The 284,517-nt window shown below is 40.3% G+C and overlaps 2 protein-coding genes across 3 annotated transcripts; one reads left to right on the forward strand and one right to left on the reverse strand.

Annotated features, from left to right (window-relative positions):
• The first annotated feature begins 87,168 nt into the window (after positions 1–87,168).
• rflna (refilin A) lies at positions 87,169–101,276 on the forward strand. The gene is made up of 4 exons (XM_047382265.1): positions 87,169–87,411; positions 87,506–87,855; positions 97,871–97,980; positions 98,054–101,276. The coding sequence occupies exons 2-4, from the start codon at positions 87,637–87,639 to the stop codon at positions 98,385–98,387; spliced, it is 663 nt and encodes a 220-aa protein (XP_047238221.1). The 5' UTR covers positions 87,169–87,411; positions 87,506–87,636; the 3' UTR covers positions 98,388–101,276.
• Positions 101,277–103,005: 1,729 nt separating this feature from the next.
• ncor2 (nuclear receptor corepressor 2) lies at positions 103,006–232,628 on the reverse strand. 2 transcript variants are annotated; one of them, XM_047380685.1, is made up of 46 exons: positions 232,416–232,628; positions 198,661–198,856; positions 197,576–197,691; positions 187,420–187,597; positions 183,357–183,539; positions 177,962–178,075; positions 172,929–172,985; positions 172,578–172,630; positions 165,066–165,132; positions 164,198–164,370; positions 163,979–164,072; positions 156,500–156,678; positions 155,919–155,973; positions 155,722–155,817; positions 151,681–151,889; positions 148,523–148,683; positions 147,386–147,448; positions 139,689–139,831; positions 139,455–139,593; positions 137,388–137,814; positions 134,290–134,407; positions 132,039–132,300; positions 129,605–129,769; positions 129,339–129,475; positions 129,059–129,155; positions 128,854–128,961; positions 127,500–127,591; positions 122,688–122,838; positions 122,434–122,577; positions 120,770–120,862; positions 120,465–120,682; positions 118,423–118,768; positions 118,051–118,251; positions 116,833–117,078; positions 114,090–114,242; positions 113,706–113,948; positions 112,710–112,881; positions 112,179–112,561; positions 111,073–111,191; positions 110,776–110,951; positions 110,525–110,659; positions 107,972–108,114; positions 107,830–107,883; positions 107,385–107,576; positions 106,781–106,960; positions 103,006–105,417 (listed from the first exon to the last, which is right to left on the reverse strand). In XM_047380685.1, exons 2-46 carry the CDS (start codon positions 198,763–198,765, stop codon positions 105,233–105,235), a joined length of 7,125 nt encoding a protein of 2,374 aa, XP_047236641.1. In that variant the 5' UTR covers positions 198,766–198,856; positions 232,416–232,628; the 3' UTR covers positions 103,006–105,232. The 2 variants fall into 2 exon arrangements, with proteins under 2 accessions (XP_047236641.1, XP_047236640.1); XM_047380684.1 differs by having other exon boundaries at positions 116,833–117,081.
• Between the last annotated feature and the right edge of the window lie 51,889 nt (positions 232,629–284,517).

Genomic DNA, 284,517 nt, shown 5'->3' on the forward strand with positions numbered 1-284,517 from the left:
CTTTGATGTGGGCATAACCCAAGGTGCCTCCTTCTGCCAAGAAACTTTACCAGTGGGATCAAATTAAATCACAAGGCTTGAAAGCACAAATTTCAAAACATAGCAAACTGGACACAGAAGATACAGAATACAGGCTTGTGGATTCTTCTGTTATGTTTGAATATCATCTTCAGTTAAATCAGTCGGTTAATGCACTACACAACATGCATGTGAAGTGAAGCATTTTTGAGAAGGTGGAGAAACTTGTTTTACATATTTCTTTATGCTCCGAGTTGCAGGAAGTTGAAGCCTTTACTTTTTTTTTTTTTTAACCGGGGTACAGAATATACATTACAGACATTAGAAACTAAGCTGGCCTAAGGTTAAAGAGCCCTGGGCAAAATTTGATTTGGGGACCAACTTCCAGGAAAACTCGATGTCCAACAGGGCCCGTATTCACAAAGATTCTCAGAGTCCTCTCAGAGAGCTCCTATCTTAGCCTTAAAATACCTGGCAAGGACTCCGAGCTTAAGAATGATTCTGTTGGCTGCTGAGAGCGACTCTGAGCCTCTGAGCGAGAGGACAGAACTTCGTATCTTAGTGAGCAGGTGTGGTTGACCCTCGTGTGACATTGTCTTCTAAGAGCTGTGACTGGTTGGTAAGAGAAACAATAAAAAAAAACAAAAAACAAATGCGATCCTAGTAATCAATGGAGAGAAATTAACAGATGATAGAATTTAGACTGGATTCAGAAATGTGCAAATCATGATGAAAAACTTAGCAAGATTAAATTAATTGTTACAAAGCATCAACATGTTTGAACGTAGCTTTTTTACATGCTCATCATTATTTTGATTTAGTTGCCATGCTGGGCGTTTTTAAACTACACCTATTTAATATTAATCTAATACTAATATTAAAATTCTGCATTTTACTGTGATCTCCTTGTATAGAGGTTTAGTTAGGTAAAATTAGCAAAACAAAACAGAAAAAAATGCGGAGAAATCCGAACTGTACAGAGGAGCAGAGCCTGTTGGTGGAGGAGAATGGAGTGTTAAAAGGTAGATTTGGCCTCTGACTGTCGTTTCGGCCTACGGGCCGAGCAGTAGTGTGGAGTACCCAGCCTTCTTGGCGTCCCTGTCAGGGCTGCTGGATAGTGCCCCTCCCGGGGACTCCATTATTCTGCTGGGGGACTTCAACGCCCACGTGGGAAACGATAGTGACACCTGGAGAGGCGTGATCGGGAGGAATGGCCTCCCCGATCTGAATCCGAGTGGTGTTTTGTTACTGGACTTCTGTGCTAGTCACGGATTGTCCATAATGGACACCATGTTCAAACATAAGAGTGTCCATCAGTGCACTTGGCACCAGGACACCCTAGGCAGGAGGTCAATGATCGACATTGTTGTCGTATCATCAGACCTTCGGCCGCATGTTTTGGACACTCAGGTGAAGAGAGGGGCTGAGCTGTCCACTGATCACCACCTAGTGGTGAGTTGGATCCGCTGGAGGAGGAGAAAGCCGGACAGACTTGGCAGGCCCAAGCGCATAGTGGATGTAGTGGATAGGGATGTATTCAACTCCCACCTCCGGGAGACTTGATTCCGGGGGATGTTGGAGATATAGAGTCCGAGTGGACCATGTTCTCCGCATCTATTGTCGATGCTGCTGCCTGTAGTTGCGGTGCTGCGGTGCCTGTCGCGGTGGTGGACACCGGCAGTAAGGGACGCTGTCAAGCTGAAGAAGGAGTCCTATCAGCTGTGGTTGGCTTGTGGGACTCCTGAAGCGGCTGAGGAGCCGCTGCTCCTCCACATCGAGAGGAGCCATTTGAGGTGGCTCGGGCATCTATACCGGATGCCTCCTGGACGCCTTCCTCGGGAGGTGTTCCAGGCACGTCCCACTGGGAGGAGGCCCAGGGGACGGCCCAGGACACGCTGGAGGGACTATGTCTCTCGGCTGGCCTGGGAACACCTTGGGCTCCCCCCGGAGGAGCTGGAGGAGGTGTCTGGGGAGAGGGACATCTGGGTGTCTCTGCTGAGTCTGCTGCCCCCGCAACCCGGATAAGCAGAAGACGACGACGAGTACGAGTACGAGCATACACACATTTACTTCTGCACTGACTAAAAACAAGCAGACAACAGCTAGAAGCATAACAATCTCTGAGGTTGTTTGTCGTAATTTGTAAGACATCATATATGTACAATGATACATATAAAACTTTGATATATTATAATATTTTATGGTTGGTAATTTCACCATATAGTGTAGTCACAGAGCAATTCATAAATTCAACATGATGCTTAATAACAGCATCGCCATAGTTTCACAACAATGACATCTGACAAGAACCAAATAACTATAAAATACAACTCTGTATTTGATGTGGGGCAGGGGGCACTTAGCCTTTTATGTTTTTAGAGCCGCTAGAGGACTGATCTTCAGATGCTTTTCATCCAGTCTGAGTGAACTTGAGCTATGTTGTAAAGGAGAATGATCAAGGATTTCAGACCCAAGATGTGCAAACCTGATAGAGACAAAGCTCAAAAACGTTCGGTTGTAATTGCTACAAAGCTACTTTTAAAATGACTCAGGGGGTTGAATACGAATGCACACCACACTATTCAGGATTTTATTCTCAAAAACATGTTGAAAACCATGTATTGTTTTCCTTTAACCTCACAAATATGGACTATTATATGTTCGTCTGTCACATAGATCCAAATAAGATACACTGGAGTTTGTTGTGGTAATGTGACATAATATTGAAAAGCAGTATAAATGCTTTTGCAAGGCACTCTAGTAACAACCATGAGTTTAGGAAAGCTGCTAGACATAAGAAATAACAATACTATTAGCAGGTTTAAAGCTAATAATCACAGCCTATTGAGTTCATGAAATCTAGAGAATGTGAAATGCGAAAACAACAGATTTTGTTTATTTAAAAAAGATAAACATTAGCTTTTTCCCCAATTTTGCCATTGTAGTAATGAAGTTATGTCTTTAGGAATGTAGATAAATATATGAAATTAATACTGGGTCTTATAAACTAAAACATTTTGAACAATATTTAAAAATACATATAAAAGAATCTGATTGACTGATTGGAAAAGTGCGCTGGTATTTTCTGGAGCTGGGGTTAAGACTTTATTTAGCTGACAAGAATGAGTTCGTGTTAATAAGTAATTGAATTAGTAAAAAAAACAAAAAACGTGGAGTTCTTCAAGATTCCAGTCACAGGCCGCATTTATCCTCATCTGCCTAGCTCAGACTATGGAGTACCTCCACATCTCATACAATATCTATGGCTTTGATTTACAACATATTTCTGTGTTACCACTTGACCATAGTCCACAACATTCATTGAGTCAATGGGTGCAAAATGTACATGAGTGGTTGGTTCAGAGTGTCCCTAAACTCACTAATTTGGGTCCTAAATGTTTCACAAAAGATCACCAAGCATCCAAAAAACCTAGGTGTCATTGTGAACTTTATAACAACTACATAAATTCAATTCACTTCAATTCTAAAATACTTTTTTCATCCCAAAGAAAAATTAAATATTGTTGTTGCTCATATGCAGGTTTCTTCAAAGAGTCGTTGTAGATGCTGATGGCTGTGGGCAGGAAGGATCTCCTGTAGCGCTCCGTCTTACAGCAGATCTGAAGAAGCCTCTGACTGAAGACACTCTGTTGTTGTAGGACAGTCTCATGAAGAGGATGCTCAGGGTTCTCCATAATGTTCTTCATTTTATGAAGAATCCTTCTTTGCACAGGCATCTCCAGAGGTTCCAGAGGAGTCCCCAGAACAGAACTAGCCTTTTTTATCAGCTTGTTGAGCTTTTTTAAGTCCCTGGCTCTGATGCTGCTACCCAAGCAGATGATGGCAGAAGAGATCACACTCTCCACAACAGACTTATAGAAGATATGCAGCATCTTCCTGCAAACATCAAAGGACCTAAGCTTCCTCCGGAAGTACAGTCTGCTCTGTCCCTTCTTGTAGACGACTTCACAGTTGCATCTCCACTCCAGTGTGTAGTCCAGGTGAACACCGAGGTATTTATACTCCTCCATCACCTTCACTTCTTCTCCCATGATGGAAATTGTGTTGACCTATTCTTATTTCTCTTAAAATCTACAGTCATCTCCTTTGTTTTAGTCACGTTCAAGATGAGATGAATGATTTCTACAACATGCCACAAAGTGGTCCACCAGATCTCTGTACTGAACTTCTTGTCCATCTCTGATCCAACCCAAGACTGCAGAATCATCCGAGTATTTCTGCAGATGACAGAAGTCTTTCTTGTACTGGAAGTCTGAGGTGTACAGAGTGAAAAGGAATGGTGAGAGTACAGTCCCCTGTGGTGCTCCTGTGCTGCTGACTACCTGGTTAGACTCACAACCCTTCAGTCTCACAAACTGTGGTCTGTTTGTCAGGTAGTCTTTGATCCAGGAGATTGTTGAGGCCTCCACCTGAGTCTTCTGGGGTTTCTGACAAAGCAAATCAGGTTGAATTGTATTAAATGCACTGGAGAAATCAAAGAACATGATCCTCACAGTGCTACTGGCTTTGTCCAGATGACAGTGGGTTTGTTGAAGCAGGTGTATGATGGCATCTTCAACTCCAACTCCACAGCGATAAGCAAACTGGAGGGGGTCCTGATGGTTCATTGTTTGCTAACTCAGGTGGGCCAACAGAACCTTCTTGGTGTCGGATGTCAGGGCAACAGGTATATAGTCATTGAGGAGTGATGGGTGAGTTTTCTTTGCTACCGGAACAAGACAGGAGGTCTTCCACAGCACTGGAACCTTCTTCTGGGCCAGGCTAAGGTTGAGGTGCTGCAGAATCCCACAGAGCTGCTCTGCACAGGCCTTCAGGACTCTAGGGCTTAGATGATCTGGACATGCAGTCTTATTCCGGTTCAGTCTCTCCAGTTGCCTCTTCACATGACTTTTTGAGACACACTGGTAAAAGGTGGAGGGAAAGGGAGCATCAGCATCTTCTGATTTGGTCGAAGGCAAACATGTAGAAGCAGAAGGGTCCATGGCTGAGGTGGAAGAAAACATTTGAGTTGTGGGTCAAAGGAGGGTGGGATGTCTGTTTGGCTGTGAGCAGGAGAGGAGGATGCTAACCTTTTTCGGAACTGAACCTGTTAAAGAATGTGTTTAGTTCATTGACTGTGTCTAGACATCCATCAGTCCCATCTTCCTTCTGCTTGACGCCTGTGATCTTCTTCATCCCTGACCACAGATCTCTGATACTGTTTTGCTGGAGTTTGCTCTCCAGGTTCTTCTTGTAAACCTCCTTGCTGTCTCTTATCTTGACTTTAAGTTGCTTCTGTGTACTTCTCAATAATTGCCCATCTCCCTCTCTGAAGGCTCTTTTTCTTATTAAGCAGGTCCTTCAGGTCACTGGTGATCCAGGGTTTGTTATTGGGGAAGCATCTCATGGTTCTGGTGGGGATGATGTTATCCACACAGAAGTTTATATAGTCGGTTACACACTCAGTCATGGCATTGATGTCCTCTCCATGTGGCTGGCACAGTGCATCCGAGTCTGTAGCCTCAAAGCACCTCAAAGTCTATTACTGAATCAGCCTACTCTCACTCTAAAATATTGCAAGAGCAAAGGGCTCCCTGTCAAAACAGGATTCAGAAAAAAAATATTTATCTATTTTCAGTAGGTTAGAAGGCATGGTGTCTATATTTCTGTAAAAAAAAACAAGGTAATTGTCAGAGTCCTGACCAACACCTTGAATTTAAATCACATTAAATCTGTCAAAGTTTTCTTCACAGATTTGACCAACATGCAGAATGAGACTCAGGAGGCAGGACAAAAGCTAAACAAGTTTATTTGACGGGTAATGGAAGTTGGACTGGAACCGGGACTGGAGGTACACCACTGTACGGGAAAGGAGGACAGGTAAGTTCTCTGAAGACAAATGGGGTACTGGGAATTGGAGCAAGATCTGAGCGTATCGTTTTGATGAATAGAGGTTGGCGTGGAAGACTGATTGTACAATTGCGCCGCTCAAGGTGGCAGCAGGTTGGAGTAGCTCTGTTACTTTTGATTCTGATTTATTCTTTTTTGGGAACTATTCCTCTTGTGGTGGATACAGTTTATTTTTTTTTTTGGATGACTGTTCATATTATTTACCCAGAGAGTTCACCAGTGTTATTTTGGCAACAGTTTACATTCCACCTTCCGCTGTTGCTGACACTGCATGTGATGCCATCAGCTCAGTTGTTGCTAAGCTACAGACACAAAACCCCAATGCTTTTGTGGCAATTTCTGGTGATTTTAACCATTCTTCACTCTCTGCTACACTTCCAACGTTTCAACAATTTGTCAGCTGCTCTACCAGAGAAAACAAAACATTGGATTTGTTTTATGCAAATGTCAAGGACTCATACATCTCTACAGCAAGACCTCCTCTAGGCAAATCAGATCACAATCTTGTTTTTCTCTGCTTGAAATGTAAGCCCCTTGTTCAGAGGCAACCTGTAATAAAGAGGACTGTGAGAAAATGGTCACAGGAAGCTGAAGAAGCTCTGCAAGGTTGCTTTGAGGCTACAGACTGGGACGCACTGTGCCAGCCACATGGAGAGGACATCAATGCCTTGACTGAGTGTGTAACCGACTATATAAACTTCTGTGTGGATAACATCATCCCCACCAGAACCGTGAGATGTTTCCCCAATAACAAACCTTGGATCACCAGTGACCTGAAGGACCTGCTTAACAAGAAAAAAAGAGCCTTCAGAGAGGGAGACAGAGAATTATTGAGGATTATACAGAAGCAACTTAAAGTCAAAATAAGAGACAGCAAGGAGGTGTACAAGAAGAAGCTGGAGAGCAAGCTCCAGCAAAACAATATCAGAGATGTGTGGACAGGGATGAAGAAGATCACAGGCTTCAAGCAGAAGGATGATCAGACCGATGGAGGTCTGGACAGAGCCAATGAACTGAACACATTCTTCAAAAGGTTTCGTTCAGAAACAAGCTTCGCATCCTCCTCTGCTGCTCACAGCCAAACAGACATTCCATCTTCCTTTGACCCACATGACCCACAGCTGTCCAGTAACACCTCACATTTTTTATCTTCCACCTCAGCCCTAGACCCTTCTGCTTCTACATGTTTGCCTTCAACCATATCAGAAGATGCTGATGCTTCCTTTGCTTCCCCCTTCCACCTGTGTGTCTCAAGAAGTCAGGTGAAGAGACAACTGGAGAGACTGAATAGGAATAAGGCTGCAGGTCCAGATCATGTCAGCCCTAGAGTCCTGAAGGCCTGTGCAGAGCAGCTCTGTGGGATTCTGCAGCACTTCTTTAACCTTAGCCTGGCCCAGAAGAAGGTTCCAGTGTTGTGGAAGACCTCCTGTCTTGTTCCGGTACCAAAGAAAACTCACCCATCAGTCCTCAATGACTATAGGCCTGTTGCCCTGACATCTCACATCATGAAGGTCCTAGAGAGACTCCTGTTGGCCCACCTGAGTAAGCAAACAGTAAACCATCAGGACCCCCTTCAGTTTGCTTATCGCTGTGGAGTTGGAGTTGAAGATGCCATCATACACCTGCTTCAACAAACCCACTGTCATCTGGACAAAGCCAGTAGCACTGTGAGGATCATGTTCTTTGATTTCTCCAGTGCATTTAATACAATCCAACCTGATTTGCTTTGTCAGAAACTCCAGAAGACTCAGGTGGAGGCCTCAACAATCTCCTGGATCAAAGACTACCTGACAAATAGACCACAGTTTGTGAGACTGAAGGGTTATGAGTCTAACCAGGTAGTCAGCAGCACAGGAGCACCACAGGGGACTGTACTCTCACCATTCCTTTTCACTCTGCACACCTCAGACTTCCAGTACAAGACAGACTCCTGTCATCTGCAGAAATACTCGGATGATTCTGCAGTCGTGGGGTGGATCAGAGATGGACAAGACGTTCAGTACAGGAAGGTAGTGGACCGCTTTGTGGCATGGTGTGGAAACAATCATCTCATTTTGAACGTGACTAAAACAAAGGAGATGATTGTAGATTTTAAGAGAAACAGGAATAAGTCAAAAACTATTTCTTTCATGGGAGAAGAAGTGGAGGTGGTGGAGGAGTATAAATACCTCGGTGTTCACCTGGACAACAGACTATAGTGGAGATACAACTGTGAAGCCATCTACAAGAAGGGACAGAGCAGACTGTACTTCTTGAGGAAGCTTAGGTCCTTTGGTGTTTGCAGCAAGATGCTGCATATCTTCTATAAGTCTGTTGTGGAGAGTGTGATCTCTTCTGCCATCATCTGCTGGGGAAGCAGCATCAGAGCCAGGGACTCAAAAAAGCTCAACAAGCTGATAAAGAAGGCTGGTTCTGTTCTGGGGACTCCTCTGGAACGTCTGGAGATCATTGTGGAAAGACGGATTCTTCATAAAATGAAGAACATTATGGAGAACCCTGAGCATCCTCTTCATGAGACTGTCCTACAACAACAGAGTGTCTTCAGTCAGAGGCTTCTTCAGATCTGCTGTAAGACGGAGCGCTACAGGAGATCCTTCCTGCCCACAGCCATCAGCATCTACAATGGCTCTTTGAGGAAACCTTCATAATATGAGCTATAATAACATTTAATTTCCCTTTGGGATTAATAAAGTATTTTTGAATTGAATTGAATTGAATTGAATGTGGAGCCTGGGAGGACTGATTTGACGCTGCTGCGGAACCGGTGAATTATCCATGATGACGGTGAGTACTTCTGCAGAGGCTTTGGTGAGTATAGACAATGGGATATCCGTATCAATAAACTTGAGATGAATTACCTGATGAGTCTGTGGTGAACAATTGGTGGAGGGTGAGCAGGGTTCGCTTGTCTGGAGGAATTGGTATTGAGCTGTCAGTAGTGATGTTACCCCTAACACCGGGGCTTCAAAGCACGTTTCAAACTCAACAGGGTAGCTATGGTGAAGCAGTGGGTCAGAGCTTGCTTTGTGTGACGTCCCCGATGACGTGTGAACCTCTTCACTGCTTCATTCAGACCGAGTCAGCTGACTGCTTCGAGTTGACTGGCGGAGTTTCAAACATTTGGCGCGATTCAGTGTATTTAAGATGGCTCAAGCCCCGGTTCACATCCCCCTTCTACACGTATTATATGTTACGAACAGCTCTCGTTTTTGGATATTTGGAGTTTTGGTGGATTATTCTGTCATGGAGCAACCACCTAGGAAGCGTTCCCAAGTGTGGGAATATTTCGATTTGGTGCCCCCTAATAAGGTAATGCACATTCAAAGTGTTTATTACAAAGCCTATGGCCTATACTATGCAGTAGTGTTATAGTCATGGTATCATGTTATGCAAGAGGTACGGTAATGGGTTGTTATCTTGGTCTTACAGGTGCAGTGTTTGCATTGCCCACAGCTGCTGACGAATAAAAGTAATATGTCATCAATGCTGAGGCATTATAGAGCCATACACAAGAACACTCAGCCTTGTGCCACCAATCAAGGTCAGCATAATATAGATATACATGCAGAATTAGAAAGAATGTTAAATGTTTGTAAGTTTTGATTGTTTTGAATTGTATAAGATTGTGTCTGGCATTGACTGAACAGTCATGCATACTTTTCAAACCTTCTTCCCACACTTCATCAGATATCTGCTGTCCTAACTCATCCTCCCATGCCTTCCTGATGCTAGTTGTGTCCACCGGTATATTGTTGAGAATCTTATAAAAGTATGACACCGCCCCCCGGTTAATCAGATTGAATTTGTTTATCACCTCCAGGGCTTCGTGTTTGGTAAGAATTCCAAAATGTGTTATGTTTTTACTAACATAGTCCCAGATCTGTAGAAAACGAAAGAAACCTGACCGAGGAACATCATATACAGAGCACAACTGAGCAAAAGATGCAAAGATACCATCAATATATAGATCCTCTATCGCACAGATACCTTTCGTTCCCCGCATTTGGAAAACGGCGTCACTGAGACCCGGAACAAAGGATTTTCACAAATGGGGGCATCAAAGTAGACTGTCTGAGTTTTTATGTAATTCTGTATCTGCTTCCAAATTCTTATAGTATAGCCAATAACAAAAACTATTATTATAAAGTGTTTTTTTTATTTTAATAGGACTGTTAAGGAGGGCAATCAGGGACGTATTGTGACAATGCGTGTGACAATTGTGACAAGGCAGGACAATAATTGTTGGATGAGTGCGGGCCTTTCTTCCACCATGCCATAATGGACAAGTGAGCTGCCCAATAATATAATTTGAAATCTGGCAAGGAGAATCCACCTTTTGTTTTTGGTTTACGTAAGTGTTTTTTGGAGATTCTGACATTGTTATAGCCCCAAATAAAGGGGATGATAATGGAGTCTAACTGTTTGAAGTATGACACACCTATAAAACATGGAACAGAATGGAATAAATCAAGAAACCATGGAAATACCACCATTTTAATAGTGTTAAGAGAGTCTTCCAAATGTCAACATTCTGCTTAAGTTGTAAGATTTTATTCTGCCAATTCAATTGTTGGAGCTTTTATGGTCTCCTCGTTATCATCACACCTAAATATGTGAAGGTGTTATGGGTTATCTTAAATGGCGCGCACTGCAAAAAAGTCAGATTGTCTCCTGATGTGAGGGGCATTGCTTCACTCTTATCCCAATTAATGGAGAAACCAGAGAAGCTGCCAAAGGTTTTGATCGTCTTTAAAAGGGGAATCAGTGACACCCGTGGGTCAGAGACATATAAAAGTATGTCATCGGCATAGAGCGAAATGTGATGCTTATGACTAAACATCTCGGTAGGCAATATTTGGGAGTTTTGCCCAATACCTGCGGCCAGGGGTTCAATAACAATTGCGAAGAGAAATGGAGAAAGCGGGCAACCCTGACGTGTCCCTCTGTAAATAGCAAAGGGACAGGAGATATTTTGGTTAGTAATAACAGTAGCAGTTGGGTATGAGTAAATTATTTTAATCCATTTTATAAATAGAGGCCCAAAACCAAATTTATTTAGAGCATACATCATATATGGCCATTGAATTTGGTCAATGCATGCTGTGCGTCTAGTGAAATAACCATGGCCTCGTCTATATGGTTTGAGTATAGTATATTGAAAAGACGCCGTAAATTAAAAAACGTGTCTACCTGGCAAAAAGCCAGTCTGATCTGGATGAATGATTAAACTTACGTATTCTCTGAGTTTGTTAGCTAGGCTTTTCCCAAGAATTTTGGTTTCTAAAGGTAATAAGGAAATTGGGTGATAGGAAGAAACAACCCCCAGGTCACGACCAGGTTTGGGAATAAGCGAGATATTGGCTTTGTATAAAGTAGGAGGAAGTTTAGCTACTAGTTTGGAGTGGTTTGGGACTGAATGCTTTGAAAAACTCAACGCTGAAACCATCGGGACCTGGCGCTTTATTATTGGGAAGAGACGAGATGACAGATTCAATCTCCTGCAGAGTTATATTAGCTTCTAGTACTTCCACTGAGTCTGACGGTAGTCTCGGCAGGATTAGGTTATCAAAGAACCTTTCAATTTTTTCAACATCTAATTTTCCCTGCGATTGATAAACTTTTGCAAAGAAGTCTGCAAAGCAGTCGTTAATTTTATCTGGATCTGTGAGTAAAGTGCCATCTTCAAGCTTAATACGATGTATAGCTCTCAATGCCTGCAACTGTTTAAGCTGTCGACCTAGTAATTTATGTGGTTTGTCGCCCAACTCAAACCATCTTTGTTTAACTTGTACCAGCAATCTAGAAACATTTCTTGGCATAATAGAATTATATTCATATCGCAGAGCTGTTATTTTATTTAGAGTATCTGGACTCTGTTGTAATTTGTGAGTTGTCTAGGCTAGTCAGGAGATTGTCTATTTCATTTAACCTCAACTTGGACTCTTTGTTTTTTGCCGCCTCGTACGACACTATACATCCCCTTATGACCGCCTTCATAGCTTCCCAAAGCATTGTCATCCACATCCCCTGTGTCATTAGAGCTCAAGTATAACTTGATATCGTTTGAGATATAGGAGCAAAATTCTTTATCCTTCAGCAGAGCGTTATTCAGGCGCCAATTGCACCTACCCTTCTCATAATCCAGTTTAAGATTCAAACACACAGGCGCATGATCTGATATGTGAATATTGCAGTATTTACAGCCTAATACTGATGCCAGCAATCTAGAGTCTAACAAAAAGTAATCAATCCTAGAATAGGGTTTATGAACTGCAGAAAAGTATGAATAATTTCTCCCGGTGGGGTATAGCAGTCTCCAGATGTCAACCAAATTATGAGTTTAATAAATTTTTAAGAGTCTCTCCACTCTTGGATACACCAGATTGAGGGCGTTGTCTATCCAAAACTGGATCTTAGGTCAGATTTAAGTCCCCTCCAATGATAATGTTAGAGCTAATCAAATCTGGCACTGCATTAAAAAGGTTCTGAAAAAAGATGGGATCATCAAAATTGGGCCCATATACATTGATTAATGTCACTGGTGTTGAATTTAGCAGCCCGCTTACGATCACATATCTTCCCCTATGATCTGAAATTGTCTGATTGTGGGTAAACGGTATATTTTTTCTTATAAATATTGCGACCCCCTCGTTTTTGTGCTGAAATTTGACTGATATATATGAGAAGCCCATGAGGGGCTAAGAACCTTAGCAGCTGTTTTCTTAATGTGAGTTTCCTGAAGAAAACAAATATCGGCCTTCAAAGAACGGAGGTGTGAATATACTTTGCCTCTTTTTAGAGGACTATTTACCCCTCGAACATTCCAACTTGCGATACTTAAATGGATCGGTTAACATTCGTTTGTGTGCAAGCTATTAACTAACTGTTGCATTACTGCGGAGCTACCTATAGAATATTCAAAATAGACCGATGTGCAAAAAACATTCCTCCCCAAAAAATGTCTAATCCCTCCCAACATCAAACCTAACTGAACAGAACCAGGGGCGGTGTCTCCAATACCCCAACCAAAAGCTAAACCAAGCAGTCCACAAGGGGGCGAACTAGTAACATAGCTACCCATCTCCCCAACCGAAACTGCCCAACTCAACACAATGAAAAGCATCAAAATTGCTAATTATTTTTTCCCACCAAGAAACAAACCAATAATTTCTCCTAACATTACACACATTCAAATATAGTGATAAAGGAATCGAACCACCTGCTTTAACTCTATGCGTTACATTAACGCTCAGCTTGGACTCCTGCTTTACTTGCACTGCCATACTTGCACAATGATCATCTGCACTGTTGTATTGCTCTTGCATCTTATACTGCTCTATACTTACTCTCACTCACTTAAAACTGTGCACATATATTTATATTATATTGTAGATATGTTTATACTTTTTAATTTGTATTGTATTGCACGGACTACACCAAAACAAATTCCTTGTATGTCCAAAAACGTACTTGGCAATAAAGCTTTTCTGATTCTGATTCTGATTCTGATTCTGATTCTGCTTTATTCAGACTCAGACCGCCAGGTCGCTCTCTCACGGCTCAGGAATTTGTCCCCATCCCCTGGAGTGTTGGAATTAGCTGTGTTATTGTTCACAGTGACCACAAACTTTGCAGGGTACCGAAAACCATACCGAATCCTGTTGGATCTGCATTTCTCCCTGATAGCTTGGAACGCCTGACGCTTCTTCATCATGGTCAAGGTGAGGTCGGGAAAGATGAACACCGGGCGCCCGTCATATTGCAGAAGGCCCTTTTCTCTCGCCAACCGCAACACCCGCTCCTTCTCCTGAAAATAGTGCAGCTTGACGATAATGGCCCTCGTCTTTCTCTCCTTAGCCTGTGTCAGGCTCCGGTGCGCCCGATCCACCTCGACCGGTCGATTGAAGTTGTCTTCTCCCAGCAGCTTCGGTAGCAATTTGATGATAAAATCCATTGGCTTACTATTCTCCGCTTTCTCTGGTATGCCGACAATACGAATATTCTGCCGAGATATTCCAGCTTAGCTTGCTGCTGAGAGCATTGAGCCACCAAGCCATCCATCTGTCATGTGATTCGGCTGTGGCCTCAATTAATGACACACGGTCGCAAATATCAGATAGTGCTGCCCTGAGGCTGGAGATTGAACTGTTGAGCTCAACAGGTCTCATGTCAACCGTGCCACTAAGCTTGTTAATAGCTGCCAGGACGTCCTCATTGGTTGCCGATGGGTTTGAAGTGCTAGCGCTAGCCACCTCAGCGCATGCCAGCTTCGTCTGGCCGTCTAAAATGTCGTCCCTGGAGCCTTTGTCTTTCTCATTACTTTTAGGTTTCGTCATCTTGCTTATAGAGTGGTCACTAATATTATGAGTCGACTAAGCAGAGGTTCTTAAAAATTATTTAGGGTGAAATAATAGTGAAGTTGAGTCGGAGCTTCCTCAGAACACGTCAACTCCATCTTGAGACCTAGGCCACAACCCTTATTTATTTTTTTTAGGATCCAGAAAGCAAGAGCTTGATGAAGCTCTTGTGGACTTCATAATGAAGGACTCCCAGCCTTTCACTGTATCCAAACCTATACCACGCAGCCAAACAGTTTCTTGTCACACCAGCCTCCTCTGTTCCCTGTGAAAGAGTATTTTCCAAAGCTGAAGAAATTTTCTCAAAAAAAAGAAACCGTTTGAGCCCTTCTACTGTGCAGAAATTACTTTTCTTGAATAAAAACCCCTGAAGTAACACAAACACCCTCTTTATTACACCAAGCACAATGTCCAAAAACACTCAGTACACCAAGCACACTCCCAAAGAAAATATGAATGATAAATCAAAAATGTTCACTTCATTTATTTATTTTTTTAGTTATTTATTTAAAATGGGACAGTGGAATTTCATAAACCAAATGACAATTCAGGTTAAAGAAGCCAGAATTAGCCTAATGGCTATTTTTCATCTGTAATCCCCTACAGTTCACATTGTTTTTAAATTATTATTTTTTCATGGGTTAATTACTCAGAATTTTTAATGAGTTACTAAAAACACATATGTACAACACGCATATATATATATATATAAGTGCTATTATTTACACAAGAAGTGCATCACATTTGCAGGGCTGCATTTGATGCAACAATCACTACTGCCAGTAGATGTCAACCAAGGGAATTGAATGAAGCTTCAGGTAGTGAACCACTTTATGACACAATGGTAGGATCCAAAACTGAGGACTTTAAGCCAGAGCTGATGGTTGCGAGAGCGTGAAACCGGGACTTGAGGATTCCTGAGGAAGGAGCACAAAAAAGGTCATACTTTGAACATAACTCTGGACTGATTATACAAGGCTTGGCCATAGGAGTTAAAACAGAGGTTCACACTCAGGCACTGGAGTGCTGACAGCTCCACCTTCTTATACTCCTCCAGGTGATGGAAATGCGGCACACCTGTTACCCTCCATACCAAGGGATCTTGGTGGCATCTAGTGGTGAGTAAGTGTTAACAGCAGGTAAAAACAACACATGAAAACTCCCAGACTCCGACAAAATCCTTAAATCACTGGTCTGACTTCCTGTTTGTAAAAGGATGCTATTTAAAATCTTGTTAATGGTGTGTAAGGCACCAAATGATTGTGGATCTAAATACATTTAAAAGTTGGTGATCAGGTATGAACCACGGAGACCCATCAATTTATCAGAGAGCAGCTCACTCAGTGTTCATAGGACCTGTCAGGGTGTCACCTTTTGGACTCTGTGTTGGCTTTGTTTTGTTTTCTCCTCAGTTATTTTGAGTGTTAGGTTGTGTTTCTCTCCCTCCTTGTTCATAGCTCCTTTTAGTTAGTGTTATCCTTCTTAGTTATGACTTAGTATGGTTTTCTCTTTGTTGTCATTATTGCTATTATTATTATTATTATGGTGCTCTGTTTATCTTATTTCTCCAGCCCTCTGGTTAGGTTGTGTTTACTTATTGTTTACATTTTTGTTTGTTTACATCCTAGTCCTCATGCTCTCTGCTTCCCTTCCTGTCAGCTCAGTCTGTGTGGTGTTAGGTTTTGTTACTCTGTAATCTGGTTTACATTATGGGTTCCTTGTTCATTCTTTGGTTATGGTGTTTCTTATGTTCCCTCTAGTTTCTCGGTTCATGATTATTCTTTACTCTCATGCTTCATTTGGTTATTTGTTTATAGCTTCGTTTTGATATTGTTAGTCTCTCGTCATGTTTTAATCTATGTATTGTTTTCACTTGTTCCCTCTGCCTTCCTGCCTCCTTGTCACACCTATTCTTAGTTCCTTGATTACCTGCCTTTGTTCTCGCTCTGTATATTAGTTGGTTTTGTTTCATTGTCCTTTGCTGGTTCCTCATTTCACACCCGATCACAACCCCTGATTAAGTTCAGCCTTTGCTACGTTCCTGCAGTGATACTCATAAGTTTTGGACTGTTTAATGCTTGTACTTGCAGTGAGTTTTGTTACATTTTGCTTCCTGTGATTAAAACTGAAGACTGCTTGAAAGGCTGCTGCCAAGCTCTTGCCTGTGCTTCGGTCCAACCCAAAACCCCACTGTGACAGGACCAGTACCAGGGCTGGAAAAATTTTGTTTCTATGCTCCCCAGCTCTGGAATGAGCTCCTTGAAAACCTGAGATGTTCAATAATAGTTGCTCCCTTTAAATCTGCACTAAAAACATTTGTTTACTGCAGCTTTCCTATAAAGATCAAAAATTAATTTATAGGGTCATTTTTATCATGTCTTAGGTATTTATTTGTTTCAGTTTTTAATAAATCACTTCTTTCTTTTCTTTTTTTGGCGATGCTTGAATTTTACTATTCTTTTTTAAATGTATTTCTTGTTTTTAAAGAAATTCTGTTCCTCTTGCCTAGATCCATACAGGACGAGTTGGCCTTCTTAAAGTTCTGAGTTCCATATTCTAAACTAGCATGAGACTCTTGCTGAATGAGTTAAACACTAGCTGCTGTTTATGCATCCTCCACATGGATTTCAGTGCCTGTGTGATCTCCTGTAGCCTTGGGCCTACTCCAGTCAAGCTGGCCTACTCATCCTTTAGAGGTGCACTCCAGATAAAACAGAACAGCTTAGCCAAGCAAGACTCACTACAGAGCTATTTTCCACCCACTGTGTGGCCAGGCAAAATATAAGAAAACGGTTTTACCTCGCTCCTTCCCAGATCAAGAAACACTAGATCAGTGAGACTGACGAAAAGGCCCAATCAACACACTGTCGGGGCCTTTTCTAAAGTCTCCCACTTCCTATGTGGCTGTAGGTGAAATGTTTTACCCAGTCCTGCTCCTCTCTGGGCAGGACAGCCCTTCACACGCTCGGTGCAGACAAGGTGTGTCAGAGCAAGCTGTCTGAACCGAAAACATTTGCTTTTTAGCTTGCATATTTTATTTCTTCCCACGTCTCAGTTGGACACATTTCCTCCATTTTGACATTTTGAGTTCCCACATGGTATCAAGACCTTCCAAGTCACTTGCCAGACATTCTCTTTCACTATGATGCTGCACTGACCCGCTGCCAATATTTCACAATGGCTTCCACTGCTCTCCAGGAAGGTTGACTTTTTAAAGGTCAGTAACAAAGACATCATCCATCAAAATGGCTGCTGTAGCAGGGTCTTCAGGGCCTCACAGATATACTCAACTTGACTATCCTCTTTTAGAGAGGGCTGGAGAAAACAGCAGAACAACCTTGCTCAGCTGCTTGGATTGGAAACCCCACACCAGCTGGGTAGTGTGGGAACCCTCAGCACAGGAAAGCCATGGATTAAAGCTGGCAGTGAAAGCTATCTTGAGGAACACCACAGTCGTCCTTGGCTGTAGGTCCACCTCTGTTATAAGAAAACCTCCTCAGCAAACAAAAGTAAAAACATTTAATCCTGACATACTAAATAACATTATTTAATATGAAGAACACACACTGCATTCAAAAGTATTTACAACCCTTGGTTTTTTTTCCACGTCATCCACAAACAATACAACCACGAATTTCAGTTTATCTAACTGATAGATCAACATAGACTAGTGCATAATTATAAATTGGAAAGAAAATCATAATTTTAAACATTTATGAAAAATGAAAATCTAAAATGTGTGTTGTGCATTGCTTTACAATTTGTTTAATTTATGTTTAAAGATAGACACTTTTTTTTCGTTGTGACATGAAAAGTAATTAAGATAAGTTCAAATTGATCTTACTTTTGGTTTGCTCATTAAGCTTTATAGTGAAAAATTACAGCACATTAAGTTAACGAATACAATTGTTGGCATTAAGTACCACTTCTTTTGGTTGTATGCTAGAAGCAAATTTAACAACAAAAAAAGGATTTTCTCATCCCTGGTTCTTCTGGACTGTTGACCTTATCTAGAAATCGGATTTGGACCTGTAAACAGAAAGTTTGAGAACCCTGTTTTAGATCAAAGCACATTCATGTGCTAAAACTGACCAATTAAAGTCCAGACCTAAATCCACATAAGAATCTGTGGCAGGACTGAAAATGTTCATAGTTGTTCTTCATTCAATCTGAATTACCTCGAGATATTTTGGAAAGAGACATGGAAACATCTTCAGCATCTAGATGTGCAAAGCTTGTAGTGACATTCCTCTAAGGACTTGAAGTTGTAATTGCACCTGAATTTGGTTAATTTTGACTTCGGAGGGCTGAATAGAAATATACAACAAATTTTCAGATTATTTTATAGACCCCCTCCTTTACAACACGTCCACTGCTTTGTGTTGATCAATCACACAAAATTCTGATAAAATACTGTACATTGAAGTTTGTAGTTTTAATATGACAAAATGTTCAACAAAGGTTCAACAGGTAGGAATACTTCTACAAGGCACAGTATTCTATGCATTTTCAACAAACAAGTTGAATGAAAGAGCATCTTGGTGATTTGCATTGTGTTTGCACATGGTGTTTCGATTTCAGAACAGCTTCAACAGCCACACAAATCCAAGGCTCTGCAGAGGAATCTTCTTATGTGTATTCTGCTGTTCAGTGGCAAATGTTATTGAGTTTCATTCTGGAAAATCTTTCCGTGCTCTACTTTCATTCAGGAAGGGGTAGCTCAGCCTTAAATCTCGTGAAACCTATGCACAACAGGCCCCGCTCCAGTGCCCCAGTGTGTGCAATGAAAAGACTCTTTTTCTATACTGCTGACTCTGACTCATTCTTGAGAATGACACTGTGCCTGCAACACCCACATAAACAATCAATTTGAAATGTGTGTACATATAACCACTACTAAAGATGACTTTCAGTGTTTGTTTTCAGTTTTTCTATTTTGTTCTGGCGGAGCATTCAGAAGATGCCACAGAGACAGTAATTTAAAAATTCCATACCATTTTCTTCGCTAATAAACACACCATAAACATAAATCACTTCTCTGCTTTTCTTCCAGGGGGAACAGAGCTCTTCATGAATCAAGAGCTTGGCAGCATCTCTGGGGTTTTGATGGCAGTGCAGTCAAATGAGGCATTGTTCTGACTTCCACCCATAGTATTTTTTGAATTTGAATTGAAGTACCTGAGAGTCATGTATTAAATGAAATGCATGAACATATAGGGGTGGGGGCATTAAAGCAGTTTTAAGCACAGGAGGTCAAGTTGGCACATAGTGTAACCGCGGCAGGGTGTATAATTTGGTAGCAGAGCAAGCCCAGCTATGGAATAACTGTACAAATCGCTCCACAAAGCGCAGAACTGTGACTCTCTGTGACCACACATCTGCTGGCTGAGGTGTTTGATGAGGGAAATTACACTGACAAACGTGGCATGCATGAAATATACTGCAAACACTTGATGGAGGGAGAAACTGGAGTTGGGGGCTGTGTAAACTTTGCTGCTGCAATAAGCGAGAAAGTGACGAGCTCTCCAAGGAAAAAGGAGAGGGGCAAAATCAACAAAATATACTGACACAGCTTCCATGCCAAGAATAGAAACTAGAAAGGAGCAAGGTTAGAGTAGAAGTTTGAGGTCTACATTTTACAATCCTAGCCCCAAAACTGTTACAAGACAATATTTATACGAAATTGATATAGAAAACATGTCAATATTAATACTGGGGATGTTTTAATTAAATGCCAGAGTAAATTTGTTAAGGCTTTATCTTCAAAGGCATCTTTTAAACAAGGAGAAATGTTATAGTCATTTTCAGTGGTTCAGCCTTTGGCTGCTTTAGCCCCAGTGTTGAAAGTGTTAGACTTTTTTTACTAGATGACAGAACTGAATGGCAGACTGTAAAGTCCTGTAAAGTCTTGCAGCTTTAATATCTGGATTTTTCTAGTCTCAGGATGACTCCAGCACAGCTTTTTGTGTTTCCAGTTACCTCAATTAACACAAAACTGAACTTACTGGGAAAATTAGTCACATGCAGTAGTTAAAGTAACATTTGTTTCTCATTTCAGAAAATATGTTAAACTGTTATGTTAAAAATTAGGTTGCCTTTGCACACTGTGACAGAAACATCTATCAGCATCTGCTTTCTGAATGTTATGGACTAAAGCTGACTGATTCTTTGTCTTCCCACTCTACATGTCAAATAATGCAAACCAAAAGCTTGATTTAGCAAACAGATCGTACAGTGTAGATCTTTACAAATCAATCTTAGCATATTTTTGACTTGAAATCTGTATGATTCGATTGAATTGACTTTATAAATTGCGTTGAGACAAGGTGTTGTGAATTGGTGCTACATAAACAAAACTGAATTGAACTGAGTTGAATATTTTTATTATATGTATGTTTCCCAATGTCTATCACCATCTCTGTAGGGCTTGGAGTCAAAAAGCATAGCTAAAAAATACCAGATTCCTCTTACAAATGTACTTTTTAGGTGAGACGCAGGGAAAGAGAAAACAGTAAGCACAGAGGATATTTAAAAAAACAAAGAGGCAGCAAGTTGGTTTTATTTCTGCTCATTCCTGGAAGCCACAATTCCTGTTGGCATGTTGTACTCTGTTATGTCTTCAATTTCTTTCCATCTCCCTCCCTGTCCAAATATTTTTTGATGCCACTAAAGAATTTCCCACTGTTTTTGAAGCAGCGGAGCGCTAATACCTAATGAGCAGGATCGCTATTTTCTTCCTTCAGCTGATGCAGAAAGTGCGCTCAGCCAATCCTTTTCCTGCTCCTAATCCTACCAAAAATAACTAAAAGCTCTGGGAGACTCACTTCTGGTGGTTTAATGTAACACCCACCTCAGGACAGCATAAAGGCAAATAAAGTTGCATAAAGACATATAAATGACATCACTAATTTAAAAATGCTTGCTTCATGATTTACTTTAATTATTTCCCAGAGAATGTAGGTGAGAGTAAGACTTTGGTGAAATTCAATGTTTTTTTCTGCTTCCTTATTCACCTGCAGGTTGGCCTAAAGTGGGTCTACCTTTATTATACATAAATAACTGAATAAATAACAGAAACAACACAATCTGTGCAAAATGTTGCAGTGAAGATGTCATGTATACAGGACACCTTCAGGAGAAATAATGCCATAGGGCATGATACTGCCATCACCTCGATGTGAGTTTGCTGTTGTTTTGGTAACACTGTGTTGTGATTATTATTATGAATATAATAATTAATATTCATGTTTTAATATTTTGTTAAATAATAATTCCGTCTGTTAAGTGTTGTCTGGTGAATACCAGCCCAATAAGGCAGTGCTATGAGGACAATAGTGAAAGGGGTGAGTCAAGCTCTGACATTACTGAACAGCAAAACTTATCAAAAATTCCTGCAGCTTCCTTAGTGGTGTTGTAAGTATCCCCGACCAATTTCCAGCTTGTCTTTCAATCAACATTGGAGGAATTTTGGGCGCAGCACTGGTGATGTAGGGGGTTAGTGACCCATATATAGACACCTTATGGTGCGTTCAGACTGAACGCGATTTGAGGATCAGGGGCGTCTGGTTTTCATCAAAGTCTGTGGTGGACGCACGTCTCAGGGCGTCAAGAGGTCCTGCGGCGCGTTTTATGGGTCTGGCGCAGCAGGTTGTGATGTGTTTCGTGCATCAAGCATTGTGCGTTTTGAGATTTCAAGCATCTGACTCATATTTCGCATGTCCAAAGTCGGCAGAAGGTAGAGTTGGGAAATTTGAACTTTTGGAGGTTGACGCAACCATTCAACCAATCAGAGAAGCTCAACTTTGTAACATAGTGACAAATTTTATCATGGAATGGAAGTACTATTTTACTATTTACTAATCATAAGCCATGCCTGAAGGCTGAAAAAGAAAAAGGACACATCAGCTTTCTGAATTACACGCAGGCTGAGCGCTGTATTTAGTAACATCCTAAACCAGCGGATCAAACATAAAATCAGCTGTTAAAACACACAAACATTTCACTCAAAACACACAAAACAATACCGCCACAACCAAAAAACGGCGTGTTTGGTTCTGTCATCTATTGACGGTCTTTAACCACGAACCAGTGTCTAAAGGAGGAGGGAGCAGGCAGAGAGCAGCTGCCTGTAATCAGGCTGTCTGCCTCGGATCAAATGGGAGGAAATCCCGCTGTATCCACGGAGCACGAATATCCAATCTAAAACTAACTTTACCGCGGTCAAAAGTCTGCAGTTATGCGCTTTAAAGCCCGTGTCATTATTGTCGTGGCTGAGACAAAAACTTTCTCATAAAATTGGAACTTCTTCAGGCAAACTCTGGAGCTTCACCAGTCCAAACAACAGTGTCTCTCCTTGCTGCTTCTCCTGCCACCTGGGTGGAGCAGAGCCACAGCGCCTAAAACGAGCCTGTGGAAAAGGGGTATTATTGTTGCGGTTTGTGCCCGTCCTGTCATTATTTAGCAAATAAAGCAAGCCTCTCTCTAATTGCATCTGCCATTGTACACAAGAGACCGGCAAAGGAAAATAACCAAGGCTAGCTCCTCCCTACGCGCGTCTGTCCTCACTTTGCTCAGATGCTCCTCTAGAAAGTTTTTGACGCGCATCTAGAGCATCTGACTTCAAAGTACACAAGCGTCCAAATCGCGTTCGGTCTGAACACACCATTGGTCCTCGATGCGGCCGTCCCGGGTTTGAGTCCCGGCCCCGACGTCATTTGCTGCATGTCATCCCCTCTCTCCGTCCCCATTTTCTGTCTATCTATTGTCAAAAAATACTGGGAAAAATAAAGGCCACAAGTGCCTCAAAACTTTCTTAGAAGAAAAAAAACACTGGAGGAATTTCCAGTTTTTGGTAACATTGCTGTCCCCTATTTTCTCCACTCATTTCTCATTAACTGTCTTAATTGTACCATATGGTACATACAACTTACAGTCACATGAAAGAATTAGAATATTTCATTAAATATGCAGTGTAGGGCTGAAACAATTAATCAGATTAATCGTGATTAATGGATTATTTAAATAGTCAACAACTAATTTAGAAATCGGATAATTGTTTACTGGAATATACAGACTCTAAAACATGCCATTTGCTGAAAGAACAACCTACTCAGCGCAGTAATTAGGCAAAAAATGTACAAAAATATATACACTTAGCATTTAAGATGGAAAAACCTTCTTAGTCTGTAAATATGCTCTATCAGAAACTTCTCAAGTGGCAGCTCCGCCTGTTCAAATTCTATAAAAAATCTCCTATTAAACACCTTTTGCTCTCCGATTCTTAATCAGTTGATGGAAAGTATAGTTGACAGATCAATTGATTAGCAAATTAATCGTTAGTTGCAGCCCTAATTCATTGTTCTCAAAGACACATTTACATGTCACTAATCTTTTTTCAGTTCATCACTGGAAAAGAAACTGATTTAATTATAGATAAACAAAAAAATAACATTTTACTTTTCATTAAACAAAAGACATCAACAAAAGTGTATATCTTAACTGACACCTTACCCCTTAGTCGTTAGCGTTACCCCCGCATGTCAGCTCCCTCTGATACGCGGTAGAATTCAGGGTGGATTTAAATGGCACTGAGCTGGCCAGGTCCTGCTGCTGCAAAACATCATCCAAACCATGACACTTCCACCTCCATGATTCACAGTTGGTATGAGGTCCTCTCCTAAAATGCTGTGCTTAGTTTGCGCCAAACATGTCATCTCTTCTTGTGTACAAATAATTAAGTTTTAGACCAATTTGTCCCAAGAACATTCCTGCTGTTCTTGGTCTGTGTTCTCTGTCTACAATCTCTCAGGAAAACTTTAATCTGGCATTTTAGTCAAGCCTTTAGTCTGTGGTCTCCTGTGGCTATGACTCAGAGGAGGAGAAGAAGAAAATAGCTAAAAAGAAAAATTGAATTGATTGCTCTGTGTTGTTTTTGTGTCCTTGCTGTGCCTGGAATTATCCACCCTGGGAAAACAGCAGATCTCTCCTTGCTGTTATTCTTGAAAACGGGTGTTATTGCTGTTTCTCTGTTACAGCTCATGAACCGACCCATCATTCTTTTTATCTGCTGTGTGTTTACCGCCACCCTAAGACTGGAAAATTATTGTCCCTACTGGCGTGCACAGCCAGCGTGCTCACAAAGATCTGGGCTGCTTTAGATGTCCACAGAGAGTTCCTATTGGGCTGTTAGAGATGATTACATTTACATCACACAGGCTTTGAGGTCAAGCGGACATTGGACTGAGCGGACTGAGAGCTATGATTTAAATCTTATTCATCCATATACATTTCTAAAGTCAGTTGGAGCTGATGGAAAGTACTTTTACTGTTCTGCATTTCATTCATATACTTTTAGTCAGATTGCACACTGTCATCACTGCTCTATTAACAATCATTGTTTATTAACTTTTATTGACTTCTTTTCTTCAAATAAAATTTGATTGTCAATTCCTGTTTCATTTAGTCTAAGATACAGTTTCAGATTATGTGCAGAATTGTTCATTCTGCACATAATCTCCAAATTTTCCAGGGCACATTTCCATTCGTCACACACTAGGTCAGACTCAGAATGGATGCATCTGCTGCAGACATGCAGACACAAAGCTGATGATTACTGCAAGTAAACATACTGAAAATGACCAGCCTCAGCTGCCAGCAGTGACAACAGTATTTTACCAGGCCACAGCCACAACTGACTTTTTCAGCTTTTTTGACAGGCACATCTAATTGTTTCACCAGGACAGAAAATTGATTTTTGTCTATCCAAGTAAACAAACTGTGAAGTTAAATGTAATATTATGTGTGTGCACAACTGGCACTTTTGGTTATATTTATGTCTGCACATGTGACAAGCTTCACTTTTCAGTGAACTGCTCTTGGACAGAAAAAGTGTCTGCTCTAAAGAATTTCAAATGAATCCAACCTCTTCAAATGAGGTATTTACTCTGAAATCAGAGAAGAAATACCTAAAACCCAAGAACAGCCTGTTTCTCAGGAGCTGTTAGTAAGGCAAACAAGCTCTAATTAAGTCTTCTCTGCTCACTCAGTGTGTTTTGTACTATAACAGAGCTATAAGCTGTTTAAAGCTGTAATAAAATGTCACTGTCCATGCCTTTATGAAGAAAAAGATTTCATTTCAAATTAGATGCTAACTAATTTGCAAAGCTGACTGGATTAAAAGATGCATAGTGAAAATCCTTACTTGATGCTGAATTATTAAAGGTCCCTAATCAACTAGCTGTTATAACGACTTTTAATTAACCATTTGCAGTAATTTCTCTTTACAGGTTTCCCTCAATGAACAGAGATGCCGAGACAGGCTTACCCGTCCGGGAAAAAACTCCCACAGAAATAAAGACATGTCTAATGAGAACAAGTTCAGTTTTAACAGGCAAGCTGTCAGGGACATTTTCCACCCAACACATCAAGCCACGTAGAAAAACTGCAATGAGCATCAAACCAGCTGGCAAGGTTTTTGGGCCTGCAGCAATTTATTTATATATTAATAGACAGAACATTCGACTTGAGATCACATAGGAATCACTGTATGTGGAGGGGGAGCAAGGCAGACGTGGGGGGGAGAGACAGCCAGGAAGCAATCTTTTCATATTCGATATCCCAGCAGATCAGAGAAGTAGTATAAACTTGTAAAAACATTTATAGACTGATGTAAAGGTTGTTAACATCCCAACAAACTCCTGCCAATGAAGACTGGCATAAAATCTTACCCTTGCTAAGAATGATTCAGAGTCCTAACACACTCGTTTTTGTTTTGTTTTTTAATAAAAAGCACAATTAATTCATTGGCAAATCCCTCCTTGCTGCAAAAGAAAAATGAGACAGTCTCAGAGCCAAAGTAGTATATGCCACACGCAGACTGTTTACATCTACTCTCCAGCTCCAGGACTGACGTTCAGAGATGCTGCTGACTGACCCCAGATATGAATCTTTACTCATTTGATCCTCTCCAGACTCAGACTTGACAGCAACACCCACACTGCTGTGCACCATTTGTATGTTTCCTCAAGGGGTCTGGAAGTCATCAGGAGCGGTTCTGTTTGGGCTACCTTCTGCATTTGCTTTGTGACAATGTAAGATACCACAGGAAACTAACAGTTTGATCTAATTCTGACCTCAAACCTAAAGGCTAAACTGGAACAACATTGTGCCCACACAATAAAGCATCTAATCTAATTGGTCCTTTCTTTCTAACTACCATCCCTTGCAAAAATCATAATGGCTCCTGAATTATTTGACATTTTGTCCCGTTACAACCAACAACTTTGATGTATTTTATTGGGATTTTATGTGATGAACTAACACAGAGCAACCTGTAATTGTGAAGTGAAAAAGATTTGTGCTTTTGTATTCAACCCCATTTAATCTGATACCTTTCAATAAAATCCACTGCAACCAACTGCCTTCAAAATCATCTATTTATGTGGAAAGTGCTGAAAAGACCACAGATGGAGTTACCTAATTAGTGTGTCATTTAATCAGAGAACATTAAGTCATGTTCCAGTTTCCTACTAGCCATGTAGAGGACACAGCAAACATGTGAAGAAGGTACTCTGGTCAGATCGTAAATTACTTGGAAAACGCTAAGTACAGTGGTGGAGAAACACTCCACATCACCCTGAACACATTAGTTCCACTGTGATGGTGATGTTGGTGGCAGCATCATGCTGTGACGACATTTTCTACAGCTTGAACAAAGAAGCGGGTCGGAGTTGATTGAAGATGGATGGAGCTAATTACAAAAACTCCAAACCTACATTCACTTGAGAATCTGTGGTAAAACTTAAAACTGCTCATTGCAGATGCTCTGCATCTATTCTAAGTGAGTTATAGCTATTTTAAGTTTGTAGATGTGCAACGCTGTTAGAGACGTACACCAAAAGCCTTGTTGCTGTAACTGCAGCGAAAGGTGGTTTCTTCCACTTCCTAATTATGAACGTTGGTTACAATCATCTGAATGAGTCCCCACACTGCAGAATCACACAGATGTTCTGATGAACTTTAAAAAGTAATGGCTGGACACAGGAACTGCAGGATACAAATAAGGTAATTAAATATCTTGCCACAGTGTTGGCTTTAATGCAGGTGAGAGAGTCCTTGTTCAGACTCAGGCAACAGCAAACAGGGACAGCTCCTGCCCCAAATTTATAAGTAGAAATGTAATAACCATACTTTTATAGTTTTCATAGTATAATTTGTGTTTTTAGGTGTGCCAAATAAATGTTGCTCAGCCTCTGGCCTTGGCCATACAGGAGCTTTATTCTTAAAAAGGTGCTTACTTTTTGAGTTGGATTTCAGATTTGAAAGGTGGTCCCTTTACTGCTCTCTGTTGCTTTCTCTCACCCCTGTATGTTTGTCCAGGTGCACATGAGGTGTACGTGTTAAAGCTACTTTGTGACTAAGCTTAGAACCGCTTGCAGTTATTGGCACACCAGCACTGTGGCCTCTGTCCTGAGCAGAAAAAGTAGGATTTTGAGCAACAAACTGAATCACTAAGTAACCGAACGATGGTTCAGCATGGTTTTCAGCTCTGCTTGAGGTATTTGACTGAAATAGTTAACAATGTTTCAAGTGTTACTACAATAAATCTCCCATGTGCAAAAGTATGCAATATGTAAACATAACTTCACATAAAACATATGTGTGAATTTCCAGCAGAAATTTTGCTATTATAATCTGTGCCTGGAATTGCTATTTAACAGTCACAAATACAGTGCCTTGCAAAAGCATTCATACTGACATTTTGCCATGTTACATCCACAGACTTTACTGTGTTTTTGTGGGGTTTTCTGTAATGGACCAAAACAAAGTAGTTCATAATTGTTAGGTGGAACTAAAATAATAAACGGTCTTTAAATTTTTTGCCAATAAAAATCTGAAAAGTGTGGTGTGCATTTAAGTGCATCCCCCCCAAAACAGTATTTTGAAGTCTTTTTGGGCATGTTTCTGTTAGCTTTTTACACCTAAAGAAGGAAGTTTTAACCCATTCCTTTTTGTAATCCAGCTCAAGCTCAGTCAAATCTTGCCCCAGGTACTTTTGACCAAGTTCTTCCTTGAAGAAAAGCATCCCCATAGCATCCTGATGTTACCACCATTCAGCAGATGGAAGCATGAAGTGCTCCAAAATCTCCTGATAGCTAGCTGCATTGACCCTGCCCTTGATAAAACACAGTGGACCAACACCAGCAGCTGACACGGCACCCCAGACCATCACTGACTGTGGGTACTTGACACTGGACTTCTGGCATTTTGGCATTTCCTTCTCCCCAGTCTTCCTCCAGACTCTGGCACCTTGATTTCCGAATGACATGCAGAATTTGCTTTAATCTGAAAAAAGTACTTTGGACCACTGAGCAACAGTCCAGTGCTGCTTCTCTGTAGCCCAGGTCAGGCGCTTCTGCCACTGTTTCTGGTTCAAAAGTGGCTTGACCTGGGGAATGCGGCACCTGTAGCCCATTTCCTGCACACGCCTGTGCACGGTGGCTCTGGATGTTTCTACTCCAGACTCAGTCCACTGCTCCCGCAGGTCCCCCAAGGTCTGGAATCGGCCCTTCTCCACAATCTTCCTCAGGGTCCGGTCACCTCTTCTCGTTGTGCAGCGTTTTCTGCCACACTTTTTCCTTCCCACAGACTTCCCATTGAGGTGCCTTGATACAGCACTCTGGGAACAGCCTATTCGTTCAGAAATTTCTTTCTGTGTCTTACCCTCTTGCTTGAGGGTGTCAATAGTGGCCCTTCTGGACAGCAGTCAGGTTGGCAGTCTTACCCATGATTGGGGTTTTGAGTGATGAACCAGGCTGGGAGTTTTAAAGGCCTCAGGAATCTTTTGCAGGTGTTTAGAGTTAACTCGTTGATTCAGATGATTAGGTTCATAGCTCGTTTAGAGACCCTTTTAATGATATGCTAATTTTGTGAGATAGGAATTTTGGGTTTTCATGAGCTGTATGCCAAAATCATCCATATTAAGACAATAAAAGACCTGAAATATTTCAGTTAGTGTGCAATGAATCTAAAATATATGAATGTTAAATTTTCATCATGACATTATGGAAAATAATGAACTTTATCACAATATGCTAATATTTTGAGAAGGACCTGTAGTCTCTTTCTCTGAATATGGCATTCATCTGATCTTTCCCATTTAAGGTCAGTAAACAGTACTCTTTGAGGTCTTCAAAGCTTGGGATATTGTTTTATCAGCTAATACTGCTTTGTGTCTTTCTTTGTCTGGATGCAAACAGGATGTTTGTTTGTTATTGTTCTCTACCAAACCTCTCAGTCCATCATAAACCAGTTGGATTTATACTGAGATTAATTTTCACTCAGATGGACAGTTTTTACACACTATATGACTTCTGAATGCAACTCGTTGCTCTGGATTTTATTTGAAGGTGTCATAGTAAAGTGAGCTGAATAGAAATGCACATCCCACCTTTCAGATTTTCATTTGTAAAAAAGTTTGAAAATAATATTTTTCCTTCCATTTCATAGTTATGAAACACTTTTTGTTGGTTTAATAAATAAAATCCCAATAAAACACAACGTTTTATGTGATAAACAGGGAAAAAGTTAAAGGGGTGTAATTACTATGCCTGCCTTTTGTATGGCACTGTATGTCAAAACGCAGTCAAATGCAGTGATTGGTTACAGAATCCATCGGGTTGGTAACTGTCCGTGTGAATGGGCCTGGTGAAAAGGTGACCAGAGTGATATCTTAGGAGAATAATAAAACCTAAAACGTGGGGTCAGCTGAGTAACCTCTGTGGCAATCCAAGCATATTGATTTCTAGAAGTGTGTCAACAGGTACATAGTACCCTTTTGCATCACCTCATTCCTGTTGTAAATGAAATTTAAGGCTGAGGACAACAAATCATCTTATAAATCTTAGGTTTAATATTCTCTGCAAGCAAATAATTATTTTTTTATTGTTTATATTTCAATAAACAGGTAGATTCAGGATATTTAAGTGTGCCAACCAAAACATAGAACCAACAGAGCTTGTGTTTTTTATAAGGATCAAGTGGAGAAAGCAAATATGGTTTGAAGAATGAACTAAACCTGAAGCCTACCATAAAAAATCATAAAAATAAGCCCAAGAGAGGAGAGGAGGTGAGAAGTGATGAAGAGAGACTTGCACTGACTCTTCGAGGTCAGACCAACATGCAGTAGGCGCACACATCTTTTGCAGCTTTTGTGTAATTCTAGTCTGTTTCGACAGGAGTTTGAGCATTAAATCCAAACTGGCCACTAGCTGTCTTCTGTTAATGCCAACTTCTACAGTTAGCTCCAGCATTTATGCAGAAATGTATGGTGATTCTGCAAGTATTCTCAGTGCCCCAAAGTGCAAGAGACCAGAATAAGGACAAACATTCAGAGATACATGCATAAATGCAACAACTATGAAAGCTTAGCAAAAGAACTGTTCATCAATGAACTTAATAAAGCCATTTTATGTAATGCATTAAAGAATCCTGGAAAAATACAAAAGAATATGAAATGATCCTAAGAAGATTAAGCAAATTCTACTCAATTTGTGGGAAAATAAGACTCCTGCTTTTCCAAAATGAGCAAAACAGCCATGGGTTCAGAAGGCTTTCCAAATCTCTCTGTGAGGATTGTTGGCATCCTCAACACAATTGTTTCCAAATGGCTGTATGGTTTGAACTGTTGTGTGGTTTATATGCAGCACCACATCCATCCTTCATTTAATTAGGTTTTATTAGTCACACTGAATATGAAACATGAAGGAAAACCAGAGAGAATAAAGCACAGAAATGCATATTTTTAACTGTTCTTCTGTCTAGTATTATGGTGAGGGTTTTGTTGTCCATATGTTAGAGGAGTGTTGTTGTATGACTGCACAAGTTTAGTTATACAGAATCGCTTCTGATAGGTTTACACTGCTGATATTGACAGACATTACCAAATGCAGGAAAAAAATATCAAAATTACAGATTTGTTTGATAAGTTGAGACCAGTTGGCAGCACTTTTCTATAAACCCCCACTTAGTTTCTAATTGTTGTGATTATGAATCTGAGAATATTATTTAATATTTAATACTAATATTTTAATATTTTATCAAATAATATTTCGGTCTGTTAAGGGTTGTCCTGTGAATACCAGCCCAATAAGGCGATGGTATCAGGACAAAATAGAAAGGTGTTAGACGAGCTCTGACATTATTGAACAGCAAAACTCTGCACATACATGGAATGAATTCACACAATTTCTTAAAATACAAGAATTTATTAACAAAAATAAGTCAACTCAAAGTCAAACATATTTCAATCAACAAACTCTTTACTATGCTAAAACAATCCAACTAAACTACCAAGCAGAATTAAAGAATAAGGAGGATTAATGGGCTATGTACAATATAAACAAGTTGATTAAACATGATTGGAAATTATGACCAAAAGAGTGATGCAACATTACCATGCAATGTTTATGTTTGAGAACCAAGGATTATGTTGAAGAATCTGGAAATGAAGTGAAGTTAGTTTTGGAACCAACTTAGGAAATATTCAGCAACATTTAGACAACCCTTCACAATGCAAGATCAGATAAAATATTATTTTAATGAAATAATGTTTTAAAGAATAATCTGCTGAATAAAACCAACCTTCTGGATGACTAATTCTCAACGGTGTCTAATTAGCTGCCTTCATTTATTCAAATAATATTTGAAGAAATATTATTAAGGGGATATTTTGGAAACGAGCCAAATCTTTCTGGAGAAATGGGGCTTAATGGTGTTTACTCAGTTATCAAATCTAGTAAATGATGTTCAGGGACTATTATTCACTAGCTTGGAAACTAACAACCTTTCTGTTAAATACTCTTTAGCAGCAGGCACGTGTTCTTACCGGTTAGCAGTTGAGCTAACAAAGAAGCTGATAGCTTAGCACCAGAAACAAACACATACTTTTAAAATACCAGGGTTAATACAAGAGTTAAAATGCATAAGCGCGGACGGCGCGTTATGATCAATGTTCTGTTTAAAAATCACCCTTTAAATAAAGTTTGTCTTAACTTAAAAACATACAAAGAACACAAACCGGGCACGTGTGCTGCATATAGCCTGCTAGCACTAAGATAGCCGTTAGATGCATCAGGAGTCCAACAAGCCAACCACTGCCGATTTAACCGTGTCCTGTATGGCAGAGCAGTGTTCAGAATTGTTGTGTGAGGGCCAAGAAGAAGCCCAACAGATTTACGTTCACAAGTGGAGCATTACAGCTAACACTTTAATGTTTTTGCTTGATATTTATTACAGAAACTTTATCAGAAACTGCTTTGGGATTATTTCAATTGTTACGGACACAGAGACAAAAACGAAAAGGAAAAAATAAAATCCAAAAGAGAGGTGGGGCAAAAAGGAAAAAGGGAGATAAGGAGAAAAGAATGGAGAGAAAGAAGGATGAAGAGATTATAAGATAACACCCTGCTTGTTTCTACACCTGCAGAAACATACATAGTAACAGCTTTTTTACCGAAAAGTGCACGGCACTTATGAATGCAAGATATAATTAGTGGTAAATGCGGCTCAATATAGAACATTTGTGTATCTGTTAATCTAAACACTTGTGGGTCTGAGTGCGTATATGTATATAAGGTTTCTCCATACAATTATGCAATAGTGAGTGTCAGGAGCCACAGACCTGCCCCCCTGGACCTGGGACAAATATGGAGGATATCCGAGGCATAGACATCCAAAGGCACCCCAGAGCACAGGAACCTCACGAGAGCCACCTACCGCAACCCCCACAGGGAAGAGCAGGGGAGATTCTCAGGGGAACCACCCAGCAGCCACACTGCAGGAGCCCCAGGGAGTTGCAGCGACGAACCCACAGGACCCGCCGGCAGCTGTCTACTCCAGAGCAGATCCAGCCATGGACCCAGAGACCCTAGACACTGGGACATATCATTCCCCAAACAGAGGCTCGACAGAACCCAGGGTTTCAGGCCCCGACGAGCAGTCACTGGGAGTAAGTCGGCACACAGCAAAGCACCCAGCCCTGGACACCGAGAGCCACAAGTACACCAGCGGCCAGAGACACCAACCACCGGCAGGTAGTGTGGCATGGAGGAAATAGGCCCCACATTTGATGGGGAGCCTAAAATGATCCAGGAGAGGGAGCAGTCCAAGACCCAACCTGACAAAAAACAGACACACACAGTCACAATCACACATTCCCACCCTCACATAAAAACACTCACACACACGCACCCAACGTAAAGACAAACAACAATGGACGTTGTAAACTCACTCACACTCCCCATACATACTCTATACTCCCAGGTCCAGGGGCTGATACCCCATAGGGGCAACCGGCCCCCGGACCCAGAAGGTGGTCCCTTTCCCTTCAGGGGTGGAGACAGGCAGACCACCCCAGCACCAGCCCAGAGTGCTGGCACCACCCGAACTCAATCAACCAACCCCCCACCCTGATCCCAGTCCCCAACGACCTCCATCCTCATCTGGAGAGAGGGCCCGTGTACAAAAGAGAGGTCAACCTGGTCCAAACGAGTCCGCCACAGGATGAAACAGTCCCAACCCCCCAATGAATTCCGATTTCAACCCCATGAGTCCCCCACCCCCCATGAACCCCAACATGAATTTTCCCACAGGGCCACCCCCAACCAGGACACAGATATCGAACACATGCCCCTGAACCCAAATGCCATGAATCCCCTCCCCACAGGGGCACACCCCCACAGGTAACCCCCATCCAAAAGAGCCGGCGAAGCCACACCCACACAGCACAAGCTCCGCACACAGCCTCGCTCCAAGCACCCCTGCCGCATCCTGCCCCCCAACACACAGCGCGTTGCGACGGCTAGGCAAGGGCCCCGCGCATCGCCACCCCAGCCTTCGCCCACAGGCGCAACAGGGCAGGCACCACCGAGAACCGCGCCCACAATGGATCCCCCAACCTCACACCAAGACAGGACAAACTCAACCGGCAAGAGGTCCACGATCCCCCACCTTGCCCCCTACAACCACACAAACACACCACATCACCGCCACTGCAACGATAGCCCAGGGAGAAATATTATCCAGCTCAGCTCTACCATCGCCGCTCAGCCAATCCAAATGCCGGTGACCCCACATCCAAGAAGATGACACAACCCCCCACCCCTTTAAATGTTATCTGTCCATTACTCTCTCCTCATCATATGTTGCTCTAAGTCAGGGGTCCCCAGCTAAAACAGCAGGAGGTCCACTACCTCCATCATCCAAACACTTTGGGGTCCGAACATCTTTCATTTTATTTAACATTTAATTAACACTATAGTTTGTTTGTTTGTTTGTTTTGTTTTTTTTTGGGGGGGGGGGGGGGGGGGGGGGGGTGATTCATATGTCAATAAAATCATCTGCTGAACAGAAAAATGCAATCCAATTTAAGTACCAATACTAAACGCACTTTGAATGGCAGTCAACCTGGGTCTGTACATCTTGGTAAAACAATTGTGCTCTTCTTGTGCTTGTGGCAGGCAGGGCAATTTGCTAACCGTTACCTTAAGTCGTTGTCCTTCTTTTCCATTTAAAAGTGTTTTTGCCACAACTTCCGTGCACTCTTTGATCATTTCCAGTCAGTAAAAGGCTTTTTGTGTTTTCCTGAAATCCGCTGTTGTGCTGTAGGAAACTGTGTCATCAGTCGAGTAGCTCGCTCATCAGTTCTTTAATTCTACTTGTCCTATTGTCAGACCCAGGTGGATAGCTTTGGTTGAAGTTCTTATGTTTGGTTTTATAATGTCTGTTTAGATTTCCACTCTTCATAAGTCCAACTGATTCAAAATATATAGGGCCTTACACCCGACAGAAGTTAAAATGAAAGCATATGCTTCTGTCCATTCATTTTTAAATGTGTGAGTCCACTTTACGTACTTTTAACATCATCTTCTTTTACTCACTCATCTGCGCGCCACCAGCAAGCAAGCATGAGCATGAGTATGAGTTCCCAGACTAGTAACTTGTGCTCTTGTGACAGATTAACTGGTGGTGGTGATTAACTGGTAGTGGCAGCTGGAAGACGCAGATGTTCCTGTGGTTAGGTGGCTGCATTAATGCCTGATCAAAACTACTGCCAATGTAAACAAAGCGTTTGCAAAATGTTACCACAAATCACACTTGACGAAAATCATTACGGATCCCTCCTAATGAATAAATATGTTTTCACAGGGTGCATGAGGTACAAATAAATGAGTGATGTTTTCAGAAAAGAACTTAGTGCAAAGGATCTCGCTGAAGGAGCAGCGGCGTTGACGACACTAGAGCGACTTGTGACACACAAGTTCACATTCAGACATACCAGAATAAAATATTTAAAACTGCGAACATGCACAAATAACCGCAATATTGACTGAAGTGGGCAACCTCTGCATTTTGTAGCCGACATATTTTAGGAAAACATTATCATCGGCACTCATTCCACAATGAAGGGGACGGATTATGCCTTAATGCCAGTGTATTACCATACACTGTCAATCAATCTAATATACCCTTCATTCAGAAAAACTCCCTTTAGTAGGCTGCAGCTAGATCCCAAATGCAAACCCCTGTGCTCACAGTAGTGTGAGCTACATGTTAAAAACAGATCCTCATTTGTTATTTCCAACATCAGACTGGTTCTGAACTGTACTGGACGAGTTCTGAAATTTGTACTGTAATCACAATGTGTTTATAATATGTTGATGTTGAAGTCAGCATATGTTAGTGTATGAAGGACCAAATCTAATGAAATCCACGATGTCACATTTATGTCCAAACAAGTAATGTACAGGTCCTTCTCAAAATATTAGCATATTGTGATAAAGTTCATTATTTTCCATAATGTCATGATGAAAATTTAACATTCATATATTTTAGATTCATTGCACACTAACTGAAATATTTCAGGTCTTTTATTGTCTTAATACGGATGATTTTGGCATACAGCTCATGAAAACCCAAAATTCCTATCTCACAAAATTAGCATATCATTAAAAGGGTCTCTAAACGAGCTATGAACCTAATCATCTGAATCAACGAGTTAACTCTAAACACCTGCAAAAGATTCCTGAGGCCTTTAAAACTCCCAGCCTGGTTCATCACTCAAACCCCAATCATGGGTAAGACTGCCGACCTGACTGCTGTCCAGAAGGCCACTATTGACACCCTCAAGCAAGAGGGTAAGACACAGAAAGAAATTTCTGAACGAATAGGCTGTTCCCAGAGTGCTGTATCAAGGCACCTCAGTGGGAAGTCTGTGGGAAGGAAAAAGTGTGGCAGAAAACGCTGCACAACGAGAAGAGGTGACCGGACCCTGAGGAAGATTGTGGAGAAGGGCCGATTCCAGACCTTGGGGGACCTGCGGAAGCAGTGGACTGAGTCTGGAGTAGAAACATCCAGAGCCACCGTGCACAGGTGTGTGCAGGAAATGGGCTACAGGTGCCGTATTCCCCAGGTCAAGCCACTTTTGAACCAGAAACAGCGGCAGAAGCGCCTGACCTGGGCTACAGAGAAGCAGCACTGGACTGCTGCTCAGTGTTCCAAAGTACTTTTTTCGGATGAAAGCAAATTCTGCATGTCATTCGGAAATCAAGGTGCCAGAGTCTGGAGGAAGACTGGGGAGAAGGAAATGCCAAAATGCCAGAAGTCCAGTGTCAAGTACCCACAGTCAGTGATGGTCTGGGGTGCCGTGTCAGCTGCTGGTGTTGGTCCACTGTGTTTTATCAAGGGCAGGGTCAATGCAGCTAGCTATCAGGAGATTTTGGAGCACTTCATGCTTCCATCTGCTGAAAAGCTTTATGGAGATGAAGATTTCATTTTTCAGCACGACCTGGCACCTGCTCACAGTGCCAAAACCACTGGTAAATGGTTTACTGACCATGGTATCACAGTGCTCAATTGGCCTGCCAACTCTCCTGACCTGAACCCCATAGAGAATCTGTGGGATATTGTGAAGAGAACGTTGAGAGACTCAAGACCCAACACTCTGGATGAGCTAAAGGCCTCTATCGAAGCATCCTGGGCCTCCATAAGACCTCAGCAGTGCCACAGGCTGATTGCCTCCATGCCACGCCGCATTGAAGCAGTCATTTCTGCCAAAGGATTCCCGACCAAGTATTGAGTGCATAACTGTACATGATTATTTGAAGGTTGACGTTTTTTGTATTAAAAACACTTTTCTTTTATTGGTTGGATGAAATATGCTAATTTTGTGAGATAGGAATTTTGGGTTTTCATGAGCTGTATGCCAAAATCATCCGTATTAAGACAATAAAAGACCTGAAATATTTCAGTTAGTGTGCAATGAATCTAAAATATATGAATGTCAAATTTTCATCATGACATTATGGAAAATAATGAACTTTATCACAATATGCTAATATTTTGAGAAGGACCTGTAAATACATTTAGTCATACTGCAATAAAATATAGTGTTAATAACACAAAGTTAGCAGCTAATGTTGCAGTGTATGTATCAAATGGACAAACCGATAAAAGAGACAATCCTAACCTTAGTGTCAAACACCTTAAAGATTCTAAGTCAAATCTACAGTATTTGCCTGTGTGTTCTCTACTGGGGAACCCAACGTTTAGGCAGCTTGTTGATGAGGGTAAAGAAACTAATCAGGCAAACAATCCACAAACAACAGGTAGATTAATTAGTGACAGTCATGGGGTCCTCAACACAGACCGTCTCCACTTTCTGACACAAAGGTATTATTTGGATTAGAAAACAAAAACAAATAATTTGAGTAGTATAAAATAGAGGACTTGTATTGTAGTTGTTGTCTACTCTTTTGTGAAAAGAGAGGGACAAATGAAACATCGGTCTGCTCTGTCCTGGCCTGGCCTGCACGACACGCCTGTTTGAGCAGGACCTGCCCTGGGCCAGTGGTCGCTGTGGAATGAATAAAACCCGACGTGAACAAACATTTTATTAAAGGTATTACTGCTACAGTCAGTCAGTCCGTGCGGGGCACCACTGCACTCTGATGTAACGCTCGGTTACACCGCTATCAGTTGGTGGTGGGCACCGCACAGGCTGACTGCATCCAGTAGCAGTAATAACTTCAATAAAATATTTATCCACACTGGGTTTCCTTCGGGCTCGCGCCCATAATTAAAGTCTGCTGATCGAGCTCGGTTCGGACTTTTTACGCCCGCGGGCCCGACCCGGGTCGGGTCGAGCTGGATTCACTGAGCCCGATCTATACTCCTGAGTACTGCTAATGTGGGCACACATGTATAAATATTAACTAGACTGAACTCCATGGTGTTATTTAAAAGTTTTAGGCCTATAAAATGACCCTCCATCATTATCCCGAGGCTATTTGTGCCAGGACGCCATCTTCTAACTGTGCTGCCCTATTTAATGCCTGAAGTAAAAATAGCGAGGGCAAAATATAAAGATTTTGAAACCACTGATATTGAAAAACCGATATTTTTGTAATATCTAAATACATAGATCAGACATGGCGTACTTCAACAGTTATTAATGACGAGGGGAACAGGCAACAACAACATGGACCAACGACATGAACCAACAGCATGGACCAACAGCAGAGAGCAATGACATTGACCAATCACAGAAGTTACAGACGTGCAAACAACTACATCAACCAACAACAGGAGGCAACAGCGTCATAAAACAAATGCAAGGTGTACTCTAGTTAACTGGAAATGAATTGGCAAGATTGCAGTAATAACCACAGCAGCAGCTACAGACATACACATATGCAACACCTATGTGCAACATATTCATTAAACACATATGCATCATAGACATATGCATCAAACACATATGCAACATAGACATATGCATCAAACACATATGCAACATAGACATATCCATAAAGCAACAACACGTGGCAAAAACATCAAGACAATAGACATCAACCAAAGACACATAGCAACAACATAGACCAACAGCATCTGCACATATTACATGTACTCAATTTTGACACAAATGGAACCCCATATAATTCATCAGTGCTTTTAGATTGGTTTGTTCTTTGGCATCTTGAAATCTATTTAGATTATTCTCTGATGATTCTCAGGCTCTGAAACAACAGATAAAAAGCACAAAACAATTTCTGCATCATTTACAAGCTGTATAGTAGGCAGGTCTGGTCAGAATTATTTCAAAAGATGCAATACAATATATTTTCTATCAAGTATTTCTTCAGATTTTAAAAGATGTGTTACGGAGTCCGATTGTAGTTTGCAATGGTTTGTACTTCTTTCAGTTGAGCATGCAAACGGGTCCTGAAAAGCCACACGCACAGAAACATCTGCGTTTTCCAGCTGCCACCACAAATTAATCTCTGCCACCAGTTAATCTATCAGACAATACACTGATAGCTAGAGGCGGAGCTTCAGCCGCCATAGCTCCAGCCGTTAGTGGGTCAGTGGAAACACGACGGCCTGCCATACACGACTGGTACCGTACCGAGTAGAGAGAGACCGAGTGGAGCGGAGCCATGCCACCTAAAACGAGCCAGTGGAAAAGTGCAACCCACGTTCAAGAGCTCTGTCCTAATACTCGCAGTTCAACCCTTGTGTCCCTGAATTGCGCGTTCCCCCTGATGGGTGTGAGTGCATAATGTGTCCCATTTCTCCAGAGTAGTCTTTAGCCCCGCCCCCTTTTCACCACAACGAGAGTCTAGTGCACAAGCCTCTTTCGGTTCCTGCACTTTCTTCTCCTCACAACAATTGCTTGTTGCAGATTTTAAATATTTTCCTAGCAGCAAGACTGCAAAAACAGCAATGGGTCCCGCCATTTGGGATGTCGCAACCCCTACTGTCCCAATTCTCCAATTTTGCATGCTTGTAACCTGCGCACTTGAACCTCTACGTGCACTTTTACAAAGTACACACTTCACAGAAGGGCGTAGGGTGTAGTGTGGGTATTGGGACAGGGCGAAGGACTCCGCATAGCTTCTTCTTCTTTGTCGTTTTGTGGTGGTTGGCATACGATCTGGTGCAATACCGCCACCAGCTGGCTTGAAGTGTGGACCAGAATGTCGCCAACCCACATAGCTGCCCGTTGCGTTTGCGGACCTCTGCTCTCAGTGTTATAGGACTGGAATAGAGATTCTGCTGGTTGCTGGAGTATAGTCTGACCACAAGCAGGGCCTTTTCCTGACTCTGACAAGATGTGGGGTATCCTGTCTGGCAGCAGCAGAGAAGGGTGCTGGGCTTCAAAGGCAGGAGGAAGTGGTGAGGGGATGGACAGAAGTCAGCCCATAGAATGAGCCCTGCAGAAGCAAATGGCCTTCAGACTGATCTCTTTGTGAACTGATCAAGTTAATATTGTAATTAAAACAAGCAATAAAACGTATAGATATTTATAGCTATTTTGTATCACAGAGCTTTTGCTTTGAATGCAAACAGAAGTTAAAAAACAAAGTTTGGAATTTCAGATATTCGTTTAACACACAATGAACAATTCCTTACTGTACTGAATGCTGCAAGTGGGTTCAGTTTTCTTCCTACAGACCCTTGTTCTGTTTATCAGGGTGGGGGCTGTCTGAAAGGCACTTGCAAATCTTGACTTAAGAAGTATTTACAATTGGTTGGGGGAGACGCACCCTGCTCCACTGGCATCTGAGTCATGACATACAGGGGTTGGACAATGAATCTGAAACGCCTGTCATTTTAGTGTGGGAGGTTTCATAGCTAAATTGGACCATATTATTGAGCCACTTTGGGGTGTTTTGGAGGAGCGAGTCAGGAAACGTTTTCCTCCACCAGTATCACGTAGTGACCTGGCCACTATCCTGCAAGAGGAATGGCTTAAAATCCCTCTGACCACTGTGCAGGACTTGTATATGTCATTCCCAAGACAAATTGATGCTGTATTGGCCGCAAAAGGAGGCCCTACACCATACTAATAAATTATTGTGGTCTAAAACCAGGTGTTTCAGTTTCATTTTCCAACCCCTGTACTTCAACAGCAAATGTGTCAAGAGGCATGCATGCAGCACACATTTGCACATACAGCAAACAGTCAGACAATAAAGCAAAGTCAGTCAGTCATTTTCTAATGCTTATTCCATAGTGGGTCACAGGGGAGCTGGTGCCTATCTCCAGCAGTCTATGGGTGAAAGGCAGACAGGTTGCCAATCCATCACAGGGCAACACAGATATAACCATACACACACTCATTCACACACCTAAGGGCAATTTAGAGTGACCAATTAACCTAACAGGAATGTTTTCGGACTGTGGGAGGAAGCTGGAGTACCCAGTGAGAACCCACACATGCATGGGGAGAACATGCAAACTCCATGCAGAAAGACCCCAGGCTGGGAATTGAACCCAGGACCTTCTTGCTGCAAGGCAACAGTGCTACCAACTGCACCACCATGCAGCCCATAAAGCAAAGTGATTAGATGGAGAGACTAAACATTTCACAATTAGGCATGTAGCTGTATAAAAGTAAAAGGCAAGTTCTGAGAGGACAAATCTGGTCATTATCACTTTAGAAGATGACACACTTTTGCTTGTAGTGCAGTAAAGTCCTTTCCTCTCCACATATGTTTGACATCAACCACCCTGCTCCCAACAATGGTTAAGACTTTCAAAGACCACTTTGGGGGCCTTGCTGAGACATGCCTGCGGCACAGAAAACCCTATTTATAGAGCCAAGATCACAGCAGGCTGCTGCTTATTAGTCAAGTTCATTATGAGAGGGACAACATAAGGGCAGGACGCAGTGCTCTTTGCTTAAACCACCCACATATTTTGTTCATGCAAGGTGTTCCAAGCTTGAATAGATACATTTAATAAAAAGCTGGATCATAAAAGTAAATGTATTGGGACACATCAAACTGTTTGAAAATTATTTTATTATGTATTTTTTGTAACTAGATAAGTTCAGAGTATCTAGAGCCTTTAGTATATTACAGGTCTCAGTGGAGTCATTCTCTGTGACAAGGAAGAGTTTGTAACAGCAGGGAGTAAAAAAGTCCGTCATAGGAAATGTATTTTAGTCAAAATCAAAATCATTTCCTGACATTAACCATGTATTTAAAACCTAATGGGGTAGTTATGTTTCTTTACCCTATTGGAGTTACAGTCAATCAGGAAGTGCTGAAAATGTAATGAAAAGTTTTTGCTGTTAACCTTTGTTTGAAACTTGGCAGGTATACAGAATTCCTTCCCAAGTATTAGATCAGGGTCCCAATAGAGGCATTTTAAAATTACAAGTGTTGTGGTCACTGACCAAACTTAAATCTCGATACCAGCTGTAGTTGTTCTGTTTGTGACTTTATGTCCGCCTTACACACACCAAACTGTACAGCAGCAATTTGGGCAAAAAATGGCTGCGTCTGTATGGTTTTCAATTCTTAATAATTAATATTGAACCAATAATCTTAACATTTCACCCTTTTCAGTGACATTCACTGAGAACATGCAGCTTCCTGTTTGACCGTATCATGTGACCTGCTCTGAGAGCCATCCTCAGACATCGGTTGTAAAGCCAGTGCACTTTACCAAGCTAAAAAACAGAGCTAAGTTTATGTAGTAACAATGTTTTGCTTTAAACACGATCAAGTTTAATTATTAAGTCATATCAAAACAGAGTATGCTAGAATTAGCCTTACAATTCAGTTCATTGATCCTCTTTGGGAAAATAAGGCTTTCCTGTAACCCATGGACAAGATGTCTCCCTCTATCAAGAAAACGAATACTGCAGTATCTTGATCAGTATTTGGGACAAATAAAATATTGTTTAGAAAATCCTAATTTAAATGTAGAAAAAAAATGAATGGAAGGATTTTAAAATGCTAATCAATCTCTCGCATAACATATAAGGAATCATGCAGCATCATTTGAATATAAAAATACTATATCTGTCATTCATTACCTTTCAAATATTTGATAACAGTACTTATGTGTACATTCACAGAGCTGAGTAAATAAATGACTGGTACAAGTAACAACATTTTCTATGGCAACATAGTGTGAATGTACTACAGTACAGCTGAATTATTACAAGACACTGCATTTTCTAAATTAAGATATGAACAATATGATCATAATTATAGCTAAAAGATGTCAGCCTTGAAAGGTTTTATTCATCTGGCTGAGTGCAAAAATGGCTCTTTGGATTGTAAAGGTTGCAGACCCCTGGCTTATGGCTACATCGGGTTTATAATATGTTATTTAAAAATATGTTGAAGACGAATGCATTGTAAGGGCAAACATGGTAAATAGTCTGCCATGAATCGGTTCACACTATGCCACATTAAAAGACATAGTTAGAATATATAATATGGTTTTGTGTTTTTGGCTCCAAAATTCACTAATGTGATGTGGTGCAACTGAAATATTTGCCTGAGCTGTAATTTATCCGTGGCTCTAACATGGAAGAATATTCAATCCAGCAAAAACCAAAGAAAAACAAAATGCTCCTGGTGACAGAATCTCCTCGAACTCTAGATCCTTTCCCGGTGTCAACATGGCTCAAAAGAATGTGCTGAGCTCCACTCTGGCCAGTGAAGTGGGGGAGAGGGGATACTCACTGGTAGATGTGTCTGTGTGTTCAAACGATTTCTGTGTGCATGTTTCCATCTGTGGGAATCTGTATCAGAGTGGGAGGTTTAGGATGAGCCAGTGGGACCAGAATGTGAAGAAAGGTTGGAGACAAAACAGGAAGACTTCAGTCTGAGGAGGCTTTAGCCAGCTTTAGCCTGTTATATTTTTATTCAGGACTGTAGGATATATCTCCTCATGTAGCACAATGAGACCATTTTTATGCCATGATATTTGTGGACATTTACGCAGTATAAATGGTTAATAGTGATCTTGACACCTTCAAGGGTTGAAAATGTATTTACTGTGTTTGTTGTTTATGCAGTTGTTTTTCATATTAGCTGAATTCTGATCTGGGTCACATGATGCTGGAATTAGTCCCAGCTGTTTGAGAGTCAGAGCAGAGCTATACTTTGGACAGATCACCAATCAGTCCGCCTTTAAAAATACTTTTACTAAATACAAGTGAACCCATGTGTCTGTATAAGAAATTTCCTTTGAAACAGGATAAATTCCATTCAATTCAGTTTTATTTATACAGCGCCAATTCACAACACATGTTGTCTCAAGGCACTTCACAACAGTCACTTACATACATTCCAATTAATCCTAACCATTGAACAGTGCAGTCAGATTCAGTTATTTATTCAAATTGCATAAAAAGTTTTTCTGTCTAAGGAAATCCAGCAGATTGCATCGAGTCAGTGACTTGCAGCATTCACTCCCCCTGGATGAGCATGTAGAGACAGTGGACAGTCACTGGCGTTGACTTTGCAGCAATCCCTCATACTGAGCATGCATGTACCGACAGTGGAGAGGAAAAACTCCCTTTTAACAGGAAGAAACCTCCAGCAGAACCAGGCTCAGTGTGAGCGTCCATCTGCCACGACCGACTGGGGGTTTAAGAGAACAGAGCAGAGACACAAAGAGAACAAAGAAGCACTGATCCAGGAGTACTTTCTATGGGAAGGAAAAGTAAATGTTGATGGATGTAGCTCCTTTAGTCATTTCACCAAGAAAAAAAGAAGATAAACTCTGAGCCAGTTTTCAAGGTTAGAGTCTGAAAGAGAGCACATAGTTAGTCACTGTAAAAGCTCAGTCAATTGCCATGTCTAGGAGAGAGAAACGGTTAAACACTGAAAGACAGGGCCATGTGGATCATCAGTAGAGGGTGAGCATTAAGTTGTTGCCAGTAGAAGCTTGGCCAATGCCCCTCTCCAGATAGGTGTCACAGGTAGACACAGAGTCAGGCCAGGTGTAGCTTCTAGGAAGAGAAAAGAGGGTAAATACAGATATTTGCAAATCGCTTCTAAGTCTTGTTTATGGAAACTGGGAGTGATGTTTTACAGCAACATTTTGTTTGCAGGTGTTAGCCAGAGCAGCAGTTATTCCTGTCTACAGTTCCTCCATAAACTAGAGGTGTACCAAAACCTTGGCTGGGGACCCAGATTAGACAGTTTTCGGCTTGACCGTCTCTGACCAGTGACCGGCTGTTTTGAAACTAAACAAATTGCCCAAATGTTCCCAGTAGTAAACACACCATACCTACACACTGCCAGGTGGCACTGACAACCCCACTCTTCAGCGTGGATGCTATTATTGATGTAAGAAGACTCAAAGTTAGTCGTTTTCATTATCAATGAGGAGTTTAAAATTGTCAGATATAGCACAGAGATCTAAGTAGCTGCTTACATCTTTTCTCCTTCATTTAAAAACATATTTGCTATTTAGTCAATCTCAAAGAGAGTAAGAAAGAATCTGACTATCAGAAGATAATAGACAGGGTAACTGTGTTACCGCAAGGCTCTGTTTAATCCTTCATAGCTTTCATGCTCTGTCTGTAAAGATCCTGGCTTTAGAAATATTAGCTGAATTTTAGATATCACAAAGTCTACATTTTTTGGTAATACACATGTAGGCAGCTGTTTATTAACTAACTGTAATAATCACTAGCAAAAGACAAAAATGTCAACTCAGTAATCATAGGTAATTTAATGTGTAAAACCCTTTCTAAATAGAAAAAAACATTTTTTACAATAGAAACACATATATTGTGACATTGCCTCTGCTCCTAATAGACTTAGAACCATGCTAGAATAATATTTTGCATGCTTTTGTTATATATTCTTTTGTAAAGTGAAACCGGAATCCATTAAAGAGGATATCAGCTGGTCAAACCTTTGCAAAAAATGGAAATCAGAAAGTAACTGGCCTTAAATTTCTGATCGGTTCTTCTCTACACCCCATAAGCCTACACTCTGTAGGGATGAGCTGTGGCACAGTAAAATCAACAGCCATAATGTTGTACCACAGACAGGCCTTCGTCACAGCAAATATAGAAAAATGTTGCCTTTTTCTGTAAGAAAAAAAAAATGTTAGGGTATAATTTTTATACTCGCTGATGTATACATATAGTATGTCTAACATATTAAAGGTGAAGGAGTGTTCTCTTAGCTGGAAATGCAGATGAGGTGACTTATAGTCTCAAGAGGAAAAACAGCAATTGTAATCAAGAATTCTGCACAAAGACACAATGATGGATTCACGGGGCAAACAGGAACATGTGTGCAACACATGGTGAAGCTCGAACAAAGTGAGAGCCACGGGCTGGAGAGGCCCACTGAGACTTGGCTACAAACAACCACCACACATCACTTACATACAAGCACACAAACGTGCACAAATAACCAGGTTACTCGTATTCTCACCCAACTCCTCAAAAATTCACACTACATTTTTTCACAGGTGTTATTGGATGCATACCCATGATTGAGTGCATGTGTCTGATGCGGTGATAAGGTATTTCCGGTGCCTGCGTGTGAAAGTGTTGCAGAACACCCAGAGAGCTCAGAGGGCTCATTACAACTAATTGCCTAAAATAAAGCACAAACAACAGGAACTACATAGCTGTCATTCAAAGACAGCAAATACAGACACAAATTTTCCTGCAAAGCAGCCTTGCTCAACTCCCTCTTTGCACCTCATCCTTTATCCTGTGATTGCTGAAATGTTTTAAAGCCAGGCTCTGGATCTCGGAGCCCTTTGTAAGACGAGAGAGAGACTGTTGGGGTTGATTGAAGCTGGCCTGAACTCAGATTGCTGAGGCTGCTTTTTTCAGCTGTAGGGTTTCCCCCCCTTGCTGCTGTGGTATTGATGGAATCTTAAAGAAGCTTACAGCCAGATGTCTCAAAACATAGAAGGAAAGAAGAGAGGAAAAGGCAGACTGCAGGCCCACGCAGAGCCTTTAACATGCTTCAGCTCTCTTAATGCTCGCAAAGCTGGGAAGCATGTGTCCTGGTTTTCAGGAACTTAAAACTGAGCTCAAGTCCATCTATACAAAAAAGATTTTTCTTTGAGTTTTACCTCGGTATGGTAAAAGTTATTCACGAAGCATCTTAGTGCCTTAAGAGAGCTCTTAACGTGAGAAAATGTTAAGAGCAGTGAGGAGGACTGTTAGTAAGCTTAAGAGTGTCTTAAGCAGAGAAGATGGAGGAAAAACACAGAAAGGAGAGATATTCTCTGTACAATGAATAACAGCAAATTCATAAAACGCTACCAGCTCGATCCCGTTGGGATCCACCCCCTTAATAACCGAGTAAATGAACACATTAACTTCTATAACAATCATACAATTATTAATATAGAAATAAGATTAACCTTATCATCCATTTCTCTTTGTGTCTCTGCTCTGTTCTCTCAAACCCCCAGTCGGTCGTGGCAGATGGCCGCTCACACTGAGCCTGGTTCTGCTGGAGGTTTCTTCCTGTTAAAAGGGAGTTTTTCCTCTCCACTGTTGCTACATGCATGCTCAGTATGAGGGATTGCTGCAAAGTCAATGCCAGTGACTGTCCACTGTCTCTACATGCTCATCCAGGAGAAGGGAATGCTGCAAGTCACTGACTGGATGCAATCTGCTGGGTTTCCTTAGATAGAAAAGCTTTTTATCCAATTTGAATAAATAACTGAATCTGACTGCACTGTTCAATTGTTAGGATTAAATGGAATGTATGTACCTGACTGTTGTGAAGTGCCTTGAGACAATATGTGTTGTGAATTGGTGCTATATAAATAAAACTGAATTGAATTGAATTGAATCCTTCTAGGGGGAAATTAAGTAGTTCAAGCGGCTGGAGAGATTAAAGATGCACAACGGACAAATAAATAATAAAATAATAATAAATTACCATTAATAAAAAGTAAACAAAATCACAAACAATATCGTACAGAATTACTTACATATTTACAAACAGTAAAATGCTTTCTAAAAATACATTTGGAAAAAACAGTGAAAACTCATATATACATATATGAATATATATATATAAATATATATATGTATATATATATATATATATATATATATATATATATATATATATATATAGTCAGTCATTTTCTACAGCTAATTCCACAGTGGGTTGCGGGGGAGCTGGTGCCTATCTCCAGCAGTCTACGGGAGAGAGTCGGGGTACACCCTGGACAGGTTACCAGTTCTTCACAGGACAACACACAAACAACCATGCACACACTCATTTATACAGGTCCTTCTCAAAATATTTGCATATTGTGATAAAGTTCATTATTTTCCATGATGTCATGATGAAAATTTAACATTCATATATTTTAGATTCATTGCACACTAACTGAAATATTTCAGGTTTTTTATTGTCTTAATACGGATGATTTTGGCATACAGCTCATGAAAACCCAAAATTCCTATCTCACAAAATTAGCATATCATTAAAAGGGTCTCTAAACGAGCTATGAACCTAATCATCTGAATCAACGAGTTAACTCTAAACACCTGCAAAAGATTCCTGAGGCCTTTAAAACTCCCAGCCTGGTTCATCACTCAAAACCCCAATCATGGGTAAGACTGCCGACCTGACTGCTGTCCAGAAGGCCACTATTGACACCCTCAAGCAAGAGGGTAAGACACAGAAAGAAATTTCTGAACGAATAGGCTGTTCCCAGAGTGCTGTATCAAGGCACCTCAGTGGGAAGTCTGTGGGAAGGAAAAAGTGTGGTAGAAAACGCTGCACAACGAGAAGAGGTGACCGGACCCTGAGGAAGATTGTGGAGAAGGGCCGATTCCAGACCTTGGGGGACCTGCGGAAGCAGTGGACTGAGTCTGGAGTAGAAACATCCATAGCCACCGTGCACAGGCGTGTGCAGGAAATGGGCTACAGGTGCCGCATTCCCCAGGTCAAGCCACTTTTGAACCAGAAACAGCGGCAGAAGCGCCTGACCTGGGCTACAGAGAAGCAGCACTGGACTGTTGCTCAGTGGTCCAAAGTACTTTTTTCGGATGAAACCAAATTCTGCATGTCATTCGGAAATCAAGGTGCCAGAGTCTGGAGGAAGACTGGGGAGAAGGAAATGCCAAAATGCCAGAAGTCCAGTGTCAAGTACCCACAGTCAGTGATGGTCTGGGGTGCCGTGTCAGCTGCTGGTGTTGGTCCACTGTGTTTTATCAAGGGCAGGGTCAATGCAGCTAGCTATCAGGAGATTTTGGAGCACTTCATGCTTCCATCTGCTGAAAAGCTTTATGGAGATGAAGATTTTATTTTTCAGCACGACCTGGCACCTGCTCACAGTGCCAAAACCACTGGTAAATGGTTTACTGACCATGGTATCACTGTGCTCAATTGGCCTGCCAACTCTCCTGACCTGAACCCCATAGAGAATCTGTGGGATATTGTGAAGAGAACGTTGAGAGACTCAAGACCCAACACTCTGGATGAGCTAAAGGCCGCTATCGAAGCATCCTGGGCCTCCATAAGACCTCAGCAGTGCCACAGGCTGATTGCCTCCATGCCACGCCGCATTGAAGCAGTCATTTCTGCCAAAGGATTCCCGACCAAGTATTGAGTGCATAACTGTACATGATTATTTGAAGGTTGACGTTTTTTGTATTAAAAACACTTTTCTTTTATTGGTCAGATGAAATATGCAAATTTTGTGAGATAGGAATTTTGGGTTTTCATGAGTTGTATGCCAAAATCATCCGTATTAAGACAATAAAAGACCTGAAATATTTCAGTTAGTGTGCAATGAATCTAAAATATATGAATGTTAAATTTTTATCATGACATTATGGAAAATAATGAACTTTATCACAATATGCTAATATTTTGAGAAGGACCTGTACACCTAAGGGCAATTTAGAGTGACCAATTAACCTAACAGGCATGTTTTTGGACTGAAGGAGGAAGCCGGAGTACCCAGTGAAAAACCACGCATGCACAGGGAGAACCTGCAAACTCTAAGCAGTGTGTATAGTCAAAAGTTTAAGAATGCCTTTCTCATTTATTGGTTTTCTTTATGTTTATGACTATTTACATTGTACATAGATTCTCACCGAAGGCATTAAAACTGTGAATGAACACATATGGAATTATGTACCAAACAAAAAACTGTAAAAGAACTTTAAATATGTTTTATATTTTAGATTCTTTAAAGTAGATGGCCTTTGCTGTGATAACGAAATATTAACCTTTGGCCATCTCTCAATGAATCTCTGGAAAGTTCTTTCAAGACTCTTTGGAATACTATTTCAGGTGACCACCTCATGACGCTCATGGAGAAAACGCCAAGAGAGCAAAGCAGTCATCAAAGCAAAGGGTGGCTATTTTGAAGGATCTAAAATATAACATTTTATTATTTCACACTTTTTGTTTACTACATAATTCCATGTGTGGAAGAGACCCATTAAGTGATAAAGTGTATCTAAAACTTTAACGGTAGTGTGTATATATATATATATATATATATATATATATATATATATATATGTGTGTGTGTGTGTGTGTGTGTGTGTGTGTGTAAAAACACCTTTTTTTGTTCCACTAGTAGTGTATATCAAGCGGAAGCAATAGCCGTAATGCTCCACTTGTTAAAGTAAATGTTGGTCTTCTTTTTGGCACTCAGACAACAATTCCCTACTTGTTAGGACACGAGAAGCCTTGCTAATGGAAACATAAACTAATACTTGCAAATACAAAGGAAACACAGCATTTTTTGTTGTTTTCTGAGATTATACAATCTGAGTTTCATCTGATATTTTTCCAGAGAACAACTTTGATTGTCCAGGAAGGGCAGCTTTATCTGGATTGGCCAACACTGAGGTGTTTATTGTCTTAACCACAAAAGAATTAGCATTGTAGACATTGAGTACAAAGTCAAGGGCGTCGGAGCAAAGGGAGTTTTTAGGGGGAGGGGACACAGGAAGGAAAATAGAACCAGACTGGATTGTATATTTGTTTAGTGCGGTATGATCAGAAGGGGTGAAGAGAAGGAGAAGGATTCCAGTGGACTGATTGTCTTCCACTCAAGCCTGTGCACCTCATCATGCTTCTCCCATCACTGGACTTCCTTTCCTAATTTAGAAATTATCTGACCGGGGTTGGATTTATTGCAGGCATTCCCCTGTCTCTTTCCCTTACAAAACAAACAGAAAAGTTTAGCTCAGCCTTAAATTCTCTGAATGGCTTCACCATATGTGTAAAATCAGTAGGCATGCAGAATGAAAAAGCTTGCATATGGTACCTTCCTGGCCTTAGTTGAGAAATAAAAAAGGAAAGTTAACAAACTCTGTGTGTTCCTCTTCTGTAACATACTTTGCAGGACAGTTAAAGTTTTCCTGCTACATGGCAGCAGGGAACTGGGGCTGCAGGAATGTGCTCTATCCACCCACAGGCAAGGAAGGCAAACTCCCATGTGCACAAATCTTAATGTACATGCATTGTTGTGCACAGAAATATTGTCATTGACAATAGATTTGTGTATTTGTATGTGCACGCTGTTCTGCATCTATGTTCTAAATACAAGTTAGATTGTTCTGTTTTAGCACCTAGTTTAGACAAATAAGCAGTGTGTATACAAACTTTGATAGCACTTGCATCACCTCTGCACTTTCATGGGCTTTTTGTGCACAGATATTTGGTCTTTCCCATCAGTTTGGTTATTGCATAAATCTAACAGTTCTTAGTGCTGTCTATTTTACACAAGGAGGTCTTATTTCTTTTTTTTATTATTATGTTTTGGCAGTATTGGCCTTTTTTTTGTGAGTTGACCGACAGGAAATTGGGTGGAGAGAGAATGGGGAAGACATGCAGCAAAGGTCAACTGGCTGGGACTGGAACCCGTGACGGCTGAGTTGAAGACTGTGGCCTCCGTACATGGGTCGCACGCTGTTACCCTGAAACACTGCCGTGCCCTGGAGCTCTTATTTTTTACATCTAAGCTTTTATTAATTTACAATAAACAAAAAAAAAATGTCTGCAAGGTAAAAAGAATGTGTTTCCGATTTTGGCTTAGCAGCCAAATTGTCATTAAATATGTTCAATCACAGTTTGCATAAATATCTAAATCTCATCTGTATAAATGATCTATTGTGAGTGCACTCTTTCTCTTCTAGGTTGTTGTGTTTACACTTGCTTTGTTAAAGTTTTATGACTTTAGATGTGCTTTCTGCTTAATAATGGAGAGAAAGGAGAAGTGAATGATGTTGAATGAGGTGAAGTTGAGGGGAACTGTGGTGTTGGGTGTCAAATCTCTGCGGACATATTACCCAGGCCACTTTGATCCAGAGTAATATTTAGTCTGTAAAGAGTTTGCTCATTTCTCTTCCTTTACAGCTTTAATTGCTGTGTCTCAAAGACTTTTTGTAACATTTCACAGGACAGTGTAAAACTAGTATCCAGGCTTTCTTACAGCCATGTGGCAACAGGAGACTAAGGAGATTAAGAAACACAGACAACAAACATCACTATTAAGCCCTTTGTATTGACAACGTTTAATCTTAGGGCAGCATAAATCATATGTAAAAAAAAAAAAAAAAAACAAGGCAAAAACAGTCAGGACATTTTGTTTCTGAATTCAACTTCCTAAAATCTGACTGATGATTCTTTCTCCTTCAAGTCTCACATCTCTTAAATGGTGAAGAAATAGTAAAGCTAAACCCATTTTTTATCTATAAAATAAAGTTTTACCCTAATTTTGCAACTGAAACTAGACCTGTATCCACTACGTTTGTGCCTTTGATTGAATAGGGAGATGAAATTCTGATGAATGCCTCTTCCTAGTGCTTAAAATACTTTTTATGGAGGGCTTTCAGATTCATCACACATTCATTGTTTGTTGAGGTCTCATGTTTAATGGTCTGCTTTTCCTTGTGAAATTAAAACCTCTTGCATATGTTCATTTATAAAGCCACTCTTGGACTTTCTATGTTATCCTACATCCTTCAAAAAAGTGCATTGTAAAATGCCAAAGAGAGAGTAGTTACACTCAGCCTGAGCCAAGTTCTCTGACATTAATTGGTAATATGGTAATATCTTCCTAAACAGAAGGACCACCATTTCCGGAGAGAACTGGGGAAAGCTTAGGTGAGGTATATATGTAATTTGACCAGAGATTAAGCATAGAAATGACAGACTTATCCAGATAAAGAGACTGGCTATTCTAAACATTGACTTTACTATCTGATCAGTCAGTCCATATAGCTATATAAAGATTCTGCTCCCAGGAAAATATGTTCAGAGATGAATTCAACAGATAACTGAGGAAGACCTCGAAGCTTATGTGATTTTTTTACTTTTAACCCAGCTGTCCCACCACTCTCAAATCTGTCAATTTTGGGCTTTAAATTGAATTGGCCTTTCAATGCTTTTATCTTGCAGCTTGGGAGCTGGAGTGGAAGTATTAAGGCTATTCAAAACATGACCCTAATTTATTATAAGTCATCTGTTTCCTATAAGAGTGAGGTAATTAATGGATGTAGCTGGGGGAAATGAGAGACTGAGCAGATGAGAGGCAGAGAGAAATGGGAAAGCAGAGAAGCGTTAGTGTGGCTTAGGCAATTAAAGGACAGAGAGAAGCAATACTTTACCTACTAGGACATGTTTCACATGGGATTACCGCTGAAATCAGACTAGCCGACTGCCTTCAAAAATCCTTTGCACTTTTGCGATGTTTGGATTTAGATCAATTTGCAGTATTTGTTTGGTGACAGGGAAAGCTGGATAAACAAATAAAGACAAGGAGTTCCCTCTGTGTTTACTTAAACATGGAAAGAAGAGCATGTGTTTGTGTACCACTTATGACAGCAATTTTCCCAATCCCTGCGAGATGCATGGAAATGATTAAAGGAAACTGGGCTCTGTGGTAACAATCAGCAGGAGGAGGTCTCGACTTTCTGCGCTTGACATTTTCCCCGCACCTGGTGCTTTTTCTGTGTAATTTTAGATAGCAAAGATATACAGTGTGGAGCAAAAACCTAAAGTATCAATACTTCTTTTACATTTTGTCAGGCTAAAACTACAAAATGGCTAATATTGTATTTCTATATCACAGATAGTTTAGAAAATGTTTTAGAAAATAAAAATCAGAAAAGTGTAGCATGCATTTGCATTAAGCTTGGCCAGATAGGATTGATAGCATCAACTGCAAATCTTAATGATTCCATTGTAGCTTTGAGTGTATGTTCAAGGTCGTCATCTTTCTTGTTACTATATCACAGAAAATCTAAGTAATATATATTAAGGTGTCTCCTTATAATCTTGAAGAGGCTCAGAAGCTATTAAGGCTTTTGCAAAACATTGTAGCTGAAACCTATTCTGCAAGGAAAAGTATGCCTGTAGATTTTTGGTTTAGCAAACCATCAGCCAGCTCTCAGGAGGAAGTCTTTGTTCTCTTCCTTACCACTAACGATTAGTTCAGCAACTAAAATCTGGGGGAGCTCAGAATCAGCAGATTGCAGTGTTAGGTAGCAAAAAGGAAAGTTTCTAATCTTTGTCCGCATCTCTCACCAGACCATGAAAAACCAACCACAAAGTTTTCACAGCTGCTACTTTGTCAGTCTTTCTCCATCCTATCAACCATTTTCTTGTCTCCCGCTATGAGACAATAACAAGGCCTTTCATGTACTGTGGTCTGATGTCAGCTGTGGAGAACAAGGGGTCAAGATCCCAGATTACCAATGTCTGACTGACCAACCAAACATCCACTTTTACTGTTGGTCAGTTAGTGATGGACAACTATTGTTTAATAAAGATGTCTGAGGGTGTCCTCCCAGAAATACAATTAAAATCCAAAAGTTTTGGGGATTTATTTTTTTGGCACTAGTGGTCTTTATTGGCAGTTACCAGACAGTAAATGGACAGAGAGAAAAGAGGGGAAGACATGCAACAAAGTTCTCAAGGTCGGGACTTTGTACCAGCTCTACCACTGCACCACGTAACACCCTCCTGGTGATGTTCTTCTGCCTTCACTAAAGGATTTATCTTTCCTGATGTCACGCTAATTAAATCTCCACTGATGAACTGTAAGCTAACACTGCTGCCTTGGTGCATTATGTGGTGAGTAATGTATTATATCTGAAAGTCATTATACCCAAGGATATTTCCAGTTTCTAACTCTTTTTTTCAATCATACTATATTCCTTTCAAAGATAGCTATGTATAGCTATATATTTTTTTAAAGTAAGGGCCTGTTTATGGCAGTTCACTAAGAAAGTAAATAATGTGACTTGTAAAAATATTAAAAGTCTCCAAACTTGCCACAAACTGTGTAGGTGATGTTGCAGTTGCAGTTCATGGAAGAAGGAGCTCTGACAGATGGTCTTACATTAAATACTTGATAATTCCTGGACTACATTTTATAATTCAGTGCATGATTTGCATCCTATGTGGAAGAGGTAAATAACCTATTGACTTTTTTTGTAAAGTGCCTTGAGATGATATGTGTTGTGAATTGGTGCCATATAAATCAATTGAATTGAAATGAATTAAATTAATAAAGAAATGTATGACTGTTGTGAAAACTACAGGGGTTGGACAATGAAACTGAAACACCTGGTTTTAGACCACAATAATTTATTAGTGTGGTGTAGGGCCTCCTTTTTGCGGCCAATACAGCATCAATTCGTCTTGGGAATAACATATACAAGTTCTGCACAGTGGTCAGAGGGATTTTAAGCCATTCTTCTTGCAGGATAGTGGCCAGGTCACAACATGATACTGGTGGAGGAAAATGTTTCCTGACTCGCTTCTCCAAAACACCCCAAAGTGGCTCAATAATATTTAGATATGGTGACTGTGCAGGCCATGGGAGATGTTCAACTTCACTTTCATGTTCATCAAACCAATCTTTCACCAGTCTTGCTGTGTGTATTGGTGCATTGTCATCCTGATACACGACACCGCCTTCAGGATACAATGTTTGAACCATTGGATGCACATGGTCCTCAAGAATGGTTCGGTAGTCCTTGGCAGTGACGCGCCCATCTAGCACAAGTATTGGGCCAAGGGAATGTCATGATATGACAGCCCAAACCATCACTGATCCACCCCCATGCTTCACTCTGGGCATGCAACAGTCTGGGTGGTACGCTTCTTTGGGGCTTCTCCACACCGTAACTCTCCCGGATGTGGGGAAAACAGTAAAGGTGGACTCATCAGAGAACAATACATGTTTCACATTGTCCACAGCCCAAGATTTGCGCTCCTTGCACCATTGAAACCGACGTTTGGCATTGGCATGAGTGACCAAAGGTTTGGCTATAGCAGCCCGGCCGTGTATATTGACCCTGTGGAGCTCCCGATGGACAGTTCTGGTGGAAACAGGAGAGTTGAGGTGCACATTTAATTCTGCCGTGATTTGGGCGGCCGTGGTTTTATGTTTTTTGGATACAATCCGGGTTAGCACCCGAACATCCCTTTCAGACAGCTTCCTCTTGCATCCACAGTTGATCCTGTTGGATGTGGTTCGTCCTTCTTGGTGGTATGCTGACATTACCCTGGATACCGTGGCTCTTGATACATCACAAAGACTTGCTGTCTTGGTCACAGATGCACCAGCAAGACGTGCACCAACAATTTGTCCTCTTTTGAACTCTGGTACGTCACCCATAATGTTGTGTGCATTTCAATATTTTGAGCAAAACTGTGCTCTTACCCTGCTAATTGAACCTTCACACTCTGCTCTTACTGGTGCAATGTGCAATCAATGAAGACTGGCTACCAGGCTGGTCCAATTTAGCCATGAAACCTCCCACACTAAAATGACAGGTGTTTCAGTTTCATTGTCCAACCCCTGTAGTTTAAGGTAGTTTGTCTCTGAAATTAAGACCATGGATACAAGGTGTCTATGGACCCTCTAGATCTGTTCTCATTCATTTGTACAAGCTTCCATCATTGGTAAAAATAATCGTTTCAAATTATTTTAATTTAATCCATATTAAAGAAGCCAAAGTTGGACACAAACATTTCAGTAAATTGCAAGTTTGTATTTGACATACAGTAGTTGCTGTGACAGAAACAGGCTACAAATCTTTCTTTTAAATATTTATATAAATCACATAGATTAATCAGTCAGTCAGTCAGTCATTTTCTACCGCTTATTCCATAGTGGGTCACAGGGGAGCTGGTGCCTATCTCCAGCAGTCTATGGGCGAGAGGCAGGGTACACCCTGGATAGGTCGCCAGTCCATCGCAGGGCAACACACAAACCACCATGCACACACTCATTCATACACCTAAGGGCAATTTAGAGTGACCAATTAACCTAACAGGCATGTCTTTGGACTGTGGGAGGAAGCCAGAGTACCTGGTGAGAACCCACGCATGCACGGGGAGAACATGCAAACTCCATGCAGAAAGACCCCAGGCTGGGAATTGAACCAAGGACCTTCTTGCTGCAAGGCAACAGTGCTACCAACTGCACCACCGTGCAGCCCACAAATAAAAAAGAAATCACTTGGTTATAAATTATCTTCCCCTAAAAATAAGAAATATCTACTAAAACTGTTAGGGTCTGTTTGTTTAGGTTGTCATACACAGATTTAGTGAGATTAAGTTTTGCTCTCAGTTGACATTACTGATAAGAAATCTGGGAAACACAGTTTCACTCCAACTCCCACCTTTTTGTCACACACGGACGCAGACACAGGAGCAGCACATGCACCACCATCAATATGGGTTCACAATGTTTCTATCATTTTATATGAGCCGTGAAATTGTTGTGAGGTTTGATTTGTCATCTGTGTCAATGGTGGATTTCCATGTTTGCTCAGAGCTCACTCTGAGTCTATTTGGTTCACAGAATCTGTTATCACATAATTGAGGCTGATACGTTTTGCACACATTCGTGCACTAAGCCACACTTAGTGACCTGCTGTCTCCTCTCACACTGTTTAAAATGTATTTTTGGTGAGTGGTTCTGGTATTACAGTTGATACGCTTGCAGGATATTTTTGCACGGGTTGCCGCTTAGGGTTTTTGTTTGAGTCTCTGGCACCAGCAAGTGCCAGTCAGTCTCTGGCTCTCTGGTGTCTGTTGCTTTGGTTTGGCTGCACCCGTTTACAGCCACATGGGTGTGGTAATAAAAGTCCAAAATTCACAGCAGACTAGGAGCTAATTTTAGCCTGCTTGAGTTGGCAACCAGTAGGAAGGCCCAGCAACAAACATATACAGTAGAGGGAAATGAATGTTATAAAGTAAGCCAGCAGTTGTCTTATGTGTGATTGACACTGTGTTTACAATGCCTTGAAAAACTGTTCATAATTTTTAAAATTTAAATATTTTGTCCCATTGCAACCACAAGCTTTAATGTATTTCTTTGGGGACTTTAGGTAATTTAATGGGCTGCACAGTAGTGTAGTTGGTAATGCTGTTGCCTTGCAGCAGGAAGGTCCTTTGTTCAAATCTTTCTACATAGAGTTTGAATGTTCTTTCTGTGCATGCATGGGTTCTCTCTGGGTACCTTGGCTTCCTCCCACAATGCAAAAGCATGACTGTCCAGTTAATAGGTCTCTTTAAATTGCCCCTAGATGTGTGAATGGTTGTGTGTCTTTGTGTTGCCCTGTGATAGACTGGCGACCTGTCAAGGGTGTACCCCACCTCTCGGCCAGTGACTACTGGAGGTAGGCATAGACTTTAAGTCTTAAACTCTAAAAACTGTAGTGTGCATTTTTGTTTAAATCCCTTTACTGTGATACTCCTAAAAAATGTCTCACTCATTTGCTTTCAGATATCACCTAATTAGAAAATTAAGTCCTCCTGTGTATAACATAATCTCAGTATAAGTACGTCTTTTCTGTGAAGGCTTCAGAGGTTTGTAAGAATTTAATGAACAACCTCTGGAGGAGCTACAGAGATCCACCACTCAGGTGCGAGAATCTGTTGACAGGACAACTATTAATCATGCGCTCCACAGATCTTGCCTTTGTTAAAGAGAGACAGGAAAAAAAATTACTGTTGGAAGAAAGCTTTTAGAAGTTGCATTTGCAGTTTGCCAAAAGCCACAGAGGGGACACAGAAAACATGTTAAAAAAGATGCTCTGGGAGCAAAACTAAACGTTTGATCTACAAGCAAAGCATTATGTTTGGTGGATAGCTAAAACCGCTCCTCCTTAGCACACAATATCCAGGGTGAAACATGGTGGTGGTAGCATAATGCTGTGGGAATGTTTTCTTCAGCAGGGACAGGGAACCTGGTCAGAGTTGATGTGAAGATGGATGGAGCTAAATAAAGGCCAATACGGGAAGACATTTTTTTTAAGTAGGATGACCCAAAACAAATAGCCAAAGATACATTTAACAAGCTTAAATTTAAGCATTTCATGTATATGAATGCCCTGGTTAAAGTCCAAATCTAAATCCAACTAATAATCTGTGGCAATACGATGCCATACATCCAGTCTAACAGAGCCTATATATTACATATATATATATATATATATATATATATATATATATATATATATGTATATATATATCCAGTACAGACCAAAAGTTTGGACACACCTTCTTATTCAAAGAGTTGTCTTTATTTTCATGACTATGAATATTGTAGCTTCACACTGAAGGCATCAAAACTATGAATTAACACGTGGAATTATATACTGAACAAAAAGTGTGAAACAACTGAAAATATGTCTTATATTGTAGGTTCTTCAAAGTAGCCACCTTTTGCTTTGATTACTGCTCCACACACTCTTGGCATTGTGTTGATGAGCTTCAAGAGGTAGTCACCTGAAATGGTTTTCCAACAGTCTTGAAGGAGTTCTCAGAGATGCTTAGCACTTGTTGGCCCTTTTGCCTTCACTCTGCGGTCCAGCTCCCCCCAAACCATCTCCATTGGGTTCAGATCCAGTGACTGTGGAGGCCAGGTCATCTGGTGCAGCACCCCATCACTCTCCTTCTTTGTCAAATAGCCCTTACACAGCCTGGAGGTGTGTTTGGGGTCATTGTCCTGTTGAAAAATAAATGATGCTCCAACTAAACGCAAACCGGATGAAATAGCATGCCGCTGCAAGATGCTGTGGTAGCCATGCTGGTTCAGTATGCCTTCAATTTTGAATAAATCCCCAACAGTGTCACCAGCAAAGCACCCCACACCATCACACCTCCTCCTCCATGCTTCACGGTGGGAACTGGGCATGTAGAGTCCATCCGTTCACCTCTTCTGCGCTGCACAAAGACATGGTGGTTGGAACCAAAGATCTCAAACTTGGACTCATCAGACCAAAGCACAGTTTTCCACTGGTCTAATTTCCATTCCTTGTTTTCTTTAGCCCAAACAAGTCTCTTCTTCTTGTTGCCTGTCCTCAGCAGTGGTTTCCTAGCAGCTATTTTACCATGAAGGCATGATTCACACAGTCTCCTCTTAACAGTTGTTCTAGAGATGTGTCTGCTGCTAGAACTCTGTGTGGCATTGACCTGTTCTCTAATCTGAGCTGCTGTTAACCTGCGATTTCTGAGGCTGGTGACTCGGATTAACTTATCGTCCGCAGCAGAGGTGACTCTTGGTCTTCCTTTCCTGGGGCGGTCCTCATGTGAGCCAGTTTCTTTGTAGCGCTTAATGGTTTTTGTGACTGCACTTTCAAAGTTTTCCCAATTGTTCGGACTGACTGACCTTCATTTCTTAAAGTAATGATGGTCACTCGTTTTTCTTTACTTAGTTGCTTTTTTCTTGCCATAAAAGAAATTCTAACAGTCTATTCAGTAGGACTATCAGCTGTGTACTGTATCCACCTCCTGCACAACACAACTGATGGTCCCAACCCCATTTCTAAGGCTTGAAATCCCACTTATTAAACCTGACAGGGCACACCTGTGAAGTGAAAACCATTTCAGGTGACTACCTCTTGAAGCTCATCAACAGAATGCCAAGAGTGTGCGGAGCAGTAATCAAAGCAAAAGGTGGCTACTTTGAAGAACCTAGAATATAAGACATATTTTCAGTTGTTTCACACTTTTTTGTTCAGTATATAATTCCACATGTGTTAATTCATAGTTTTGATGCCTTCAGTGTGAAGCTACAATATTCATAGTCATGAAAATAAAGACAACTCATTGAATGAGAAGGTGTGTCCAAACTTTTGGTCTGTACTGTATATATATATATATATATATATATATATATATATATATATATATATATATATATATATAGGCTTTATAGATATTTAGTCAAAAAAGAACGAACAAAAGACTTACAACCGGAACTACAGTAAATATTGTTCTACAAAGTGTGGAATACAAATGCACACCACATTTTTCAGATTTTGTTTGTTCAAAGCATTGAAAACATGTGTGCATTATTTTCTTTCCACTTTTCCATTATATGCTACTTTTCGTTGGTCTGTTGAACTACACCAAAGTTGTTAGTTGAAATTAATTCTTTGGTTCTGTCCCGACATCCATCGGTCCAATCTTCCTTCTGCTTGAAGCCTGTGGTCTTCTTCATCCCTGTCCACACATCTCTGATATTGTTTTGCTGGAGTTTGCTCTCCAGCTTCTTTTTCTACACCTCCTTGCTGTCTTATCTTGACTTTAAGTTGCTTCTGTATACTCCTCAATAATTCTCTGTCTCCCTCTCTGAACGCTCTTTTTTTCCTGTTAAGCAGGTTCTTCAGGTCACTGGTGATCCAGGGTTTGTTATTGGGGAAGTATCTCACCGTTCTGGTGGGGATGATGTTATCCACAGAAGTTTATATAGTCAGTTACACACTCAGTCATGGCATTGATGTCCTCTCCATGTGGCTGGCACAGTGCGTCCCAGTCTGTAGCCTCAAAGCAATCTCGCAGGGCTTCTTCAGCTTCCTGTGACCATCTTCTCACAGTTCTCTTTATTACAGGTTGCCTCTGAATAAGGGGCTTACATTTTGAGCAGAGAAAAACAAGATTTGCCTAGAGGAGATCTTGCTTTAGAGATGTATGAGTCATTTGACATTTGCATAAAACAAATCCAACATTTTGTTTTCTCTGGTAGAGCAGCTGACAAACTGTTGAAATGTTGGAAGTGTAGCAGAGAGTGAAGCATGATTAAAATCACCAGATATTGCCACAAACGCATTGGGGTGTTGTGTCTGTAGCTTAGCAACAACTGAGCTGATGGCATCATATGCAGTGTCAACAGCTAAAGGTGGAATTTAAACCGTTGCCAAAATAACACTGGTGAACTCTCTGGGTAAATAATATGGACGAAAACTTACTGCTAACAGTTCAATATCTGGACTGCAGAGATGTCACTTCACAGTTACATGTCCTGGATTACACCATCTATTGTTCACAAGTACTCCCAGTCCACCTCCTTTACATTTGCCGCTTCTCTTTAAATCTCTGTCTGCTCGTATGGTTAAAAAGCCTGGCAGAGAGACGCTGGAGTCAGGGATATGATCCTGCAGCCATGTCTCAGTAAAACACATAATACTGCATTTCCGATACTCTGGCTGGGTCCTTTGTATTGCTTGAAGTTCCTCCAACTTGTTTCCCCACGATCTCACATTGCCCATCGTAATCGATGGAAGAGATGATTTGAACCTCCTCCTTCTCTCTTCTCTTTGCTCTTGCTCTGCATCCACGGCATCTCCTTTTCAACTCATCAGGGATTTGGGGTTGTAGTTGAAGTATTATTTAAGCTTTTGAGATATTTATCAGCTGCTCCTGGCTGTAAAAAAAAAAACAATTCTAGAATTCTACAACAATTCTAGAATTGAATTTAAGATCAATAATCATAAATCCTTACAAGGGGTATACATTATTTTTGCACAATTTAGCACCCTTTATTTGAGATTTTAGTAAACCAGGGCTATAATGTACAGTAAAGCTGAATAGTAACCTGTGAGATTTTGGTTTCTATTGCTTTGTTGCATTTTACCAGGCTAGCTTCAGGATTCAGTTTCTGTCTCTCTGTGCGACTGTGTCAGTCAGTCTACCAACATTGATTTAGATTTGAACAGTCCGCCATATGTTGACTTCCACATCAGTCTTGATTTATTCTCAATGGGATTTGCTTTAGGGATTTTAGTGGTGACTAAACCTTCTGACTAACTTCTGTTTGAAGGATTACTGCAACATTTAGCACACTTCTTCTGACATTTTGGCAGCAGGGAATGTGGATCTGTCTGAATAAGCTTTGCACACTAACATCTTTGATAATGTGTTGCAGGTTTATAACATTCAGCATTTCTGGAATTTCAGATGATTTATGTCCGTTTTCCATTAAAACGTCACTCTTCTGATCAAAAACCTGCAATGAATGTGTAACAAGCCCTTCACATATATAAGTGGGAGAGTATAACTGCTGTTGGCTTAAGCACCAGTTTTACAACCACATGCAAACTGTTAAGATTTTCTTCCCTACAGCAGCCTAGCCCAAGCTCGTGTGGTGAAAAAGTGTGTTTGCTAAGAGCCAATATTTAATAACAAGTTACTGTATGTACCAAGATGGAATAAATACAATTTTGGGATTCTGTGCCAGAAACCCTCATGATCCCAAAATGAAGCATTCCCCCCACTGTTTTGGTTTGTGGGCGGTCAGTGGTGGTGAGGACTTAAACTCTCTGGTGAAGCCCATGATGCATAGCAGTGGTGAGGGTGTGTATAATGCTGGTGTTTCTCTTTCTTTACCTCTTTCCTTTTCAGTTTCTCTCTGTCACCCTTCTTTACTTTCTTCCTATCCTTCCCCCTCCATTTCTCTGTTGTCAACCTGACAGAAGCAGTGCAAGGTCTCCCCTTCTGACTTTGCAGTTCTAGCCTGTAACCCGACTCTGGCACCAGGAGTCCCTTTCCACATGGCTCAAATGCCCACCAATATCTCTGAGCCTTGTAGCCATGGGGCTGAGGTGAGTCAGGGGGTCAGGGTTGATGGCATAGCTGTAGATGTGAGCCATGAGGTGGACCCCCCATTTGTGATGCTTATATAACTTGAGAAATTGTTGGCACATACTGAAAGGGGGATGTGCCCCAGGGCATATGTTCAAAGGGCTTTTCAGTCTGTTTGATCAGGGGTTGGTCTGTCAGGTGGATCCTGTCATAAACTTGCATAACCTTCTTCAAGCCCACTCTCCTACTCTCATCGCAAGGATCCAGTTTCAGAGGAGCCCTGCTGTCAATTCTTGTAAAGCACACAGGGGCATATTATTGGAGCAGTGGCAGCAACAAATGACTGCATGAGTAGAAAGTGTAAATAGATGTCAATAAAGGGATGAAGTGGGTGATGAAGTCAGCTTGCTCCTCCTGGTAGCTGCTTCTGCAGACAAAACAACTGATGGTCTCGTGGAGTTACTGGAGTTAAGATGTTTGCAAGAGGACATTGATCCCGATTAGATAATTCACACTGCCTTTACCTTTTCAGAGAAATGCCCTCATCATAGAGCTGAGCTGCTACAAATAAGCACCCCCCCCCCCCCCCCCCCCACCCCCCAACAAAAAAAAAGAATAATAAATCTTTTTATTACCATTACAATTTTAGATATAATTCATAGTATGATGTTAAAATTCCTTCAGGAAATATTCAGGTAACTCACAAGTTTTTTTTTTTCTGTTGTGAGTCCAACAGTTTTTATTTTACAGTTTTATTGCAAAAAACAGTCACAGTGCCAGCAAAATTGGCTAAATTAACTCAGAAATATGAGCCAAACAATTATAGTAGTTTCACTGAACTTAATCAAAAACATTGGGGTGACTGTAACTCAGTGGGAAGAGTAGTTTTCTTGTAGTTAGAAAGTTGTAGATTTTATTCCAGCTTCCTCCTGCCACATGTTGATGTGCCCATGGGGCAAGACACTTAACCCAAGTTGCCACCGATTTGTGTTTCATTGTTTGGATGTGTCCGTGTTGGTAAACACAGTTTTTCTGGTCAGAGCACCAATCTGTCCACCCCTTGGAGCTGCTGCACTGCTTTTCACCTCTTCCCACCCACTAACAATTTGGAGTCACATACAAAACACATACATATAAAACACATCTGCACAAAGAAACGTTCATACAATAAATGCTTAAATACAAACATTATGTGTGTAGGTTTCTTCCATTTATAGCAGTAAATCTGAGCCGGCCATAGCCCCACTTTCAATCTATTGCCATTATGATGCATTCAGTGAAGTTTGTTCCTCTAAAAGTTACTTTGAAAGAAGTACAAAATTGTTCCAGAAGCCAGTTAAAGTACACATAGTGACATTGTTGAAGGATGGGTGAGGGAGGGGTAGTGTGGGTGAGGTTTTTTTCAAATGGCAAAACACCGGAAGCAGTTGAAATAAAACTAATTTTCTTTAAGAGCTCTGATTTCTGTATGAAACATTGATGTGTTTCACATTGCAGTCTCAGACACTGCAAGGGAAAAAGTCGCGAACAGTGAATATTGGGAATGAAATTTAAAAAATGTGGCATGTCCTTTGCTGCAGCTAAAAGTTAAAACATGTAACATCAAGATCAGCAAGTGAGCAGACTGCAAGGATTCATGTTACTCAACAGGGTTGTGCAACTAACACAACCCAGGAGAATAATACAAAGTAGATCAACAGCCTGCTCAGCATTTATTCTACATAAATTGTTCTTGTTGGGATCAGTTATTATTTAATTACTCCAATGCTATTGTAGTAGTTTATCAAACCATCAGGGCAATGTACTTCAAATGAATGATAAGGATCTTATTTGGTTTCTGAAGAGCTTCCACTCTTTCTATCAGAGAACAGCACACCTGGTTTAACCAGTAAATACATTTGGTCTCATTTTTCTCAGGTCAAGTGAGATATTTTACTACTTCCTGTGGGCTTGAAAAAGTTGTCAAAAGAAAGTTAAGGCTTTTGTTCTTAATACAAATCAGAGTAACTTAGGACTAGGCAGATAGCAAGTCCTGTGGGTAGCGTGTCTCATTCCAATGTTGCATTATAAACGCAATGGACCGTTTATACGAAAAGAGACGCAACTTTTTTTTTATCACTGTCTGAAAATAAATTAGCACACACCTATGTTCTATGTCAGGGTGGCCAAAATTACTTCTGTTTGCCACATGCCAGATTAATGAGAGCGAGATGTTTTTAAAGAATATTTACTACTTTCTTTAAAGTCAGAGGTTTAGATACAGTAACATTACCATACCTTAAAACAATCTGAGAAAAGTCCAGATAATGATGTCATGACTTTGTAAGCTTTTGGTTAATTCACAACATTTGAATTTAATAAAGTTCCAACAGTGAAGAGTGTCCTTATACAAGTCATGTACCAACAACAATGGGCTGAAATGCCACTCAAAGTGGAAAAGCCATCATTCTAAAAGCAACATAAAAAGTCAGATTACAGTTTGCAAATGCACTCAAGAGCAAAGACTTTTATTTTTGGAGGCATGTCCTGTGATCTGGTGAAGTATAACTGAAGTGATTTGCTACCATGACCACCATTATATTTGGAGCAAAAGATGTAAGCCTGTGAACACCATCATAACTGTGAAGAACAACAAGGAAGGATTGCCAAAAATGACCAAAGTCAGACAGTCAGAAGGCAATCTAACCAGATACTAGATATATTAATGAAATGTAAAGTTGACCCTAAAATTGTTCATACCCCTGGCAGATTTAGGTTCAAAGTAATCCCAATTTGAATCTGATATCAGTTCTGTTGAGGCAGCTAAAGATTAGGTGGATTGCAATCTCAAAGACTTAATTTCAATTCAGTGTTTTAATATGGCATAAATTTACAACAAATGTCATCTTAAGGCACTTTACGAAACAAACAGATCAAATTCATACACAGAAATGTATAGTCCATTCGAATCAGTCATAGAGATTCCAATTTGATCTTGGTTAGAAAAACACTGGAGTCAAGTTCAGCTAATTATGCTGATTAAAAGGTTTCTATTTAAAGAAAACCCAACCAACTGCATTAAGTCACTGACTTTGCAGCTACCTTTCCTGCTGATTATGCATGTGGCAACAGTGGATATTTACATAATTGAGTCTTTAACTTTGCAGCAATCCCTCATACTGAGCATGCATGTGGCAACAGTGCAAAAGAAAGGTCCCTTTCAACAGGAAGAAACCTTCAACAGAAGCTGGCTCGGTGTGATGTCTATCTGCCACGACAGACTGGGGGCTTTGAAACACAAAGCATGCACACACAAAATACCAGACGCACTGGCCCAGGAGTAATTTCAATGTTTAAAAGGCAGCAGGTGCTCCATCAGTTCCTTGTACATAATATATAATAATATTATATTATATATATATATATATATATATATATATAATATAAGAGAAAATGCAGCTTAACACAAAAACACTGAGCCAGTAGAAAAATCTATAGGATGGAAAACCGAGCAAATATAGTTAGTCGCAGCAATAGTCCTTTAATTGCTTTGTCTAGAATTAAGGTGGGGTTAAACACAGAAAGACAGGATCAAGCGTATAATCTATTGACAGAGAACATGAAGTTATTGGCAGCAATAGTTCAGCCAAAGTGCCATCTGAAAATGTTTCACAGCTAACCAGAGTTACTTGACCAGGTGTCCACTTCTATTAAGAGAAAAAATGTGAGAAAAGACAAAAAGCTAATGAGCAGAGTAGTAGGTAGCCACTCTAACTCAAAGCGTTATCTAGAAGGAGCATTTTAAGCCTAGTCTTAAAAGCTGACAGCGTGTCTCCCTCACAGACTAAAACTTGGAGCTGGTTCCACTGGTTCCACTGGAGAGGAGCTTGATAAGATCTGCCTCCCATTCAACTTTTACAGACTCTAGAAACCACTGGCAAACCTGCAGACTGGGAGTGAAGTGCTTTGTTAGTAACATATGGAAAAATCAGATATCTGAAATATCACAGAGCTTGATTATTAAGGGCTTTACATGTTATCATGGGGAATTTTAAACTATAATCTGGATTTAACAGGAAACAAATAAAGATAAACTAAAATCATCTGATGGCTTTACATAAAATAATAAAAAGAATTTGCCCAAGAACAGAACCCTCTGGTACTCCATCAGTAACCATGGTACATGAAGATTTATCATCAACACAGGAAACTAGAATCTTTCAGACAAATATTCTAACCCAGCCTAGGGCTGTTCTCTTGACCCCTGCACCATGTTTGAGGAATACTGTGATTGACTGTATCGAATGCAGCACTGAGAGATAACAAGACAGTGCACACCCAAGATCATTTTTTGAGGCTAGGGAAATATTATTAGTTACATTCACCAGTGCTGTTTCCATGCTATAATGAGCTCTGAAACCTGAGTGAAACTCTTCAAACTGGTCATCACTGTGTAAATGGTCACACAATTCATTAGCAATATTTTTTAGGAAGTTTGAGAAAAGGAAAATTGGATATAGGAGCTCATCAACAGAGATACATCATCACAATGCCAGTGGAAACATACAAAACATTGTTCAGCAATTCTAGAATGGGCTTGATTGATGCAATGCCAAGAAAGTATTTTCATTGATTAAATCATATTTGACATGCTATTTTTAATAAAATGAAAACAAAAACTTTTTTTCAAATGTAATAGTCCTTTGTAATTGTTTTATTATCTTTTGACAGATGCCTGTCTAAATTTCTATCAGAAATAAACTTCTTGGATAAATAAAAAATAAAAAAATTAAATCTAATCTACTTATTCATGCCAAGGGTATGAATAATTTTGGCCTTAACTGTATGTAAATAGAGCAATCCCTTTTTACTCTCAAGCCACAATTCAGACTGTGATCCAGAGGAATATTATCCAGTGGTTCATTTGAGGCAATGTGGCAAGTTGACAGTAGCATATGACATGAGTTATTAAGCCTATGGTTGGGATCCAAATCTTCTAAATAACTATGTTTCAGAAAGGTGATAACAGTTGCACCTTCCCTGTTGCTGATGGTGTAACAGTCAGTCCCCCCCCCAGGTGTGACACGCCCTCAGCAGACCTAGATGTGTCAGCAAAGTTCACCTCCCTTCAACTCCAAACACAGCAGCCACATGAAAGCAGCCAAGCCAGGCCGCTGTGGCCTGTGTACTGGTTTGTTATTCCCCTCCAAAGGTTAATTACAGCTGAGATTCAGAGGCTGCCCGGCCATCTGCAGGGAATTTAAAAGCTGAAGTTTAAAATTCCTTCCAGGCAAAATGAAAGAATAAACAGACCAATCAATCAGCACACTGCTAAATTACACATCCCTGTGGTGTGGTTTGCAAGGGCCAAAGGTGAGTTGATGTCTTACCCAGAAACTAGCTTGAGTCCATCAAGGAGAGCCTGACACACCTCCAGAATCCAACCTGACCACAGTTTTTACGTCATAAGGTTATATGAGGCCATTTTACTAAATGCGTGGAGAAATACTGCAACATATATCGTCACCTAGAAAATACGACTATTTTGAGTTTATAGAACTGATGGATGGAGCAGAGATTTACTTTACTGGGTGGAGAAAAACAGGAGCATGGAGAAGGGTATTGCTCCTTTTAGTCAAAGATAAAAGCAGTGAATGAGAAGGTGTGACGAAGAAGAAAAACAAAGAATGGGGGCTGGGGGAGAGGGGATGTAGTGGAATGCACTTTACATCCCCAGCATGTTTTCTGCCCTGACTTGTGCCATTAGTCTGTATGTGGTGACAGTGCAAGGTTTGATGTGTGTGGAAGCTCTCAGTAGAGCTAAAATTAGACTGCTATTTGTGTTTGTGTAACTGAACTGCAGACTTTTTCTGTCTGTTTAGCATGGATGGGTCTTATGGTCAGAGCAAAAATGAATAGCACAAGTAAATAGGATTTACTGCCACTGCCAGATCAACAAGTAATTTATTTAAACAGGTTTTCCTCTCTTCCGTCTCCTCCTGCATGTAAAATAAAACACTGCATTTCATTGTTCTGGTGCCCCATACATTAACTTTAACATCTAAATGTCTAACATTTGTCACACTAATGTCTCTACAAATGGCACTCTCATACTGTATAACCTGCAGCTGTTTTGGGGTTAAACAAACCACAAGAAGTGTGTGTGAATAGCTCTGAAGCTTGTGGATCTGTGTGCCACTCTTAAACCTTTCCAAATCACTTCTGTTTATTCTAATAGGGCACAGAGAACTAAATGAGAAGCATTAACAGGGTACAGCATAGAAGTATAGAAATACCCCTCAGTCTGTATTTATTATTCCAGTATGAAGAACAGGCGTGTCTAATTGCTTGAACAGCTATGCGTGTGTGTGTGTGTGTGTGTGTGTGTGTTCCTGTCTTAGGGCTGTGAGTACACGGGTTGAATTGAAAAGCGAGTCACTTGCAGAGCATCAAAACCAGCCTCACATGGTCTTAATGCTTCCTGCTTGTTGTTTTATGTGTCTGCAATAAATGGAGCCACATGCCATCAATAGACCTGTATGCATGTGAAGCGAGTATTTGCCCCTGATCAAACTGGGCTCATTTTGATCAACTCACGACTAGTAAGATCAGTAAATGAACTAAATGAATCAGTGGAAATAGAAGCATCAACCCTGCAGCCATTTGACCTCCTGTAAGCCTTGTTGGCCCAAAAGGTCTTTCAGTGCCTTCAGAAGTAGGATTCACTTGGATGTTTGACGTCAGAATCTGAGTTCTTATGCGCAAAACGAGGTGTGGTTCAGTGACACTGGCTAATGCAGGTGTCATGTTGGCGGTATGACTCAAAGTCTTTGTCGTTTTCAAAGTAGACACCCTAAGCCTTGCAGCTCAGCCGTGCCTGTCTGTGTGTCAAGCAACCATCAGAGACCTTAGGCTTGCTCAGTTTCCAGACTCTCTCTGTGCCTGTGCAGACATGTTTAAGGTTGCACACTAAAGCATAATCAAATATCTGCACTGAAAAAACATCCAACAGTACACTGACTGTGAATTAATTGTTGGGACCCCAGTCATGAGGTGAACATGGATGAACATGGACTCTGAAATATACATCATCGAATGCCTGTATGAATCTCTGCATCTTTCAAAATCACACTAACCTATTCCTAACACAGCCCAGGAAGAAGAGGATTCAGAGCTGGAATCTCTGACCCAAGGGCACATGATGTTTTTCTTGTGTTGAGAAAACTCAGCTAAGTGCTAGCAGAGTAGCTGCTCAGCTAATGATGTGTTCTGTGCTGTTTTTTTAAAGTTCCACCAACCTTATTTAAAGGGTGGTTTTTAAACACAAATCAGCCATAACGCGCTGTTAACGCTTATGCATTTTGATCCTTTTATTTGATAGTAGTTAAAGTTACATGTTCGATTCTAAAGCAGTGGTAACAAGCTATAAGCTTCCCTTTTTGCTAGCTAAAACCGCTAACAGCTAAGGCTAAACACATGACTCGCCACCATCTTATGAGTCTATTAAGAATTATTTATCCAGAAAGGTTGTTAGTTTCCAATCTTTGAAAACAATATTTCCCTAAATATTATTTTACTAAATGGGATAGGTAATTAAACACCATTAAGACTCATTTATCCAGAAAGGTTTGGTTCGTTTTCAAAATAATATTACCATAAATATTATTTTAGTATTTCCTTAATATTTTCTTAAATATTATTGTACTAAATAAAGGCAGCTAATTAAACACCATTGAGAATTAGTCACCCAGAGGGTTGGTTTTATTCAGCAAATCATTCTTTAAAATATTGTTTTATTAAAATAATGTTTTATCTGATCTTGCATTATGAATAGTTGTTTGAAGGTATACCAATTATTGTCTAAGTTCCTAACTTAACATAAATTCCAGATTCCTCAAGATAAGCCTTGGTTCTCAAACAATGTTATAAATAACATTGAATGGTAATGTTGCATCATTTTATTGGTCATGGTTTTTAACCATCTTTGATTCACTTGTTCATATTGTACATACTTGATTTTCCTTCTTCTTTCAGTTTGCTTGGTAGTTTTGTTGGATTGTTCTAGTATAATAAAGAGTTTTTTATATGAAATATGTTTGACTTTGAGTTGAATCATTTTTGTTAATAAATTATTGTATTTTCAGAAATTGTGTGTATTTATTCCATGTGTGTTCAGAGTTTTGCTGTTCAGTGTCAGAGCTTGGCTCATCCCTTTCACTATTGTCCTAATACCACCGCCTTATTGGGCTGGTATTCACCTGAAAATACTTAGCAGACCAAATCATTATTTAATAAAATATTAATATTAAAAAAACAATAATATATTCATTATAACCACAACATAATTTTTAAACAACTTAAAGAAACGTAACAACTGTGTAAATGTGTGACTGCATAAAGCTAAAGGGATGAGTTAAATTAGCTGACAAGGCTGAAGTCCAACAGATATCTTTGGAGGTATTAATTGTAAACAAAAAAGAGCAAAGCATTTAAATATTGAAATTAAGAAGCAGTGGTTTGCCTTCATCAAGTCCAAAATCTTGAAATTATTTTAAAGCTTCTACCATTCATTTATATGCAACAAAATGTTTACATAAAGTTAAATGTTTAAAAACTTTTAAACATTTTTTTAACTGAAGTCATTGCTGTCATGACCAGAAAAAGCTGACATGATAATCTTTGAATTAATGAAATAGCATCCAAAAACATATGGAAAAAACATCAGCATTGGGAGAATCTCAGGAGTGTAAATGCTTCAGCTTCTCCAGCTAAATATAAAAAATCTGTCTGAAGGGGAATTTTTTTTGTAAGCCCTAATTGTGTACCCCATACAGAGGAATGAGAAAAATAAAAAGATGTTTATTCCAAGAACCACAATATTTACACTACATTTAAAACTGAATTAATTTATTGCAACTAAACACTTAATTAGGTAACAAAACAAGAAAATAACATAAAAAAAACATAAAATCTACAAACATCAATCAATTTAAAGGATTTTGCTTATAACTTGGAGTAATAAATATGTACCTGTCTTACATCTGAAGAAAGGTTTGGAAGAAAAAAAAAACAGGATAGTTAAAAGGAGGAAGGCTTGATGTTCAGCAGGTAGCTATACCAGAACACAGCCTTAATCCTAAAACAAGATAAGAGATGCTTTCTGCTGGGTTTGATTTTTCTGACCCAGCCTAGGTTTCTGCTACAGGTTCTGTCAGCTGTCTCTCTTTCTGGGCTGCAGGGATTATTCATCTCAGCTTCAAAACTTGTTCTTGTCTGCCTGGAGAGCTCACTATGAGTCTTAACATCTTGGTGGTTCCTCTCTCTGGATTCAGAACCGAAATGTAAAATAATACAGAAACATGATTTCACTGGATGAACGGGTTTCTGATCTTTGCTACAGGTGCAGAACGGCAAAACAAACATAGCTTGCTGAGAGATTACATGAAACAAAATTTTACTATAGATTATACCGTTACAAACAAATCTCCATGTGGATTAGTTCCAGATATTACAATCTGGTTCAGGCACAATTTATGGGATAGTTCTGTGACTTGCTGCATCTGTCAGCCCATTAATCTTTGGCTCGATTCATCTGACTCAGCATTGAGAGAGAAAACGGCAGAGGGTTTGCCACGTTTTATTAGATAAACTTAAGCTTTCTAAACGGACTCCACAAAATGACACTGGTTGGAAGCAGAAGTCTATGACTCAAGATGTGCTGAGACATGCCATGAAAAACAAAAGTGCATTTGATTTAATTGTTAAAGTGGTATATCTTAGATAGAAAAAACTTTTTAACCAATTTCAATAATAAACTAAATCTGACTGCACTGTTTGATAGTTGGAATTATTTGGAATGTACCTGGTTTGAAATCTGTATGATTCTGTTTAATTGACTTCGTAAAGTGCCTTGAGAAGACATGTGTATGAATTGGCTCTATATAAATAAAACTGAATAGAATAACTAGTCATGAGTTAATTATAGGTTATTTTAAATGCTTACTGAATTCTAACTTAGCAGAAAAAGATCAAGCATTATAAGAAATACTCTGACTTATTTTCACATTTATCTAAATAAATAGATCAACAGCTATGAGATCATAAACATAAGATTTTCTTATCTTATCTCACACTCACTCTGTGGAGTAAAAGATTATTTAGTTAAATCTAATGTCATGGTGAAGGCCTATTTTACAGAGTTGGTCAGAAGATTATTACGTGTGCATATGTATATAAAAGGTTACTTTTCTGAGCATCTATAACACTACAGTGACAAAATGTATAAAAAGTGGTTGAGGCATGAGTGCTTATGTAAGGTACTCTAAAAGCATTAAAATTCTAGTTCATTTATTAGATCTTTGTGTTCTAGTTAGTATAAGTGCAAGATTAGGTGCAACATGTTCACATTGTAAATGCTTTTACAATCACAAGGTAATGGACCAACGTAGGACCACCAGTGGAGATAAGTGATACCACATCCTTTACTCCTCTCCACAGAAATTTTTATATATGGACTTTAAATTACATGGGTGATAGAAATGAAGCATTTTATTTTGAAAAACCAGGCCCTATTGGAACCAGCAATAAATAGTAGCCTATGAAGAAAAATACAGATGAAATGATGCGTAAATATAAATAAAGCCCAATTCAGACAAAAAAGGTGTTGACCTTTGACTTTCTCATGTCTGTCTCTCATTTTTTGTCTCAGTGTTACCCCATAAAGTGCACTCCACTGGAACTCAATGCCTCGTAGATAATTTCTTTAAACCCGAAAGGCAACATTTTTCTGGGAGTGGGTTAAGCAACACGATGTCCACATACATCTCTCATCTCAAAGCCTGTGCTCTGCCATGACAGCTCTCAATCTGTCAGCAGTCAGTCTGCAGCCTGCAGCCCGGTGGCTTCAGGTTACTGCTGAAATGCAGGATTTCACCAAACGTTCAACAACTGTAAAGTGATGCAGATGCAAGGCAGAGAAGAATCATAATAAGATGCCCACATGACAGAACAACCCACACTCCCTCTGCAGCTATAAGTCACTCATACATTTTAATCAGCCATAGAGGGAAAAATTTACATCCCATGCCAGAAACTGCACATTAAATTCATTAGCTGAGTTCTTAAAGCAGTTCAGTGCATTCTAAGTGGTATTTAAAAAGTCATTTCTCATTCAGTTGAGCATAGAACTTCAGGGCTGTCGTTTGAACTCCTCCCAGTCCCACTTTCTTTGCGGTATTTGGGCTTTGTGGAGGATAAAAGCACCCTGTGAAAATGGATCGGAGAAAATGGACCAGTTGGCTCACAGCTCAGAGCAGCGAATAGCAATGCATCCCCCAAATGCATTCTCTCCAACTCAAACGTGGCTCCTGCTCAAGCGGCAGAGCTTGACTTGCCACTACATGCGGGACTCATTTATTGCTTACATATGCAGAATCTTCACCACAAATTCCATGTTTGGATGCTCAAGGGCTAACCTGAAGATATTATCATTTGTTGAGAGAATAAAAACCATCATGTACGGAGCTTTTTTCCTCTCTGCCTGGCCTGTTTTGTACCTGTCTGACCATTATAAGGAGGCTGAAAGAGGAAGAAATATGTTTGCTCTGCTGCTGAGGGCTGCATAATTTGAGCTGTCCACAGGTCACTCAGGGTCCACTTTGACTCTGAGTGACCTGCTCAGCTCCAGGCCCACCCAGCTGAAAGAAGCTGCTGCATAATCCAAGCTGAAGCTCAAGTTTGGGCCCTCATGCTGCTTAGGGTCTTCTTTAATCACAGCTGGAAGGATTTCTAGGAAATAAAACTGCAGCAGCTTGTCTGCACAGAACTTCACTGAGTAAACAGTATTTTTGGCTTTTCTCATTGAGTACAGCTGAAGGGTGTGCTACTGTTTGCAAACCGCCTCAAACTAAAAAGGGAAAGTTTAACATTTTTAAAGTGAAATTCTTATGAGAGGGTTATAGCTTGTAATATATAGCTCTCATAGCATGTTCTCTCAGTATAGAGTTGGATTAGTAGCTATGCCCTGGAGGCTGGATCTACCAGTTACATTGCAAGGAGTTGAGACCAAAGCAAACCTTTACCATCCTAAAACAACTCCAATATCAAAAACGTAATTTTATTGTTTATGAAATGCTCTTTTCTTGAAAATTTAAACCAAACTTTGCTTTGGACAGGAATTAACATACAAACCAATGATTGTTTACATGAAAAAATGGAGGTGGAGGGGGTCTGCCATCAAATATCTTATAGGGGAGTGGCGCAACCTTTGATTCCTGACCCTGGAGACCTATGCTGCATGTCTTCCCTTTTCTACACCTCACTTCCAGTCTGCCTACTTAAAAAATAAAAAAATAAATAAAGGCCACAAGTGCTGCAGAAATAGATAAATAAATAAATGACTTTTTCAGAGTAGGGGGGCTAGGAAGCTGCTCCTAGGTTGCATGGACCCTCCTGACATTGATATCCTCAGAAATAAAATTACTACTCTTCATTAAGACATGTCCACAAGGAATTCCACATTTGCTCTGCCAGACAGAGAAAAGCAAAGCCCCTTATTAACAATCGTGTTTACAGTCTTCAAGAGCAACTCTTTCTGAGACAAAACGGAGCCAACCATGAATTAAACTATCAGCTGTGCAGATGAAGCGGTACAGGTGATTGGGATTTATGTTAAATAAAGACACCAAGAGAGTTATCCAAGTAATTATATTAAAAAGATACTTTAAATTTTTTGAGGGGAACTTCCATGAAGTTGGAAAAAATATGAGAAGACTGAGCCAAAGTTAGTGACAGTCTCTAGTGAAAGTGTAAACATTTAATATCTGCTAATATAACATAGCATCCCAAGCATATGAATAGTTTCAGCTTGATTTGCTAAATATTTTACAGTATCATATTGCTCTTGGAGTAGGACCCAAATGCAGTAATGCAGGCAGGAGCAGTTAAAAAGGTTTAATTACAAAAACCTACAGCTTGGCACGAGATGGCGGGAGCAGGCATGGACAAGAACAACTTGGCATGAGTAGAGCAGTTTTGGACAGGTCTGCAATGGCAAACATGACACTCCACTAATGAGTAAAAGGAACAGAAGGGTATATTAGAGCATGGCATAGGTGAAAGCAGTGAGGCTGAACACATGAAGCAGGTGGGCTGAATGAGGCTGATTGCAATGGCAGAGAGTGAAATCAAAACATGACTGGAACTAAACAGAAATACAAGGAAACAATCTAACCTAAGGAAACGTCTTACAAATAAAACAGAACTTAAATACACAATAAACAGAATAGAAACAAAACCTAATTCAGGACTAATAAAGCACCACCTGCAGAATAAAAACAATCATAGGCAAGATCCAAAACAAAACTCAAAAACCTACAAATCATGACAGTAAGGGAACTATTACTGATAATAACTTCAAAATATCTGAACTTCCCTGTAAATGGCAAAAAGTCCTTTCAAAGTTGTTAAACATTGACTGGTAAAACAGGAACTTGTTATGAACCTGAAAAAAATTTAAGGTAAGAAATGGAACATAGTAAGAGTACTTTGAATTACAAAAATGTTGTGGTTGCACAGGCTGACCTACTTTTCTAGAAATAACTTTATGGAATGAAGAGCATCTGTGGAATAGTTTCACCACATCACTGTCCTCCCTCCTGACGAACCTCAGCTATTAATTACCACAAGAGATACCTATTTGCCGACTGCTGACAACCCTATAAGAATGAAATAAAACTGTGGTGAAGGAAATATTTCTAGAAAAAGTAATTTGCCAACTTCTGTCAAACATTTAAGGTGTTTACCATTAGTGTTAACTTGGGCTTTGTGTACAAATTTGGTCGTGGTGTTTAAAAAAATCACATTGCTGCAATTTTTTCTTTACCATTTGACAGGATCCACACAGACTCTGCGTATTGCTTGCCTGCATAGTTTCTGATACTCATCTAGCACCATCATAAAACTGAAATCTCTTCACTATTACAGTTTCGGTATCTGCTCACTTATTGCACTGCACTGCTTTCCAGCTAATTCTCATCTTTGCTAATCATACAAAACAGCAAATCCACCTTTTATTTTCCATACTTATTTACACTTACACATTTACATGGCTATGCTCAGCTGAAGAGGTGCCTTTATGTTATTACACTGAATTGCTGTTCAACAGCACACTTTTTTCAGTCTAACAAGTCAGGGCAAGAGTTCTTTTGGTGTGGCACTGCAAATACACCCACTCCACACATTCAGGTTTGTTTCTTTGCTGTAAATATGTCCTTGTGATTTTATGTTTGTTTGTGTGTGTGTGTGTGTGTGTGTGTGTGTGTGTGTGTGTGTGTGTGTGTGTGTGTGTACAGGTTGAGACACGTGGATCTGAACACAGCCTGTTTATCCACAGCTGTGTTGAGCAACAGCTCAGAGATGCATCGTTCTGAAGGCCTGAGGCCAGACACCAGGTGCAGAAAACAACAGCGTGTGTCACTGCAGTCATGTCTGACTCACAAGCCTCCATCAACGGGAGACTTAAAGCTCCGTCAGCATTGTTAGATTCAATAATAATTTAACAGCCAGTGTCTGACTTGTTACAGACATCCATATTTAATGTGAAGGGGTTTCGAATGGGATGATGGGATTAATACTCCCAAGTCTCGAGGTAAACAAATGGCTGAAATGTGCTTTTCTTTAATGTGGATGAGGCATAATCCTTAGTTTTGCATGTGGCAAAACTATGCAAAAATATGCTATTCTGCTGTTTGATAAAATGTTAGAACCTTTAACAGGTACAAGAGCCCACATACAAACTGATGGACCATCAATAAAACCATCTCCTGAAAGCTAAACCACAGAACAGCATTTTCAGTCATAGTACTTAATTGCTTGAATATGATTTCTTCAAACACACATCAATATTCAGTTTCTATCCAAATACCAGTTTCCTCTAGTTAGAACATGTGGAAGATCTCCCCAAGCTGCTTGTCTGACTTGGAAATTAAGAAGAAGTCCATCAGCTCATCCGCAAAATTCAACAGGATGTCCATAAAAAGGTGTAGTAAGAAATGGTTTGGTGATAGACTCTCTATTTGTGTTGCATAAATGCGACCCAGTAATGCAGACTACATTGTTGATGCATATTTACATAGATAACTTTTGAAGTTCGTAAGAAATTCACAATTGATTCAAATGACTTGTCAATAAGTAATTGTGTGCCTATCCTAAGATCTTCCATGACATGTTGACCTAAAAGCTGTTTATATGCAAAAACAAGAAAAATAGTTCCTGGCATTACTCTTCATCTGTGTTGGTTTTTTTAGCTGCTCTTACACATTTTTTTTTTTTTTTTGCTGAATTGATCAGTTAAAAAGATGGATTGTCTTGCCGTTGGAGTCACTTCGGACATTCGGCATGCCAAGATGAGTGCATAGAGAAACAGTTGATTTGCTGATGTTATCATGCCACGTAAACTGCTGGGACGTTTGAGATTTTGAAAACATTTTGAAGCAGTGGTGCCTATTTGTGGCAAATGTGGCATCTCAGAGTTGTGAACTTTACCCTGTGGATTTTCTTTAGTGTAAAAATTGCTGTAAATCAAATTATGTGAGTTACAGTATCAAATGTCAGGAAAGGCAATGATGAAGCATTATTTGCCTAAAAGTTCATCTCTTTGTATGTTATTGAAATGCAAGGTAGATGCATAACAGTGTTCAAATAAAAATTAAATCCACATTGGTTGATTTTTAAGTGTGCAAGAATAGAGACCCTTACATGTAAAATTCAAATGAGTTTTGTGCTTATGTTTGAAGGAGTGAATGTATTCATAAGATCATCTCATCCACAGATTTAAGGTACAGCGACACAGCAGGGTCTCAGTTAAGTTTTGTCACCAGAGTGCAGGAAACTGCCCTCTGCAGTTCGTCTGACCTCCTGGTAATGATCATGCGCATGAATAACTGTCCACCTAAACTTTACAGGCACATGCTTAAACATAGGGCTCAACCAGTACCTCCTGTACTTGCTTTGGTTTTTTATACCGTTTAGACTCAGAGAAAAATGGGACTGCAGTAATTCTGATTGCTCTTGACAGATGCGCTGGGAATGATTGCATAGCATCAATACAGCATGTATCACAGTACCCAGTAAATGAAAAGAATTTGGCACGACTTTCTCTAAATGCACCAATTACATTGGTATAGTTATTTCACTTCAAGTCGGGGAATTTCCCATTAAAGAAAAGATCCAATCAGGTAAGTGACTGTTTAATACAGTGGAGTTGACTTACTTAGACAGACCTTTTAGAAGATTAACCAAAAGCAGCTGAAGAACCTTTTGCCTGCAGCTTTTCCCATCCCAAAATCTCCTAAATTTATTTTTGTTTAACGTAAGGAAAAACAAAACGGAGTCAATTATCATTTATTACGACGTCAAACTTTCAAAATTTGGCTGATCACGCTGGCTAAAGTGCAAGTATGTATTTGTAAACAAGAGCTTATGAATTTACACGTACATATTCTGAAGCTAGAGGGGTTTTTGTCAACATCATTAAGGCCAAAGTAGGCATAGGTGGTCCACACTTGTCATTATATCCCTACAGGCAAAAAGGCAAACAAATAACATTATGGGATATATAACCCTCCATGATGGCAGAGCACAAGGGGTGCTGTCATCTTGGCAGGAGCACAAATCACTTGGATGGGGCAGTTTAAACCGTTTCCCAAGCAGCAGAGGAGAGGAAGTAGTACGCTGAAAAGACACTGCATGGAATAAATCCCTGTGTCACTCAAGAGGAAGTCACAGTTTGTTTGGTATTCCTATAACCTGGTCGGAACCACGGCAGTCCAGTCTCAGCGTATTAAATATTATGTCTCTGTGGTGAGCTACTGTCATGTTTACATTCAGCTCAAATTGTTGAATCAGATTGAATGCCCTTAGCTACCTGTACAGAGTTAACACTCAAAGCTCAAACCACAGACCTGAGCAAATAGACTGAGCAAACAGGCAGGCCTGCTCTCGGGAATAAAGTGAGGGGCTGGTTTATGCTGCTAAAGCACAAAGAGTAGGGTGAAAAGCAGAGATGAATGCATCTGAAGGAAGATGAATAGGTCAGAAACATAAACAGCTGGTGTCTCTCTGTCCTCTATCCCTGCTGTGACCTTTTCTCTGTGGTTCCATCTCTTGCCTGTGTTTTTTCATCCTGGGTTCTCAGCATGACCACTGCAAAGCTCGATCAGTCAATAAATAACACGGAGGATCAACACTCTCCCATAAATCACGGGATATATCTCTGTCCAAGTTTCTGTTTTATGGGATGGATACCAGTGACACTCCCACCCCCTGGTATTTGTTTGACAGGTCGGTGACTCATGTGCACCAGGCATATCTTAAAACAGAGACAGACTATTGACTGTCTGTCCAGAGTTCCCGCAGAATATAGATCGGTATGTGAAACTGTATCACTTTGTCAATCGCGTATCACAATGTTACACATTAAACAAAACAGGTGTTGTTTTTACCTAACGACCGTGCACAGAATGTCGAATGTGAGCATAAATGTCAGAGGAAGTGGTGCACAGGTGAATCACTCTGATTACAGCTAAGAGTCAACGAGCTGCTAGCATGCAAAGCTGGCAGCTGCGAAGCCTCTGGGTAGTTGCTGTTAAGAGGTTACAGTGTGTGCAAACTGCAGTGATAAACATGCCAACTGATCACCTCAGTCCAACAACTGAAAGAATATGGCTCTGGAAAATGTTTCTTCTCAAAGAAAAAACTAATTTCAAACAGTCCGAACTTCAGATACAGTGCCTTGTGAAAGTATTTGGCCCCCTTGAACTTTTCAACCTCTTGCCACATTTCAGGCTTCAAACATAAAGATATAAAATTCTAATTTTTTGTGAAGAATCAACAACAAGTGGGACACAATCATGAAGTGGGATGAAATTTATTGGATGTGTCAAACTTTTTTAACAAATAAAAAACTGAAAAGTGGGGCGTGCAATATTATTCGGCCCCCTTGTGTTAATACTTTGTAGCGCCACCCTTTGCTGCAATTACAGCTGCAAGTCGCTTGGGGTTTGTCTCTATCAGTTTTGCACATCGAGAGACTGAAATTCTTGCCCATTCTTTCTTGCAAAACAGCTCGAGCTCAGTAAGGTTGGATAGAGAGCGTTCGTGAACAGTAGTCTTCAGCTCTTTCCACAGATTCTCAATTGAATTCAGGTCTGGACTTTGACTTGGCCATTCCAACATCTGGATACGTTTATTTGTGGACCATTTCATTGTAGATTTGGCTTTATGTTTTGGATTATTGTCTTGTTGGAAGATAAATCTCCGTCCCAGTCTCAGGTCTCTTGCAGACTCCAACAGGTTTTCTTCCAGAATGGTCGTGTATTTGGCCCCATCCATCTTCTCTGTCCCTGCTGACAAAAAGCAGGCCCAAACCATGATGCTGCCACCACCATGTTTGACAGTGGGGATGGTGTGTTCAGGGTGATGAGCTGTGTTGCTTTTACTCCAAACATATCGTTTTGCATTGTGGCCAAACAGTTGGATTTTGGTTTCATCTGACCAGAGCACCTTCTTCCACATGTTTGGTGTGTCTCCCAGGTGGCTTGTGGCAAACTTTAAACAAGACTTTTTATGGATATCTTTGAGAAATGGCTTTCTTCTTGCCACTCTTCCATAAAGGCCAGATTTGTGCAGTGTACGACTGATTGTTGTCCTATGGACAGACTCTCCCACCTCAGCTGTAGATCTCTGCAGTTCATCCAGAGTGATCATGGGCCTCTTGGCTGCATCTCTGATCAGTCTTCTCCGTGTTCAAGATGAGAGTTTAGAGGGACGGCCAGGTCTTGGTAGATTTGCAGTGGTCTGATACTCCTTCCATTTCAATATGATTGCTTGCACAGTGCTCCTTGGGATGTTTAAAGCTTGGGAAATCTTTTTGTATCCAAATCCAGCTTTAAACTTCTCCACAACAGTATCTCAGACCTGCCTGGTGTGTTCCTTGGTCTTCATGATGCTCTCTGCGCTTTGAACAGAACCCTGAGACTATCACAGAGCAGGTGCATTTATACGGAGACTTGATTACACACAGGTGGATTCTATTTACCATCATCAGTCATTTGGGACAACATTGGATCATTCAGAGATCCTCACTGAACTTCTGGAATGAGTTTGCTGCACTGAAAGTAAAGGGGCCAAATAATATTGCACACCCCACTTTTCAATTTTTTATTTGTTAAAAAAGTTTGACACATCCAATAAATGTCATTCCACTTCACGATTGTGTCCCACTTGTTGTTGATTCTTCACAAAAAATTTTAATTTTATATCTTTATGTTTGAAGCCTGAAATGTGGTAAGAGATTGACCAGTTCAAGAGGGCCGAATACTTTTGCAAGGGCTTTTATCTGCAAACTGATCCTGAGGAGCTTTGGATGATAAATAAAACCCACTGCTTTTCTTGAATCACCACATTTTCCTTACACATATCAAAATATACACAGTAGGTATCCTAACCACTGGGTCATCGTTCTTTTAACATCCTGAGACGAATCTGTGATGTAAAAATATTGTTATTGGTCCAAACAATGTACACGTTCTGTACATGGAGATATATTTCAGTTCATATAAATGTAGCTTCTTGCCACATATTGGAGTTTATGATTGAGGTCCAATAGGTTTGATACTTGGACCAGTACTCTTTGCTTTAAATATACATTTATTACATATTATTAGACAACACTGGATACATTTATCAATATAAATCAATACAAATGTGTCCAGTGTTGCATGTACTAATTATACTCAACAATATTTATGCAAAATGTTTGTAAAATCCAATCAGCATCCAATCAAATTATCAGACTAGAAAAACTAAAATCTTGGATAAATAATTTTTCTACTCTGATGTTCAAACAAAACTTTAATTATTATTTTGGAATTGATCCGATTACCCTAGATGGGATATCTAGATTTTTTTTACTAAAATCTTTTAATAAACCTTTTCTCCAACATAAACATCTAATTCAGTGACTCTCTTTTTTTACACATAATATTGAACAATCCTGCCCCCAGTAGATTGCTGCAGGCCCAAAACTGCTGACAAATCTAATACATGAAGGACAGTCTATATATAATATATTACAAAGGGTTCATTTTTTGTGAATCTCGCTGTATCAGCTCAAGTTGTTTATGTGAGGAACTACATTAAACTAAATGATTCGGACTGAATTGGACATTGACACTGGAACTGTTGTTAATCATCCTAATGACTTGTGATGTTGTGATCAGTGACATTAGGCCATCTATCTTTAGATTGCAACTGATTGTGCCAACGGGAGAGGACATTTGATGGTGACCGAGAAAGTATGAGTGTGTCGAAACCACAATGATGTTCCTGTCGGATCAAAACAACTGTCCTGCCAGGACAAGCCTCGTGGTTTGTTTACGGTAAGAACTTTTCCAGGCAGCAGGTGCACACACCCACCTGCACACACCTCTAGCAAGAATGTGGGCCTCACACTGAAAATACAGACTTGAAACATTGAGCATTTTCAATTGTTGTAGGCAAATAAATTCAGACGGACACACCTGTTACCCCCACCCCCCGCCCAAAGGTCATAGGAAAACAGGCAGCGTGAGCCAGACATTTTTAGTAGATGTTGGTGTCACTTTTATTTGTATAGCACATTTAAAACAACACAAATGGGATCACGAATGGGATATGATAAGTACATTTTTGCAACCAGAAAGACGTTTTCTTCTCCTGGTTCTGCCTGCGTATTTGCAAGTAACACAGGATCTGTGAAAGGACAGCTCTGAGACGGGACAGGATGATGGAGCACTGCAAAATGATTCATCAGCAGACAACTTGGCTGTCCTACCCTCAGCTCTGTCTCCATCTTGATCTCTCCAGGGATCTCAAACCATCAGCTGAAGATCTCTGATCGCAAAACTCTTCAATCATCTCCCACAAATGCTAAAAGGTGTCTGTTCAAAAATGCAATGGGTTTGGTAACCATCATGGAAAGGTCACGTGTCTGACACACAGTGTCAGAATAACTTTCACTGAAGGAATAAAAAGAACAAAACAGATATCCAGGAAGCTATCCTGAAAATGATTGATCACAGCCTTTCAAAGAGTAATCCAGTTGCCTGATGAATAAAGGCACCTGGAGAAAGCATTGAGCACGCTCTGTCACAGTGAACACCTTTTTGTTGCCTGTGACCTGCTAAGCAGACTCCTTCTCAATGTAACATTCACAAAGCAAATAGTGGACATATCAAACGCTGCATTTTTACAAGTGGCCTCATGATAGGAATTTCCTAAAGTAATGTTTAGCTTCATAAGAACAAGATGTTTTTCTCATGTTAGTGAACTTATCCTTTAATTCTATGCTTCTCACAACTTTTATTACAAGTGTGACTTCAATAAATACTATCAGACACTTCTAGTCTGATTCAAAGTTAGTCAGGGAGGAAGAAAGGTCCATGTAACTCCCTCTAGATCTGACTTCAGATCTAAAAGGAACATCAGCCTGAATTGTTCTCAGTTTATTGTTTTCCTGTACTTCATTTCTCCAGTACCACTCCAGTTCATCAATTTATTTTTTATTTTGCAAAGATGAACAGAATGTCTTCTGAGCACCGGTAAAGGCAGTTCAGATACTACCAGGGGTAGTTGTGCCACAATTGGATAACAACGGCTTTGATACAGCATCCATCCACAGCAGTGTACATGTGTGAAAACTTTAATATAAAGTAACACCAAATTAAGACTCTGCACAGTCAATCCGGTCGCTTTCAGGGGTTTTTGAGTTCTTCATCTGCAGCTGAGTAATTATCTGTTTTGACGTGCCCACAAACATGCCTTCTCCTCCAAAAACACTTTCATCATCTGTGTCCAAGTGTGCTAAAGCTAATCTGTACCAGATTGCTACACTAATCCTCTGAATGCCTGAGGATCAACATGACGGGCTGTTTAAGATGGACACGATGATAGAAAAACACAGCTGACATGCAGGGAACGGCAGTAAAACACCCTGCACGGCTTTCTGCTGAGGGCCTCCCAATCATTAACATATAGATGAAATAAAACAGTTCTCTGCAAACATGAAACATACTGCACATATTTATAAAGGATGATATTAGGTATATGCTCATTCTAGACACACACAAGCACAGATAGTTTATATAGGAGCTGAAGGATGATCTACTGACAATTTGTGGTAATACCCATGGAGAGCTGGTAGACCATCAAAACCTGAATCAACCAGTCCTTTGCTGTTCTCTGCTGCCTTTTATTTATGTTGTGATTTTACTGCTGGTGGACGCAGCGCCAGGTACAAGATGGAGCAAACCAGCAGCAACGGTTAAGATGTTGTCCTGTAGCTGTCCTGTAGCTGTCCTGTTGACTTCTGTGTGTTCAGCTCTGTTTTCACTGCCCTGCCAGTGTATGATTATGTGTGAGAGGTGTGCAACACAGCCTAATTGGTTACTGGTGGATGAAGCGTTCCCACCCATCTCCACCCAGTCCTGAAATACACCCGTCTGCATAGTCAGACAGACACACACACATGCGTAGAGAAAACCCCTCTCTTACTGACTTAATGCCGAGCAGATTAAATAAATGTTCTTTGTGAACATGGATCTACCATTCATCATTATGCAGAAGATACAGTTTTACATAAATTCTAATATAATTGAAAAGTTAATTTATATCCGTTTAAATTAGAAAGGGAACTTAGTACAGTTTAAGGAAGGAGAGTTAATTTATTTATTTCTATTTATGCCTATGCTGTGATTTGTTCCGCTTACCCTCCAACATAATGAGACTCCTGACATTTTGTTATGGCCTTTGCTTTTGTCGTGCAAGGTTATAAGTGACCCCACCTGGCCAACTCTTTAAAAAATGTCACCATGTTACAGACAGATCACTGTTTCTAACTAACTTGTTGCAGTGTCACTCCTTGTCCACTCCTCTTATTTATTATTAAACGGCGCAATTCATCAATAGCCACCTGCTATTATAATTTACCAAATGCGCTGAGCAACTGTATCAGACTGCAGGTTTGTTCAGTTTAAAGCCCACAGCCTCCACGGCACAGCAAGAGACAAGTTACGGGTTCTCCCCTGTCGGTCGTGCGTGGAACTGATCCAGATCATGAGGGGTTGGACTGGATCCAGGTACAAGAACCGGGGGGGGGGGGGGAAGAAAGAAGCTGGCAGGATAATCAAGAGGGAGCTCTCCTCCTGAGAGCACACATAGTCCACGGAAGCACTGAAACAGTGCGGAGCAGAGGAGAGGAGCTCTTCCAGATCGGTGCCAGACGAAAAGTTGGCTTTTTTTTTTATTTATTTTATTTCCAGAGGCTTTTTCCCCTGGGTTTTTAAATGAAGAACAGCAACACATTGAATAAGAGTTGCAACCCATGGTTTATTAGTCAAAGTTTGGAATATCTCTGTGGATTAAATAGGACCATTCTCGGCGCGCAGGTAGGCACTAGAATTTGGTGAGAAATATAGACACTTTAATATCCACTGACTGAGTCCCATCTCCTTATGTTCGAACCTCTTTTTCCCCACGCAGAAACCTTACTCAGAAAGTAAAAGGGGTTGGTTCTTCTCAGCGCTGCAGTTTGAGGCGATAAAATAATAAAAAGGAAACAAAAGCTCGCCAGGTCGACTCTGAGAGGTTTTTCCAACTGAGCTTTCCCAGAAATGGTGGGTCATCTACATTTACAAGCGATGGATGATAGCCTTAAAGGAAAGAACCGGGAAGGGCTGCTCGACAGTCCGGATTCGGGCTTGCCCCCCAGTCCCAGTCCGCCCTTCTGCGCGCTGTCTCCGGCCCTGATCGAGTCGCGCTCCGGCGGCTGCGCGACGCCTTTCGACAGCAATTATGGATGTTACAGAAAGGAGAGCAGAGAGGGCAAACTGGTAAGAAAGCTTCCACTGTGTGAACTGGTTTAGGTTCAGAATCATTTTTATTTTACAGACAGCCAATTTCAATGTCACAATGAATGATTTCATGATAAAAAAATAAATAAAATAGGGTTAATGGGAGACGAAATGAAAATGTGAGAGAATTTAAACTTTTGAGCAGAAACAGATTTCAGATCAGTTCTTTCTTACACATCTGGAAGTTGTCTCTCCGTCTGCGTGGAATTCCTCAGTTGCAACCCTCTGATCCTGCTCTCATGGTGGATATGTCATTGGCCATCATTAGGAGGATGCAGAGGCATCAGCTGGGCTCCAGCTAAGGTCACCTAGTTGATACTGGTGTCACAAGGACAGGGGTCCTGGGACTCCTTCCACATGAGATGTTTATGGGTTGTCTGCAGAATTACAGCATGCTACAGTAAAGACGAGCAGAATATAAAATGTGAAATCCTTTGTGATTGTTAAAGACTTTTGCTTCAGCCATTTTGATTAAAATAAAATGTACCAGCAGGCTGCTCCTGAGCATCCTTCCATAAATCCCCCATTGGATTTCTGTTTAAACCTGTTTCAATGGCCTAATAGCTTGTAACTCAGGACTGGACCTCTCTAAGCTGTTTGAGGTGAAGCAGCTGTACATCTAATTAACATTCAGAGTGTAATTTTGACCATTTCTGATTCATTTAACCAGAAAATCATTCCTCTTCTTTGACTTTATTAAGGACCAGTCAGTCAGGATCAAAAATTCCTTCTCTGTATATGTATAGTTTTAGATTATTATCATTTATTGTAGACCAACACTAAATCCAGTTCAGGAAATACAGCATAATAATATGTGGTGGAAATAATCTTAAATTCTTAAAAGGGCTTTGTATAAATAAAATAGATGTATATTAGACCCAAAAAAAAAAAAAAGATTGCTGGTTTCAGGTGTTTGTGTTACTGTAGACAACGTATGGGTCTGTTACCAGTGTCCAAGTATAAAAGGTTTAAAAAAATTACAGCTTTAATGAGAAACTCTGTCTGGTTGTACAATGTAAAACCTGAACAAGCCCACAAGCACAATTCTCAGTGAGACACAAAGTTGCCAAAAATGAATAATCATCTGAATCACTGATATTATTATGCTCAAGACACACGTTATGGGGTGACAAAGAAGTCCTACTCATTAGGGTCTGGATTCAGCAGACGTGACCCAGTTTCAGTGTGAACATTGGTAGTAATGCTATAATTCAGATTTGCAAATAAAAGCAACATTTGGTTTTTACTTGTGTTCCCCCTGAAAGCTGCTTAAGCTCTCTGCATCAGCAGACATTTACTTAATGTGCTCAAATTGACGGTATACTTTCAGAAATGCGTGCTGTCAGTAATCCAAATGACCAGTGCATGTTGAAGCACTTATTCAGCTGGGTACAGTCACCTAGAAGTGACAGGATTTGATTTATGGCATCTGCAAATGTTTTCTCATCTTTTAAAATGAGACAGTCTGCTGTGACCTTTTGTGTCAAACGCTGAAGGGCTGATTTTAAGGGAAAATCTAATGCAGGTCACTCCCGTTTCCAAAGCCTCTCAGAACATGTCTGTGCAGGTCGGCGTGACTGGTAAACTGTGCAAAGGAGGCTACGAAATTGCTTTGGTGTTGTTTTCATCTACCACAGAAGAACAATCCCCCAGGTCTCTTTTAAGGTACTAGAGTTTGTTAGAGCAGCAGCAGGCTGTTGCATAAGTGTTTGATGACCTCTAACTTCTAAACACAGATGAATGTTGAGAATGTTATGTTTACCAACTCCAGCTAAAAATCAAAAAGAAGATGCAGAGAAATCACATATTCACCTTTCTTTTTTATATGAAGATATTTACAAGATTGACTTGAAATGCATAGACAATGTTTGCAGTCTGGTAATCCTTAAATCAGCGTTCCAACACATTTTCAAAGTAGAAATTCCAGACATTTCCAGACTTCTCAATGTTCATTTTAAATTAAAAAAGTTCACAATGGATTCATGGCAGCTATTTCTAAAGCAGGGAGGATTTAAAGATGGAAGGGACTGAGGAAGGAAGGAAAGAAGGAAGGAAGGAAGTAAGTTCTTGAGGTGAAAAAAGGAAACACTTTGGAAAGAAAAGAAACAAGAAAGGAAATCATGTAGGACATAAGGAAGGATTTACACCAGGAAGGAATGAAATAAAGGATGGAAGGGTACAAGGAATAATATGAAATGGACAGAATTAATGAAACAAGAAGAGCATGGAAGAAGGGCAAAAACAAAGGAAGGATAACACATTGAAGGAAAAAATACATAAGGAGGAAAAGAAGCTATGTCAAAAGAAAAGAACAAAGGACATAAGGGAGGAAGGACACAATGAAGTATACAAGTAAGGAAGGAGAGAACATTTAGACAGGACAGGGAATAAAGCCTGGAAATACAAACAATCTTCCAAATTATTGTGTTCTTTTTCCATACTTATCCAGGCCTGAAAAATACAGAAATCAAATTCCAGACATTCTAGACGGCATAGAAACAGTGCTTGAAGTTCAATATCGGCTAAAGGAGATCCCTGAGTTGGCGTCAAATTTCATTACTGCTCCTAAATAGTTTGATGCACTTCTATCAAATTCTGTTCAAACACAGGATGTAAAGTCTGAGACTTTGCCGTAAAGAACCGCCGGCAGCTGGAAATCTGTGTTTTGCTTGGCGCTACTCTCAGCAGCTCTGCATTGTGCATTGTACATTGTGTGGGCTGCTCAGCTGCAGACTATTTCTTCTGGGCTAAACTGTGCTTCCAGGCGGGTTTCTGCTTTGAGTGCTTGTTGGGGGATACACTGCCTGGAGGTGACTACCCTCCTTTCATGAGTGTTTGCTTTGCACGCTTTGCCAGAACTCTCTGTGGAGCAATGGCTGAAACGCTCCGCTCATGTGCTGGATGGGCAGAGAGAAAGTCGATCTATTCAGTCTGTTTCTGGAGCTGTGGCTCCAGAAAACGAGCCGCCTGTCGATTCACTTCATTCAGGCCTGAGTGGCAAATCCAGCAGCTGTGGAGCAGTTCAGAGAGTGTGATATAGGTAAGACGAGCTTCTACACGGCAATCTGCAGCTGCCCTTGGCCTGTTCTTGCCCGTCTTTTCTAGTGGCATGTGCGGCTGGACCACAGCATGTGACAGCCTCCTCTGTGTGTAATCTGAGAGTCACAACTAAACACAGCAGAGCTCCACAGTGCTGGAACAGTGTCTGTATGGGGCAAAATATTAAATACTTGTGTCAAATTTAAAGAGTAAACATTTTTAGACAATACGCATTTCACTGACGAGGTCTTTAAGGAAGACTTATACCAGCACCTTGGTTGCAATCTTTAAGTTCCTTGCAAAAGTTTCCATCCCCCTTGAACTTTTCTACATTTTCACTTCACATTAGAACCACAAACTACTGAGATTGTATGTTATGGACCAGCACAAAGCAGTACATATTTGCTAAGTGAAAGGAAAATAGTCATCAGTCAGTCAGTCATTTTCTACCGCTTATTCCATAGTGGGTCGTGGGGGAGCTGGTGCCTATCTCCAGCAGTCTATGGGCGAGAGGCAGGGTACACCATGGACAGGTTGCCAGTCCATCACAGGGCAACACACAAACAACCATGGACACACTCATTCATACACCTAAGGGCAATTTAGAGTTACCAATTAACCTAACAGGCATGTCTTTGGACTGTGGGAGGAAGCCGGAGTACCTGGTGAGAACCCACGCATGCACAGGGAGAACATGCAAACTCCATGCAGAAAGACCCCCGGCCGGGAATTGAACCCAGGACCTTCTTGCTGCAAGGCAACAGTGCTACCAACTGCGCCACCGTGCAGCCCAAAAGGAAAATAATATATGGTTTTCAGTTTTCTCTTACACATACAAATCTGAAACATGTAGCATTCATCTGTATTCGTCTCCCTTTACGATGGTACCTCTAAATAAAATTCACTGCAACCGACTGTCTTTAGATGTCACCTAAGAAGTAAACAGAGTTCCTCTGCGGGCAGTTTACTCTCAGTATAAATCCAACTGTTCTGTGAAGGTCTCAGAGGTTTGTTAAAGAACATTAGTGAACAAACAGCATCATGGAGATCAAGTCATACAGCGAACAGTTCAGGCAGAAGGTTGTGGAGAAGTATATAGCAGTGTTAGATCATAAAACAATATCCCAAGCTAGCATGGAGCATTGTTCAATCCATCATCTTAAAAATATAAACAGAATGGTACAACTGGAAAACATGCCTATCCACCTAGACTGACAAACTGGGCAAGGATAGCATTTATCCGAGCAGCAGCCAAAAGACCAGTGGTGACTCTTCAGTGGAGCTGAAGAGATCCTATTGACAGGACAACTACTAGTCTGGCATTTCACAAATTTTTGTCTTTATGGAACAGCGGGAAAAAGAAAACTATTGTTGAAAGAAAGGCACAGCGAATGACCTCCTTAGCATAGAATACATTTCTACAGAGACCCCCTGATTACTTAATTATTTGATTGAGGTGTTCTGAAACAGAGGCACATCCAAAGGTTGCAGGACTTAAAACCCTGAGTTTGGAAAAAAAACCAATAGAAAACCATGATCTTAACCATCCCAACTTTATTAAATTGAGACTGGATCCAGCATCAAAATAGGCCAGCCACATTAATGTTATAGTAACCAATTAGTAAGCAGTTTTTAAGCTCATGCATAATTTTATTTCCACATTACAATTTGTGTGGCTTTTTCACATAAAATACCCTTATGACAGGGAAGCTGGTCAGAGCTGATGAGAAGATGAATGAAACTAAATACATGGCAATGCTGGAAGAAAACCTGGCTTGAAACGGGGGTGAAGGTTGGCCTTCCAACAGGTGTTATAATCACATTAGAGTCAAAGTCTAGACCTAAATCCAATTAATAGTACACGTAAAGACTTGAAAACTGATGTTCACAGATGCTTTCCTCTCAATGTGACTGAACTTGAACTATTTTGCATAGAAGAATGGTCCAATATTTTGGTTTCTGGACCAAACGACTTCCAGCTTTAATTGCAACAAAAGCGGTTTCTATTATAGTATTGACTCAGTGAAGTCTAATTCATATGTATATCACTCAAAGACATTTATTTGTAAAAAAAAAAAAAAATTTAAATATTGAAAACCATGTGTCATCCTTCTACAACATGACTGTTATACGCTAGTTTGTGTTGGTCTATCAAATGAAATTGTAGTAAAATACAATCAAATTTGTAGTTGAATTGTAGTTATAGTGGTGCTGAAATTTGAAAAAGATCTAGATATATGATCTAGATCATATATCTAGATATATGAACATCTTAGAAGGTAATGTGTATCCCCTTTCTAATCTAATGAGGGTAATATTGGTTCTTGCACAGTTCTGGTAAAGACAGAAAAATCTGGTTAATCCTGCTGCTGGTACCTTCATCTGTCTGGTTGTTATGTTTGTGTACCAGCCAGAATGCTTTGGTTGTAGCCGTCTGTGTCCTGTCTCTAAGTTAGCCTACATGATATTCTGCTGAAATCCACACAGTTTACGTTGTAATTTTGTGGTTTCTCCAAATGTTCCCTATTGGGCATAAACTAGGAACAAGGCGGGTGACGAGCCAACCCGCACATTGAGCTGGAGATGGACAGTTTGACATTAAACACAACCCTACTAATGAAAGTCTTCCCTGCTTTCTTTGTACCAAGTTTATTGAAAATAAATCTTAGAAGAATGTTTGTTCTTGGATTGTTGAATCTATAAAATAAAAAGGCACCTCCTTACTCTTGTCAGTCTTTGGGATCAGAGTTTCAGATGTTTCAGGTGTGGCTTTTGTAAAGAAAGAGTCAGTGATGCAGTGAAGACTAACTATTAAACAGCCAGCTTCCCTACTTTAGTCCACCTTAAAGTAAAGATCTCAATTTTGTTTCATTATTTACATACATTTAGCTATATAAAGACATAAAAACTGTGATTTTATCTACTTTTTAAAGTCACGACAGAACAGTCCATCATTAGAGGCAGCCGGAGCAGCTATTAAAGGAAGGCAAAGTTAAGTAAACAGAAAAATAATCTCTAAACGAATGGGCAAAGTGAGACGGAGCAGCACACGGCGTCTCCAACACTGGCACAGTTGTTGTTTTAAACTTTAGCATTGACCTTCCCTAATGATCTTTGCTGTGTCACTTCTCCATCACCTCATTACCCATTTCCTTCACTCAACTGGGCTCCAAGCTGCCCCGCAGACTTGACACAGTTTGAAATTCTCACAGTATCACCTTAAGTAATAATAACAGGATTTCAAGACATTAAGATACATTTAAAACACAAATGTAATGTAATTGCTTTTATGCCAAACAGAAAATCAGCAGTTAGTCCTACTGCTGTTACAGTTAGTAACGTTAACTACCAGATATTTATACTCATTTTGTAAAAAGAAACACATTTTTTTCCATCTGTTTGATGTGTAAACTTTTTCTGCTTTAGGTCAGACAAAATGATCAACATTACTGCTAGTTGCTAAATACCAGAATATTGAGAGATCTTTTACATACACTGATATCACTACACCTTTAAAAAAATTGGGAAAGCCCAGGTGATGATGGTATGGCTTTTTAAGCTTCTGATAGGTTAAACAACACAGAGTTAAATGGAGTAAAACCTGTGAAGGCAACACCTTAAACATGTTGCTTCCGTGTGTGTAAAATCCCTCAAATTATCCAGTCTGTTTCATCATTGGATACAATTCCTGAATGTAACGACTGCGAGACAATAAAGGCCATTTCTATTCAACTTTTTTCTATTTCCAGAAGCCTGACGGTGACACATTTATATGTTTAAACAAATATACAAACATGGACTAAAATCCCAATATTCCAAACGTCTCATAAAAGTCAGATTAAAGATTGTCAATGCATGCAGGGACAAAGATTAAAATTTTTGGCCTGTGGTCCACCAAAACTGAAATTGAAGTGTTTGCCCATAACTACTTTTACTAGGGCTGCACCGATTGATCGGCCCCGATTTCCTTAATTTTGGGAGATTGGTGATCGGCAGATACATATATGTGAAACCGATCTTATCCACCAATCTTATCTACTTGTCTAACCTGTTTTGCAAGTTTTGTTTCCTTTTAAAATGTAAAAAATTAAAGCCTTAAGGAACAGCAATGCTCTAAACGTTTCATTTATATTTGAGAGCATTACCTCATATGCAAGTAAAACATGCTTGTATTGTTCAGTGTTTTCAATAAAATAAGACTGGAACATTGAAGGTGTACCTTATGACACCTGACAGTGTCAGTTATCAAAAAATTGGTACCGGCTAAAATCAGAATTAGCAGGTCAGGCTTTTTAAAGATCAGCAATTCGCCAGAAAACTGCAATCGATGCACTCCTAGTTTTTACAGGTGGAGGGAAAATGGGAGAAGCTTGCCAGCCTGAGAAAACCATCCCAACTGTGAAACATGGAGGTGGCAGAATTATGTTTTGTCTTGGTACACATTATGTGCCAATATTGAAGCAGCATCTCAAGATATCAAACAGGACCTTTAGGTTTGGGGAGAATCAGACTTAAAAAAGCTCTGCAAGCTGTTAAAGAAGGCTCGCTCTGCTCTAGGTACTGCTCTGCAACCTCATAAGATGAAGAACATTACGGACAACCAGAGCATCCTCTTTATCAGACTGCCGTACAGTAAGAGGCTTCTTTAGATCCACTGTAATACTGACTGCTACAGGAGATACTCCCTATCTCCATTTACAATTACTCCTTGAAGAAACTTGGATAGTATGAGTTAGAACAACAATTCCCTTTGGGATTAATAAAGTACTTTTAAGTTTAATTGAATTTAATTAAAAAGAGACTCTTATATGGACAATGGCCAAAGCATAAAGCAAAACTGGTTACAAAGAGGTTAAAGTTAATGTTGGGATTGATCATCACAAATCTTTGACCTCAAACCCAGAGAAAAGCTGTGGGCAGAGTTAAGGAGGCCTACAAACCTGACTCAATTAATCCAATACTGTCAGGAAGAAAAGGCCACAATTACAGCAAACTACTGTGAGAAGCTTGTGGTGGGACACCCAAAACATTTCACAAAGGTCAAACAAGTCAGTGCCACCAAATTTTAAGGAAATGCATGTAAACTTCTGACCTTAAAGAAAGTTAAAGAGAAACAATTCTCTAAATAAATCTTCCTCTTATAATTCTGATTTTCATCAAAAAAAATATTTTGGTGATCCTAACTGACCTTAAAAAGGAAATCTTTATTCTTTTTTAATTCAGACTGAGAGGAATAAAAGGTTATGTGTGTTTTCATAGTGCATGTACATTTCAGGTTTTAACTATATTTTTATTTTGAAACACTTTTTTTTTCTTGTCTTTTCACTTTTTTCAGCCCACGAAGGGACATGGGGTGATTTTTTCATTTGCACCCATGCGAAGGATTAATATTAATTAATATTTTTTTTAGGATCAGTTTCAAAATAAAACTCAGTAAAGTTCTCAGGTGTAGTGTTTGTTCCATTTTTGCAGTTTTCTAGTTTGGAAACTATCCCAAAAAGTATTGCGAGATAACACATCGACTTTTGCATGAGAACGCAAAAAGAAAAAAAAATCCCCCCATGTCCCTTCATAGGCTCCGTAATTTTGAATTACAAATTGTATATGAAATTTATTAGGCCTATGTTTTTCTTAAATAAAAAGAAATTATGGTAATAATGTGGCAGGAGAAGGGATGGGATACTATAAATTTATACTTCTGTCCACTCCTTTGAGTGTGTGAATATTGCTGTTATTTGCTGGTGTGTTCAATACATTTTTTAATTGAAATGACTTAAGCTAAAAATATAGTATTAACACATACCTCTGGTACTATATTAATGCACAGAATTTTATATCTTTTTGCCATTCTGCTTTTTATGTTCTGGCACAATTTCACAGATTTTTCTTGTCTAGACTTTCCTTTCTTCAGAGTAACATCTGGCTTTAACAACATTATAATATACCACATTCAAACTGTCACTTGTTTTTTTTTTTTTTTTTTTTTTGTCAAAAACTAGAAAAATATTGGATATCAATGAAAGCAAACCCTGAACATGCAGAAAATACATCCTATAATTCATAGAACCCATGCTGATTTTTAAGAAAGGCCTTGTGAACAGAAACTAGATGTTGGTTGGTAGTTTATAACAAGAATAAATTAGCCTGCTGGCTGCAGTTTTAAAACATCTTTATTGTAATTGGAGTGATTTGGCAAAGAGTTGAATTTGCCTTTGGGCGGCACTGCGTAATGCGATAGTCTGTACAGTCTTTCTCTGGGACATTGATGAAAGTCTTTATACCGTAGGAGCGTATAACAGGAAAGTTGAGTGGTTTTGAAACCATAACTTTTTAAAACCATGATATAACCATTGTTAGCATAGATACATAACAGTTAACCTGTTAAAATTACCTGTTAGATATCTAACAGATTTTGCAAAACAGAGATTTCTTTTCTGCAGTTGAAGCATACGTCCTCACGTAAATGTAAATGTTGGGGACAAAACTGAGATTATTTTAAAAACGGGTTTCCAAAGTGGGCATTTAAAAAATGTGCACTGATTTAGCTATGCTCAGTACCTTCTTTAGGATACTGATGTCAATAATGTCAACACTATTGCCACCTGCTGACAGGACATAGGTATTGTGGTGTTTTCCATCGAAAAGTAGATTTTTTATTTTTTTTCAAAAACAAAAGAAGAAATATTGGTTTATAAAAATACTGAGAGAAGTGTGGCTTTTGTCTGAGTGCTGTGATTTGTGTCCAGCTTTTGTCATGAAAACAGCTCTCACCAGGGAGTGTTTGCAGAGTGAGGGTGGGGACTGCCGGGTTGTAGTAGTTTAATCTGTTGAAACCCCTCAACAAGGCTGCATTTCTCTTTATAAGAGGTTCTTGAAGGGACACCTAATACGTAGTTAATCAGGTCATACATGTTGCTATGAGATGGTGAGTGTTGTTTTTGTGCCCTTCCTACAGCTGCCCTATCTGCTGCTGAACTGTGCAGGAACAGACCCAAAGTCTCGCATGCACCCAGTGTTCTATGGGGAGAGCATTGAAGTCAACCCCAAACCAGAGCAGGAAATCAAGTAAGACATCATATAGTCATCTCTATTGTCTTTTCACTGATCTTTTTCTAAACAGTCCCCCTCTCCTTTCCAGGTGCACATCTGCGGTCAAGTATGACTCCGACAAGCATTACAGAGACCGGGTGTTGTGCGCCCCGGTTCCCATACCCACTTCCTTCAGCGAGACGGTGGTGGCGGTGCAGAACTGCACTTGGAGAAGCTACAAGACACAAGTGTACCTGGAGCCCCGGCAGAAGCCCGTCAGCTACCAAAGCACCACCATCATCTACCCAAAACACACCAAGAACACTTACCGCACCACCCTCGACTACAATCCCACAGGCACCCGCCGCTGGTTCGTCTCCACGGTGCAGCTGGAGTCCAGCGAGGATACCAGCCCCTGCATAATCTACACTGAGGACCTGTAGGGCCCAGGATCGGGGCTACATGGTGCCATCAATGGATTTCTTTTGAACTTTCAATTTTTCTATTCTTTTTTTCTTTTTCTGACGATAAGGAATTTGGAAAGATCCACACTGAAAGGGAATGCCTGGAGCCGGTTTAAACCCTGCTCTGGAAATAATTCAGCGTATTTTGTTTTTTTATTTCTCTTGCAGTCTTGAATGGGGCTCTTAGTGCTCTGCAGCTGCACTACAGTGGTTCATGTCTTATTTAACGCAAGAGCTAACAAGCTGGGGGCCTGTGCTCTCCCTTCAGGTGGGACTGGAGCCTTGGTGATGGTAACGTTCAGATTCCTGGTGTCTGTATATAGAGGAAAAAAAATTGACACGTGCTGTGGATTTTACCCAGTAGCTCTGATGCAAAGTGTACTGAATATGTCTTTATTGCACTTGTTTTCTACATGTCACAGTTCCCTCAGAGGACCTGGCGTAGCAGTGGGGAATTTCTGTGCTGCCTCTGAAAAGTGGACCAAAAATAGTTCATTTCCTTTGAGTAACTCCATACGCGCAGACGGAAAGCTCCAAAGTGTGTCTGAACAACATCTCGTCTTTAACTGGAGGTTAGACTGAGGAAGGAGCAGAAAGTGATTATTTAAACTGTCCGAAATCCATCCCATATACCACCAATTTAGCTTACTATTTTTCATTAGGATCCTTTCTTGTTGGTCTGTAAGTAGTGCTGAAGGGCAGAGAGAAAAACAGTGGTCACATTTAAGGCATAGAAATAAGGTTGACCTAATTTTATTTATTAAAATGTAGAAACAGATATTTTTGGAGATTGTGTGGCTGTAAGATTACATTGTTTTTATAAGTCAGTGGAGGGCAAGGCGTTTTAGAAAGATGAGAGTCATTGTACAGTTTGAACCTGCGTTCGATACCAAATGGTGGAGTTAACCACAACACAATAAGGCATTTTCATTTAGTATAAATCCAGATTAGTAGGATCCAGACGTTAAAGCTAACAGCTAGTTCGAGAGGAGCCAAGACCCAAACTAATTTACATGATCTTAAAACATTTTAAATCTCAAACAGGTTATGGCGATTAATGCAAACGCTATTTTATTAACTATTTAAACTGTCACCACGTTTGAATTGGGCGCTTATTTACACAGAAATCAAGCATTGTTCACACAGGAAATGGAGGTTGGGGGCAGTGCAGCGCCAATAACCTTCCTGTGTAAAATAGATTTGAATGGAAAATGTGACTCAGCTTCTGTCAGAGTAATCATCCTAAATAAACGTTAAGGGGTGTAAAATGTAAAAACAAAAAGTGCTTTAGGTTAACACTAATGTATTGATCCTTACACTATGTTACTTTTGTGTCATACAATTACTCTGACTGGAACATATTCCATGCACATTACATGTTTCATACAGGAAGATTATTGGTGGTGGACCGCCTTCTTTAAGCCATGTAAATAGCCACCCAATGCAAACGAGACAACGCTGCTGTTAGCCTTCAAGACCGACTAATCTAAAATTATACAAAATGACAGCGTCAAGAGAGTTCTCAACTGCATGTAAGGTAACTGCTAATAGCCTTTTTCAAAAATCCAAAATTAATTTAATACCTGTTTGATTCAAGGTTTAGTAACAGCAACCTTCTCTTCAGGACTTAAAAACAAGAAACCTTTCCAGTTTGTTAGCTAGTCTAGCATCAGTCTGTTTCAGATGCTGCTCTAGATTAGATGATAACCACTTCGATTATGTTAATCATTTATTAAAAAAAACTCATGTCAAATAAATGTAAACTTGAAGTTTTTGAAAGCAAAATTAACTTAATTGGTTTGTTTAATTTAAAATGAATATCAAATCTTATTTTGTGTTCAGTGTAATGAATTTCTGGACCTTCTCGTTCCAAAGTCAATTTCCTTCTCCACACCTAGCGTGCTTAAAGCAGAGCCATGAAACTACGTCAAATTTATTTGGCAAAGAAATAAGGTTTTTCCTGTTCTTTACGTGTGTCTCTTGTATCTTTAAAAAAATATTCAGGTTGCTGAATAGGACAACTATTCAGACTTCACCTCAAATTTCCCATGGTATACAAACACGTATTCCTCTTTTCAGTTGAGATTTGGAGACTGTCTGTTCTTTTTTTTTAGCATTACTGGAAGTAAGCATGGGCCGGTTTCTGATAAGGTTTTTAAAACATTACGCTTTCAAAACTTTTGATTTTATTTTAATGAAATGCCAGAGAAAGTGCTGTCTTTCCCCCACCTTTTGCCGCACACTTCCACACAGCTGGCCGAAAGAAGGCTTGTACATTTTTGTCCGACCCACAGAAAAGACTAATTTGGCTGCCTCAAAAGTTGCGTGTCGCCACTAAAGGAGTGGCACCGGCCAATGCTTAGTCTGAAGTAACCTCCGGGTCAACTGTGGAGGTGGACTAAGAGGAGGATGTGATGCTGAGGCAGTGCAGCAGTACTTTAAGATGGGTGATACTGAGGGGAGAACAGTAAGTGCAGATCGAAAGAGCTAAGAAAGAAAGTCTATTTGCAAAGAAAGAAAAAGAGAAGGAATTAGTTCTCATGGAGGTATTTTTCCTACCAAGCCAGAGGTTCCTGGGAGGACGTTTGATTTAGTCATGTGTTGACAGTCTATGAGATGTTGGGTTTTGATGAAAGCTGATAGATCTTAAATTTAATACATTGGTGGTTTTATGTGTGATACTTTTGTCTTCTGACACTTGACATAACATTTGATACTGTATAATATTGTCCTATTGTATATGTGGCATCGAGGCACTTCATAATTCTCTTTATATTTTTGTACATCAATCATTGTTCCAGTTCTGATGAGAGATATTATTTAAAAAGATGTATAACCTAAATGAATAAAAACAAGGGAATTCCTAAATGGTATTTGTTCCTTCATTTTTAAGTTGAAAACATTGTGGTTCTTCCTTCTTTTAGGTTTATTGTATCAGGCTTTAAAACCAAGAAGTTATCATTTAGCTGTCCTTCTCCAGAACCAAACAGGACTGAGGTGCCCCCTGATGGAGAGCTGATGGGAGCAGCCCAGAGCAGGATTCTTTGTTCAAAGGTTTATCTATGACGGTTTGGGTCCAACGAAATAACAAAAAACTGTTTTAATTTCTAAAACAAAAGATAAAATCTTTACTTCTAAAACAGTAAATACCTTGCAAAAGGTTTCATACTGCGTGATGCTGAATGTTCAAAAAAACAAAATTCTTAGAATATCAAAGAGGGAATGATAAAAATGCATGCCACATTATTATAAATGATGTGCTTTGTGCTTTTACTTTGTGTCGGTCTATCACATAAGTCCCAATAAAGTAAAATTGTGATTTTATGATGACAAAATATGGGTACATTTACTTTTGCAGGGCACTCTTCATTCCACATCATTTTTGTAATTTGTTAAAAAGATCAAAACATTATCAAAAGCTTTAATCTGAGAACTACAGAATGCGTTTTGGCACAAGACGGAAACCTCCACTTAAAGAATAAATTCTCCCTGCCAAATTAACACTATTTTATTTGCTGCTCTGCTTTAAGTGTATATTTATTATTGATTTTCACTTCCCCGTGTTTTGTGACGTACCAGATGCTCTGGCTACACATGTACATGCTGAGAAGCTAAATGTGGCTCTTACAACATTGGAGACAGACTCATTTTCTGAGGACTGGCTAATAATAATTTTTGTTATTTGGAGGCACTCAAAGACTGAGTAGGACAACAGAGGGAAAAAGGGGAAGCTAAGAAACTTGAGATTACAATCGTAATAGAAGTATGGAAGTGGCAGCATCAGGACAACATTATGAGGAAACAATGAAGCAACATCTCAGGGTATCGGCTAGCAACTTTACGCTTGGGAGCAAATGTGTCTTTCAAATGGACAGTGATCCTCAGCATAAATGGGCCACAATTTCAGCAAGCTATTGTGAGAAGCTTGTGGAAGGAGATCCAAAATGTCTGACCCATGTCATACATGTCTAAAAGGCAATTCTGAGAAATAAGGACTATGTTTGTAAATTTCGGACTTTGAAGTAAAAAAAAAAAAACCCTAATGAATTTTGAATTAAGCAATCCAAACCGACTTAAAACAATTAAAGGTTGTTGTGAGCTTAGAAATATAAGGTTATGTTTCTTTTACACAGAGTATGTAAACAACTGGCTTCAACTTTGTGTTAGTTCTGCTCTTCTGCACCAGCTGATCTGGGGACAGTTGCATTTCGCAACCCTGTGGTGTTTTTCTGAAAGAGAAGAGCAGCATGACCCTTTAGATGTTCATCTTCTCACCACGTCTACCATTTGATTTTTTTTTCTACTCTGCAAAATGTTGCTATATTTATTACACAACTAAAATAAAGATGCATCATGTGGTAAAGGACGAAAATAAAAGTAGGTTATTAAAACAACCAATCCCGGAAAATGTATCATTTCATAAAACTCCCCAAAGCATATTGGTTCAAATATTTTTACCTCTAAAGCTTTGCTTGCACCGACCCCTGCTGGAGAACAACCGTAATTACTCCTAAAGCTCCACCTATGAGGCACACTAAACGGAACCAAGAGTGAGAATTATGACCAAATGTAAGTAATGCGACTCCAGCACCAAGAATAGCAATAAGCTTTTTATTTAAACATTAAGGCAGTGACTTTTTTTGTGTGTTTTTCATTTGTACACTGCTATCCACAAAGCTTGCTGGTGGGCATGTAGAATTTAACCATGTGAATATTTCTTTTCATAACACCACCCTTGAAGCAAGCCACATAAATATTTACATCTCTTCAATTGTATATACAATCCTTGATATTATACAGTGGGTTATAATAAAAAAAAATATATGCACAAAATGGTTGAACAATGTACTGTTTGTCAATTATCCCCCTCCTGCGATTGGACAGTCCATGGAACGCATCAGCATTTGACTTTGTCCTTTTAGGTTTCAATGATTCAATTTATTTCTGACAACACAGGCGTGCAATGAAAAAAACCCCCAGTAAGAATAAACAATATAAATGGATGCATGTTAAAAAGTCATTTCAGTGTACTTTTAAAAACAACATGTCAGTCATCACTTTAGCTGGATATGGCTTCGTCTGTTTTAGCGTCACATTCCAACATTTCAGCAGTGGCAACGATATACGTAAAGAGGAACTGATGGTGTTTCTGCCTCTACTGGTCTTAGTAGGAGACGCCAAAGCACGGCTTAGAGGACAGGTGAGCCATGCTGGATGCTTCGCCGCCGACGATGAGGACGGGAGAGGGAGAGGAGGTAGTCCTATAACAGTCGGGTCTGCGCTGTGATGAGATAAGCTAAAGACATAGAAGAGTCTTCCTAAATGTCCCGCTTGAGGTTGCACAGAAATACTGCATGAAAATGTGAGACTAATTTAGCAGATCACCTTCCTCTTGGCTTCCTCTGACCCGTACAGACAAAGAAGTTGCATGAAGTACGCCTAAAGTAGTAGGTTTAAAAGTGAAAAAAAAAAAAAAGAAACATCTCATGGAGGTCCATGCAAGCAGTGCAGGGTGACTGACTAAAACCATTAAAAGCTAAGTGACAGATGTAGGAAAAAAAAAAAAGAATAGCAGAACGTTTGACTTAATGGACACAATGAACCCTTGCAAAGCAGTTGGGGGGGTAAAAGAAAACTTGTGCATCACTTAATTAACTTCAGCACTATAATTTGTAAAATAAATGGCACCTAACACTAAGAATATCTCTTAACTGTACAAAATCTGCCAGGATGAGGAGATGAATCCAAGCACCTCCATGGGGCTCCTAGACGGGACTCCAGCAGACCAGCTGAGGCCGGTAATACATCAGAGCGGGGGTCATAGGAAGATGGCTTTTTTATCATCTCTTTAATGCAAGGGAACTCCTAATTTGCAGCTTTGAAGGTTGGTCTGCTACCTACTCGCAGTGGCTTAGTTTTCCACTCCGACGTGATTGTTGCTGCAGGTGGAACATGGTTAACAAGCAGCGAGACACCTCCACAGTGGGATTTCTGTGCTGTTCACCTGCCTTTAAAAAACATGACATTGTGATCAGCTCCACAACTAAGTGCTTTATATGCAAAGAACTGTTCCAACAAACACAGACATGGTTTATACAAAAACAGCAAGAAAGTGTCCCTGGCCTCAGTGCCATCCATCAGGCAGATCCTCCCAGTCCCACACAGACTCTCATTGAACACGAGATCAGCAACGAACCGCTAGTTTACCCTGTAAACCTCTGATATGATCCCAACCCCACCCTACATCTTTGCAGATAACAGACGACAAATGACAGCAAAACTTCACCACCAAAATGTACTAAAAGTCGCAGCTCACAAAACACAGGACTGGACTGAGAGTTCCAGAAAGAGAAATAAAAACAAAAATTAAAACCAAGAAAAACCAAGATATCGATTCTCCTTCTGTGTCCTTGCTTGTGTTCTTGTAGTGGTAGCAGGCCACAAGCACGTGGAGTTCACTGTGAACAAACAGAGGTCCTTGCTGCTAAAGTCAGCCGTTCCCTCTGCAGAGGTGTGAGCACATAACAGCGGAACACACCAAACATACGGCTTGATGTGTCTGTATTGGTAAGGCCAGTGAGGAATAGTAGTAAAGTAAAAAAAAAAAAGTGATTTGTCCTTCAGAGTAGTCCTGGAGTGAATGCATAACATGTAAGTGCGAACAGACAGAGAGCCACAAAGTTCCCCTTTATCAATCCTCATCATCCATGAAGGAGGACTTTTTTATGGCTGACAGAGGGAGGAGGTGCAGGGCTGCCTCAGCAGGCCTCTGTGGGTGGAGCTGCAGCAGCACAATGGTGCCTAATGTGCTGCAGTGTTTCTGCTCACTCGCTGTCAGACAGGGTTTCATACTGAGAAACAAGCAGAGGCTTGGGCTCCTCCTCCCAGGAGCGACCAGGTCCAGGACCCAGGCCACCCTGCTGGCCAGAGGAAGGGGAATGGGCTGACACCGTCCCGCTGGAGTAACGCATTGTTAGCGGGTTGCATGGAAAGGGGTTTGGTGTTGAACCTACAGAACACAGAAAAGAACAATTGCTTAGATGTGTTGAAAATAGAGATGCACCAATCAGAAATGTATGGCTGATTTTCCCTCTCAGGTCTTTGTAAAGCTTTGACCTGCTGGGAAGGTAAGGGGGGTGGTGGGGGGGATTTAATAGTTTTTTAACATAAAATAATTACAACGTTTAGATTTTAAACCGTCAATATCCGTTAGCAAAGCTAGCATTACTAAAATGGCAGTGTCTGTGTGAATTCCCTTCAGAATATAGAGCCATACTTTAACTCCGGGTTTTACAAAAGGCCGCCAACATTTCCAATTCCATCCTGTTCCATTGAAGATGGCTCGAAACAGAACTACAAAGTTCTGATAAAACAGAACTACTTTGCTGTACTCCATTCAGCCTTCCTGGTATCAGCTGAAAGTCTTGCTCTCTCTCACAGCCGACACAGACATGTCTCAACATGTTGCAGTTCTCTTTTAAATGGACATGTTTAAAGGTGAACTCAGAGGATGCAAAAAGCTGCGGTGCTGAAAATATCTAACGTCTTCTTCACAGTAATTGCCGCCATACTAAGGTTGAAACAATTATGATTTTTTTAAGCCACAAGCACCTTTTATTTTTCCAGTTTTTTGAAAGTAGGTTGACAGTAAATGGGGTGTGGAGAGAGCGGGGGAAGGGTATGAAGTAAACGCCGAGGACTACATGGGTACATGGGTCACCCCCTGCACCACCAGCACCGTGCCCACACTTATTGGTTTTAGTGACTACTGTGATAAATTTCCCATGATTGATAAAAAAAAACCATATAAAAATAAAGTCACCATTAAAACCAAAGTGATAACCGTGATATTAAAGGTTCGAATGAAGAGGGTTTTTCCCCCCAAGGTAATTAAAAAACTGTTCCAGTTTCTAACATCAGTCTGGATGCAGCGTGTATTATGAGCTTTGGTCTACACACACATTTCTTTAATAATAGGCAGATATCAATTTGGTATATATATATACTATTACTACTACTAATAAAAATAAATCCAATTAAGTTCAGCCCATTTTTACAATTTATGCATAATTCTAATACAATTCAACAGAGCCATGATAATATTGATAACGGTGTTGAATTGAACACAAATCATGACACTACATCTTTCTTTATATGCTACTCTGCACAGAAGACTGTTGAGCTAGTAGCGCTTGGCATGGTGCGTTCACTAATCAGAATGGTTTTTTTTTGAGTTTCAGACCGCTGGTTATCATCCATGGCTGATGAGAGATTTCTCAGCAAATTTTAACAGGAAGTCAAAGCTTGTTCTCCAGAAAATCTCACTACGTCATGTTTTAATGATCAGTTGGTGTCGAAACGGGAAGCTCTACCTGCAGATAAAGGCCGGTCCTCCCAGACCCGGTTGGTAAGGGGGGTCCGTCGGTTGCAGTCTCCCTCTGAGTGAACTGACGACACAGATGAGGGCCTCTCACTGCCGGACAGACCTGGTCCTGGGGACTTGGCTTTGCGTCCGTTGGAACGCCCACTGCTCTTTGAGGACCTTGAGCCACCTGCAAACAGAGGAGGTCAAACTCTGATGCTCCTTGGAGAATGTCCAAGTTAAACTGGAAAACCACAATTTAAAGTAATAAAGTCTCTGGGAAAATTGTTTCAGTAAAAGCGGACGATAAAACTGATGATTAAACGTCAATACTGAACTATTTTATTATTATTATTATGTTATATTACAGTATTTTTCCTTACAAACCTGAACAGAAGTACCTGGCATATATCCCTCTGTGTAAAATCAAGTTGTCTCATATGAGAGTTTAACTTTTTGAACGGAATTACTGAAATAATACATTTTTTCATAATGCTCTGTTTTTTAGAGATGTAACTATAAATGACAGAATTACTGGACATGAAGGATTTGGTATAGTTTGGGCCTCAGACTACTGCGCATAGAAAAACCATTGAACAGTGAAGAAGTGACACCTTGTGAGAATGAGTCTTCAACCCGTCCGTCTGCAGACATGGCAGAACCTGTTTGGTTGGCAGCGCTGGACAGGGAGCGATCCTCAGAGGAATCATCGTACTTTCCCATTAAGGCCTTTCTGATTATGGCCTCCAGGCCTATAGAGTTGCCAGATGCTTCTGGAGCTGGGTGGCTGCGCACACTCACTGGCCCTTTAAGTGTTTTAGGGGAAAGAAGTGGGTCAGAGGCAGAACATAACAGTTTAAAAACCAAACAAAGATCCAGCAGCATTAATCAAACACCAACATATCTGAATAATTAAAACATGTCAAAGTTAGTCCTATTTATAAAAATCCTGCAAGCTTTCCAATTTCATTCAATTTCATTATTTGAGATGCACTAATTCTCAGCTTCATCGCATATTTAATACAACTATTTTTAATGTGGGTCAATCGCCCTGCTTACCTGCAGTCGTGGAGGCTGGCATATTGAAGATTTCTGTTCCTGGCTGACCAGCATCTGTAATCATAATCAGAGAAACCAGCTGTAAGATTGACTCGTTCTAGTTTCAATGCTCTGCTCATCCATATGCTGGACTGAGGCTCACTGAATTCAGGGTCACTTCCATCCCCCGTCCTCTTCTTGATCATCTCCTGCTTCTTAGACTTCACAATAGCTGATGTGTTCTCAGTCAGCTTGCTGAAGAAAGCCGGAGGCTGGGAGGTGTTGGGAGGAGAGCGGGAGCCCAGTCTGTTGGTAGGAAACAGTGTCAAGTCCACAGCAAAGGCAAACTAATCTATGACGGTCACATATTTTACTTAGAATTATTCAGTTTAATTCTTTCTTTGTTTTTGATGTAGAGTGGTCCAAACAGTCATGAGTCCCAGCAATTCCTTTACCACTAGTTTGGACAATTTTGCATCAGAAGACAGATATGCTAAAAAAAAAAAAAAAAAACAGGTTGGAATGAAAGTAGCATCTAGTCGTTTTGCAGGGTGCTTATGGATGGCATTGTTGACCATAAGTTTCAATGCTGCGACCAGCACTTACTGCTGGAGAGCCACCAAGCCCAGTAAAAGGCATCAGAACTTATAAACATTCAAAGATGTTGGGTCACATTCAGAGATACACTAAGAAATCAGCTGATGACCAAAAAGCTGACTGAAGCTCAAAAATCTATTATTTTCCCATTTAGTAAAGTAACCATACTATGTGCTACTAAATTAAGATTAGGGCTGCAACAATAAATTTGCACACAATACGCAAATCACAAAGAACCTGCCGGGACTGGAATAAATGTTCGCTAATTATTTAAGCACAATGCATTCAGCGCTGTGAACACCTGTTGTATTTCAAGGATTTATTCTTATTATTATTCTTCTGCCCCTTTATGCGGCTTTTTGGGGGCATATATGAAAACTCACCACACTTTACCCAAAACTGCCCTCTGATGAAAAGTTTAAGTTTTTTAATGGAATCAAAAAAGGACGTGGCCAAACGACTCTACAGTGACCCCTAAAGTGAGTAAGTTCTAGAGACTTGAGATTTGTTGAGGTATGCCCTAAATTCAACAGGAAGTAGGCCATTTTGGGTCAAAGGGTCATTTTTGGGCGTTTTTGACGTGTCATATATGTTGGACTTCGACAAACTCTTCCTAGGGATTTTGAGCTATTGACATCAAATTTGGTCAGCATGCACTCAAGGCATTGGAAATCAAAAGTTATCAAAATCCTGAGACAGATAAATTAATCTAACTTTGGAACACAGAGACTTGTTTGTCAGCAAGTTAAAAATTGAAGCTTAATTATTATAAAGCACATTATAAACACTGAATAAGTTAATTAAACTAAAATAAAAAGTAACACACACATATTTTATCATTGTCATTAACCAGCTAAGCATTATTACATTGCTGAACTTTGTATATTTGGTTTTGGTACAACAATAGGTTGTTAACATGTTGCCTCAGGCTCAGTGTCATCAGACGAGCTAACGGAGAGACTAAAGTTATGTTTCCTCACTCCAAAAAGGAACAAATGTAGAATAATGTAGTGGCTTAAGCTGCTGCTGAGCTCCCGTCACCCTCAGCGACTCCAACATGTTTTCGTTTCAGGTGCTGTATCATCACCATGGTGCTCCGGTACCATGTCCAATCACTTTTGTAAAGCTTGCATGTTACGCATCTTTTAGTTTAGTGAAGCGTGAAGTGCTCCTACACTTTTGGACTTGGCTCGAACCGTTTTCTCTGAGTCGTTGATTTGTGAAATTAACTGAATTTCCTTTGAAAGTACCACCTCCACTCTGCCTCCGTTCTGCTCGCTCTGCAGGTTCAGGTTTTGTTTTGGTGACGTAAACGCCTCTGCGACGTAGCGAGTAACGCAGAAATGGCACGACACAATGAATCAATAATGAAATTCGTTGCCAACACTTTTAATAATCGATTTTTATCAATTCGTTGTTGCAGCCCTAGTTGTATGTTACATCTCTAGTTAGTCTGACGATTTCCCATGAGTGCATCTCTAGTGGTTTTATGTGTGTCTGTCTTTCTGTTTTGACCTCTGTAAAGTGCTTTGTGTATAAGAAGTACCCTATAAATGAAAGTTCGACTGATTGACATGTTGTACAGCTGGCGTTTCAACCAACTATACAGTTCCAGTGAAATGTTTGGACATTAATAGGGGTTAAACGATCCATAAAACACGTAAGACGAGAAGACGAGATTTCAATAATATTTCAATAAAACTTCAAAACCGTGCTCATGTGCAAAGGCATTTTTCAGCATTTCAGTCCTTTCAGTTTCCAGGTGCTGCCGAGTTGAGCGCGGTGCTGTGGTGGTTCTAAAGGTGTCTTTGTATTGTCCTAGCGTTAGCCGCAGTGTACACCAATATTTACTTCGCAGTGCTTACATTTTGTTCGTGTCTTGTCTGCCACTTGCTGTTTATTGCTTCTAATGGAAACTCAAAATGCTGCCAAAAACTGATTTAAAAGTAGTTGAGGCATCTTCTATTACAACTTCATCTGGAGAAGCCATGCTGACCGAAACTGGCTAGTTCTCACACCCCAACGAGAAATATCGTGATCTCATTACACCCCTAGACTTTACCATGTTGAAAGCCATCTTTATGACTGACCCTTTTCCTGACGGTCATGGTGGACTTACCCTTGATCCCCCTGCTCGTTGGGGTAGGAGGCCCCTCCCTGGGTATCAGGTTCAGAGGTGGCTCCAGGAGGAGACACCGGTTCAATGCCGTCATTAGAAACACTGACAGGTGAAGACTTTTGGTGAGGGGGAGATCTAGAAACAACATAAAGAGAGAATTATTGCATGCGATGCAGGTTAGACTCCCTATACAGTGGGTTTTGATTTTTAACATTGGCAGCTATTTGTAAAGTCTGGGCCATGTTTCGTACTTGTCTCTGTTACATTCCCCACCGAAACCCTCTGAATAGCGGGTCCCTTGAGCAGACTCCTGTGAAGTGGGAGGGGGCTGGGAGGCACTGGGTGGACGGGTCAGGTCCAGAACAGGAGAGCCATGGTAGCTTTGCTGCTGCTGGCTCTGCCTGGTGTAGTCTTTAACGATCACCTCCTGAGCATAAACATACCATGTCAGACATTAAACAACACAGAAAGCCTCCTGTCCTCTAAACATGGAGTTTTCATTTTATTTCCTAGTTATTGTTTGTTCAGAGTCGTCACTGTAGACTTACGCTGATGTGCTGTGCCAAAGTGACCACCCTTTGGCTGCCTTTGACACATGGGGAAGGGGGCTGTTGGCCTGGAGAGAGTCTCTCCTCTGAAGGGGGTCGATAGAGACCTTGTAGTGGAGCTGAGGAACAAATCCAAAGAACACAGTAAGCACACACACAGAGACACATCTACACCATTCAAAGTTAGCTCAGATTTTCCCTTTAAAACAACAAATGAACCTTCAAATCCTTTGAATAAAAATACGGATGCTTCAAATATGTCTCCTCTGATATCACAGTTTTAGTTGACATTCACTGAATCGTTTACAGGGGACAAGCCACAGCTTTCTCTTCTCATCTTGTAATGAAAGCAAACCATCTAAAGCTCCAAATAATAAATAATAACTGCTCACAGCAGGAAGACTTTGATCAGAAGCCACACTAAAATTAACGGAGTGTAGTGTCTCTGTGAAAAGGACTGGACTAACCAAATCCAAGGCATCAACATGATCTGTGCAGCTCAGCTGTCCTTTCCATGAGTTGCTGAATGCATCCTAACAGCAAAGGGATCATTTACCTACCTGTGAACTGACGTGTGTAAACAGTCACACCTAAAAAAAACGAGTTGAATTTAGCCATAAAGAAATGTAACCCCAATGCCATGCATTCCTAAACAAAACATCGAGTCAGAATTACAGAAATGTACTCAAGTTTAACGTGAGCTAGCGTTTCATGTGAGAATTTGGCATGTGTGGTCAAGAAACAAGAAATGTCATCGGAGTTGATCTCAGTGCGCCATCACTGGGCCATCCTAAAAGTGCCAGAAGCAAAATTAACCAGATTTACGTTTGCACAAGGTAGCCTCTGTGGTCTGAAAGTGTGAATAAAAGCTTCTCATTAAAAATGGGAAGCATTTAATTTAAAAAGGCTCATAGATGCAGCTGATTTGGATAATGCCAATTATCAATGAGTACGATAGGCCACAGAGGGACGATGTAGGGTATATGGAAGGTGGGGGACCCTTCGGAACCAGAGCACTTTACCATCGCTGGGCCTGCTGCCCACCCAAGAAATTTGATGCAAAATAATCATATTAATGAAGTCAGCTGCAGTCATGGTGGTCTTACCGAGTGATCGGAGGTCTTGTTCCTGTACGGACATCGGCTTGTTTTGATTCTTTTCTCTACTAGGAGTGCCACTTTCTTCACGGCCAGAAGGGTTATCCGACTGGGAAGGAAGCAGATGCTGGAGACGGCCCAAAGCAATGGGATAGGAACTGGGGTATATTCCTCCTGGACTGGGACCGCAAAGCTTGGGGTCAGATTTACTGGAGGTCCCATGCTGGTCCTGCAGGTGTTTGGGCAAGCCTCCCCTGGATTTGCCTCCATCGCGATTCTGCTCTTTGGCTACATTTGAGTCCATGGCAGATTGGTAGGCATCAGGGGGCACACCTGTTTTTTGGAAGGTGCCATGAAAACCTTGGTAGCGAGATGGCCCTGAGGGCATGGTCCTGGTAGAACAAATACAATACATATATAAAAAAAACAAAAACAACAAAACTAGTGTTTTATTGCAGCAAATGATGTAAATAAATAAAAAAAGTCAGACATGGTAAATGTTCCACAATTGTTTTATTAAACAACAACAATCCAGTTTACCGTAACACTGATGAGTGTTCACTGACTGAAAGACTTTTGCCCCCAGTGTTGTGTAGCACGCTTGGCCTCTGCTGCACGTTCTCCTGGGTACGAGGAGACACTGGGGAGTGCTGGTGGCTGTATGGTTGGGATGCAGGTCTCCCACTGCTGCTGGACAAGCTGGGTTCTGTACCTAAGAGACACAGATTCATGTAGCTATGCAAGCCAGGTAATCTTTCCTCAAAAGAAAAGTACGTCTCGCCAAAGTATTAATACCCCTTTTACTTGTTCACATTTTGCCATGTTACAACCACAGACTTCAATGGTTTTCATTGTCATTTTATCCGACAGACCAGCTCAACATAGGTCATCAGTGTTAAGTGGAAGAAATGATGTATAAGGCTTTGTAAATTATTTTGCGATACATTTTGTATTCAGCCACCTTTCCTCTGATACTTAAATAAAATCCTGCGCAACCAATGGCCTTCCATTACCATATCTGTCTTTTATGTAAGAGCGGCAACAGGAACGTTGTTGGAGGTCTCATTTTCAAAGCCGTCTAAAGCTTTAAAAGGATCAAGATTGGGGTGTAGGTTCACCTCCCAGTAGGTCCATAACCCTAAAATATTCAGCCAGAGCTACCATGGAGTGGTTTAGACCAAAACATATTCATGTGTTGGAACGAAAACAGATGCCCTTAGTCAACCTGCCTGAGCTCAAGCTATTTTGTAAAAATAAATGGCATTTTTGTCCAGTCTCCAGATGTGCAAAGCTAATAGACATACTTCACAAGACTTGCAGCTGTTGCAGTGAAAGGTGGTTCCACAGACTAGTGAGTTATTGGGGCTGGATAAATATGCATAACACATTTTTTAGAAAATACATTCAGTTGATTTCAATTCACAATTATGTCCAACTTTGTGTTAATCTGTTACAAAGTTTCTGGTTGTAGCATAAACAACCGCAAACTACTTTTTAAACATAGACTAAGACAGCAAAAGAATAATTTTTTGATACCTGGTCGCCAGATGGGGGCGTGCTCCACATTTCCCAAAGATCCTCCCCTCTCTCTGTCTCTGTCTCTTTCCCTGTCCCGATCTCGCTCCCTTTCCCGATCTCTCTCTCGTTCCCGGTTTTCCCGCTCCCGCTCTCTGTCTCGCTCTCGCTCTCTTTCTCGATCCCTGTCCCGTTCACGATCTCTTTCCCGCTCACGCTCTGAAGATGCTGTGCTCTGCATTTTGCTTATGTGTGAAGAGCCAACTGGACAGAAAAAAAGGGAAGGAAGCCATTCCAGAAAATTATTAACATTTATTTTGTAACTGAAATGGCTTGCTCCTAGACCTGATTTCGGATAAGCAAAAGACAATGGATGGAGATGCTTGTATTAAAATGAAGGGGTACCGGGAGAGATGGGTGAGGTGGTGTAAGGCCCGGCAGGGTATCCGGTGTTTGTCCCAGGGATGTAAGTAATGCGATCCATCGGGGACCCGGCCGTCCCTGCTGACGGAGGCACCAGGACCGGTAAATGTGGCACCTGAGAAAGATCAATGATCCCTTGGGACAGAAGGAGGAGAAGAGTTATGAACTAAAGAGATTGCCAAGATGCAGACTGAACAACAAGCAGAGAAAGTGTTAACAATAACAAACTCCACTAGGTTCTTTAGTACATGTAACACTAGCAGGCTGGTTTCTTTGTTATAAAAGCTTTTAAGTAAAGAGTAAAGGGTTTCTTTTATACAAACAGTTTGTTGAGACAGAAGGCAATTAGCTCTAATCGTTTAAAAGAAGCACATCATCTTGTTGAATGTGGTTCACTTCTGTTTGTATTTTTTCTTCTAATGTGGTAAAGTTGGTTCTTTCAGTTTCTTCCTCTACAAACTAACCAGTCAAACATCTATAATGCAACAACACAACTGTTTGACAATTACACAGCCACTAAAACTGTTTTAATACTGCTGTTTGACACAAACACAAACAAAAGCCAGATAGTAAATTAAATATATTCATTTATTTTCCAATACTAAAGAAAGTGTTCAATTTCTGAGAGTTTTGCCAAAAAACGAATTATTAGAACAGTTTTCTTTAGTATAATGAGTAATTTTGCTGTAACTGTACATGATCATATCACCCGATTTTGTCTTCCCTCCACTGGCTGCCTGTTTTTTTTTTTATTGTTTTAAGTTTTGGATTTTAGTTGAAATATCTAAACAGTCTGACACCTCTTCAGCTTACATCCACGTATCTCCAGCAGAACTCTAAGATCCCAGCACTTGGCCCATGACCAGGACACGCCGCAGCTCCACGGTTCTGGAACAGTCTCCCTCTTTCTGTTGGGTCTGCTGGAACTTTAGACCATTTTAAATCTCTTTAAAAAACGCAGCAACTGGCTTCTGGTTGCAGAGAGCACGATCTTTAGGCCTGTCCTTGTTTCTTCTTTGTCTTTATATCTTATTTCTTCTTTATTATTTTTACTTTTTATCTACCTGTGCAGCACTTCAGTTGCCTTTTGTGTTGTAAAGCGCTATATTTTAAATAAATAAATGTTAATGATGGTGATGAACTGGTTTTGTTTTTATTTAAGTGAACCAACCAGAACAATTCTTCCTATTGTAGAAAAACTACTTTAACTTACCTAATCAACTAAGTTTAATTCACCATATAAATAGAAAGCATTTAACCTGTTACACTTAATCTAACAACTTTTCATTTTTTTCACAGTTAAGCAAAAACATTTAGACAATAAAACAAGCTCTACTTGATGAAAAAGGGAACATGCTTAGTTTGTTGTGACCTTTTTTAATTAATGCTAAAAACAGACAGGAGCTGCAACATACAACTGAATAACTTGTTCTCACTTGAGACTCGTTCTAGATTTATTTCTCCAATGGAGCCATAGTTGGATATTAGTACCATTGTAGATCTTTTTTTCTAACAAGTGTTGCGTCATAAGATCTAACAAGTTGTTTAGTACAGTACTGCACTACGAGGCAGAACGTTTACAGTAAAAGAAGCTCTGCTTCAGACCAACGACCATGTGGGAAAGACCTGAGGGCAGTGCCAACACGCCACTATAACACTATTAAGGAATTATTCATTGGAAAATATTGGTCCTGTAAGTTTGTTCCACGCATGAATAACTGGAACAGTAAATAATTGCTGTCAGAAGCTGAATTACCAACGAGTCATATCAAAAACAGAGAGGAAGGGAGTTGCTGCTACCCCGCTTGTTCTGCACACTCCTCACTAAACAAAGATCCTGCGTGGAAGGAAGATGCATGATTACTGAAGATTTTTTGTACTCATAGTGTTTTACAAAATAAACAATAACGCTACACATGTTTTTGGTAAAGTGTTGTTAGAACACTACCAGAAAAGGTTAATATTAACCAAAACCTAACATCAAGAAAATAACTCATTCTAATTATTGGCGAGTAAGGTGGGTAATACACAATTACTACACTCTTGTCCACCATATAATACTGATGTGTATATTTTAAGTTCATATACTTGTACTGGACTATCCTTTCTTTACGCAAGGGCCGAAAATAGAATTTTGGAAGAACATTTTTATTTACTCTTATGGGAATTCGTGACATCAGATGCCAATAAATGTGAACATAATAAACATAAAATCAATCAGACCTTTTCAAAGTCTAGTTAACCTTGACAATTTCTGCATTACATCAGCAGCTACATGTAATAATTAACCACTGAGTAGTCATGTCTGTCAATCAGTTGCTAGTACAAAGGAATCAGCTATTTAAACAATGGTAAGTAAAACAATTTCTAATGTAATTCTGCAGCTGACTGATGAAGGTTTCAAATACCAGTGGAAGTTTCATTTGTGACGACCTCCTTGTGTCTGATTTATTCAGACTGGCAGCAGCTCGTATTCCCCTGTATAACACAGGTCGTCTCATCTCTTTTTGTCAAGCAGGGGATGAGCGCCAGCTTGTTTGCATCCTGACTATCAGATCAAATCCAGGCAAAACAGACACCAGTGTTGTTCAGTAAAAAATGTAACCCCAACCCATCTGTCAGTGTAGATAACCAAGTTTCACTTTGCCAAACAACCTAAAAATAATCTGAGTGAAACAAGTGTAAGTCAGAGTGTGAATGTGACTTCATGTTGCGTTAGTTTTACCACGTGGGGCAGCAGAATAGGACAGAGGAAGGGGCTGGTCTCGTGGAGCTAGGCCTCTTAGCAGGTCTGAGCGTTGTACAGCCATGGCGGCCGCAGGCCACTGGTGCATCTGCTGGGAGGTGATGTAGTCGTTTATCAGAGTCTGACGGTTCTCCAGAGCTGCCGTGTCGGGGAACCCGCGGATGAGGTAGGGGTAAGTATGAGGGTACGCCGGATTGGGAGCCAAGTGGCGAGGCAAGTAGTAAGCTGCTGTAAGTAAATAAATAGAAAATGTTGGATATCATTTATTTAAAGCCAGACATGGAATATGCACATCCCCTGACCTTTTTTACATTCTTTCACATAGCAGCCGTTTGCATCCACATACTTTAGTGTATTTTATGGAGATTTTATAAACCAGTGGAAGCAAAATCAAACGGGTTCATAAAAAATATTTTTGACAAATAAAAACCTAAAACGTAGACGAAAAAGTGTGAGATGCAGTTATATAAGTCAACACTTTGCAGAACTACCTTTTTCTGCTTTGGGGTACATCTCAAACAGCTTAGCACATCTACAGACTGACATTTATGTCCATTCACCTATGAAAAATAGTTCATGCTCAGATTGGATGGAAAGTTCTGTGAACATAAAAATTCAAGTCATGCCACAGATTCCCTAAAGGATTTAGTTATTCCATTCTACTGCAGCTCTGGCTCCATGTTTAGGGTTGTTTTCCTGCTAGAAGATTTTCCACTGCCCCAGTCTGAGGACTCTTGCAACCGTCCAACAGGATTTTTTCTGGGGTTGCACTGAATTTAACTCCATACATCTACCAATCAACTCTGACCAGTTTTGCTGTCCCCTCTGAAGAAAAGCACCCCACAGCATGACGCTGCCACTTCCATGTTTCACAGGGAAGTAGTGTTCAAGGTGATAGAATACCCCTTTGACTTGAGACTAAAAAGGTCAAAGTTTGATCTCATCTGACCACAGAAGATTATTTTACATGTGATGTGCACACAGGACACACCAAGCATGTGAACAAACATATGCTTATTTGTGAAAAAGGTTTAGAAATTATGAAAATGTGTTTGTAATTCGGCACGAAACTAAAGATTTTTGCTTAACACAAAATAATAATATGATATTTGACCTAATTTAGCTTTGGTGACCTCAACTGAAAACACAGAACTGATTAACTTGGTCATAAAAGAAGAATTTTTTGTCTGCATGTACCTGGGTCAATAGGGATACCACGAGGCAGTGCTGAAGGATCGAAGGATAAAGGGATGCGATACATGTCTGAAGCTCCCAGGCCGGGGAGTAGACGCTCATAGGCCAGCTGATCTGCAACACTAGTAAGAGGCGACTTGGTGGCCCTCATCTCTCTGGGAGTTGGTGTGGCTTTACGCTCCTGGGAGGGATTCTTTCCAGACCCTGAATCAAAAAAAAAAAGAGTTGGGAATTTGAACTATGCTAACGGTGAAAAGTAAGGGATGTAAATACAATATGGTCTCATTTGCCACATGTGCCAATTTAAATCTATTCCAAATATGTACACAGTCATACATATTCATTGTTGCATTAGTGTGTGTTAGATATACCCACCTTCATGTTGCCTTTGACCTGCTTCCCTGGGCAGTGGGGATCCACGATGTGAGGGTCCAGGGTAAGGGGTCCTTATCGCACCTTTTTCCTCATAACCCATCGGGCTGTGATGTGCTTTGCTTCCCTGCTCTGACCCCAGAGTGAGCGGAGAAGAGCGGGGTATCGGGCTAGCTGTACTGACCACTGCACAGGGCCGTCCCTTAGGCCCCTCCTCATATCGACTTCTGTCAGGACGCATGTCCAGAATGGAGGTTGGACTGTGATAGGAGCGTGGTGAACTGGTTATAATGGAGCGGACATCATGGCGTTTCCCAGCACCAGCGGCATCCTGCTTTACAGCCGATCCCTGCAGGGGGACACAGAAGGAAATCAGTGAGCTCAGAACCAACTGCAGTTTTCTTGGTTTGCTCCAATTTCAGATTTTTGTAAAGCACTGATCCAAAGAATGATAAGGAATTGAAAGAGGAGTCAGCATAAAACTCCCATGTAGACCAGGTTAGATAATTAGTTTCCTCCCTTTAATTCAAAGAACACTAATAATCCTTTTCTCTGCAATAAAACTTTTTTAAATAAATCACGAGTGTTCAACATATTTAGAAGAAAATTACTGTGAAATTTGCTAGATTGGTTAGTCATTAATTTACTCTATTTTAATTAGGCACAGGCAAATACCAGCATAATATTCATTCAATAAAACTATATGATTGTACATCACCTCATATTTATATGTGCATTTGTTCCCTGGTTACAAATTATGGGTCTCATAAAATGCACTTGACCTCAATGTGTCACCTTTTTAGAAAGCAGGTGGTGCCATATCTAACAGCAGCAAAGAGAACAGCAGATATATGGCCATTAAGACTTCACCTTAAGGTGTAGTTCAACTATGGGTTCCTGAATGTTTTTCTCCAGAACCTTTTATCTATCCTGTCTGTTCTGTTTGTGTGTGTTTCCATTGTAGGGCCTAGACCACAGGTTGTTTGTGTAGATGATGCTCTCTGCCGCTGAACAGACCCTCCTCCAGTTAGATCTCCACCCACAACAGTGGAGTCACAAATACGACTAAAAACATTGAAATTAAACTAATACAGCAATGATCCAAGATTGTTTTGTAGTTTTTCTACTTTAAAAGCCACCTACTGCCACCCCAAACTTAAACAACACCGATCTTGTAGGAAAAATAACCACAAACACACACATACAGCAGTTGCATGTCTGCTCCATTCAAACCTACAAGTGAGTGAATGATCAACAACCCTGGACAGGTCCGATCGCTTTCATCTGTGTCTCAGAACATAAATGCAGAACATATTTGAACCTTATCATTTAAAATCTGGGAACGATAGCTATGATGAGAGCATTACTTTCTCCATAACTGTAGAGATGCTGAAACCATCTGAAAGTCTGTGATTTTTTCAATTAAATATTTTCACTAAGGTTGGTGGCATTTATCAATGTATTTGAATATAAAACCTGCAAAACGCTGTGATATTCAGCATGAGCCGGGTTTAAATGTTGTGTTTGCAAACAAAAATATAGAACTCCAGATGTGTGATTTAAAGTTAAGGGAAAATATGACCAGCAAAGGAGGATACGACAGAAACTGAATGCTGGGGATATTGTCAGTGAGAATTGTTCTCCCTCAACAAAGCTCCACCTTTAGTTCAGTGTCCATCAAATAAGTCCTACCTCCCTTAACAGGGGCAGATTTCTACCCATTAATGTCAGATTTGGTTCTTTATCCTATAGTGGAAACACAACTCTAAATCTAGTTTCCTCTTACAGCTCTTGCACTATTCTTGACTTCTTCCCTCAGTAAGAAGTAGCCATTATTTGTTCATAACCCTGAGGGATGGGGTTGATTTGGAGTACTAAGTACTAAGTAAATAAATCAATCAGGAATGTTGAGTTTTGGTTAGGCTAATTACTGATAGAGCCAATCCAGCGGATAAATCAGATGATTCTAGGCTCCAGATAAACAACTGGTGCATTTCTATTTAACTGTGGAGTGACCCGTGTGTGTTTTACCATCAAGAGCATACCTGTGATATGATGCCCTCCTTGGCAGGTTGTCTGAGCTCATCTCTTGGAATGAGGTGGATTGAGCGTCCAGCCTCCTTCACTGTGGGCACAATGGCCTCTCTGCCCTTCATTGGGTCAGAAAGAGAACTAGCACCACGAGGTGGGGAGGCCTCTCGCCTTATCTGCTTAGCTTCCCTCCTCATGTAGGCGTCCTGAGCGTCTAGATGGCGAGGTATACCTGAAATTAGAAGGCTATGTTAATGCAATTTTCATGTAAATAACTAAATAGGTTATATGTTTGAAAAAATTTTTTACTGTATCAAACCTTGTGAGATGGAGCCTCGGATATGATGAGCATCCTTGTAAGGTGTGTGATGCGGGCTGTCTCTGTCATAAGGCATGGCACGACTGATCAGACCTGAGATAGAGGCACAAGTACAGGTTTTAAAACTCTGGGTTCTAAAAACACTTTTTTCCTCCTATTGTAATGTTTAAATGGTTCAAAGACTTTTTTGAATCAGACTCAAAAGAAAGTGCCAAAGCGACTTGAGTTAATATCTGTAATAATCAATATGTTTTATCAGCAATGTAAAAGTTTTAAATAAAAGCATTTACAGGGGTTGGACAATGAAACTGAAACACCTGGTTTTAGACCACAATAATTTATTAGTATGGTGTAGGGCCTCCTTTTGCGGCCAATACAGCGTCAATTCATCTTGGGAATGACATTTACAAGTCCTGCACAATGGTCAGAGGGATTTTAAGCCATTCTTCTTGCAGGATAGTGGCCAGGTCACTACGTGATACTGGTGGAGGAAAAAGTTTCCTGACTCGTTCCTCCAAAACACCCCAAAGTGGCTGAATAATATTTAGATCTGGTGACTGTGCAGACCATGGGAGATGTTCAACTTCACTTTCATGTTCATCAAACCAATCTTTCACCAGTCTTGCTGTGTGTATTGGTGCATTGTCATCCTGATACACGGCACCACCTTCAGGATACAATGTTTGAACCATTGGATGCACATGGTCCTCAAGAATGGTTCGGTAGTCCTTGGCAGTGACGCGCCCATCTAGCACAAGTATTGGGCCAAGGGAATGCCATGATATGGCAGCCCAAACCATCACTGATCCACCCCCATGCTTCACTCTGGGCATGCAACAGTCTGGGTGGTACGCTTCTTTGGGGCTTCTCCACACCGTAACTCTCCCGGATGTGGGGAAAACAGTAAAGGTGGACTCATCAGAGAACAATACATGTTTCACATTGTCCACAGCCCAAGATTTGCGTTCCTTGCACCATTGAAACCGATGTTTGGCATTGGTATGAGTGACCAAAGGTTTGGCTATAGCAGCCCAGCCGTGTATATTGACCCTGTGGAGCTCCCGACGGACAGTTCTGGTGGAAACAGGAGAGTTGAGGTGCACATTTAATTCTGCCGTGATTTGGGCAGCCGTGGTTTTATGTTTTTTGGATACAATCTGGGTTAGCACCCGAACATCCCTTTCAGACAGCTTCTTCTTGCGTCCACAGTTAATCCTGTGTGATGTGGTTCGTCCTTCTTGGTGGTATGCTGACATTACCCTGGATACCGTGGCTCTTGATACATCACAAAGACTTGCTGTCTTGGTCACAGATGCGCCAGCAAGACGTGCACCAACAATTTGTCCTCTTTTAAACTCTGGTATGTCACCCATAATGTTGTGTGCATTTTAATATTTTGAGCAAAACTGTGCTCTTACCCTGCTAATTGAACCTTCACACTCTGCTCTTACTGGTGCAATGTGCAATCAATGAAGACTGGCTACCAGGCTGGTCCAATTTAGCCATGAAACCTCCCACACTAAAATGACAGGTGTTTCAGTTTCATTGTCCAACCCCTGTAGATCATGTTATACAATTCTCATATGTTTTTTGTAAGAAACCCATGATAGACCCATACTGGCCCATGACTGTTTGATGGAGGTGTAAGCAGGGTCCTTTCTTACCTTCACAATTGGCAGCAGACAAAGAGTCTCTCATTGGCAGCCCTCTGCCTCCTTCCATGACATCATAGGAGCGCTTCAGACCTATAATTTCTCCAGACAGACCTGAACCTCGGCCATCTTCTTTAGGAGTCTGGGATGGCGGCCCTGTAATGTTCATTTAGTCAGACTGATGCTGGTCTTTACATGAAAAATTCAACATTTAGTAAACTACTCGCCAAGTCAGCAACCATGTTAGTTGGAGCTCATGTACTCACGGTCATATGTGAGGATCTGCCCGCTAATGCCCTCGTAGAGGACCTGTCCTTTAGCCGGTGCCTCATCCCTCTCCCTCTCAGATCGGCTGGAACTGTCCTCTGAGATCAGACGTGTTATGGTTTCTCTATACAGCACATCTGCTGGTGTCCCCTGGGATAATGAGACAAGAAAGTCATAAAATTTGCCACAGTCTAACTAGAAGTTTAATTCAAACTAGTCAGCAGGCAGATGCAGATATAACCACCTAACAACCAGCAAACTTTAATTAAAACTTTAATTTAGCCTCATTGCTGTTAAACGTGTTTCTTTGTGTGGCACCAACCACATAAAAAATGCATTCTGTAACAGCTTCACAACATATCGCAACTATATTGTTATCACAATAAAACTGTGTGCAATACAAATTACTCAAAGCATTGTTTGAAATGCTATTTGTGTTGCATTAAAAAAAGTGTCAGGACAGTTTGCATGTAATTAATATTTTCAGCCCATAAGGTAGAGTCTTACTGAAGGGTGACCGGCCAGTTGGAAAATACTATCTTTCCAGATTAACGAACTCACCATTTGTGAGACCTAACAGGTCACCCTAACAACATCACTCTTCAGTCTGGAAGTTGTTACAAAAGGAAGATGAATCAAAGTTGGCTTTCTATTATCAGCAAGGTTATTAAAATGAAGTCAGGGAAGCACAAAGATGTTAGAAGTTAGAAAAGGAAACCTTTCTACAATATGCTGAGACATGTCTGGGGTTCATTCAGAGAGAGCAAGAGAACGAGACTTCCAAGCTGATAACATGAAGTCTGAATGGAGTACAAGAAATTACTATGTTTATTCCTTTTGAGCTTTCAATGTCTGTAGGTCTAGGAAACAGTTGGATTTGGTGTTGCCGGCCTTTTGAAAATCTTGGGAGATGGGGATCTACACTCTCTAAGCTGAAACACACATACTAGGGTTTAAGCAATGATAGTAAAGCTAATTGTGCAAATTAGCTAATTTCAGATACTAAACACAGCTTAAAATATTGGCTTTGTAATTATTTAGTCTTTCAGAATAATAGGAAAATTCTGTTATACTGCAACTACTCTTCATGTCATAAAACAATTATTATTCTTGTGGGAAAAAGACTAGAAAAAAATATATATATTTTTTTACATCTTATGATTCTTGAAGGGGAAGAGATCAGAAATTTCTAATGGTGTATCTTTAGATCCATCACTGGAGATGAGAGTAGGCTTTAAAAGTAAGAGGAATAGGATACACATCACCTCCATCCTGATGCAAAAGGCAGGCGTAGAAGGAAAACTATGGAACGCCAAAGTTCTCATAATTATATAAATAAATATTGCTGATTTTAAAAGGAAAATAAAATATTTCATAATAATGAACTGAGAATTTACTATGCATTCAATTATTTGACAATTTAACTGTAACTTTATACAGGTCCTTCTCAAAATATTAGCATAATGTGATAAAGTTCATTATTTTCTATAATGTCATGAAGAAAATTTAACATTCATATATTTTAGATTCATTGCACACTAACTGAAATATTTCAGGTCTTTTATTGTCTTAATACAGATGATTTTGGCATACAGCTCATGAAAACCCAAAATTCCTATCTCACAAAATTAGCATATTTCATCCGACCAAAAAAAGAAAAGTGTTTTTAATACAAAAAACGTCAACCTTCAAATAATCATGTACAGTTATGCACTCAATACTTGGTCGGGAATCCTTTTGCAGAAATGACTGCTTCAATGCGGCGTGGCATGGAGGCAATCAGCCTGTGGCACTGCTGAGGTCTTATGGAGGCCCAGGATGCTTCGATAGCGGCCTTTAGCTCATCCAGAGTGTTGGGTCTTGAGTCTCTCAACGTTCTCTTCACAATATCCCACAGATTCTCTATGGGGTTCAGGTCAGGAGAGTTGGCAGGCCAATTGATCACAGTGATACCATGGTCAGTAAACCACTTACCAGTGGTTTTGGCACTGTGAGCAGGTGCCAGGTCGTGCTGAAAAATGAAATCTTCATCTCCATAAAGCTTTTAAGCAGATGGAAGCATGAAGTGCTCCAAAATCTCCTGATAGCTAGCTGCATTGACCCTGCCCTTGATAAAACACAGTGGACCAACACCAGCAGCTGACACGGCACCCCAGACCATCACTGACTGTGGGTACTTGACACTGGACTTCTGGCATTTTGGCATTTCCTTCTCCACAATCTTCCTCCAGACTCTGGCACCTTGATTTCCGAATGACATGCAGAATTTGCTTTCATCCGAAAAAAGTACTTTAGACCACTGAGCAACAGTCCAGTGCTGCTTCTCTGTAGCCCAGGTCAGGCGCTTCTGCCGCTGTTTCTGGTTCAAAGGTGGCTTGACCTGGGGAATGCGGCACCTGTAGCCCATTTCCTGCACGCGCTTGTGCACGGTGGCTCTGGATGTTTCTACTCCAGACTCAGTCCACTGCTTCCGCAGGTCCCCCAAGGTCTGGAATCGGCCCTTCTCCACAATCTTCCTCAGGGTCCAGGTCACCTCTTCTCGTTGTGCAGCGTTTTCTGCCACACTTTTTCCTTCCCACAGACTTCCCACTGAGGTGCCTTGATACAGCACTCTGGGAACAGCCTATTCGTTCAGAAATTTCTTTCTGTGTCTTACCCTCTTGCTTGAGGGTGTCAATAGTGGCCTTCTGGACAGCAGTCAGGTCGGCAGTCTTACCCATGATTGTGGTTTTGAGTGATGAACCAGGTTGGGAGTTTTAAAGGCCTCAGGAATCTTTTGCAGGTGTTTAGAGTTAACTCATTGATTCAGATGATTAGGTTCATAGCTCATTTAGAGACCCTTTTAATTATATGCTAATTTTGTGAGATAGGAATTTTGGGTTTTCATGAGCTGTATGCCAAAATCATCCGTATTAAGACAATAAAAGACCTGAAATATTTCAGTTAGTGTGCAATGAATCTAAAATATATGAATGTTAAATTTTCATCATGACATTATGGAAAATAATGAACTTTATCACAATATGCTAATATTTTGAGAAGGACCTGTATATTTATCTATTATTTATTGATGCAGATACTTATTTCATAATGTTTCATTTATTTATTTAGAGCACTTTGGCGTTCCATAGAAACAACTGTTTGACATACTTTACAAACAGCACAAACATCTGCTAAACATTGTAGTCTACATGACACATTATGAAATTTGCAAAATGACGAAGCAGGACAGTATATAACTGAAAAGTTATATACTTCCACAGCTCTGCTGCTATGACGATCGGTACAGGAGCTCCTTTCCACCTGCCGCAGATCTCTTACGCAGTAAAAAATAAAACAAAAAAATTCAGCTGATTTCAACCAAACAAGAAATACAATCATGAAGGAGAACACACATTTCTGAAGCAAAGCCTTACTTCTAAATGAAGCAATGGTGAAACCGCTTCAAAGCAGAACAAAACATTCATGGCCTAAACCTTGAATAACATCACTTGTACTCAGCATGAGTCATATTTCTCCACACACTGATTGGTCAAGAGATGATTGCATGAGTGGATGGTGAAAAGGAGAGACAGCAGTTACTGGGAGAGGCCTTGTAATCTGCTGGCTGCAGCTTTTCCAAGAAGTGTTTACCAAAAGAGGGGGAGAGGGGATGGATGCCTATTTACAAGGTAGTAATGACTAAAGCAGTCCTCACTTGCTCAGTAAGAAAACCTCAAATACACACATACACCCATCAATACATCAAGCTAAATAACAGGTCATATTTTCCACCTATTTTTTCATCTTCATGTTAGTGGACAACAGCCTCCTCAACACTTGTTTTCTCTGCTGTGCCAGTTGGATGTAAGAGCAGAGTGGGCATATCAGTGACTGGGTTCAGGCAGCATTTAAAGTACACAGATAAATAAAAGAGGGAACAGATGCGGCACAGCGTGTACCCGTTGCTATGGCTACAGATCCATTCAGAGCTGTGGCTGTGTCACGGCACAGCAGATATCCAGCAGCCACCGCACATGGTTTGCCGTTTGACCTCTCACCAACTCTCGCCTGCTTCTCTTACATCACAGGAAAAAATGTTGAACGTACAAAAGCCGTAACGTTTGAGGACAGCAGCTTCGGCTTGTGTGTTCAGAGGGCAAAGACTGCATCAGATTTTTGAAAAGTACTGTAAATGATCAGAGTATGTGGGGGAGTACCGCCTGTCTGTGGCATGAACCTTAACACGGTTTTACAGTGTTGGTTTCAATTCACGACGACTGTGGGTCCTCATTCTCTTGTAAATCGCATTAACCTCAGTGAAGCTCTCTGAATGTAGAGTAAAGGAGCAAACAGAATAAAATGTACAGCACATCAGATACTCTCCATTTTCAGATCACTTTTTAGAGGCTTTTTATATAATGTTAACGGGTTTTCAAAAAGAGGAAGAGAACTGCCAGCTGCCGGTCAAAAAGCGACTTAAACTTGTTTTGTCAGCACAATAATTGCAATGCACACACAGGGCTTGTTGCTGTCAGCTCAGCGCTAGGGTCAGACCTAAAACACTGTGGTATCCTTACCTTATACTATGAGCCTGAGATCACTACAGTAAAAAAGCAGGGACCCTATTATGCACAAAAATATGTTAAACAAATAGTGTCAAAAAGACGGATAAAAAAAAAAAAAGACATTTCTAAAGGGTTATCTGTAAACATTGCTGAGAATATCTCAGTCACAATAAATGAATAAAGAAGCTCACATGACAGCTGCGTTCACAAAGATCTGTTATTCTCCTTTTCTCCTATGAATATGTTTAGCCGGTCTGAGCTCACCTGTGTGATGGAGCCCCCTCGGTAGGAAACTGCAGACTCCGGGTGTATTCTGGTCCCAGGAAGACCCTTGGTGATGCTGCCTCCTTGGACGGCTGCAACAGAAGATCAAGATTTTAAAACAGAAACGTTTGCTAAAGGCAGCAGAGCATAAAGAGTCTCTATATAAAAAGACTATTGTACAGTAAGAAGCAAATGGTCTGTATTTATTTATTGTTTGTTACTAATTCTAAATTACATAAAGCTAGAATCTTCTCAAATTGGACCAAATGGGACAAAGGCATCGTTACAGATAAAACTTTAGGTTATTTCTGTAATGCTGTTTCTCATAGTAGCATTAGTCTTGTAATGGGATATACGCTGCCTACTCTACATCAAAAACTTAACCATGATAAGCATCTCCTCTTGCTTCTCCCAGCAAGACGGGCCTGCGACCATTTCCAGATAGCTTATCCCAAGTAACCTCAGGGAGAGAATGAGGGCAGTAAACATAGCACGGGCCACACAGAGAGAGACATCAAATACAGGAAACATATGTGTCTTAATGTGACTTAACAAGCCAGTGTAGCCAGGAGGAGAATGAACGTCGCAAAATCTGTGCTGAATGAGCTGCTCTTAACCCTAACAGTGATATTACTCAGCTGTAATAAGGACACAAATATGCAGAACAGAGGTGCTGCATGCAACAGTTGTTTTCCTCCATTTCCGGGTCTGTGTTCTGTCCCGCCTCCGTCATTCTGTCCAATAGGAGCAGTGGTCGTCACCTGCATTGCTTTGTTTACAAGCTTTAGTTCACTTGCAAAAAGTACAATGGGAAAGCAAACCGTACCAAACGAAAAACATAAAGTCCACTTTTGGTCCGGACTACACAAGTGGACCCAAGGACTTTCCTGGTGTGAATACACCCTAAGTATTCTTCACACAACAACATAAATCAGATCACTGTCCACGCAGTGATCAGGCGCGCTCCGGCATAAAAATGTCAGATTCCAGTCATCAGGCGATTGTTGTGAGCATCTTCAGAAAAGTTAAGAAAAAACTATTCTTCTTGCATCATTATCACAGCCCCAAACAAATACCAATCCCCCCCCCCAAAAAAAAATAAACATATACAAAATGGCAACAAGATGGAGGTTATCAATATTGTCCCAATACTGATATGTTCAAGCAAAAATGACCAACATCAACCTGATATATGGTGCCTCTCAAGCAAAAACATAACCAAAAATATTTACATTTTTCTACAATTTCCTGATGTTATTTGTTCCAACCCCACCGAACCACAAGTTTAGCATAGTTCCATGTCCCATCAGTTGTCTGTGAATGCATAATAATGGAAGGAGGCACTTGCACCCACCACGCGTAGAGGAGCTATCGTGAGGTGGCCCCGGGTTTGACAAGTTGTCAGCTTGGGAGGAGCTGTGAGGAGACAACTGCTCCTGCTTCACCACTGGGAAGGGACCTGCTGTGTAATGTCGACACAATTGGATCACAATGTCAACACGCAGAATAGCATGTAAAACAATATTTGAATAAATAAATAAATCAGCGGTTTTACTTACCAGCTTTCTTCTCCATCCAAGACAACCCTATTGCTGCGGGGGGCATCTTTGTATGATCCATCCCATGGGCTGCACTGTGCAACTGCACTGGAGTTCCCTGAACAAACACATATTTGATCCCCTTTTAATATAAAATACATCAATTACATAATCACTGCTTCTGCATTTAACAGATCATTTTAAAAATGTTTGTTCTAAATATTAGAATGGGATATACACCTTATTTTTTTTCCTGCAAATCAACTATAAAACGGTTGAGTTAATCTTCATGGCGATATACCTGTGTGATAGAGCCTCCAGGCTTGTTAGAGGAAATGAGAGGTGGAGGGTCTGGCATTGAGAGCGGTCTCACTGCTGCTAACCGCACACTATCCTGCGGCAGACCGGAGAACGAAGGGTGGCCTACCTGTTGGAACGCTGGAAGACAAAAGACATTAATCTGAGAGCAGAGTCTCTGCTGTGGTTCTTGTAGTAGAAATCCGCCGCTGTGTTAACGATGATTCCAAACATAAGGAATAATAGAAGTAAACAGAGAAGATTTCCAACCGTTGAAGTGGAGCAGGTGTTGGTCGTGACTGATCTTGGCCATGTCTCGGGGGGGCATGGAGTACGGTGAGAGAACTGGGCGACCCAAGTTTGAGGTTCTCAGGTCATCAGGGCCCAGCACCTGCTTCTTGGCGTCACCATGCGGAGAGAAAGCTTGGGACTTTTCTGCAACATCAATACATGGAGGGAGTCAGGACCAAAATAAAAACAAGAAGCTGGACTACATCTAGTCTAAGAAGCCCTGCTTTATGCCACTAAACCGTCACCTTTGTCATATGTGTGAACTGCTGCTGCAACCCAGTTTCTATCTGAGAACAGTTTCATCCGTTTGTCTAATGAATCTTTGACACTCATAAAAAAAGACAACATAACCCTTCATGCTACTGTGCTGCCACAGTGACTCAACTCTGAATCATCAGATGGGCATACATAAAAAACCCTAAACTTTCATCTAAAGAGCAATAGTAAAACCAGCCAAGATGGTAAGAAAACCGCACTGTGCTAAAGGTGATGAAAACATGAAATCATGAAACAGAAGCAGTGGGCGAACCTAATCAGTTTAGGAGAGTTACAATGCTTTTGCTGCTTTGAAGGAAAAATGCAGCACTGCATCCTATTAGCATTTTTCTGTTTGCACGCAAACACATCTGCACAACCTACATGAACGTCTCACCACAAAGTGCTTAGGCATCAAGTTCACGTGGTATGATAACATTAAGTCAAAACACGACGGTTTCACAGAATCATGCACCTCAACTTCAAACGATATATATAACCCGATCTAAGGTATCAAGTATCTACACCTCTGTGAAAATTATTACGAGATTCCAAAATGTACTTACTGTTCTGATTTTGATACATACTGTAAATATAAAATTCAAAACAGCCTTATTCAGCGTTCGATTTCACATAAACATGCTTATCACACAAAGTTTTATAACTGTTTGTTGTTCTGCACTATAACAAGCTGGTGTTAGTTGGGTAATTAGTGGGACTATCAGCTCAGATAAAGCCTACAGTTATACTGCCTTAAAGTAGTCTTAGAGGTCAGACCTGGGAATGGCGTCACACAGAAGTTGGGAGCTTTCCAATTGCAAAACAAGAGGCATTGGGATTTGCTAAATAATGTGGTGGCTAATTGCTATTAGAAACACAGGCTGATAATTATGTATTTCCCTTCATTTCATAAGTTAAAACACAAAGTCAACCTGTTTGAAAATCTATATTTTACGGTTTATATCGGCCACGACACTACAACTTCATATCCCCGCGGCCGTATTGGACACTAAACTCTGGGTTCCTCTGTGAGCTCAGATCTTTTCCAGTTGAAATGTGAGCTTCATGGGGTGTTCTTGCTGTTGTTGCCGAATTTATTATTATTGTAAGGTAGGAATTATCTTTCAGCCAGCTGACTGTCAGTGCACAACAACAGGTGGGAAAAGGGCAGTGCTGTGTTAATTCAATCGGCTGGAGAAATCCCAGTCAACTCAAGCAATTTCTCTGGAATTTCATCAAAACTACTAAACAGTATGATTGAAAACTGAGGTATTAAAAACAGAACTTTTTAAAGCCTTGGTACACACCCTGGGTACGTGTAAAGAACCCATCTAGAACTGACCATTACATCAATGCGAATAAACTAACCCTTCAGTATTTATCTCAGTCACTGTGTGAGGAATTAAGAGCGTTGTTAGCATTTTTTGTCCTGAGAGTTCTAAATAAAAGCCTGCAATAACTTTGAGTACACAGCTGCTGTGAAGAGTTAGGTAGAAAATACCTCCGTTTGTCTGAACTGTGCTTCCAGGGAATCGCTGCATACAAGCTTACTGTAAGCCTGCTGAATAAAACTATATTCCCTTCTGGGTCAGTAGCAGTACCAGATCATTTATCAGACCCCTTGTCCAGGAGTGTCCCAGAAACAGTTAAAGACCCTAAATACTAAAGAACCAGCTCAAGGTCAGACCCTCTAGAGAAGACCTACTTAGCAAAAGTAGATCAAATGCTACTAGAGCAGGATGTTGAGCAGGACTTTAATGTACTCCTGATTCCTACTTATTGTTTTATCCAGCATATTTCTAAATGTATACGTCTATATATATAAATGTATCAATATCTCAATGTAGCAGGTCATACAGACTTGTCATGGACCAGTTACCTATATGGAGGCATACCAAGGTTGTCAAAAGTTACAGATTCAAAACTGCTGACATCTTCTGGCATAACTTCCTGACAGCTTAAAGTCCTTTCAATGAGATGCCAGAGAAAGTGACGAAGTGGCAGGAGCATAACCTGGTAACTTAAAGCTAGGATAATGTAAGAACCAGTCCATGACTAACAGACATAAAATGGAAAAGACAATAACGAATATTTCTTATAAAAATAAAGGCTGTTAAAAAAAACCCAACAGTGTCTTTGTTGGGATCGAGTTGCGTACCGTCCTTTTCACTGGTGGAGGGGCTTCGAGGGCGGACTCGAGGGCTGCTGGAGAGAAGACCCTCTCGCTCTCTGTCTGCCTGAGGGGTATAAGACTGCTGCTTGCTGAGTTGGCCTGAAGGCTGCTGCTGTTGCTGCATTTTGACTTCTTGAGAGGACTCCCCATGAGCCATGGTGATCTGCTCCTGGTACAGTGCCAAGGCGTGGGGGGGCTGCACTGCTTTCCCACTCCACTGAGTGCCCTGCACAGAGGCCTCTGGCATCTTGACATAAGAGAACATAGAAATAAGACGGTTACATACAGTGGGAGAATAAGTATTTGATTTGTTGCTGATTGCACAGTTTGTACAGTCCATTTGCAAAACATGAAGAAGTCTTTAATTTCTTATCACAGGGACTCTTGAATTGTGAATCCAGAAAATCACATTGTGTGATTTTCAAGTAGTTAATTTGCATTTTATTGCATGACATCAGTATTTGATCACCTAACAACCAATAAGAATCACAGGCCTGTTAGTTCTTCTTTAAGAAGCCCTCCTGTTCTCCACTCATTACCTGTATTAACTGCACCTGTTTGAACTCGTTATCTGTATAAAAGACACCTGTCCACACACTATTAAACTCCAACCTCTCTTCAATGGCCAAGACCAGAGAGCTGTGTGAGGACATCAGGGATTAAATAGTAGACCTGCTCCAGGCTGGGATGGACTACAGGAAAATAGCCAAGCAGCTTGGTGAGAAGGCAACAACTGTTGGAGCAATTATAAGAAAATAGAAGAAGTTCAAGATGATGGTCAATCTCCTTCAGTCTGGGACTCCATGCAAGATCTCACCTCGTGGAGCATCACTGATCATGAGGAAGATGAGGGATCAGCCCAGAACTACACGGCAGGACCTAGTCAGTGACCTGAAGAGAGCTGGGACCACAGTCTCAAAGAAGACCATTAGTAACACACTACGTCCTCATGGATTAAAATTCTGCAGCACACACAACGTCCCCCTGCTCAAGCCAGAGCAGGTCCAGGCCCGTCTGAAGTTTGCCAACAACCATCTGGATGATCCAGAAGAGGAATGGGAGGAGGTCATGTGGTCTGATGAGTCAAAAATAGAACTTTCTGGTCTAAACTCGACTCACCGTGTTTGGAGGAAGAAGAAGGATGAGAACAACCTCAAGAACATCATCCCTACCATGAAGCATGGAGGTGGAAACATCATTCTTTGGGGATGCTTTTCTGCAAAGGGGACAGGATTACTGTACTGTATTGAGGGGAGGATGGATGGAGCCATGTATCAGGAGATCTCAGCCAACAACCTCCTTCCCTCAGTAAGAGCATTGAAGATGGGTTGTGGCTGGGTCTTCCAGCATGATGACCCGACTCACAGCCAGGGCAACTAAGGAGTGGCTCCATAAGAAGCATCTCAAGGTCTTGTGGCCTATCGAGTCTCCAGACCTGAACCCAACCAAAAATCTTTGGAGGGAGCTGAAGGTCCATATTGCCCAGCGACCGCCCCAAAACCTGAAGGATCTGGAGAAGATCTGTATGGAGGAGTGGTCCAAAATCCCTGCTGCAGTGTGTGCAAACCTGGTCAAGAACTACAGGAAATGTCTGATATCTGGAATTGCAAACAAAGGTTTCTGAACCAAATATTAAGTTTTGTTTTTTCTGATGTATTAAATATATATGACATGCAATAAAATACTAATTATTTTTGTTTTAGATTCTGTCACTCAGTTGAAGAGGACCTATGATAAAAATTAAAGACTTGTACATGCTTTGCAAGTAGGAAAACCTGCAAAATCGGCAGTGTTTCAAATACTTTTTTTCCTCACTGTACATGTCAGTCACATAACACATGCCAGCTCCTACCAAGGACTGACATATGGTTGGGCTGCTTACAGTATCTGATCAACATGATAACAAAAACTCATCTCTTATTTCTTGGCGAGCTAAAGTTTCACTAATCCCTGGCATCTTGTTTCTGCCCCACAAAGAAATCTATCCCATCATCGCCCATCTGGCTGCCTTATCTACAACAAATCTGACTTCACAATTTCACCTGCTGTACTGCTTTTCCTGCAAGTTGATAAATTGGGACAAAACAGATATGGCTGCACAGATAAAAGTCAGTTGTTTTTAGGTATATAAAAAAAAAAAAAGCATTTTTTTCCAAAGCAGCAAAGGCTAAGATTTTCTACAATCACTCGTCTATAAATGCAAAAAAAAAAAAAAAGACCCTGCAAAGCAACTCACAATGGGTGGGATAGCTGCAGCCCTCTGTTTGAGTTGTTTCAAATCCATGGGCTTTTGCAGAGACGATATGACCCCATCGTGGGAGAAGTTCAGCAGGCTGGGCCGTGGAGACATCATCCTATAAAACACACAGACACAAAGTATCAAGAGGCTGATAGAGGAGCCAACATTTCCTGTTTACTGTGCTTACAAACAGATGACGGATATCATCATATAAGAAGTCGACTAAGTGCCTGGTACCGTTTGTTTGGAATATCTGAAACTGAATTAGGAATAAAGAGTCTGATAAATTAGAAGAGCTATAAAACAAGGGTTTCTTAGCCTAAGCATGAAACTTGTAAAGTTTAAAGACACTCCGAATTAACCAGGTTTTAATGGATTTAACTCTGAAGTCAAAACTTGCTTCTGTGAAGGAAGTCAACTTATCATGTTGGAGAACTAGGAGGATGTGTCTATTGTTGTGCCCAGTGAACAGGCTAACTACTATTAGTTCATTATTAGACCTGTTGCAAGACTATGTTTGCAACTGAGAAATGCAGACAAGAAAGGAAATGACAGAAACATGTCAATTAATTAAACAGTGATAGAAATGGGACAATTTTGCTTTAACTGACTGACAGGCAATCAGCATGTTCTTGGACGTGCTAATTATGATTCGAGTAAATAACAAAAATCTGATAAGGGTTAGACATGTTTAGCGCTGCAACTAATGATTAATTTGGTAATTGATTAATCTGTCGACTACAGGTCCTTCTCAAACTATTAGCATATTGTGATAAAGTTCATTATTTTCCATAATGTCATGATGAAAATTTAACATTCATATATTTTAGATTCATTGCACACTAACTGAAATATTTCAGGTCTTTTATTGTCTTAATACGGATGATTTTGGCATACAGCTTTCTTTGATTAATCGATTAAAAATTGGATAGCAAAGAGGTGCGTGATAAGAGATTTTTTTTTTACAGAATTTGAACCATGTGAAGTTAAAACTATGCAACCTGAGGAGTTCTGGATCGAGTATATTTACAGACAACGAAGGTTTTTCATCCTAAATGCATATATTTTTTGTACAGTCGTGGCTTAATTCCTGCTCTGAGTGGGTTGTTCTTTCAGCAAATGGCATGTTTTAGAGTCTGTATACTCCAGTTAATGATTATTTGAATACTGAATTAGTTGACGATTATTTCAATAATCGATTAATCACGATTATTCTGTTCAATTGTTTCAGCCCTAGATATGTTTAACCCCGTCTCTCATTGGCTGAGCTTATTGTGACTAACTGTATGGGCTCTCTTTCTTACTATAGACATGAAAACTGGCTCGGAGCTTTTCTGCTTAGCTGTGTTCCTCTCCAAGATAAAGCCATTAAAGGAGCTACTAGCAACTTGCAGCATTGGATGACCATGTAGCGACAGTGGACAGTCGCTTGCATTGTGTCCCTCATACTGAGAATATATGTAGCAACAGCAAAAAGGAAAACTCCAGCAAAACCAGGCTCAGTTTCTCTGGGAGCCATCTGGCATGACCCACTGGGGTTTGAGAGAACAGAGCAGAGACACAAAAACACACAGAAGCACTGATCCAGGAATACTTTCTAGAAAAGCTATGAAAAGCTAATGGCAGCTCTTTTTGTGGCTTCATCTAGGGGAGAAACATAACTAAGCAGATAAGCTCTGAGTCAGTTTTCAAGTGTTTAGGATAAACGCATTGTATTAGTATTGGCACTGTGAAGTTTAATTTGCACATGGTAACATGGCCTCAGTCCATGACTGATGACGGCATAGAGGCTGGTAAATTTACAGTACTGGCAATAATATATTGCTGTATGCAGCAACCTTTCAGAGTATTTTACAGTCATCCTCCTCCCCAAGAAATCCAGAGTCAACAGCAGAGACCTTTTGTTTTTATTACTGTTACATTCTGATGCCTGCTGTGGCCTCCAAAGGGCAAAAAATGTAGCAGAATAACTGACAGCGTCGGCGCAGTTAATTCATATGAGTTTGCCAACACAATAGCTTAAAATAACATAAATTGTTTGAGCAAACATTTCTGGGTTCAACAAACTGGCAGATATTTCAGAAATCGGGATTGGACAGCGAAACCAGTAAGGATCCAAGCATCTCAGAAACTGGAAATGGGCAAAATCAAAATCAGGCAGGTCAGACCTCAAAGAAAGCCGTAAATTGTATTCCCTGATCATTGCAATTCTGGGGAATTAAACTTAACATTTTTGGCATTTCCTAATCGCAAGGCAACCTTATTACAATCCGCATGAGGCAGTAGAGTTATGTCTGATTATCCAAATAAGTAATCTGACTTCAAAGTTATTTTTACCTGACTTTAGTAACTTATTGCATTTTTATATAGTGTAGCTCTACTGACAGCCTATGCTTCTTATTGCTCTGATGTAACATTCATCGCACAGCAGTAAGCAATAAATGAGTCTATGGTGAAGATCTGCAAAAAAAAAAAACACAAGCGTGTATCACATCTGCAGAAAACACAACAAACTGATTCAAAGACACACTTTGAATCACACAGCACAAGATTACTAATGCGTGCGCGCACACACATTCCCTCCCTCCTATTGTTTGCTTTGGCAGAGAGGGCACCATTTCCCTCAGCTTTGCCAGTACACGCAGTCTGCTGTCATGGAAAACAAAATTGAACAAACACAGCGTTAACAGGACTAATCATTCCTCCCATGAACTTTGACATCCATTTGTTCTGGCCTCATTCACAGACTCTCACACACACACACACACACGCACAACATATATTCACGGAAAATATATTTTTCATTCATTCAAAGTGAAAATAAAATCTGTGGTTGACAGAGAGGAGCAACCTGTGACATAAACACAAGTGGCTGGACAAATATGGTTCCCCTGCTGTACACTGTAGCTAGGCAACTAACACCACTTCAAAACCCTCACTGCTTTGTTTTCTAGTGTTTGCTGTGGTAGACCAGGGAAGTAGGACACCCAGACAGAAACTTCAAAATCAGCCGCCCTTTTAAAATAATAAACAATGAAAGATTTAAAATGATAATCAAGCTTTCTCAAATGTTTCAACAAATCAAATCTTCTCACCTTTTTTTATCTGCATTGTCTGTCTCCTCCACCTCATCAGCACTACAAGTGGCACTAGAGTCACTGTCTCCATGCAGACCTGATTTGGTCACATGCTCCTTTCTGGAGCTCTTGGAGGTTTTAAATTCCTCCTTCTCGACTCTTGGAGGTTTTTTATCCGTGGCATCGTTGGGCGGTACCGGTTGTGGCACTTCTTTGCTGGGCTCCCCTGTTTCAGTCTTTATCTCCTGCTTAATAGTTGACTCCACCTCTTGCTTGACAGGAGGCTTCTCATCCCCTGCCTGGCCCATGCCTGACTTATCATCCTCCCGCTCCACAGGGTTGGAGGAGCCCTTAGGCCTGCTGGTCCCTTCCTCTTTAGCCTTGCTGTCCTCAGAGGAGTGTGGCGAGGGCAGGCTCTCTGTGTCCGAGCTGTTGTTTGCCCCGCCTGGGAGAGAGTGGACAAAAAGATGCACAGATTACGATTTATACTGTAAATCATTTTATGTTTCTCTAACCCTTTTCTCTTCCACCCCCACCCCTCCACATCTCTATCTGCTAGACCAGATTCTTCACAATGTCAGTGTGAATAATCAGGTTTCAGCATACAATAAAGGGGGAACATAAAACCAATTGTGATGATGGATGTAATCTCCTGAGGATTCAAAACTTTGCTGTGGAATAAACAAAACTGGATTTCTTTTCCACTGTTGAATATGATGACGCAACACAGAGATGCTCAGTAAGTTTCGCTGGTAAATTCTACAATAGTGGCAATTTACACGCATCAAGTCTGATGTCATGAACACTTAACTTTCCATGTTTCTATAAGTTCACATGCTTTACTTCAGCAACACAAAGTGAAAGAGGCAGATTATAAAGTGGCACCGGCCAGTTACTGGACTGACTGACGGGCGGGCGGATGGATCGGGTGGATTTATGGGTTGATGGGTGGATTTATGGGTGGATGGATGAACTTATGTTCACATTAACTGAAATGATCTATGTTGCATCATAGGACAATCAGAAAAAGTCTGCCAACTTTACACTCTGCTAACATGGCGAGTACAGCCAGAAAAGAAAACATGCGACTCTTTAGCTGGCAAGGCAAACAAAAAAGAGTTGTTTGGAGGTACTTTGCCTATGAGGCACACTGACAGAAAAAAAACTAAATGATGAACAATGCTACATGCTAGTTAGCCGACGGCTACTAAAAAGTGAAGCAATGAAACAAACCAGTGCGCCCCCTCCATTGCTCCCCCATTTGGTTGTAAAGGCATTAGAAACTAATGTGACTAATTATAAACACAGGTTATGGTGGAGCCAGACTGAAGCTGACGATTACAGTGGAAAAAAGTAGTAACCCGTAGCAACCTACCTGCCGCTGCAGTTGATTATTAAAGGAAATATTGTGCAAAAGTACCATAAAGACTGGGCTGCTGAATACATTTGCATGGACCAGATCCTTGTTTACAATGTAAAAATTATGTTTTGCATGGGCCACATCCTGCTTTTTTTTAAACAAAATCTATTTTACTGGAGAATGATTCTTTATTTGTCTCTCGGTGTTAACATTTATTTGTATCAACAGCGAATTGTCAAGCAAATGGAAACACACCGTAGAACACTAAAGATAAGCCATTATAATAAATTAATTGGATGACTGAATCAAAGGCACATACTTCCATAAAGGATATGAGCACTAAGTGTTATCTTGTCTACTATTTGACCAAATATGGAATTGACACTGTTAAATTACATATTTTCCTAAGAGAGGGCTGAATAGTCCCCTACTTATTGGTTTTGCTATTAAGCAAGTCAAAACACTGTCATATTGTGATTAATCATATTTTTTGATCTCAACTAGAAACAATCCTGTGCCTTCAAAAAATGTTTTGCTATGGTATCAAAAATGCCATCGAGTATTTTTCTTAGTATCGGTATCAAGTTTGAAATTTTAGAATGTGACAACCCAATAATTACTCCCAATTAAAAGACAAAGTTTGGCAGACATGTTGATTCTTTGCACAATTGTTGTCTTTAATTAATAAGAAATGGTTATGGATAACGCTCCTAGGAATGATGTACCTTCTCCATCCTCGGGAGCTTCCTCTTCATTGCAGCTGGCTCCTGAACCCTCAATCTCCTCCTCCTCTGCAGGATACGGGGCACTGGCCTCTTCATTCTGCGAGGCTTTCCCCCTCCGACGGGCCTTTCGTTCTTTCTCCTGGGTTAAAAAAAGAACATGCTTCACATAAAACCCCAGAGACACCGTCAACGAAAAAACATCAGCATTATGTGAAGCAGGTAGGGTGCGCTTACCGATTTCATTTTATGCTGCTGCAGAATCTCATCCAGTTTCTGCCTCTTCTTGTAATTGAAGTAGAAGTTTTTGCACTGCGACACGGTTTTTGATCCCACCATCTTGGAGATGGCGGACCAATTCCTACCATACTGGAGAAGGCCTGAAATCAACAAGTGAATAGGTTAAGAGATTAAGGAAACATGGAAAACAAAGGCAGGCGTCAAGCCAGTTTATTTTAACATGATAGTCTAAGTGAACTTGTAAAGATGGGATATTTATTTTTGTTGTGTTAATATTCCCAGCTAAAACTCTGCAACAGCACAGAAGGGAGATCCATTCACAACAAAGAGATTCTCTCCATCAGGAGGCAAAGACATTCCCTCTAAGAAGCGCTAACACAGCACACACTGGGCTAGTTTTGGGTAATCTATCAGTAAAGCCAGATGGTTTAAACCTCCTAAACAAAGTATGTTGCATCTACAAAGACCAAAGAGTAAACGATAAGGGCGTGGTAAGTGGACCATCAGTCACACCAGTGACATCAGTAACTCTCCTCTGGGGTCACTTTGGGTTATATTTCTAACTGACTTTGATGTGACCCAATTCTAAGAAACCCAGGTCCTTTACCCAGTCAAGCACATGATTGTGTCTTACACAAGAGTCAACAGGCACCCGCTGGGCCTGAGCTGTGACGGATCAACCTGTCAGGAAGCACACAAGCTCCCTTACACGCACATATAAACAATCAGTGTACACATGCTAAAAGAAGAGCAATAGCAAGCAGTCACAGTGTGTAAGTCCTAGCAAGAAAGACGGTGTAGAATGTGCTCCATTGCCCCCCCTCCCCTCCAGAGTCTGCAGTTAGCCAAAGGCAGCTCATTAACTGTGTGTGTTGTAAGAGGCTTAGTTTACACCACCCACTTGTTTCCTGTGCCAGCCTGACAGGTCTTGGCAACAGAACAGATTCTTGAAAGGTTTTTGGGGGCGGTGTAAGGGAGGTGGTGGTGGTGGTGTTAACAGGCACAGAGCCAGCACATCTTGGGATAACCTTGGATATGGGTTCAGAGGTCTCTACATCTCATCACTAAATGGAGCTGGTAAGGCTAGAGGAAGCTGCAGGAGAAGGAAGGACAGCTGTTTACAGCCCAGTCACTTTGCTTCCACAGACTGAGGCTAACTCAAATCAGATTATTTATTGCAAACTGCTGGTTTAAACGGCAGACACATTTTTTGTTTAGAATTTCTGCAAGATAATATGTAGGGGCTTTTTTCATTTATTTTTGTATTAAAGCATATTTACAACTACAGATGCAATCGGTTGGTGATCAGTTTAGCATTTGACCAGCCAGTCTGTGCGGAAAATGCTTATGTAACTCAAATAAATAACATCTGACAGCAGGAAGTCAGGTAAAGTTATTTTGTCTTGATCTGGAGGCCCATTCCAAGTCACATATCAGAACCACAGTTAATGGGCATAGAGTAAAACAAAGTTTTCAGATAATTGACAGTTAAACTTAATTATTTGTGAGATTAAAAAAGTTTTAGTACCATTTAACCCCACAGGTCATTAAAATACTTTACTATGAACGGAAAATAATCATATGCGCGATAATTTAATAACATGACAACTGGTTTACTTGCACTTATGAAATGGTAATGCATAGGTACAAAATAGGGTCACAAAGTGGCAAAGGGTGAACTGACTCAGAGCACTCTTCAGGTTGGATGCTGTTACTAAGTGAAGAAGAATCAAAAAGGCCCATTGCTAATAACAGTAAGCCATTTATAAATTAAGACAGGGGAAGCATGGACATGTAGAAACTTTACAGTTTCTCATGATTTTCTACATGTCAAGAAATGTCTGCAGTTCATTCAGAATACCAGAGAGTGAGAGAAATTAAAATCAAGGCTAAACTTATCACTGCAAAGAAGCTATTTTTAATACTTTGTCATGGCACTTTCTGGATCTGGAAAAGTTGGCCATGGTTTGGAAATGTCAAAGTTAATGTAAGAATCTACATCTTCTGGAACAGGGGTTCTGGAGAGCTACAGTTGCAACAATTAGATGCATTCATTTTCCAACACAGCTTAATCAAAGTGGCTGAATTAGCTCTTGAGTATCTCACCAAGATCTGCAGAGCCCATTCAGGTGTGTTGGAGCAGGGATGCATTGAAAGGTTGCAGGACAGTACCCCTCGAGGACTGGAGAGCCTTGCTCTAGAATATGCACAGAGACTTTTCTTTTTGAAATAGTAAACACACTAGCTGCACTTACTGCTATATGAGATCACAGCTTCTGTTTTAAATGCCAACTCTGTAATAAATTTGTATTCGTTTTAAATTAGTACAACCCGACCCTCACTTTCGGGTTACTTCGCCTCTGCCCCCAATGTAAATAATTAGATGATAATAAAGACAATTTATAACAGGAAGTCCAGAAAACATGATTTGAATGATGTTCATATACCTTTAAACAATATATCTTTTTAAGAGAAACCAGAATCAGTCAACAGAGGTGTCACATGGTCACAAATACCCGAGATTGTAAACCGGCTACTAGATACTTATCAGTGCATCTCTGCACAAAACAAGACACATTAGAAAATACCAATTTTTCTATTCTGTCCGCAGGGGCATTAGACACCATATGACCACATATATGAAGACTAAATGGAAAAAGTAAAGTATTTACAGTCAACCTTCCCACTGAGGCTAATTTAAAGAGATCTGACCAAAAAACATGTACATTGTTCAAGTCTGAGTTTCTGATGTACATCAGCAACCCGTCGAAGATTACTTCCCAGATTAAATCAACCAACCATGTTACCAACAGGCTTTGCTAGAAAAGCCTCTCTGGTAAAGAACAGAAATCAAACTAGTTTGTCTAACTCTTTCCATGAGGACCAAGACATGTGACAAACACACATTAACCTTTTACAGCCATCCCACATGCGGGGGGGGGGGGGGGGGGTTCCATTGCCCTAAGACTACATTGTTACCCAACATGCTCAAAGGCACCATTAGCACCCAAATATGCATATTTAACTAAGTGAGACAAGGTCTGTGCAGCATGCAATAGAGAAGTTCATTTACAGAAAGTAAAAGATCACCTGCCCTGACACCGAGTGGCATATTGTTGATTTAATCATAAGCCAATGCACAATACAAATCAGCTCTAGTTGACTTATAAACTTAACTGCTGCAGGAACACACATGGCACAAACAACCAATAAGCAGCAGCCATGCTGAAACAGGTGGTGGCTTCACACCCAATCACAACTCTCCATTTCCATTAGCTCCTCCCTAAGAAAGTCCAATCAACACCTGGTGCAGCCAGAAAGTTGTTGCTCCTGTCTGTCACATGCCTTTCTCTCACTTCAGTCGTCGATTTGTGGATATGCACCAGAGTGACGCTATCAGATGCTCTGATATTTAGAGCTCCAGCTGGGAAGCGCTTCTGGGGTTGGGCCTTCCGATCCACAGCAGAGAAAATGAAAACAGCTCGGTCGCTGCGCTCTTCCTGCCAGCTGGCTGGAAACTTGAGCCGGTGTCAGGTTGACATGCTCCGAAATGGCACATGCTCCTAGCCTTACTCTCTTTTTCCTCCCACTAATGTCCTCCCAGCGCTCCGGTGAGGGCTGCTGTGTTGTTCTGTGCTGCGTCTCTCCCCCAATGGCGGTCGTCTGAGAAGACTTCAACAGGAAAGTGGGACTGTGGGGCGGCGCTCTGTGCTCAGCCTTTCTCTCCCTCATCTGATCTCTATCTTTTTTTTTTCCCTCCTCCCTCCCTCTTTCCATCAGTCTGCCCCGCCCCCTGCCTCGCTCTGCCAGCAGGCGCGGTGGCACGCACGCACACACTAGAACGGAACGGACACAAACGCATGAGTGAGTAGAAACTCATGTAGTACACCCCCCTTCTTGTTAATACTTTTGCACAAAGACACAAACACACATTCAGCCAGTCCAAGAGTAAACAGAGATCAGCGAGGGAGAGGAAAGAGATAGAGAGGGAGCCCAGCCACAGAGCCAGAGAGACAATGGAGAAAGGGAAAGGAAAGGATACAGAAGTGGAGAGTAAGCACAGAGAGAGGAGAGGGGCACACAGGCAGGAGAGAAAGGAGTTGATGTTGACACCATGAGAAAGCATAAAGGCTTTTCATATTTCCTGACTGACCTGCTTTTCATGTCAAATGAGAGATCTTCGGCTTATAACAACACAGAGTGTGTGTGTGTGTGTGTGTGTGTGTGTGTGGGTGGGGGGCTAGATGGCCTTCTCTACCTGCTACTCCTTCAAATGGGCTCCTCCTGCACCACAGCAAAGCGTGGCAGATTAGTGCACCTACAAAAATCCCGACGAAGAAAGCTGCACATGAGACCCAGTGCACAACATGGACCAATAGCACACAAACACAACCTTTGCCACAGCTTGAACAAACAATGGCTGGCAGAGCTGGAGGATTTAGAACTGAAGCACTATGAAATCAGTCTGTTGGTAGAGATGCACCAATCAAACAACCAAAACTTAGGCCAGCTTTCCTTTTATAGGCAGGTTAAATAGTGAAAAATCTGACTTTTTTCTTTTCATTAAATGTATCAAAACTATGAACTCCCACCATTTGCATCATATAAATTCAACAACCAACTGATGGTACTTTGAAGAGCTTTCCTGAGTTTAACAGAAACACAGCTAAAGGTTAGGGACAAATGTTTTGATACATTTTCTGTTCAAAACTACAACCTCTATCAAGAAAACATGCCACACATTTGGTCCCTTATGTGCACTGGTCCCAAGAAAAAAAAAAGAAGAAAAAATCCGAATCACCAGCTCAGCCCTTCAAGGAAATCAGAAATTGGTACCGACCAGGTGTGCATCTCAACCGTTCTACCATCTGAGTAGCAGTGGCTCCTCGCTTAAGGCTATACTGGCTGGTAACAACATGCTGGAGGGCCAATGTTCTGCCAAGAACTATAATGTCATTATTGGTTAGCTCAAGGGGATAAATACAATGGCATCAGGACACCAAAGCTTCTTTAAAACATATACATATCAATCACATGACTTGGAAAGCATCCTGAGCAAGCTTATTCCAACACTGTCTGGAAACAGACTGAGGAAGGTAGCAATGTTTAGTGTGTCGGAATGAGGAGATCCCTTTAGGCAGGTTAGAGGACGGCTGTAAGAACTGATGAAAAACATTAAGAGCAGCTCCTCCTCTTTAGCTCTACTGAACTGTAGCTGGAGTCCTGTGTTTGTGGTTACATAAGCCCTTCATAGAAGAACTGCTTCGGCTGAGCTGCCAGGCTAATCCTCCGGGATGGAGTGACCCACTAATCCCACGGCAGGAGAATGGAACTGAAGACATTAACCAGGATTACTATACAGGACCGTGTTCAAGCAAGGCCAGCAGCAGTTATCACAAAATAACCTCGTAACTCACAAAAAAGGCCAGTTTAGATGAGACACTACCTAAAGCTAAGCAGATGTTATGTCAATGTTGTTTGTGAAGGAATTTGTTTTGTTTTTCTGCTGATTAAAAATGGAGAACAAGAACCAAAAATTTTAAGAAGCAGTCAAACACCACAATATACAGTGTAGCAACTTGTATACAAAAGGCACCAAAATAGCTGCTCCCTCAGGAAATGACTTTGTTTAACATTTAAAACCCAATATAAATAACAGGAGGTGCAGCAAGAAATGGACTGGTGATTGGAACCAGGCAATTTTCAACTTGACCAGGCCAGGATGGAAACTTTAAAAAGATCTTTCTCCATTCAGTGAGTGCACCATACCTCAGTGCTAATAGGTAGGGCTAGTCACAATTCTTCAGTGTGGTAGGTGTTACTGAGGGAAGACAACACTACATTAGCCAGTTACTGTATCAATAAGATGTTTAAAATGAGGTCAGAGAAAGCAGAAAGATGTAGGAAGCTACTGAAAAGGAAACTGTAATATCTACAGATGTAGTCCTCAATCCTGGTCCTCAGGGTTCACTGTCCTTAATGTTAGATGTGTCCCTGCTCCAACAGGTTTAAATGATAGCATCACCTCCTCAGGAGAGCATCAAGTGCTGCAGAAGTCTGTTAATCACCCATTTGTTTAAGTCAGATTTGTGGCAGCAGGGAAACAGCTAAAACATGCGGGACAGTGGGCACTGAGGACCACTGATCTACATCATGCCTCTACAGGAGAGCAAGGCTTTCAACAGATAACAAGAAGGCCAAATAACATACAGCGAAATTACCGTGTTTACTCTTTTAGAGATTTTAACCTATTGTTTGTTACTGAACACTTGCAAATGTTGGCAGCCTTTTGAAAAACTCTGAAATAAAGATCTTAGTTCTCTAGAGATTACACAAAGAAACTGCTGTTTAAGTAATCCTCTAACCACACTAATCACTAAAAAAAGATGCTGAAGTCTGTTAAAAATGTCAACTCTTTAATTATTTTGTCTTTGTTTTACAATATCGGTAACATCCTGATATAAACCAATAATACACTCTGATCTAAAAGTGAAATTTAATGTAAACTTGTTTTATTCTGCAATCCATCTTAGTGCTGCCCTCTTCGGGTTGAACGGTGGCTACTGCTGTTGACCTTTCCTATTGGTTCAAACAGTTCAGCTTGGTACAGACGTCACACCGTGTTTGGGTTTAAAACCATCTCACGCAGACACACGTTCCCATAATGAGTCAGGAGTTGGAATTGAGATCATATGTTTTACTTAAAATAATATAAATCTAAATGTAAATGTAAACCTTTTGAAAGTTTACTACTTCTTTGAACGTTAGCCCATGTTAGCAATGATGCTGCTAACATCACTTTACCACTAAGAAACTGCCTCGGCAGCGCCAGCTTCAGGCATCACTGAGTCAGCGGCCAGGGGCCTCAAACTGATATTGCTTTTACATCGGGTTCAGTTCCACGTAAAAGAAAAAGTGGAGTCTGCTAAAGTTTATATCGGCAGGTCAAAGCTTTACAAAAAACGGAAAATCTGAGATTGACCATAAAAGTTTTATTGTTGCATGATAATAAGGACACATTTATTACACTGAGAAGAATGGGAACTTACTAATGTAAAGAGTCAAAATTTAATAAACTAATAACATAACAAAAGACATTTGATGGTGAATCATCATTAAAGATCATTAAGAATGCAATATAGAAGAGAAGGGTTCAGAAGAACTCACTGAATCTGGGAAGCTCAATCAATCAGTAACTGAGGTTCAAGCAATATTTATCTCAAATACTTTCAGAAACACTCATACAGACAGCGAGTGCCAAGGAACACAGTCAGAGTGGCAGTAACCTCTGCAAATCAGCCATAGGCTTTTAGATAATCTTCAGTCAGGGTCAATAAACAGCCCGAGTTAATGACTGCTGCAATTGCAGGGGCTGGCTGATAAGGGACAGACTTTACAGCCTCCCTGATAAAAGGCAAGCTGCCTTGACCCACAGAAAAAGGGAAATGACTCCAAAGAGTAACAAAACGCCTTCCAGGCAGACTGTGAAATAAACGCACAGACACAACCTAGCAGCACGTGGCAGCTGCCGCCTCTCCAACAGGAAGTCACACTCGCATCGGTCGGCAATGCTTTTAAACAGAGCTCAGGCTGCTAACTTTCATTGATCTGACAACAGCATTACAATGCACAAAAAGTCTGACAAAGCTACTTGCTACAAGAAGAAGAAAACTTAAATCCACCTTTTACCTTACCTTTTTTGGCTGTTTCCATCTCTTCTTCAGTCCAGCGAGAGCTCTCATTCATTTCCAGATTGGCTGCAAAAAAAAAAAGAAAGAAAAAAAAAATAGAGAAGCAGCAAGTTAGAAAAGGTGGGAGGAGGCAGGGGAGAGGGCAGCTGTCATGAAGTCAGTTAGGGAGTGACTGACATTAGGAAAGGAAGAAGAGAAATGAATTGAAGAAGGGGGAAAGAAACAATAAAGGATGGGGGGCAGGGCAGCTTCTTGCCACTGAAGCACTGCAGCTTTGGTTGCTAAGCACTATTTGTTTTAGATGAAGGGAGCAGGAAATCCAAGGAGAGAAGTCAGTTAATGATTACAGACAACAACTGGCTGTGTTCCTTGAACAGGCCATAAGCCAGGCTGTCTGAAGAGCTGGAGCCTGGACTTATTTATGTCCTCTAAATGGACCTGTGAAGGGCACAGTGGGCCGGTTGGCAAAGCGCCCCCCCGCCTGATCACCTGGGGAATCCCTGTGATGTGGGAACAACTGCAACATACACACACACCTGCTGAAACATCACAAATCCTGTACTAGCCTGCAGCAAAAGTGTTAAGAGTATACATGGCTGAATTACTATCTGAGGGGAAAACAGGAAACCTATGCAGGAAAACACAGCTGATCAAGACTAGTTGTCCTTAAATAATAGTTCTGGTTTTAAGAAAGGACAACTTTACACAGATTTATTTTGAATTATGCCAACTATGCATGTCTCTACTGCTAGAGTTCTAAAATGGAGATGAAGAAAAGAATGTGGACAGTAGAACAACAGTACACTCTGGTGGTTCATCACAGGAGGCGACAAGTAGATCTAAGGTCACTCTGTCCTGCTTGATCCTCATACCAATAGAAAAATGCTAACTTTGTATGTTTTGCAGTTTATTCTTATGTTAAGTATCCAGTAGTTAAATACTTCAGAAATTCCTCTATATTGAATTTATCTAAACTTGAGGGTTTTTTTTTATACATTTTTGGTTGCTTTATTCAGAATACCAATTATCTGTCCCCAATTTTCAGGATTTCATGTTTTTCTGAATCGTATTTTCAACCGTCAACCTTCCTTTAAATGGATTTCTTTTACCGGGAATAAAAGCAGACCAACTTAGACTAACCTAGCTCATTGTTGAGTGGCGGTGTGGTGGTCTCCTCTCCTTCACTGTTCATGGAGCGGGTATCGCGGCCTTTGCGGCGGCCCTGACTGTTGGCTGTTCTTCTTCCCTTAAATGCCACAGTGGGCTCCTTGTCCTCTGCATCTTCTCCAGAAGTGTCATCCCTGCATTTGAGAAACACATTTTGAAAGATCAAACTTGACCTCCTTACAGTCCTACATAGTCATTGTTTGGGATCCCCGTCCTTTTGGAACACCCACATGTGCCAAACTTTCAGCCATCTAACCCAAACCGCAAGCTGCTGTTCATGGTCGGCTGAAAAAAAAAACCAAACTACAAGACTCTTCAGCAAAATTACCACTTTCAAGCTTGCCTGAATTTTGCAGCTGCCCGTATCATTTGGGGAAGCCAAATGAGTTTAAGGTGGGAAATTAGTTTATGGTCAAACGAGTCAACGGATAAGCTGTTTGATCACAATGAGCACAAGGTTGAGCTTTCAATCCAATAAACACTAAGCGTTCAAGCACAGTGGCGATAGCTTTATGCTGTGCACTGCACACATCGGATGGAATACTGAAGACTGAGAACTATCTCCGAATTCTTAAACTTCACCTGAAATCAACAAATAGATGACTTTAAAAATGAGCAAAACCAGGTGTTTTAACAGTACAATGGTCCCAGACACATCAAAACTGGTTTTTGGCGGGGTTAGAGTAGACTAAAAATTTACCTCACTCCACAGACCTAATTAAATCCAGGCCTGTGCAAGAAAAGCAAATAAATTAAATAAACTTTAATTTCTGCCAAAAAGATTGGTCAAATATCAACACAGAATAATGGTACGAGCTCGTCGACGGCAACAAAAAGTGTGTGGTGCACAGATCATTGGAGGTGTATGTGTATATCTGACCCTCTGTGGAATTAGAGAAAATCTGATAAATTAATGGAATAAATTCAAACTAGGAAACCTGATTCTTTTTAACATTATTTAATTAAAGTTAAAATACTGTTTCACTCCCAAAAACGGAACAAAAAACATTACAAAGGTCAAAATTGATGGCACTCCTGTCAATGATGACTGTATGCAAACTTCGGAGACGGACTGTATCCGCCTGAAAAAGGGTTCCACTCTCAGCTTTAGTTGAGGATGAAGGAACGAACAAATTAAAGAGGAAATAAAGCAGGGCTGTGATTTGTTAAGTCATGGGGACATAAACTTTTCATTGACCTATTATTATTAAGTTTATCTTCAAATGATTCAAATGTTTTTTGGGTTTGAAAAGGCTATAAAATCTTGCACATTAAAAGAACTCAGGGGACAAACTGTGATTGTGTACGATATACCTACACTGCTCTTTTACTTTTTTCATTTTTACAATAATTTATTGTGTGTCAGCACAATGGCATGAAAGAGATAGCAACAAAGCTTCAACCTCCTGCTCTTCCATTCGTCGTTCTCCCACTCCATTAATTTTACCAAGAGGAGCCAGTGGCGCTCTAAATATAGGTGGCCCAGCTGTGCCAGAGGTGACAGGCAGGCACCAGGCTGTGCAAAGAGCCACAGAGTCCAGGCCTTTGCCTAAGAACAAGGAGGCAATGGGTTCATCACCATCTTTTTCAGCTCTGCTGCTTATAAATATGAGTTGCCATTGCTTGAAACAACTGTAGGATATAGCCTCAGCCGACAGCATAACAAACAATCAAAATGCAGACAAAGACATCTTGGTTCTTCTCAGGCAACAGAAAGCAGTGATATTCCATCTGTTGTTTTGCATCCTTTGCAGGAACTGAGCCAGGAAACATTTGCTCGTTGATCACTGCGTCCACCTGTCCACCCACCCAGCAACACACAAATACACACAACATGCAACACACAATATGTCAAAGTGACACCTAGTTTAATTACATTAATTATTTCCCAACAAAAACAACCCAGAATCAAAAAAAAAAAGAAAAAAAAGCTCTGAAGTTGAGAAAAAAATGATTTGGCATCGCATCACGACAGGGATCAAAGATGGACCAGCAAGAAAACAGCTGTCATAAGACAATAAATGAATGAAGGAATTAATGAATTTGCTGTGTGGTGGACAATCTGGCTGGAGGTGTTGAAGTAATGGTTGGATTTTAAAATCCACTCCATTGTGACCCCCCTGCCTGATGGTGTGTTGGTTGCCTTTTGCTTTCAAAACAGCCCTGACCCATCAAGGCAGGGACTCAACCTGAAGGTCAAGCAGGAGTTTAGGAAGCCAATTCAACAACTTCAGATTCATTGTTGTGCTCTTCAAACAATCTTTCTTTATGGCAGCATGCATTACTCTTCTCTGAGAGGCTACAGCCATCAGTTTCCAGCCTGACTGGTCTGCGGCTATGCGGCTACACAAACTGTGACACTGAAGCAGGCTGAACATCTTCATTATCTGAGCCACAACAGTTTACTCGGAGTATCAATGGGCCTCGGCTGCCCTACTATGGACCACTTTTATTACTGACCACTGGAGACCCCACCAAGAATTTTGGAGATATTCTGACCCAGTTGTCTAACCATCACAATTTGATCCATGTCAAAATCTCTCAGATCCTTATGCTTGCCAGTTTTTCCTCCTTCTAACACAAACTTTGAGGACACAGAGTGTAATAACTGCCTAATATGTCCCACATGCTAACAGGTAACATGATACAGAGACAGGCAGTGTTGTTTATTCGACCTGCCAGTGGTCATAATGTTATGCCTAATCAGTGTATAGAGATAATGTCCTTCTGCTTTCACACACAGACCCCAGAGAGAGAGTTGTGTACACAGCTACTGGACAATAAACAGTAAATCACCGTTATGCTACTATTAAACATTTTCTGCTGCTTTCAACAACAGTATCATCAAATATACTACTGCCACACAGAGCATGAATTCACTGTTTCTACATAACCACCTAATATTTACTGCTATCCAAGCAGTGGATGGTAGATTTTCTACATTTTATGCAGCCCTGAATCCTTCGTTTTTGACTAAAGTGTGTTAAAAATGATTGAATTTGTTATTCAAACTGGCTCAGAACTTCTCCAACTCTTCCTCTTGTTCAGTCTAGATGCTTTTATAGGGACTCACATAGAACACAGTCAGCTGTAATTTGGCCAAGTTCTGTAGGATTTGAAAAGCAACTCACTTCATTCCATCCTCTTTGTCTTCAGCTTCATTTTTCTCTTCATCTCTCTCTCCCTCCTTCTCTTTTTCCTCCTTCTCCTTGTCGTCCTGGCTGTTCCTGTTCACTTGTTGCTGTTGTTGCTGTTGTTGTTGTTGTTGCTGCTGCTGCTGCTGCTGCTGCTGTTGCTGCTGTTGCTGTTGCTGCTGCTGCTGTTGTTGCTGCTGGCCATGCTTCAGGAACAACATTGGAGTGTTTTAGTAAATTTCTCATCTTTAAAACATTTCGTACCTCAGTGAATTTTGGCAATTAGATTATTTTTAGGTACATCTGTTGCATTCTTTTTTTTTTGATGAATAAACTCTTGACCATCAGATCATAAAACCAAATTGACACATTATACAGTTTATATAATAACTTCATCTATTTCCACCACTGTTTTGGCCTGATGAGCCCATCTCTCTGAAACAGAATTAATTATTGAGACTAAATGACCTTTTTAGATTACTGCTTAGCCCAACATTTAGGTTTTCTAATGAACTGAAGCTTGTTTTTGATTAGGCTCATTAGAAAGGGTTTTTAAGGCTACAGAGATATTAAATACCAATGCCTTGAATTGTCTTCCTATTGTGTGTAGCAAAACTGATATTGTCATGATTAATCATTGTAAGATCCCCAGTTGATTTAAATATTTAATCTCTAAACCACCCACATTTCATAAAAACAACAGTTTATGAGTAAATGGCAAGTCACATCACTGATTAAGGGGAAACATCTCGATCACTGAAGCTCTTACCAACAAAAAGTGCTCAGATATTTTCAAAAGTTCCATTTTTCAGAGAAGATCTGATGTTTAATACGTTACCCCGTACGTCACAAACTCTGGTCGACTAGCATGGAGATGAGACAACTTCTCCATAGTAGTTTTTAAAGGACATAGAAACAAGAAAAACAACCTTTTCTCTCTTTCTAATATGCAGAAACTTAGTTTCACTTCGATTCAGATAAAAAACACCCACCAACCTTCAGACAAATCTACAAATTGTCATAAGATGTTAAACAAAACAGGATATGAAAGTTCCGAAATTATAGCAGAGCATTTCTGCTATACAACTGCACCCAGAACCACTTCCTTACCAGCTTCCTGCCTGTCTGGGCTTTCGGGGTTAGAGTTCAAACTACTACAGCCACGCAGTCAGACCAGAAACCTTAAATACTGCTTTAAAATAGATTCACATTATGGTCAAACCTTCTACAATAATTGCTTTCTTTGCATTAGCTGCTTCATCCAAACAAAAAAATAAATAAATTGCCACCATCTGCCTCCACAAAAAGATAGACATGACTCCTAGCTCCTTCATGGTAAGTGAGCATCAAATAGAACAAGATGGCATGAAAAATAGTTGCAACCCGTCTTTCTTTTAATGTATGTTATCACTGAGGCACCCTTTTTCACTCAGAAACTATTAATGCCCTGCCCCTTTACTTTTAAAATGAACAGAGACAGCAAATCCGTCACATGGTCTCCCAATCTCATGTACAACAAACGGGCAAAAAAAACCAAAAACAAAACACAAAATAATCTCCCCAGGGCTGACCCAGTGACGGCTTGTAAAGTGGGACAAACTGCCTGGACCCAAACTCTGTGCTGTGTATGTGTAGCAACACACTTCCACTTCCTCCTCTGTCACTGTGAGCTCATGCTACAAGCTGTTAAACAAAGCATGTGGAGCGGACCTCAAAGTTATGTGCAGGCTTCATTCAGAAAGACCAGGAGACATCATAATGCACACAGAACAAAGGTCACTAGCAGATTAATGTGCCATTTCAGTAGCGGCTCCCACTGTTAAGTCTGATGGATAGCTCCAGAGGTTTAAAAAAAGTTCTAGAAATTGAACTGGCACACCTAACTGAGCTTTAACACACATGATTGTTAGAACATCTCAGAGATCTTCAAAGACATCATCAGTATAACCTATGTACAGCTCCTTGAAGAAGTGTTCATATTCCTTGTATTTGTACATGTGACAGCCCATACATTTCAATGTGTTTTACTGGGATGTTATGCAAAACAAAATAGTGCAGTATTGTAAAGTTGATGGAAAATGGCTATGCTGTCTAGATGACATCTGAAGGCAATAATTTGCAATGGATTTTTATGGGCATCAGAGTAAAGGGGGGCTGAATACAAATGCACATTTTCTTCTAGGATTGTACTCTGACCAGCCTCTATGTTCCTGCAGAGGAAAAGCATCCCCACACCATAATGCTGCCACCACCACGTGCTGCTAAATGTGCAAAAACTGTGGAGCTACAAAACACTCGCAGCAACAGGTGGTTCTACAAAGTACTGACTTATGGGGGTTTCAGATCGAAATGCGAAAATATTTTGAAAACCATAATTTTCCTTTCAGTTTGCAATTTTGCACTATATTGTATTGGTTTATCACATAAAAAAACTAAGTATATTCTGTGATTTTGGCATGAATCATGTTACAAAGCCCTGTAGCTCAATATATGACCACATTCTTTCTCAGTCATTTTTAAAAGGGTTATATATAAGTTGCCTAAAGCATATTTTAAGCCAGACATCCAAAACTGATCTTATCCTGTGCTCCAACTTACTAAAACATCTTATAATAATAGTTTATTTGTATACCACATTTTCAAAAAACAGTTAGTGTTTAATATTCCAGAAATCAATAAAAACATTATAAATGATACAAAAAACAAAAGAATTGTAACAAAAAAACAAAAACAAAAAACAAATTCAACTATTAAAATCCACATTATAAAAGTTAGTTTTAACCAACGATTTAAAAGAACGCAATAAAGAGGCCTGTCTAATATATAATGGAACGGCATTCAACAAACTGGGAGCCCCGACCATAAATGGTAAATGGCCTGCACTGGTATAGCGCTTATCAAGTCCAAGGACTCTGAAGCGCTTCACAGTACAATCACTCATCCACCCATTCATACACATATTAACAGTGTTAGTGTGTGAATGTAGCCACAGCTGCCCCTGGGGCAGTCTGACAGAAGCAAGACTGCCACTGGGCCCTCTGACCACCATCAGCAGGCAAGGCGGATGAAGTGTCCTACCCAAGGACACAATGCCTGAGACAGACGGAGTACCGGCAACCCACTTGTGACAAGAGGAGGATTTAAAAACAAACAATCAACTTTTAGAATATATTCTAAAAACCTCAGCTAGCTAACGCAATGAGGACAGAACAGGAAACAATGATTTTGACAATATATTCCTAGTTTGAAAAAATGGCTGTTTTGGTGATGCTATTAAGATGTTTATAAAAACTAAGGTCTGAATCAAAGGTCACCCCCACATTCCTGGCTTCATGAGAGCATTCTAAGCATCTCAGTTTTATCATTACTGAAAAGGAGAAAATTATTAGACATTCAAATTTTGAGGTCTGAAAGACAAAGAATATGTTTATTGAGAGAGGAGAGGTCTGATGGGTTAATAGCCCAAAAAATCTGGGAACCATACGCATAGCGATGAAAAAAAGACATAGGAGTTGTAGATGACCGGACCAAGTCGTAGCTTGTAAAATGAAAACAGTAGTGGCCCAAGAATGGACCCTTGAGGAACGCCACAGGTGAGAGAAGCACAACTAAGGGAATTACTGCCAGAAGATCATATAAATAAGACTTGAACCAATTCAGAGCAGTATCTTTCACACCTACCCAATATGAATATCAAGTCAAAAACACTGATGTCAGAGAGACATTTTCCATGCTGTCCCTCAGTCCAACTTTTTGTTAATAGAAAAAAATTGTAAAATATATGCTGCTAATTCTTGTCACATGTGTTTAAGAACAGAGAATAACCAGACTTGGAGAGTAATAAGTTGTCCCTACATCGGATATCTGGTAGTATAGTAACTTAGATAAATACAGCTGCTGACTTTGTGGCTGACCAGCAATAGCAGTATGCACATTAATATTTACTCTTAGGAAAGCAGTATTTAGACACAGATCCCAATATTAACATGACAATACTTCTCAGTCTAATTAAAATAGGACTTTAAGAAGTGACAGTACCAGGGATCTCCCTCTTCGTCGGTTCCTCCTTACTATGTTCTTGTAGTTTTCATTCTTTTTGGTCAGGTAGTAAAAGAGCACACACTCTGCCACCGTCTAAAACACAAATGTTAGATCACGTTTCACTTTCTCTGAACACAAACTCCAAAACAATAGAAAAAGGAATAAGGAATAAGTACAAAAATAACATTTCATACCTTTCTCTCTAGAAACGAGGCTATCAGGCCAAAGTTTTTAGGATGCTGGATGAACCTTTAAGAGAAGAACAGAGCGGCTCTGACTAAAATCCCTGATTTAAAAAAAAAAAACAAAAAAAAACAAAAACAAAAAACACAAAATGAAAAGGAACCTTAGACTAAAAAACAAAAAAAAACAAATGGACATTTAAATCATTTTAGACACAGCACTAAACATTCCAGCTGACAGTCACTGGTAAAAGCAAGTGTTTGTTTTAGCGGAGTGTGACCTGAAGAGGAAACTAAAGCTCTTTGTATGTGGGTAACTTAAAAGTCACCAGTTTTACTGTGTGGTCTCGATTTGATTTGGCAGCTCCAGAACTCGTCTCAGTTCTCACGAAAGGGGAAGATTCACTTCCTTAGCAAGAAGAAAAAAATTCACTGGCCCTTTATTGGTTACACAAATTTCAAAGAATTAAATTTTGCGGTATAAGGAGCAGCTGCCAAGCATTTTGTGTAAGGAGCATAACTGGGCTCATGTGGCATTTAACCCAAAGAGGCACGTGTTACAGGTGATTAAAAAAAAAGATTGCTTTGCTCACTTCTCTCGGAAAGTGTCCCTCTCCTGCTCGCTCCACATGTTCATAACCTGTCGATCCTTGTAAACTTTCATGGGGTCGTCCATCAGTCCGTTCATGTTAATGAACTTAATGCGTTGCTGCTCGGCGTCAAACAGCATAGGAGGGATGACCGCCAGCTGGCGCATTTGTTTCTCGGTGTTCTGCACGTGCCACATAGACAAGACAGAGAAAGCAAAATCCTGAAATCAACAGGCTGGTCTTTAAAGAGAAACTACTTCTGTTTATAAAGATATTTTCCTGTGTGAAAACTAATGCATTAATAGACGATAAACCCTGTTATTTTTTATGTAACTAGTACAACTTGTTCTTTTTTTTCCAAAATTGAGCTTAATAAATTCACAAAGAGAATCTGTTTTCTCGTTATCCATATTTATTTGCTGTGTCGAGAAGGAAAACAAAGGTTTCTAACTTAATTATAGTTTTCAAATAAATGTGATTATGGTATATTCTGTTGTGGCCATGAGTTATCATTTAACTGTATATATTGTAGAGTAAAAACAAAAAACAGTGATATCACCCTCATCTAGTTCTACTTGCGGACGAAGCAGGTTGTGAAATGCACTGTGATCGTTATTCAAGGATTCAAAAGAACACTGAGGCACTGCTGCACTTCAATGTAAGTACTTGCATTAACTTGAGCAATACATAGTAATAACATTTCTTATCCATGACAAAGTTTCCAAATCTGTGCCAGGATCGTCAAACTCTTTCTGTTTTAAAATTCCACAGTTTTCCAAACAGATTCTTTTTTTTCTATTTTAAACTGGATTTCGGACTTATGTACAGCTAGCTGCAGTTAAACCCCAAATTATGCATACCCCTGGCAGATTCAGGTTTAAAGCGATTCTTTCATTTTATCAAAGGGTTTCTTGTGACTGGAAGTAATAATGCCAGTAAGGATTGGCCCACATGAAAGAAAGTCCTAACATGAATCTGGTAGAGAATCTTTGGAGGGAACTAATAATTAGGGTGATGGCAAAGAGGTTTTCCAACCTTAAACACTTGGGTTTCATTACTAAAAGATAAGTCTTCAAAAGTGGAAATGACAAAAGGAAGGTTTGACTGATGTAATCCCAATGAAGTTTTCTTTCCATTGATCATCGAATTTTCAACATGCCATTTTTAATAAATTAAAAATAAAATTAATTATTTTTTCAAAATTGAGAGCCACATTTTCATAAATTGTTTCAATTGTTAATATTTCCGCTAATGTTAGTTGACTTTATTAGTATATTTGAATGTAAGCATTGAAAAACACTGACAGTCATCATGAGTGACTGGGTTTAAATGCTGTGCTTGAGTATTAATAGTAATATTACTTATTAGTAGTAATTATTCATATGCCCATGAAATCATATGCTGAACAGAAAAGAGCAATCCAATTTAGGTACCAATATTAAGCATACTTTGTATGAGACAGTCGAGCTGTGTCTGTACAACTTAGTTTACAGGTCCTTCTCAAAATATTAGCATATTGTGATAAAGTTCATTATTTTCCATAATGTTATGATGAAAATTGAACATTCATATATTTTAGATTCATTGCACACTAACTGAAATATTTCAGGTCTTTTATTGTCTTAATACGGATGATTTTAGCATACAGCTCATGAAAACCCAAAATTCCTATCTCACAAAATTAGCATATCATTAAAAGGGTCTCTAAACGAGCTATGAACCTAATCATCTGAATCAACGAGTTAACTCTAAACACCTGCAAAAGATTCCTGAGGCCTTTAAAACTCCCAGCCTGGTTCATCACTCAAAACCCCAATCATGGGTAAGACTGCCGACCTGACTGCTGTCCAGAAGGCCACTATTGACACCCTCAAGCAAGAGGGTAAGACACAGAAAGAAATTTCTGAACGAATACAGGTCCTTCTCAAAATATTAGCATATTGTGATAAAGTTCATTATTTTCCATAATGTAATGATGAAAATTGAACATTCATATATTTTAGATTCATTGCACACTAACTGAAATATTTCAGGTCTTTTATTGTCTTAATACGGATGATTTTGGCATACAGCTCATGAAAACCCAAAATTCCTATCTCACAAAATTAGCATATTTCATCCGACCAATAAAAGAAAAGTGTTTTTAATACAAAAAACGTTAACCTTCAAATAATCATCTACAGTTATGCACTCAATACTTGGTCGGGAATCCTTTTGCAGAAATGACTGCTTCAATGCGGCGTGGCATGGAGGCAATCAGCCTGTGGCACTGCTGAGGTCTTATGGAGGCCCAGGATGCTTCGATAGCGGCCTTTAGCTCATCCAGAGTGTTGGGTCTTGAGTCTCTCAACGTTCTCTTCACAATATCCCACAGATTCTCTATGGGGTTCAGGTCAGGAGAGTTGGCAGGCCAATTGAGCACAGTGATACCATGGTCAGTAAACCATTTACCAGTGGTTTTGGCACTGTGAGCAGGTGCCAGGTTGTGATGAAAAATAAAATCTTCATCTCCATAAAGCTTTTCAGCAGATGGAAGCATGAAGTGCTCCAAAATCTCCTGATAGCTAGCTGCATTGACCCTGCCCTTGATAAAACACAGTGGACCAACACCAGCAGCTGACACGGCACCCCAGACCATCACTGACTGTGGGTACTTGACACTGGACTTCTGGCATTTTGGCATTTCCTTCTCCCCAGTCTTCCTCCAGACTCTGGCACCTTGATTTCCGAATGACATGCAGAATTTGCTTTAATCTGAAAAAAGTACTTTGGACCACTGAGCAACAGTCCAGTGCTGCTTCTCTGTAGCCCAGGTCAGGCGCTTCTGCCGCTGTTTCTGGTTCAAAAGTGGCTTGACCTGGGGAATGCGGCACCTGTAGCCCATTTCCTGCACACGCTTGTGCACGGTGGCTCTGGATGTTTCTACTCCAGACTCAGTCCACTGCTTCCGCAGGTCCCCCAAGGTCTGGAATCGGCCCTTCTCCACAATCTTCCCCAGGGTCCGGTCACCTCTTCTCGTTGTGCAGCGTTTTCTGCCACACTTTTTCCTTCCCACAGACTTCCCACTGAGGTGCCTTGATACAGCACTCTGGGAACAGCCTATTCGTTCAGAAATTTCTTTCTGTGTCTTACCCTCTTGCTTGAGGGTGTCAATAGTGGCCTTCTGGACAGCAGTCAGGTCGGCAGTCTTACCCATGATTGGGGTTTTGAGTGATGAACCAGGCTGGGAGTTTTAAAGGCCTCAGGAATCTTTTGCAGGTGTTTAGAGTTAACTCGTTGATTCAGATGATTAGGTTCATAGCTCATTTAGAGACCCTTTTAATGATATGCTAATTGTGTGAGATAGGAATTTTGGGTTTTCATGAGCTGTATGCCAAAATCATCCGTATTAAGACAATAAAAGACCTGAAATATTTCAGTTAGTGTGCAATGAATCTAAAATATATGAATGTTAAATTTTCATCATTACATTATGGAAAATAATGAACTTTATCACAATATGCTAATATTTTGAGAAGGACCTGTAGGCTGTTCCCAGAGTGCTGTATCAAGGCACCTCAGTGGGAAGTCTGTGGGAAGGAAAAAGTGTGGCAGAAAACGCTGCACAACGAGAAGAGGTGACCGGACCTTGAGGAAGATTGTGGAAAAGGGCCGATTCCAGACCTTGGGGGACCTGCAGAAGCAGTGGACTGAGTCTGGAGTAGAAACATCCAGAGCCACCGTGCACAGGCGTGTGCAGGAAATGGGCTACAGGTGCCGCATTCCCCAGACCTGGGCTACAGAGAAGCAGCACTGGACTGTTGCTCAGTGGTCCAAAGTACTTTTTTCGGATGAAAGCAAATTCTGCATGTCATTCGGAAATCAAGGTGCCAGAGTCTGGAGGAAGACTGGGGAGAAGGAAATGCCAAAATGCCAGAAGTCCAGTGTCAAGTACCCACAGTCAGTGATGGTCTGGGGTGCCGTGTCAGCTGCTGGTGTTGGTCCACTGTGTTTTATCAAGGGCAGGGTCAATGCAGCTAGCTATCAGGAGATTTTGTAGCACTTCATGCTTCCATCTGCTGAAAAGCTTTATGGAGATGAAGATTTCATTTTTCAGCACGACCTGGCACCTGCTCACAGTGCCAAAACCACTGGTAAATGGTTTACTGACCATGGTATCACTGTGCTCACTTGGCCTGCCAACTCTCCTGACCTGAACCCCATAGAGAATCTGTGGGATATTGTGAAGAGAACGTTGAGAGACTCAAGACCCAACACTCTGGATGAGCTAAAGGCCGCTATCGAAGCATCCTGGGCCTCCATTAGACCTCAGCAGTGCCACAGGCTGATTGACTCCATGCCACGCCGTGTTGAAGCAGTCATTTCTGCAAAAGGATTCCCGACCAAGTATTGAGTGCATAACTGTACATGATTATTTGAAGGTTGACGTTTTTTGTATTAAAAACACTTTTCTTTTATTGGTCGGATGAAATATGCTAATTTTGTGAGATAGGAATTTTGGGTTTTCATGAGCTGTATGCCACAATCATCCATATTAAGACAATGAAAGACCTGAAATATTTCAGTTAGTGTGCAATGAATCTAAAATATATGAATGTTAAATTTTCATCATGACATTATGGAAAATAATGAACTTTATCACAATATGCAAATTTTTTGAGAAGGACCTGTAATTCTGCTCTCCTTGTTGTGCTTGTGGCAGACATGGCAATTTGCTTAACCTATTCCTTAAGTTGTTGTCCTCCTTTTCCATCTTAAAGTGTTTTTGCCACTGCTTCCATGCACTTTGATCAATACCCAGTCAGTGAAAGGCTTTTTGTGTTTTCCCATAATCCACTGAACTCACAATAAACACTTGTAGGCTCACTGTTGTGCTGTAAGAGACCATATGCTTCTATCCATTCATCTTTAAATGTGTGATTTTTGTAGTCCACTTTACGTATTTATGATGAAGCCATCTTCTTTTTCTAAGTCATTGTACTATCAGCAAGCGTGAGCTTCCAGTAACTTAGCAACTTGCGTTGAAGGACCCACATAGCTTTTTCTTTGTCATTTTCCGGTGGTTGGTGTACCACGATGTGGTGCATTACTGCCACCAGCTGGCTTGGAGTGTAGACCAGAATGTCGCTGACCTACATAGCTGCCCGTCGCGCCTGTTCAAAAGTCAGACGCGGCAGCCGGCAGGAATAAAATGTTTATATCTACCTAGTAAATGAGAAAATGCTTTGGTACCAGCAGGGACCCAGAGTTCAAAACTGCTGAGGCCACACTTGGAACTGAGACGTCTAACTTAAAGGTCAGAGCAAATGCGAATGGTGGAGTCCAGCTCACAGTTGCACATATGTCCTGAATGGACACCCCTTTAAAGAGGTCCCAGGACCCAGTCATGCCATGGGTGGAGTGGGCCTGTAGACCCCCCAGACCCTGAACACCCTGGCTCGTATAAGATCAGAATCAGAATCAGCTTTATTGCCAAGTTCATACATACCGGCAGACGGCTGCATGCTCCTTTCATAAAACGCTAAACCAAGGAGTGCTGGCTGGCTGTTTTACCCTCAAGCCTGCATGGGATGCCGAAATGGCAGCCAGGCATACCTTAACTATGGAGAATATCTTTCCTTTGTCAATCAGCCCATGCAGAAATGACAAAATACCCCAAACAGGTCACTGAAAGGAAATGAGTCCTTTGTCAGAACAGCACTCCTTGAATACAATCCACTTAGAGTCATATAAGGACCTAGTGGAGTGAGCCCTAGCACTCTGAATGGTATTAATAATATTCTGAGGGAGCCCTGTTGTATTCAAATTATGCCACTCATGGGTAAGGCCCTTAGCTTTAGGTGCTCTGGGCGTTGTTTCCCCTACCCGAGACAGCATGCTCTCCAGAAGCGGGAGTTGTCAAGGTTGTCCCCTCAGGAGCTGATATATTTCCCCCAACCAGTACATCGGTGGCCAGAGCGGAGCTATCAGGATCAGCATGTGGCGGTGCTCCCTCACACTGGCTAGAGTGGATGCAAGCAAAGCCAGGAGGGGTAAAGCATAGAGTTGGACGTGGGGCCAGGAGTGCACGAGCACATCCACACTTAGTGGCGCGCCCTGATTGCTCATCGAGAAGAACAACAGTCACAGAGCATTTCCAGCGGAGGCGAATAGGTCCACCATTGCCCACCCGAAGCGGAACTACAGCCGTTCCACTTTGGCTGGATTGTCCAGGGGCACTCCCCATATAACTGAGTGCCCTGGACCGCATATCCACTCTGTGGTTCAGAGCTCCGGGTACATGGGTAGCTCTGACCGACAGATGTCTGCTGCTCCATATGATCAGTCTGCGTGTTACACTGTACAACTGAAGGGAACGCAGCCTCTCTTGATGGTTGATATAAGCCACAGCAGTTGTCAGTCCTCCCAAGGACATGCTGACCGCTGGAGGCATGTGCTGGCTGTCCGGGAGTAGCAGCTGCCGACGACATCGAAGCATTTCGGGGCCAACCCTTGTCTTCCTCCCTGGCCAGACAGGAACGCTGGAGAAGGCTGTCGCACTCTCCCCATCATCCCAAGGGACCAATGGCGCCCGGCTTTGGAGCCTGTGGCCTCAGGATGAAGATTTCGTCCTCGTCGTTATCCTCTGAAATGAGGTGCTCTGAGATGACTTCAATGTCATCCTTGTAGTTCAGCACTAGGACGTCTTCAACAGGCGAGGGCGCAGATGCCAAGTCCAACTGGGAGCCCGAGCTGGCCGTAGCAGTAGGTCATTCCTTCTTGCTGGGGCAAAGTGTGAAAAGGTCTGTATTTGGAATGGTGCTGCGTCGTGGTGCATGCTACTTATAGGATAGCTGACGCATGCATCGCGATAACCAGCCAATCCGTATTGGTGTAATGAGATAGATGCAAGGAGCATATCCCATAATGAGACATCGAAACAAATACTATGAATGAGAACCTTTTTTAATCTCTGATTTTAATGTCCCAATCACTCAGTTTAAATTGATTTTATATAACATGGTATTTATTTTGTAAAAATGTGGTTTATTTAGACTCTTAACAATACTGGTTCAAATAATATTGTAATAGTTAATAAATGTGCTAACTCACTTTGTTGCAAGAGTAGCAGACTTGAGGACGTAATTTGAAGGAAAAACTGAAGATTAGAGAAAAACTAACTCTTCTGGGTGAGACAGATTATAGATCCTTTAAAGCTGTATGGCCTGCAGTGTCCAAAAATGTTTTAAAATGTGAAACACGACGTCTCAAAACTTCAAAAACTAAGATACGATAAGTTAAAAGTCTAGAACTGAGAGAAAGGATTCCTAAACTTTACCAAATTTGTGTCACTCGTATCAATTTCAAATGCAAAAGCATATTTTCAAAGACAGAAGCATTCTGAACAAAACGTACCTTCTTTTTGTTACTCTTGAAGGCTTGCACAGAGTTGCCAAAGGACAAGTTGGGGGGATCAAACCAATTTTAACAGAAAGAGCTTACCTCATGCTCTGATATTCCATCAATGATTTCGGAGACTTCATGTTCACTGCGGGCTGCAGATGAGGTCAGTCCGCCTCCTCGCTGCCCAACACGGCTGCAGACATAGAAGTACAGAAGGCCTGTTACAGTGATTCTTTATAACATCAGTAGTTACAAAGCACCAAAAGCAATAATAGTCTGCTGTGTGCCTGGTGGAAAGAGAAAACAATATTATCCCACCTCTGCATTCGCTCCTGCATCTCTCTTTGTTTGCGGATCTCTGGGAACTGTTTTTCGTAGTACTCCCGCACCTTGCTCTCTTTGGCCCTGCGTCGTGGGTTGTTTTCAATGCGCTCCACTTTCTTCTCCCAGGCCTCCATTAGCTGGTCATAGCGCTGGCAAAACTTCTGTTCCTGCAAAATCAGAGAAAGAAATGTATCTCTACAAAGGCATGAAAGTGCCTTTGGCATTTCAAGACTTACTTTCGAATGAAAAATGCATAACCAATAGCACATTAAATCTGGAGGGCAAAAACTGATTGCAGCATAATCAGATGGAGCAGAGTTACATGCTAAAAGTTGTATGCAAAGTTGAGACTTGGACCACAGCTCTGGCAGAAGGCAGAGTGGAGTTTGTCTGCCTCTATCACATGCGGCAACCTACTAACTCTGGCGGAGAAACGACCCTCAGAGCGCACATAAACTACGAGGCGATATCTCTGCACATAAAGCTACCTCCCTCACCTAAGACACATGAGAGAAGAGCAGACACTAAACCCATGGTTCAGACTAATTCTTTTTTGTATTAAATATGTTGGTTTAAGAGTGAAAAAACATCCCAATTATGGATATAAGACGGTTTAACAGTAAAGCGATGGACCTGATCTGCAAAAACCCTTTTCACTGTGGTTCTCTTCACAAAGGTCACTGCAATGCTTGGCTAAAATTGAATTTAAACGACATCTAACTATTTCAGCATGATAAATCTTTTACATTTATTATTCTGCAGCTCTGGTTTCCTCTTTGGCATCTAAAATAGCCACTCACCACACAAGTCATCTATCATTGGCTGAGTCCCAGCTGAATCACAAATGAAGTTTTCTACTTACCCACTGCTTACGAGCGTGATTTCTCCTTTTAAAATACAAGATGAGCTTCTTCCTCATGGCGTGGTTTCTGCATTAATACAAGAAAAAAAAGAAGGAATAAACCTCATGACAACGACCAAGAAAAACCGGTCAGTGATTAGACTTTAATTAAATCTGTCCCATCTTTTCAGGTATATCATGTATTCCTTGTATATAATGTCTTGCTAAAGAATTCATACCTCTTGAACCTTTTCATTATGTATTTTATTAGGACTGTATGTGACAAACCAACAGAGCGTAATTGTAAAGTTGGAAGAAAATTATTTTCAAAAGGTATTAATAATGAAATCTGAATAGTGACATACAACCTGTACTATGATACTCTAAATGAAATCCACTGCAATCAACTGCTTTCAAAGGTCACCTAATTGGTAAATAGAGTCCACTTGTGTGTAATTTAATCTCATTATAAATCCAGATCTTGTAGGATTGTTAGAATACATCCGTGAACAAACAGCATCATGAACACCAAGGAACAAAGGAAACAGCTCAGGGAGAAGGTTCTGGTGAAGTTGTAGGTTCTAAAACAATATCCTAAGTTTTAAACATCTCCTGGAGCAATGATCAATCAATTGTCAGAAAATGGGAGGAGAAACCTACAAATCTACCAAGACAAGGCAATGTACCTAAACTGACAGACTGGGCAAAGACGGCGTATTTAGAGACGCAGCAAAGAAATCCATAGTAATTCTGGAGAAGATGCAGAGATCCAAACATCTAGTGGAAGAATCTATTCATCTGTTTGCGGTGTGCCACAGAGCCAGGTAGGGAAGACGGAAAACAAGTGAGACCAAAATTGTACTTTTTGGCCTACAAGCTAAATTTGATGTCTGTGGAAAAAACAAAAACGCCAGAACACACTGAACACACCATCCGGACTGTGAAATGTGGGGGAAGTATAATCATTTTTTTCTTCAGCAGGAACAGGTGAAGGATGGTGCTAAATTTGAATTTAAACATGGATGAAAACCTGTTGAAGGCTGCAAAACAAAACTCAAGACCGGGCCGCAAGTTCAACTTTCAGTGGGATAAGGACACTAAAGATACACCCAGAGCTACCGTAGAATGGTTTAGATCAAAGCACGTGTTAAAATGGACCAGTCAAAGTTCAGACCAAAACCAATTGAGAATTTTGGTAGGACTTAGAAATAGCTATTTTGCAAGGGAAGTGGACAAAAACTCCAGACTGTAAATGTGTCAAGCTGCCTACTGTAAAAGACTTGCAGCTGTAATTTTTAGAGAAAGAATAGAAATAAATACAAATGCACAATGCACATTTATTTTTTATTTTCTGGTCAAAGATGTCAGGTATCATGTATAATTTTCCTTCTCAATCACACAGAATTTTAAGTTGGTCTATCACATAAAATCCAATGAAACTAATTTTATTTTGTGGTTGTTTCCAGATAAAATGTGAAAAAGTATGATGGATTCGAGGCACCGTATATTTTCTACCCTGATCACTTTCCAACCTCACTTCTTTACAAAATGAATAGTAAATAAAAAATGAAAAAAACATTCCACTCGCACATAAACAAACACATTGCCGGTCCTTGAGTGTCGCCGCTCGATAAACTCAATACCGCTTCTGGGTGTAAGGGATAGCAAGGAGGGCCAAACTTATAAAACTTGTCTTTGTTTGGAGCAGCCAGACGTGCAGCTTCAAATAAAGGTCAAGGCCAGTAATCTCCTTAGGCAGCTGCTTGGTTTGTCTCTTTCTTTGTAGCAAGACAGAGTTTTATTCCTGACACTTAATCTGTCACTTGTAAGGTCATGCTCCTCTACTGATTAATGTAATCTTAATCTATATTAGACGGCTGAGCTTCTGGTTTCCTCTGGACAGAGGTTAGGACATACAACTACAACAGGTGGCATCTAGTGGTTTGTGACAAAATTTATACACAATACAGAATTAATGATCAAGGGAAACAAACACATGCTTCATCTTAAAAAGGTCAAGCTCTGATTTCAATAAATAATTAAATAGAGACGATTAATGAGCCATGACTTTGCAACAGGAAAAATACATGTACTAAATCCAGCTGTGTAAAGTAATATTTCTATATTGTGTAAATTGGGTGAGAACCAATCTAGCAAAGCAACAACAACAAAAAACAACCATGATAAAGTAGATCTCCTAAAAAGACAGAGATGGTATTGTCCTCTGCACACCAGATGGCAAAAGACAAGATTAGCAGCCCTGTAACCTACAAAAAGGTTTCCTTTGTCCTGCTCTAACCCCGGGTGCTTTCTGAGATATCGGAGAACACTGTAATTTGGCATAATACTTAAAAAACACAATAGCTGAAAGATTATATGCATACTTGTGACAGATCTTCTCCAGTGCGTTTTGCTCAGTCTTGCTCACTGAGCAAAAGCGTGAACTTCAAAGCTCCAATTTGTCCTTGTGCATATTGGCCTATTTTTCATCAGCTGACCGTGTGTGCAGGACATGAGCAGGGATGGGGCTCACAGAGATCCACTGAGATATTGATAGTCATCGCTGCCAGCAGGGATTAATGCCAAACTTATCAAACCGGTTAACAAAACAAAGAAGCTAATTGTGCTCGGTCAAACTGACAACACTGGTATTTAATAACACGCACACAAAGACGGAGTGAAAGCGGATTTCAGTTAATTGCTTTGAGGCAATAATACTGATCAAATGGTGCAGGGATCAAAAGGAGTAAAGAGAGCAGAGTGCAGTTAATAGGTCAGGAACATCTTTTGGTATATCGCTGTGCCGGTGGAAGCAAACCCTATAATGTCCTTCAGATGTAATTAAAACCCAAACAAACTGCAGATAGATACAACTTTAAGACACAGCATTTAGGTGCTGTAAAAAACATCCTACTTTTAAAACGTCATTTAATCGAGATAAATATAAGATAAAAATCCAATTTGATAGTTTCAATCAAAAGATGCGTTTTTTAATGATTCGGTGTTGTATAAAAACCTTTAAATAAACAAATCAGGAAAAAAGGACATCCATGTATCTATGTTAGTAGTCTCATAAGACTAAACTTTAGGAGAACTCCCAAGTCAATTTAAAGATGTGCACACTTGAGAAGTGGCTGTAAAACATTGTGATTTCAGAAAATCACAATGTGTGATTTTTCAGTAATTAATTAGTATTTTATTTCATGTCAAGTATTTGATCTGTCACTTACAGTTGAAGAGTACCTTTGATAAAAATGAAAGACATCTATCTGCTTTGCAAGTAGGAAAACTTTTTAAGACTTTTAATGTTACTTGAAATAAAAGTTAAAAGTTATCTTCACAAAAAAACCAACCCCAGTTAGCGACAATTTTACATTAATGTTTATTTGAACATAAAACATGACTTTTTGGTACAGTGTAAAAGTTTGAAATGTATATCTATTTATAATTTTTATTTATATTTATATCTATTATCTATTTACATTACTAGTGAAAAGTTTTAGACGCACACCCTTTAATGGTTTTCTTTATGTTTATGACTATTTACATTGTACGTGGATTCTCAATGAAGGCATCAAAACTGAGAATGAACACATATGGAAATATGTAGCAAACGAAAAACTGTAAACGAACTTTAAATATGTTTTATATTTTAGATTGAAATAGCCGCCCTTTGCTGTGATGACTGAAATATTAACCTGTGACCATCTCTCAATGAACCTCTGGGAAAGTTATTTCGAGAATATTTAGAAAACCATTTCAGATATATTTAGAGACATTTCACACTTTTTCCTTACCACATAATTCCATGTGTGTTCACTCAGTTTTGTTGCCTTTGGTGAGAATCTGCAATGTAAATAAGTCATGAAAATAAAGACACCCATTTATAGAGAAAGTGTATCTAAAACGTTTGACCGGTAGTGTATACTTAAGTTTCAACATCTAGTTTGTACCGCCGAACATTGTCTGGAAATGTGGTGCTGCCGTCACTGTTGTCGATAACGGAGATGGCTCATTCACATTCCCTGGTACTGGTTTCAGTCATGCAGAAGAATCTTGGTTGGAAATCCAATTTTCATTGAATTTATACTTTTTCCATGTTGTCCAAGATAAACTGGCTGCTAGCGCTACATGAACGACGTGTGCATCTGCCCTGATTGTCCCTGCCACAATAACATCACTTTTATTGGTTCCGACTCTTTGAGGAAACCTTCATAATATGAGCTATAGCAACATGTAATTTCCCTTTGGGATTAATAAAGTATTTTTGAATTGAATTGAATTGAATTAGGATCGTGTGACGTTACAGCGAGAGCCATTTGGTAATTTATAAAAAAAAAAAAGAAATCTTACCAATTATTTTTATATTTGAGACGAATTACAATCATAAAATCCTATTGTTAACATTTTGGGTTAACATTTTTAAGACCTCTGAAAGATTGGTTTAAGACATTTTACCATTTAAGGCCTTATTTTTAGATTGATGAATTCAATGCCTATTAATACATTTTTAGGATCTGCGGGAACGCTGCTTTTACCATTCTCTCAGACAGCCTTTTGCAGAGATAATTTCCTTCTTTTCAGAAATCTATCACAATCCTAGAGAGTCAGCAGTAAACACATGCAGATGACGGGCCTCGTGTCATGGTTGTTGCACAGCAGCTGCCTTAGGGCTGCTGGTCACAGCATAATAAAGATACTTGTTTCAGTTGGTAACTGAACACCCAAGTGTAAATTGAATATGTGTTATTCTGGCCTATAACCTTGAGAATAAATAAACAAATTGGTTTTATTATTAACACTGCAGCTGTAACTGCTAATCATAATCACAAGCTGACAAAACAAGCTTTGTGGTCAAACGGGAAAGTTTCTGTAGCCTTAAGTTAGATTTTAAATGTCATCAAAACATGAGACAGACCCATATTCATATGATCCCTCTTTAAACCCTAGCTAGAACAAATGTAGATTACAGAGTGCATTTACACTTTATAATAAATCGTGCCTCAAACACTAAATCTCAAACTTCAAACATCAATTTTCAACCTCCCTAAAACAAACCAAACACTCAACCACGCAGCAACATTAGCAGAGCTGCGGAAGGAACAGGTAAAAGATATTAGAAGAAAACATGGGTTCAAAGCCCCGCACCCTATTTTTATTGTAAAGCCTAATGATTATAACCCTACAAACCTAATTACATCACGGCTGTAGCGGCTGGGTGAGTAAGATGAACCCTTGACACTAAAGGGGGTTTTGGGACACACCAGCATGACTGGACATGGAACAGGCAGTTGGAATATGATTATACCCACAGGTGTTACAGTTAATCATGGCCAAGTACATGATGGGTTCCAAATGAACAAAGTCACTAAGCAACATTACATAATTTTTAAAAACGCCGTGGGAACCTATTTGAGTGTCTTCATCAGGAAGGCTTCCCTCTTGAAATGACCATCGAATATTGGCCAGTACCTTGCCCAAGGTCACGGTGGCATGTGCAAATACCAAGAGGGACAAGATGTAGGCAATCCTGAGGCAACTGACAACCAACTTTGATTTGCACTAATTAGGTTTGTTTTTGGTTGATTTTAGCAAATCTAACTGTGATTTACAGCCAACCATACGAAAACGGTGAGATACTGAACTTTAAACTGAACTGCAAAAAGCTTTTAAAGACTTTTCATCCCTAATGCCTTGAGAGTATACTGAGACATTTTGACGTCTGTAAGTCCAAAGCTGTTGGAGAACTTCGCTCAAATACAAGGTGTGTAACTGAGAGAAAATGTTGGCTTTGATCTAAAATGGCTAACTCCCTGCAGGGTTAGGACAATGGCTACAAGAGACTTTTTGTGTATGTCCTGAGAACTTACATTATGTTTACAGAATTTCATAATCCTCAGTCAAAGCATGGCTTGGGGCTGATTTATTAAAATGTTCTAGGGGGCACTGTGGAAGAATTAAGCCACAACCACCAATTATTTCACTGGAAATCGTTTGGGGGCAGAACTAAGATTAATCATTTGGTAAAGATCAGATGACATATGTGGAAATTAGAGACAAACGCATGGCCATGGCCTGACATCGCACTTCAGCACGCCACCACGGCCACACCATCCAGCAAAATCTCTAGAAACGAAGGTCGACCAACTAGTTATCTGCCTCCTGGCACAATTTCAAGTTGATTAGGTCAAGATGGTCAGAGAGAGACCTTTCCAAGAGAAAAAAGTGACTTCCTGATCTCAGGGGGCGGGGCTTTAATTATGTCAGCAAATGACCAGATGGGATCGTGGGGCACCAAAAGGGAATCAATCATATCACGTTATGTCTCATTCAGCATTTCTATGTGAAAGTTGTAGCTGTTAGAATTTTTAGGCCAGTAGGTAAAGTTCATGGTCTGGCCACGCCCCCTAAACATGCTCAAAAACTCAAGATTTTGATAACATTTAACCCCCCATGCCTTGGTCAGTGCATACTGACCAAATTTGTGGTGGCTCAAAATCCCTAGGAGGAGTGTGGTAATGTTCGATATGTATGAAACGTCAAAGCGGCCAAAAATGACCCTGTAACCCAAAATGGCCGACTTCCTGTTGTTTTAGGGCATACACCCAAAATACTTTTTTGTCTTGATTTGAAGATATCTACCTCTGTAACAAATTTCAAATGTCTGGGACTTACCAGTTGGCATATCTCACATTAGGGGGCATCATGCATCATTTTGTATTTAATGGACAATCAACTCTAGCAACTTTGACTCCCTCAAATCCACCAACAGTCTCCATCCAACAGAGTCAATAAATTCTAGCCTCCAATTACTGCAATAAAGCATTAGATTTTCACAATATAATCACCTTGAGTAACAATACCACACTGTATTATAACAACAATAGGATTTCAAACAAATGTGTACAACTTGATCCATGTCAATTATTATTAAGGATGCAAGATATATCAGCATTATCGGCTATTATCTGCATCAGTCTGACCAGTGAAACTGGGCCGATATTGATAACAGGTATTTATTTCCATCTTTTCACCGTTTGTGTTTCTTTTCTGGAGGGGGAGGGGGCTGAGCATGTGGCATTTGTTTGGGCATGTGACAGTGATACAGAACACAATTGTGGGGTGCCCGTTTTCCTTTCATTTAATGTATATTTTTATTGTGATGAAGAGTAAGGTGGGTTAACAGTAATCGATACTGGCATTGCAATGTTTTCCCGATATTATGCAACCATAGCAATAACCTAGAGCAAACAGCCACCAAATGTAGCTGAAATTTAGCAAACTACTATGTTTTCTTTTCCTTTTCTGCTCCTTACACAGTAACAATAAAAAACAAACTGATGGTAGCTAGTAAATTAGTCAGGCTATCTGCTCAGGTAGTCAGTCAGCTGCTTAACAGACATAAACCTGTCCCACAGAGGTTCTCATCTAACTAATATACCTTACAGCAGTTTTTCTAACGTGCTTAAGTGGCCAAATATTACATAAATACTGTAAATGGGGATGCCAAGACATGTGTGGAGTCAGACTTACATTTTGATGTTCTCATGGTATTGTTTGGTATCAGATGGCTGGTTGTACAGAGGCTGGAACGACAGAACAGAAAAAACAATCCAAAACAATCATGCAGCAGATTAGAAAATGGTAAAACAAATTTAAGCCCTAAATCAATTTCTTCTAACATTTTTAAATGAATCAAGATGTCTTCAAATTAGAGGTGTAATGGCCAACTCTGGAACTAATTAAAATAAGTAAAATAATTAGATCTAGTTTGACCTGAAGTTTCACAAAATGAACTCCCCCGGAGGCATTTGTCTACAAATTTAAGTATAGAGGAGTTTAGAAAGACAAGAAGAAGCGTCTACATAAAAGAAAAAAACTCACCAGTTCCACTCTGGGCCCCAGCCCCTCCAGTACCCTATGAGCCTCTTCTGCCTTTTTCTGATGAGAAATGACAAAACAGAAGTAGTACATTAGTCAGCTGCCTTCACCACAGCAACATGCTCACTAGATCACCAAGGCAAAACAGCGATTGCTACCAAGGTGGACGGACTAGATGCATGGATAGATGGAGAGCTGGACCTGCTGCCTATTATTAGAGCTTCTCTCTCTCTCTCTCTCTCTATCTCGCAGAGAAAGGTTACAGAGAAAGAGCTGGCAGGCATGAAAGCAAGTGGGAGTACACTAAAAAGTAGGAGAGAGAGGGAAAAAAGGAGGTGAAGCGGGGAGGGGGTACTTAGGGCTGGAAAACAGAGATGTTTGACCTCTAAGGTGACAGGGAAAAGTCCTATCCATGTTCTAAGATCAGTCTTCTATGCAGCTTTGATCCTCCTTGCATAAATATTTGGCTCCATCACACAAATGTATATACAGCTTTCCAGACTATTGCTAAATATTCTCACTGTACTATTATCCTTCATTCACCACGTACAGATTTTAAAGGCGATAACAGTGACAGTGAGCTGAGGCACATTTGAGTTTCAACCTTTTTTCAACACAAGACCTCACTTTTCATAGCTCACTAAACACAAGTGTTCAGTTGTAGTCCAACAACAGACAACAATCATGATCAGAGAATATACTATAAACTGGATTTTATGTAGCAGGGATACAACCGCTACTGCTCTAAGGATTACAATTGAAAATGTTGTATTAAAATGCTAATTAAATATTAATGCCTAAATTTACCACACCAAGTACAAAACCCAGCACAACAACTAATTTCTACATTACTTACAGTCTAAAAGCGCTGGCATGAACTGCGTCACTATTTGCATCACATTTGCTTCTGCCCGCACTTTAAACTTTTAAGTCTCGTAACACTGTCATTGCACAGAGTGATGCTGTGTAAGACAGATGTTTTGGGTGATACTTTGCACAGAAGAACAACATGTGCTTAACACACTTTAGACATTCATATTTGAAGGAAAACCTGCAAGGTGGTGCAGGTTATATCTACCAGCACAGCTGCCTTGCAGCCTTGGGGTCTTTCTGCATGGAGTTGGCATGTTCTCCTCATGCATGAGAGGGTTCTTTCTGGATCCTCGAGTTTTCTCCCACAGTGCGAGTGTCAGATTCATTTGTCTCTCTAAATTGCCCTTAAGAATGTTTGTGAGGGCATGGTTGCTCTCCTTGCCCAGGCGACCTGTCCAGAGTTTATCCCCCCTCTTGTCGTATGACTGCTGGGATAAGCATCGGCAATTGATGGAGGGGTGGATTTAACTTTACCTGGTTAACAATATACAATATTTCAATGGAAAAGGGATCTGTAAATCATCTGAGACATCTCTTACGCTTCCCCTAAAAAAAATAAAAGGTAATTTTTTAGGTCCATGTATTTGTTTTATCTTGAATTACTTTGTTTATTTGTGCATTTTCAAATACAACAGGAGGATCTGGGTCGCTCAAAATGGTTGGTTTTTTCCCCCAAATTTAATAAAAGGGTGTGCTCAAGTCTGCTTTTAAGTAATAGGCTGAATAATTACACCTAATTCTCAATTTAAAATGAAAGCGAACATGTTTAATGAAAGGCTAACACTTCGTGTTGCACCTTACATATTTCATTTTAAAGACATTTATTTAGTTGCATTTTTTGTGAAAGGCCTCGCAGGAAATCTCTCCCTGAAATTTTGTCCACCTGCATGAAACACCAGTGCTGGTGGGTCAAATCTGTCGCATTCATGAATTGTGATAGAATGGCCACAGAAAATCATTCCCAGGGCCACAAATGGTCCACGGGCCATACTGTGAACACCCTTTAGTCTAAATGCAAAATGATTTATTTTTGTACAACTTTGGCATAATTACAGCTCTGAGTGGGTTGTTCTTTCGGCAAATGGCATGTTTTATAGTCCAGTTAACAATTATTTGTTTACTAAATTGGTTAGAGATTATTTCAATAATCGATTAATCATGATTAATCTGATTAATTGTTTCAGCCCTGATAATCTTAGATATTCACGCTGTGTGTGGCGTGTTAAGAGTGATCCAGGCTGCCTGAAAGGATGTCGGGACCGCTCCGACCTCAAATAGAAAAATGTCAATGGAGTCAAAATGTTGGATTTCCATGGCCCAATATCCTAGCGTGTGGGCTGTTCCCTGAGGACAATCGAGCACGCAGCCTGTTGGAGGTGACATGTAGCCAATCAGAAAGTTTATTTCAACTGTAACTAACCAGGAAAGCTTAATAAAATATCAGAAGGGAGAACAATCTAAGACACAGTGTGTAACGACATTTCCCAAAAACAACACAAAACTGAACAACTCACCTCCATATCATAGGGTAGTAAGGAGAGCCCCTGTTTGTGCTCTCTCTACTCCTTTAAATGACGCTTTTTCTTTTTGTGGTGCTTTTTCTTGTTAAAATTAGTTCACAAACTATCTCAATTGCGTCTTCTTTGTCGGCGATGTTTATTTACTCTGAACTCACGTTTGATCTCGAAAGGTTTTGCGAGATTTCCCATCCAACATCTGAATGTTCGCAAATGAAATCTGTTCTCAGGTTTTGAAAATCAACTGACAATTTTTCGCCCTGTGAACCAGGCATTAAATATTTTTTAACAGATATTTTTTACGGCAGCAAAATAGTGATTTTAATGCCATCTCATCTACCCGTACTTGAGTGAATACATGCTTTCAGCTGGCTCAAACGGAAAAAGCTTTTTAAACAAATGCCTTGTGCATCCTCTCTCAAACTGAACAAGAAAAGAACCAAAGCTTTACACAATGTACATGTTGTACATATCAATTAAATGCAAATGTTGTCCGTGTTGCTTCCTCATCAGTGAGTAGATGTAACAGGCTGCAGAGTATTGCCTCAGAGAGCACAGTCACAACAGGCGCACTTAATGAGCAGCAATTACTACAAGGAGACTTTCAGCCACCAAGAGTAGGGGGGCCTCTGGGATTTCTCTTTATTTCCAGCTGTGATACCTTCAGCTAATTTAAAAACAACACTGTGAAATACTCAAGTGGCTTTATGAGGAAAAACTCAGATAACATCTATGAAAATAAAGAGGAGAGGAAATGAAGCAAAACGTTGTGGCTTCCTGTAAGAGTGTAATTAATTAAAGTGCTGATGAACCATCCTTCAGTTTGTAAGCAGACTAAAGCAAAGATCTTTAACATTTCAATCATGCCCCCCAGTGGTGGCACACAGATTTGCCACAGTGGTGCTCCCATTATCATTCCTCGTAAAGTTAGGAGCCAACAAAATAATTTATCTGGATCACATGATCCAACTTGAGTAAACTCAAGCCAACTTTCTGGAAATGACTCTGTGGTTTCCTAAGTCATTATGATTCCAAACTCCCACCGAGGGAATCCTGGGAACAAACTACAGAGCTGATTTACATTCAAAATACACCATGATTTAACATAGGAGGTAAAATGCAACGCAGTCATCCATAGTCCTGTCTTTCTATGTGATCATGTCTGTGATGGCTGCGTTCCAAAATATAAGGCGAGCGAACATGAGCTGAGCCATCTCTGGGCTGTCAGTGAAAATGTGGCTGTAAGAGCCTTTGACTCTGAGCCCAACAGGGACAGATGACAGTGCAGAGATAAGAGAGCTGAGGCTAAAGTAATTACAGCCATGTGTGTAAACACATGTGCAAACCTACACATATGCCTCTAATGAAGAAAGCCCAAGTTGGGGATAAGTGGTTTTGCACATCAGATTGCAACAACGAACACAGCAGTGTAAGTCATGTTTTAAATAACAGAAATGCAGAAGCAATGAGTACGAGTGTGAGACTAGAATAGAAGCAGCTTAAGCCTGGTGAGAATGCTACAATGGTTGGGTGGCATTAGGCCAGGGTGCATCATGTAAGTCAGAGGGAAGTGTTACAGAGGTTAGACTGCATGCTTGAGTCACTCTCTAACTTGTGCCATCTGCCATGTCCCACTGTGCCACAGGAAGGCTGTGTTTTAGCTGACCATGGAGACACTCAAAGTCATGTGCTCCTCTATTTTTCTTTTTTTTCTTCTAAGGTTTCAGACAGCATTTTAGTGGTTATTCAGCAGTTTCTGAGTGACTAACAGCAAAGTAAAATATGTTTTATAGGCCTCTCATTCAGCACTCAGAGAATGCCAGAGTATGGGCTGCACTATATTTGACCATTTTACGTGCATTTTCTACATACTGTACTATTACTCACCGTAAATGTGCTAAATTAGACTATATTTAAAGATGGGTAATTTAGCACATTTAGCACAAGATTTTAAATCATCCCTTGTTTCCAATGAGAGGCTCCACAGAGTTTAAATAAGGAAGGTCCAGTTTTGAATCCCAATACCTATAAAAAGGACACCTCAGCTTCTAAACACCAGGGGGACCGAGAGCACTGAGAATCACTGCAATGCTCCATAGTAGTTTGTCTTCTGCACACACCTTAACTGCTGTGGCAAACAATTTCCTACTAGTGGCATTGTTTCAGGTTTTTCTGTAAAAATGTTGATTAATATGAAATATTATAGAGGAACAATGAGGGGCTGTGTCAGTGCGAAAGTTAGTCACCTTCTACTGAGTCAACACATCTGATTCATCATGTTTGCCATGTTGACCTTTAGTAGCATTTCCTTTCAGGCAAGATTCCTGCCTTGCACAACAGTAAAAGGTACGAAGGGGTCAGATATGACATGAATACATTTTGACAAGTTTCTTTTGGAGTTTGTTTTTTTTTACACGCAAGAAAACAAGTGACAGACCAAGAAGCATGTTCTCAGTAACAGTATTTACTGCTCGAATGTCACGTAGCAGCCATGAAAAGCTTCAAAGCCCCACCTCACCGTAGGTTTGGTGTGATGAACACGCTGTGAATGTGATCAAGTGCAGCAACATTGAAACACCAAAGAATATGGGTCAAAGGGGCAGGCAGCAGATTAAGCGCCTGTTTGAGTGTTTATCTTCCACTTACTCGGTTCTCATCGTAGATAATCTGCACCAGGCTGCGGTGCTTGGCCTCACTGGGTGGCGGTGAGATGGGCCTCTCGGGTTCATGGGGCTTAGCAGCTTCCTCCTCCAGCTGTTGCTGCAACACACACAAAAAGATCCGATGAATCTTTTATTGTTGATATTAAGGCGAATGTCAAAAGTCAATTAGGATTTTATTTGCCCACAAGTGAAAAGTGATGCTAAAAAGGATGTAGGTCATGGCTGTGTATGCAAGGCTAAAATTTGTCATTCAAACAACTGAAACGACTGTACTTCATATGAACGTCGAAGCCAAATATTTCTCAGGATGCTTCGATTTGTGGTCGCCATGTTTCACAGGTGCACTTATTCCTGTCACACTACATGCTTCCACGTAGATTTTGTGTGATTAAGGAATAAAAATATGATTATTAGGCAAAAAAAGGGGAAGAATGCAAGACCCTTTGGAACTACATCAAACAATGAGTTAATATATTATGCAGCAAAACTGGATTTGATTACCACAATGAGGTTGCACAAAGAAAGTAAGATGCATTCCTGATTCAAAGGGTTTTTCGAGCAAATAAAAATCGAGGTTTACGATGGGGCCGTAAAGCAAGTGGCACTGCACATGCACAAACTGAGATACAAACAAAAAGGATGTGCTCATAACTAAAATATTAGAAAGGGTAACATATCCACCATAATCATTTTACAAAAGCTCTTCTGCCAGCGAATCAGGTTCGCACAGCATTATGTAAGCAAGCACACCTGAGGAATAACCAAAATAATTAATCCTACAAAATGTTAACCTTCATTTACATACAAGAACATTCAATCATATGTACAATAAGGGAGTAAAGTAGAAACTATTTGCTTTAATAAACATTGAAACCTGGCGACCTTCAAATATACTTGCAGGAAATACTTGGATAAATTTAACGCAAGCTGTGGGTTGGAAACAGCAGCTGTAACCAGCTATCTGGAGGCTGAGGCTGGGTGTCAAACAGGGCTGCACAAACAGCTGATCTACATTTAAGTCAGCTCTGAACTACATGCCTGAATTCCCAGTTCAGATGTTCAGATGTTTTATCGCTAAGCGATAAAACATCTGGATCTGGACTGTAAAAACCGGAAAAACTTTCTCTCTACGGGACCTAGAGAAGGGGATGCAGATTTGTTCCGAATGCAGCTTTTGATCATTCAAAGCTTTTAGAATCAGATGTTTCTTAGATGAACTAAAACTATGGTTTCATCTTTTCAGTTAGATCAAAACGTTTAAAAAAATATTTTCAAGTTTTTTTCCATTAATATGTTTCTAAAGTCCATTCTTGACCCAATATTTAACATTAACCTTGAAATTAGCAGCTATAAAAATACATTTCAAAACGGTGATAAAATGGCCGTGGTCACTTAACAGTTGCTTGAAACTGATGTTTTCATTATTGAGAGAAATACACTGCTAAGTCAGGCAGAAATATGGCTTGTAACTGCTACACAGGCAGAATGTCCAAGTTCAAGACTGGCCCTCTCACCACGGATTTACACAGCGCCCGTCTCTGCCCCGTCCTTTGCTCCGGGTCCTGGTTAACATTGGAAGTGCTCTGCTGCGAAGCCCAGAGGTGCTCCGAGAAGCATGTGCAGATCATGCAATAAAAGCCAGTGATACATGTGTAATAAAGTCAGACCAAAATAACTCATTTTATGGAAGTTAAAACTGCTTCCATTTTCAATTTTGCATACAGATATTTTTATTTTGTTCTACAATGGGTGAGTACACTGAATAGAGAAGCTATATGTTTTACTGCATTTAATGTTTATTTAATGTTGTGGGCAAGGCCTTTGAGAAAATCTAGTCTGTCTTTAGTAGTTTATTTGTAAAATAAAGTTGTTGCAGTATGATCTGTGTAGATTGACCCCAAGCTGGCTCCGGCATCTGGCGGCATGCGCATTGCCATTCAACAAAAACTGACCAGAGTCTAGTTTTGCTGAATGGCCATGCACATGATGACGTCCTGCAGTGTAAACACTCTCATTGACTATAAAAAGGGTGAGTGATAACTGCAGAGTTGTAGCCTGGCAGAGCGCAGTGGAGACGGATGCTGTGTATATTGGGCTAAGTTCGATGACCTGGGAATTTCAGTGTCTGAAGAGCTCCTTCGGCTTGCTAAAAATATTATGCTTAGTTGGATGAGAACGCCTGGCCCAAGGTCTGCCTGGTTTCTGCTCTGTTTAACTTTAACGCTGTAAAAATGTAGGTGGTGTCCTTGCAGTTGAGCAAAAACCACCAACCACAGCAGATAAGATTTTTCTCATGAAACGCAGTACTTAGATTAGGTACAATCACACCTATACTGGTCCTTCCTCAAGTGTGCCAAAGCTGCATTTGAAGGATAATTGTTTGTTTCTTTTCTAACGAGTGTAAAAGGCAGTGGTCTGATGGATCAGTAAGTTGCATGGATGAGAGCAGGCTTATTCATACAGCTTCTTTATGAAACACTGTACGCAGCCCACTGGGAGACAGGGCTGGCGGGGATAGGAGCAGTTTCAAAGTAACAAAACGGTCACCATACTAATTCTCCCTGAGGGAAGCTGCTATTAATGGCTCCATAAATACGGAAATGATTTTTCTCCATAATAAAGGAATAGAGGAAGAGAGGCAGATGCCTAAAATTATTCAGCATCAACAAATTACAGTGAGCAACAAACTGCTACAAGCTTGAATGCAGAAATTCATTATCTTGCAAAAGTATTTACACCCCTCAACATTTCCACAGTGTGTCATAATAAACCCCGATCCGCATGTTACAAGCACACCTATTGTGTGTCATTTTCTGTCAACTCCACTCAAACTGTGTGAGATTAAATGAACGCAATTTAAACAAAACTTTTCCAAGTCTTGGCACAACTTATCAACTGGAATTAGGACTGGACTTTGACTGAGCCATTCTAACATGTATAGCCTTTGATCTAAACCAACTCTGGTTGTATGTTTAGGATTATTGTCCTGCTGGAAGGTGAACTTTTGCCCAAGTCTTTTGCATCTTTTAGCAGGTTTTCTTCTTACATTTTGCTGTAGTTACCTTCACCTATCTTCACATCAACTGACCAGCTTAAATGTCCCTGCTGAAAAAAAAACCCAAAAACATTCCCACTGCATGATGCTACCTCCACTATGTTTCATCGTGGGGATGGTGTCCTCGGAGTGATAACGTTTTCTACCACAAATAGTGCTTTGCATATAGGGCAAAAAATCCAATTTAGGTCACATCAGACCAGAGCACCTTCTTCCATGCGTTTGCTGCATTCCCTACATCAGGGTTTCCCTACTACCTGACTGGAGTAAAAACAAATTGCATGGCACTGACAATAAGAGCGTGAGAGCAGTTTAAAAAAAACAAACAAAAGGATCTGTGTGAACCTCTCAGTGTGCTTGACAAGTGTGAAGAATGCAGGAAGCAACATACTAGCTCAACCTGTCAGTTTAGTTGCTTTGCTTACTTTTATGCCTTGCAGGGTTTGCAGCAGTGTTGCCAAGTCCGCTTATTATAAGCGACTCTGGGCTTGTTTTTCTCAAAAGTTGCCTGCAAATCTCACGAGTCGCGGGTTGCGGGTTTTTGGCCTGGTTTTTGAATGTGTAGTTGCTTATTTGGGCTTGGCTTTCTTTCCGAGTGAAACCCCTTGATTATCTCCCAGCTCCCCACAATAAAGCAAAAGTGGTAGGTATTTCCAATTTTTTGATGGCCCAGTGCTTAGAGAGATGCTCAAAGCTTGAGATAATGTTTTTTGATCTAATTCTGTTTTAAAGTTCCCCACAACCTTCTCCCTGACCTATCTGCTGCTTTCCTTGGTCTTCATGATGCTGTTTGATCACTAATACCCGCTGATAAACCTCTGAAGCCTTCACAGAACAACTGGATTTATACTGAGATTTAATTACACACAGCTGCACTCTTTACTAATTAGATGAGGTCTGAAGGAAAGTGCTTGCATTGGATTGCATTTAGGGGTATCATACAAATATTTGCCACGCTGCTTTATTTAAAAAAACTATAGAAAACAATTTATCATTTTCCTTTCATCTAACAACCAAGCACCACTTTGTGTTGGTCGAACACACAAACTCATAATAAAATACAATCAATTTTTAGGATGTAATCTGACAAAATGCAAAAAGGTTCAAGATGATTGAATACATTTGCAAGGCATTGTATTTACGAGATTCTTGGATTGAATGATGCCTAAGGCCTGAGGGAAGTCTCATGGGAAAAATAATCCCCAAAAATAGCAAATGAGTTCACCAGGGATGGGAAATAAGTAGGGATGGGTACCGAATTCTGTACGTTTAAAAGGTACCGACCGAAATACGTCGTTCCTACCGAGTACAGACTCAGGTAAAATCAAAAGGTACCATGTTTTGGTACACTGAGGGAGTGGAAACGTGGACGATTTTCCAAGCCGGAGATGAACACAGCATTGCACGCACAAGAACATAATGACGTCAGTAGCATCTGGTACCGTCAAAAAAAAACAAGCATGGTTGATGGAAAGCACTCACAAGTATGGCTCCACTTTTCAAATACGATGCAGATTACGCTCGCTGCAATATTTGTGACGCGAAGTACAACGCCAGCAGCGGGAATTCTTTTAATCTGAGGGATTGCCTGGTTAAACACAAGATTTCAAGAGTGCACAATTTTCATCGGCCTCAGATCTAAGGCTACAACTCCTGCCTTCAGCACGCCTGCATCTGTTAGCGAATCATCGTCTGCAGCCAGAAACATGGGAGAAGAAATGTTTGAAACAACTGAGATGTTGCTTTGATATATTCATTAAAGTTTATGTATTGAGAAATAAATGTGTTAAACAGAAAACATTTTTACAAATTGAAGAATTTTATTATTAAAGGAATTACACTTATTAACACATAAACACACACAAAAGTTCAGAAATTTGGTACTGTTGAGTACTGATACCAATTCCTAGGTACCGGGTATCGGTATGGTATCAGTTTATATGTGACAAGTACCCATACTGAGAAATAAATGCTTCTATTGCTCGCCGAACCCTGCTCAGAAAGCGTGTAAATGGAATCTCAGGTTATACAGACGAACATAAACCTGAAAAATGTCAAATTAAAAATAAAATTCCCATATTTTAAAACACAACTATACTCTATGATTGAGCAAAGCAATTCAGAAAACTGAATAAGTACATGATGAAAATAGCTACAATCAGACAAGTTACTTTTAGTATTTCAAATCTTTCCTCCTTAAATCCTAGTGCTGGATATTAAACCAGATGAAACAATGAAGATAACAGTCAGGCTGCCACACAGACAAAGTTGAGGAAGGAGAGAACTTCCTCAAACCACAAAGCTGATTGCTCAGAGTACAAACCTGCTTTTTGCGAAGCTTGCAGATCTGCTGCTCCACCATGGTAATCTCCCTGTCCACACGTTCCATGTTCTGAATCAGTTCCTCCTTGGAAAATCGAGCTGGAACCAGATCCAAGTCTGTGTCCATATGGACTGGGCTCACAGGGGAGACGGGCTCCAGCTTCCCAATAGCACTGCCACGCTCCTGTGAAGCCCAACACAGAAACAGCAGGTACAATATTTCAGTGGTCAGTGTGGGAGTAACGAGCCAGGTTTGAATAATGATTATATTACACTTTTCGTGCTTGTTTTTATAAATAGAAGCTTTCAAATAATTTACGGAACGCTTGTATGAATGTAGATTACTGTAGGGCTAAGCAGCTGAGCTTTTATCAGTTGCAGTATTTTGAACCATTTAAATATCCTCAGTCACAGCATTGCTATAGTCTGAAGTTGTTACAATAAGATGCCTATGAAAGTGCTGATGTGACTGCAGTTTTCTCTAGCTGTATGGAGCATAGAGTAACACAGTGCTTCCCCTCCCCTATCTGCTGCTGTGCACTGCCAGTCAGCTGGATGAGCTGTGTTAATAACTTAATATAGTGAAACCGGTGTTTTTACTCAAATTTATTATACAGTGAAAATATCACACCAGCCCGTGCCCCCAAAAAACACATATTAACATTTTTGGTTTATTTTTAATGAGATAAAGCCTTTATGATGAAAGAGGAGAGCAATTTTAGTTACTGAATGGACAAAACAACATAGGGGCACACTTGTGCAGAATGGAAGGATTTCTTTTGTTCCTGATCAATGACTGTGTTCATGTTTGTTCTCATGTCATAAATATGAGGCCACTGCGTATCTGTGTGTGTGTGTGTGTGTGTGTGTGTGTGTGTGTGTTTCCATGAGAGAGTGGGGCAGGAAAAGAGAATGAGCCATCCAGCTTGGGTTTTGTTCTGCGTTATTTTTAAACATCTGAAATGAAGGTTATGTAAGTGGGCTAATCTGGACTAGGCAGGCAGCATTACAGCCTTGTAGACCTGCTGTGATTGAAAATGTCAGAGCCAGGGGATGTTGAGCGGCTGTCCTAGATTAAAAAGCCCAAAGCTGCCAAAGCCAGTAAATCTGAAACAAGTAAACACAAAAAAACACCAAAATAGGAAAAACGCTCGTGGGATGTTTTAATTTAGCCTAATCTGACAACCCTGAGTGTGAATCAAAGTCCCGTTCTCTTAACCCATGTTACAGCTCAGCATGCCAGAAAATATTTAAGGACAGATAAGAAATCCTAAATGTTTCATTTTTGCTTACATTTCTACCTTCATTGTTTTTCCGATTATCAAAATAAATATAATAATGCTATTTTTTCTAGTTGAGCTAATCTTAAAATGGGTAAATGGTCAGTCATAGAGCGAGGAAAATAAGTATTTGAACACCCTGCGACTTTGCAAGTTTTCCCATGTCATGGAGGGGTCTGAAATTTCCATCTTAGGTGCATGTCCACTGTGAGAGACGTGATCAAAAAAAAAAATCTGGAAATAACAATTTATGATTTTGTTTATAATTTATTTGTGTGTTACTGCTGCAAATAAGTATTTGAACACCTGTGGAAATCAGTGTTAATATTTGGTAAAGTAGCCTTTGTTTGCAATTACAGAGGTCAAACATTTCCTGTAGTTTTTCCACCAGGTTTGCACAAACTGCAGCCGGGATTTTGGCCCATTCCTCCACACAGATCTTCTCCAGATCAACCAGGTTTCTGGGCTGTTAGCTTTGGGTCGTTGTCATGTTGGAAGACCCAACCACGACCCATCTTCAATGCTCTAACTGAGGGAAGGAGGTTGTTCCCCAAAATCTCGCAACATGGCCCCGATCATCCTCTCCTTAATACAGTGCAGTCGTCCCATGTGTCCCATGTGCAGAAAAACACCCCCAAAGCATGATGCTTCCACCCCCGTGCTTCACAGTAGGGATGGTGTTTTTGGGATGGTACTCATCATTCTTCGTCCTCCAAACACGGCGAGTGGAATTAAGACCAAAAAGTTCTATTTTGGTCTCATCTGACCACAGAACTTTCTCCCATGACTCCTCTGGATCATCCAAATGGTCATAAGCAAACTTAAGACGGGCCTGGAGGTGTGCTGATTTAAGCAGGGAAACCTTCTGTGCCATGCATGACTTTAAACCATGACGTCTTAGTGTATTACCCACAGTAACCTTGGAAACAGTGGTGCCAGCTCTCTTCAGGTCATTGATCAGCTCCTCCCGTGTAGTTCTGGGCTGATTCCTCACCTTTCTTAGGATCATTGATACGCCACAAGGTGAGATCTGACATGGAGCCATAGTCCGAGAGAGATTGACAGTCTTCTTCTTCTTCTGTTTATCTTCTTCCATTTTCTAATAATTATTCCAACACTTGATCTTTTTTTACCAAGCTGCTTGGCAGTTCCTCCGTAGCCTTTTCCAGCCTTGTGGAGGTCTACAATTTGGTCTCTGGTGTCTTTGGACAGCTCTTTGGTCTTAGCCATTTTAGTAGTTAGAGTCTTACTGATTGTGTGGGGTGGACAGGTGTCTTTATGCAGCTAACGACCTCAAACAGGTGCTTCTAATTTAGAATAATAAGTGGAGTGGAGGTGGACTTCTTAGAGGCGGACTAACAGGTCTCTGAGGGCCAGAATTTTTGCTGATTGGCAGGTGTTCAAATACTTATTTGCAGCAGTAACACACAAATCAATTATTTAAAAAATCATACATTGTGATTTCTGGATTTTTTTGTTTTAGATTATGTCTCTCACAGTGGACATGCACCTAAGATGAAAGTTTCAGACCCCTCCATGATTTCTCAGTGGGAGAACTTGCAAAGTTGCAGGGTGTTCAAATACTTATTTTCCTCACTGTAACTGGGCTGATTGTAATAAAGAAGGTCAAAAGACATTTAAGAACAAACATGTTGCCACAGTAAAGTTATCAGCATCAGTTCCTCTAAAGCAAATGTAGCTTCTTATTGATTTCCCAGACATGTACAGCCAAAGAGCTAGTGAAATGTTTACCTGATTGGTTGAGGAAACACAACGAATGGATCGAGTACTGAGTCCGGTCAACAGCTCTATCTTATGCTAACCTTTTTCTTAGAGGAGACGATTTAAAAAATAACAATAAAAAAGGTTTTAATCTAAAGTGTAAATAATAGCAGAACTGCACTGCTTGTAGGTTCTGAGTACAGTAACGGATCTGTTGGCTTTGGCCGCCTGGTTTCCATTCTATGAGTCATGCTGCAAGCATCAGTTTTGTCAGATACTACTGGCTCACTCCATGTTTTCCTGTCAGTCTTCAGTCTCCAAGTCCTCCCATCCCCCATTAATCTGTGCCTGTCTATAGTTGTCCTGTGTTTTATCAAGCTATTGTTTAGTGTTTTTGTTCCATGCAGTGACTACATCAAACTGCACCTATGTAATAGGCTTACATATCCTGCTGCTTTAAGGGAAAGCACTAGGATTCCTGCATATCTGCCTCCCTCTCCTGTATTTTGTTTTACCATTTTCTAGCAGTCTGTCTCTCCTGGCAGTTTGAGGCACTCTGTCCTGTCAGGGACACCACAATCAGCAGCTCTGTAGTGCGAACAAATCGTTCTGATCTGCTCTTCACAGTTTCATCCTCAGCCTTTTAAAATCTAGGTCAGCTCCATTATTTATTAATTGCTATTTCACAACTCCCTTGGTTTTCCTGCTGCTGCATGAGAGATCCATCTCAAATTTAGAGCAGAATAATCTTCTGCATCTGCCGCTGTGACATTTGTAATGGAATCCTTTAGGTTTATTAAAGACCCAAGCTGGATTAACCAAATAACTTAAATCTTAAAACAGATAAGTGATTATATTTCAGGGAAAAAAGGCAGAATCTAAACTATGCATAATCACTTGTAAGAATTGTGTTTTAAATCCCAAATCCTCCAAAATAACAATTGTTCTTATTAGCCCTTAAGAGTGAGGTACCATTATTTGCCTGTTGGCCACCTTCCAGTAATACACACTAAACAAACAAAAACAACTGCAACTGCATACCATATATTACAGGTCACTCACCTTTGTCATGTCCTCGGCCCCTCCGAGAGGTAACGGCTGCCGGTGGGACAGCGACCTCATCAGAGAGTCTGATCCCATCTCTAAACGCGGACGTTTGATCTCTCCATAGTCCACCTCTGATTGGCCAGGGCCCTCCGACAGGTAGATGTGCTCATAACGGATGTGCTGCTCTTGTCCTCTGAAAATAAAATAAAAAGTACAGCTCTAACGGAAAGGTTTGTATGCTCATGATTTTGGCAACTTCAGCGTTGCCATAGAGATGCTGTTATCTCTATAGATCAGTATTATTTCTGGGCAATCTGTAGTCTGGAGTGTTTAGCTGTATAATCTTCAATGAAAAGAGGGAGTGAGGGCTGTTTGTTTACTATTCAGTGAAGTAAATGCAAATTACTTCCATCTTGAAAAATCTGTTTACACTTCTAGAGCCCTGTTTTAGAAACAGGACAATGAAATAAATGCTAAAATAGGAATAATATAGTAACACCCTATGACACATAACTAATCTGGATGATAAAAAAAAAATCCAGTAATGCCTAAAAGAAAAAAAAATATTTCAATTAAATTCAATTCAGTTTATTTATATAGCGCCAATTCACAACACGTCATCTTCACAAAGTCAGGTACATACATTCCAATTAATCCTAACCATTGAACAGTGCAGTCGGAGTTAGCTTATTCAAATTGGATAAAACGTTTTTCTATCCAAGGATGACAATCACGATTGATCAAGGTTCTAATCACGACTGAACCATGCAACTGCAACAGATTGTCAAACAGTTTGTGAAAAATAAAATACCGATCCGGCCAAATGTAAACGGTGTTTCGTTTATGTCATTGTTCATCTAGACTGGAGTCTAGCGAGGAGAGTTATTTTGGTTTTTTTACATCTAAGTTTTCTTGTCAGTAAATGACAAAGCAGGGCGCTTCGTTGCCATTTCTTAACATCAGCTTAGCATGTTGAGCAAGGATGTAGAAGGGTGCAAGTAGATGCATTTTTAAAAATTATCAGTATTAGAATCCCCCAACTTAGAATCAACTCCCGATACCTTTTGTTGGTGTCTTCTTTGTGATTTTACGTCCGCCGAACCACCCAGCAGGATCTGCAGCTAATACTTGCGTGGACAATTAGGTATTTTGTTGCCACCGGTGAACAATATTTGTTTTCCTTTTTTTTTTTTCTTTCTCTACAGCAAAATTCACAGCGGCTGACAGGCAACAGCCACTCTGGCAAAGTTGTCTCTACACTTGAGCAAGTTTTCTATCAATCAGTTATGGTTGAAGCACTCATTGACTCATGCTCCTGCAGTCAGTGTAAATGTAAAGATACATTTTCTTTAATAATACAAATAATACTTTCTGGTAGAATATGACTGACTGGTTTCCTAAGTGGCTTCCTAAGAGAACAATAGGGCTATAAACCAAACCTGACTCAAGAAAACTAACTAAAAACACTAAAACGTGAAAATATTTACAAATGTTAAAAAAAAGTTAATTTTTAGTACTAAACAATTTAGTGTGGCTGTTACGCTTACAGTCTTATTCCTCCAATATGTTTTACATACAGATGACCAATTATGTCAATTAGGTGATCAGGTCATTTAGCAACATTTTGACACTCTATGGCTATTTTCCTTATAAAAGGAGTTTGGAGTCTGTGTGTCACATGACCTACTCTGCAGACTATGCTCAGATGTGCTACCTTATAAGCTTTATGAAAACAACAGCTTTTTCCAAGGTTTATTCTCGCACAGTAAACTATAGCAGCATTAAATATTCTGTCAGCTAATGTATCGAGTCATTTCACAATGGAGAGTAAACATGCGACGGTTGCCCTAGCACTTTAGTAAACTGTGCAGTATGAAAACACACTCAGCAGGAGCAAAAAGATGACTTTAATGAAGACCGCAGCTGTATGCGTCGAGGCAAATATTTATTTGGAAACATAAGGCTGACTTACAGAAACCCCACGTGCAACAAACGTTTCTGTCAAGAAAAACTGACATAACGGTGTCTGAAACATTTGGTCATTACTATTCTGGACACTTGAGTAAAAAACATCAACCTTTACTGGTTTTATTATCCGTCTGTTCCGCAAATCTCAAAACCAAGCTATGCTGTAATTGGCCTCTGATCCATTTCAAGATCTGTAACAGTTAGACAGTTTACAGCCTGGGGTACTTTTATATTGTTTTCCAAAATAAAAAAGGGATGTAAATGCTTTCTTGTGAGGTAGCTAAACCAGACCTAATTCATCCTTAGGCCCTGATGCAAGATGGTCTGAAGACCAAAAGAAGCTAAACATTTTAGTTCTCTTAATGAGTGCATTTGTAGGTTCTGTCAGCAACTTAAAAAAAATAAACATAACTTATGAGTTGGACAAAAAAGCTCATTAAAGGACATAATTAAATATAAACCACTGTAAAATGTCCCACATTTTTCAGAAATTATTATTTTTACCTTTAGATACTAGGATACGGAATGAAGAAACTCAATGAAGTTTAAATTTTCTTATGCCATCCTTATCTGAACCTGAGATATTCCAAAAGTACTAATTCCCCTTTTTTTCAGGAAACATGTTAAAAGCCACTGAGTGTTCAAGCATATACTTGGTCTTGATCTGAATGATTTAATGGAGTCTGCATCAGCAAATGCCTTTTCTTAAAACAAACCATGAATACTATCGAGAACAAAATAAAAACTGGAGGAGAGAGGATTCACTGGTTAATCTAATGCAGTTATGACTGCACGCAAGAGATTGCTACTTAATTTACCTTCATTACATACATTCAATTCAGTGAAGACCAGGTGAAAAATAACCAGCAGCAAATATTTAAAAAACGTGAATAAAATAAGTGTTTCTGAATGTTAAATTCACTCGATGCATGGATGTAGATCATTTTATTAGCCCACTTGTTAATGGCTTTCTATTCTTTCAAACAGAAGGTTCGTTTGCTCAACTCCACCCAGGAGACAGAAGCCATAAGGTCAAAGCCATTGCCTCTAGTGTCAAATTGGAAGCGGCTTGTAAAAAGAAGAGAGAGAACACAACCATAATTGCTGGTCCATGGACACAGTGGTCCAAGTCCACGGTTTATCTGGGTGCCAAGAGTGTAGAACCCATCTCTGTGGAGTTCAGTTGTTTAAGGGGAGGTGTAATAATCAATACCACCCATAAACTAGGACACATTTACATACATTTACGGAGCACCTAACTGAGGTGACCTTAAAACTGGTTACTGTGTGTATTAATGTCAGGCGCCCGTTTTATAACACCTAAAGATTAAGCCTAAAAAAGACATGGGTCACATTCAACACCTACATAGTGTAGGATTGCCTGCCATACCCCACCCCCACCCCACACCGATTTCTCACTCATTTGCTAGAATACGTCCACGTCTCCATAGAGGTTTGGCACTTACATAATCACATCATCGAGCTCGAGCCCAGCCCCCTCCTCTGCCTCTCTGCCGCTCCCCCCATATTTTCCCCTCTACTTCCTGTGAGCGTGCAGAATAATCTAGCCCCAAGGGAGGATTTGTCTGGAGGAGGAGACAAAGATGTGTGTGGAAGCTGGGGCCAAAGCTCGAGGAGGGAAGAGTAGAGGGGGAAGCTCATCACGACTTCCCGTCAACGGCTCCACACCTTTCTTACTGGCTTGGTCCCCGTTATGACAAGAGCTGAGATCACGTGTGCAGATAGCAACCTGTTATTGTGAAAGCCTTATAGTGTTTGTATGGTGGCTGATCTCTTCACTGCTCCCCAGAGGAGCAGTGCTGCAGCTGTGTATGTGCCAGGGATGGTTGACAGATAGAGAGAGATGCTGGGCTGAGTTGGCCATAGCTGGAATGAATGAAACTTCACAAAAAAAAAAAAAAAACTGTATGGAAAAGTAGGAATTACAGTGCCTTGCAAAAGTATTCGGCCCCCTTGAACTTTTCAACCTCTTGCCACATTTCAGGCTTCAAACATAAAGATATAGAATTCTAATTTTTTGTGAAGAATCAACAACAAGTGGGACACAATCATGAAGTGGAATGAAATTTATTGGATGTGTCAAACTTTAACAAATAAAAAACAGAAAAGTGGGGTGTGCAATATTATTCGGCCCCCTTGCGTTAATACATGGTGGCGCCACCCTTGCTTGGGGTATGTCTCTATCAGTTTTGCACATCGAGAGACTCAATTTCTTGCCCATTCTTCCTTGTAAAACAGCTGGAGCTCAGTGAGGTTGGATAGAGAGCGTTCGTGAACAGTAGTCTTCAGCTCTTTCCACAGATTCTCGATTGGATTCAGGTCTGGACTTTGACTTGGCCATTCCAACACCTGGATACGTTTATTTGTGAACCATTCCATTGTAGATTTGGCTTTATGTTTTGGATCATTGTCTTGTTGGAAGATAAATCTCTGTCCCAGTCTCAGGTCTCTTGCAGACTCCAACAGGTTTTCTTCCAGAATGGTCCTGTATTTGGCCCCATCCATCTTCCCATCAATTTTGACCATCTTCTCTGTCCCTGCTGACAAAAAGCAGGCCCAAACCATGATGCTGCCACCACCATGTTTGACAGTGGGGATGGTGTGTTCAGGGTGATGAGCTGTGTTGCTTTTACACCAAACATATCGTTTTGCATTGTGGCCAAAGAGTTCAATTTTGGTTTCATCTGACCAGAGCACCTTCTTCCACATGTTTGGTGTGTCTCCCAGGTGGCTTGTGGCAAACTTTAAATAAGACTTTTTATGGATATCTTTGAGAAATGGCTTTCTTCTTGCCACTCTTCCATAAAGGCCAGATTTGTGCAGTGTACGACTGATTGTTGTCCTATGGACAGACTCTCCCACCTCAGCTGTAGATCTCTGCAGTTCATCCAGAGTGATCATGGGCCTCTTGGCTGCATCTCTGATCAGTCTTCTCCTTGTTCCAGGTGAAAGTTTAGAGGGACGGAGGGTCTTGGTAGATTTGCAGTGGTCTGATACTCCTTCCATTTCAATATGATTGCTTGCACAGTGCTCCTTGGAATGTTTAAAGCTTGGGAAATCTTTTTGTATCCAAATCCGGCTTTAAACTTCTCCACAACAGTATCTCGGACCTGCCTGGTGTTCCTTGGTCTTCATGATGCTCTCTGCACTTTGAACAGAACTCTGAGACTATCACAGAGCAGGTGCATTTATACGGAGACTTGATTACACACAGGTGGATTCTATTTATCATCATCAGTCATTTGGGACAACATTGGATCATTCAGAGATCCTCACTGAACTTCTGGAATGAGTTTGCTGCACTGAAAGTAAAGGGGCTGAATAATATTACACGTCCCACTTTTCAGTTTTTTATTTGTTAAAAACGTTTGACACATCCAATAAATTTCATTCCACTTCACGATTGTGTCCCACTTGTTGTTGATTTTTCACAAAAAATTTGAATTTTATATCTTTATATTTGAAGCCTGAAAGGTGGAAAAAGGTTGAAACGTTCAAGGGGGCCAAATACTTTCGCAAGGCACTGTATTAGGAGGATGAAGCACAAAAAAGCCAAAACTCAATAAAAAATTACTTTGGTTTTGGGTTACTGTTACTGCATGTGAACCAGACTTGTTTGGATGTTTTCCCTCAACAAACATAATAAAAGGAAAGAACATTCTGTTAAATAGCTTCTCTGCTTTCTTAACCTCTCCCTTTCCCCAAGAGCCAGGGATGGCTTTTGTTGGATGCGAAGAGGTGTCATGAATAGAGTGATAATTCTGTTGTGGGTTTCTGACCTATAATTAGGTTATGTTTCCAATATTGACAAAAAAAAAATGTTTGCTTTGCATTCAGTGCATGGACGTAGCAGAGAAACTGAGACTGAGGGTGTATTCACACTTTGGCCACTTTTGGTCCGCTTTAAACGGACCAGAGTTCGTTTCCCCCCTTGGTCCGAACCTTTTGTGCAAGGTTCGGATCAAACCCTGATCCGGATCAAACAACCGGACCAAGACCACCTCAAAAAATGGGTCTCGGTCCGCTTCCAAACGGACTCTGGTACAATTCGCTCATGGTCTGAATACGAAGCGGCCCCGATCTGAACCAACTTCAGAAAACGAACATCTCTTTGGACTTAACAAGCCACTATAGCCGATAGCAAAGGTGTACGTTATACTCAAACCATACCTGACCAGCTGATTGTTGCAACACCGGGCATGTGGGACCGGGCACGCAGAGCACACTGTCTTCTTCGGCCTTGAGCCCGCATTCTCCAACGCTGTTCCAAACTTATAAATAGAACGTCTCAAAGTCTGTGTTGAATGAGCTGTTCTTCACCCTCACAATAATATTGCAGCTGTAATAACAGCACCAATATGCAGAGGTGCTGCAGGCAGCACGTCTACAGTTGCTTTCCTAAATTTCCGTGTCTGTGCTCTATCCCGCCCCCGTTATTTCTGTCCAATGGGAACAATGATCGTCACCCGCGTAGTTTTATTTACAAGTAATAGTTCACTTGCAAAAAGTACAATGTGAACGCAAACCGCACCAAGTCCACTTTTGCTCCGGACCAAACAAGCGGACCAAAGGACTTTCCTGGTGTGAATACACCCTGAAATAATGGGTTACTGAGATGTACACAAAAGACAACACACGTCTAAGCAAAGAATAGACTGAAGGCATGCCAAGGACAGAATTATAGCAGAATTCAGACTTTGAATAAAAAAAAAACAGAACGTGGACTTCAGTTTGGATACTAAGCCTTGTGAAGGAATTGTGAAAGCCGCAGACATTGTCCCCCTGATGCCTGCCAGCATAACCAGGGTCCTTTTTCACGGTTTCTACAAAAGAAATCTGGGCTAAAGGTTTGCATCCTCCATCTTTAATGATGATGGGTTTCTTTCATCTACAAACAAAAGCAAATTCCCTGTTCCACTTAAGAAGTTACAAGAGGCATCTGTCCCACAGAAACATGGACTGAATCATATCTGGGAGGCTGCCAAAGCATGAAGTGTGTCAGTAAATCAGAGGCTGGTGGGTAGCATTTAAAGTGTGGTGTGTTTATTTCTGTGTGGGGCCAAGACCCAGCGTTAACATACTGTGGGCTAACAGCCATTAAACATCACCAGGGTACAGCTCTGTGTTAAAATGCAGACAATAAACCTGCCTGACTGATGCTTAAAGACATCAACACAACATGCGACAGCCCTACATTGCGACAGAGGGCCTCTACCATCTGCTGCTCCAACTCCTGTGAATCCACAGGCTCGAGAGAATTCAGTCCTGAGAAGCTGGCACTACTGTACACCTGGATGTGAAAACGCTTGTTAAACACCCAGCATCTTTTAATACATGGAACAAAATATGGAGTGAAGCATTATCTGTGGACACAGACATATTCTTGTGTGTATTCTCTGTGCGTTGCATAAAATTCCTGTCCTGCACATGAATCATTCATAAGTGCTCATCAAGTCCCACTGAAAAATGCATCTTTATTTAAAACGGCGCAGGACATTGGCAGGTACAGGCCCCAACTATGCAGAACCAAAGTACTATTCATACAATGCTTAGCAGGATTTACACTTGGTTTGTTGAAGATGGAAAATCTCTTTAGGCCCCATTGCCCTGCAGAACCGTTTAACACATTATAGAAGAACAGCTCGCAGCTAGCAATTACATAAGGATTACTCAAGGGAGGGAGGGTTAACGGGCAGAGGCTTTAGTACAACAATACTGCATAAAAATGCAGACGGGATGAAACTCTCACTGAGCACGCTCTGGCGGCCAAAATTAAACTTGGACTAATTTACTACAGAGGCAAACCAAGCAAACCACAACATTTCTGACCAGCTACATCATTGTTGCATAATAAACACTGTCTCTGAGAACAACTCAGAACAATTCCAGATGAAAAAAAACATTACTGACAAACTCAGTGGTAACAGAAATAAATACGGCACTCACTCACTGCTTCAAAATAACCACAAAGTCACTAGATAAGTGGATATTTAAAACGATGAAACAAAGGTGCAACTGGTTCCATACAAATTACAGAACCATATGTGGACCCAATCAGTGAAGCAGACGGGGGAAAAGACAATGCAAACAAAGGCACTCTGAACAACCAGCTCCTTTAGCAAACACATTGTGTGGCTTACCCTCCTTGTGGAGGGTCTCACTGACTGTCTTCTAGACATCTGTCCAGTCAGATGTCCATAATTGTATGGCCTACTGACCCCAACTGAGAGACCATTCAGATCCTCAGGAAACCATTGGAGGTGTTTTGAGTTAATCCGGTGATTTTGGGGGTGACAGCATGAGTTTCCAATATTCAACTTTTCAGAGTTTCTGAGACACCGAATTATGGACTTTCATTATCTGTAAGCAATAATCATCACAATAATAACAAATGGGCTTGAAATATTTCACTCTATATGTAATAAGTCTATAAATTAGTTTCAGTTTCTAAATTGAGTGACAAAAAGAAAAAAAACACTGAGCTTTTCATGATAGTAATTTTTTTAAAGATATACCTGTACTGATACCTATTGTACTTGTCCACACATTGGCATATAACAACTACAAACTTAAAATTACTTTTATTAAAACTTTAACTGATGGATCAACACAAAACAGTGCATAATTACGAAGTGGATGCAATCATGCATGGTAATCTGAAATAAAACTCTGATAGGTGTGGCATACATTTGTATTCAGCCACTAGAATTAATACTTTGTAGAACAACCTTTCGCTGAAATTACAGCTGCAAGTCTTCTGGGGTATGTCTCTCTTCTTCCAGGCTTGCCCTGTGTTTACCTCCATTCATCTTCCCCCCCAGCTCTTACCAGCTTCCTTGCCTCTACTAAAAGAAAAGTATCCAAACAGTATGATGCTGCCACCATTGTGTGTCACCTTAGGAATGGTGTGTTCAGAGTGATATGTGCTGTTAGGTTTTTGTCCACACACTGAACTTTACATAAAAGGCCAAAATGTTCCATTTTGGTCTCATCAGATTAGAGCACCACATATTTGCTATGTCCCCTACTTAGTTTGTGGCAAACTTCAAACAGGACTTCCTTCTTGTCAATGCTGCATAAAAAGGACAGATTGGTTGGTTGAATGGTTAATAGTTCTCCCACCTACCACCGTGGACCTCTTGGTTGTTACATTAGCTAGGTTTACATGAACACAAGTAATCAGAATAAACGGCCGGTGTCTTGTAAACATGTCATTCAGAATATTCTGCAGGATCAGAATGAAATTGTAATCCGACAGAGGTGTGGTTTATGCTGATTGAAAATCCAATCAACATGCATGTAAACGCTTGACAGGATCGAGTTATTCTGAATAAGGTAAGCTGACCTGAGTGTGCATGTGCGCACCATGTCATGCAACATATTTCTGCTTTGAGTGGCTAGACGAATAGCTACACACACACAGCTAGCTATGTTGGGGAAGGTAAACCGGTCTGTGTACGTCACAACTTTTCTATTAGAAAGGGTGGTGCGATTCCAGCCTGGGAGCTCAGAAGAAAAGCGAACTGGTGCACTACTGCATTGTTTGCTATTTTTTGTTATTTAGCAAAGACGGAAGTACTTCTTCTGTGTTTTTTTAGGGAAATTTGATAACTCTGCACACTCAGTGGTACTATTCTGAATAAAGCCATGTACATACAAAGGCACATCATGATAGGAATAATTGATTGATTGTGTGCCTATATAAACGTGCAATCTGGATATGTTTTTGTTTTTAGTCCGAATACATTTGACTCCGGTCGTGAAATGGCAATGTTCAGTTTAGGCGGGTACCCATATCTTGGTAGGTTTGGCTTTCTCTGCGTCTTTGCAGGTGATGGATTGAACAGTTCTCTGTGACATTTCCAAAGCTTGTGATACTGTTTAATAATCTAACCCTGCTATAAACATTTCCACAATTTTTTCCCCGACCTGTTCCCTGGTCCTCATGATATCCTCAAATAAACCTTTACAGAACAACTGTATTTATACTGAGATTAAATTAGGCGTATGAGATTTAAATTGGATGAATAGAAATGTCTCGCCACATTCTAGAAGATTTTTTAAATACTATTGTGTTCCTTCCACAACTCAGCACTACATTGCCAATACAATACATTAAAATTTGGAGTTGTAAAATTCCAGGATTATGAATACATTTTATGGACCTCTATGAGCAAAGTACCTTTCATTCCCAGGCTGGAACTCTGAAAGTAAGGAAGGCCGACGGCGATGTGGCTGGGCCAGGTGAGAGCTGTAGTCCCTGGCGTGATGAGAATGGTAATCAACCAACCCCACTTCCTGTAACACATAAGGAATTAGTTAATCACTGCTAAAATCATTTCAGTTGCATACATTTATTTCCCATGTAATGTTTAGCCAGTTTGTCTCCAATTTTCATGTATCCCTCTCTTTCCATTGGCTTCTTGGATAAATGAAACTACAGCACATGAAACACATGAAACTACAGCCTCTGCCATTCAGGAACTGCAGGACACAGCCCATCAACCCGTTTCTGGTCCCGAATTTGATGACAAGTGGGTCTGGTAGGATTAGCAAAAGGTGCAGATGTGGGGATCCTGGAGGATAAGCCTTGAATTCTCCAGTCATGCGACAACAAAGCATGTCTTGGCAACGCTGGAGGTCATGAAAGCACTTATAGTTCAACAAGAGGCATCATCTTCTTAACACAAGCTGCTTTTTCCCTGGTCTGTTCATAATCCTGATAATTAGGAGATGTTGGTTGTTGGAAATGTTGAGAAAGGCCTTTATGTGTTTATCCAACAACATGAACTTTAAACTCAAAAAATCTAATGAGGGAAACAGTTCCGGTGTGCCACCTCCTATCTAAAGTTGAGCGAAATGTAAAATTTTTCGAACCGTCATTCATCAGTCCAACAAATGACGATATATTCGCGCAGGTAACGTTTGGACTTTTTTCTGCCAATTGAGAACACAAATGTCCAAAAATTGAAAACTAGTTGCCAAAAGAAAAATACAGAGACGCCTATTTGGGATTCCAAGTGTACGTCCCCTTAACCTGTAAGCAAAAAAAAAACAAAAACACAGCTCTTAAAAAAAAAAACATTGAAGGGCTCAGCCCATCGCCGATGGTCAATAAATTTGTCCAGTTGCCCAACCTTACTCCTATCCATTACAATCTTTCTGTTAGAGAACCACTTTGCTCTCCATAGTTTCAGGGGGATCCCCTCTCTGATCTACATGTTTCCAACCGCTGAAGTTCATTTCAAAAATGTGTTCATTCCTTACCATGTGTGGCCGCTGCGACTGCAGGGGTAGATTGGCAGGGTTGTGCAGGTGCCTTGCGTCCACAGGTCTTCGGCCCGGCTGCACAGACTGGGGATGAGAGGACATGCTGGCACAGCCGCTTCCTCTACAAGCAGGCAGAGGGTGTGGCTGTAAAGAAGCTGCCGCGCATTATCGGCCGTGTCTTTTAGCCTGCAACCTGTAGAGGAAAATAAGAAAAAAAAAACTTGTTGAATTCAAGCAGCCTCAGATAAAGCACTGTGGACACTAATATACCTGAAAAGAATAAATCTAAAGATCTTAGTACATCCTGGTAGGCACGAGCAGAGTGCATCAAGGTTTAGTTGTGCATGACTATATACAGCGGATAACAGCAGATCGTCAGCTCTATAGCATAGCTGCTTCCCCCCTTCCACTGCTTCCAAGATAGAAGACCCTGCACCTGCTACGCTCTACTCCTCCACTACTGCCCGATGAATAGCCCACTGTCCTCAAACTGCAGACTCGCATACAGAGATCAGCAGAGTCAAGCAGCTACCACGTAAAAATACTGAAAGCAATCAGAGGAAACTCTGGGTCAGATAAAGATGTAGCCTGAATGCATGCAAAACTGGATTTTTACTCCTGATCATCTAAAACCAGGTTGAGTTTATGAACAAGCAGTGTGCAACTTAATAAACATCCAGGCTCTAACCTTTGTCACGCTCCGAGCCATATGCTTAGTCAATGGTTTAGTTGGAAGACAACTGGTAAATATTTAACTCTTATTATAATTGAGTTGGCATACAGGGAGATCATTATATGAGTGGTATGGAGGACATGGGACTACAGAAGCACAAGACATTAAAAGGTGTAAATGTCAAAGAAAATATCAGGATTTTACCCTGTAGAAGTCATGCACACAATTTATCTGATTGCACCTCAAAATGGTGACACTCAAGCAATCCCGAGTGGCAGAAACAGGCCCTTACAAAGTCGACAGGCTGTATGATAGGTTTGAAAATCAGAAAACATTTAAACAGGGAGAGCTACTGTGTAACAAAATTTACATTACATAAAAACTTCAAAGCTATGTTTTTAAAAACTTTAAAATTAACTAAAATGGTCATTTACAGACAAGGAATGTGGATCTGTGTCAGCATTCTTTGTGAATTTATTGTTAAGCGTAATAAAGGTAAATAAAAACTGTAGGCTTACAGTCCATGTACCTGCCGTGTTTTTTTACCCATATTATCTATAATATGGACAGAGGGAACGTATCAGGTTTGGTACCTCGGTTCAAATTAACATTAGGGCAGCACAATATATTGCAAATAAATAAATCACTAACAGTTTTAGATTTACTAGCAACCAAATTGCCATTGCATGTTATATTGTGCAGACCTAATTAACATATATATTCTGTGATTAAACCCATACAGAAGGTAAGCTGACTTTTAGCATTTATTAATATATACAACTGTATTCATGCACTATTTGTGTACACGCAAAAATGACAGCAGTGAGCTAATTGCATGAACCTGTCCTCTTTACAAACAAAATGTCCACTCTTCAACACCGATACATCCTGTTATCAAGTTCAACCAGGTAACCAGGTTATAAGGCCTTCAGGCTCTGTTTCATGCATTTGCCTAGCATAGAAACAAGACGCATATAAATATCAGGAAACCCGACAGTACATGGCTGCAACACTCTGGTGGGTGGCAGGAATGTCTGAGTAGAGATGCAATGAGATATCAGCTGGTGGCCAGAATCAGCAGATTGTCCGAATGGTCGGACCCAACTGGTGATCAGTTGGAAATTCAAAATGTTCACCTTTTGTTGTTGTCTTCTTGAAATCAGTGAATGCATCGTACTAAATGCTACCAGGTGGGGATAACACTATTCAGTGTGGAAATTGTTACTGTGGAAGGAAAACTCTTTTGTTACTTTTAGCAGCAGAGATGCACTTAAAATGGGTCAGAGGAATCAAGAAAGAAAATAATTTCCTAATAGAAAAAATCTGGCTTATTTTCTTGGCATAAAAAAATAAGCCAGATTTTCTATGACATACTAAGAAACTACTGTGGTTAATTCAGGCTGCGAGCGAGCAAGAGAGAGACTGCTAACACTTTTAAGTGCTAGCAGCAAGGCTGAATTAAGTACTGCAAAGCTGCTTTGTTTTATCCTTTTGAGCTTCCGATGTTATGAAAAGTGCTGGATTTGGAAATATAGGTCGCCTTTTGAAAATGTCAGAGTTAAGATAAGGACGTACATTCTACAGAGATTTCACAAAGACAGCTTTAGTAACCCTAGCTACGCTAATCGCTCTAATCACTAATAGAAGATGCAAAAGACAGCTGAAAGTCAACTCCATATTCATTTTGTCTGTTTTAAAATACAATGTTAGTAAAACATGCTGCAATAAAGTGACTTGCTCCCAGGTCAATTATCAAAATAGACGTTAGCATTTTGAACACTGTTCAACCTGTTCTTAAATCTTCTCACATTATATGTCCTAAAGAGAAACTGAAAAACTGCCAAAACGCATACTAGCAGACCAAAGCCTCAAAGAATGAAGATTAGGAACAAATTGGTTCCTGATCTTCCTGTACTCACGTTGGTACATCTCTATATGTATATCATGTCAGGTAGTATTATGATTTTGATGTATAGAAGTCTTGCACATTAGTTCATTGCCAATTATCTCACAAAAGGCATTATAATCATGGTGCCAGACTGAACCCTTATAACATGAACTTTTACAATGTTTGCAGAAAATAAAGAAGACATAAAAATGAGAGAGAGCTGTTACGTAACTGATCATACAAATATTAACTCAGAGGTATCTTTTGATGACCTTGCAAAAAAAGAGATCCAATGTCAATAAAATGTTGACATTTGTTAAGGCTACTGGAATCCAACAATAGAGATGTGAATACAAATCAGCATTTTGTTGCTATTCGTTAAGTTTTCAGGGTTGTTAAATATTAGGATCTGAATTTCAAAGTCCGTAGTTTCAATGTCCCTTTGTAAGCTGCATGGTGGTCTGCTGAGACTGATGGTACTTAAATTATGCTGAAATTCAACTGTTTTACTTCAGAGCTTGGGACCCAAACAAGCCAAAATGGAGAAAATGTGTTAGGCAGAAGCTAAATGTAACTGCAAGCCCTCAGTATTACTGCTCAATAACAACTACTATCGGATACCACGATGAATGTGTTTGAAAACTTGAATGAAGCTCATTTTAATTTAAAATTACTTTTAAAACATTGTGTTGAATTTCGCTAACAATCTTCAGAGTCATCCAGCTTGTTAACTGTGACACACTCAGGATGACATGCATCCATGTAATAGTACTACCAGGCTGCCTAGCACTTGTGACGTGTCCATGTTGCTCTTGCCAGCAAAGAAATGGGGACTCCTGGCATTTCTTTCATCCTCTGACTAATGACGCCTCCCTCTCTCTCTCTTCAGGTTTCAGTGACATGTTAGGCGCATAACAGGACGCAGAGTGACAGAAATATGGACCAAAAGACTACCTCCCTGAAATCTTGACAGCATAGCCAAGTGTTCTGAGTGTACTGTAATTTTTGCCCAGTGACAGAAAAGCTGCCACTCCAACTCCAGCCTTCACTTATCTATTAGAATGACAATTTTAACCCAGGGAAATTTATTTAGTTTCATAGATTTTCAAATCTATTAAACTAATTCTATTCAACGAAGACTAAAAGCACCAAAACATTCTCACACCTGCATTTTTCTAACATCTAATCATGGCACTCAATGTGTAGCTACCACTATGTTCCACATACCCTTTTTAATCACTTTTGACATTGCAAGAAAAAACATAGGAAATTAAAAGCTCTGTCTTTTCCCGGATTGAGGTTCGTGTGTTTCAGGTTTTTCAGCTTTTCACAATTGCACATAAACTATTTTTTCTTAGTGAGGCTGAAACATGTCTGTGGTTCGTTAAACCAGCTAAATCAACCAGCTATGTGAAAAAGCTGCAGCTGAGAAAGATGGAGCCATTATGAACCAGTTTCACCTTGTCTTAACTAACCACCATGATAAGCAGGCATATTGTTACCGTTTGCATACATCCTTCTACCTAGACAAGCGAACGAGTGAGATTATTGTGTAAGGCTTGAAGTAAGCGCTGACATGGTCCCGTTGAGAAGATTGCATGGTTTCCATGACAACAGACAGTTGCAGCAAACATGTGACATCAAACCCATTTCTGGCCATGCACAGTGTAACCTGCAGTATTATGTGTATTTGCTGTGTTTCGCAACATAATTACATGGATTTATTTTTGCTATGATCGTATGTGCCAATATTTCAAGTGCAAGGACCTCAGAGGATTTATTATTGCTTCTGTGTGAGACACATCTTCCATGTTCATAAGATTAGTTGAGATGGCTTGAGAACTCCAAACCACTACGACACCATCCGGTACTGTATTAATTGGCTAGTAATTTGCTGTCCTTGCTGATGTGATATGGACTTTGTGCAAGCCCCAGACTTCAACAAGAACCTGCCATCTTCAGAAGCGACTGATAATTGTCTCCCAAGGATGAGAAGGAAAATGATGTGTCTGTGTTAGTCGGGGGCCATCTTCTTCATTCCTGACATCCTGGAGATAGAGACTGTGATCGAGGTTTTTCCCAAACATTCTCTCCCTGTTGCTGATAGACCGCATCAGCCTAAACACGGTCCACGGTTCGAACACCTGCACTGAAGAGAGATAAGGCTGGGTTGATCCTCGAGCAGACTGCCAACTTGTGGCACCTGGACACACCGGCAGACAACTGACTAAAGATTCTACTACTCAGGCGGGGTTGTTCACATTACTGAATACACTACACTATTAAAGGCCACCGATATTATTGGATGGACCTCCTTCTTTCTCACATGCTACATGCTTTGAGGGCTAGGCAGATAATCAGAGGCGACAAGGACACTTTCCCACACAGGGTTGAGAGAAAATTTGAGGTTTTCCACCTATTAGAGGCTTAACTGGTTGAATGAGAAGTAGGCGGAGGCTCGTTCATTATTCTTGCCAAAGCCCCTTTAAACTCTGATCAGTGGATGTATATTATGTGTTTTTGTTGCTTGTTTTTAAAGTCCGGATAGTTACTGATGTTACCCATATATAAGTACATGTCATATAGATTGCCTTAATAAATATAAACATTTATACTAAGATTGAAGCAGTAGCTTCAGAGAAAAATGTATGTGCTGGGAAACAGAGGGACTCATGGGTGTCCTAGATGTATAATAACTGGTTGTTTAATGGGAAAGGAAAATAATTCACATCATATTGACAATGCGACTGTTTAATTAAGAGTGAATTATATGAGACTGATTTACCTGTTTTATTGTTTTGTCGTTTTATTTAAAATAGCACTAATCTATGCTACACAGTGGCCTAAAGGTTGTCAATGCACCGTGAATCAACAACTGTAAATCAGTATGTTCATATCAGTGAGACTGCAGTCAACATTTGTGCTCTAATGGCTTGATTATCAATTACACTATACTCCATTTCCTCACAAGCAGCTTTTTAGTTTCTGTTCAGCACGTAAACATAACTGTATATCGTTTATCATCTTTTACACTCCTCTGAGGAGTAAAGCAGGACTTATTGTTGCTTTTGTCGGACAAAACCATATTAGATTAACCTGAAGAGGAGCAACAGTGATGATTGCAGCCTTGAGAGGATTTTCAAGCAAAATTCATTCAGGAATTTGGGGAAGCTTCAGAAGCAGTGGACTGAGGCTGGAGTCGACACATCAGGAGCTACTATACACAGAGGAATCCTACACATGAGTTCCAAGCATATTACCTGGGTTAAGGAAAAAATAACTGGTCTGCTGCTCAGTGGTCCAAAGTCCTGTTTTCAGATAAAAGTAAAGTTAGCATTTCACTTGGAAATTAAGATCCCACAGTCTTGAAGAGGAGTGGCGAAGCACAGAATCCACAATGCTTGAAGTCCAGTGCGAAGTTTTCACAGTCGGTAATGATTTGGGGTGCCACGACATCTGCTGGTGTCGGTCCACTGTGTTTTCCGAGATCCACAGTCAACGCAGCAACCTACAAGCACATTTTAGTGCACTTCATGCTTCCTTCTCCTGACAAGCTTTTTGGAGCTGCGGATTTCATTTTCCAGTAGGACTTGGCAACTGCCCACATTGCCAAAGGTACCCGAAGCTGGTCCATTGACCATGGTGTTTCTGTAATAGATTGATCAGCAAACATTCCTCACCTGAACCCAGTAGAGAATATCTGGGATATTGTCAAGAGGAAGATGAGACACCCGACCCAACAATGTAGATGACCCAAGGCCCACTATCAAAGGAACCTGGGCTCCCATTACACCTCTGCAGAACCACAGGCTGATCGTATCTATGTCACATCACATTGGTGCAGTAATTTGTGCAAATTCAATTCAATTCAAAGATACTTTATTGATCCCCGAGGGGAAATTATAATGGGAAATGGAGCCACAACCAAGTATTGCGTGCATAGAAATTAACATTAACTTTTCAGAAGCCTGACAAAAAAAAGACAAAAAAGATTTGATATTAAAGCACTTTAGGAAGGTCCGCTTTCATCAAAATTGGAAATAATTATCATAATTACAATATTAAACCATACTGTTTACATTTATCTTTGTGTAAGTAGAATGTCTTTAATTCAAGACCAAATTCTGTTTTGATATTTTAAATGGTACAAATACTTGATTCATAAAGAATTACTAAGTAATAAATGTGACTTTTGACTGAACAAAATGACTGTTACAACGTTTAGCCAAGTTAATATGTTGGTCAGTCCACAAAGACAATTTTTTGAGGAAACCGTTTTTAAAATTAAGCATTTCTCATGATTTTGGGGTCAACAAAAATATAATCAAATTATCAGACGTTAAAAAAAAAGGTAAAATATTTTGTCAATAATGAAAACCCCTACTTAACGTTAAATGCAAAAGACAGTTTAAAAAGTCTTCATTTTAAAAAAGTAAACAGTTTTAAAGTGTGGCCTGGTGTTACCTCTGCTACCAGTATAATTAAGAAGCGTTCAAGGCCGGAAAACTAAAAAATATTTTAAATGTACCTCCTCATATTATAAAACTAGAATATATAACTTCATATTAAAAAATGGGTACTGATATGTCTAAGCTCAACAACAACCAAACATAGAAACATTCTTACTGGTGCATTTCTATTAACAACTTGTCCCATCTAATATATTAACAGTCGAGGTTCAAAGCAGATAAACAACAATTATAATAATCAAGGACTATTAATTAGTGGATGGTTCAGAGCAAAGATCAACTAACAGTAACTTTAAACTTTAAATTAAATATAAATAAACATAACAATGGTGATCATTTCTAATGTATATAAATGCCAGGTCAGCTACCCCTGTAGTAAGTCAGATTTCCTCACAGTGATTTCATTAAAGTTTCTCAACTGGGTCACATTGCATAATAACTTCTTCAAGAAGTTTTTTTAATAGCATAAGATCAGATAACATGCAAAGGTTAGGGAGCCAATGTGTATTGTCTCCGTCTACTCGACAGTTGTTTTTTGAAGCACAAAGAGGAGCTCCATTTACCCTTCCTTCCTGCTCAACTGTCACAGACACAAAGTGTCACTTGATTGCAGTTACGCAAAGGGCTCCATTCTGAAAGGCTGAACATGGCTCTGGCTTTAAGACCCAGAAGAGCTCTGTAAACATGGGCTCGTAGAGGCCGTGAGATGGGAGAAACACTACTCGAAGTCTCACGCAAACTAAAAAAACGGAACATTGCTTAATGATCTAAACTTTGCTTCAAATGTTTTCTTAGGGCAAGTGTACACTTCTTTTAAGGCTGTCAGATCTGAGAAAGAAAAAAAAAAAAAAATGGACTATGCTGATGCAAAAAGCCTTATTTCCAAAGACGAAAATAAAGGAAAAATGAGGGGTGTAAAAAAAAAAAAAAAAAAAAAGAAATCTTTCTCGAAAGCTGCTCTTTGATGACAATCCAATCCAGAGATGTTCCCTTAAGCAAGAAAAAAAAACAAGCCTTGATGCAGTCACAAGATCTCACAAGACAAAAAGAAAAAAACTGAATTAAATTGAGAGCAACGAAACAATGAGAGACATTTCATCCACTTTGAGGTGGAATGGGACCTTCCAGACAAGAGGCTAAACACATGCAATGGCCCTGCTACAGACACCCGCAGGCAGGTCGATGGCTGCCAGCCAGAGCAGCAAATGAACTCAGTCACCTCACTCCGCTGCCTGACTCTCCTCTGCTCTCTTCTTTTCCACATAGCGGAGGGCCTCAGCCTTCAGCGGTGCAAGCCAATATTTTATCCGCTTACCCCACCCCCAACTCCATTTTAGGAATGGCTGTGGAAATACTAGCACAGAGAACACAGACAGCTTCCTGCCTGCCAAGAAGAGCAGGAGGCAGACTTCAAACAACAGTTTAATTCCACTGACATAAACACTAAATCAAATCTCCGTCTAGTGCGACCTGCTAGCTTCACAGCAGAGCTCTAAAAGCTACGTCTCGCCACTTGCTGACCAAACACAGAAAAGGCTGATGTTTTAAACCAGATCCAGTATATCACAGTATCATCCCATCAACCATAAATCACGTTTGAAACTGAAGCTTCAGTTTTTCTGCTAAAATAGCTCCAGTTAAAGTTAAATCATCAATAAGTGTCAGTCATGAAGGCAGCAGCACAGCTTTAAAACAAACAAGTAAAGCTGTGTGATTATGTGCTTCCCTTATTACCACTAAAGTGATGAACGGTATACTAGACATGTCAGGCGGCCATGAATACTGACAAAGAGTTCGAACTGTAAAAGTGCCGCAGCAGTATTTGGTGCATCAGAGTAGGAGTCATAGCTCTATGTCATCAGGTAATAGTATTACTTTATGACTTAAATCTGCACCGACATAACTGGGGTAAATCAGTTGTCTGTAGAAGAGTTGAAATGTTGCCTTCTTTTTCAGGTCGTTCATTTTTCTCTTTTTTTAAAATTAGTTTTTTTTTTTACCTTTGCCAAACATTTCCCATTATGTTGCTATTTGTTATGTCCTTTTAATGGGATGCCAGACAGAATGCCAGAGTAACCAGAGTTTTCACTGGCCGTATGGAGCTGTGAGTGGCGCATTGCTACCCTTTACCCACCCTGTTTATGCACTGCCAGTCAGCTGGCTGAGAACAGGCTTCTACATTTTACCCTCACCTTTTTTCCTAGCTTACAAGGAAGATGGTGTTGGTTTTGGAAAAACAGAAGAAACAAATGCTTTTCCATCTCAAATAGAAGCAGTTAGATCATGCTATACATTTTTTGCATAAATTGCGAAACTGCTGCAATTACCTGAAGATTATTAAACTGAGAGAATCCTACAGCTGTTCATGCTCCACAGCGAGTATGTAACATTTCTGATCAAAATAAAAGACATTGCTATTAAAAAAAAACAGAGTCATCTCTCACTGCAGAGAATTTTTCCCAAATTAACCTTAAACTCAATGAAGGTTGCAGATTACAACCCTGGCAAAAATATACAAAATCAAACTGGGTTTTTTTGTAACAAAAAGAGAGGGATTAAAAAAAAAAAGATGAGACACTTCTAAAACAACCCCATGCACACATATTTTTTTTATATGTATGATGAAAATGATGAATGCGAAAATAAAAAAGGTATTTACAACTTCTTAGCAAAAATTTAAATAGGCTTCTTCAGGACACCAGTTACCTAAAGATGTGTGATTTTTAATCAGTAAACTGCACACAGTAACTCCACCTAATTATATTAATATATTAATAGATTTCTGTCGATGCTGTCATAGAACCAACAATGGAGAAAAGGGTACAAGTAACAATCCTAACAGTACTCTTGTTTTTGAGGTTTTCAGACATCATTAATGGGAATTTATCATTATCACGTTAAGTCAAAATTCTTATCACAACAAAAACATTTTTACGATATGATAAATGCCCATTCCTACATCTAACAATCAGCTGGATCTCAATAAAATTCCTGGTGCGGATAAAAAAAAATGAAAAAGCTTCATTCTGCTGAGCTTCACAAGAATGTTAAAAGCTGATTGATGAAAACATATTGTCCCTAACCCCAAAAAACATCCTCAGAAGGGATCTGTTTTTTCCATTCAACCTTTTTTTTCAGTCGTGTTTCACACAGTCAGCGCATTAGGCCATTTCTGTGATTTATTTTGACTCTAATTTAAAATAACATCTTGCAAGTATAGTTGATTGGTATTTTTGGCCAGCGGTTAAATCTTGAGGACATATCTGTGAATTTAGCATCACACCTCGTCAGTCCCCACACTACTTATCAGCGGGTGCTGATGAGACAGTCACTGAGCACATTACATGAATCCCTGTGCGCACGTTAATCTGATTTGAACAGAATAGGATCATAGATATATAATCCACAATAACTGGTGGACCATATATAAAACAGACTCCCAGACTATAAATCCTTCCCTATTTTTAACCCGTTAAAATCAGGGTTTATTGCTCTTCCTTTTAGATTTCTCAATCAAACTGTCAATGTCTTTTCTTATGAGTTTAACCCTAAAGTTTAGATTTAATATCCCTCCTTAGGAAGAACGGTTGATGTGAAAAGAGGAAGTTTTTATGCAGTGAATAAATCGAAACGGGCAAAAAAGATTCAGGAACAAGACTTGAGGAAAAACATGAGAAGTTTATAAAGCAGTGCCCTAGAGAGCAGAGCTCATGTGAGGATGGGCTGCCAGGACTCAGGGTAGGAATGTGGCACCCTGTCAGGTCTCATAAGGATTTATCTTCCTGGAGCCTCATTACAGAAGGGCCCTGGCAAAGGAGGCTCATGCTTGCTTACCCTTTTCTTTTACTTAGCCTAGACCTCAGCAGTAAAAGGCTCACAGACATTAAACATGCATAAGCCACTTGTTAACCGACTTGACTTTTATACATTCACAAAAGTAGTTCTTTTTTTATTCATTCATTCATCTTCTATACTGCTTATTCCATAGTGAGTCGAGGGGGAGGTGGTGCCTTTCTCCAGCAGTCTACGGGCGAGAGGCAGGGTACAAACTAACCAGGTCGCCAATCCATCGCAGGGCAACGCCGAGACATGCAGGACAAACTATCACGCAACACCCATTCAAACCTAAGGGCAATTAAGAGAGACCAATTAACCTAACAGGCATATTTTTGTGCTGTGGGAGGAAGCCGGAGTACCGGATACAAACCCACGCATGCACGGGGGAGAACATGCAAACTCCATGCAGAAAGACCCCCGGCCGGGAGTCAAATCCAGGACTTGCTTGATGCAAGGCAACAGTGCTACCAACTGCGCCACCGTGCATCCCGTTTTTTTTGTCTTTTTTTTTTTACCCTAAAAAGCATAAAAGGTCAGGGTCCTATTTTACATCAGACTAAAAAGTCAACAACTGTACGCCCTTGTAGGGGCAGGCGCGTTGCTAGACCTGGGCTTCCGGGGCGGAAGCCCCGAATGTTTTCTGAATAGCCCCGTACTTCTTGATAGAAGACATTTAGAAGTATTAAAAAAATGCAGCCACAAAATGGTATTGGACTTCACATTTTTATTAAAAAACAATCTAATTTTTTCAACTGTGTTCCATATAATCATCTCCAGCTCCACCTAACCTGACAATGAGTTAAAAGGAGAAGACAAAAAATAGCTATTTGCGCACTCGCGGCACCACGAATGCGCAACTACGCGCACAGGCAGAGACTGACTTTATTCTGGAGAAGTCCAGAACAGCAGTTTTCTCCAGGTCGACCTGCCTCCTTCATTTCCTGAAAAGTTACACTGAGCGGCTCGAACAGGGCTCCTTTCAGAGCAACCGCGGAGCCAACCGGAGAGTGGGAACCTGGTGGGTGTGTGTGTTCAGAATCAGGTGGACACCGAGCGGTATAACCCAGACGAAGATAGCGGTAAAACCTCAATGCTAACTCGGAATGGGCTAATTGTAAGTTACAGCTAATCACTGATTCACCCAGCAAGACATGAGGTGGAGGTTCACTCTAATGAGCATCTTCAGGGTCATGATGAGGAACTTTTACCTGAGCTACAGGTGACGTTAAATGACCTGTCTGTGATAGAAAACAGCAGCAACCTTCTCTGTGAGCTTCTAGTGGGATTTGTATCATAATGTGAAAATATCTGGTCCTTTACTTCAGTCAAAATAAAAGCATTTAATCCCAACGCAGCTGAACACATTAAAAGTCCTTTAGATCAACACAACATTGCTGCGTTAACAATGATGGCTTAACTTAACAAGACACAGAAAATGTCAATAACAATAAAGGTAGGCTTTAAAATTTAAGAGGATGTATGTGGGGGGTACCATTATTTAGGCATTTTAACAAGATGAAGAAGAGACTGCAAGCAGTAGCATGAACTTGATTTGCATTATTTCTGGTTGTATTTGAATAAAGTTGGGCAACTGGACGAATTTATCGACCATCATCGATACAACGATAGGCTGAGTCCTTGAACAGACTTTTTTTTTTTTTTTTTGGAGCAGTGTTTTTTTTTTTGGGGGGGGGGGGGGGGGGGGGGGTTGCCTACAGGTTAAGGGAAAAACATAGTTGGTGTAGCCTACTTGACTCGTGAACTCAAAGCAGACGTCAGCCAGACTTGTCCACGCAAAGCTCAATTTTTACGACACAGTGTCACACAATAAACTGATCGGCGAGAAAAAGTTTCCGTATCGAACTGTTTTATATGTGGCACGCTACTCCGAGCAGCCAGTCGCGGGTACGCTCAGCGTCACGGACGCTCTCTGCCTCACACTTACGGTTGTACTCCTCTTCTTCGTCCCTGGTCTGGTTTAATGGCCTCTAACACCAACTTCTTTTCTTTTTGTTTTTCCAAAGCTACACAGCAAATTAGCCCTGCCTCCCCGTCCGATGACGCCATGGTGGAAAGTGTGGGAAATGCAGGAATTTGTCACCAGAAATGTATAAAATAACCCGCCCGGCTATGTTCTGTCCTTAAGTTTCTTATTAGCACTATACCTCTGCAGAAGCGGTAATAATTGCCACATTTTATCTTATTAAACGTGGCAATTATGAATTATTTCATCCTATTAAATGCCAACGTAATCCCAAATAGGTGACTGTTATTTTTTTTGGGCAACTAGGTCTTCCATTTTTGGACATTTGCGTTCTAAATTGGCAAATCAGTCTGTGAATGCCTACATTGCTCCACCTACACGTCACCTGTGCAAATATATCACATATCGTCATTTGTTGGACTGATGAATAATGGTTGGAAAAATGCTAGATATCCACCAACATTAATTCAAATATATTTGCACTGTAAACAGTACTGTAAACAGGATTTATACATACATATATTACTATGGTACAAAGTGTCATTATTAATCCATAAAGTCCTGTAAAGTCTAAGAGAATTCCGTGTTTCTGTTTACTTTATAATCATTTCTGAAACAATTTTATTATTAATGTTTTCTTACATATTTTAACTAGTCCTTAAAATTTGTATTAAAATAGATCCCATCATAGAAACATACTTTTGATTTAAAACTGCTTCGTGACAATTACTGAAATTGCTCGATACAGAAAAAAATACTGGGATCACTTTTTGACCATATTGCCCAGCTCTAACTCAAACATAGAGAAAGGTTGTCCGTGGCTTTGAACATTACCAAAACTCCTGAGATAAACATCGTTGTATTTGTCAGCCAACTCTTCTACCTGACAGCACAGAGTGCTTGTTTTCCTACACACACTTCTATCCTTCCTATCAAAAAGCAGGGTATGCATCTAAGAAGTTCTAAGAAGAACACAAAAACCTTCTAATCAAAATATGACTTAAAGTAAAATAGGCTTCCACCAAATGATGTGAAACATTAGGCCGAAGAGTCTATAAACCACACCAGGTAGCATTATTATTAGCTGCGTCAGCTTGATATATAGTGCAGCTGCAAGCATGCAGGTGGCTGGTGCATTACCATTAGTGCCAAACATCAACAGAAGATCCTCACACCTCAGGTTGGTCTTGCTTTACCTCTGCTTAACTTTCACATAGGAAACCTGTGGTTACAACAAACAAATCAGCAACTCGAGACCTTGTGTAGGAAGGGTGAACACCCACAGCTAACTTTGACATGGACAGAAACCTGTCTGTTAGAGAAATGTTCAGGCGGCACTTCGAACCACAACCTGTCTCACCTTTTATTGTGAATCTGTTTGAACACCACTTCCGCTGCTCAAACATCACAAGCATTAGCAGTGAGGATACCATCTGCAGGTACAAGCATTTCTATTCATGATTCTGAAACCGATACTTCAGCTGTCTGCCTTTGACATGTAGTGGTATGACAGTTGGGTTTAAAAAGTAAATTAGAAAAACTGATGTCAACTTTAAAAAAAAGAGCATGTAGGTTCTGAAATATTTGTCTGGGTTTAAAACTACTTAATAAGACGAGATGAATGTTTTCTTTTACTAAAAAGATTCCATATTAAAATAGTTGAAAGGTGAATATAGGTAGGTCACACGATTTGTTTCAAATGCATTAGATAAATAGCACATTGATTACCATAGAATTGTCCTAAGATCTTGCTTTTAGGCACTGGCTATATGACAAAGAGGCAAATCAGACAATTTGTGTTATAGGGTGGCAGGATATTTACAGTTCTGTATCAGTAAAAAAACATTACAATAAGTTAGTATTACGTTTAAGTAAGTATTTCATCTCTTAAAAAAATTCAACCATGAGAGAACCCTTGAGGCATACTGGCTACATACTTTCATCAAGTTGACATAACAGATTTATGGCAATGCATTGAAGACACAGTAGTTTTGGAAATGAAAACTCCATTTGCACGCCTCAGAGCTTTTATCGAATGAAAAGGACGGAAGGAGAGGCAAAAATAAAATAAAATATTTGATTTTATGGAACAAAAACATTTGCATTTATAGTGGAGGGGTTAAAACTGCACTTGTACTTTTTCATTGTTTTTTTTTTTTTTATATGTGTTGGATTAGTGAGCCATACACCATTAAGGTTAGAGCTGCACGATTTCAGTGTTCCTGCTTTGGATTATTTGCAGATATAGTCTATCCAGGTTCTGGGAAAATAATTAAATTCATTGCTTTCATTTCAACAACATGGTTTTATAGAAACGTTCACTTCCAGCTACATCTGCAAATTTGGAAAAGAAACAACATAGGTGTAGTTTCTTAATGACTTTGACAGAACATTACCAAAACTATTACAGGTATAGACAGCCTAAATGCACAGCACTTATCTAAATTAGCACTATGCACTCATTTCCTATTTATTAAGTGCACTCATATAAGTCCAAGCAGCTCTTTGCATTATTGATTTTGGGTGCCATGATATAGTGATAAATTCTTGATATGTTGTGCAGCCCTAACTAAGACACTGATAAGCAAATAGATTATGTCCAATAACAGAACTGTGTGGCATTTCCAACCACATGAGTCAGTTCAATTAAATTGTAAAGATGAAAATAAAACATCATGCAATTAAACCTAAACAAGATTAAGACATTAGATGAGTCTTTGTTATTTAAGTGTGCCTACAGAATGTAAAAGAAATGCATTCTAAATAAAAAAGATATTACTAAGGCTTCAGCTGCTTACCAGGATCAAGTTATAGAAAGGTTTTAAGACGTTGCAGCCTCAAAATTGCTAAAACTTTCAATTTCTATCGAAACAATTTTCAGTCTTAGCCAACAACCTCCTTCCCTCAGTAAGGGCATTGAAGATAGGTCGTGGCTGGGTCTTCCAGCATGATAACGACCCGAATCACAGCCAGGGCAACTAAGGAGTGGCTCCATAAGAAACATCTCAAAGTCCTGTGGTCTAGCCAGTCTCCAGAACCGAACCCAATCAAAAATCTTTGGAGGGAGCTGAAGGTCCGTATTGCCCAGCGACCGCCCCAAAACCTGAAGGATCTGGAGAAGATCTGTATGGAGGAGTGGCCCAAAATCCCTGCTGCAGTGTGTGCAAACCTCGTCAAGAACTACAGGAAATGTCTGATATCTGGAATTGCAAACACAGGTTTTTGTATCAAATATTAAGTTTGGTTTTTCTAATAATTATTTTCAAATAATTATAACTTGCAAAAAAATGCAAACTAATTACTTAAAAATCACACAATGTGATTTTCTGGATTTTAGTTTTAGATTCATTCACAGTTGAAGAGTATCTATGATAAAAATTAAAGACTTCTTCATCCTTTGCAAGTGGGAAAACCTGCAAAATTGGCAGTCCATCAAATGCTTGTTCTCCCTACTGTACAGGTCCTTCTCAAAATATTAGCATATTGTGATAAAGTTCATCATTTTCCATAATGTAATGATGAAAATTTAACATTCATATATTTTGCATTCATTGCACACTAACTGAAATATTTCAGGTCTTTTATTGTCTTAATACGGATGATTTTGGCATACAGCTCATGAAAACCCAAAATTCCTATCTCACAAAATTAGCATATCATTAAAAGGGTCTCTAAACGAGCTATGAACCTAATCATATGAATCAACGAGTTAACTCTAAACACCTGCAAAAGATTCCTGAGGCCTTTAAAACTCCCAGCCTGGTTTATCACTCAAAACCCCAATCATGGGTAAGACTGCCGACCTGACTGCTGTCCAGAAGGCCACTATTGACACCCTCAAGCAAGAGGGTAAGACACAGAAAGAAATTTCTGAACGAATAGGCTGTTCCCAGAGTGCTGTATCAAGGCACCTCAGTGGGAAGTCTGTGGGAAGGAAAAGGTGTGGCAGAAATCGTTGCACAACGAGAAGAAGTGACCGGACCCTGAGGAAGATTGTGGAGAAGGGCCGATTCCAGACCTTGGGGGACATGCGGAAGCAGTGGACTGAGTCTGGAGTAGAAACATCCAGAGCCACCGTGCACAGGCGTGTGCAGGAAATGGGCTACAGGTGCCGCTTTCCCCAGGTCAAGCCACTTTCGAACCAGAAACAGCGGCAGAAGCGTCTGACCTGGGCTACAGAGAAGCAGCACTGGACTGTTGCTCAGTGGTCCAAAGTACTTTTTTTGGATGAAAGCAAATTCTGCATGTCATTCGGAAATCAAGGTGCCAGAGTCTGGAGGAAGACTGGGGAGAAGGAAATGCCAAAATGCCAGAAGTCCAGTGTCAAGTACCCACAGTCAGTGATGGTCTGGGGTGCCGTGTCAGCTGCTGGTGTTGGTCTACTGTGTTTTATCAAGGGCAGGGTCAATGCAGCTAGCTATCAGGACATTTTGGAGCACTTCATGCTTCCATCTGCTGAAAAGCTTTATGGAGATGAAGATTTCATTTTTCAGCACGACCTGGCACCTGCTCACAGTGCCAAAACCACTGGTAAATGGTTTACTGACCATGGTATCACTGTGCTCAATTGGCCTGCCAACTCTCCTGACCTGAACCCCATAGAGAATCTGTGGGATATTGTGAAGAGAACGTTGAGAGACTCAAGACCCAACACTCTGGATGAGCTAAAGGCCGCTATCGAAGCATCCTGGACCTCCATAAGACTTCAGCAGTGCCACAGGCTGATTGCCTCCATGCCACGCCGCATTGAAGCAGTCATTTCTGCAAAAGGATTCCCGACCAAGTATTGAGTGCATAACTGTACATGATTATTTGAAGGTTGACGTTTTTTGTATTAAAAACACTTTTCTTTTATTGGTCGGATGAAATATGCTAATTTTGTGAGATAGGAATTTTGGGTTTTCATGAGCTGTATGCCACAATCATCCATATTAAGACAATAAAAGACCTGAAATATTTCAGTTAGTGTGCAATGAATCTAAAATATATGAATGTTAAATTTTCATCATGACATTATGGAAAATAATTAACTTTATCACAATATTCTAATATTTTGAGAAGGACCTGTATACTGCACCATCCATGCACCAAGCAATCCAAAGCGCTTTACAGTAAATCAAATGACAAACAAAAGTAACAAAAACTATTTAAAAAACATTGCATGAGAGAAATGTTTGAAATGCATGTTTAATCTTGAAACTCATGCTTCGATCACTCAGTGATTGTGCAGTTTACTAGTGAGACTGTTGCATTAAAGGCTGCAGTAAGTGTTTTCAGTCCTTACTTGAGGAAGGAACCCACAGTTTTTTCACATTGCAGGTTTTCTGAGAGTTTGTTCCAGAGCTGAGGAGCATAGCAACTAATGCCCCTTTTCTACTGGCTCTATTTAGGTTTCACAGCTCCACACCACTCAGTCTTTCTTAGCGGTTTTCCACCAAAGGAACTATAGTTCTTGAACCAATTTGGTTCGCATGCCTTCAAACTTTGGTGTTATGTTGAGCACAGACACGTCTTTCCACCAGTTTTGGGAACCAAGCATGAGTCACCAACAGTGGGCATTACATAGAATGGTGGCAAGACAGCAGAGCATGCTGGAGTGCGCATGCTGCAGAACAGCTAAATAGGGTCATGGACTTCCAGCTAACTAATTACCATATCCGCCATTTTTATTTCTTGCTGTGATTTTGTAGGCCAAGCTCAAGTATGCCAACGCTGCAAATAGACAAGTCTAAATGTTTGGTTGTTGGTTGTATTAACCCACACAATTCATTACATTGCCCCCAGCATCAGAACTTCTTCGAAGTGCCTCGATAAATTTTATTTTTCATGGGAATGTTCCCACATCAGTGGGGAAATTCCTATTTCCCCCACTTCAAGGCAGAGTGCCTTCACTCGACCCCTGATTAAGGGGTCAGTTCCTTCTGTCTGTGGAATCGACGAACACAGCAAAGGGAAGCTGCAAATGAAGCTAAAATGACACCAAACTTTATTCTAGACATGAATTGTATTGATATGACATCCAGGCCATTGTTTTGATAGCAGTAGCATCATGTCTTCTGCTTATGTTAGCGCTGTGTGCTGCTTTTAGCTCCTTGAGGACAGAACCGTACTGGGTGTTTTAAATAGTATTTTTACATAAACTGTTTTGCATTGTTTTTGCCATTTTTGTCTTGTTTCTGCACTGCTAGATAACTGTATCTCTGCTATCCAACTACAAAAATGGCCAAACGGGTTAAAGTGGAAAGCTCTTTGACCTCGAGGGAGGCGGGGTGTGCAGTATAGTTTCCAGATGACCAGCCGTGTGCAGCAATGGGTAGAGCAGGGGCAATGCTCCGTTACTCCTTACCCCCAGAAACTCTAAACACCCCAGGACTTTATCTGACATCTCAAATAAATGTTTTTAAACTTTGGGTAGGTTTGAAACAGTTAACTTTGTAAATCGTTGGTATACACCTTGAGACTGGTGGCCAGTCCCGGCCTATAGAGACTGGTTCAAAAACGTGTCAATCTAATCAGGCTTTTATGAACAGAGTCAGGAAAAGAAATACTCTGGGACAAGAATTCTGCTTAAAGGAACTATTACTAGCAGCAAAACCTTCAACTCACTATGGGAAGTGATGCATGACTCTGCCTTTGCCCCTCATAACTATGAGGGCACAGTACCAAAACGCCTTCTGTTCACTCATTCTGACAGCAGGAAAACATTTTTTTGCCCCAGCGATTTTACTATAACAAGAAACAATTCATCACTTGTTCCATATTGACAAATTCAGTAAAAACTGAATGCATTTAGCAAGGCATGCAAAGGGCATCAGAGCAGAGTTTCTATGCTATGCTAGCAGTGGTATGATCTAATTTGAGGCTTTGTAAGCGTACATAGTGAATATTAAGTGTTACCTTCGTCCATCCACACATCCACCCATCCCTGCTTATCCTAATTAAGAACACATATAGATGAACTTAAACACACACAGACATAGATTTAATCTGAACCAGGCCTGCTGTAGCTAAACCTAGCTCTGATGTGTGTGCTTACAGCCTGTTTTGCTTTAGGTGATACCCTAGGCTTAAAGCGGTACTCAATACATCCTGTGCATGATCTTCGCAGCTGGTAAACAAGGTTTAGGAGCAATACCATCACCTACCAGAATGGGGTGTTGGCACCAGTGTCACTGGTGGGTGGGCCAGAAACGAGAGACCAGAGAAACATGTTTTTTTTTTTTTTTAAACAGATTGTCTAATCTATAATTATTAAACCAAAATGAATGCATTGAATTCCCATCCCAATCCTCTAAACATTTTAGTCTGGCTGTCCGACTAAGTGTACTTCGTTTTCACAATTTAAAATGGGTTAAGATTGAAATATATTTTTTAAGCATTTCACTATAGAAGTGTCAGTTGCACACAGATTTATCACATTTCCTCTAAACACATCGACAGCAAACCTATCTTATAGCCTGTGATCCGTCATCAGTCCAAACATTAAATCAAAGCATAATCATCTCCTGAATACTTGACTTTTCCTCTTGCCAGGTAAGCAATTGTTGAAAGTACTTACTTCTCACAAGAGCACCTAATAATAAATGTAGAAATTCATCCCCAAACTATGTGTCTAGCTGTTCCATTGCAAAAACAAGCAAACAAGATTTTCTTTTTCCCCATAATGTCTCTGTTTGTACAATTTAAACAGCGCATGTAGCTACAACAGGCGAGTTAAACACTGATCATTTGGTAAAAAGGAGTAAGCTGGGCACCTAAAGCAGCGGTATGGATAGAGGTGAAAAGGCCTGTAGACATAATATCCACTGCAAGCAGATCTACCAACAGCATGCTGATCACACTACCTGCTGAATACAAATGCTCAAAACGACATCTAGTTGCAATGCAGAACAAGGTGACAAGTTTCAACTTCAATCAAATTCAGTGCGTTCAAGTGAAAGCCTTTTGTTGATGATAAACAAATTATTCCCAATACACACACACACACACAGACACACACACATACACACACCCACATACACCATTTTATAGAAAAAAAAACTCTTTCATTCTGATTGTTCATTTTACCATTACATAACAATTGAGGGCTTCAAGGGCCAACCCTCAGCCAAACCTTGTAGGCATTTATACCCAAATTATAAGGTGAGGTTGGTAATTGTTACTCCAAGATCTAACCACCTTTTTGTGCCAAATTACCACAAAGAATTTGACATTTGGCTTGAAATGTGTTTTACAGACCGGTTTAGGCCCCTCTTCTGTTTTTTCTTTGGCAGTTAAGTGTGTACAAGGTCTGGGAATGATTGTATATTAGACGCCAATGCTGCTAACCCACAACATATGGTAAAACAGGCTCTTTTATGCAATCTTTGGCATGAACAGCTAAAAGAAGTTGGTAAAAAAACAAGATCGTTTCTTCAAGACATGCCCATTCACAACATCATGCCAAGTTACAATTCTTCTCCAAGAGGTCAGATGTTTAACCTCCAGAGCAAGCTGGCCAAATTTCCCAGTAGACTGAAGAGCTGCTCAAGAGTGAACATAGCCTTTATTTTTCAGACCAGTCATTAACAAGATCATATAGGTTTTTTCAACAAAATAGTTTATAGTCATGTGTAGTTTTATGGTTGTTAAAAGATAATCCAGATTCAAAGTTCAAACTAAATAGTTTTAAAAGCCAGAGAGGTGAGCAGTTTATAGAAAGGCTTATGGAAGGTTTAAGGAAGCAAAAACAGGAAATCAAGGAATAAAAATCATGTAATTAACTCTTTTCTGTTATGTCAAATTAAAGTCCAGCAGACTTCTACACACCTTCTGTGAGGAGCTTCCTGATACAGTAAATATCCTGATAAAGTATGTATCACAAACACATGAGGAAAAAGCCAATTTTGCTACATGAAAAGGCAAATGATTTGAACTGATCAACAAGTTATTCGGGTATAAACATCAGGTCTGTTAGTCTACATGTACAAGCAAGAATGATGTAGAGGAAACAGATCCATCCTTATGAGCCTTTTCCAATATTTTTTGCAGCACTAGTGGCCTTTAGTTTCTCATTTTTGGACAATGAGCTGACAGGAAAGGGGTGGAGAAGGGGGAAGAGATGCAGCAAAGGTCAATAGGCCAGGACTCGAACCTGCGACGGCATGCATCGAGGACTAAGGCCTCCCAACGTGGGTCACAGCTTTTAAATGTTTCTGTAGGATTGGATTTTTACCTTTGTGTGTTTTAGAGTTTGTGTCATTCATGAATGATGGAGTTTGCATCACTGTTTGTGTTGTTTTTGGCGCATTTGCACCTGTCAACTACCATAGATATCAGCACTCAAACGCAACAGTATCCATCAGCTACAATTTTTTGTTTTAATTTGTATCTGGCTATTGTTTTTTGACAACCCTTTCACAGTTTTAAGTTCATAGTAGAAGAGGCAGCAGAGCAGTACCTCGAGTAACTAGATAAAAATGTCCATTTAGCATGGAAAATCGTAGCATTATCAAAGGCTGAGAGGGTGGTGGTCACAACCTGAACAAGTGTGTACTTCAGCAATTATCAGTAAACCGATTTTATTAAAGACCCATGAGTTTCTACTTGTGGGATTCATCTCGGTTTCTTCAAGTGTTGCCGAAGTCTGTCAACTCCGAGTTCTGTCACTCTCCATATGGTATATATATGGTATACGAGGAGCCATCACAAGCCACAAAGCAATGTGCATTAAAACGACAAAGTTATTACCGATTGCCCAATCAAATAAGACGAACCACCGAACCTCAGTTAATATTATGCCACAGCCGCAAATACTTCTGGACCCAACCATAAAGGCTCCAACTTTGACCTCCTTTTATCTGAAAATGTTTGTTTTTGACTGTTTTTTAAACGGTGACAGAAAAATCTGAAGGCCATTTGTCACTTTGAGAGATTGCAATTCAAAACACCCCTGACCACTTAGTACCGAGTTAGAATATTAATTCTGTGTTTTCTCACCTGATGAATGACCTTGTTGGCTTTACTCGGAAAAATGTCATGGTATCTGAGTGTCCGACGTTTCTTCAAAAAGCCCATAACAACAATGGTGTTGATAAAAGAGGTGAAAAAAGAGGGACTGATACAGTGGAAGATGAAGAGCAAAGAAGTAATCAGCCCTCGGCAACTATGGAGCAAGCAAGTAGCAGCAAGGAGGTTAGGCCTGAGTTCAATGGGAGCAGGAGCTCTGAGGAGAGAGAATGAAAAGATTTTCTCCGACATGCAAATCTGCCAATATGAGAAACGGGTTTGTTTGAGGATGTACAAACATGCAGAACTTAAAATAAATGACAATAAATGCTACTGAAAGTTTAATTCTTATCATTTAAAAAAATAAAGTGACAGAAAAAAATTACTTTATGACAGAATTTTTTTGACCCTATCAGTCAAAATGACGACCTATCTGTTGACCCTCTTGTCGAAGCAGTTCTGACATTCAGTTCTCCATTCTCACCACCAAGGAATAAAACTGAGGAGTGAACTCGTCTACTGTGGTGACCTACTTCCTGCACTGCTACTTAATTATTCAAGAGCTTTGAAATGTTCTTCTGTATGGCAGCATGCAACCCGAGTGTCTCCGTTTGTCATCCATGAACGCTGCAGTACAGATCTTCCATTTATGCATGCAAGGATGCCAGGGTGTGTGTATATTGTGACTGTGTACTTATGGGTACATTGATCGAGTTTTATTGCCTGTATGCATGCAAATTTTACTTGATTTTAAACAGATCCAGCAGGTGCAACGATGAATTTTAGTTGAATTTTTGACAGTGTGGCTTAGTGAGTTGGACAATATGAAATTTAGGTCAGTCTTAATACCAGCAGGATGCAGAGGACTAAACTGAAATGTCATTGATTAAGTCTATGTGTCAGGTTATATGACATGCTGCACTCCCAACAGAAGCACACTTGCCTGTAATTAAACCTTATAACATGGCATTGTCACCCATATTTTCTTGCGTCTTGGCTGCCACTACTAACATGCTTTATGGAAAAACAGCTGTGCTGTAACTTGCATTCATGATAAAAGGCTTAGGTTAATAAGAAATAAATACTGCCCAAAACCGTGGCCTAAACACAAACGAGAGTAATGTCCTATAGCATGCCTTCATCTGGATGGCGTAACATAGTCAAGTAAACTTACCCCAGTCACTTACCCCAGAGCTATTTCTAATCTCTGCTAAGATGGTATTTGGCTCTCATTTACACGGTTTTGATATGGGTGACTGGTTCTAACAGCAACTTCCCTCTCATCAAAACAAAAATGAAAACAGAACAGCCTTATGAATAAAATAAGACGCACCTCAATTAAACAGCTAATGCCAGCAAACAAATGGATCTGATGTTTTAAATGAAACCTCTCTAGGAACACAGAAGGACTTTGAACAATGTCCCTGAGAAGCTTGGTATTAGAAAAATTATCAAGCAGCAAAAATATCAAGCAGCATTTTTAGTCAGCAGTCAATGAGAATTATCTAATAGTTTTACCTTTGTAAGAATTATAATTATTGATTAATTAATATTTATCCAAAATCATAATTAAAAATCATAATTCAGGAAAAATAATTTCTTAACCAGAAATCATTACTTACGAATAGAAATCAGAGATGTCCTCTGGTGTTGTGACTATGGGCTCAAAGCTCTTTAATAATTACAATTAGCTATTCATCATTAATAATTGATAAATTATTAACCAAAACCACAAAATGTCACTGTTTATTCAACCGCTTCACTGAAGGTGAGGGAACTTCGAACTTGTTTTGACAAATAAATCATTCTTGCACGAAACAAACACAAACGCTTCTCTTAATTATATATATGAAGATTTATTGAAGCCAAATAATCCTGATATACCATTATTCTGGTCCAAAAACCTTCACCTAACAAACATGCACTGTTCTACACAAAGGAGATAAAAATGACTACCTAACAATAATACAAAAAAATATATGCGCATTTAGTGTCTATGAAGATCAAACCAGCAGTTTTATGGACAAAATGTGCAATTTGGGTTCAAAGGAAAGTGAAATCCTCCTGGTGTGTTGATGTCTTGATTGCAGGTAAAATGGCCACTACCATCTGGAACAAAGAGTCATAAAACTCTGAGGCAGGAACTCAGTGGAAAAACTCCAGTAATGAAAACTGGAACAAAGGAATGGTCAGACCACGAGGCCCAGACCGCAGTTGCTTTGAATGAAAAACTTTTAAAGGTCCAACTTCTAACTCTTGGCTGATTTAGGATCAGCCGGACAAAAACATGAACACGCACGATTCAGCAGTGCTTGCGCAGCAAATCAAAACACCACTCAGCATAAAACACTTCTATCAGTATTCCTTGCAACAGGTTGATACCTTAGATTAACTACTGGTGATTCTAAATCACCTTAACTATGCCTCATCTTGCCCAGACTTCTAAATGCACCTATCCAGTTTAACATAAAAAGAACAAAATTACTTTGACATTGATTTCTTCTCTTCACCAGTTGAGGATGGATCAGGTCTGAAGAAAAACAAGGGGGGGGGATCTCACGTCCGTGATCACCTCAAAGGGAAAAAAATAAATAAAAATGGTAAAATCCTCCACATATGCCCCTCTGTTGCGTCGTCCCACGAGACACGCGGGAGATGGCAACGAAACTTTTTTTGTTCGGCGGATTTATAATCCCGGTGACGTCAGAGCTGCGATGTCTGTTGAGCTGCATATGTCAAACTGTGCGACCAAAATGGATGACTCAAACACCTTTATATGTATAAAACTAAATGGTTGAATGGAAAAAAGCTCAAATAAGCACTTTTGCCATGTGTATCCTATGCAAAGACAGCACATTCTGTAGTACGACTTCTGAGGCACTCCTGGTCCTTCAGGCCTATGCGTACTACTTTACCAGTAGACATAGGATAAAGGGTACAATCCCTCTTTCAGCCAGCTGACCAGAAGGACACAGTAACTGTTTGCTGCATACAGAGAAAACTCTAGTCACACCAACACATTGTCTATAATCCCTACAAAAATGAGAAAATCTCAGCTCTTTCTAGACCATACCGTTTTTTAACTTTGGTATAACTCGATATCAGTGCGTAGAGTACCACCAAAATAGGTTTTTTTTTGGTGAAAATCAAAAACTACTGTGATGAATTGAGTTTTCTGGAAGGACAGATAAATTCTTTGCTGCTTTTGAGACAACACAGTGACAGATGTAGAAACAAGCTGACCTCCAGACCCCATCAACACCTCGGCCATGAAACCCGACATATACCCCCCGACCCTTTGAGGACTGCATCCTAACTACAAGAACAGAAGCTTATTTAAGATGAGAGCAAAGTCTTGACTTTGCAGGCTGCCAGCCTATAGAGGAGGGCTAAGGAGATAATGCATTAACCAACGTCAACGATGATTAGATAGCTGGTTCCAGCCACAGCCTTTCTATTTTGCAATCACACAAAATAACAAAACTGCTCATCTTCCCACAGGTTACCACTAGAATTAATCTAGTGTTGCTTGCCATTAAATGGCGCTTTGATCATGAGTAATATGAGATACAGCAACAGCCCTGTTTGTTCATGATGTGCTACCACACTGAGTCACACACAACATTCCTCAGAAACAAAACCTCCCAGGTGCATCCCACTAATGAGTAAGATTAACACTCAATTCATACTGATCCAAGTGTGGATTTCACAAAGATGTATACAACGTCACACATCTTTCTGATGGTGGAAAAGATACTTCATCTCTAGATGCATTAAGATAATAAAAGATAACATGTAACTGTAGCAAAACAGGAAAGATTCACACCTCTAAATAATCACAGTAATAAAGTTAGAAGACAGTCCTAAAATATTTGATGAGCTAAAGAAAAGAGCTGGAAATGTACTATGGTTCTGAATACTTTATATCTACAAGTAGAAAATAAAGCTTTCAACCAGCTAAATGAACGACAACCTCTTCAAATTTTCTTAAAAATTAGAAAATTGGGAATCTTCACAAATCCCATGAAACACAATAATTCTTATACCTCCTCATCTTAAAATAACCAACTCTTTACACCGGCCTGGATACACCAGGAGAATCCAAACATTCTTAAAGCAGGACTGGAACCGCTGCCAGTCAATCCTTAACCTGGGACCAACTCTTAATGACTATTAAGACCTTAACAGTTTGCTCACATAAAAATATACCAAAACAGAAAGGCTCAAGAAAACATGGGAAAATAAATAAAGGTATTTGCTTTGGAAGACTATATTGTCAATGCATGGATAATGGCAAATGAAAAATACACATTCTCAATATCCAAAATCTGTATACAGGTCCTTCTCAAAATATTAGCATATTGTGATAAAGTTCATTATTTTCCATAATGTCATGATGAAAATTTAACATTCATATATTTTAGATTCATTGCACACTAACTGAAATATTTCAGGTCTTTTATTGTCTTAATACGGATGATTTTGGCATACAACTCATGAAAACCCAAAATTCCTATCTCACAAAATTAGCATATTTCATCCGACCAATAAAAGAAAAGTGTTTTTAATATAAAAAACGTCAACCTTCAAATAATCATGTACAGTTATGCACTCAATACTTGGTTGGGAATCCTTTTGCAGAAATGACTGCTTCAATGTGGCGTGGCATGGAGGCAATCAGCCTGTGGCACTGCTGAGGTCTTATGGAGGCCCAGGATGCTTCGATAGCGGCCTTTAGCTCATCCAGAGTGTTGGGTCTTGAGTCTCTCAACGTTCTCTTCACAATATCCCACAGATTCTCTATGGGGTTCAGGTCAGGAGAGTTGGCAGGCCAATTGAGCACAGTGATACCATGGTCAGTAAACCACTTACCAGTGGTTTTGGCACTGTGAGCAGGTGCCAGGTCGTGCTGAAAAATGAAATCTTCATCTCCATAAAGCTTTTCAGCAGATGGAAGCATGAAGTGCTCCAAAATCTCCTGATAGCTAGCTGCATTGACCCTGCCATTGATAAAACACAGCGGACCAACACCAGCAGCTGACACGGCACCCCAGACCATCACTGACTGTGGGTACTTGACCCTGGACTTCTGGCATTTTGGCATTTCCTTCTCCCCAGTCTTCCTCCAGACTCTGGCACCTTGATTTCCGAATGACATGCAGAATTTGCTTTCATCCGAAAAAAGTACTTTGGACCACAGAGCAACAGTCCAGTGCTGCTTCTCTGTAGCCCAGGTCAGGCGCTTCTGCCGCTGTTTCTGGTTCAAAAGTGGCTTGACCTGGGGAATGCGGCACCTGTAGCCCATTTCCTGCACACGCCTGTGCACGGTGGCTCTGGTTGTTTCTACTCCAGACTCAGTCCACTGCTTCCGCAAGTCCCCCAAGGTCTGGAATCGGCCCTTCTCCACAATCTTCCTCAGGGTCCGGTCACCTCTTCTCGTTGTGCAGCGTTTTCTGCCACACTTTTTCCTTCCCACAGACTTCCCACTGAGGTGCCTTGATACAGCACTCTGGGAACAGCCTATTCGTTCAGAAATTTCTTTCTGTGTCTTACCCTCTTGCTTGAGGGTGTCAATAGTGGCCTTCTGGACAGCAGTCAGGTCGGCAGTCTTACCCATGATTGGGGTTTTGAGTGATGAACCAGGCTGGGAGTTTTAAAGGCCCCAGGAATCTTTTGCAGGTGTTTAGAGTTAACTTGTTGATTCAGATGATTAGGTTCATAGCTCGTTTAGAGACCCTTTTAATGATATGCTAATTTTGTGAGATAGGAATTTTGGGTTTTCATGAGTTGTATGCCAAAATCATCCGTATTAAGACAATAAAAGACCTGAAATATTTCAGTTAGTGTGCAATGAATCTAAAATATATGAATGTTAAATTTTCATCATGACATTATGGAAAATAATGAACTGTATCACAATATGCTAATATTTTGAGAAGGACCTGTACAGTGTATATTCATATCCTCAAGCAAACTACAGTAAAGTATTCTAATGAATTGCAGAGATAAATGACCTTAAAATGCACATATATCATACATAAATTAATTCAACTGTATATTAGTCCCACTGATGGTGGTTCTGATCCATGATTGGAGCTAGCTGACTCTCATTAAACGTGATAGCTTAAGTCCCCTGAACAAACTAGACTACTTTCAGTGGGCTCTTGGGTAAATTGGGATTCCTTGTGAGCCAGCGAGTCGCGTAGCTGACGTCATCACTTTTACAGCGGTTAATTTTCAGCTTTGTATGTAAATACAATTTGCATTGACAGACCAGCCGTTTTACATCTGAGAATTGTGTAAAGGATTTTTGTTTTTCACTTGATTAATGACATATTAATAATTTTTCACAGATTTTACATGTTAGGTAGGTTTTACCAGTATATATCACATAGTCCAGTATCCAAGGCATTAAAATAAATCATTCAGGCATGCTGCTCGTCTTACGTATTTTGATGGAAATCTGATGCCCGGCAGCACCTTAACTAGAGGCCGCCTTAACAGTGACGCTCTGCCACGGTGGGGGAGACGTACGCAGCGCAGCACTCCATTCTCGGAAATGGTATAATTTTCATCTGAACGTGCCACCACCAAGTTAAAATAGTGAACACGTATAACAGAATTTTGTTTTATGAGTGGATATCTGTGTCATTTATTTAATATTTTTGCATAAATAAAATTTTAAATTAGATGATTTCAAATGAGTTTTTCTCAAGGACAATTCTACTTCCATTCCTGATGTCACATCATTGGCAGTTGTTGATTGGCCCGTGTGACCTGAACTAAAAGCACAAATTATTAAAAACCTATATTTGTTTTCCATTAATCTTTTAATAAGATAAATTAAAATATAAAAACATGAATAAATAGATGACTAAAAGTAAAAGACAAATCTATTTTGTACCCAAAAAAGTCTGGTACCAAATGTCAAAAATACATTTTTGATCTTACGAGTCGCTTATTTCTAGCTATTTTGTGTAAAACACAGTGGGTGACTTGTTCAAACCATAATACTGTAAAAAAAAACAACCTACCGACCTAAATCAAGCAAGTCTGTGACCTAAAAAATTGTGAAAGCAGCAAATACATGACAGGTATGAGCATGATCTTATTTTGTGCATCCTCCTTTCCCATCACAGCTGTTGGGCCGTCGTCACCTTCATTACAGAGGCGCAGATGGAATGACCCAGAAAAGTCACAGTGGTTCAATAAGGTGAGACATATTGGTAAATCTAAACCCCAAAAGAAACTAACTGCTTATCATACTGTTCTTACACAGAAAGCTTCTCCTTTCTAACATTATCAATAGGCCTTTGTAAGAAAAGCACATTAAAAAGAAATATTTTCGAAACAAAACATCACAGTTTGGTATAAATGTTACGACCCGAAACTGTCGTTTTTCAAAAAGTGCACCTGGTTCATATTTGAGGTCTGTTTAGCCTACTATGCAGAAGCAACAGATCCGTGTGGCTGTAATGATTTTATCTGTATGTTTCTCCTTCGAACGCGTAAAAATAAAATCTAAAATGTTTAAATATATGCATTTCTCCCCTAAAGACAAACAACTTTTACACCTTGCTTTGAGTAGATTTCATTGTTCCTTGGAGTAAGCATTGCCCAGAAAGGAAAACAAACACTTTGCATCACATTTTGGCACAACAAACATTTTATGAGTGACTGATTTCACGTATTTTCACGTATTTCCTGTTAGGCGTGAAAACACAAAATAAATTATTCGCCAACATTTACAGAACCAAAATAATCCAGTTGTGAGGCAACAGCAGGAAGCGTTAAGGTTGGGCAGTCATGTGTAATGTTTTCTTTTTAGTGTTTGAGCATTACTTGATACAAGGATCTCCTGTCAGACGTTAACCCCACAACTAGAGACCGGCTGTTACCTGGTTTCAATAGATAGTTGGCTACGAGTGGCTTGACTGCAGGCCAACTCATTCATCAGCTGAAATCAGGTCAGTGGATTCCCAGTTTGACGATACAAAAAAAAAAAAAACAACGCTAAATTGTGTGACTGATTGTTCTAAATTTTTCCTCAACTCAAAAATATAAAAACAACAAATGCTATAACATTATTAAAACTAAAATAATCCATATGTTAAATTATTCAGGAATAGGCATGATTGGGTTCTGTCCTGTTTAAAATAAATGCAATTGCATCATGGTATATATTTTTATCTGTCAACACTATGACAGATTGGTGTTTTTCCTCTGGTCATCATATATAAGAGTCTTATGCTGCGCACAACTGTGTTTTTATGTTCCCACTGTTCTGGGAACATAAAAACACAATCTGCACAGTTAGTCTCATCAGATGAGACTCGTACAAAACATAGGAAGAAAACTATGCTTTGTATGGGGGGGTTCAGCTGAGCTGTACTTTCATAACAGTAAAGCGCCCGCTTCAGTGATGAATTAGACGGGTTGTAACTGTTCTTTTTTTAACTTTCAGATCCAAACGGGTCTTGAAAACTGGGAGTTCTTCAAATTTGGTGACAGTGGTGCAGTACACGAGTGTCAGGTGCTAATACTGTGTCAATTACAAAACATTTAATAAATAACATGTTTTCCTTAGCTGCTGAATGTCTTCTATTAACCACGATGTGTGTCTGCTACATTTCCCCGTAGCTAAAAATTTGGACTGGAATCTAAACCCATGTTTAATTACTGCCTGCGTGTGTTTTTGTACAGACTTTAGAAAGCCAACCTCATCTGTTCTCATTTAATCCCTTTAAAGTGAATGGATGTTAACACCTTGATGAATGGCTTTCAAAATAGAAAAACTCAAACAACATTGATAAACAAAATGGGTATGTTACACTTGGTCATTACAATATTAGGAATAAAAATTTTGAATAAAAAATTTTAATAGAAATTATTTAGCATTTGGGGCTGCAGTCGTGATTGAAATTAGTCCCATTTTTTTGTTTCCAGTTTAATATTTGACATTCCCAACATGCTGTATAGTCTGTCTTTTTTTATTGATTGATTGATTGATTGATAAATAAATAAGGACTTCTTTTGATTTATCGTTCTCATGCTAGAGTTAGCAAGTTAAACCTTTAAGTTGTTTCATACTTTAATGAAGCTTAAATCTTTTCTATGTTTTATTTTGTGATGGGTTTAAAATGCTTAATCTGCCTGTTACAAAGGAAATAAACTAAAATTACTATTTTGAAGGAATATTAATCATTTAGATACATTATAAAATTAGTCTACAGATTAAGGAGAAAACTAAATGGTTATTTGTGGCATATCTATTATTAGGTATGTTACTATGAGCAAAACTGCAGCTCTGTAGTGATTACACTACTGATTGCATCATCCCCTTGAAAAGATTTTGTTTCCAATGACAACGTAAAGTAAGCATACCCAGAATACCATTGGTTATCTTTTGCTTATTTTTTTTCAATCCCCGTTTGCAAAGTAGCGGGGGGGGGGGGGTAATGTTGACGTTTTGATCCAAAGACCAGCTAAATTATTTCAAATCAACAAAATACTCTGTTAACTAAAATATTAAAAGGTAACTATATCGAAAACCAATTGCTTTAATATGTGAACACAGGCTAAATAGGCCTGTACAGGGTCAGAATAATATAATAAGAAAGATTGGAAATAGTATTCAATCTTAATTTCAGAATACATTCCTAATTTTTATGTTGCAACAAAAAACAAAACATGCAACCAGAAGGTATTTCAGTTTCAAGGCAGAATGTTCTTCATCACTGCATTTGTGAATATATTTAAGAGTAAGAAATTTGACCCTTTGGTTAAAACAGGGACTAGGACATGTAGGACATGTTAATTAACTGACATTTACTATAAATAACTAAAGAGGCTGAATATTCATCATAAATCAACAACTTTTGGCAATTTCTGAAATTAATTCTGAATACAGGCAAATGTGCTGCAATCAAACATTTAAAATTTTGATGTAAATTAGATTACCCCTGAATTTCAGTTCTTAGAAACGCTGTGACCACCATAATCTGCACCCTACACGCATAATCTTGATATTATTTAAAAGTTCTTCCTACGAAGATGCACTGCATCACTGAATTACAACATCTTTTTTTCACATTTTACTCGAAACAAGAGAGAATGACAGCTCTCATTGGTGACTGGTGATGTGGTTCAACGTAAACTTCAAGTGTCAGCATTAGGATCGGTTTTCAAAACCACAGCACATCATCAACTGTTCAGTTTCAGTCCTCATGCATCAAATCTGAGTTGACGTCTCAGTCTACTTGTATCTTTGTTCCCCATATTTACTACAGTCATAAATCAAAACATATTACCAAATCATGAAGAAAAAAACTGATTTCACCTGCAATCACACGCTAATGATAAACTTCATTAAGTAAACTTGTATCAAATCCCTGTTTACAACTGGATAGCAAGCTAAACTATTTAAACAGACGCAGAAACACACTGGGACGTGTTAGATAGTTGACAGTACGTTTTTACAGTAAATACTACAATTGCTGTGTATGGTGTGGTGCTTTTAAAAAAATAAACACAGCCGTTTATTTATTTCCTTTCAAGAACACAAGCGCTAGCTACCCAGCAGCTCTGACAGCTAGCCTAGCTAACACTTGAGCTATTCGCTAGCTTAGCATAGCCATGTAGCACGTGTTTCTGATTTATAAGATAATTAACGGGCTGACGCTGGCCAGCTAACTGGAAATACTGTTAGTGTCCGAGGACCCAGTTGATTGAGCACTTGGTAGTCGTTTATTTCCAATCGGTTTAATATAAAGCACGGTTATACCGTAACGTGTCGACTTAAAAAGGTCAATAATGCTATGTATGTTTGTTCTCCAAAGAATAGCCGGACCCCGTCATCCAACAACACAGCAGACCCCCAAACCAATGGACAGCCAGCAATGGAAGCTAACTAACCTTAGCGGCGGGGCAGGAGACACCATTCGGTGGTAAAAACGTTCAGTAGGCGACGTCCAATCCTCGTCAATCGATCCAAAGTGGCTTAAAGGTTTACTTGCTTCGAGTTAACGTCTCGCCCCCGAATTAATCCACAGGAAACTGTTGTTTTCGTGTAAATTTGCTCCGTTAGCAGATTTCTGCGGTGTCGAGCCAGTTCCTGCACAAGTAATGATACTCCCTGAACCGCTGCTGCTCAGACCGTTGCGGGGCTGAACAGCCTTTCTGTCTCTCCATAGGTCCATAGCCTCTATCGCCCCTCCTCCTTACTAGAAGACCGCAAATTCCCCTTCACACAACAAATTCACCGATCAATCCGTGTGCTGTTGAAGCAAAATATTTGTTCAAGAGACTATTACGAAAATAAAAAAAATACTTATTTCCTTGAAAAAAAAAAAAATTATTTAGTGCCTCTTAATTTTTGATCTTTTAATAAAGCTGTTCATGTTGTATAACATTTTAATTAAAGTGCGCTTGAGATGTGATTAGATTAGATTCACTGTATAGCAATTCATCTGTATATCGTTTGCTTGTGTGTATGTGTAGAAACACTGGTAACCAGATGTTGGGCTTATGAGATTCTCGCAGTATGGGAAACTGGAGTAAAATAATAACATTGACCAACAATTTAAAAGAACATTTAATTTCATGATCTAAGCATTTTTGCTTAGAAAATCAGAAAAGCAAAAATTATTCCCATTTTTGATAAAACATTGATTATACCAGTTATAAGATTGACTAAGATTTTCACATAAAAACTATAGAATTCACAACTTAATTTAGTAGTTTTCAAGTCCTTATTGTGTTGCATATTAAACCTTTTTGCCATTCAGCTCTTTATAAAGTATAACAAGCTAATATGAGGTAGTTTGGCTTTTTGCTTAGGGAGCAAATCTGCAGTAGTTTTAAAATAGTTTTACCTGTATAACAGTGATAGGTGATGCTCCTTCACTTTCCACAGCCAAATCTGTCTTTTTTGTAAGAGAGCAAAATTTAGCTGCCTTCGTTCAGCCAACTAACAGGCAGTGCACAGCAACAGTTGGGCGAGTGTCAGTACTGCTGTAGTCTATGCTCCATACAGCTGCTATCACTGTATGGCACTTTCTCTAGCTTTTCATCTAAAGGATGAGATGCTAGAGATTCAGCAAATATTATTTTGACTGTAGGAAAATCTTAACATATGTAATTGTCCGAGCCACCGCACCCTGTTGGCGGACAGATGCCTCTGATCTCCCCAGAATTCTTTTCCCCAGAAGCGTCACCTCTGCTTCCAATCACTTTCCCTTAAAAGGAATGACTCTCAAACTGTTCTATACTCTCAATGCTTTTATTCTAAATAAGACAGAGGAAAGGTTACAGAGATCAGCGCTGATGGCTCCAGTCCTTAACCCGCTCGGTGGTTAAGATGACAAACAGCCCCGAAAGAAGGTCACACATGGGTTTTATGCCTGGTACTCCCTGCAAGGGATGCACACTCCCTCAGTGTTTATCAGTAGACTATGTGACACCATTCTGGTGTCTATCTGATAGTGTGTGTAATAGCAGGTGTCGAACCTTGAATCTAAGTGTGGCTGCTGCAATCTAATAGCTCCTCTTACAGTATGTACCACAATCAACCCAATGCATTAAACTTTATGTCAAACTGTAGGTCACTGTGGATTATTATCCTATTCTAAGAAAATTTAAAACATTAGCATTCATACTTTATCATTCTGGTCTGTGTGTGAAAGCTCGTCTATTAGTAATAGTAAGCAAGGTTATTTCTAACATAATATTCACTATTACTAACTTGGGAACCATATAGATCACATCCCAATATTTTGCAGGTGATAACACCTTACTAACAGGACCTTTATATGGAGGACCAATCCTGCCATAATTAGGAATAAATACAGAAATAAATAAATAGCTTGACAAGGATCGGTCTTCCATACCTTCAGAGGTTCTCAAGAGGTGAGCAGCTCCAAGTTGGCATTTCCAACTCTTAGATTGTGATTACTTGGAAAAAAATTCAGTCTTACAGAATATGGATAGAAACTCAATCATGTGTGGAGGAGCTGAAGTATCTTATCTAAGGATTCACCAATGGCTGAAAAATTAAATGTTGATTTAGGGCGTGGCGCTGATGGTGTAGGGGTTAAGCGCGCGACCATATACAGAGGCTACAGTCCTCGAAGCGGCCGTCCCAGGTTCGAGTCCCAGACCTGGTGATGTTTGCCAAATGTCTCTCCCTCTTTCCTGTCTGCCTACTATCAAAAAAATAAAGGCCACTAGTGCTGAAAAAATATCTTTAAAAAATTTAATTTTGAACTCACCATCGGTTAGGAAGCATCTTCCACAACATTGTGGCCAGTGCACTTTACTTTTGTTGGGAAGATGAAAGCATTGAATGTCTACCTGAGTGGTTCTCAAACTTATTTTAATGAATGCCATCCCCGGAATGCTAAGTTCTCCATGTACCTTTGTAATGAATGTCATTAAAGGAAAGGGATTTTTCAGGCTGTACAATGGCAAAGTTGGACGCACTGTTCCCTTTCAGCAAGAAGATCCTGGGTTTAAACCCTGGCCTGGGGTCTTTCCGCAAGGAGTTTGCATGTTCTATGTAGACGATGCATGGAAGAAACTCTTCAGATTTTTCCAGTTGCCACTTCAAGTTTGGTTGAAGAATCCAGTTTGATGTGTGCTGTTCTCGTCTGTCCATTTAGAACAGCCACATATTTCACATAGTACAGGCTTGGTTCTTCCAGCTGAATGCAAATTTAAACAAAAACCTTAATAAAATGTCTTATCTCTTTTGTGCCTTCTGCTGCTAGCAGCTTTTGCAGAGACATTAATCTCACTGCATAAGATAGTAGCACTTGTCCCTAGTATACGATTTCCCATTCCACGTCTTCAAATTAACCATAAAGGACAATAACAATGTATTTCTCAGGGCTTTATGCATTAAAAACTAAAACTCATGACAAAGTACCCTCTGTTCACCTCCATCTGTATGTGAGGGCCAGACTCCTCAGTCACTGCAAGATTCACTACTGGAGGTAGTTGTTGATCCCCTTGTTTGAACTGCGGCCCACATTTGGACTAAACAATCTGGCAAGTAAATGGTCGTATGTCATATTAAAGAAAATCTACATCGTAAGGTTGTCCATGTTATGATGCAAGAACAACCCCAACCTCTGCTCCATCATGTTCTCCGGGTCAACTCAAGCACTGACTCCACATAAACTCCACATCTGTGTGCCTTGATTCCCATGGAGAAGTACAAGCTGTGAATACACTAGGTTAGCATTGAAGGATAGTTTTCTGAAGATCACAGCATCTCATGCTGTGTACATGGTTGATGACCGTACTGAAGCCAGTGGATCCGAAATCTGCAAATGATCTGAAACCTTTCAATCGGCTTCACACAGCTAAGAAGGCTGCAAAAAACACCACCCATGCTGCAGCCCTTTGCTGTCACAGTAAATCTTTTGAATAAATGTCTGCCTGAAATCAGTGAGTATGATTAAACAAAGAAAGTCACAGTAATGTAATCTTCTGACAGGGTTTGACAGACTGCAGACAACAGCTTCACTTCATTTTATGATTTAAAATGTTTGATTCCATATGGCCAAGACATTTAGTATTTGGCACATAACTATCTGGAACGCTTCAGACGCGCCATATCTTGACCTAAATCATAGCAACAGCTTTCCCTATGATGTCAGATGGGATTGTTTTTCTTCCCTGTTTTTTTCTTTCAGCTATGTGGTTTGGGAGCCCCCCTCAAATCATCTGTAAAACCACCATCTCCTCATTCAGCTATCAGAGCAAGAAAGATAACTGTTTGTTTCAGCTGTGTTATCTGGACCTAGGCGGGTGCCTGAATAATACATCCCCCTATCTCTGCCCCGTTTTGCAGCTCTATGCTAAAACACAAATGCTTCTCAACTGGCAGTTTTGATGTTCACAGCTGTGGTCATCTGCAGCCAGATGAACAGCATGACCACCTCAGAATCTAATAAAATAATTGGAAATGTTTCATGATTGCTGAAATGCATTTGCAACCCACTTCAGAGGGGAGCACATGAAGTATCTCTTTCCACAAGTTACAGGAATATCTGGAGTGGGTTGTTTTAACAGATCCAGGGCCCGCATGAAAGGCAACACTAAAGTGGTTGGCCCAATTAAAGGACTTTGAAGATTTCAAAGCCCGTCAGCTGAGGAATGCACTGTAGTTATGAACTAAAACTTGAGTAAATGATCCTGAAGGAAAACAGATTATGGTGGGGGATTATCATTCACAAAACAAAACAGGTATTTTAATAGGTTTTAATAGGTAGGTTTAATAGGTTGATGATGAAGCTTTGCTTTGCACACTTCAAATACTCTTCTACCAGTGCTATTCTTCAACATTGCTGGCTAAAAGAAAACCATTTATTCAGCGCCCTCAGCTATTGCTGCCAACCTTTGTAACAATTTGGAAAAAGTCTTAAAATAAATTATTTTTTATTGCTATTGCATAATCTGTGAATGAAAATTGTTAATACTTTGAACAACCCCCTTCTGCCTATCACTTTAGTCCTTCTGCTCTCTTTGGCCATACATTTCGGATCCTTATTGTCCTGAAAGACCCAATTATGATTCATTTAAATTTTTCTCACACAGACCACCAGATCTTTTTTTAAAGGTACTGATGCCATGCACACTAACAAGGTTTCCAGGGCTTTTGGAAGGAAAGCACGTGGCAGTATAATGTTTTTTTTTTTCTGGCACCCCTCTCTAGTAGAATGTAGAAACAATGGAGACTTGGTGAATTTTCCCCCACTGAATAAACAGACTTAAACAAAGTTTGGATTTTCCAAAATAGTAAGTTTCTGATTTTGCTGTAATACCAGGGATGTCAGTAATTGTGGGTCTGTGTACAGAAGAGCTTTTGGTTTTGTTTTGCTGTCATAGATAGTATTCGGATATCTTTCGATTCAAACACTCCAATCGATGTGAAATATTTCCAAATAACAGTACATGTTTTATCTATAACTGAGTATTTAGATGAACGAGGTTGGTGTGGTGCTGGTGGTGTATGGGGTTAAGCACGCAACCATGTGCAGAGGCTATAGTCCTCGATGCGGCTGTCCCGTGTTCAAGTCCTGGACCTGGTGACCTTTGCTGAATGTCTCCCCCTCTCTTTCGTGTCTACCTACTGTTGTAAAAATGAAAAACTAAAAGGCCTCTAGTGCTACAAAATAAAAATAAAAGAAAGAGATTTGTGTTATATGTTACAGCAGTATAGAGAGCTACTATACTATGCTGTATAGTTTTCGCTAGGACTAAATCCATTTTACCTCTGCTGACTTTTATTATTGGAAGAGCAGGCCTGGGCTGGGAAAATTATATTTTTAAGATTGCATCAGAGGAGACAGCAAGAAATGAGCCTTCTTGTTTCATTCTTTCTGGCTCAGTTTGCAACATCATTTTCCTTATATCAGTCATCAGCCCAGGTTTATCTTTCACAGTCAAATCTCAGATTCACAGCCAAGAGACATCACCTGACTGCCTCTTCCTCGCCATAACAAAGAGAGTGCTGCAAGCAGAAATGGCAGCACCTCACAGCAGAACGTAGAGACTGCCTGCATTGTTGGAATTCCGGCTCAACTTCCTGAGTCTCTCCGCACCTGGTAGACTGCCAAAACACGCTTTTCTCTCTCTTTCCCTTCCGTTCTCTCCTATAAAGATCACATGTTGAGTAAATGGACATGAGACATTCCAGCTTCACACTCTTCTTCCATTAAATGCATCACATCTTCTCATAGTTTACCATCTTTTTCTATCACTGACATGAGCTGACATGAAATTTAGTTTACAGACTGCAAAACAAAGTTGAATGTGTTATGTGTCTTTACTTTCGCTCCAGAGGATTAGCATCAGTCCTCACTCACTCATGTGATGCATATCCTTTAGTGATAAATTTAGATAATGTTGTGTATGTCACGGTTTAATATATTTTATTTTCTTGTCATTAATTGTTGATTGAATTTCATTTTTGTCCCTGGCTGCCGTGACCATGACAGACATATTCACACCTGTTTTAATATCCAAGTGTACCCCTGTAATGAAGCTGGCATCGACACTGCCTTACGGGGACTCGGTCAGCCATCTGTTAGCCTGCATAGATTCATGCGGTGTTCATGGACATAGTATGAATGCTTTCTAACATGAATGCCATGCAATCATGTTAGACTGCATGGCATTCATGCAATCTAATATGAATGTCATGTTAGAAACTTTTGGGTCTTTTGAGGTATGTCACCACCAGCTTTACGCACCTAGAAAACTCAACTTCTAGCCTTTCATTTTTGCAAAACAGTTTAAGCTCAGTCAGACTGGATGGTTTTAAAGTGAAAAATGAATATAGAGAGAGTGGTTGCCTAGTGGTTAGAGAGCAGGGCGTCCTAAAGAGGCCACAAATACCCTGGTTCACATCCCACTGCCTGCCACTCTGGGTCCCTGAGCAAGCCCCTCAATGCTCCCTGGGTGGCAGTCCACTGCTTCCTAAGGAATAGATTCAATGCAGAGGACAATTTCTCAGTTGTGAGATCAATAAAGTCTAAATTATTTCATTAATTAATTAATTTATGTCTTGACAGGGGGGCAGAAGACTAACACAGCAGTCAGCTGCATTGTGCATGACATAATCCGACCCAAATTGCTAAGTGTTAACTCTGATGCAAGTTCTGAGCCTTATATTCAATTCAATTCAAAAACACTTTATTAATCCCAAAGGGAAATTAAATTTTGTTGTAGCTCATATTATGCAGATTTCTTCAAAGAGCTGTTGTAGATGCTGATGGCTGTGGGCAGGAAGGATCTCCTGTAGCGGTCTGTCTTACAGTTGATCTGAAGAAGCTTCTGACTGAAGACACTCTGTTGTTGTAGGACAGTCTCATGAAGAGGATGCTCAGGGTTCCGATGTTTTTCATTTTATGAAGATTTCTTCTTTGCACAATGATCTCCAGAGGTTCCAGAGGAGTCCCCAGAACAGAGTTGTTATGATAGAGTTGTTGACTTTAACATTTATTTGAAGAACAATACGGACTGACCTACTGAGGATCAAGATTAGCAAGGGACAGTAATGTTTTATCTCTACAAAGGAGGGTCTAAGGTCTGACCATCAGACTCCACTCCCCACCTCCTTTGTCACCAATAAGTCTCACCCATGGTTTCCACCTCACCTTTTACTGTGGTGATATTATTTTTAGTATTGTGTGCAGTGTTAGTTTTCCTCTACACATGAAGGCCAAAAAGTAAAATTTTGGTGTCATCTGACCAGAGCACCTTCTTTCTTTTGTTTGTTATGTCCCCTACATGGACGTAGATGTTATGTTTTTTTTTTTTCAACCACTGATTTCTTTTTGGCACTCGTCCATAAAGACCAGGGCCCGTATTTACAAAGATTCCCAGAGTCCTCTCAGATAGCTCCTATGTTAGCCTAACAAATCCTTGCAAAGAGTCTTAGCTTAAGAGTTATTCTGTTCGCTGCTGAGAGCCACTCTGAGCAGGGAGACAACAGAAATTCCTGTCTTAGTAATGAGGTGTGGTTGACCCTGTTGCTAGGTGTGACGCTGTCATGTAAGAGCTGTGATTGGTTGTTAAACAAAAACAAATGCGCTCCAAGTAATCAATGGAAAGAAATTTACTGATTATAGAATTAAGACTGGATTTAGAAATGTATAAATCATGATGATGACAGCAAAGTTAAATTAACTGTCACACAGCATCAAAATGTTTGAACGTAACTTATTTGTATGCTCATCATTATTTGAATTGCTTATTAGTATGTTTACTTGCCATGCTGGTCATTTTCCTACTTCATCTATTTGATATATAGATATACACACTCTACCGGTCAAACGTCTTAGAATCCCTTTCTCATTTATAACTATTTACATTGTACGTTGATTCTCACTGAAAGCATCAAAACTGTGAATGAACACATATGGAATTATGTACCAAACGAAAAATTGTCAAAGAACTTGAAATATGCTTTATATTTTTGATTCCTTAAAGAACCCGCCGTTTGCTGTGATAACAAAATATTAACCTTTTGGCCGTCTCTCAATGAACCTCTGGGAAGTTCTTTCAAGACTCTTTGGAAAATCATTTCAGGTGACCACCTCATGAAGCTCACGGAGAGAATACCAAGAGAGCAAAGTAGTCATCAGAGCAAAGGGTGGCTATTTTGTAATAATTTAAAATATAAAAATATTTAGAGTTATTTCACAGTTTTTGTTTGCTATATAAATCCATGTGTGTTCATTTATAGTTTTCTTGCCTTTGGTGAGAATCTACAATGTAAATAGTGATGAAAATAAAAAGACCCATTAAGTGAGAAAATGTATCTAAAACGTTTGACCGGTAGTATGCAGACACACACACACTCGCACACACACACACACACACACACACACACACTATGACTGCTGACATCGTCATGTACAATACAGCAAATACTTATTCACCTCATTTACATCTTCCATTTATATAGTGTTTAGATAATTGTATCTTGTCTAGAGTTTGTATTTATTTATGTATATATATATTTTTCAAATTTTTTGAATTTTGCCAAATTTTTATTTTTGAAAGCATTTTCCAGTCTGTGAATAATAATGATAATAGTAAATAATTATGTACTGAATTGTTTGCAATTTCATTAATTTTGTGTTGATGATTATTCATAATTTTTTCTATTATTTATTTATCCTTCTTGATATCACCTTACTAGAGGTGCACCTTTAACCTGTCCTGCTGCTCAAACTATTTTTATTTATTTCCTCTTAGAGGGATGTTAAAGTTGATCTTATCTCTATATTAATAATTGTATGATTGTTGTAGTTTATTTACTCGACTGTTTAGTGGGGAGATCCCTGCGAAGTAGAGCCGGTAGTGTTTTATTAATTTACTATTGTTTATTGTTCAGAGAATATCTCTCCTTTCTCTAAGTCTTTCTGCCATATTCACTGCTTAAGACACTCTTAAGATCACCACAAGTCGTCCTCACTGATCTTAACATTTCATCACGTTAGACACTCTTAAGGTCTAAGATGCTTCGTGAATAACATTTATCATACCGAGAGAAAATTCTAAGAAAAATCGTAGAACTTCTTGAATTCTAAGATTTTTCTTAGAATGACGTCATTAGGAGCTACTTTTAGTCTTAGGATTCTTTGTGACTACAGGACTATATTTGTTGAGGCCATGACTAATAGTTCTGCATAGGCTACTTTCCTGTCCTGTCAACAGTTTCTCCCACCTAAGCACTGGATCTTCCTAACTCCTCCAGAGTAACCCTTGGCCTTTTGGCTTTTTTTTAGTTAAAGCTCTCCTTGTCCAGACAGTCACTTTAGATGGTTGGTCATGTCTTGGTACAGTTGTAGTTGTATCATACTCTTCCCATTTTTTGATGATAGATTGACTTTTGCTGTAACAAACCTTTGACGCCTTCACAGAACAGTGGATTTGCAATGAGATTAAATTATACATAATTAAAAGCTGTCTACTTATAGAGGACTTTTGAAGGCAATTAGTTGCACTGCATTTTATTCTGATGTTTCAGAGAAAAAAGGGCTGAAGTTATGCATTCAACATTTTTCAGATTTTTATTTGTAAAAATTGTGGCAAACCATGTATAATTTTCATTTTACTTTACTGTGATGTGATAATATGTGTTGATTTGTCACATAAAATCCCACTAAAGTACATCATTATTATAATAACATAAACCATATCCAACAGCTGAGAGATGAAGAACTGATGCTTTATTGATGATAAAAGTTCAACTAATTGTTTTCAAGTAATTGCAAATGAAGAATGCCCCCTCTTTTTCTCAAGGACAGAGATAGTTTTGGCTGCAGCATTCTCACTGAGTGGCTAAGTAAGCCTAGAGGGGAATAGTTGCTGATGAGTCAGATTGACTAGCATTTTATGTTAAAAGCCAGCCAGTGCTGAAACCCCTCACTTCTTCCGAGCCGCCCCTATCTCTGCAGCCCTTTGTCCATAAGATAACAGGCTCATGGTCAGATCTTGATCCAGACGAGGTTTAGTCATGTACAACTAGACAAGGTCCTGTCCCAGGGAGGTTCATTTGACGATACATCTAATATTTTTCTGGAAAAAAAGGAGGGGTAATTGATTGTGGTATATATGGGTTGCCATAGCATTTTAGAAGAAGTAGAAAGAGAGAAAAAGCTGAATTTTCAGTGGGAAGACAAAAAGAGGGGGTTCAGAAGAGCAGAAAACCCTCATAAATAAAGCTAATGAAATGGCAGTTGAGTATGAAGAGAGGTGAAATGACTGGTTAGTTCTGACCCACAGTCTGATTTACCCTCAGTGTCCCTGTGAGCACAGTGGGGGGAACCAATTACCTCACCTCATCAATAACATCCCACGGACAGGGAAAAAGGTCTGCTTTCCACACCAACCCCAGGGCCCTGCACTGTGGGCTCTACTAGTGGGGGGATGGGGCGCAGGCTTAATGTAGTCACACATATATAGAGAAAAATGTCTCAGTTTTAGGGTGAGGGGTGTGGGGAGGGATGTCCGCCAAGGCGAGCTGCCCAGAACACACTCAGCACTTTGCTGCCGCTCATGATCACACGCATATGTGTTTTATGAGCCCAGGAAACTGACGCATACTGTCTTTCCCACATGGACATGCTGTCTTTGTTCCTAAACTGTGGGTGGATAAATCCACATAGTGTGAGTCAGATAACACAGGCAGCCATCATCTGAAGGAATGACAGTAGGGTTGTAAATGATGGCTAAGATTCACCTAATTCATAAGTAATGCCATGGATAAATTGGAACAGTGCAGGTGTGTGCATGCTCAGGATTTTAATGTGCTATAAAAGATGCAGAGTCCCAAGTGGAGGATGGAAAAATGTAGAATTTTTTTTTCTGTGAAATAAAATTAAAATAAAAAGATTTAGAAGTATTTTTTTTTAGAAATGAGGTGAAATGTCAATTTTGCTCATGGTGTGTGGAGAGCAAACAGAGCAGAGATAAGAATAGAGCTCAACAGTAGAAGTAATCTTAGCACCTCATGCCTCCCCTCGTGCGTGGGTGTATTTGAGAGTGATCTTTCATGTGCTTTTTTTGTCCTAGTGAGATCACAAGATTGTGGCAGAATGTGTGCAGGCAGGCAAAGTCTTCCCAATGGAGAGGCTTTTCGGCAGCATTGGTTCAGGGAGGAAGCCCCACACTCAAACCTGCCACAAATTGGCACAAACCAAAATTCATGTCAGTCACTTTCCACCTTTGAGCTTTTGTTTTATCCCCTGTTGCTCTCTCGATAGCCAGGCAAATGTTTGAATTTGATCACAGATTTGAGTATTTAACTCCTTGAATTAAGCGAAAACTTAAGATGTGCTCCTGGAAAAAATGTCAGATTATTAAAGCTTTAGAGTGCTCGACCCGACTGAGCATTGTGCTGAGTATGTAAAAAAAACAAAAGGCAGTTTTTTGAATGTCTCTTTGCACAGAGAAAGCTTATCAAAGCACTTCTTTAAATCCAGTGATTCGCAAAAGTGGTCACACCCCTTTAACTTTTTCCATTTTATTGTTACGTTACATCCACAGAGTATTTTAATGTTATTTTATATTAAACCAACACAGTGGTCCATATTTGTAACAAAACGTAAAATGATGCATGTTTTTTACAATGGTTTTACAAATAAAAATCAGAAAATTGTGCCATACATTTGTATTTTTCCCCTTTTGCTGTGATACCACTAAAGAAAATCCATAAAGTAGTTTACAATTGTGAAGTAAAGGTAAAATGCTACACGGTTTTCAAAATTTTAAAGTGTACTTTACATTTGAATTCAGACATTTTAACCCTGACACCACTAAATAAAATCCGCAAATGCAAGTGCATATTTGTGAAAATCTTTGTGAAATGGAAAAAATATTACATCAGTTTTTTGCAAATAAAAACGGTCCATGAATTTGTATTCAGCCCCCATGAGTCAATACTTTGTAAAACTACTTTTCCCCCTAAATACAGCTGCAAATCCTGGAGTATGTCGGTACCAACTTTGGACATTTACATGGACCGCCTTTCTGCACATTATGGAACCTCTTACAGGTTTAAATACAGGATTATTCTGCGTGTAACTACATCCATCTTCACATCCGTGCTTCACTGTCCCTGCTGAAGAAAAGCATCCCCCAGCATGTTGCTACCACCACTACATTGAACTGTGGGGATGATGAGTTCAGGGTGATTCCCAGTGTTAGATTTAGCTGTTTCCCCTACATGATATGACTTATGGCTTTCTCTTAACAACTGTATGCAAAACACACACAGCTCTGTTGTGATTTTGTTTTTGCTGCTCAAGAGTTTGTTCCTGTCATCTCCGTAAAACACAGAGATATTATAGGCTATTCAGCATTGCTCACACACATTAAACAGCTTTACTTGGGGTGGCCTTGATGTTGTTTATTAAATGTATATATGTTTTTGACCCGCTTTATTTGGTCTTTCTTAAGGCATTACATCCAATTGAGGTTTTTTGGCATAATGGAGGCTAAATATGAAATTGTTTTTTATTTTTCCAGGGGGGTTGTCGCAATCTTTAATAAACTGGGATTAAAGATTATAACTGAGGGATCAAACTTCTCAGCCTTCCTTGAAAAGTTTACTATTGTGTTTTAGAAAGGAGAGTCCAACTGACTGTTGAACCTCAGAACCAGGAGGAGCAGCAAGGCTTTCCCCTGGCCATGGGAAGGAGTTAATCAGGGGGTCATGGGAATGTGGTCCACATGGGCTTTGTTGATCTGAAGAAGGCATGCAGCTATTTTGTGGGCCACTCTGCGACAGTGTTGGCTACCTAAGATGTTTTTAAGGGCTTCCCTTTCCTTGTATATTTCCTTTTATACCCAAATTCAGTCATGCTTGCATTCTTAGCACAAAGTTGAGCTTGTTTCCAGTATGTGTTGGACTCCTCCAGGCTACTCGATGTCCCTCGATCCTGTTTGTGGTGATGTGTAGTGGTGGAGAGAAGGGTGTCTGGTTTGAGAACCTCTGGGCCTCATCTCTGTTCTCTGCAGGTATGAGTCTGTTGGCTTTCAAAGGGGGATGACCTTCAGTGTGACTGAAGCAGTCAGAGCCAAGTGTAAAGAGGTCAGGATGAGAGTCAGCTCCTCTAAATCTCAGGCTTTGTCTAACTTGAACTGAGAGATCCTTAATATAGGCGGCTGAAATTAGCTTACTCTATAGGGTGGCCATAAGCTAAGGAACTCCATCATGCATTTGAGGCTCATAGTGGAATCTTTGCTCCTCTGCATCATAGGAGTCAGTTGAATTGGGGTTCAGGCATGCGATCAAGATCCTTCTTGGGTATCTACTTTTGAGGATTTTCTGGGCACATTCCACCCAGAAGAGAAGACCCAGGAGCTGACCCAAAACTCACTGGAGGAACTGCATTTTGTCTCTGGCCTGTAGGGACTATGGATCCCTCCCAGTCCAGAAGGGATATACACTGCTCAAAAAAATAAAGGGAACACTCATATAACACATCCTGGATCTGAATAAATGAAATATTCTCATTGAATACTTTGTTCTGTACAAAGTTGAATGTGCTGACAACAAAATCACAAAAAAATCATCAATGGAAATCCAATTTATTAACCAATGGAGGCCTGGATTTGGAGTCACACACAAATTTAAAGTGGAAAAACACACTACAGGTTGATCCAACTTTGATGTAATGTCCTTAAAACAAGTCAAAATGAAGCTCAGTATTGTGTGTGGCTTCCATGTGCCTGTATGACCTCCCTACAACTTCTGGGCATGCTCCTGATGAGACGACGGATGGTCTCCTGAGGGATCTTCTCCCAGACCTGGACTAAAGCATCCGTCAACTCCTGGACAGTCTGTGGTGCAACGTGACGATGGTGGATGGAGTGAGACATGATGTCCCGGATGTGCTCAATTGGATTCAGGTCTGGGGAACGGGCGGGCCAGTCCATAGCTTCAATGTCTTCATCTTGCAGGAACTGCTGATGCACTCCAGCCACATGAGGTTTAGCATTGTCCTGCATTAGGAGGAACCCAGGGCCAACCGCCCCAGCATATGGTCTCACAAGGGGTCTGAGAATCTCATCTCGGTACCTAATGGCAGTCAGGCTACCTCTGGCGAGCACACGGAAAGAGATGCCACCCCACACCATTACTGACCCACTGCCAAACCGGTCATGCTGAAGGATGTTGCAGGCAGCAGATCTCTCTCCACGGTGTCTCCAGACTCTGTCATGTCTGTCACATGTGCTCAGTGTGAACCTGCTTTCATCTGTGAAGAGCACAGGGCGCCAGTGGCGAATTTGCCAATCTTGGTGTTCTCTGGCAAATGCCAAGCGTCCTGCACAGTGTTGGGCTGTGAGCACAACACCCATTTGTGGACGTCGGGCCCTCATACCATCCTCATGGAGTCGGTTTTTAACCGTTTGTGCAGACACATGCACTTTTGTGGCCTGCTGGAGGTCATTTTGCAGGGCTCTGGCAGTGCTCCTCCTGTTCCTTCTTGCACAAAGGCGGAGGTAGCGGTCCTGCTGCTGGGTTGTTGCTCTCCTACGGCCTCCTCCACGTCTCCTGGTGTACTGGCCTGTCTCCTGCTAGCGCCTCCAGGTTCTGGACACTACGTTGACAGACACAGCAAACCTTCTTGCCACAGTTCACATTGATGTGCTATCCTGGATGAGCTGCACTGCCTGAGCCACTTGTATGGGTTGTAGAGTCCGTCTCATGCTACCACGAGTGTGAAAGCACCACCAACATTCAAAAGTGACCAAAACATCAGCCAGAAAGCAAAGGTACTGAGAAGTGGTCTGTGGTCCCCACCTGCAGAACCACTCCTTTATTGAGTGTGTCTTGCTGATCGCCAAAGATTTCCCCCTGTTGTCTATTCCATTTACACAAGGAGAAGGACTTGTATTAATCAAAGAAATACAAGTCCTTCTCAAAATATTAGCATATTGTGATAAAGTTCATTATTTTCCATAATGTCATGATGAAAATTTAACATTCATATATTTTAGATTCATTGCACACTAACTGAAATATTTCAGGTCTTTTATTGTCTTAATATGGATGATTTTGGCATACAGCTCATGAAAACCCAAAATTCCTATCTCACAAAATTAGCATATTTCATCCGACCAATAAAAGAAAAGTGTTTTTAATACAAAAAACGTCAACCTTCAAATAATCATGTACAGTTATGCACTCAAAACTTGGTCGGGAATCCTTTTGCAGAAATGACTGCTTCAATGCGGCGTGGCATGGAGGCAATCAGCCTGTGGCACTGCTGAGGTCTTATGGAGGCCCAGGATGCTTCGATAGCGGCCTTTAGCTCATCCAGAGTGTTGGGTCTTGAGTCTCTCAACGTTCTCTTCACAATATCCCACAGATTCTCTATGGGGTTCAGGTCAGGAGAGTTGGCAGGCCAATTGAGCACAGTGATACCATGGTCAGTAAACCATTTACCAGTGGTTTTTGCACTGTGAGCAGGTGCCAGGTCGTGCTGAAAAATGAAATCTTCATCTCCATAAAGGTTTTCAGCAGATGGAAGCATGAAGTGCTCCAAAATCTCCTGATAGCTAGCTGCATTGACCCTGCCCTTGATAAAACACAGTGGACCAACACCAGCAGCTGACACGGCACCCCAGACCATCACTGACTGGGTACTTGACACTGGACTTCTGGCATTTTGGCATTTCCTTCTCCCCAGTCTTCCTCCAGACTCTGGCACCTTGATTTCCGAATGACATGCAGAATTTACTTTCATCCAAAAAAAGTACTTTAGACCACTGAGCAACAGTCCAGTGCTGCTTCTCTGTAACCCAGATCAGGCGCTTCTGCCGCTGTTTCTGGTTCAAAAGTGGCTTGACCTGGGGAATGCGGCACCTGTAGCCCATTTCCTGCACACGCCTGTGCACGGTGGCTCTGGATGTTTCTACTCCAGACTCAGTCCACTGCTTCCGCAGGTCCCCCAAGGTCTGGAATCGGCCCTTCTCCACAATCTTCCTCAGGGTCCGGTCACCTCTTCTCGTTGTGCAGCGTTTTCTGCCACACTTTTTCCTTCCCACAGACTTCCCACTGAGGTGCCTTGATACAGCACTCTGGGAACAGCCTATTCGTTCAGAAATGTCTTTCTGTGTCTTACCCTCTTGCTTGAGGGTGTCAATAGTGGCCTTCTGGACAGCAGTCAGGTCGGCAGTCTTACCCATGATTGGGGTTTTGAGTGATGAACCAGGCTGGGAGTTTTAAAGGCCTCAGGAATCTTTTGCAGGTGTTTAGAGTTAACTCGTTGATTCAGATGATTAGGTTCATAGCTTGTTTAGAGACCCTTTTAATGATATGCTAATTTTGTGAGATAGGAATTTTGGGTTTTCATGAGCTGTATGCCAAAATCATCCGTATTAAGACAATAAAAAACCTGAAATATTTCAGTTAGTGTGCAATGAATCTAAAATATATGAATGTTAAATTTTCATCATGACATTATGGAAAATAATGAACTATATCACAATATGCTAATATTTTGAGAAGGACCTGTATATACCCTCCAGAACCCACTGAAGGGACTATATATTCCTTCTGGCCTGGGAAAACCTTAATGTCTCCCAGAATGAGTTGTTGTATTGCAGGGGAGAAGAATGTTTGGGTTTCCTTCCTACACCTGTTACCTCTGCGGCCTGATCTCATATAAGTGGAAGACAATAAACGGATGGCTAGATTGTCCCATCTGTTCATTGTTCCTAAGTTATTTAAACCAATATACGTACTTAAACAAATACATATTCTTTTAAGACCACAGAGGATTGTACTTCAGGCTGAACAGTGGCCAGTTATTAGCACTTTTGCCCTACAGCAATAAAGTCCTGGTTTCCAATCCCAGTCTGGGATATTTCTGCATGGAGTTTGCATCTTCACACTGTGACCTCTTGACTGTTATGTTAATCTCTCTAAGTTGCCCTTAGGCATGAGTGTGTACACGGTTGTTTGTGTTGTGTGTCTCTGTGTTGCCATATGATGTACTGGCGAGCTGTGCAGGGTGTATTCTAGCATGTCTCCTTGAGGAACACAGAGACATGCTATTCAGCAGCTTTAGTCTGGCTGTGCTGACACAAGGGTCAAAATGTGCAAACCCCTGTTTGAGAAGTAGAGAAAATAGCCTATGAAACAAGCAGTGAAGCAAGTGCTTGTGTCCTGGAAACCATTGATGCAGAACTACAGGGTCCTCTGAGAATAAATGTTGCTCTGTAAGCACCTAGAACCTTCCCAGAAAATGTTCTTTTTTTTATTTCACTGACCTCAACTTTTGTCCACCAGCACAGAGCAAAGAAAACTCCATGTATGTCTCAGAAATGTTCTTTTTTATTACTTTTTTGAGCCAAGATGAATCTAAATAGATTACATAATCTACCTAACATATCAATGATTTACTCTAGGAAAAACCCACTGCCAGAGCTGTTAGATGCCGTTCATGAGAGTGTAATCAAACCCTTATTTTGACAGTATGTAAATTCTTATAAAACCATGTGGTTTTCAGTATCACCTCACAAATCAGAGGCTCGAAGTCTATTGTGGTTAACTAGAAGGGCTGTAGAAAATAACAGCGATGGAAAAAATCATCATATGGGAGTAATAGAAGAAGAATTTAGCATTCCACTACCAGAGCTGGTGAGTCACATCCGATCTGAGAGAGTCATGTCAGAAGTGGGAGGGTGGGAGGCATGTGTGGGCTGCAGAAATATGATATAGAAGTGCAGATCCAGCCTGTGAGTGTTCTCTCTGGAACATGCAGAAATGAATTCATCCACCTTGGAACGTCCTCAAGAATTTTCACACTAAGACTGTAATGTGTTGGGAAGACACTTGCAAAGGGTCTTGTGTGACTGAGAGGAGACTGTGACTGAATACCATATTCCTGATACACAGGGGGTGAGATGCACACTGAATATTAATACAATGTTTGCCTTGTACGTCGCCTCATGTGTTATCATGGGACTCCAATCTACTTTTAGATCCATTACCATACATTACCATTACAACTGCAGGTGCAGTTTTATTACTGTCCTGATACACTTTTTCTTTTATTACCCTCAATCTCATCCCTTATTTTGATCCTACGAGTCATTGGTGCCCAGCCATGTGGCAAAAATGTGCTCATTCTACTGTTTCCTTCCAGAGGTTAGGGTTGCTGGGTGATTAACACACAGGATGTGACCTTTAACCCACTGGCAGCTCCTTTCACCATTAATCTAACTAGGCCAGAATTCAGCTCTGATAATGCCATGTTATTAATGATGTTCTTTTGAGGCAGAAGTTTCAAGAGAGATGGTTATCACCTTGCACATGTTCTCAAGACATTTCTAGAAAGAACCGGCAACATAAACACACCATCATTATTCATAATACTTATTTGACTAAGTGTGTGATTGCTTTCATTTGTTGCACATGAGAATAATTCTTTTTTACTGAGTGTCAAGGCTAGTTTGACATTCTGTGTAAATGATACCGTGATGCATGTGATCTAACTCATATCATACCGTGAATGCATGTTCCAGCGAGCAAAATGTCAGCTGTTCTGTCTCATGTGTCTGCATATTACTCGCTGTGTCTCATGCATGTTTAATTGCATATTTACATTTGCTTGCACTCTCTTCCCACAAAGATTTTTGCGTGAGATCAGTGATCAGCTGCGCTTTTTGTGTACAATGGATGAGTCAGAGTAATATAGAAGGGAGGCAAAGCCAGACCTGTCTTTGTCTGGAAACTGTGACAGGATTTATGGATCTCTGCCTTGGAGGCGAGGCTCCATCTTGGTGTATGCGTGAGAGGTGGTGACTGCAGAGCCCTTTGTCTCTCTCATTTTCTTGTAAAATTCAGCCTCTGTATTGCACTAAATGGTAATCCGCATTGCCATTGCTGATCCCAAAAACATTGTAGTCTTGTGATTAATATATAAAATAATTTGTATCCATTCAAAGCTGTCCAGACAGATATGAAGAAATTTGCCAACAAAAACAAAGCCCCTCAGCATTGTTTTGTGACCAAAAGCAGAATGACTGCTAAGGTCTTATGGATGGTATTATTTTTCTCACTTGAATGGATTGTTGCACATATATTCTACTAGAAATATCAGCAGCTTGTGTCTACTTGCCTTAATAACCTGGCCAGTCATCAGAAAAAAAAGGTTTGGAGGATTGGTAAGTACATAGACAAGAAGCATTTTCGACAGGTGAGTGTCCATTTTCCTACAAGGTGTTTCTAATTTTTTCATAAGTGATTGCTTCACTTAGGCATGAGCTGAAAGGAGATTCTCATGGTTTGATAACTTTGTGTAAAAACATTTTAATTTTACATTATGATATTTACTGAATAATTGTAAAGAAAAGTGTATGATATATTTTAATTCAATTGAGTGGTGTTCCTTTAGTTTTCACACTATAGCTCAGTTTTTTCATGACCAGGGTCCTCATGTACGAAGCGTGTGTGAGCACAAAAACCTTGCGACGCAAAGTTTTACACACGAAAGTGTGCGGAAAGTGTGCGGGAATCCACGCAAGCTTTTGACCTGCCGTGAAAATATGTGGCAGCCACGCAAACTATTTCAGTCGACAATAACATACAACAGAAAGCTGAAGGAAACTAAACACGGAGCATCAAACCTGATATTTTTTCATGAGGTTAATCATTTATGGTTTAACCTGAGCGATGAAACCAATCACATTTAGCCTCATATAATGACGTAACACACTTCAACAAATGATGGAAACAACCTCAGTCAGATGTAAACTGTGAAATGTCCTCTGTTTTGTCACCTGTGGATGCAAATGCACATCGGTCTGTGTGCTGAGGAGCATAAAATGCATGCGAATCAACTGAGGCAGTGGTTTTCAAAGTGCGGGGCACGGCCTCCTGGAAGGCCGCCAGGGGGCACTAGGTGGGCCTCAGAAAGGTTGGAGATGATGGTAAAACAAAAACACTGCTCTTATTCTCAACAGTTTGTTAAATGTTATTCAGTGGGATTATAATTGTGTTGACATATACAGTACAAACCAAAAGTTTGGACACACCTTCTCATTCAAAGAGTTGTCTTTATTTTCATGACTATGAATATTGTAGCTTCACACTGAAGGCATCAAAACTATGAATTAACACATGTGGAATTATATACTGAACAAAAAGTGTGAAACAACTGAAAATATGTCTCATATTCTAGGTTCTTCAAAGTAGCCACCTTTTGCTTTGATTACTGCTCCGCACACTCTTTGCATTCTGTTGATGAGCTTCAAGAGGTAGTCACCTGAAATGGTTTTCCAACAGTCTTGAAGGAGTTCCCAGAGATGCTTACAACTTGTTGTCCCTTTTGCCTTCACTATGCGGTCCAGCTCACCCCAAACCATCTCGATTGAGTTCAGGTCCGGTGACTGTGGAGGCCAGGTCATCTGGCGCAGCATCCCATCACTCTCCTTCTTGGTCAAATAGCCCTTACACAGCCTGGAGGTGTGTTTGGGGTCATTGTCCTGTTGAAAAATAAATGATGGTCCAACTAAACACAAACCGGATGGAATAGCATGCCACTGCAAGATGCTGTGGTAGCCATGCTGGTTCGGTATGCCACCAATTTTGAATAAATCCCCAACAGTGTCACCAGCAAAGCACCCCACACTATCACACCTCCTCCTCCATGCTTCACGGTGGGAACCAGGCATGTAGAGTCCATCCGTTCACCTCTTCTGCGCCGCACAAAGACACGGTGGTTGGAACCAAAGATCTCAAACTTGGACTCATCAGACCAAAGCACAGATTTCCACTGGTCTAATGTCCATTCCTTGTGTTCTTTAGCCCAAACAAGTCTCTTCTGCTTGTTGCCTGTCCTCAGCATTGGTTTCCTAGCACCTATTTTACCATGAAGGCTTGATTCACACAGTCTCCTCTTAACAGTTGTTCTAGAGATGTGTCTGCTGCTAGAACTCTGTGTGGCATTGACCTGTTCACTAATCTGAGCTGCTGTTAACCTGCGATTTCTGAGGCTGGTGACTCGGATTAACTTATCGTCCGCAGCAGAGGTGACTCTTGGTCTACCTTTCCTGGGGTGGTCCTCATGTGATCCAGTTTCTTTGTAGCACTTGATGGTTTTTGCAACTGCACTTGGGGACACTTTCAAAGTTTTCCCAATTGTTCGGACTGACTGACCTTCATTTCTTAAAGTAATGATGGCCACTCGTTTTTCTTTACTTAGCTGCTTTTTTCTTGCCATAATACAAATTCTAACAGTCTATTCAGTATGATTATCAGCTGTGTACTGTATCCACCTCCTGCACAACACAACTGATGGTCTACTACTTATATTCTAGGTTCTACTTTGAAGAACCTAGAATATAAGACATATTTTCAGTTGTTTTACACTTTTTTTTCAGTATATAATTCCACGTGTTAATTCATAGTTTTGATACTTTCAGTATGAAGCTACAATATTCATAGTCATGAAAATAAGGAAAACTCTTTGAATGAGAAGGTGTGTCCAAACTTTTGGTCTGTACTGTATTAATAATATTCTTACATCAAAGAAATGTATTGATTATTGAATATGTTTCTTATGTCCCTAGAACAGTTAAAAGAGATGTTTAAGCTGACAAAGATTTCCTTAGCTACCTCCAATTACGTGACTTTAGACCTGATCAAAAAGGAAATTGGAAGCTACCTCCCATGTCTCCAGTCGAGTATACGTGTCGTACCGGCCACCATTATCAGAACTATCTCAAGGGTGTATACTGCCCTCATGTCAACTCTAACCACAACAGATATGGATAGTTCAAGACTTAAATGGGAGAAGGAGCTGGGAATATCTATTGAGAAGCTGTTATGGAAAAATCTGTGCAGAGAAGGGGTCACCTCTACCATAAATGCTTGATTTAGGCTGGTACAATTCCGTGTTTTGCATCAGCTGTATATTACACCACCTAAATTACATAAATATAACTCTAATATATCCCCTCTTTGTTTTAGACATGGCATGGTGAAAGGCACATACCTCCACGCTACCTGGCAGTGTTCTAAATTGCAATGGTTTTGGCAAGGGGTGTATGAAATCTTATCAAACATCCATGGATTTATGATTCCATTGAACCCTGAAATTTGTTTACTAGGGAACTTTATGAATTCCAGTCTAGAGACAAATCATGCTAAGAAGCTTACAGAAGTGTCATGTTGGGGTTTTGGGTTGGACCAAGGTGCAGACCAGAGCTTGGGAGGCGCATCGGAATTTTATCCTCGTTTTATTTAGAGGTTGTAAGGTGAGAGCAAAACACACTGCAGGTATGAAGCATAAGTACAGTCCAAAACTTAAAAGAACTCTGCAGGTTACTCAAGGCAAAAAACGTAGCAAAAACGTAGCATAGTTTCCAGACAAAGCATAGACATGGTAGGGAACGGGGTAGTGTCGAACACACAAGGAACCAGCGAAGAACAAAGACACCAAACCAACTAATATACTGTGGGATAACAAAGGCAGGTAATGAAAGGAATAAGGAACAGGTGTGACAAGGAGGCAGGGAGGCTGAAAGAACAGGTGAAACTAATGCATAGACTAAACATGGGCGAAGGGACTAATTAACAAAAGAAAGACACAGACCTAAGCCAAACTATAGACCAAGATAAAATAACCAAAGAAGCATAAGAAATCTAAAATAACCAAGAACTAAAAGAAAACAGAAAACAATAAACATGAATACAAAACCACAAACAAAAACATCTAGCAAAACAAAAACACAGAACCACAAACAAAGTCCAAAATGTCACACCGTGACAAGAAGTCCTTTTGGCAATTGCTAAGAAGTGTATTGTGATTAAGTGGAAATCGGATGCCACCCTTCTAATTACAATGTGGCTTTGTGAAATTAATATTTGTGTGACCCTTGAGAAAATAACTTACTAGATGCAGAATAGAAGTGAGACCTTTTGTAAAACATGGCCACCATTTTTAAGGTATATGCAAAACCTACCAGTACATTGGATTGACTAACATCTTTGTACATATGTTCTATGAACAATAGAGAGACCATCTGTCTCTCCCTGTTTCTCTGATTCCTATATGTTTTTACGTAATCCCTAGCACCCCCTTATTTTTTTTGCTTTTGTCATGTCATTGTAAATGTATTTCATTTCAGTTGTGTCTTACTACTTATATACAATAGGATATTGTTCTGAATCCTGAGCTGACTATGTCTTGTTAGTTAACAATTGTAACTTTCTTCATGGAAAAATTTTAAATAAAGTACTCAACAAAAAAAAAAAGCTGATGTTTTTGTGGGTTTGCAAAAGGTGGTCCCCGCCCAGAAACTAATGCTGTTTGGGGGGCCATGATATGGAAGAGTTTGGGAACTTTCATTCTCACTGAAAAACAAAACGGTGTCAAATCAGCAGATTAATTCCCAACAACCCAGGTTTGATGAATCCTACGATGGACAAGCTGGAAAAACTCACACATGTCCATAAATAGCTGCGTAAAATTGTACGTAACTGTGGAAGAATGGCAGCTATGGCACAGCTGGAGGACATCACCAAAGGAAGAAGTGGGACAGAGCGTTTGTTTTTTCAAAGATTGTACTGACCTACCGGCACATGATGATGCAAGGCTTATAAACTGGTTTAGATTGCCCAGGGCAATTATTTTGGAGTTCTGCACGAGCTGGCCTCAGTGTTACGGAGGGAAACCAGGAGGAACCGTGCATCTCAACCGTGCAAGTTCAAGTTCTCACTACGCTGCGGTCCCTTCGACCGGAGTTTTTCAGAGGGAGCTCACTGGCAGGTCATGTATTTAACAGTCACCACCGAGACGTGGCATGACAGCCATATGGGATGGCCTCATCCGTTTCTTGCTCAGATATATATATATATATATATATATCCCCTAAACTGTGGAGCCAACTTTCGAATGTGATCAGAGCTATGGACTGTTTTCATTGCTTTAAGGACCCCATCTAGTGAATACGCATTAGTTTTTTGTTATTAAAGTTGTTTAGAACATTTTGAAAAACAAAACAGACAACATAAGGGCTGGTGCACCCCTTCTCCCCCATTTTTAGTTCCCAGGAAAAAAGCAAACTAAACAGCACATTACAGGTTGCAGTTACAACAATTCACAAAAAGAGATCTTTTTAGGTCTTACCCAGCACTGATTAACCACTTTTTAGTGAGTCCCAAAAACTGTCCCAATCAGTATCACTGCTCCCTTTCAAGTTGTTGAGCATGGCCACATAAGAGGCTGTGTGCACCATTAATTTTATCCAGTTATTTAAGACACTTCATAATCTTCTAATGTCTTAAGATGATCCTGGATGCTGTCATAAGACCAACCACCATTGAAAGAGATCCTTTTAAAATGTTCGACATTTGGGATCTCTCTCGCAATAATTACAGTTCTAGAGTCTGAGGAACCCCTAAACCAGACCAGGTGCTGAAAACCTCCAAGACTTTGGTGCAAAAGGGTGCAAGCAGAGGACATTCCAAAAACAGTGCAAATATGTCCCCAATTGTTTATTACATTTCCAACACAAATTATTTGCCATTAGTTTCATTCTATGCAGTCTGGTTGAGTATGATAACATCTATGCAACACCTTGTATTGTATACATTTATTTCTGGCCTCCTTCACGTATTTTTCACTGACTGATAGGACATCTAACCATTTCCCATTTTTGTACTCTATTCTCAGATCTCTCTGCCAAAAAAGTTTAATGTAAACTATAAATTAACAATTTATAAAACTGAGAAGTGGTATGGCAATCCCGTGGCATCCTTACATAATCTAAAATATCATTTCCCACAGTTTCTTCAAATTTAGAGGTCATACAATGTCTCAACTGTAAATATTTCCACAAAACAAATCTCTCCCTTCCAACTGAAGTGTATTGATTAAATTCTCGTAGGACCTAAATGCTCCATCTTTATACAAATCACAAATAGTGCATATACCACGTGAGTGCCACCAACTCCAAAGGTGCTTTACCAATACATATAACAGAGCGGTTCCAGTGAGACGCAGATTTCTGTAGCTGGTGTGAAAGCTTTAATATTTTATGTATCTTTGACCAAACCTTGCAAGCATGAACAAGAACCAGGTATGTTGTATCAATCTTTTGAGACAGTATGTGTTTGCGGTCAAATGAATATGCATTTGTCAATGGAAAGCATTTTCATTCAATATATGTGCAACCTATTTGTGATGCACAAATGTGTCTCACAAATGCAGTAGCCTCCTCAGCGAATGATTCCTTAATACCATAAAAATAATTATAATTATTCTAATTATAATAGTTGTGTTGGGAACAAACCTTAATCAGTGCGATTGCTGGCTTCTAGGTAATTTCTATTTCTTTATGTGACGTCCTGAATGGTTGTAAGGATTTAAAGTACTTCACATTGTGTGTGTGGTGTCTTCCTAATAGAAATATAGGAGGCATGTTCACATCATTACAATGATTCGGTATACATTACAATGATCAGCTGAGATATGATTAAGCTCAACACAGCAGCTAGATAGAACTGTTTGGAATTGATGCAGGCGCAGAACTAAACGGGTTCTAATGTTGTATTTTCAGTCAGATTTGAGTTCATAATGTCATTCAAGAAGTTGTTGGTTTGCTGTAATTTACTACAACCGTTCCTCACGGTGTGCAGACACAGTCTCTCTTAGCATTTCTCCACCGAAAGGACCTGGTTCGGTTTATTTGACTGTCACAACACCATTGCCATGGTTATTTGAACACGTGATAGGTGCCATCAGGTTATTTATACTACTTTGCATGTGTATTTTAGGGGGGGGGAATGGGGCAGTGCCACTTGCTGCTGTACTTAATTCACTGCAAATTGGGATGAATGAGGGCTACGTGTGCAGTGAAATTATACATGGTTTCAGACATCTGAATTTTTTTGTGCGCCAAAAGTTTCAGAATTTCTCCATACCCCCAACTTTTAATATAAAAGCTGCGCACTCTTTTGTACACAAGGCCCCAAAAAGTTTCCAAACAGTTAAATTTGCATTTGTTGTGAGGAAGTAGGAATGGTTGGAGCCATTTTTCTGCCAACTGACTAGTACTACGCAGAAACATGTTGTGGAGGGGCAACAAATGCAAACTGGCTCACTGGCTCTTGTCTCATTTGTTGATATTTTCAAATGATACTCAGCAATTATATCAGAAAAAAGTAACAAATTTTGTGTAAGCCGTTTTTTGGGGATTTTTACAGTCAGTCATTTTCTACCGCTTATTCCGTAGTGGGTCGCAGGGGAGCTGGTGCCTATCTCCAGCAGTCTACGGGCAAGAGGAAGGGTACACCCTGGACAGGTCGCCAGTCCGTCGCAGGGCAACACACAAACAACCAAGCACGCACTCATACACCTAAGGGCAATTTAGATTGACCAATTAACCTAACAGGCATGTCTTTGGACTGTGGGAGGAAGCCGGAGTACCCGGTGAGAACCCACGCATGCACGGGGAGAACAGGCAAATTCCATGCAGAAAGACCCCTGGCTGGGAATCAAACCCAGGACTGTCTTGCTGCAAGGCAACAGTGCCACCAACTGCGCCACCGTGCAGCCAGGATTTTTACATCAAGATATTTAAAATACACAGTGGATGATATGTTGCCTTAATTAAATTGGAATAAATAACAAAAACTTGTACCCGTTGTCTTCAGCTTCATACGGGCCCGGGTCACAGGGGCAGCAGACTCAGTAGAGATACCCAGACTTCCCTCTCCCCAGACACCTCCTCCAGCTCCTCCGGGGGAGCCCAAGGTGTTCCCAGGCCAGCTGAGAGACCTAGTCCCTCCAACGTGTCCTGGGTCGTCCCATGGGCCTCCTCCCGGTGTAACGTGCCTGGAATAGCTCCCGAGGAAGGCATCCAGGCGCTATCTGGTAGAGATGCCCAAGCCACCTCAATTGGATCCTCTCGATGTGGAGGAGCAGCGGCTCTACTCCGAGCCCCTCCCGGATGGCCGAGCTCCTCACCCATCTCTAAGGGAGTGCCCAGCCACCCTCCGGAGGAAGCTCCTTTCAGCCCCTTGTATCTGGGATTTTGTTCTTTCGGTTTTGACCCAAAGTTCATGGCCATATCCACTGTAGGTTTTACTCTTTCTTCAAGATTTTCCTCTCAGCAGTTTTGGAGAACTTAATCTTGTGTTTCTGATGATTGGGTAAGCTTAAGGTGCATGACATGTTAGAAACAAATATGTTAGGCAATATTTCCGGTAGACAAAGGAGATAAGCAGTGGTATGGCTTTTTTGATCAAACCACAGAGCAAGGCACATAGTGCAACTTGATATACAGTTGTACCTTTAGAAAGTGTCACTTGTCCTGTATTCTCTGCCCAGCATGGCTGACTGGGGCATGAATCACTTATTGTTAAAGAAAGTAGAGCAAACTGAAACAAATGTTCATGTTATCATGACTATGAGACATATGACTTGGGTTCTGTCATTACACCTAATATATATAATTTGGTGTCATAATAGATAAACATAACAAAACGCATTACCTTGCAGAAGTATTCATACCCAATTGAAGTCAGGCATCAAGTCTTGTGTGAAGGTTTACCTTCCAGCAGGACTAAAACATGCAGCCAAAGCTAGAATGAAATAGTTGAGGTCAGAGGTTATTTAAATGCTAGAAAGGCCCAAACAAGGTACAGACCTAAATCCAATTGAGAATCTGTGGCAAAACGTAGAAACTGATGATCCCAGATGTTTAGCATCCAATTGGAATTAGCCTGAACTATTTTGCAAAACTGCTGTAATTACAGTAAAATGTGATTTTACAAAGTATTTATTTTTTATTTTCATTCAACTTCATAGTTATCCAATACTTTGGCTTGACCTGTCACAAAAATCCCTGTAAAATACATGAAAGTCTATTGTTGTAATATGCCAAAATATGAAAAGGTTTGAGAGGTGGAAACACTTTTGTCTTCATCAATTAACCGATCAAGACCAAGTAGAGCAATCACCTGGCCTGCCACATGGTCCGTCAGGTGAAGTTATTTTAGGTGCTAGTTTTCCACAACCTCTCCAACTTTGTTCACAACGTCACTCAAACAAGAAAAACTTATGTTCACCCTGTTAGTGCTGCTGATCACTATTACCCTACTTTAATGTACAAGAGTGTGTTAATTATTAATGCTTGGGCTAGATTACTGCTTATCTGCAACACCATGTGTGGTGTTAAGATATTATTTCAGTTTTCACATTTCTGTCTAACCATGCTGTGAATGCATTTAGCAAAAATGTAATGCAAAATCTTTTTTTGCCTATACATTTACTAAGAGCCTCTGCAAGTTGTATCATAGGGCCAGCATCCTGAGCTGTCCTGTCATTGTGTGCACTCGTTCTAAATGTGCAACAGTAGCATAGCTCAGAGGTACAGTCATGGCAGTAATAGGTATACGTCTCACCTGATGGTAGAGGCAGGTGTAGAAATATTACAGTAAACTGTATCTCTTTCAACTGAATTCCACAGATGCATTAGCTAAATCTGCTTAGTTTTTAGGTGTGAATGAAGGCAACATTCTAAGTGCTTGAGTACAATGCAAATGGCTCAACAGTTCTGAACATGGTTTGAAGTGACAGGCTTATAAACTGTTGTCAAAACAAACACTCTGTTAAGGATTTTATGGCCCTATTAGTGTGATTGAAATGTCTAAGAACAAGAGCTGTCTTCTACTTATGCACCTAGGATTGTCATGTACTGGATGACTGAGAATCTCCACCAGCGTCAGCAACATAGTTATGAAATGTGCTTTTGGAGAGAAAGCTTGTTCCATGAAACAAACAGAATCCGCTCCTGTGTTTTTTTTAATGTTTTTACGGCAGTGTAGTGCTAGCATACAAAGGTAGGCACATCTAAGGTGGTCTGTTAGACAAAGAAGTTCAGAAGAAGCATAAAAAAGTATTACTGAACACTGATGAGGAATGACCAAACAAAATATAAGTCAAGTGCTATTATTTAGACTTAAAAACATAAACTGACACAACATAAACTGAAAAAAGTACAAACAGAGTGTTAAAAAGGCAAAACAAAACCTAAAGTAAGGTTAGTTTAAAAACACAAAAGTCATATTTTAACTTTACAATGTTGGATATTAGGGAAACCTTATTTTTGGATAAGGCTTTTTAAAATGCATAAAGACACAATAGTTAAGCCCAGAATTATTCAGCCTTATAATGTCAAAGACTTGGAGCAGATCAAAAAGACAAAATTATTACAATACCAGTAGAAACATGCAAAAAGCTGGTTTGCAATTATAGGAAGAGTTTGATTTATTGCTGTAATGCCAATAAAGAAAATCCAATTGATTACTGAGATTCTAACCTGCATGTGTCCAAGCTGTGCCTGTGCCTGCAGCTATAAATGATACATTTCATCATCCAGGGGATTAGAATAAGCACAAAGAAGGCAGTTGTGGTGTATGGAAGGTTTACGTTTACTCAAGATGACTGCAAACCTGTGACCTTTTGCAGATTAGCACGTCAATCTTGGTGTCTGTGGGACCCCTTCTGTGTCCTAAAACTGTATCTCATCCCCAGCTTTGTTTTAATCTTCATGTCTTGATTACAGGGAGCAAGAGAGCAAGAAAGCAATTTCAAGAATTGTACAGGACTTGAACGTGTCTCACTGCACATGCTCAATAGGATAAAATCTTAATAGTAATTCCTGCCACACTGTACCATGGAAGATGTCAGCAGCATCACGTCAGAGATCTCACTGACTTGCAATTTGCAAGGTTTTTTTATATACAGTAGAAAACATTTAACCAATTTGAATAATAAACTCACTGCATTGTTTGATAACTAGGATCAATGGATCAAATGTATGTACTTGACTTGGAATATGTGTGATTCAATTAAATTGACTTTGCAAAGTGCCTTTTGATGACATGTGTTGTAAATTAGCGCTATATAAATAAACTGAATTGCATTGAATTTGCTAACTGCATAAAGCTAGAGATAGGGACACAAATTGAAGGGATTATTGAATGAATAAAGGTAAATACTGTAGGTTATATAATAAATAAAAGAGGTCTTAATTTGATTGCCTCTCAATAGAATCATCTGTGGGGTTTACAGTGCCTTGCATAAGTATTCATCACACCCCTTAAGCCCCTTCAGAATTCGTCTCAATACCGTCAAAGTATTTTAATGGGATTTTATGTGACAGACACACACAAAGTAGAGCATAATTCTGAGGCAGAATAAAAATGACTGACATGATTTTTTTATTTTTACAAATTCATCTGAAAATGTGCATTAAATTTGTACTCAGCCCCTCAGTCCAGTTGGACGAAGATGGGTCGTAAACATCAATATCAAAGTCTTCCTACAAATTCTCCTTTGGATTTAGGTCAGGACTTTGACTGGGCCATTTAAACACATAAATATGCTTTGAAATAAACCATTCCAGCGCTGGCTGTACATTTATAGTTTTTTTTTTTTTGCAGTCTCATTGTTTCTGCAGCCTCTAAACAGTTTTACCCAGGATTGCCCTGTTTTCTGCTCTAATTCTGATCAGTTTCCCTGTTTCTGCTGAAGAAAACCTCACCACAGCATGATGCTGCTACATCCAGTATGGGGGATTATGTGATCAGGGTGATGTGCAGTGTTGGAAATTGCATTTTGCTTATTGGGAAAAACCTGTTTCATTTTGGTCTCATCTGACCAGAACACCTTCTTCCACATCTTTACCATTTAGGTGACTTCTGTGATGATTGGTATTTTAACAAAACAAAGAAAGGCTGAATACAAATGCATACCACGATTTTCCATTGTTATTTGGGAGGGTGGTATGAGGATGTGGAAGTAGTGGCCTTTATTCATCAGCAGCGAGGTCAGACAGGAAGAGGGGCAGAGACAGAAGGAGAAGACATGCAGTAAATTGTCCAGGGTCAGGACTTCAACCAGGGACAGCTACACCCCAGCCTTTACATATGGGACACCTTCTCTACCACTGGGCCACCTGGTGCCCATCTTTTCAGATTTTTAATTGTGAAAAAAAATCTAAAAACCATGAATGATTGTCCACTTAACAGTTATTTGCTACTAGTCTATTACATAAAATCCAAATAAAATATATTACCATTTTTGGTTATAGCAAGCCATAATGTGAAAAGTTCAAGAGATATGAACATTTTTGCTAGACATTGTGTCTGCTGCTACAGTGTAAAAGCCTCTCCAATTCCTCCACTTGTCTCCAGGACAGATCAGCTGCAATGTTTACTTTATTGTCCTAAACTAAATGTGTTGCTGTTCTAATCTGTATACAATGAAGAGCAACTAACTATTGATGTCGCACTCAAGAGGGAAGTAAGGGAATGGTAACACTTTTGTAGCAGTTCTTTTATTCTTGTTTTTCACTAATCTTTGTGAATTTGGGGCAGAAAAACCTAAACTCCAGGGTAATGTCAGCATACCACCAAGAAGGACGAACCACATCCAACAGGATTAACTGTGGACGCAAGAGGAAGCTGTCTGAAAGGGATGTTCGGGTGCTAACCCGGATTGTAACCAAAAAACATAAAACCACGGCTGCCCAAATCACGGCAGAATTAAATGTGCACCTCAACTCTCCTGTTTCCACCAGAACTGTCCGTCGGGAGCTCAACAAGGTCAATATACACGGCCGGGCTGCTATAGCCAAACCTTTGGTCACTCATGCCAATGCCAAACGTCGGTTTCAATGGTGCAAGGAGTGCAAATCTTGGGCTGTGGACAATGTGAAACATGTATTGTTCTCTGATGAGTCCACCTTTACTGTTTTCCCCACATCCGGGAGAGTTATTGTGTGGAGAAGCCCCAAAGAAGCGTACCACCCAGACTGTTGCATGCCCAGAGTGAAGCATGGGGGTGGATCAGTGATGGTTTGGGCTGCCATATCATGGCATTCCCTTGGCCCAATACTTGTGCTAAATGGACTGCCAAGGACTACCAAACCATTCTTGAGGACCATGTGCATCCAATGGTTCAAACATTGTATCCTGAAGGCGGTGCCGTGTATCAGGATGACAATGCACCAATACACACAGCAAGACTGGTGAAAGATTGGTTTGATGAACATGAAGGTGAAGGTGAACATCCCCCATGGGCTGCACAGTCACCAGATCTAAATATTATTGAGCCACTTTGGGGTGTTTTGGAGGAGCGAGTCAGGAAACGTTTTCCTCCACCAGTATCACGTAGTGACCTGGCCACTATCCTGCAAGAAGAATGGCTTAAAATCCCTCTGACCACTGTGTAGGACTTGTATATGTCATTCCCAAGACGAATTGACGCTGTATTGGCCACAAAAGGAGGCCCTAAACCATACTAATAAATTATTGTGGTCTAAAACCAGGTGTTTCAGTTTCATTGTCCAACCCTTGTAAGTATGGCTCCACTTTTCAAAATGCGATGCAGATTACGCTCACTGCAATATTAGTGATGCAATGTGCTTCTAATTTGAGGAAGCCACTATTCAAGGGGGCGCCCCGCTCCGCCAACCACACTGCCCTCTCCAGATTCCTCAAGATAATCTGTGGTTCTCAAACATAAATAACATTGAATGGTAATGTTACATCACTTTAATGGCCATGGTTTTTATCTTTGATTCACTTGTTCATATTGCACATAGTTGGTAGTTTAGTTGGATTGTTCTAGTGTAGTGAAGAGTTTGTTGATAGAAATATGTTTTTTTTTTGTGATTTTCTTTTTATTTCTTTTGTCAACAGTACAACATGCCAAACCAAATGGCCCATCTAGACAAACGGAAAGGCCTGGGAGCAAAAAAAAAAAAAAAAGGCAAGAAAAACCAAAGCATTCGAGAAAACTTGTTGAAATGAAACGAAAAGCAATGGAGGCTTAGTTTACAACCAGATCCCTTGGTGCGCACACCTCACCGCGTTTTACAATATGGGTGAGGGGCGCGGGGGGTGGGGGAGAGATGAGTTGTAGCACGTGAGGCCCCTCAAAGACCACCTCCTGAATCCGTCGTCACTTTTATTAGGTTCAAAATCAGAATCATATCCGCACCATCGTAACATTCTGGACGCGAATTCTAGTTTACATATTTTAATTACGTTTCTTAGGGAGTAAAATAGATCATCCAGTAGGGGGTCTTCTGAAACTCCCAGTTCCCTCTGGAGTTTATCATCTGTCAAGAGGGCCATTAATGGAATACCCCCCACAGTGCTACCCTCCACCTCCTTCCAACCTGATGTGTATGATGCTGAACCAATACAAACTAGTGGCCTCATCTGGGTGGCGTAATAATAATCCCGTAGACATGGGAGGCCTTTTCCCCCCTTTTCTTTCCTCAACTGTAGTGTTTTGTATTAGATTCTAGCTCTTTTCCCTTGCCATAGATACCTGGAAATTAGCTTATCCCAATCTTGGAATGTTTTGGGTGGTATTTTCAGTGGAATGCATTGAAAGTGGTAGAGCATGCGTGGGAGAACATTCATTCGAATTGATTCTATTTTGGAGCTCAGGTTAAGAAAGGGAATTATACTCCACCTTTGGAGGTCAGATTTTATGTTTGCCATTAGTGGGCGATAATTTACTTCGAACATCTGAGAGTTATCTTTGTGTATTTTAATTCCTAAATATTTAATATAGTCAGTACTCCACTTCCATTTGTATTCATTTTTCAGTTCTTTTGTTGGGTTAAAGTTAAATTTTAGCACCTGAGTTTTTTTTATATTAATCTTATACCCAGAGTACTGACCATATTCTTCCAGCATGTTCATTAGTTTTGGGAGTGTTTGAGCAGGTTGTGATAAGGCTATCAGGAGATCATCTGCAAACAGGGCTAATTTTTGCTCTCCATTTAAGGTCATTATTCCCTTTATGTCGGGTCTCTGTCGAATCCATTGGGCCAAGGGTTCTATGAAAAGGGCGAAGAGGAGTGGCGAGGCGCAGCATCCCTGTCTTGTTCCCCTATGCAGACGAAAGGAGTCTGTCAAGTCCCCATTGATTTTAATACGGGCTTCTGGTTTATCGTATAGTGCTTCTAGTGTATTAATAATGGTATTGTGGAAGTTAAATTTTTTGAGAACTTTATACAGGAATAACCATCTCACTGAGTCAAACGCTTTTTCTGCATCTAAGCTGATTATCAAAGAGCTATTTTTTTGTGTTTTTATCTCTTTCATGATAAGCATTGTTTTCCTAATATTGTCCTGGGTTTGTCTTTGTTCAATAAAACCTGTTTGATCGTTGTGTATTAATTTCTGTAGTATGTATTCTAGTCTCTTTGATAGAATAGATGTGAATAATTTGTAGTCAATGTTTAGAACACTTACCGGTCTATAGTTTCCTCGTTCTAGTTTATCTTTTCCCTCTTTAGGAATGACAGAAATTATTGCCTCTCTCCATGAGGGGGGGATTTCGTTCTTCTCCATCACCCAATTGAACACCCTGACCAGAGTTGGGATTAGGAGGTCTTGCATTGATTTATACCACTCAGGGGTGAAGCCATCTGGTCCTGGAGATTTTCTCCCTTTTAGTTTCTTGATTGCTTTTTTTACCTCCTCATAAGTTATCTTGCCTGTTAGATGACTGTTCTGGGTATCTGTAACCTTAGGCAGATGTATTGAATCTAAAAACGTATCAACTTGTCGATCTTCTGCTGCCTGGGGTTGAGTGTAAAGATGTTCATAGAACTCTTGGAACCCACAAAGTGTAACAGCAGCAGACGAGGTGTATTGCTCATCTACAGCTCCCCACCTACTGGTTTGTAGATGGGGCGGATGGAGCCGAGGATGGTCGTCTGAAAGCTCTCAACCTCTCTTTATAGCTGTCGTCTCGACTGGAGGTGGTTATTTTCTTCTTTGTGCGTCTATCCGCTTTCCTCCATGTTAGCCGTCGGATCTGCTCCGCCAGTGTCTCTGGGGTCCTAACGATCCTTACCTCGTAGCCTCTGGTCGCCATGTCTTCTGTAGCTTCTTCGATGGATTCATAGATTTTTGTCTCGTTTTTCTATGGCACTCTTAGTCTGGCTGGATAGAGCGTGTGGAATGGGATTTTATTCTCTTTCCACACCTTTCGAATCTCTGCACATTCTCTCCTCCTCTGAATGATCAGGTGAGGGTAGTCATGGTCCATCTTGATTAGGTTTTCGTTCCATCTAAATCCTTTGTTCTGCCAAGCCTTGCGGAGGATCGCTTCCTTTGTTTTAAAACTCAAAAACTTTACTATAATGGAGCGAGGTGGTGCGTTTTCGGGTGGGCAAGGCCCCAGTGAACGATGCGCTTGTTCAATGTGGAGGTCTGTCATATCGCCGGTTAGCTTTAGCCCTTCGCGTAGGAGGCTTTCTATGAATGTCGCCACCGTAGCGCCTTCATTCTCAGTTCCTTCCGGAACACCATAGATCCTTATGTTTTCCCGCCTCAATCGACTCTCTAACTCCATTAGCTTATCTTCTAGCTGTATGTTTAGCTTTAGCATGTCGGTCAAAACCTCTTCCGCGTTCAAAGTTCTGTCCTCTAACTTTCCAATTCGTTCTTCTGCCTCACCCAGTCTATTGTTTACCTTGGCGATTTCTTCTTTTATCATTCCCAGTTGTTCTCTGTTTTCTTTTCAAAATCCTTTCAGCTCTTCCAGGATCAATTCCAGATCGGTCATTGTTACCGCTCCCTTGATGTTAGCTCCCCTGCTAGCCGTTAGTTTTAGCTTTATTTTCACGACAGTTCCTTCCCGTCCCGACCCCCCACGGCAAAACCACACGGATATCCCACCCTACGTCCCCCCCTCTTCTTCGTATTTTACAGCTTAAGTCAATTGTTCCATTTTTGGGGGGGGATTCACATGTAATTCTTTGGGTTCTTTCGGGAGCTCTCTCACCACGCAGCCGTCGCCATGATGTTCCGACCGAAAGTCGATTGAAATATGTTTGACTTTGAGTTGACTTATTTCTTTTTATAAATTATTGTATTTTAAGAAATTGTATGAATTTATTCTATGTGTGTGCAGAATTTTGCTGTTCAGCAGTACCAGAGCTTGGCTCATCCATGTGAGTGAAGGAATCTAAAACAAAAATCCAGAAAATTGCATTGTGTGATTTTTAAGTAACTAATTTAATACATCAGAAAAACAAAACTTAATATTTGGTTCAGAAACCTTTGTTTGCAATTCCAGATATCAGACATTTCCTGTAGTTCTTGACCAGGTTTGCACACACTGCAGCAGGGATTTTGGACCACTCCTCCATACAGATCTTCTCCAGATCCTTCAGGTTTTGGGGCGGTCACTGGGCAATACGGACTTTCAGCTCCCTCCAAAGATTTTTGATTGGGTTCAGGTCTGGAGACTGGCTAGGCCACAGGACCTTGAGATGCTTCTTATGGAGCCACTCCTTAGTTGCCCTGGCTGTTATTCGGGTCATCATGCTGGAAGACCCAGCCACAACCCATCTTCAATGCTCTTACTGAGGGAAGGAGGTTGTTGTCTAAGATCTCCTGATACATGGCCCCTCCATGCTTCATGGTAGGGATGGTGATCTTGGGGCTGTGCTCATCCTTCTTCTTCCTATAAACACGTCGAGTGGAGTTTAGACCAGAAAGTTCTATTTTTGTCTCATCAGACCACATGACCTCCTCTCATTCCTCCTCTGGATCATCCAGATGGTTGTTGGCAAACTTCAGACGGGCCTGGACCTGCTCTGGCTTGAGCAGGGGGACGTTGTGTGTGCTGCAGGATTTTAATCCATGGGGACGTAGTGTGTTACTAATGGTCTTCTTTGAGACTGTGGTCCCAGCTCTCTTCAGGTCACTGATTAGGTCCTGCCGTGTAGTTCTGGGCTGATTCCTCACCTTCCTCATGATCAGTGATGAAAGACAGGTGTCTTTTATACAGATAACAGGTTCAAACAGGTGCAGTTAAGACACGTAATGAGTGGAGAACAGGAGGGCTTCTTAAAGAAGAACTAACAGGCCTGTGAGAGCCAGGATTCTTATTGATTGTTAGGTGATCAAATACTGATGTCATGCAATAAAATGCAAATTAATTACTTAAAAATCACACAATTTGATTTTCTGGATTTTTTGTTTTAGATTCTGTCACTCACAGTTGACGAGTATCTATAATAAAAATTATAAAAAGACTTAATAAAAAGACTTCTACATGCTTTGCAAGTGGGAAAACCTGCAAAATCGGCAGTGAATCAAATACTTGTTCTCCCCACTATATATTATCCAGGGCCTGAAGAAGAAAAGCAGTCCCAGACCATCATACTACCACCACTATATTTCACTTTCAAAATGATGTTCATTTTCTGAAATCCTGTGTTATTTTTATGACAAATGTAACACCTTCCAAAAAGTTCCTCTTTTGTTTCACACAGCACATTATCCTAAATGTCTTGGATCATCAAGATGTTTTTTGGGAAATGTGAGACAATCCTTTGTTTTATTTTTGATCAGCATTGGTTTTTGCTTTGGAACTCTCCAATTTTGCCCAACCTCGTTCTGTTGAATCATGAATAATAACCCTAGCTGAAGGAAATGAGGCCTGCATAGCTTCTAATGGAGTTTTTTCTGAATGAGTCATTGAGTAAATTTGGTATACCAGCTTCTCCTGGGAAGGTTCACCACTGTTTCAGGTTTTTTAAATGGCTCTCACATTGAATCACTGAAGTCCCAAGGCCTTAGAACTGGTTTTGAAACCCTTTCCTGACTGACAGATGTCAGTGACTTTGTTTCTAATCAGTTTTTGATTTATTTTAGCACATGGTTAGTCACAGTTTCATGATTTAACAAGGGAGGGCAATTACTTTTTAAAACAGGGCAGATGCTTTGGATTACTTTTGTGCCTTACTAAATACCTTTTTTAACTTTCTAAATCATGATTTGATCACTGCTTTTTGTATTTACTCACTTTAAAAGGGGCACTGAGTGAGAAAAGTAAAAAAATCACTTTTCGTGGTTGGGCATTTACAAAATGAATGGACTGATTTACCTTCACACTACCTCCCTGAAATCCAGAAAGTGGTATACGGGGATATATGTATATCCAATTGATGCAATAAATTCCAGGATCACATAAACAGAATGGCAACACTTTAGTTAAGGTGGCAAAATTTAGTTGTTTATCAAAAGATATGTCAAGATTTGTAGTAGTTTTATTTAATTGCTCAAGGTTCCAAATGAACAATATTATTAGGATGCTCCTCTGTGGAAAAATGGCAAATCTGTTTATTGTGATTTAATAAAAGAAATGAAAAGCCGTCAAGTTCAGTAATCTCTGTTAAGCATTGGTGTAGAACTTTGCACAATCATCAGATTTCATGCAGATCTCTGTATTATCAGCATAGTATTGAGAAAAGTAAATTGTTTGTGTGAAGATATACTTTGGGTTGGCTGTGACTCAGTAGGAACATTTGTCAGTCAGTTGGCAGGTTGCTTCCCCCTGATACAAGCTGATGTGTCCAAGTTGCTTGGTAATCTGTGTATCAGTGTGGGCGTTACTGAGCGTGGAAGTGAATGAGACTTAATTTAAACTACACTGAGTATTAATAGGAAACTGCTATATAGGTTAAGATGATTTACCATAAACAAAGAGACCTCTGTGGTACGCTATAAGTCATGGGTGATAGGGAGTCAGTCTTAACGGTTGTCACATAAAATTTTGGTTAGTTAAGACAGAAAATTTCCTTCACCGGTCCCAGACTGGGACTCTCTTGTCTTGGATGTGGGATTGGTGGACTCTGTTGTTTCTTTAAAATGCTAATCAAAATGTATTTCTATAAATACATTTTATGTACAGTACAGACCAAAAGTTTGGACACACCTTCTCATTCAAAGAGTTTTCTTTATTTTCATGACTATGAATATTGTAGCTTCACCCTGAAGGCATCAAAACTATGAATTAACACATATGTAATTGTATACTGAACAAAAAAGTGTGAAACAACTGAAAATATGTCTTATATTCTAGGTTCTTCATAGTAGCCACCTTTTGCTTTGATTACTGTTCCGCACACTCTTGGCATTCTGTTGATGATCTTCAAGAGGTAGTCACCTGAAATGGTTTTCCAACGGTCTTGAAGGAGTTCCCAGAGATGCTTAGAACTTGTTGGCCCTTTTGCCTTCACTCTGCGGTCCAGCTCACCTCAAACCAAGTCACCAGACCTGAGTTCAGGTCCGGTGACTGTGGAGGCCAGGTCATCTGGCGCAGCACCCCATCACTCTCCTTCTTGGTCAAAAAGCCCTTACACAGCCTGGAGGTGTGTTTGGGGTCATTGTCCTGTTGAAAAATAAATGATGGTCCAACTAAACGCAAACCGGATGAAATAGCATGCCGCTGCAAGATGCTGTGGTAGCCATGCTGGTTCAGTATGCCTTCAATTTTGAATAAATCCCCAACAGTGTCACCAGCAAAGCACCCCACACCATCACACCTCCTCCTCCATGCTTCACGGTGGGAACCAGGCATGTAGAGTCCATCCGTTCACCTCTTCTGCGCCGCACAAAGACACGGTGGTTGGAACCAAAGATCTCAAACTTGGACTCATCAGACCAAAGCACATATTTCCACTGGTCTATTGTCCATTCCTTGTGTTCTTTAGCCCAAACAAGTCTCTTCTGCGTGTTGCCTGTCCTCAGCAGTGGTTTCCTAGCAGCTATTTTACTATGAAGGCCTGATTCGCACAGTCTCCTCTTAACAGTTGTTCTAGAGATGTGTCTGCTGCTAGAACTGTGTGGCATTGGCCTGTTCTCTAATCTGAGCTGCTGTTAACTTGCGATTTCTGAGGCTGGTGACTCGGATGAACTTATTGTCTGCAGCAGAGGTGACTCTTGGTCTTCCTTTCCTGGGGTGGTCCTCATGTGAGCCAGTTTCTTTGTAGCACTTGATGGTTTTTGCGACTGCACTTGGGGACACTTTCAAAGTTTTCCCAATTGTTCGGACTGACTGACCTTCATTTCTTAAAGTAATGATGGCCACTCGTTTTTCTTTACTTAGCTGCTTTTTTCTTGCCATAATACAAATTCTAACAGTCTATTCAGTAGGACTATCAGCTGTGTACTGTATTCACCTCCTGCACAACACAACTGATGGTCCCAACCCCATTTATAAGGCTTGAAATCCCACTTATTAAACCTGACAGGGTACACCTGTGAAGTGAAAACCATTTCAGGTGACTACCTCTTGAAGCTCCTCAACAGAATGCCAAGAGTGTGCGGAGCAGTAATCAAAGCAAAAGGTGGCTACTTTGAAGAACCTAGAATATAAAACATATTTTCAGTTGTTTCACACTTTTTTGTTCAGTATATAATTCCACATGTGTTAATTCATAGTTTTGATGCTTTCAGTGTGAAGCTACAATATTCATAGTCATGAAAATAAAGACAACTCTTTGAATGAGAAGGTGTGTCCAAACCTTTGGTCTGTACTGTATATATATGTGAATATATGTATATACATATGTTAATATAAAACATGAGGGTGGTTTATCTTTGCTCTGTCTGGGTGTAATTTGTACATTATACATGTGGGGGTGGGGGGGTTTGGGTCGGAACGCCTGGAATGTTACAGCCATGACAGGAAACGTGCGAGGATCAGGGGGGTTGGTTGGTGCAAGATATTGGAATTTACAGTTGCATGCATGTACAGGCATAGAAGGGGAGTTTTCAAATGGCATATTTCAACACATTTTAGCACCACGACCCACAGACGTTGCAGCACAGAAAACAGCGTGGATTGTTTTAAAAAATCAAACACACAGATCATAAAAGTCATCTGCTTTTGCTCTATAAAGCACCTTCTTGGTTTTCACTCCTCTGTGTAAATATCACAGAGAAAGTGGGGGGTTTGGGAACTCATGCAACCATTTCAGCAAAGAGCAGCCACTCGAGGTAAATGCAAATATTCTAACCAATTATACTTGTGAAATCTAAATATGAGCCTGAGTGATGCAGAGCTCATTAACTCGAAAAACTTTTTTTTGGTCTCAACAGCTCTGAGGTGCAGACTGGACCCTTGCATTCGAGTAGCTCCAGGCTAGGAGGGGTGTTTCTATTGCTGTAGCAGAATTGGAACCAGTAGTTGTCTTAAACTGTTTTGACGCATGGACAAGTTCTAGTCCATTTTGGTCCAGATTAAGATAGCTTTAATATTGACCACATACCACAGCCATTTCTCTCCATTTCAGGCTCAGTTTACACCTAACATTAATTAAAGCCTTGTAATGCATGTGTATTACATATATCCCTGTTTCATGCAGTGCCTTGCAAAAGTATTGACCCTATAAACTTTCTCATATGTTACTATCAACAACAAACTGCAATTTATTTTATTTGGGATTTTACGTGACAGACCAACACAAAGTTTGGCAATTCTGCTTTGCTAAAAAGCTCAAGGTCAGTCAGAATGGATAGAGAGCATCTGTGAACTGATGAACCACTACCCTAGTCTCAAGTATTTGGCAACCTCTAACAGGTTTTCTTTCTAACACGTTTGCTCTGAATTTTGCTCTGTTCATCTTACTATCAACTCTGATTACCTTCCCTTCCACTGCTGAACAAAAGCCTTGCCACAGCATGACTCTGCATCCAACTTGGTTCACAGTGGGCATGATGTCTGCAGGGTGATGTTCAGTGTTAGTCTTCCACCACACTAGGGCCTGATCTTCAAAGATCCCAAATAAGGGGCGCTAAATTGCTTGCGCAAAAAACAAATTGCATGTGCAATAAGTGGCCGTGTTGCATACAATCTTTAAAGATTGCCTCTGCAATGGATAACAGGTGCAAAAGAGATACAGACCGCCCTATTTAAATGAGGAAATTGCGTGTGCTACTGGCTGACTGCTACTGCCCCCAGCGGAACAAAAGGAAAAGCAAACAGATCTTCTCTGCAGTGTTGCTTGAAACATGCAGGGGTTGTGCTGCATCATTATGAATGATCCAGTTGCTGATTTTCCTTCTGTTCCATTCTGCTCCTGCTTGTCTAGACTGTTACAGTTTGTTAACCTTTCTTGTTACTTTTCACAGCAGCAGGTTTGTCATCTAAGCCTCTGCCCTGAAGAGACTATTTAGCCTGTCTTTTCACTTCTGCAGGGTGCTTCTGAGTGCGTAATTGCGCATCCGGAAGGCTGGGTTTAAAGTTGTTCGAGCAGATCCAACCAGATGTTTTATCTTTGTGGTACTGACCCAGTGAGGCATAGACTACATCATCCTTAGCCTTTACTGAAAATATTGGAATACAGACTATTGCGCAGGATGGCAGAGTTGTGTCCAAAGAAGGGCGTACCCTCTGCCATCAGTGCACAAGGGGCAGGTGGTCATTGCTGTGTCTGGGCTGACAACACCACAGGAGCATGCTGGACATAACTGCTTAGAAATTGGCCAATCAATATTAAAAATAAAAAAGACAAACATGTGTGTCAATTAATTTAATAGAGGCTTGCCTCCCTTGAACTTTTAATTCGGAGAATTAAATGTTTTTTTTTTTCTTGGTATTTGTTTGACGAGTTCGTAGTGTATCATAAACAGCCGCAATATTTAAGCCTGAACGCAATATTAACAACATAAATATAGTTTGTTGTAGGAGTTGGCTATCTGTATAACTTTACAAATTTTAAAACATAATGTCACATAACTGTCCTGCATAGAATTTTAATCGAACATTTATGTACATAAAAATAAATTATTTTCCAATGATTTTACTGAAGTTGTTTAGTTTGTTTTGCCAATATTTTAGCGATATACAGGGTGTTTAATTGTTTAAATTGTTTTTTGGTGACACAAAATAATTTCTTACCTTATAAACCGTCCCCTGGCACATTCACATTCAAAGAACATAATCCACTTGCTCTGCAATGACACAATGTTACTGTCAATTTTGCAAATTGTTTTGTTTAGTGACGAGGTTAAAGCATACACTGTTTCTCACAACATGAAAAAGTCACCTTAATTGTGATTTTTCACTTGCTAAGAAGTGATTTTAGCATCCAGTTTGAAAATGAAGGATTGAATCTGCTTTATAATGTCTTTATTTACTTCCTATTAATTATATTATCAACATCAAAACACAGTGGGTCCATTGCATGATGTGCAATTACAGTTGTGCACGCTTGATTAGTTATGTGTGCAATTCTGCATGATCAGGTTTGTGCTTCAGCAGCAGATGATCTCACTAACAGCAATGGTGCGCTGTAATGATCCAGACACAAGAAAAAAGTGTTGTAAGGAGTTTTATCATAGGAAATGTGTCATGGCATCTGGTTGTGATCGGTTTCAAATCAGACCATAGACAATCCTTCACAGAATCCTCTATTCTCATCTATTTTTTATTATTTTTATTTTTGACTACCCAAATCTGTTGACACATGTACAGATGATTCACTCTCCATCATCTGTCATTCTATCTATGCCTCCTTCTCACCACAGTGACAGCAGACATTTTTGCGTCCCAGTTAGTACCTGCATTTCAAACGTGCTAAATCTGGACTCGAAAACAGCGCCCGCAATCTGTTTCTGGTTCGATAAATCACGTTGCGGGTGGTAAGGGATTACATTTGCATATCCCCCTACCATAAAATTGCGCATTTGGGTCATTATCATATGTTTTGCATATTCATAAAAGCAAATACGCAAAAGGTTTGCGCCCATTGTTCTGCTGATTTTACACACGAAATCCCGTTAGCACCTCGGTTGTAGATCAGCTTTGTGGACGCAAACAGGTTTACGTATGGTTTTGTACCCTCAAACCTTTTGAAGATCAGGCCCTTAATGTTTTGCATGTAGGTCCGAATGTTCGATTTTAGCCTCATCTGACCAGAGCAAATTCTTCCACGTTTGCTATTTTCCCTAAATGGCTTGTGGTAAATTTGAGCCTTCTTTCAACAACATCTTTCTTATAGCCACTCTTCCATAAATGCCAGATTTGCTACTAGTCGTCGCCCTCTCACCAGATTCTCTCATCCGCACTGTGTATGTCTGCAGCTCTTTCAGAGTTACTATGGGCCTCCTGGCTGCATCTATGGCTAAGGTTCTCCTTGCCCAGTCAATCAAATTAGGTGGACGGCCATGTCTGGGTTGACTGGCTGCACAAGATTTTATTTAGGGGTATTAGAGGAGCATGCAACTGCACACAACACTTTCACATATTTATTAGTAAAAAAATTAAAACCATTTGCCCATTTGGTTTCCCTTCACAACTATGCACTGCTTTAGATTCCTCAATTAAATAAAATCCTAATAAAATACAGCAAATATTGTAATCACAAGGAGTATCAATACTTTAGAAAAGCACATCATGTTTAAATTATTACAAATTGCTCTGCCAAAATGTGTCTTTTGGATTGGTATGTTACTGTACATGCTATTACAGCCAGTCTATAATGTTATCAGCCCTCCATGGCCATTGGGTGGCAGAGTCTACGAGTGAGAGCTGACTGCTGAGAGTGTCTGCAAGCATGTCGATAACAAGCAGCAGCCTCTCTAACAGAATCATTTACTGCCCGTAGGGCTCGAAGGCGAAAGTGGAGTGTGCATGCCTGCCTCTAACCTACTTAAGCCTCTCGCTGCACAAATGGAAGTGTTGATCTGCAACATGAGAGGCCCTGGTGAATTCCTGCCTGTAAGCAGACTGACCAGAATAAATGTATGAGATTAATGCCAGAGGAAGTAATAATGGTGTTACACTGTGTGCCCGTGTTTGCGTCATTACTTGCTTATGTCAGCATGTAAATTCCAGAGACATAATATTTACAAAAAAAGTTCCAGCTGCAGCTGTCGGTGATGCATTCTCAGAGTGTTTAGTCTTAGACTAAAAGATGATCCAAACTGCTTCATTTAATGATCAAATGGCAGTGTTGTGGAAAATGTGGAAACATGACTGAGAACAGTAAAAAGAAACTGGCTCACCGGCTTGGGTGTGTGCTGCTGCTGTACTGTCAGCTAAGGAGCTATAGCATTGTTATAGTGTCTTGAATTGGCTCCTTAACTCTATTTGGCTCAGAGGGGAACCTCCCCCAAACCTCTGACACACATTTTTACAGAGCTTTGTTGAGCAAGTGAGGAAGGATGGAGGGGTGGGGGGTGGTTCCCCACATAAATCACAGGAACATGCACACAGACACATTATGTGCACATGTACTGCTGTGTCAATACCTGAGCCTGGGTGTTTTATTTAGTTTTCAATGGTTTGGAAAAAAAAAACTTTGATAAGAGAGCTGAGGGGTGGAAGGAAACATATGGGAATGGATACACTTATTACAGGAGAACAGTATTTAAAGCCAAAATAATGCCAGTTGTGGATAACTTTCTTACCTGCTTGCAAAACATTGTGCCTCTACCGTAACTGATCATTTGTTTAACAAAAGCAGATACTTCTGTCCCTTTGGTGCATATGTGCCTTGCATTTCACTGGTGTAGGAAGAAAAGCTGTCTTAGTTATATATCATTCCAACATTTTGGCATGTTGAAAAATTGCATTGCATGAGTTAAATTCTCAGGGGGAAAATATGAATCACATGCTACAGTATCAACGTGTTACCCAATGACCCAATCATAACAACAGTCATTTTCAAATTACGCCATAACGAACCTCTATCTGCACTGATAAAAATTAACTTAACCTCTGGATGCTGATTGCTTGGAGTTGCTCCAACTGATGTCAGTCCTACCTACTTTCTGACTAATTCCACTTGGACCACTGAAGGAAGATAAAACTGCCCCCCCCTAGATGCTCAGATGTGGCCCAGAGTTGTGGGTGCCACTGGAAGTTGGATGCTGTCAATGTTTTACCACACTTTACAGTTCATAGCACTAGCCTTTTCAGGGTGTCAAACTCCAGTCCTTGTGGACCGATGTCCTGCAACTTTTAGATTTGTTCCTGGTTCAGCATACAGAATCAAATGGCTAGGTTACCTCCTCAGCATGGAGTCAAGTTCTTCAGAGTCCTGCTAATGAACTAATTATTTGATTCAGGTATGTTGAAGCAGAGAAACATCTAAGCGTTGCTGGACACCAGCCATCGACGACTGGAGTTGGACACCTGTGCTTTAGCACAGGTATCACAAGGGTGCTGGGGCTACAAGAGTTTGCTCAGTAGTGGATCAAGGTTTAACAACTCTGACAATGACAATCCCAAATCTGTCTGCAAATGGAGGAGGGTGGTCACTCTGCCATCAAGGGGCCAGAACCAGTAAGCTGGGAAAACTAAACAAGGAACCACATAGATATTATTCAACAGTGGTTACTCTTGTCTTGGTGCGGTACAAAAGAGTGAATTCCACGCACTTCATCCTAATATACACACAGAATACAAAAATGGGGGCACAGCAAATGTCAAAGACTCAATATTCCACCAAATTGCACTTCAGTTATTCACACTTAGGAAAATGTAATGTTTTTCGCTACGGCAAAATATATGCCAAGGTAAAAGATTATATAACAAGTACTTAAGTCAAAATTCAGAAGAAGTGTGTTAAATTCTAAGTAGATGTAGAAGCAGTTTTAACAATACAAGTTACAGAAGTAATCAATTTTCTTATCACTTGTCAGAATCTGGCTGTTAGGTTTTGGGTCTGAGTTCTGTTTATCTTTTTTGCCCTACCATGTTCTTAACTTGCTTTATTTTTCAGTTTACTCAGGCTTATTAGACTCATTCTGTATAGTTTTCTGTTACTTCCCTGCTCTCCATGCTCATTTGTGTTAATTAGTCATTCTCCCTCAGTTCTCCAGCATTCCCTATTCCACCGGCTGCACCCTATTCCCTCTTTGATTACCTCCTCAGTTCATTGGTCCATTTCTCCACTTCCTTCAGTATTTATTCTCTGTGGTTTTCATTGTTTGTCACCGGCTCCATTGTTTGCTGCCTGCTCCATGTCTGTTTGCATGGTCTGATTTCCCCTGTAAGTTTGTTTCTGTTTCTTCGCATTATTATTAAAGAGAAGCTCATCAACTCACCATGCTGCTCCCGAGCGTTCATCTGAAAGTTGGTCCTACAAAGACTCAGCTTTATACAACACTTCTATCAAACGGGTGGCATGTTTTGGCCAAATCCTATTGAGTCTGAGTTGACTGAAGAATCATCAGCATTGCACACTGGCACAAAACTTTAACCAGGCTGAGGTCTTAACATTTTATTGTTCATCGCAACACCTCTATTTTTTTTTTCTTTCAGTCATTCGGTTGCAGAATTCAGAATCAGCTTGGGATCATTGTCCTGTTCCTTGACCTAATTTGGGTCAAGCTCTCCTGTCAGACAAACTGATTCTAAAAGACTTAATGGTCAATGTTGTGACTAGTTGACTAGGGTGCCCATGTGGCTGCAAACATTTCCAAAATAATCAGCACTCCATGCTCTTGTTTGTTCAGATATAATTTGCAAAACTTTTTTTTTGAGAGGTTTTCTAATTGCCTCCTCTAAATCAGTCCTACTTGTCCTTTCCTTCTCTAATTGAACTCTAATCAACACAAACTTATACGTTTGGCTTTTTTGCCATATTTCGTAACATCACATTGTCTAAACTCAGGCTGAACTACCTGGGAGATTCTCTCATGGGAATAGTGGAAGCTGGAATGATGGATTCAAAATAGTTAATGGATGGCCTACCCCAGATTGATGAGATGCAACAATTGCAGATGTTGTTTGCCTGCTGCATTGCATTCACACATGCCTGAAAGCTACAAACAGGTAACATGCTAGAAGGCCTATTTTGTTAGAGATGTACATGCTTCCCCTAAGCTCACTTAATTAAGTGCATTTGAATAGCACCAGGCTGCTACATATCTTCTAAATTCATTTAAAATGTTGATGCTGTTGGTAATTTGTTAATTTGAGGCTGCAATCCAATTTCAGATGATTTTTTTGCGTGTCTCAATACATAAATCATGGTGCATATATTTCAGCATCATGACCAAGGTAAATGAAGATGATCTCATGACAGAGCTTGATGTCATCCATGCATGTTCACAGTCTTCTTTAAATTCTACCAGCATATATGCTACATTGCCTTTGGTCTATATAGGCTAATATGATGTAAAAGCACTTTCTTCATTCCCCCTGGACATCAAATAAGAAACAGAACGCTTTCTGCGCAGAGTTTTTCAAAAGAGAAAGAGAAAAGGAGGTGGAATAGGCACAGAGTCTGCAGAGATATCCATGAGGGCAAATCTGGACAAGATCAATGGGAGTGACACAGAGTGCAGAGAGTGCAGAAGGCAGCAGGAGATTCAAAGAAGGCCAATAAATAACATCCAAGTGAGACAGCAACTGCCTCCCCCTCAGCTATGGCCACCCCATTCCACGTCTAACCCCCTTGGCCCCAATGACTAGGCCCCCTTGATTACTGGGCTCTGAGAGGGAAGGGGGGGGGGATGATGGCTCCCGGCTGCACAATGCACTTCTCAAACATGGTCCTCGCCCACCCCTTACTTCCATTTGTTGAACATCTATCTTTCAGCATGTGCGTGAGTTTGTTTAGGGGGTGGGGGGATTAGCGGATGAAGGGTTGGGGGACGGGGATGGGGTATGTACATTCAATTCAGTTTATATAGCGCCAATTCACAACACATGTTGTCTCAAGGCACTTCACAAAAGTCAGGTACATACATTCCAATTAATCCTAACCATTGAACAGTGCAGTCAGAGTTAGTTATTTATTCAAACTGGATAAAACGTTTTTCTGTCTAAGGAAAGCCAGCAGATTGCATCGAGTCAAAGATTTGTAGCATTCACTCCTCCTGGATGAGCATGTAGAGACAGTGGACAGTCACTGGCGTTGACGTTGCAGCAATCCCTCATACTGAGCATGCATGTAGCGACAGTGGAGAGGAAAAACTCCCTTTTAACAGGAAGAAACCTCCAGCAGAACCAGGCTCAATGTGAGCGGCCATCTGCCACGACCGACTGGGGGTTAGAGAGAACAGAGCAGAGACACAAAGAGAACAAAGAAGCACTGATCCAGGAGTCCTTTCTATGGGAAGGAAAAGTAAATGTTAGTGGATGTAGCTCCTTTAGTTGTTTCATCTAGAAAGAAAGAACAGATAAACTCTGAGCCAGTTTTCAAGATTAAAGTCTGAAAAAGAGAGCACATATAATTACAGTAAAAGCTCAGTCAGTAGCTATGTCTAGGAGAGAGAAATGGTTAAACACTGAAAGACAGGGCCAAGTGGATCATCTGTAGAAGGTGAGCATTAAGTTGTTGCCAGCAGAAGCTTGGACGATGCCCCTCTCCAGGAAGGTGTCACAGGTAGACACATTAACTGGGGGCGCTTCCTATATTTTTTACATCATCTCCCTTCCAGCATAGACCCATCCCCCAGAACACCATGCTGTCTGCTGTCTTGCTCCCATTCGTAGACCACCATGCTCTGCACTGTGTATTCATTAATGCCACTGGGTGGTTTATACATTAGCCACCTTGAGTTTTGCTCCACAGATTCAAGCAGGAACAGTAAGACCATGAATTGGTAAATATGGACATTCTTCATTGTAGTTTTATATTATATTATGTGATAGACCAACATAACGTGGCAGGTAGCTGAAATGGAAGGAAAATGAAAATTAAGAAATACAGTCCACCAGTTTTATTTGAATCTTAGTATAAATGCAGCTGTTCTGTGAAGCTCTTAGAGAATTGTTAGAGAACATTAGTGAACAAATAGCATCATAAGGACCACAAAACATAGCAGACAGGTCAGGGATTAAGTTTTAGATAATGTTAAAGAAGGATTAGGTTATATAACATTACAGTATACCTTTCATACAGACCATCATCAGAAAAAGGAAAAAATATGGCACAATATCTTCTAAATTCACTTTAAAATGTTGATGCTGTTGGTAATTTGTTAATTTGAGGCTGCAATCCAATTTCAGAGGATTTTTTGATTTGTGTTGGTTAAACACAGGAAGTTGCAACAAAATACACTGGGATTTGTGGTTATCACTTGACAACATGTAAAAGGTTTAAGGGGAACAAGGAGTTTTGCAAGCAACTGTACAGGAGATCGCATTCTTTTAGAGCTCCCCATTTGATACTGTTATTTCCCTTAGATGATTTTAAACAAGTCCCATACAAATAAATACAAAATGCCTTTTCTTTCAGTGAGCAGTCAGATCATGAAATGAAATAATCTGTGACGTGGTGAAAGGCAACAAGCTGAAATGATTGAATTATAATAAATAATTTGTTGAATCTAGCTAGCTGACACTAGTCAGGTCATTTCAGTTCAGTTTATTTACATGGCACCAATTTACAACATATGTTGTCACAAGGCACTTTTCAAAAAAAGTCAATTCAATCTAATCATCCACAAGTACATACCTCCCAAACTAATCAGTTATCAGACAATGCAGTCAAATTCAGTTTAATATTCAAATTGGTTAAAGTTTTCTAGGAAACCCAGCAGATTGCATCGAGTCACTGACCTGCAGCGTTCTCTCCTTCTGGACGAGTATGTAGCGACAGTGGGATGTCACTTGGATTGTCATTGACTTTACAGCAATCTCTCATACTGAGCAAGCATGTAGTGACATCGAAATGGAAAACTCCCCTTTAACAGGATGAAATCTGCGGCATAACCAGGCTTAGTGTGAGCGGCCATCTGGCATGACCGACTGTGAAGACAGAGGAAGCACACAAAAGAACAGAAAGAAACACTGATCCAGAAGTACTTTCTATATTAAAGAAAAATAAAAAGTTAAAGTAGTAGCTCCTTTAGAGGTTTCATCTAGGAGAGAAATATAACTAAGCAGATAAGCTCTGATGCAGCTTTAAAGTCTATAGGATGGAAGAGAGCACATACATCGTATTAAAAGCTCACCCAGTAGCAATGTCTGAGAGACAAGATTAAACACTGAAAGACAGGGCCAAGTGTATATCATTTGTAGAAGGAGAACATCAAATTGTTGGTTGCAGAAGCTCAGCTGATGCCCTCCTCCAGAAGGGTGTCTCAGCTAAAGTGAAAGGCAGGCAGATGTAGTTTCTATGAAGAGAAAAAACATAGTTAGAACAAGAAGTAAGGGCTGCAGTAACAGTAAATGATGCAGCATTGGAGAGTAGTAGGATAACGTAGCAGAGTGATGAAAAGTGGTCATTATGTCCTCAAGCAGCTTAAGACTGGATAACCTAAGTCACTCTAACTATAAGCTTTATCAAAAAGGAAAGTTTTAAGCCTAGCCTTAAAAGTAGACAGGGTGTCTGCCTCACGGACTAAAACTGGGAGCTGGTTTCACAGGAGAGGAGCCTGATAACTAAAGGATCTGCCTCCCATTCTACTTCTAGAGACTCTAGGAACCACCAGTAAACCTGCAGTCTGAGAACGAAGTGCTCTGTTAGGAACATATGGAACAATCAGATCTCTGATGTATGATGGAGCTTGATTATCATAGGCTTTGTAAAATGTTCCTTTATTTATTCAGGTTAATTTTAAATTTTATTCTGGATTTAACAGGGAGCCAATCAAGAGAATCTAAAAGAGAAATATCTCCCTTTAATTTTCATCAGAACTCTTGCTGCAGCATTTTGAATCAGCTGAAGGCTTTTAACTGCATTTTGTGGACATCCTGATAGTAAAGAATTACAATAGTCCAGCCTTGAAGTAACAAATGCATGGACTAGTTTTTCAGCGTCACTCCTGGACAGGATATTTCTAATTATGGCAATATTCTGAAGGTGAAAGAAGGAAATTCTAAAAACCTGTTTAATATGGAATTTAAATTACATGTCCTGGTCAAAAATAGCACCAAGGGTTTTTACTTTCTTACTAGAAGTCAATTTAATGCCATCCAGATTAAATGACTGACTAAGCAAGGAGTTATCTGAATTTAAAAGCAGACAATTTAAAGCCATCCATGTTTTAATGTCCTCAAGGCATGCCTGTAGTCTGTCTAACTGTGGTTCAGTGTCCCAGGCACTGAACCCTGTGGTACTCCACAAGTAATCCTGTAGTGTGAAGAAGGTTTATTATTTGTATGAACAAACTGGAAGTAACAGGACAAGTACTGACACAAGTCCATTATCTGAGAACAATAAGAATATCATTAAT

The sequence above is a fragment of the Girardinichthys multiradiatus genome, chromosome 12 (assembly GCF_021462225.1).
Source record: "Girardinichthys multiradiatus isolate DD_20200921_A chromosome 12, DD_fGirMul_XY1, whole genome shotgun sequence".
In the NCBI taxonomy this organism is placed as follows: Eukaryota; Metazoa; Chordata; class Actinopteri; order Cyprinodontiformes; family Goodeidae; genus Girardinichthys; species Girardinichthys multiradiatus.

Excerpts from the sequence above, each read along its gene's own strand:
- rflna (XM_047382265.1), top strand. The coding sequence starts at position 87,637 with ATGGTGGGTCATCTACATTTACAAGCGATGGATGATAGCCTTAAAGGA. Across the intron at positions 87,856-97,870 it reads AGAGCAGAGAGGGCAAACTG|CTGCCCTATCTGCTGCTGAA; the intron begins GTAAGAAAGCTT and ends CCCTTCCTACAG. Across the intron at positions 97,981-98,053 it reads AAACCAGAGCAGGAAATCAA|GTGCACATCTGCGGTCAAGT; the intron begins GTAAGACATCAT and ends TCTCCTTTCCAG.
- ncor2 (XM_047380684.1), bottom strand. The coding sequence starts at position 198,765 with ATGTCCTCTCATCCCCAGTCTGTGCAGCCGGGCCGAAGACCTGTGGAC. Across the intron at positions 165,133-172,577 it reads TACCATGAGAACATCAAAAT|AAACCACGCCATGAGGAAGA; the intron begins GTAAGTCTGACT and ends GTATTAATGCAG. Across the intron at positions 105,418-106,780 it reads GGACCGGCCTTTATCTGCAG|GTTCAACACCAAACCCCTTT; the intron begins GTAGAGCTTCCC and ends TGTGTTCTGTAG.